The sequence below is a fragment of the Colletotrichum scovillei genome, assembly GCF_011075155.1.
Source record: "Colletotrichum scovillei strain TJNH1 chromosome Unknown Contig00009, whole genome shotgun sequence".
Lineage (NCBI taxonomy): Eukaryota > Fungi > Ascomycota > Sordariomycetes > Glomerellales > Glomerellaceae > Colletotrichum > Colletotrichum scovillei.
The window spans coordinates 3650318-3861090 of NW_023336267.1; the positions used below are offsets into that span (position 1 = coordinate 3650318).

Sequence of the window (210773 nt, forward strand, 5' to 3'; positions counted from 1 at the left end):
GAGGCCGGACGGGACGGTGGCACCTGTGGGAGAGGGCAGACGATGGCTTCTGACTGGCACGGCCGGGCTGAGCTGGCGTTCAACCGAACCAAGTGCCCTTGGGAGCCCTGCAGGGATGGAACCACGAGATCTCCCCGTTTCGACCACATCGAGGACTTGTCGTATCCACCAGTGGAACACTCCTACGCCCCCCTCTCAGCCCGTTCATCGCCTTGCAGATGGAAAAAAAACTCGGGGGCCTGTTTGTGCTGCTGCTTGTGCGCCGCATCTTGCCTCTTGGGTGTCGTATTCCGTCTGTTGATCCGCCGGAAGTTGATATTTATCGCAGGATTCCTACTGCTGTAGGACAGTCCCAAACGTTGATATTGGCAGTCAGAGACACATCGTTGAGAGAACTTGAGGCACGAGAGGGAGTCTCGAGGGAACGTGGCTCTCAGGTACGTACCGCAACCGGGGAGAGAAGCTGCCCGTGTCAATTTTGCTGGGAACCCGCCAAAATGGACCACGGGATCCAATCAGTCCCGTCTGCAAGGACCGTGCGCCAAGCTTCCAGCTCTCCCCCCTGTCGGGACTAGCTCACCTCTAATATCGGCATGACTATTAATCCGCTTTCTGGACCCACTGAAACGACCCCGGGACGCCTTACCACTCACGTCCAAGTGTCCCCTTGTGTGAGGCTCCAGGAACCAGATATCTGAAGGGCAAAAAAAGCGAGCTTGCCCAACTCACGATCCCAACTTGGATGAGCTGTTGACGACCTCCTCCTCGAACGGAAGCTGTCCAAGATGCCGCCCCGAATCAACATCCCGCCGGTCACCCGGGTCCTACTGGCTGTCCTCGTCGTGCAGTCGTTTCTGAGCGCGGCGATCCGCTATCGTCAATGGAGCGCGACATCCGAGATCGTGATACCGTACCTGACGCTCATCCCTCAGCTCTCCCTTATTTATCCGTGGACGTTTTTGACCTCAACATTGGTCGAGAACAACATCTTCACTCTCGGAATTGCCGGCGTCACCATTTACCAAGGCGGTAGATACCTCGAGAGAGCTTGGTCTTCGGCGGAGCTGGCCAAGTTCGTCGCCGTCACGGCGCTGATTCCCAATGTCCTGACCTTTGCGCTCATGATCATCTTCTTCACCCTGACAAGAAACGAGCGTTGGACGTAAGTGGATCTTCGCATTATGTGTCTGCGGCTAGCAATACTAACCAAGCTTCTGACAGACTGACCGTTATTGGCGGCACGATCCCGATGCAGATCTCTTTCCTCGTCGCATTCAGCCAGCTCGTCCCGGCGCACACCGTTACTCTGTTCCGCGGCATCCTCTCCCTTCGAGTTCCGCGATTTCCTCTATTATATCTCGGCATCGTCTTTATTCTGTCTCTGACGCCGCTTTTGACGGCGGCCTCCTTCTCCCTTGCTCTGTGCGGCCTGCTCACGAGCTGGACGTACCTCCGCTTCTACAAGACCGTCTTCCCCGACCTCGACTCTTCTCAGCCGACTTCCCTCCGCGGAGACGCCAGCGAGACGTTTGCATTTGCCGAGTTCTTCCCGGCGCCGGTGAAGCCCTTCGTTGCCACCCTTTCAAACCAGATCTTTGAGGTGCTGGTAGCGATGCGGATATGCAGCCCCTTCTCCCCGGACAACGTCCCGTCCGGACGAGGCAACAACTTCATACAGAGAGGCGCACCCGGTGGTGCGAGAGCCGAGGCGGAGCGGAGACGAGCGCTGGCACTGAAGACGTTGGATCAGAGGCTCCACGCCGCCACCGCGGGCACAGCGGCACGATCTTCGTCACAACCTCCGGCGCAGCAGCCCACGGGTCCGACGGTACAGACGCAACCGCAGCCCAATACGCAGACGGCCATGACTACGCAGCCGACTGCGATGCTGGGGGAGACCAACTACCATCCCGAGCAGGAGTCGAGCGATAAATCCGCATCGTGAGAGGGAGAGAGAGGAGAGAGAGAGACACACACACTTCGCTTCAACTAGAAATTCGGTTTACTCTCCTTTCTTTCTGGCCAGGTCATGAGCCGATTTTGGACGATTGGACTAAACGGCGACGGCGCCGGTTCATGGCTGCGGCCAACTGTGTACTCTTATGTGTTGATCCTGGGGGAAACTTTTTTTTCTAATTCGGGTGTTTTTTTCTTTCTTTTGTTTGGCATCGGCGTCTAAAGACGGATACCTTGAGTGCGCGCGTGCGTGTGTAAAGCGGTATGAGCGGCGATCCAGGATTATGACAGCGACGGTCTGGGCCTATGTAGTGGTGTAGAGCTTCTAGCCTACTACACCCCCAATGGGCGTAAATTCGAAATGATGTATGTTGTAGACTTGCAGAGTCTTCTCTTTTCGTTATGTCGTCAAAGTGTCTAAATCGGATGCACGTCCGCGCGCGCGCGCGCGCTTCACGAAGATGATGTTCCCACGTGCTGCGTCATGATGGCCGACGATGTGCTCCACCGGTAGATACCACCCGAAACAAGATCTCCATTGGGGGGCCTCGTCCACTAGGATCCGACTCTTCGGCGCCGAAGGACCGAAGAGAGGGCGTTTAGAGTACCTTAAGGTAGGTATGGAGTGAAAGGACGGGGACGCTCGTGTGAGATGGGTAGGTATTGACCCTCGGACCTAAAAAGTAGTAGGAATCATGGTGGCCGTACCCGTTCCGTATGCACCCTCGGACAGTGTTCGTTTGCGTACCTACCTTATATTAGTCCCAACTCCGGGGTGCTTTTCTCTTTTGTAATGTTTCTTTGACGGGACTCATTGACTGCCGTTTTCTTGCGTTTTCAATCTCGTTTATTCTATTGGTTCTCGGACCGGTAGTCGGTAGTGGTTTTTCTCTTCGAGTGTTCACTTCGGCCCCTTCCTTCCCTTTCTCTTTTTTTTTTTTTTTCTTTTTGCGTCTTTGCGACTGACACGCGCGATCGCCGGTCCGTGAGCGGACGGGGGCCACTCGTGCCGGGGCGCGGACGGAACCCGCCATGCACCACCCACGGGCCCACCCCTGCCAAGGTACTAAGAAACGGGCTTTTCCATAGACCAAACAAGGGAAGTAAGGTATCTGTGATGATTGGCAAGGCAAATCAAGGGGAAAAAAACAATACTGGAAAAGAGGAGATCGTGTTTGCGCAAATATTGTGCGAGGCGTATTTAATACTATAGGACATTTCGAACAAGTCCGGTTGCCTGCCTGCTTGACATGTTGGCCAGGATGCTTGGGAGTAAGAGGGAAGTTTTGTGTGTCCTTTGGTTCTGAGGTCTCATGATCTCGGGTTGTCCTTGGTTTCTCCACGCACGCTGCCGTGATGTATGTATATTCATCCACGTGTAGAGAGTCATCAGCATGTTGTCGAGAGCTGCAGCATCGATGATACATGATCATAAACAATATTCAGCTTTCCGTAATGGCATCACCGCCAAACGAGCATCAAAGCTACCACTCGGAAGCTGGTCACCTTGAGACTGACAAACTCGATCTGGCTCAAGAAGAACAAAAAATCTTTTTTCGAATAATCGGTCTTGTCAAAAAATTGCCTTTATACTACCGCACCCTGAAACTTTTCCGTCTCTCCTCATCTCCAAGTTCTTCAGCGGGCATTTTGGGGAGGATGAGGTAGGTGTTTGGGGGCGGGAAGAGGTCTCTGCGCGCGTGCGATACCCGAACATGAGATTTTTGTACGGGCGCAACAGGCGAGCTGTCTTTTCCTTTGGGATTCACAGCCTTGGCTTAACTCCTTCGAGATACATAACTTGCTGTTGACCAAGAGAGACCATCTTTCTATCTTTCTTCGATGGAGCTTTCTTCAAGTACCTTGCGGAATGCAGGTAGTCTAATAACGACTCCACACATCCCGTGGTGATTTGAGCTGACGCTTATGCTTGGAGCCTCCCTCCGCGGTGGCATACCGTAGGTTGTGGTATAATGTGGAGACCACGCATCGCAAAGGCAAAAGGCCCAGAGCCCCCTTACTCAAAAGCGCGTTGTCGAATGCCTACCTATCCAGCCCGTAGTGGAATGAAGGAAAATCCCGAGGAAAGAACGCGGTCTTGGATTTACCGTGAGGAACTGTCGCGGGTTTCTCTAATGAAACCACATTCCACCACCATCTCTTCCGTCCAACACCGCGCGTTCCTGCGGATCTTCTCAAGTACCAGTAGTGATTTAGAGTTGCGGGACACAAGAACCGAGGAATGTCAGAACCGTCGATCTCCGGTACCTACCTATACTTAGGTACCGCATACACCATGCACGTCGAATGATGGGTGGCAAGCTGTTCTGTATCCGTACGGAAAACCATACCTAGATCAAGAATAGATACGTGTCTCCCACCCGAGGAGCGCCATTGGTAATCATGCAACCATAAGGGACTTGAAAAGTCCGTGGGGGGGGAAAGTAGCAGTAGCGGAGCCTTATACCTTTCGTGTTGGGTTGTTCTTGGGCGTTCTAGTCGTTTGAAAGTGTTTGGATCGAACGCGCGCACGGATTTCCCGGTCCGAGGTCAAAACGAGACGAGTCCGAGATGGGAAGAAAAAAAGTGAGCGGAAGTCCTCCGTATGGAGAAGAAGAGAATGAAGAGAGGGAGAAGAAAAACCGCATCATCGATAAGATCTCCGAGTAAGATGGCGAGTGTCATGTTTCAGAAATGAGGTAGGAGGAGGAGGAGGCCTAAACCAAGCAAGGTAAATCCATCGTCTCTTTTTCTGAACTTCAACCCAATAAATCCCAATCGTTCTCGCACTTTGCTCAGGACGTGTCTCATCTTGTCTTTTACGAAGCTTCTATCTACAGTTGATGGATGGGGCGCCTGACTTTGCGAGCTCGTCATTTGGGTACCTGACTGTAGCAAGAGGGCAGCGTGGCGAGCGAGCCTAAAAAAGTGTGCTCATCCTCGTAGTATGGCATCGTGATGCATTGTATACCAGACGGTTAATGCATCGGGGATTGAGAACTTAAGATTGACGGGGACCTTCTGTCGGGTGTGACGGACATGGATGGTAATCGAGCCGCGACGTCCGGTGAGCAGCGAGAACAGAGACCAGGAGAAAAAGGTTGAGATACTCTAGACATGACACATGAACCTCGAGGCAGGTCGCCTGTGCATGACACAACCGCGGGAGGGACGGGGAATCGGGGTCCTGGTCAAGGAATCCTTGATCGTCCGGTCTCTTCCTTGCTCCCTTCTTTATGGTTCCTGCAATCCCAACGTCTTACGTCTCTTCTCTGTATTGGGAAGCGAACCGATGTGTGCGTGCGTTTGATCAATGCATGGTAAAGATGGACGGTATGCACAGAGGCTTCATCACCACCATCAGCAGCACCCAAAGGCTCCGTCTTACGTAGGCCTAGGGTTTGGTTCTCCGCGAGTCACTACCGCTTTCTTGGCGGTGACTGGACGGAATAAACGAGCCCGAAGATTGCCATCTGCGAGAACGACGATGGAGCAAATGCGTCTTGGCAGGGCCAGCTCAGGCATCTGGTTCGAGAATCTAATGCAACGTTAAAATGCCCAACAGTGTTGTCCAATGACTTCCGTAACATTACGCTGTACGACACTTCTATGATGGACTCGGTGATGTTGGGAAAAAGGAAATTCGGACGCGTCAAAACCGCTTAGACATTGGGCGCCTGTAATCCCGGGGCAATAGTCTGGAACGGCTAGTAGTTGACGACAACGGCATGCGCCGATCTAAGGGTACGTATTTTAGCGCATGCCTTAGGCGAGGGTGGGGAAGGCTTGCCGTGGTGCTTGCTTTGTTTGCCTCGAGGAGTTCAGGGCCAAGGGGCAGCAAAGAAGGAAAATTAGAAAAAAAGGTTTCTGCCGATGTAGCGGTAACTGGCCGGACCAATCACGGCGAAAAACGTGACGATGCCGGGGTTCCCTCACGCATTTGGGGCGCCGAGGGGGATGATGAGGAGAGGATTTGAGGTCTCCACTTTTGGCAAGCCTTATTCAGCAGGTGCTTTTTGGGCATTTGTGGTGTTTAGAGTCCTAAGCCGATGATTCGGCGATAGGCTGGTGGGTTCGACGATGCTGGTAGACTCAGTGTGGAGGTGAGCTGAGCCGCAGCCGCCCAAGTGATCCAGAGCGACGACGAGTTCAACCCGAGTTTATTCGTGGAATGAGGCCGCAAAAGCCAGCCTAGCACTAGTTAGAGACGTCGACATGTCCTGTCCCGACAAGGGCAAATCGAAGAAACGCGCCGTTCGACCACAAACAGCTTGGCTCGGCCTACGGCTTGGCTTTTGAGGCCTGGTGGAAACTCTTCACCACTGGAGGCTAGGACTTGGCATTGGCTGAGTCGGCTTCCCCGTGGCGCGTGCAGACCTGGATGCCTGTGGCTCGTGTGGTGGGTTTGCAACCTTGCTTTGGAGGTGTGGCATCCCGTTCGGAGAAGTCTGTCTGGGCCGCCGGCTGGCTTGGGCTGGGCTGCATCATTTGTCTCAGCTTTTAATTGATTCCCATGTTCCACAACCCTCGCAGGAATGTGTGCCCGCGTAGCCGTGGGTGGCACCCCCCACCCCGCTGAAAGTCGTCGGCAAGTAAAAGTAGGTATGAGCAGAGGGCACTTAATTGAGCCTCCCGCAGTGCTGCTGCTGCTGTTGCTGCTGCTGCTGCTGAGGCGGTGTCGAGTGCATTTGGCAAATTGCCCTGCATTGGCGATGACTCTCGCATCTCTTTCGACCTGTGGACCATGACTATGTTGTCAATGCACGAATATCGTGGCATCGTGATATCGTTGTATTGGTATCGTGTCGTGGATTGATGCTGCTGTAAGATGCGGGATGCGGGTGTTTAAGATGCCCGCGCTTTGCGCCCAGCGATTCGATCTGCGGTCACCCTAGCCGAACCATATTCCATACAGGAAAGCTCCTAGGATAGCAACAAGACGAGTCAACAATAAGAGTCTTGAACAGGGCGATGGAGACGAGGTCTGGCCATCGCGTCAAACACGTATCTGTGTACAGATTTTCGCAGTGTGTCGTGACCGGGAAGACCAAACCAGTCTGACCATAGCGAGAGATGGGACGGTTTGCGGGGCCCTGACTGTCGGGGATAGGCTCGTCATTTTGGAGACAAGCTCACGTGAAGTGGTTGCCGACAGGACCGAGTCCCAGACTTAGTGCAGACCCAGACCCAGTCTCCGCCGTTGACCTTCACCGCATGATGGGTCCTGAGAAGCGTTGCGACTTACGTACATGATGGGGGAGCCTCAGGGAGGAGGACCATCGTCGTCGGAGTGCGGCACCAGCCAAGCCATTCCTTGAACGTTGTATTTTTGGGCCGTGTGCCGCGCCGGTTGTATTTGGACGGCGTGACTGCGTGACTGCGTCTAGAAGGGAAAATAGAAAGGAGACAAGGCCCTGGGCTGGGGGTTTCCGAGCGACGCAGCGCGTAACCTTAGAAGTTAGGGCAAAGGTTGAGTATGCAAGCTCGTCAGCACCAGCAGCCAGGGCAGGGTAGGCTGGAGAATTTGCTCGGTTTTATGTATTATCCGCTTTGGTCAAGAGATAACGAGTCGTTATGTGGACCGCGGGAGGTAGGAGAGATGCCAGCCAAGCCGAAGGGTGAGCCACTCCGTCAAGGAGATCAGCATGGCAGCGAAGCAAGCAATATCTGCTCTTCGTGCTTAATATGAGCTTGTGCCTTCTGGACCCATTTTCCCGCGAGTAACCGAATGCTGTCAGCCTCCTAGGAGGGATCCGAAGTTCTCGCCAGAATTGATCGCTATATGCCGTGGCTCTGGAGGTCGTAATGGCCAATGGGATGGAGCAGCTTCGGACTGATCGATTACGATGGTGCCAAGTTATGTACGGATACGGATAGGCATAGGCTTCCCTGTGGTTGCTTGGGATGTGTGATGTTAGCGGTGCCAGTAAAAGAAGAGGGAACCTACCTAACTTGCTGGCTGAAGTGCGTAGGAAGATACGTACCGCTCAACCGTTGCTTGTGCGTGCTTGTTCATTTCCAGCCCAGCGACAGAGGGAAAAAAGGGGGGCCGAAGGATTCGAGACGGGCGGACGGTATCCGTACGGATCCAGAGGGACGAGCACAGAGCAGAGACCATCCACGGGAGCAATACATAGTAAGGGAAAAGCAGAAAATACCCGGGCTACCAGGGGTGTGAGGCTTGTACGGATTGGGAAGAGTGAGAGAAGAATGGAGGACAGAAGAAACATGGATGGGCCCAGCGGCCTTGTGCCGTGCCACTCGACCCCGAAAAAGACTCTGCGGCCCACAGACTTTGCCAGTACGTACCTGTGCGAAGTGCCTTTGCACACCACGGCTAACGCCAAGGAGTCAGATCAGTCTCCCCGGCGGTACGTCAGGTTCGACAGGTTGGGCGGGAGGCACCAGATATGCACGTAGCCTCGATACGTACTGTATCTCCTGCCGCCGTGGAGCGCTAAGGTACCTTAGGCACCTTACGACTCTTTCTCGCTGTTTCTCCATCTGTGGCCGTTGCCTGTGTAAGGTACCTTCCAATGAACCAATCTATCGAGGCAGATAGATTGCGATGAACAAAACACCTCGAGACCTGTGCACTTTCTCTCCCCGACTCTTATTTTGCCACGATTCATTGTATGCGTGAATTCTTGACTACAACCACCAATATAATTGCACGGGACGCACTTTGGCAGCCCATCCCCCGGCACCTTATTCAGAGCTTATCCATCCTCATAATCCCGTACTTCCATCATACGGAGTACTTTACTATATCCTTCCCAGCCTTATTAGCCGCAAGGTTTCTAATCCTCGCCAACTAGGTCTTCGTACAGAGCACCTACCTCTTTCTCTCGCCCACCTCAGCACCAGATCACCGCCCTTCTCCCAAATCAATCCTCACGTCGCCCCGGTACCTCTACCACTGTGATACCGTCACCATCTCTTCCACACCACACACTCCCGCACGCGCGCACATACACACATCCGACGTACACACGCACACGCACATCGGCACAGCGTGTACGCCCACACATTACAGTATCTATCTTCCCCATCCCTTCCGCTTGACGCCGCTGTCAGTCGGGTACCCTCGCACTACTCCAAACGGCCTGCATATGCGAGAGATGGCTGCATCCTTCCTCCACCTACCTTGCACGTACATATTGCGGTACAGCCTGGCTTCGCACACAATCTCTCTCTCTCTCTCTCTCTCTGCCTGGTCCAAGCCAAGGGTTGGGGGAACGGCAGGCAACCTCATCCACACCCCCCTGTTACGGGCATAGAGACAGACGCAGACGCCCCCCTTCACTTGGTTGCTGTCGCAATTCGACTCTCACACCTTGACCCCTGACGGAACCCCCCTCCTCTCCTCTCCTCTCCGAGGACACCTCAGGTAAGCCTCCGGCCTTCCCTCCCCACTCTGCCTAATCTAGCCATGATCCCCCTCCAGCCTGGCGGCGATGGCGGCGGCGGCGACCGGATCCCATCGAGCTATTTGCAGGTCCCAAGCAGAGTCCACAGATGCACCCGCGTCATGTGTGTGTCCTGTGTCTGCGGCTTGGTCCACACGCGCACGAGAGCACTACCTACACAACTGCGTACACAATAGCGTACGACTACCTACGGATACGTCTACGAGTAGTCCGTCATTTCTGTCCGCTGGCTAGCGTCGTGTGGACCGCACCGCAGGAGAGAAACACAGCGTGCGTGCACCACCTGCTCAAACCGGTCCAACTGAAGAAGTGAGGGGGCCCAGCCACTGCGCCGCCAACTGACGATAGCCTCGTATCGAGAAGCTTTTTCTGCTGGACTCAACCACCGATCCACCATGATCTCTGCAGATTGCGGATATGAGCTTATTCAACGATTGCGAAGTCTGGTGCGACACGAAAACAAAGACAACACACCAAATACCTAGCTCGCCCACAGGCCCGTTCGGTACGGTGGTTTCGAAGCAGCCGACGAACCACCAAGCCCATCCCATCACGATCATCAGGCGCTGAAACAGAAGATCTCAGCCGGGGGGAGGGTGCCGAGGAATAAGGAATGCAAGTGTGGTGCCTGAAGTGTGACGGAGAAGACAGCATGCCAGCCAGAACGCCAGCGACAGGAACACTAGCCCGCGCAAGAGAAGGGTGCAGTGGGAAACTCTCGAGAAAGGTAAGGTAATTTACAACTGACTAGCGAGCAGTTGCGGCACGGATGAAGTCACATCGGCGTCCTGAGTGGATGGATGCAGCGGTTGCAGCGATGACATGAACCAAACTCAAAGTTCGTCTTTTCTTGTGTTGGTTTTGGCTTCTGGCATTTCTTCGACGGTGCGATCCACTCCCCCGATCAGGATCTTGGAGCTTGGAGAGGAGGGAGGGGGGTCGCCAGCCATGCACTCACCTGCCCTGGGCGCAGCCTAGCCCAGCTCAGTCAGCCAGCCAGCCCGGGCGGCCAGACACACCAGTGGCACCACAGAGCCGGACTCAGACTCGGAGTTTGATGGATGGGTGGATGGATGGTACCTCCCGTCTTCTCAGGGGGCGCTTCCCCGGAGAAGGGCTGGGAAGGGCTACCTATCCGTACCCTTCGGTGAATATTAACCTCCCTGGGTCTGACCTGAGGTGAAGGATGAGGTGACCTCCTGGAACTCCAGACACGTGGGACGTGCCGTAATGCAGTTTAGCGGCGGCGGCCTTCAACCGCAGCGTTTCCCCCTTTTCTGCTGGGGGCAATATTCCAATTATCATTATTATTTCGGTGCGTCGCTCTCTTTCTTTTATTGTTTTGTTTCTGATGATTTGCTCCCTTCTCTGACAGTCGTTTCGATTGATCTTCAGCGTACCCGTTGAAATCAGTATTTGCCAACCTGTATTACGCAGTACGGCCACAAGCTTGTTGGTCACGGTTCAAAATGGTCCGAACTGGACGACTGGGGAGCTGTCTGATTGATTACCCATGGCTATGTGCCATGTCACACGCTGGCAGCTGGCTTGAACACTTGCCTCAGGCAAACCCGTCAAGACCCATACCCTCGGTGTTCTTCCGCCACAGTGACTGGGAGAGATCAGAGAGGATGGCGCCGCGATGCGATGCGACATGGCTGTCCCTTGTTTCAAACTGGCTGCGAATGGCATGTCCAACTGGACGGTCGCTGACATTCCTTGTCCGTAGATCCTCGATTGGACATGCCTGAGGGGCCAGCTACAATAAGGTAAGGTAGGTAGTTGACTCGAAAGATGAGCGCCAAACGGAGGAAACCCGCGCACTTGTTCCGCCCGCTTCCTCTGTTTTTGAGATACCACAACATGCAATGCTGTCGGATCGCACCGTGACTCTTTTCTGGCATAGAGTGCAGAAACGTGATAGTGTAGCAAAGGCATCAAGCCTCGCGAAGCGTGGTCCAAGGCAGCATCACGTTACGCAGCAGTATGCGACACTCACATCTGAGTGCGTTTATATGATGGCAGACGGTCATAGTCGGTTTTGAGGCCTTGTCAGGCTTGTTGGAAGCTTGCCTCGGATTTTGTCGGATTATCAATGAGCTTGCAACACCATTGGGGAGTAAGGTTTGGCGATGCCTTGGCATCATGGCTGGCCTGGGCTCTTGTTGAGTTGACGCGTGAGTTGGGTGAGGGTCCCACTGAAAGCCGCCGCACCGCCAAGTTTGCGAGAGAGAGTGAGAGAGAGTCTGAACAACAGTTGACCACACGATGCTGTCCTGAAGGCGGCTCATCGGTGTCCTGTGCAATTAACCTCGGAAATGCCAGGTACCTTGGAGGTGGTCTACTTTGGTTATGGCACATGGCACATGGCTCAGGCTCTGGGTATTGGGCCATCTCACGTTTTGGTGCATCTGATGACAAACGAAGCAAAGCGCGTCGAGCTGCCGACTCGTACTTTGCAGGAGCAATGAGAAGAAAAAAAGGGGAGGGGTCGGGTCTGTCTGCAAGATGTGTTTCGCTAGACTCGCAGAGGAATCATCCGCACCCACATCTTTACAGATTTCCGCAGTGAGGTCGACGTCTCCATACGCCAAGGTACGTTATCCACCTCTCTGCTCCCCATTTCGGAGCTGCAGGAGCCAAGCACCAAGCAAGTAACCAAGAGGCCGATGGGTGGATGGATGGATGGATGATGGATGCCTTCAGTGTAAGGTAGCCATGACCCATGGCAACTTGGGAAGTATCCGTACGAATAGAGGAGGGGGAGAGAGGGAGGGATGAGGGGCGACATTGCGTTCAGTGGGAGTGCCCGCCGCCCGCCTCCATGAAATCTACTTGTATATGTATGGTACGAAGGTACTTTGAATTCGCACTCCGTACCTGGGCCTGGCAGATGGCGTGGACGTGGCCATGGTCGTGGTTGTGGACGACGGGGGGGAAGAACATGGGCATGGATGGATGGACTGGGCGGATGGGCGTGAGCGTGAGCGCCCACGGGTGGTGAAGCGTGAGAAAGATGGAAGAAGCGTGGGTGTGGCACCGTGGGTATCGGCTCCAGCTAAGGGGACGCTAGCCAAGTTGCTTTTTCAGATGAGATGGGCTGGCTTGTTCTCCATCCGTGCCCCGTCTTTCACCCCGGCAGCAGCATGCACCCTAATGAGACACCCATCCACACCCCTGGTCCCCATCGTCTCGTTTCGCTCGCTATGGATCAGCTCTGCCGCACCCCGTGCCGTCGCCAAAGTAAAAGAAAAGGAACGGAAGGGTAAAAGAGTACGTACCTTTCGAGGGTTAGGTGAGTTTGCGAGAGTGATGGAACCTATTCTCGCAGCCTCCCAACTTCCCTCTCACCTTCTTTTCCAATTCCCCAACTTCGCCCTGAGCTGCAACGGGGGCGCTTCGATCCATCGCTGTCGGGTCTCGCATCCCTTCTTTACTCACAAAACATCATCATTGTCTTGTCTTGAGCGCTTTCTGCGCCCTTTCCCCATCACCCTCATCATCATCCTCTTCTTGTTTGGCTTTTCTGTAGCTTTTTGGCGTGTCGCCGCTTCAGACTTTCTCCCCCAGCCTCCCGTTGACCGGTTGCACGTCGAACCTCAATCCGTTCGATTCGTCGCAACAACCGAGCCCGCGCCCTTGGAAGCCGCGAGCTGTTCCTCAACCACCACAGACAAGACCAAAGACTGTATGGCCTCGCGCCTCTAGTCTTTAAATCTTTCTCCAAGTAAAAACTACCTTTTATAATTGCGACGTCGTTGCTGGTAGAATCTAGCGCCTCTTTGCGCGATCGTCAAGACAATCCGTCGACGCATTCACAGGAGCACGCGCACACCTAGTACGCCTCGACTCCCAACACAATGGCGAACCATCACCCTTCGCCAACCATGGCCATGCAGGGGCAGCAGCACGGCGGCCCCCCTGGACCCCCTCCGCCGCCGGGCATGCAGCAAGGGCAGAACTATGCACCTTCGCGACAAATCCTCCTCATGAACGAAGCTGTCTGGATGCAGATTGGTAAGTACATCGCGATCAATGATGCGCGCAGCACATGCTAACAATTGATGCAGGCAGTTTTGCTGAGCTTCTTGGTAACCTCGAGGAGGCAATGAAGGCCTACGATCGCGCTCTCCAAGCAAACCCACAGTCGGTCGCGGCCATGAATGCCATCAGTCTGATCCTGCGAACGCGCGAAGAGTTTCACAAGGCAGTTGACTACCTGCAAGCAATACTCAAAATCGACAACACCAATGGCGAGGCCTGGGGCAGCCTGGGTGCGTAACAAGTCCCCGCCCCTAAGCTCAACCAACGCGACTCGTGCTAACTGCTCACAGGTCACTGCTACCTTATGATGGACGACTTGCAGCAAGCCTACGCCGCATATCAGTCCGCCTTGGTCAACTTGAGGAGCCCCAGGGTTAGTAGCGCTGCCTCCGGCTCTCTGGCTTCTTCAAATACTAATACAGCACAGGAGCCCAAGCTATGGTATGGCATTGGTATCCTTTACGACAGATACGGCTCTCTCGAGCATGCCGAAGAGGCCTTTTCTCAGGTTATGCAAATGCAGCCCGACTTCGAAAAGGCCAACGAAATTTACTTCCGTCTCGGAATAATATACAAGCAACAGCAGAAGTACGGCCAGAGTCTAGAGTGCTTCAAGTACATCGTCAACTCCCCACCCCCTCCTCTCACCGAGGAGGACATCTGGTTCCAAATTGGCCACGTTCACGAGCAGCAGAAGGATGTAAGTATCTACTCGTCGGCAATTGACAAATACCGCAACTAACGCCCGCATCAGTACGATAGTGCCAAGGCTGCGTACCAGAGAGTTCTGGAACGCGATCCTAGTCACGCAAAGGTCCTGCAACAGCTGGGCTGGCTTCATCATCAGCAGAGCAGCAGCTTCCAGAGCCAAGAGCGAGCTATCGAGTTCTTGGAGAAGTCCGTTGCCGCCGACCAAGGCGACGCGCAAAGCTGGTACCTTCTTGGTCGGTGCTACATGTCTCAACAAAAGTATCCCAAGGCATACGAAGCCTACCAACAGGCCGTCTACCGCGATGGAAGGAACCCGACTTTCTGGTGCTCTATCGGAGTACTGTACTACCAGATCAACCAATATCGCGATGCCCTTGACGCGTACTCTCGTGCCATCCGGCTCAACCCCTTCATTTCCGAGGTCTGGTATGACTTGGGCACATTGGTAAGTGCGAGCAAGACCTATCAAGATCGAACAGCTCTGGGGAAAAAAGGCAACGTTACTGACCGACTTAGTACGAATCTTGCAACAACCAGATTAGCGATGCGCTTGACGCCTACCAGCGCGCTGCAGAGCTTGACCCTCAGAACCCCCACATCAAGGCTCGTCTGCAGTTGCTGAGAAACGGTGGCGCCAATGGAGGACAGCCTCCCAGCGCTCCCCAGCCTGCCGATGTCCATCCCCAGGCTTACCAGGTCGGCCCCCCGGCTCCCCAGTGGGGAAGCTCTGCTCCTCAGTCGCAGCAGCAAGGACAGCAGCCTCCTCCGCCTCCGGGACCCGGCGGCCCTGGAAGCAACGGCTGGGGTCGGCTTGCGGACATCAACCCTCCTCCTCAGCCACCCAACCCGTATGAGCAGCGTGGCGAGTTCCGTGGCCCAGCTCCCCCCATGCCGCGACAGCCCAGCCCGAGACAGGAGCAGCAACAGCAGCAGCAACAGCAGCAGCAGCAGCAGCAACAACACGGTGGTCGCCCGCCGTATCCCGAGCCGCTTCGTCGGATGGCTAGCCCGCCATCTCACTACGCAGGACCGCCGCAGCCGCCTCAGCAGCAGCAGCAGCCTCAGGGTCCTCCCACATCTGCGCCGCGCACCATCAACCCCAACTACACTCAGCCGTCTTCTGCTCAGATGCCTCCTATGAACGTTGGCCCCAATGGCCCTCCTAGCCAGCCGCCTCACTTCCGCGGCACCAACAGTCCCCGGCCTGGCGAGAGGCCCATGCATGACAACCGCATGCCCTCCCCCAAGTCGGCGTATCCCCAACACCAGCCTCCTCCGCCACCGCCGTACAGCCATCACCCTGACGGCCCCACCCCCGGACCCATGGAGGCTAATGCCCCGCCTCCACCTCCTCCGGGCTCGATCACCGGAGACCCTGCATCGCAGCGCAATGAGCATGACCGTCCTCCTTCTGTGGGCCCCAAGCGCATGCGTGAGTGGGAAGAGGAGTCCTCTCACAAGCGACCGGCCAACGACGAGAACCGAGCCAGGCTCGACGACGTTCGCCCTCGCCGCCCGTCGACTCCTCCGGGACCCCGGGACCAGTACCGCCGTAACTCGTCAGAGGCACGCCGTTTTGAGGATCAACGCCGTGCCGAAGACCAGCGGAGAGCGGATGACCAGAGAAGGGCAGAGGACATTCGGAGGGGCGAGGAGCAGCGCCATGCAAACGACGGGTACCATCCGTCAGAGGCCGCCCACCACCAACCCAACCACCCTATGCCCACCAACCATCTCCCGCCGATGCAGTCTGCTGCTGCGCCGATGCAGAACATCCTCCACGACGGACCGCAGAACGGACCCGGGCCTGCTTCCGGGCCCGCTCCCGGCGTCAAGGAGTACCCCGCTGAGGAGCGCCCGCCTATTGAGCACACCCCTGCTCCCCGGCCTCCGCAGCCCAGCGAGCCCGAACGTGCAGCGAGAAAGATGGACGTTGATGAGGACTACGACGATAGCGGTGAGGATGAGAAAAAGGGCGCCGTCGCCACTACTAATGGGTCGGGCCCGGCTCCGGCGTCAGGGGAGACTAAGACGCCTACGAGCGCAAGCATCAACGGCCTGATGGGGCCAACTCCCAAGGTTGAGTCGACTTAATGGATCAACGACTTTGGCGTGGTTTGCTTTGTTTTATTTGTCTTGAGGGATCCTGTGTTCTCTTATCGTGTATACCATTTCCTTCCTGTTCCTCGTTCTGTCTCCAGCATCCCCTTTCAACGGGATGCTGGTGTGTCTACCTGAGGCACTACGGTAGCTTATGAAGAGAAAAAGTAGTGGTGAATCTAGACTGCTTGAACGACTAAACAATATTAAACAATATTTGGCTTCGCACGTCCAGACCAATTGACCACCTGAAGGGGCGAATGACCGTATTCTCTGAAAAGTTCTGCATCGTGCAAATGGCGGCGACTGCTAGTGTTCGGCGTGCTCCTTGGTGGGATGTAATCCAGTCCTTAGGTACGTACCTTCTCTCTACACAGTACAACTGATGGAAGATTTGATTGTGGACCTCGGAGAAGACGCTTGGACCAGCCGGGAGGAAAAAGTGCGGAAAGTGATTTTTTTTTCGTCGCTATTGCGCTCACGTGATTAGGGTGGTGCCTCCCGGCAGGAGGAAATCCGCCCACACGACATTTTTGCAGCCTCAGCTATCCCGACTTTGAGAAATTTCCCAATCGTCACTCCTCTCGATTGAACCCGACAACTAACCTCCAGGTCAATCATCAAGATGTCGCACCGCAAGTACGAGGCACCCAGACACGGCGTCAGTCACACCTAATTCGACAATTACTATAACTCCGGCTAACTTTGCTCAGTCTTTGGCCTACCTGCCGCGCAAGCGTGCTGCCCGTCACCGCGGAAAGGTCAAGTCGTAAGTTTTGTTCACCATTTTTCGCAACATTTTCTTCGAGACTTGGGCCAAGTGAAGACAGAGGCTGACAATGGCAATTTCTTGCACAGCTTCCCCAAGGATGACGCCAAGAAGCCCGTCCACCTGACGGCCACCATGGGCTACAAGGCCGGTATGACCACGATCGTTCGCGACCTCGACCGTCCCGGTGCCAAGGCCAACAAGAAGGAGGTCGTCGAGGCCGTCTCCATCATTGATACCCCACCTGTACTACCAACGCAGCCCGCTTGGCTCTGTGCCTATGGCTAACAACTCTATAGTTGATCGTTGTTGGTCTTGTGGGCTACATCGAGACCCCCCGCGGCCTGCGCTCGCTCACCACCGTCTGGGCCGAGCACTTGAGCGACGAGATCCGCCGCCGCTTCTACAAGAACTGGTACAAGTCCAAGAAGAAGGCCTTCACCAAGTACGCCAAGCAGCACTCCGAGAACTCTGGCGCCTCCATCACCCGCGAGATCGAGCGCATCAAGAAGTACTGCACCGTCGTCCGCGTCCTCGCCCACACCCAGCCCCGCAAGACCCCCATCAAGCAGAAGAAGGCCCACCTCATGGAGATCCAGATCAACGGTGGCTCCGTCGCCGACAAGGTCGACTTCGGCTACGGTCTGTTCGAGAAGCCCGTCGAGGTTGGCTCCATCTTCGAGCAGGACGAGATGATCGATGTCATCGCCGTCACCAAGGGTCACGGATTCGAGGGTGTCACCGCCCGTTGGGGTACCAAGAAGCTTCCCCGCAAGACTCACAAGGGTCTGCGTAAGGTCGCCTGTATCGGTGCCTGGCATCCTTCCCACGTCCAGTGGACTGTCGCCCGTGCCGGTCAGAACGGATACCACCACCGTACTTCCGTCAACCACAAGGTCTACCGCATTGGCAAGGCCGGTTCCGACAACAGCGCCTCCACTGAGATCGATGTCACCAAGAAGACCATCACTCCGTATGTTTCTGCTCTAACATGTGGATTTCTTCGTAACTTTACTGACATTTTTCACAGCCTCGGTGGCTTCGTCCGCTACGGTGAGATCAACAACGACTTCGTCATGGTCAAGGGCTCCATTCCCGGTACCAAGAAGCGTGTCATGACTCTCCGCAAGTCCATGTTCACCCACACCTCGAGAAAGGCCCTCGAGAAGATCGACCTCAAGTGGATCGATACCTCGTCCGAGTTCGGACACGGTGCCTTCCAGACGCCGGCGGAGAAGAAGCAGTACCAGGGTACCCTCAAGAAGGACCTTGCTGCTCAGTAAATTCCTTCTTCTCATCAAATTTCTTTGTATCATGGTCATGGCATCGGTGTAGAGGGTTCACGTTACTTTTCGGATGGTTTGGGACACCTTTGAGGTTAAAATGAGTGCCGAGAATTCAAAAGTCAAACCAATGATACCTAGATGACCAACCCACTTGTAATCTTTCGTGTGGCTTGTGAAATGTGATTGCAATCGTACTCAACTTGGGAGACAATTGGTAAAAAGACGCTGTAGCAACAGCTGCAGTACTGAGTACAAAATTCATTACAAAAAGATGTGGGCGCTTGGCATCGACAGCCAGCCAATACCGAGATGGTGGGGCGGCAAGGTCTGACCAGCGGGAGCGACTTGAGGCGTAGCTAGCCGGCCCCTCGTTGCGTCATTCTATCTGTACCCAACCATGGCGTGCAGCTTCCCGCGAACCAAGTTCGCGACCTTGACACCCCTCAGTACGCTATTCAGCTCGTCCGCAACTCATAAGAAGCGAATGAAGACCACCATCCCGCGAACGCTCTATCGAAATCTCTGCCAACGGACCCTCTCCTCATCGACGTTAGCCTCCACCCCGCGCAACGCATTCATACTACGACAGCTGAGTCCTGCGCCAAGCAGCTGCAGCACCGGCAAACTTCTCCAACCTAGACTTACTACGGCGAGTACGTTCTCGACGTTTACACACTTGAAAATGTCCGACGCAGACTACGCGGCGTTCCTGGACAAGGCGAACCAGGACCCCAACGAGGGACACGCCACCGCGACAAGCAAGAGCAAGGAGTTCAAGGCGCAAGACAAGGGCGTCGAGGTGCCCAAGGCCATCCAGGACGTTTTGAAGCAGGACAAGGTGTACATCTCGGACGCGGACGAGCCGTTTGTCGGCGTCGCGCTGCAGTGGAATGAGGCTGGCAAAGGTTTGCCGGACGAAGGTGAGTTGTGCCGTGCCTGCTGCCTCCTGCCCTCTTCACGCCAGGGGAGGGGAAATATGCGTGCAACGTATGCAAGACAAAGTGACTAATAGATGACATGTAGTCGAATTCGCGCAACTTATTGATCACCCCGACGCCGAGAACGCGGACGTGGAGCTCCTGGACCCTGTGGACTGGGACTCGAACGGCGATTACAAGGACGTCATTGAGGCGGTCCGCAAGGCGGGCAAGGGCAACGACGTTAGAGTTTACAAGGTGCCAAAGGGCGGTGTCCGGACGGAGTACTGGCTCGTCACGACGGATGGGAAGGGCAAGGAGGCGAAGCTTGTGGGCGTCAAGGCGCTCTCTGTCGAGAGCTGAAAAGTTCTGTTCTGACTAGGTACCTTCAGAGAAAACCGCGAGGAAATGTGATGCGGGACGGGGGAAGAAATAAGGCAGCCGGTCAGCTTGGTCCTCTCGTGGTTCGATGAATGGCGACTGATTTATATGTAGCAAAAACGCAGCTCATGTTTGTACAGCAAAATCATCAATTATACCTGAATTCTCGCCTGCAAAGGCGCGACTTCTTTCTGACCAAACTCATTCACCATAGCTTACCGGGGATACGTGAGCTGTCTTGACTCTCTTACTCATTCAGGTCATCGATCTAGACCAGATTGGCGGAGCAATGGGCTGGCGGTGGGGTCCCGTTGTGTCACTGATCCTTGACGCACACGCAGCGGAGGTGCCACTAATGGCAACGCCTTGTCTCTCACCTTATCGAAGCGCAACGGCAGCCAAATTCCGCGTTATCGGACCCTACCACCCTGCCTGTACTATGTGTGACCCCTCCACGCATCGGAGGCTAAATAATTCAATACAAGTCCAGCCTTTTGGATGCGGGTGACTCAGATCAACAAACCAAACACACCAACTTGCTCTCCACGCAGCGACTCACCGACATATTCCCAGCTTCCACAACGGACCGGATCAGCATGTCGGGACCGGTAAGTCTTGCCAGTTCTTCAATTGACCTCCCGCTTGCCCGCTGCAAGAAGCAAAAGACAGACACACAAAAAGCTAACAATACCGCCTCACAGCGCGCAGTCGTACCGTCCCTCGAGACGGTCAGGTCCATCCTCACCTCCCCGGCCACGACCAACGCCGCAAAGAAGCCCACGCTCGTCCCCGTCTACCGCCAAATCTCCTCCGACCTCATCACCCCGTCCGCCGCCTACCTCAAGGTCTCGGCCCACCACAAGGACTCGGACTTCTCCTTCCTCTTCGAGAGCGCCGCCACAGAACAAGTTGGCCGCTACAGCTTCGTCGGCGCCGGGCCCCGCAAGGTCCTCGCCACGGGTCCCGGCCATGGCCCCGAGTGCGACCCCCTGCCGGCCCTCGAGGCCGAGCTGGCGCAGCACGTAGTCGCCCACGTTCCGGGCCTGCAGCTCCCGCCCATGGCCGGCGGCGCCGTCGGCTACGTGGGCTACGACTGCGTGCGCTACTTTGAGCCCAAGACGGCGCGGCCCATGAAGGACGTCCTGCAGATCCCCGAGTCCCTGTTCATGCTCTTCGATACCATTGTCGCCTTTGACCGCTTCTACGGCGTCATCAAGGTCATCACCTACCTCCACGTCCCCGAGGACGCAGCCCAGCTCGAGGCCGAGTACCAAAAGGCGATGCAGACCATTGACGAGCTCGTCGCCGTCCTCAACAGCCCCGACATCCCCATCCCCGAACAGCAGCCCATCAAGCTCGGCCAGGAGTACACCTCCAACGTCGGCCAGCAGGGCTACGAGTCCCACGTCACGGAGCTCAAGAAGCACATCGTAAAGGGCGACATCATCCAGGCCGTCCCCTCGCAGCGCTTCGCCCGCCCGACCACCCTCCACCCCTTCAACATCTACCGCCACCTCCGGACGGTGAACCCGTCCCCCTACCTCTTCTACGTGAACTGCAAAGACTTCCAAATCGTCGGCGCCTCCCCCGAACTCCTTGTCAAATCCGAAGCCGGGCGCGTCATCACGCACCCGATCGCCGGCACCGTGAAGCGCGGCAAGACGCCCGAGGAAGACCAGCGCCTCGCCGACGAGCTGCGCAGCTCCCTCAAAGACCGCGCCGAGCACGTCATGCTCGTCGACCTGGCGCGCAACGACGTCAACCGCGTCGGCGACCCCTACACGGTGCGCGTGGACCACCTCATGGTCGTCGAGAAGTTCAGCCACGTCCAGCACCTCGTCTCGCAGGTCTCGGGCGTGCTGCGGGCCGGGCAGACGCGGTTCGACGCCTTTCGGAGCATTTTCCCCGCGGGAACGGTGTCGGGCGCCCCCAAGGTGCGCGCCATGGAGCTGATTGCCGAGCTCGAGAAGGAGAAGAGGGGGATTTACGCGGGCGCGGTTGGGTATTTCGGGTACGGGGGCGTCGATGAGAAGGGCGAGGAGGTGGAGGGCGCTATGGATACGTGTATTGCGCTGCGGACGATGCTTGTCAAGGATGGTGTGGCGTACTTGCAAGCTGGTGAGTTTCCCCCTTGACCCCTTTTTCTTTTGCTTTTGTGGATCTTTTTTGGACGGTGAGGTATTTCGTATACTGACTTGTGATGTTTTTAGGTGGCGGTATTGTATTCGACTCTGACGAGTAAGTGATTCTTCTCCCCTCTCTATTACCCCAGAAAGCTGTAAGCTGACTTGACACCTAGATATGACGAGTGGTTGGAGACGATGAACAAGCTCGGCGCGAATATGCAGTGCATAACGACGGCAGAGGAGCTTTATTACGACCAGCAGCAACAAGCGGCGGGCAAGTCGTAAGCAAGGTAGTTGTAGAAAGCATGAAAAAAAAAGTCCCCCTATTTGAGCCATGTTTTAGAAGAAGGGAAAAAGATACCGATACCTTTTGAAGCATTCGACCACTTTCTCCATACCTTCCTTTGGACCCGTGAGGTCCTTCCTCGACTGGTAAGGTACTCCTAGATATGGCAATTAGAAACTGGAGGTGGAATACACAAGGTAGGAATACACACCGGACACTTTACCCAGGCACCAGTGATTCATCGCTTGCCTTGCCTCTATATTCACTCGAGGTCGCCCTTTCGTCAACCAAGCCCAATCGATCCCCATGGTCGAGCGGTATAACGCCCTGGTCCGTTAGTAACGAACTTGGTATGAAATCTCGAGAAGTCTGTACACCCCAGTGCAGATGGAGGGTTTCGTAAGGTGGTCTAATTCGAGTCTCGGACTAGGCACCTGAGCTTTTGCTTTTTTTTTTGTGTTTCTTGCTTTTATGTTTTCTTTTGCTAACTGCCCCTTTTGTTCATCACTGTCGTCATTCTATGATTAAAATGTAGACAAGAAGGGTCGGCTGGGCAGGGTTTTTGGAGCACAACATATATCTCAACACTTCCGCTCCTGCCTATTGTACTTTGAGTACACATGTGGGACGAAGCACTTGATTAGCGGTTTTTCATGATAGCATAGGTCGTAGAAAGCTCTGGTATTAAAATCTTTATATTGTATTATATGATGCCGCAGATCCGCATATCCAATGCTTGAATCGCCAGACACCCATGGTGCTTCCACACAAAAACTCCAGAAAAGACTGTCGTGAACCCATCCCATGGTATAAGTGTAAGTGTGCCTCTGAACGTAAAAGCCTCCCGCCAATTAGCTCATCTACCAACCTTACTCAAAACAAACGATACGAGGGTATAAAAACCGACCCGACACCAACCCCAATCGTCGCCAGCGAAGCCCACAACACCGCGCCCGCAACGACGCCGTCCTGCAGGATCCGGAGGTGCTTGTTCCGGCTCGCCCGGCTGCGCTCGAACACGCGCCGCCAAAGCCACCGGCGCTCGTACGCGGCAACCCACTCCTCGCCCTTGAAGGACAGGTAATTCTCCGCGCCGAGCGTCGAGAGCGCGGGTTTTCGTAAGGGGTCGACTGCGCCCGCGACGCTCTCGCTCGTCGCGGCGCGGCGGTGGGGGACTCTTTCCTTCTTGTTCTTGTACATCATGCCCGCGCCGTTACCGCCCCTGCCGGCTTCTAGGTCCGGGACCTCCCACGGCCGAACGTGGCGTCTGCGCGCGAGGTGGAGGGATAGCGAGACGCCGTCGAGGGCCGCGACGAGGATCGCGAGACCGAGGAAGAGTAGAGGTGTGGAGAGGAGGCGGTAGTACCGCGAGAACGAGGACAGGATGAGCGCGACGTCGAGGCCGAGGCCTAACGTGAGCAGAACGAGACCGAGGAGGCGGAGGAGGTGCGTTGCGGCGCGGTTCGCGTTGGCCATGCTGTGGCGGATGAAGTCTGGGTGGAGTTTGCCGCGGAGGAGGGCCTCTGCTTTTTCAAAGGCCGGGAGGAGGGCCGAGGGGTGCGTTGTCGAGGATGTCGCTTTGAGAACTGCGGTGCGGTCGTCTTTCGTGAGGTTTAGGCGGCGCGGGGCGTCGGCGTGGATGTAGTGTTTTGTTATGGCGTCGATGTCTGCGCGGAAGGGATGTGATGATGCTGGTGCTGCAGGGAGAGATGTTAGTGAGTCTGGGTTCGGGTTTGTATAAGTGATGAGAACGAGATTCGGTGATATCTGATGGGACTAGCATGTCATGAAGCATTCGACTTGGTGATCTTACCTTGCGGAACTGTCCCCTCTTCCACCTCTTCCTTTTCACCATCTCTGAGACCAGTTGCCCTGGGGTGAGAGAAATTCGTTGCCGAAGACGTGTTCCGCGTATGGTTCCCTCCCGCTTTTGCCTGGGCGTAGCTGCTGTCCTCGTCGAGCATCTCGAGAATGTTGCTCACTTTACTCGAGTTTTTGGCCCTCCTCTCCTTGGCAGTGAGCTTCCTGCCGCGGTCCGGGTCCCATCGCGGCGCAAGAGCACGCTGCTCGGGCGCCAGAGTCGTCCACGAGTGGACGTAACCGCAGTACCATAGGAAGAATTGCAGCGGTTCCGCGTCCTGTTCGACGTAGACGAGATAGTCCACAAAGTCGTTTAGTGAGCACGGCTGAAGACATATGACTGTTAGTGAGAGTTTCACTTTTGGATTCCAGTCGTCCCCTCGGAATACACATGCGCCGGCAGGAGGGATATCACTCACCGATTCCGTGTTATTCCTGATCACTTCTTCAAAGGCAAGCTGGGGCGGAATCCACTTGTCGGTCCGCTTTGCTCGGCGGCGGTAGCGCCGGCAGTCCTCGTCCATCACCGGCGGGCGCCATGGCCGCTCCGGACCGGGAGTCTGATAGAATCTGAGCGACATGTCTTCCCACCCTTTTGCGCCGCTTGACTGTGTTGCTCACGGTCTTACAACTCGTGCGTATGAATGGAACATGTAGACGTGAGAAATCCGAGGTGGATGAGCCACAGGCTCAAGACTCGAGGAAGAAAGAGAAACTTGGAGCTACGAAATAGAGTCTCTGTCCAGTCTGACACTCAGACCTCTCGAGGATCCGATATGGGGGTGTGTGTGGTGAGTCTATGGTGCGGGAGGGCGGGTGGCGGGTGGGCTGGCCACAACTATGTATAATACAAAAGGAATCGAGGAAACCAGGGGATCCAACAGAACAAAACACTAGCTTCGAGATGTTGCGTTTGGTGCGCGCCGTGCGCAAGGCCTGCAGCGGGACGAAGGAGAGGCAGACCGCCTGTTCCTGCATGCCGCATCCGCAGCCCAGCCGCGCTCTGCCTCAGCTTCGTCCGACACGGGAATGAAAACTTGGCCCGGCCCCCCCAGATAATGACATGGAATATAGAGAAACAGCGTGCCTGTGTGTATGTGTGGCAGAGGGGTCTAAATACCGACCCACCGATGCAACAGAACCACGCGGTGTAGATATCTTGCGCAAGTAATGGAGGGGGGGTGCCCGGGTTGAACTTGTCTGCGGCCTGACATGCTCCCCGGCCGGGAAGTGCTGCAGGTGGACAGGCTTGGGTTTACTTCGCGGTCATGTTTCCGCATCACGGCTTGTGGTGTCTTGTCCGCGGCTTGTACGCTACGAGTATGGCTGGCAGTCGTGACATGAGCCGCAGGAACTGAGAGAAGCTGACGGGGAGACAGGCATCAGGTCCGGCGGATGCCGGCAAGGGCGGGGCATGCCTCTGTCCTGCTTGCTTTCGCTTCTCCCTCATGATCCTCCTCGCGTATCGGGGCTCTGGGGACTCGGGAAGGGGGTCATGTGTCCGCAAGACTTGACATGGGGAAGAGACGGGACGGTGAAGAAAGAGGGCAGGAGGTCGCGAGCGCGATCCAGGCCCAGCCCCGGGAGGTTCGCATGCCGGGAAACGGGCACGAGTGAGACGTGATATAGACAAATATAGGGTACAATTCCCACTTGGAGGGAACGATTGACACAACAACCCAACCAGCGGAGGAGTGTAGGGAAAGAAAGAAAAAAGAATTGCAAAATGGACGGCCAGCCAGCGTACTCTGACTCGATCTGAGGTAAACTTGTTGCTATGCTGGAGCTTCCGATTCGTCCCCTCGTGTAAGCTCAGTTCGAGCAACGAAACGAACCAACCTGAATAGGCATAGAAAGGAACGACGGTATTGGCAGCCCTCCCTCCCGCACTGTCACTTGCAGTGGCATGTCCTGCGTTTACTGCGTCAGCTTGGGATGTCCCTGGTCAGAGACCCATGACAGCGGTTCCACGGATTGTCGTAGGGTGCGTTGTATCCAACTTGGCACCTGCATCTGCCCATCTGCTTTTTGGCTGGCGTTGGTTGACCTTGGTCAATCTGACTCTAACGACCGGTGAGGATTGACCTGTGACCTCCGTATACATACTAAGAGGGCTGGGGCCGGTACAACCCGAGCAGGATACGATAGTGTCGTCGAGAAAGTGAGGCCATAGCGTCGCGGTCCCTTGTCAAAAAGAGCCGGAGCCCACATGACATGAAGGGGGCTGCTGGCCTTGTTTCAAGGGAACGTGCGGGAAAGGTGATGAGGTTGATTCACTAGCACGAAGGAGCCGTGGGCGGGAGACGGGAGAGATGGAGTTGGTTTGGAGTCGGGAACAAAAAAACGGACGCGGGCAAGGGCAAAACCCATACGCCGATTGGCTCCACGGCGTGGCATCAAGCTATGTTTCAGAAAGTTCATCCTGTCCCGTCTCCCCTTCACCCCACTCCCCGGGGGCGTGAGACGAGAGTCAGATGCCTGCTCAGAGCCTCAGAGGTGAGCGCTCCGGTTCAAGACTCCGGCGTCTCCACGGCAGAGCCGGGCACTTGCCGAGAAGAAGCCTGGACCTGTCTGGTCAATCATTGGATGAGCCGCGCGGGTCTTTTGCTGGCCGATCCCGGGTCGATTAGTGTTGCGGCTGATGCTGTTATCACAACAGCCGGACAAGCACGGCATATTAGTGTACTGTCCACCGTATTGTAAGTATGCTCGGCAGACGGCTTGCCTGGTTTCTGCAGATTTATGCCATTGTTACTGCGCAAAGGGATTTTTTGGAGGCTACGCACCTCGCACCTCCAACGCATGGCAGATGGATTGTGTAGGATTGATCGACCGACTGACATGCGCAAAATGCTTTTGATATAGAAAAAAGGTTCTGTTCCATCAGGTCACCGCCGTACTACCGAGGCTGAGGCGGTATTCTACTTTCCTTCGACGATGTATATACAATAGGCATCGCTTACATATCACCGTCCCTCTTTTTGACCTGCTCCGTCTCGAAAGAAAGTCCCGCATCCTTCCTAATGACCCCATAGATTGCAGACGCATCGATCTCTCGATCAATCCCTTCGGCGTAGTCTACCGCTTCCTCCAACTGCTGTAAGACGAGTGACAGCAATCTCGGCTGAGGACCGCTCTTCAAGGCTTGTCTTCCGGCTGCCAGTCCATTGATAGCCGGTGACCACGGCCGCTCGCCTCGAGGAGGCATGTAAGCACCAGAGGTCAGCCGATTGGACACCATCAGCCCGACCGGACCAATCTGCTCCTTGATCAAGGCTTCCGCGGTTTCGACCCCCAACCCGGCTTTTTCAATAATAGTATGAGCTACACCAACCACCTCAACCATACCTATCGACAGAGAGTTCCTAGGTGTATTCAGTTCCCGTCAGGATTGTTATTCTTTCAAGGTAGATGTTTATGCCAGGTTTCTCTTACGCTGCAGCCTTTAAATAGCTCGCTTGACGAACGTCTTCGCCCGTGGGGATGATACTTTTCCCCATGACACCGGTAACGTAAGGTCTCACAGTGTCAATGGATGTCTCCTTACCAGCCATGATCCACAGCAGCTGTGCACTAGCAGCCAGAGGACTGGCTCCAACGACAGGAGAGGCGATATAGTCTGCTCCTCTCTCTTGCAGCCTAGATCTAGCCGTCGCCGAAGAGGAAGGCTGAATCGTCGAGGTGTCCACTATGATCTTGCTATCAAGATGATCAACCTCGAGAATCGTGTCAAGCACAGATCCCACTGCTGAATCGTCCGCCAAAGACATGAACACAATGTCCGAGTTAGACACTAATTCGGTAATGCTTGAGGGCACTCCACCGAGTTCTTTTAGAGGTGCACCGCGAGACTCGGTGCGATTGTAAAAGCGAAGATTTGGTTCTTGCTTCTTGGATAGATACTTTTGCAAATTGGAAGCCATACTAAGGCCCATGGAGCCCAGACCTGATGAAGATTAACAGCTGCAGTTGAAGATGATGTATATGGGCGAAGAGGATATACATGCCTATCCATCCCAGCTTAGGGATAAAGGAAAGCTGCGAGGAAGATTGTAGAGTATGCATGTCGAGTGTAGTCAACGACGCTCTTGCGGACTATGTGAGAGAGGCGGAGAAGAGGTGCCAATTGCCCATTTATATACTTACCTTAGCATCAATGCACTGGGTGAGGTGATTAGGAACAATTCCCGACCTCTCTCAAGGTTTACTGACAATGGCGTCGGAGATTATACCAGACTTCCGGCGGTAGCTGTGCTTTGAATCTAGGCCCGATGGAATCGGGTAAAGAGGAGTTCATCATCGCGGCCACAAGAACGAGGGAAGTTTGAGAGTCTCAAGATATTCAGATCTTTCCATGTTTTCCCACAAGTGCTGGATAGAGTCGACTGCGAGATTGAGGCACACCGTGAGCATCATGTAATCAAACTACCATCACCACCAAGAAGTTCTGCCCACTCTCACCCAATATAGTGAGATTCCCTTCCAGTAACAAGCACATACGACCATACCCATCGGAAAATTCGGGATCCCGTCCGCTCTCCCATAGACAAGCCGATGAGGGCCAGACTAGTAGTTGAGTCGGTGACGATCAGCGAATCCCTGGTGTTGTATGTTTTTGTTTTTTCCCTTCTCATATGCTTCTTGACCACTAGCAAAGAAAGACAGATAGGTGAGGTAGATACTCCGTACATGAGTAAGTTACGTGGGTTGCAGTCGCAGAGCCGGTGATCAGATCGCCCAACATGCGTGGCCTGCCTATGTCCAAGCGGGCACGGAGGGGGGGGGGGGGGGTGGTAAGGCAAATCTTGAGAGAAAAGGGAAAGAAGAATCTAAAAAAGATTCGCCGATCCGTTTTCCCTTGTGCTCGGACATTGAGCAACATCCCATAACTCTCAGATCCACGGCTGTCTAGCTTGGATACCTTTGGCAGTCAGAGAAACTCGACAACTCGTACATCCAATTGCCTTTTTAGGCAAGAGTTTGCAAAAAACCTTCAGTCTGATCTTTTCCCTACACAAAACCCACAGCCACACTATCATCACGTCACGCCGTCCCGACGAGGGGACGAAGGGGGCGCACAAGCTTCGAACAAGGACAAGTCAGCAGAGTCAGTCCAAAAAACCATGGGCCTTTCTTGTTCGTCGTAGGCCTTTTGATTCCCCCGGCCTGCCGAAATGGTGTCCCAAAACAGGACGAAAAACCGGGTCGCCTCATCTTCCAAACTCTCCCGTTCCAGCAACATGTCAAGTAAGGTACACACACATACACAGGCTTTGCTTTCCATTCCATCTCTTGTCAGTTTTTGGCAGAAACCTCTGGTCCCGATCAAGGCTTCCACCTACCGAACGACCGACAACGATCCCCAGTGTTCCCAAACGTGAAACGTCCCGGCCATCCCACACTCAGCCTGCAATACGATACCGAACCTCACATATCGCTAATAACGTCACGTCCAAGTCTCAATAGTAGAAAGTATTTATACCTCAACACAGCTACAGACTAACCAAGCCCGTGATCGGAGTCTGGTCCAAAGGAAAAAAGGAAGAACAAAACAAGAGCCTCGTCCGTAAATGCCGCCGTCTTTGGTGCAAGTGCTCAAATTATTTCCTTCGGACCTCACTTTCATCGCACCTTGCTCAACTGAAATGAGCAACTGCGCAGCCAAAACCACCCAGCCTATGTAATCGTGTATTCCGATCAAGCCAAGGGCAACGATCGGACACAGTCTCGCCTAGGACAAGTCAGCATGAAAATAGTTTGACAGGCTCCCTCCCTCTCCCAAATCTACACCCACCAACCTACCTGTCAACCTCTCTTAACACCAAGCACTAAGCCCAAGATGACACCTCCCATCTTGGATCATCGCAGAACAACAGAGATTCAAACCCGTAGACACGTACACACGCCTTCAACTATACCACCAGTACAATCAGATAAGACTGCTCATCGTGCCCGTCCATAACGAAACCCCCTCCTCGATCTGCAGAATGGAGTCCGTGCCCCAAGTTATAAGTGAATGTGACAGCCCGTCTGACGTGAGGCCACCCACCAAACGGAAATGGGAACCAAAGAACCACCAAACCATCATCAATCGTGCCTGGCCGTCTTTTCCAGATCCAAGATTGCGACTGGCTCCAGAGATCCAGGATCTCAGCCACACTTTCCCCCCCTGGTCTCTCCTGTTTGTTGTTCTGCCGTGATGTTCAAACATCGATGGACGCTCAAACCAAGCATATCCAAATTGGGTAAGTAGCTCCCCGGTCTATAACCCCTCCTATCGAGCCTCTTCAGCCTGTCCCGACCCCTACAGCATCAGCTTCTCAAACACGTGAAGTGAGAAGCTGTCGCCGAGTACGCCACGCGGCTACCTGGAACGGTAGAAAGCAATGAAGCAGCATTATCGTTGCTGTGAGTCTATTCTATGAAGCCACGCTATTGTTCTACGTATTTTCACGCGAGCGCTTGAAAGCTGTGCTCGGCAGCATGAAATACCTCAATGCCATGATGGAAAAGCGAGCTTCCGAGAAGTTGCTCAGTAAGCCTAACCGAAACAACCGAGTAGTTAAGATCTTCCCGCGTTATCAAGGACCTCTAGTATCCAGCTACCGTTCCCTCCGCGTTGCTCCCCAAAGGCAGTGCTCCTCGCGGTGCTCTAAGGTATACTGTTTCGTCCTCCCAGCGAAGCAGAACTTGACCAATTTGTTACGTGGGGGGGATGGTCTCATCGATCGTGAATCGCCCGACGTCAGCGCTACTGTAATTCCCCCTGTCCAGATCTGACGTGCACCATGATGTCCAATCCAGACAGACTCATAGGAGCATTTCCAGAAGGACTAGACTTATGCCGGCAATAGCAAGCAATAGGCTCTCAAGAGTCGCCTGATCGGTTCCAGCCATGCTAGTACGTGCAGCCATGGCTATCGAACTTTTCATAAATGGCCCTCCAGAGATCGTTGCTCGAGGAGTGTACTTGGACGTAAGAGCAATATCAGCACAAGTCCTATCAACTATTATATGTAGGAATAACAATGGACCCCATACTTTTGGTCGGTAATCATCATCAACCGTAGGATCTGGCGAAGCACCCTGTACAGAATGATCAAAGAGTGCTTGGTGCCCTGTCTGGGTTCGTATGTAGTCCGCTATGAAGACAGTGCCAATGATCGTCCAGGTTGCGATCACGAGATAGACGAAATTCCTGAAAGTGAACCATCTCGGCAAGTGAACGGTATGGCCGTGCGATTTGGCCGCTTTATGATGATGGTCGGGTTCGTGATGCGTCATCTCTCTGGGAGCGTGCCTGTGAGTAGTCTCGGGAGAAGGGTTGCCATACTGAAAGAAGAAGCAGGGCATGATGCCGATGCCGATGCTGCTGGTTCAAAGTTGGAATTCCGTTGATTCCTTGAGGAATGTTGTTCGTTGAAGGATGTTGATGATTGAGATATGGCGTAGTTCGTTAGCTTACAAGGCCCAGATGATTGTGCAGTGCCGAGTGGAAGAAGCGAAGATTTCCATGACGGAGGTCAGTTTCAGAGAGGCTTCCTCAGTCTGGATTTTGAGACCACCAGACTCTCTCCTTCCTCTTGAGAACGAAAGCCTTGTGGTAGTCGCAGGGGCGACAGATGGCAAATTGATTTCCCGCAGCAGATGGTACAGCAGCAGCTCGTTAAGGCAGTTGCAATGGATGTAAGTCTGCTGACATCAGAACGTCAACATGTGTGGAAGGAAACGGGCGTTTACATCGAAAATTGGTGTCTATTGTATTCAGAAAGGCTCTTGCCATCATCGTAACTCAATGTCTTTTAGGAGGGCCTCTCCATGTTGTTCTCTGACAGGGTATTATTGATTAATCCATCTCCATCGTCATCTTCTCCAAGGAAACGACTTTCGAGGAATCCTCGTTGACGATTTCCTCTCCTGCAAGACCACCCTTTTTACTCAGCAAACATGGGGCAAAGTTAACCAAACCCTTTGCAAGTCTAGAAACGAGTCTCCGTACGCTCGTCCTCTTGCCATCAACGCCTTGAAAAATGCCCTGCTTCAATACGAAGCTTCCGTGTATTCGCAAAAGGGGTATAATCCATAATCCAATCCGTCGTAATAGTGAATGCACAAAATGTACAGAAGAAGAAAAATTTCGTGACCAATTACATCCACACAGTGAAGAAGATCATGACACCAACCAATCCAACAGCCATACCGGCGATTTGCTTGGTGCCAGATCCCGAAGGTCTCTCGGGTGCCGAGGACTCAGCGGATTGTGTGGGCGCTGCGGAAGCGCTGGTGCTTGAGCCCGAAGTCACTGATCCTGTCGGGCTTGAAGAAAAGCTGCCCTTAAACGTCTCTCCGAGAGTAGGCAGACGGACGTTCCCGTCCACCAACCAACCCCCCGTGGCTTTAGGACAATCGCGGGTAGAGACGCTTGTCGGGTTGTAGTTGGATTTCGCGACTCCTGAAGGAGTGATGGTGGCCCATTTGGCTTGCAGATTCTGGAACTCTGGGGCTCTGGGGGTTGGAGTGCCCTTGCGGGTAAAGCCATCGTACACGTCGTCAGCGGTGATGGTCTTGGAGACTTCGGGTCCGTATGACACAATGCCATATCGGTTCTCCTCGTAGATCCATTCGTAAACCATGGCTCCACTCCAGTCATTAACCATGGGCTGGCTGAAGATGGCGTTCTGGTCGTCCCATGTACGCGGGCCTTGGCCAGTGATGCATCCCGTTTCCGTGAAGAAGATGGGCACAGGAAACTTCTCGGCCATGGCTTGCAGGTTTGTGTATCCCGAGGTCTCGTACGTGTTTGGGTCGCACCACTCGTACGAGTTGAGTCCAAAAAAGTCAATGTTGTCCTCTGGCTTTCCGCCACAGGTCAGGTAGTCTTGGAGCATGGGCCGCAACTCAGCGATGTCTGCCGCGGAGTAGCCGACGGGAATCTTGCGATAACCCTTCTTGTCGCGGTAGGCCTTCATGTCTCGTGCAGCAGCCTTCATGAAAGGAGCGACCTGGGACTGAGTGGGAAGCGCTATGATCTCATTGCCAATGAAGAAGCCGAGAACATTATCGTATTTCGCAAAGTTGTCCATTACTTTGGCGTACGCGTTGAACTGCGTCTCGTTCCAGTAGGGAGTATTCTGCACCTCTTGTAAGCCAAAGCACGCGAGCTGGAGATAGGACAGAACGGGGGGGCACCAACAGGAAGAATGTACGAGTCAAAGGTGTCCAAGTCGATGAGGGTGTAAATGCCGGCCTTGTCAAAAGCAGACATGCACCCGTCGTGATTTGCACTGGAATCGACGTGGTAAACGCGGATTGCGTTGGTACCCAGCGTCTTCATGAGGTTGGCGTCGCGGGTGCATTGATCAGTGTCAACCAGTGGGTCATCTGGACAAGCTTTTGTGTTAGACAGTGGACTTTGTAAGTGTGCATTCAGACAGGCTGGGCTAACCTGGTGTCAGTTGGTATGCGATGCCTGTGATTGCGTCAGTCCCAAGGATTCTAGTCAGAAATGCAGTGGGTGATTGGCGTACCTTTCATGAACCATTGCTTGCCGCTCTCGTCGAAGAATTTGCTGCCTACAATCTCGATTGGTGCAAGAGCTGCGGCAGTGCCAAGCAATAATGCCGAGACGAGCTTGGAGACTCGCATGATGAAGGGGTAATCGCAAGAAAATCCTTCTGATAAGCTTCAACTAGCAAATACATGCAATGGGTGAGGATGCGACAATGGTGAGGATGTTGATGCCTGAGTGCTGCGGTTCCCAAGAAAGCCAAAAAGAAAAACGAAAAATGACCCAGAGTCTGTTGATGATGTTGAGGATCGAGGGTTTTTGGCTGTAGCTCGTGTCGACGCAAGATATCGAACTAATGGCGAGGGACACCTCAGTAAGGTAGGGCGAATGCTGAACTGAGCAGGTGCTTTTGCCAGGCGGAGAAAGTAACGACTGTTGGCCGTGGTTGCCTCTTTTTTGCAGGTCTTCACAAGTTGTCGTGTTCCTTCCTTCGATTTAGTCGTCCTGCACCAACCGCAACCAATTCCTTCTCTCGCGATTACAACGTCGTACAAGGCGACACTCTCACTCCGCAAACAACGTCCGTTCTTGGCGAAAACGACAGAAAGATCCAAACAGGGCAGCAACCGTGTTGAAGGCCGTCAGACGAGGTGGAAGGAAAGAGACTTTGCCTGGCGTCGAATATCGTGGATAAGCAACAGCCTCACCTCAAGATGTCGGGAACGCCTTGCTGGGGGGATGGGGAGGGAAGCTATCGATTTTATTGTCCCAGCTTTGCTACTGCAGCTCAACACGGGAGACACTCCGAACAACAAGGCCCTGCAGACTGCAGTTTTTTCCCTCTCTTTTCTTTACCCCTGCTGGCGTTCTTACAAGTAACAACGTTCCTCTCTTGCTCTTTTTGGAATCCCATCCCACCTCTCCACACACGTGGAGTGCCAAACGGATGAGAAAACTGCCTAGGAAGAGAAGCTTGGAGCTCGCTCTGGTGCTAGCAAGGAGCCACGGAGCCCGGTCTAGGGTGGGAAACGACGGCGGCAGGGGTGCGTTAGGTGCGCAACGAGGGAAAAAAAAACGAACCAGGAGTTCAAGCTTGAAGCAACAAGGCCGACTGCATGGGTCTGGATCAATGGAGGTGCGCCATGTTGTGCCATTGGCGGCGGGCCAGGGGTGAAGACGGCCTATCTTGATTGTCGCCCGGCCCAAGAGTGGCCCAGAGGCTCCAGAGTCACAAAAGTCTTGACTCTGACTGGCCTCAACACCCTGGCCTTTCTCACTCGACACACAACCGACTCGACATGGACTGCCTGCTGGCTGCTGCAGAGAGACCGGCGGCGTTGGTCGGCCTCATTGGGGGCAACGCGGGTGGGTGATGCAAGATGCAACACCAGAGGAGGAGTCACCCAGTAAGCAGGCTGGGTCTACAAGACGCCGACGCGTCTTTTCTTGGTCTTGGTTGATAGCTATGACATCTCTCCTCCAGGGCTGATGATTCTCATCGGAATCCTTCGATTCCTCCCGCTCCGCCTCCAGAAGCCAGAGTCCACAACAATTACAGATACACAAGCATATCCCCTCACTCAACCGATCAAGGAAATAACCTCACAGGGTCGGTACGGAGTTGCGGGTACTACTCCTAGACTCTCTGCCCTTGTTTCAATCTCCAGACTACAGACAATGAAGACACAAAAGCAAACTTGGCCGTCGTTTCTTTCTTTTGCCCCCACGGCTACAAACAACATGGCGCCATCCACCCGAAGCCACGCCGTCTTTGACGCCTGCCCAACCAGACCAGCTTCTTTGCTGTCCCAATCCGATAAAATAGCCCGCCACTTTTCGTCGCCTCTCACTAGCCTCGCGTAGCCACACGTCCACTCGAACACGAGTCGGGCACCCGGGAAACGGACCGAGCTATTCTGGCTGATGGGTGGCTGCTAATACTAGGCTGTCAGCCAGAGATTTAGTGCTCCGGCAGAACCCAGCCAACGACGAACGAGGACGGCGACAGCGAGGCATTCAACTTGCCACAATGCCTGGCCTCGCCTCTGCCATCTTCAAGTTGGATGCCTCTTCCCAATTGCGACGACCTATGCCAGGGATTAAGCTGGTCCTTGCCCATCAAGCTTTCGACGTAACGGCGAAAACTCCGTCCTCTCCCCCAGCTCACCACGGCTAGCCTCGACGCGATTTACTTGCTTAATGTCCTCTGCTTCTTCACCGGCTCGCCTAGACCATCATGCGGGGATACCTCTCCAGATTAGCAATGGTCATCCTACAGGGTGCGGCTGGAAATTGGCCTTTTTCCCGTCTTCATTTCCTGTTCGTGGTGTATTCAACAGCCCCCAATGTCAAGGGCGGCTACACGGCAGGGAAAGGTGGCCTAGTAATAATGGCTTCCGGATAACGAGTATGACGCAACACTCTGGTCGCAGCGTCTCATTGAAAATCCCTCTTGGCCCTGCAGTCAGGCAATCGTTGACACGAACCAGGGTAAGCTTAACCCCCGGTCCCGTTCACTGCCTGTAGACCTTATCCGGCGAGGGTTGCAACGGCCACTGCAAAAAAAGATGTGAAAACTCGGGCTTCCGTTTCGTTCGAGGAACAGCTTGACTCCCTCCGACCGCGAGCCCACTGATCTGAAGAGCAGGGAGTCAGGGAGAGGGTTCGCAACAAACAGAGAGCGAATTGATGTCACCTGTGGGCCCAGGCGTCAGCTTCGTTGCATTGCGGCACCTTGACACCCTGGGTGAATCCGTCGTTGGATCCCTCCGAGGAGCCTCTTGGCCGCATCTTCTCTGCCATTGCCTGTCGCAAGTGGTGCGTCGTAGCATTGAAGAAGGTGGCATGCCGCAGAGAGGTGATGAAATGGGCTGTCATCTGCATCAAGTGTAAACGTTTGCATTCACTTGCGGCGCACCCCACCGCGTGTTGCTCATCCAACAAGAGCAATGATGACACGACGAAAGAAAGCAATGCGAAGCCCGTAGGAGCTTTCTTGTTTGTATCGCGGCGATCAAATGGTTTTGTCGATGAAGAAATCTGCCATGGCGACGAGGCTCCAGCAACTGACCGTCTCAGTGAGACATGCATTTGATACCACTGTCGATAATCTCACCATGGCCTCTCCATCTCATTTGGCAAGTTGTCAGAGCATTTATTTGCAAGCAGCACAAAAGCTCCCTTCTGGCTGGCACCCTGCATGGGCTGAAACATGAAAGGAAACCCCCTCGTCGCTCCATCAACAAGCTCGACTCGAGTTTCCCCCGCCTGCCTCCGCGGTATCCGTGAAAGTTATTGGCAGCTCGAATACGGATTATCCATACGGAGTATCCGTACAGACTGACGAAGGCGGGGTGTTGCTGCTCGACACTTGAGGGCCATCAGCATCTGGTGGGCAGACAACGAGGCCAGCGGGGAATAGTAAGGGTCAAACCAGTTGCCAAGCAAACGCCGCGCGCCCATCAAAAAAACGACGGGCGATCTGCTCTCTCGGTCTGGGCGAAGATAAGGGCAGTGACACCTCACTTCCAGAATAAGGCTAGGTTAGCCTTTCAGAATCCCATCCCATCGCTCGGCACTCGAATCGCTTGGCTTTTGTCCTCGCACCTCGTCCAGAAAGACGACAAGAGAAGCCAATGGTGCGGGGAGCTAAGCTACCGTAGTCGGCCAGTTCTACACCGACGAGTCCAATTTTGAGACGGCTTCGGCGCGTTGCCCCGAAGACGTGGCGGCCACGCCTTTCCCCGGCCACCTTCCACAGTGAAGCCAAATGCAGCCAACAAGCACACTATCTGAAGCAAAAACATCGGGCGTGTCTCTCTCGCCGTGTCGCTCGCCCAAATGCAACATGGAAGCCTGCGCATTCGGCATGTTCCAGAGAGGTACGGAGTAGATCCTCAACCCACCTCCACCTCCGGTCCCCCGCATGTCATGCCATGCCCACCAACAAGCGACGAATCCCAGCTGCGACTCTGAGGTTGCAACTTGCGAGTCTGCCTACCCACCTAGGTAGTCGAGCATCGAACTGCCCCTCCCCTGGTTCAGCGGCAACGCGAAACGGGGGTTGACGTCTGCTTCCCGCAAAGCCACCAAGTGGTAGCAGCAGAGTTATTTGGGGTGGTTCCCGGCTGTGGCCTTGAACCTATTTTTCCTTTCGTTCGTTTTGAGTAGGTCGCCAGGGAGGAGACGTGATGCCTGTGCAACGTGGTTCTGGTTCGCAGTTGACAAAAAAGCACTGATCATTATCCCTTCTCTGTCGCTGTCGGCCCTTGTCGTAAGGTCTCTTATTTTCGTATATTGGACCTCAGAGGGGCAATTTGGAACAGTTCTAGAGACATTGACCAAGGTAAGGGCAGATGTCTAAAGTGTACCAATATCTGGTTTCTTCTAGTCCGCAGGGAGGGTGGGTACATACTCATCGCAGACTTGGCGATTGTGCATCAAACGCCCGTACTGTATGGTGTAGGTCCGTCGAAGTTCTCAGTCATGACAAGGTGCGAACAATACTTGGCGCTTTCTCTTTTCAGATTGTACATCGAGTACAGATGTGACAGACATTGAGATGAGCCCAGTTGTAGAGGGAAGCTACTGATCAGCTCGTGTGACTATGAACCTTGAACGGTCCACCTCGAACGACCTACTTTCGCGATAAAGTTCATTGAGGACAGTCCTGGGTGTTCTTACATAGACACTTACGACGGCACATTCCCTTGTGCCTCTATTCTAGAAGGCAATGAACCTCCTTATTGGGTGTTCCGTCACCTTTTCCGGTTCGACGTTGTCCGAGATATGCGCTGCTCCGTCCACCCGACCTACAAGCGGCTCCCGCATGGATTCTTTCTTACAAGTCAAGGATTGCTGGATATTCGCCGCCTCAAGAACCTCGCAATGGAGGAATTCCTTCCGGAGCCTCGCGGTGTCTTCATTATTTTGATCCTCTCTGCGAGACTCCGCGGAAACGATGGGATAAGGAGAACAGTGTAGCTCTCTGAACAAGCCAAGGATTGCGGGCTGCTCCTCTGCATACCGCCGACAAATCGCTAGTAAAACTATTGATCTCGAACCGAGACGGCAACGTGGCTACCAGCCCCAGCAGCCAAGTTTGTCAGTAATTCTCATCTCATATAAGCCAGGCCCGGAGAAGACCCTTTCGAGCCATGGCCTTGTTTATTCCACCTCACGCGTGTTTCCACGACCTCGACATCAAATGAAGTAAGATGATCTCACTTTTTCTAACAACCATCGTGGTATCAATGTGAGTGTACATCAACGGCAGTGGGCCGGAATTTCCGAGGAAGTTTATAGCATGATCTAGAAGATGAGGTAGCTAGTCGGGGCTGAGAGTATGTCGTCCACGAAGCGGCCTCGGCCGGTCTTCTCTAATGGATCGTCAGGCTGTTTATCGGAATGATAAATTTTCATTCATTTACAAGGAATGATTGGCATAGGGTTTAACCACTCAAAGAGGTCTATCGAGGATGTTGACGTCGTCAAAGACCCGCCATCATACGTCCGGAGTGAACGTTGGGCAGAACCAAGCCAAGAAGGGTTCACTTGCTATAACTGTTGAATTCTTCGCCACGCGGGAGACAGGACTTTGGAGAGTGAAACTTCTCACGGCTTCATATGGGAAGCTGAGCTCATGATCGGGAACTGAAATCCTCTCATGGGTGCATTACTCACGCGGTCATAAGGAGCAACAGACGGCTCACTTCTTGATGCATCAACAGATGGAATAGCCGCATGATGAGGTCTTTGTGAATTTTGATATCGGAAGATGACGAGCTCATAACGAGCCCCACGCTGGCGTGAAACATGTTGGTTCGAGTAGTCACCATGTTGCGATCTTGCCGGGCGTGTCGAAGACGGAGTTCGGAGTCGAATACAAGCATGTCGTCTTTGGGTAGACTGATCCAGTCGGGTCTCTAGCAGTGCTTTCCTTCCAACGCCGTCCCTTCTAAGAGTAGCCTCTTACGATTGTAACGAATAGTCATTCGATCTGGCAGGCGGGATTGTATTCGGTCCTCCTGGACGGGTTATAGGACGCGTATCTCACAAATGTAACTAGATACCCGGGAAGTACAAGTCCACAAGAGACTGGACTAACAACAGAAATTTGTTGTATGTAAAGACCTGGAAAGCTTCTTCGGTAATATAGGAATTCCATATACAAGGGACCTGGCGTTATTCTCATGAGATAGATGGACGACCTTCTAAGTCATATACAAGCCGACAGCCTATATTCAACGAGGACATCAAACCTGACATCATCACCGTGTGTCAACCTTGAACAACTGGAGCATGAACGAGTTCATTCTGCATCACTCAGCCGCTATAATTGATAATCAGAGTGGCTGGTCCGGGAGGACAGATCGACTTCCAAGCACCTAGAATATCAGAATCACCGCCCGCGCGTGCACGACCATGATAGAGCCAGACTTGAGGCAAAAGCGTTTCCCTTCTTCTTCCAGAAAGCTGTACTGGACTCCTCTCAATTTAGCCCTGCTACTTAAGGTCTATGTAAGAGCAAAACAATATTCCGAAATCTAGTGGCACTCGAGGCCAAAACGGACCTACCTAGCATTGCCAAACTTCTCTCTCGTGACATCGAATCTCTTCACCCAACCGTGAGAGATGGTCACCATATGGGACACTACTCTTCGGGGAACAGAAAACAGGGCAGAAAGAATCAATTTAGATAGACTCAATGCAGGTAGATACCTGAGATCATTGCCGTCAAGGAATAACTGCATTAAGCGCGCTTCCCCCTGCCCCGTTGTTCAACTCTCTCAGCAGCTCACCGCAGCTATATACGTCGGGACCGAAGAAAGTCCCCAGCCAGTCTCTACCAACAGGTAGATGTGTCCCCAAGATCTACCCCCCATCTCGCAAGCAGCGTTGAGTGGTCAGGATCTCTGGGCCTAGTTTATCCGGGAGAACTTGTCAATGACGTCCGGCTTCATCTTGTATCAAAAACTTGGAAACGACTTTTCTGGAGAGGTGAACACAAAATAAAGACGACCAAACCAGCTCCCAAGTAAACGACAGAAAGAAGGAGGCACAAACGTTGACATGTCCATACAAATCGAGTTGAATACAAGATATCCGTAGGTCGACCTGTGAACCTAACCTCGGCGAGCAGCACATGAACATCTTCCCCAGGCTCATGAACAACACAAAACTCAGCAACAGGTCCCGGAGAAGCCATGTGATTTCACTCGTATACAGCCGCATCCTACTCTGCACGGATAATCAAGCTCCTTTTCCGTCCATGAGAAACCGGTCATCGTATCACCTCAACAGTCAAAAAGCCTTCACTTGATACCCCCCGCATGTGTTTGCCTTTCGAGCTTCCCTCTTTCAAAACGCGGGGTTCATCCGCCTCGCAGGGATGAGCTGCGTCAGCAGTAGCAGTGCACCTCGTTTTACCTAGTACCCGGGATACCTTAGACAGAGCAGCTTAGAAATTCCCATCAACCCATTGCGTAGACTTCTCATCCTTCAGGGGGTCCACAGACGAACCAACAAGCGTGCCAAGCTGTTACCTCTATGAGCCACCTAATCGTAATTTGCTGTAAAAGCCAGTACCGTACTTTGTAGTGTTGCAGTAGCAGCTCGTGCGGCACGCCGCCGCCGCCATCGCCCCCAACGCCCCCAAAGGGAACAAGGTGGGAGAAAGCCTCACTTCCACAGCACCTTACCACCGCAGTGCACGCTTACCTTACCTTACTCCTCACAGCCCGTGAGACCCCCCCCTGCTGGAAAAAAAGCCTCTTTGGAATTCCGTTTGTCATGTAAACTGCCCATTCGACGAATTCACGGCCATCACGTAACCAGGGGCACGAATAATGCCATTTCTCGCCCATTCAATCAGCGGAATTTACCCTATTGATGGCAAAGCTATTGCTAGCAAGCTTCTTACGTACAAAAAGGGACCACTTCGTCCCCTCCCTCGCTCGTGGTCGTTTCCCATCCCCGCGCTATTCATTCTTTTCCCCATCTTTTGCCCCCGCCCTCCCTATAGCACCTTGGCTCTCGCTGTTCATGGCTCGGCTCGGAACCCGCATAGTCGAAAGAAACCATTGGACCATTCGACAATTACAAAGACGTACGGGTATATGATTTCAATATCGAATCTTCATTCCTATCTCGGCTTCTCTTTTTTTCGACTATGGTTGGGCTTGCTTTGTATGCAGACCCATTTGCGATGAGCAACTGCGGCAGAGGTATCGCTGAGCAACAAAGAGGAGAGTAAAAGAAAAAATCACCATCGAAACATCTCATGTCATGACCATTCGAGCGCGCATTCCCCGCCTTTCTTTATCTCATATTGAGATTCTGATGCAAAACCCCAGGCGGTATGGTGTGTGGTATCGATATCGGGACCGCGCCAACCCAATAGGAGAAAAAAGTTTGAATATCGCTCATGAGCTGTTGTACCTCGCCCATACAGGGCCTCGCGTCGAGGCGCCGTGTCTCAATACACCGGGGCTTGGTCGCTACGTCCGCCCTGGACACCGGGGCTCGAGTCCCACGGCCCGGGCGATCGTACCGGCGGTACCCGGATGTTCCGAATAGCAGTGAACCCGGGCCCGAGGTCTCGGTCTTGATCGCTGCTTGCCGCACTACTCATCCCGCTGTTGTTCGACATACCGCCGCTGCTGTTCGTTCTCGAATGGGACAACCCTCTCGGACTGATGCTTCCAATGCTCTCACTCCCACGTCGCGGCAGTTGCGGTATTGAGTTCTGTCGGATAGGCTGAGGCATGAGTTCGGCGTTGGGGCTGATGGGCTGTATTCGCAAGTGCGACATGCCAAAGTCCCAGCCGCCGTATTGATGAACACAGTGAGGCTCCTTAATGTCGCAGTATTTGGTCAACAACTGGTACACTTGTGTTTGCACCTCGGCCGCTGAGGGTCGATCCATCGGATTCGCCGATAGCATACGGGCAACAATGTGCATTAAGGGTACGATGCCTCGGAACACGAGGCCTCCATCGGATTCGGATACCTTCTTTGACGCCTCCTTTGCTAGTGTCGACATCCAGGACTCGACCTGTCCGAGGTTCTTGTGAAATGACGAATCCAAAACGGCACCACCACGACCGGGGGTCTTGTGCTTGGCAGCACGGTGTGCGGCAAAACTTTTGGTTGTCTTTTTGACGAGGAAGCTCATCAGGTCCAAGATGACACAGCCAAGCGAGAAGATGTCGGCGGCTTGCGGGTTCAGATGTGGGTTGGGCGTGTTCAGCATCGCATTTGGGCTACCCGGGTTGTCACTCCTTGGGATGGAGAAGTTGGTGTGCGTCTCCGGAGACGTCGATATCGCCATCGTCGCCATACGGCCTAAAGGACTCGTCGGACCGCCTGTCGGGCGAAACCATTGTTCCGGGGCTGCGTAGTCGTATGACTCCCGGTCAAACGAATTCTTGTCCGTGTAACCGGCTAGAACCTCGGCGTTTAGTCTCGTGAAATCCGAGTAAAAGATGTGGAGCTGACTGGTGAAGAGTATAGATGAAGGTTTGATGTTCCCGTGGCATAGCCTTCTGCTGTGAAGGTAGGCGAGGGTGTCAGCGAGACAGAGGATCCAGTTCATAATCGTCCGTCTCCGCTCCTTCTTTGAGAGATTCTTAAAGTTAGATGGCGTATTGCCAAAGAAAGACTTCAGGTTGGAGTCGGTAGCAGGGGTAAAGAGGACGTATGCCGCTCCGATCTGCGTGTATGAAGCGTAATACGATACCAAGTGGTCATTCTGGATGCCCCTGATGCTATTGATGATCTCGACGAACTCGCCTTTGGAGAGCTGGCCGAACCCGTTCCCGAGTGGGATGCGGCGTCGGTAAAAGACTGTACCGGGACAGTTGGGGAGGACGACCTTGTCTACTGAAGTATTCCCCGCCGGTCTGCGCTCGACGACCTCGAGAGGAACAATTTCGTACTCGTTAAAGACGACGTGGTCGCCTCGTTGGAAGGGCTTGAGCAGATAGGTGAACTGGCGAGAAAAAAACTTGCGCTCAATCTTATCGTCCCTTTGAGCCGTCAACCTAAGCCGCTCGACATGCTCGGAAGATATGGGCAGGTCATGGTCGTCCCATGAGTCGTCGACGATGCCGAAGATCTGATCTGGAATCTTGAGGTCGACGAGAATCAAGAAGATGCGCTTGGCCTTGTTGTTGATCCAGTCCCAATACGTCTCATCCGTCAAACCATCACCAAAAGCTAGTGGCTGGCTTAGGCGCTCAATCTCCTCTGGTAAGAGGTACTGACAGACGAACTGTCTCGTGACAGTAGCGTCAATCTTTGAAGCATCCCACCACTGACCCATGGTGCCCGTTGTCCAAAAATCCAGAGGTTGGTCTCGTGACGGCCGTTCAGCCTTGCGGAGACGTCGGGTCAGCCGCGTGTAGCTGGCTCACGGGCTCGATGTTCCACTTGGGGTTTGGCGTGTCCTGGGTTGCTTCGCGCAGTTGCTGGCCCCCTGAAATGCGGTGACGTGCCTGCCGTCTAGGACGCTGGCGATACAGGCTGCATTACCGCGTGCCTCAGAGCCCGGTTCTTGGGGGGAGAAGCAGCCGGAGGTCGGGATGTGGGAGCTGGAAGCTGAGAGCTGCGAGCTGCAAAAATAGGTCCAGCAAAAAAGAGATTATTGGGAGTGTGTGAGGTTTATGTTTGAGACGAAGCAGATCAGATTGGTACTGGACGGGAACGGAATTATTTTCATGGGGTCAGAGGAAGTGTCGGGTTGGTGGTCAGTTCCATGTCGAGTCCGTCCGTCCACGTCTGCTTCCATGTTTGGGCACCCTCAGTTAAAGAGAGAAGGCAGCTTACCCTTACCTTTGGCTTTCGCGGCAGCCCTTGTACCGCGTCTCGCAAAGACGTAAGCAGAGGTACTTTGGTCCCCGTTCTCGATGGGCAAATGGGGCCCCAACACTCGTCTACAATTGCCCAGTATCAGCAAGTCCACACACCCAGGATGGGGCGTATTTGGCTTTTGCCTTTGGGGACGCAGCGGGCGGCATAGCGGGGGCAAGGTTGGCAACACACTAGTAACAGAAGGCGAAGAAGGCCCCGGCGTACGGCTTGCGGGCGCAAGCGCGGTTGCATGAGCCATCAGTCTCATTCTCGCGTGCCCTCGCCCCGTCTGCGTCTTCCAGTTGGAGAAGGGGGGAACGAGGTCTGCGGGACGGCTTGTATCTGTACCTGCACCTGTACTTGTACGAAGCACCCGAACCCTGTCCCCTACTCGTAAGCCTGCCGCTGCCGTGGCCATTGTAGACGGTGATGGTACATTCGAGGTGCCCGTCGAGGTGCCCGGTGAAAGATCTCCCCTGGCCCTGAGTCTCCTCAAGTTGCGTTTACTTTGCCGGCACTCTCGTGATGGGGAACTCTGAGCTTGTGGCTCGCATGACGTGGTAAGCTCATTGGCCGGACTGGCGGCGCGATAAGAAAACCTTCGAGTCCGAGAGTGATGGTTGTCCCATATGGTACGGATAAGTAGTCGTCTCTTCTGTATTAGTTAGTTAACCTTGGTTAGTTAACCTTGGGTCCGTCGTCTATTCGGCAAAACGCGCCAAATTCGTTCTGGCAGCCTGACAGGCACGCTTTTCAAGTTCGCTGGCGGGATGCCGCACGCACCCGGGGTGCATGGCATCGTACATTGCCAGTCAGCAGTTGCTGGATGGGGGCTTGCCTTTTCTTGCTGTTACACTGCTTCGTCCACAGCGCATCGTGGCCGATCCCCCATGCCGTGCGGGTGAACAATGAATGCATTCTTGGCGTGCGCGGGCGTCGACTGAATGTATGTTGAATGCACGCGACATCAATGATGCTCGTCGCATCAGGTCATTGCGCAGCCAGCTCGCTCCCGACTCTCGCACCTCGCACCTCGCAGGCTCGCATATCGTAGGCTCGTACTAAAGACCCTGAGGCGGACCCCTCTATCAGGGGTTTAGCTGGCCAACGTCATGGCTCGCAGCGTACAGCGTGGGCGATGGTGGGGTATCCCCAAGGACGTATGTACTGCAGTTGGTAGGGGTCGACAAGAAAGACCCCCACTCTGAGACCATATCTTTTTCCAAAGTTGAGCTTCAGACGTGTCCGCGGCTTGAATGCGGTCGCTGCGTCCGCCTTGAAAGATGGGCAGCATCAAACATCGTTGCGCGACAAGAAGCGAGGATGGCAGAAATTCGATAGGGCGTACGGTATGCTGCGTACGTGACCTGACCTGACCTGTCTTGGAGGGGAAATATGCTCGCAGACTCCGTGAACAGGCTTCGGGGAGCCAACAGACAAATAGGAGCACTGCACTGCGCAGACGAGCGGGCGTTTTCAAAGTCTGGCCGCCGGGAGGGCGGCGGTACAACCGGTGGGCACCGGCAGGCTGGCTCATTGCCAGGCAAAAGGCAGGCCGCGAGCCAGGATTTCCCAACTGATTCCTTCAACCCACACACTCTCCTGCGCGAGCCCCCGGTTCATTTAGGCTCCCCGGCACCAACAGGAGGTTCCATCGATCGGCGACTGTCGAATAATAATGGACGGGTTGGGACACAGAGATCAATGGTTGGTGTCGAGGGAGGCACGGGAGGGTCGTAGTGTGCCGTTTTGGGTATGCTTTTTTGGGTATTTTGGTCGTAGAAGCTCGAGAGCACCAGGCGCTTGGATACTCGCTGTCTTGGCTAAACCCTGCATCGTGCCATGCCATGTCTGATCACAGCAGATTCCGGGGCAGCACACGAGCTGTTGAAGGAGTCGTTCTGCGGTGTTGTTATCAAGAAAGTGCCCGTATATCCGCAAGGTAGTGTACGGATATTCTGCTGCACCAGGAGAGACGTTGCGGGCAACAAGGCAGGCGAAGTGCAGATTCTCTATTGGAGCATCAGCATGAGCATGAGCATGCCCCCGGCCTCTCCTCATCACGATTCACCCGGCGGTACCATGTTCGTTTGATAACCATCGAGTGTCTCCAGGCTTGCTTGATTGGACGCTGAAGCGGGAGAGATGACATGACTGGTGTCCGAGTTGCGATCGGGAGCGAAGGATTGTGATGCAGAAGTGAATTGCCAGGATGAGAGTCAGAGTGCCAGGCTCTTGACGTCCGCCGGCCGGTGTCAGTGGAGAGAGTGGAGGTTGGCTCGCTAGACGGGAAAAGGAATGGAAGGAAGGGTGGGAGCGGCGGGGGGAGGGGGTCCAGACGGAAGCTGCTGCTCTTGCTGCTCTTGCTGCAAGGTCACAGTGGAAGGTGCGAGCTGGAATGCAGTGGTGGGGTCGGACTTGCTCCGCGTGCGTTCCTCAACTGAGCGGGAGGGGGACGAAAGTACCGGTACCTCGCCTACCTCCAGCCAGCCATACTTGCTTAATGGCACCTGGGGCCTTATGTAAGGGAAGCCGGAATTGCTGGATTTCTCCTCCAAAAGACAAGAGCACTCACTCATATCGCGACAGCGGCCTGACATGGATGGGACTGAGCCGAGTTGGCGCTTGACAGTTGTTGGTAGTCACGATCGCCAGATCTGTCCCAGGCTCTCGGAGTGGCCCTGGGCCCGCTTTCTAGCCATCTCAACTTCTCCTCCCACTCGATATAAGAGATGCTTAACTGAGGAAGCAGGATTGGACAAGAGCCTGGAATAGCAAGATCGACGCACTCATTACCCTCTCACACTCACTTAACTTGCTACGACCCTTTCACTGGCGACCAGAGACTACGTGTATGCTCTTCCACATGCTCATTCGACGCTCACCCTAGTGGCGATCCCCCGGATTACTCGACATTTGCCGTATGTCTACACTTGCTTCATACGCTGTCATTTCTCTCTTCACGATGATTGAATCGGTACACGAACTCTTCCTCGTGTTCACCTTTCATTGCCCAGCAAACGGTTGCCTTGGCGGGACGCACAAAAGCACTCTCTGTGTACCTTAAGAATAGGTTACCGGCGTTCCTACGAATAGATTGTGTCCACTCAAGGATCCGGGCGAGACTCTTACGCGCCCGCAAAGCTAGGCCCGCAAACGTCTCTCCCTGCACCATCCTCATCTGACATCTGACAAACTAATGAGTTGCAACGAGTATCCGTACATGTAGCCCGAGAGTTTAATGTACCCTGCGCTGACTACCTGTGGCCGACCCAAGCTTCCTTATTACCTCGCATGCTGCAAGGTGCCCATTTCTTGCACTAGCAGTCCAGCAATCGGCCTCGGAGTCTGTTGCTCTCGAGGCCAAGGGCTAGGCCGGGCCTGAAAGTCAAACCGGGGCCCATTGTCGATACAGCCATGCCTCGCAAACGCAACACAGATTCCAAAGGTACTAGGATCTAATAAGAAGAGAGCATATCTTCTTGACGTTCGGCGAGATGCTTCATTCATGTACGAGTAACTCAGAGGTGTGCCATGCTACCTCTAGCCAAGCAAAGACTTGGTCGCTCGCTTGGCGGGGCTCCAACGAAAGCCACCGAAAAAAAGTCGACTCTCTCGATCACACCTCTATTGGCCCGCCGCAAGTCTTGGAAAACGAAAGAAACGGGCGCTGGTGATGGTGAGTGTGTCACCGGCAAGCCATTCGGTCCATACCACAAAGGTCGCAAAACCCACGCAACATGACGTGCCTTATCGCACTACACATCCGATTAGATGTTTATATTATGATATTGATTGAGAGATACTCTATCGTGGACCGAAGACGGTTGTCGAGATCTGTGAAACTCAAAGCTACTTCCAAAGCCAAGGTCTCACGATCAAGGACACAATGTGCAACATCCTCGTGTACTCGAGCTCACCATCTATTGGCTGCGGTGGGTACTTATCCAGCAACAGCAACAGCAACTCTTCGGTCACCCGAAATGGCCAAGCGTGCAGAAGAAGTCCGGAGAACCGTGTTGATCTGAAGTTGAAACTTCGGATCACACCTCAATGATTAATGATTGCAAAGCAGCATGCTCCGTACTAAGGTTGACATTGCGACGGAGTCACGGAGGTTTGCTTGGCTCCCTCGGAGCGAACATCTGAACATTTGAAGCGGCGCATACAGGATTGAGCTACCTATCCATCTACCTATCCATCTCCCTAACCATCGAAGAGCCAAAGGTGACCTCCACTTAAATTTGCGCCACCTGAGTACATTAAAGGTACGTAAAGTACCTCATATACCTTACTTACCTACATCTCGACTCGTCTCACGTTGCGGATGTGTCTGCCGAGCAAAGGGCACGGCGACAAACCAACGTTGAAACTTTGCAACTCTGTGTTTAATCCAAAATCCAGAGTTACGGGCCCTGGCCTGGACGTGAGTCCCGTCAAAAGTCCCTTTCGCAGTCCCAGCTCGGCCGTCCGACACCAGCCTCAATTTCTGGATTGAAATTGATACAATTTCCCCTTTACAGAATCTGGTATTGGAAGCAACCCCCATACAAAGCCACAGCACTCCAAGAGACTCACTCGGTTATCCCAAAGATGACGACGTCTGAGCGGCTCTTCATTCCGCTGCGCAAATGATCAGTGCTTCGCGGTGGAGGGCGGTGAACAGCTGCCGAGTTTCGGATTCACGGAGTGTTGAAGCTGACTGGTTCGGGCGAGAGATGCGGCCCTCCCCGCCTGGCCCGTGAGATAAGATGATACTTTGTGTCGGTGCCCGCGTCACATATACCACCAAAGTATCCCCGAAACAGTTGGCGGGTGCATGGGGCCCGGGTGACAAAGTGCCCCGCAAAGCCCCAAGCTTCCGGACCCAGGGAGGACTTGAGGCTACGACATCTCAACTCTAAACACGTAACGTGGCTGGCATCCCGCTGTTAGGGAATCTCGGAGCATCGCCATCACCTACCCTTTTACGCCTCCCATCCTCCATTCGCCTCCGACCGACGGTGCCGAGACGCACTCCGCAGCATGGCCTCTTGAAAGGCATTTCCAGATTCTCCTTTGCATTCTATTCGACACTTTGCGACAGGTTTAATGATAAAATAAAGACCCGACAGACAGGACACACGCACACCCCCAAACACTAACTTTTTTTGGCGTGGATCTACCGCCAAAATGCCCGACTCGATCGATGCTCCGCTGATGGCCGGCCGCCAGGACCGGGACGACGAGCTTGACTACCGGGACGCGGACGAGGAGGCCGACGTGCTACCCGCGTCCATGAAGCATGCACGCCAATCAGGCCCGAGTCTTTTCGTATGGCTTCTCACATTTGCTGCCGGCATCAGTGGATTGCTCTTTGGATGTGAGTCTCAGACCCCAAGCCTGCAGAAGAATAGGAAGATGCTGACCAAACCTTTCTTTGCGCAGATGACACAGGCGTAATATCAGCAACGCTCGTCAAGATCGACACCTCCCTATCGAACCGAGTCCTCACGACATTCGACAAGTCCATCATCACCTCCAGTACCGCCCTCTTCGCCCTCCTCGTCTCCCCCTTTTCCTCCATCGTCGCCGACGCGCTGGGCCGCAAGCGCGTCATCTTCGTCGCCGACATCCTCTTCATCCTCGGCGCCCTGATGCAGGCCTGGGCCGGCACCGTCACCTCCATGGTCATCGGGCGATCCATCGTCGGCCTGGCCGTCGGCGCCGCCAGCTTCGTCGTGCCCCTGTACATTGCCGAGCTCGCGCCCGCCAGCCACCGCGGCCGGCTCGTGACGATGAACGTCCTTTTCATCACCCTCGGCCAGGTCGTTGCATACATCATCGGCTGGGCGTTTGCCGAGTACGGCGACCAGTCGACGGGTTGGCGCTGGATGGTCGGTCTCGGGGCGCTCCCCGCGGCGCTGCAGTGCTCGATCCTCGCCCTCATGCCCGAGTCACCGCGCTGGCTCGTCATGGTGGGCCAGTCGCTCAAGGCCAAGAAGGTCGTCGAGAGGGTGCTGGGGAACACGGTCGGCGGCATGAGGAACGCCGAGGCGGTCATCAAGGAGATTGAGATTGAGATCAGGGAGGAGAGGGAGGTTATGAGGCGCGAGGGTTCGCCGCGCATGGAGTGGTGGGGAGGCTGGCAGGAGCTGTTCTCCGTCGGGAGGAACAAGCGCGCGCTGGTCATCACCTGCCTGCTCCAGGGCCTCCAGCAGCTGTGCGGTTTCAACTCGCTCATGTATTTCTCGGCGACCATTTTCAAGATGGTCGGGTTCGGCACACCCACCCTCACCGCCATGAGCGTCGCCGTCACAAACTTCATCTTCACGGTCGCGGCGCTGTGCCTCATCGACCGCATCGGCCGACGCAAGATCCTGCTCTACTCCCTGCCGTTTATGATCGCGGGCCTGATGCTCTCGGCATACGGCTTCTCCTTCGTCGACCTGCGGCCCGAAACGGCAGCGGCCTCGGAGGGCGGCACGGGCGAGGGGGCGGGCACGGACAGGGGCGCGGCGGTGCTGATCCTCGTCAGCATCATGGGCTACGTCGCGGCGTACGCCCTGGGCCTGGGCAACGTCCCCTGGATGCAGAGCGAGCTGTTCCCGCTCGCGGTGCGGTCGATCGGCAGCGGCGTCTCGACGGCGACCAACTGGGGCGCCAACTTTGTCGTCGGCCTGACGTTCCTCCCGCTCATGGACGCGCTGAGCCCGTCGTGGACCTTTGTGCTCTACGCGCTCGTGTGTCTGGTGGGCTACGGGCTCATCTGGCGCATCTATCCCGAGACGTCGGGGTTGAGTCTCGAGGAGGCAACGAATCTGCTAGAGAACGGATGGGGCGTCCGACGATAGCCTCGAATTGCCGGCGACGCTCTGGCATGCAGCATGGTGCCCATGGTGTGCAATTGTGCATATGGGGATCCTTGATTTTTTCTATCGAGAGGGGTGGGATATCCCCTGGTATTTTACATATTTTAGATGACAATAGCGAATCAAAACAGTCAATTACACTAAAATGATCTTTGCTGTACGGATGCTAATTAGATCGGTATGGCTAGAAGGAAAATTCAGATGTACTCCGTAGATTACCTACAGTAAGGTAGGTACGGATAGAGAGGGAGGGGCGACGAAGCATTCTAGACCTTTCTGGAACGCTTAGGTCGTTGTGTCGAGTGTGGGTGGAGAAACCAGCTCATTCGGGATATTTTTTACCCTCTTATTTCTTCCTGACCTGGACAGTCACTGAAGGAGCCTCGAAGGGCGGAAACCCAGGAGGCGGCAAGAAGCGGCATTGGGCTGTCGCTCTGGGTTGGGCATTCGGCGAGAGGGTCTACAATAGCGGCCGAAGACCGCGGCCCGTGGGAAATTGTGGATGATGTTATCAGCTTGTCAAGAAAATGAGATAGATCGGGGGGCTGTAGGGAGTCAGGACCCACGATCATCATCCTGAAGCCTGAATGGGACATATAATCTCCCCGTAAATCCGTTATTCCCCTTCCTTTTTGTGGTTGACTAGGGTTTTCTGTTTGATTGTGATTATTTCATGTGTGTGATTGCTCTTCATTCTATGGTATTTTTTCTGTGACCGTCTTGAAGTGTTTTCTCGTGGAATTTCCAAGTATTCCACGCGCGCCGTCGACAACGTCGATGAAGGTAGTCATTCGGCGTTCTAGACACGGACAGACACGGACAGACGCCGAACAGTTGGATGCACACGGCCGGGGATGCCGTGGCGTTTGTGCACGTTTTGTCTAGTCAGTGCTGCAGGGAAAAAGTGGCAGACGCAAGGTGACGTTTAAGGCTGATGACTAAAGCAGTGCATAGGATGGTTCCGAGAGGGCGCGGGGCCGAAGGGGGGGAGAATAGGTAGTGAGAGAATATGTCAATGGGTGACGGGAATCTGAACTTTTGACAATTGGAAACGAATTGATACTACCTTGGGTGGAGCCAATTATTACCGTGATAGGTAATTTTTTCTTACCGTACGGATACAACCGTCGCCATTTCTTCTTTCTGTCTCGGAGGCACCGCGCCTTTGGATGGGCTTAAGTCCAGACTGTCCAGCCCCAGTGACATCATACCCGGTGTTAACCTTTCTCCTACTGCGTATGTCCCATGATTTTTTTCGTCGGATCCGACCGGTTAGCAAAAACTCTAGTTAATTGGCTTCATGGTTAAGGGCGCGGTTCAGGAAGATCATGGTAAACTCTGATTTGCTGTGTACTCTACGGAGTAAGGTCGGTAGTGCTCTGCTCGAGCCATCTGGAGGACTGTGGGTGTGCAGAAACTCTGCGAAAAGTTCGATTGAGTGTTCCTTCCCGGATGGATTGAAGTTGGTAGCCTTATTGGATGACGGAAGTCTAATCCATAGTCTCTTCTCACTCTCTGTTTTGCTGCTTGCATGTATGCGTCTGTCTACAGGTACATTAAACTTTGGTAAGTGACTAAGAACGAACCGCATTTATAAGAAAGATCGTGCAACATGTCGAATTTGTAACAACACTGCCTCCCTGGGCCCTATCGATCGTGCAGGATCGGGTCAGGGAAGGGCAAGCTCCGAACGGCTGCATAGAAGGAGAGAAGAAAAAAAACAAAGCTGCGACACTGACAAACCAAATGGCCAAGATGGGAACCCCACCTTGCCCATCCCTCGGCTGGGTTCCATCACCACCAAGAATTCGAGAATTCCCAGGTTGCAGTGCCGGCTACCGCCTCCGGCCCCGTCCGGGCCCACATTCCAGGCATGTCTTTCCTCCTTTCTGCAGTGTGCGGCGTGTGTGCCTGGGCCACACCCTTTTTCCCACTCGGGCTCGTGTCGTTCGCGCTTTTCTTTTTGTGATGCCGAACTCCTAGCCGAAGTTTTTGTATGGGCAATGGGCGCGCAAGCAAAAATTGCACAGCAAAGAAGGAAATCTCAGCAGGCATGTCGCGCCCGTGGATTTTCCATGGATCTCTCTCCTTCTAGGCCTCCCCAAGTGGGACTTTGCCGTCCCCATTTGCTACCTTACCGTACCGACCCAGGTAGGTATTGTGGTATTCATGTACTCGCACCCGACATTCTTTCCCCCTTGGCTTGGTCACCCAGGAGATGTACCGGCTCCCATCCATCAGCTGAGAACAGAGTCATTCATACCTGACTTGACAAATCTGATTTTTTTCTTCTTCTCCATCCTCGTTTTGCTCCGTCTTCCTATGTGACTATCTCCATACATAGTACTTCGCCCTCGGCCTTTGCGCATCTATAGTCCGCTTCCTAACCCACTCTCTCTCAACCTCGAACCCACTTCCTCACTAATACACTGCTTCTTCATCTGAACTGATCTTTCGCCTCCCCCATCCCTCTCATATATCTCTGGATCTTCAGACACCGCCCAGACAAATTCATTACCCATAAGACGAAGGGACCACCCAACTTGTCTGAGCGCGTATCTAGCATCTCCAGTTTATACCCCTCCTACGGATACATCCACGAGCACTTCCTGCAATTGTCTCCGATCTAGAGCTCCCCCGAATCTGACTGGCGCTTACATTGCATCGGGAGGCGGCCCTACATCATATCACCGACCCTTTATTCCACATTACACTAGATTGACGTAGCTAGCTCGGCGCGCCGCCTTCACAATAGCTCCAAGCTACCTGTCAGCACAACGCACCATTGCATGAGCTCTTTGCTCCCATCCTCCGCGCCCAAGAAAAGTCTCTACCCATTGGCGTTATATACATACCGCCCGATCTGTCGCGAGACACCCTGATCCGTTCTTCACTTTGTTGAAGCATCTACAGCCAGCACCAGCGTCTCAAAACAACATCCAAAACAACATCCAACCCGCCCATAGCGACCTCGTCCAACAATGGCAATGGACGAAGTCGACCGCGAAATCGCGGACGCCGAGCGCGCCGCCTCTCCAAACCGCTACCACGGCCGCGAAAGCCACGAGATCGAACGGGTCCTCTCCGCATCCTCTTCCTCAACCTCCTCCTCCACGGCCTCGCACACGGGGGACCGCACCGCCGCGTATCGCACCGGCACCGGCATCAGCCGCGTCTCGACCCAAAATGACCTCGAGCGTCACCCGACGGCCCTGAGCCGTATAGCTACCGCCCGCAGCCAGCACTCCAACACCGTCGGCCGCAGCATCAAGAGCAGGGAGTCGAGAAGGCCTCTGCCGGCCATGGGCGCCGGCAAGCCGTACCCGCCACCTTTGCCGGAGCAGGAGGACTACGTTGTGGAATTCGATGGGCCGGAAGATCCTCTGCACGCGCAGAACTGGCCGATTAAGAAGAAGTAAGTTTGCTAATGCCAATTGTCGAGTTTCGGTGCGATGTTGCTAGGTGGCGTTGGTGACTGACATGTCTTGGCTCGCAGGTTGCTTACAGCCGCAATGCTTGGCTACACCACGATGACGTCGGCTTTCACCTCGAGTATCTTTTCAGCAGCGACGCAAGTCATCGCAACGGAATACAACGTCTCCGCGACCGTGGGCACCCTCGGCGTCTCCTTTTACGTCCTGGGTTTCGCCTTTGGCCCAACGCTCTGGGCGCCCCTCTCCGAGCTGAGGGGCCGCAGACTACCCCTCGTCCTCTCCATGTTTGGCTTCTCCATCTTCACAATCAGCTGCGCCGTCGCCAAGGACCTCCAGACCATCTTGATATGCCGCTTCTTCGCCGGTTTCTTCGGCGCGTGCCCCTTGGCCGTCGTCGCCGCCGTCTTCTCCGACATGTTTGACAACCGCACCCGCGGCACCGCCATCACCGTCTTCTCCATGGCCGTCTTCACCGGCCCGCTCCTGGCGCCCTTCATCGGCGGCTTCATCGTCGAGTCGCACCTCGGCTGGCGCTGGACCGAGTACATCCCCTCCTTCATGGGCTTCCTCGCCTTCTTCCTCGACCTCTTCTTCCTCGAGGAGACGTACCCGCCCGTCATCCTCGTCAGCAAGGCCTCGGAGCTGCGCCGCCGCACCCGCAACTGGGGCATCCACGCCAAGCAGGAGGAAATCGAAATCGACTTTAAGGAGCTCGTCAACAAGAACTTTTCTCGCCCCATGCGCCTCCTCTTCGGCGAGCCCATCGTCACCGCCCTGTCCGTCTACATGGCCTTCATCTACGGCCTGCTCTACCTCTTCCTCACCGCCTACCCCTTCGTCTTCCGCGGCGTCCACGGCTTCGGCGCGGGCCAGTCCGGTCTCACCTTCTTCGGCATGATCACCGGCCAGCTCATTGCCGGCGTCACCGTCCTCCTCCAGCAGCCGTGGTACCTCCGCAAGCTCAAGGCCAACAACGGCGTCCCCATCCCCGAGTGGCGTCTCCCCAGCGTCATCGCCGGCGGCGTCTTCTTCGCCATCGGCATCTTCTGGTTCGGCTGGTCCGGCTACCGCGCCGACGTCCACTGGATCGTGCCCACCCTCAGCGGCCTCTTCACCGGCTTCGGCCTCATGTCCATCTTCCTCCAGGCCCTCAACTACCTCGTCGACGCCTACCTCATGTTCGCCGCCTCCGCCATCGCCGGCAACACCTTCCTCCGCTCCCTCTGCGGCGCAGGCTTCCCGCTATTCGCGAGCTACATGTTCAACGGCATGGGCATCCAGTGGGCCTCGACCTTGCTGGGCTGCGTCGCCATCGCCCTCGTGCCCATCCCCGTCATCTTCTACATCTGGGGCCACAAGATCCGCGCCAAGTCTGCGTACGCACCGACTTTCGCCGCGCCCGCCGACGAGCCTGATGAGGAGGACCTGGCGCCTGCGCCGCTGAGCAACGGACACACCAGCCACCACCAGGACAATGAGAAGCCGCCGTCCATTGCCGCGATGGAAGCGAGCAGAGCTAGGACGAGCGGCGACAAGGCTGAGAATGCTGTGTAAAAAGTCTTCTCAAACATTTACCATCCGAATCTACCCCAGCATGTTGCGATGTTACGACGCATTTTTATCCTCGTATGTATAAAGACACAAATCTGTCTTGTTTCATGTGGTCTTTGGAATTTGATGATACCATGGAGGCGAGGAAAAATTTGAGCCGGGGGTTTTCATCTCTTGTTTAAAGATGTTTATGACCAGCATCGTTCATCTGATACCACAAAATCTTTTTTGCCTTACGCAAACCTTACCGTAGCCTTTTACGATTAATCACACCCCCAACTAACAACTTAATACAACAAAAAACTGAATAACCTCGGTATTCTCAAGTTATGCGTCCCCCCCTGAAAGGTGCTGTGTGCTGCTCTTCTCTGTGATACAAACATGTTCGCAAAACAAAACCCTCACTAATTCTCCCCCCTTCTTCTTGCTGAGGAAAAGCACGTCAATAGTATATCATACTTGATGGTGACCACATTATGCCAAGACCCCGCAAATCGGCACCTCAGCCCAGGTCCGATGTGGTGGCATCCATACCTTAGTGTCGGGACCCTTGCCCGCATCTTTAGGATCCCCCATTCGCAGGGCGCACGTCGCGGTGACATGGCCCGATGCGGCAGGTCGAACGATGCCGGACTATGGATCCCGTCGCGCCCGTCTATTTCTGTACCCGTCCACCTACCCGTACCAGTTCACGTTCACAACTCGACGTACAGAAGAGCTGAAGTCTGGTGCAAATTAGATACTACCTGTACATGGTGAAGTTCACGGGGTGCGGCCCCAGTTCGCTCCGTGTCAAGTAGCTAGCTACCTTACCTTAGCCGGGTCTATGATCTTACAGGCTGGGTCTAACGCTACGAGAGCAATGCTTACACTCAAACGAAATGGGAAATGAAAAGCGTGAGGGGAAATCTGTGGCTGTGTTTTTGATAAGCTGGGTTCAGGTAGCTCTTACACTTGTTATTAACGGATCCTTCTACGACCCCTCTTGCGTGTTTGATGGCTCGAGTTTGTTAGTAATTTCACGTCTATATAGACCTCTCTCCTTTAAAGAGCCTTTAGGGTAGTTTCATTTCATTTCTAAGAACCTCCCAGTCTTGCCCCTGTAAGCCACTTTCTGAAGTTTCCTCTTCAGAGCCCAGTGTCGACATACTCAAGTCAGGTAAAGGGAGTTTAAAAACACTTGTGAGCTGGTTAAGTAAGCAGCGTCTTATCACCATCACCACCACCACCACCACCACCACTCACACCTCACTCTTCACTCACATTCAAAGTCGCACCACGTCAAACACAATAACAAAGGCCAAATCTATCCAAAGATCCTCAACTAATTCCAACCCTCATTCAGACTCATCGGCCCCAAAACCCGAAATCGTAACAGTAAGAGCCATCTCAGGAAAAAACAATGTCGTCAGAAGAAGCCCCCAAACCGACAAAGACATACGACGCAAGCTGCCACTGCGGCGCCATCAAGTTCTCCCTCACGCTCTCGCCGCCGCTGGAGGACGGGTACAAGGTTCTCAACTGCAACTGCTCCATTTGCCGGCGCAGCGGGTACCTTCTCATCTGTAAATCTTCTTTTCTTTCATATCGAAACGTAGAGCCGGGCGAGTTGCATCATAACCCCTTGTGGCATATTCTCATAAATCCACGGCATATACTCGAGGCGAGGGCGAGAAAGTCCAAAGCTCGTAGCAACAACTAACCTCTGTTTTCTAAACTCAGACCCAAACAAGAAGGACGTCACCTGGCACGACGGCTCGCGCGAAAAGTGCACAAATTACCGGTTCAACACCAAGACCAAGGACCAGATGTTTTGCGGTACTTGCGGATCGAGTTTGGGGATTGACTTTTTGAAGGAGGATTATTATGGCATCAGCGTATGATCCCCCTTCCGATCCTGTCTTCCTTTGCAGCGTGGGTTCCCGCCTGGAAGACTGTAGAGCTAACCAGAACGAATAGGCGCGTGCTCTCGACGGGATTGACCTCGACGCTCTGACGTATAAGAAACTCGACGGGCTGAACAGAGTATCGCCTGCCCAGGACCTGTCCGGCTCGGGAGACAAGGAGGCGAGCACTTGAGCGACTCAAGGTTGAAAAGATTCAAGATATGTTCTTTTGAAATTATAGTATTGTTTCATTCATAATTGTCCTGAGACTTTGAACGTGTTATATGTCCCGCCATTTGTTGGCATTACAGAGAAAACCACATTCGGTGCCGGCACCGCGGGATTTCCCATGGATATTTGTGCAGGAAAACATAAAAATCAACAAACACACGATCTAGATCAGACTCCCGTTCTTCTCGCTCATCCCCCGCTCTTGCCTGCCGATAAACGTCTGCATGGAAGTATCCACGCGCGCAACCTTTCTCGCAATCTGCTGAACGGCGACGGGGAGCACGTTGTACCAGTGAATCCACCGTGCGTACAGCGGCATCGCGACGTGCGCGCTCTTGCCGGCGTCGATGGCAGCAATGACCTCCTTGCAGACGTCGACGGGCTCGACGACGGGCGCGACAAAGGCGTGCGGGGTCTGCACGCCGTAGAAGAGGGGGGTCGACAGCTGGCCCGGCTCGACGAGGATGGTGCGGATCTCCGGGTGGGAGGCGGCGAGCTCGGCGGTCAGGGACTTGTGCAGGGCCGTGACGCCGGCCTTGGCGGCGGCGTAGTCCGTCAGGGAAGCGGCGCCGAGGTGGCCGAGGACCGAGGACATTGTGACGATGGTGCCGCCGTTGCCGCCGCGGATCATGGGCGGGAGGAAGGTCTTTAGGGTGTAGAAGTGTGCGGTCAGGTTCGTGGTGATGGACTTTTCAATCTCTTCGAATTCGAGGTCGAGGAGGGACTTGCCCTTTACGATGGCGGCGTTGTTGATGAGGACGGTTGGGGTGCCGAGCTGGAGGAGGGTTAGTCTTTCTGTCTTTGTAATGGCACATTCCGGCCTTGTAAAGGGGTTTCAGTTGGTGAACTCACATCTCTTTCAATCTGCGCCGCAACCCTCGCAACTTGTGCCTTGTCCGTCACGTCGCACTTGTAGAAGGTGACGCCCCGCGCTTCGCCGTTCTCCATATCATTGACGTCCAACACCGCCACAGTCGCGCCGCGCATGCCGTACACCTCGGCAATGAGGAGACCCAGGCCGCTGGCGCCGCCCGTGATGACGATGACCTCCTCGGTGAGATCAACCTCGCGCGGCAGGCCGTAGGCGATGCGCAGGTTGACCGCTTGCGCGATCCAACAGACGGTGATGAAGCATGCCCAGGCGATGGACACGAGCATGGGCGGGGCATCCCAGCGGAGGGCCTGGGCGCGGAAGCAGAGGGGGATGATCCACGAGACGAAGGGGTGGAAGAAGGTGATCTTGAAGACCTTGACGAGGAGGTCGAGGGAGAGCGGCGCGAACCACGAGTCGCTTTGGGGTGGGCGAGGGTATTCCATCGCGAGCGTCTGGGGGGAGGATATCGGTGGTGGTGGTGGTGGTGGTGGTGCGAGGGGTCGAGCAGTGTAGGAGCTCTACGTCGTTTCGAGAGTTCGATTATTAGGAGAGATCGTATGGGCGTCGCACTCTGTACAGATTCGAACAATTAGGAGAAGAGTATGAGAAGAAGAGATTCCGAAAAAAGTGAAGATGTGTCGTCCAGCGTTGGAAGCGGAAAAATGCACAAAGATGAGACGAAGAAGCGCACAGCCAAACCTCAATTGGGCCACCAAGGGAGCTTGACGCTCTGGCGGGAACTCGTCACATGTGGATGGACCTGAGGCGTTGAAACGGTGGCCAAGCGCCCTAGGGGCCCCTCCCCTGGTGGCAGCTTCCCCTGGAAACCCCTGGTGGGACGACCACTAAAACGCCCCGGAGCCCCTGGCAGCCGCCCATCTTCCACGGCCAGACAAGCCGAGACCCCACTTCCGTCAGCGCCGCCGTCAAGCTTCGTTAAGCTTATCCGAGCCCGGCGGACATGTCGGCCACCCGAGAGCATGCGGAGGGGAGTCCAGGGACGCAAGTTTGCATGCTTCATTACATGCCTCGTCATGATCAAATGATCGAAATTAATCAGCCTACTTCATGATTCTATTTCATGATCATTGCTACATTCTTTTGACCAAACGAGTTGATCCGTGGTATAACCTTATCTAAGTTGCACTTTTCACACGACTATTCCCCCTTTCCCTTTTTACATGGACATAACAAGCCGCCCCAACGCCGAACAATGCAAAGGAATAACGCCAACAGTGGCAAATCCAGAATGCGCCTACTTCTCTCGGGCCAAGATCTGCTTTTCTCTCTCGCCCTTCCGCCTCTCGAACTGCTTCTTGGTGTGTCTGCGCTCGTTCTCCTCGCGCCTCTTGATCGACGAGAGCTCAATGTTCTTGATCTCGCCCGCCTTCTTGATAACCTTGGGCAGATGACGGTGCTTCTTGATACGTCTGACCTCCGGCATGTGGCTGTATCGCTCAACCAAGGCCTCGTTGTACTCGAGCGCCTGTCTCTGCTTGGCGGACCGGATGCCTGATCTGTCTGTGGCGTTGCTTCTCCAGACACGGACGTTACCGTCGTCGGAACCACTGAGAACATACTTTGAATCGGGGGAGAACATGGTGCTGAACACTCTCTGCATGCGCTTGGTGTGGTACATGTCGCGAGAGTGTCCTTGGTCGCGGTTCCAGATGCGCACTGTTCGGTCGTAGGATCCGGAAACCAATTCTTCACCTGTCGGGCTGAACTCGACGCTCATGACGGCGGCGACGTGGCCCTTGAAGACGTTGAGCGCTCTGTCCATCTTGCGCATGTCGAACATCTGCGTCTTGTTAATCGCATGTTCAGGGGTAATCCGATTTTCAGGTGACTTACGTAGCAGTTATGGTCTTCGCTACCAACGACAAAGTTGAAGGCTTCCATTGGGTTCCAAGCGAGAGAGTTGCAGGTAAACGTCATCGTCGTCTTGGTCAAGGGCATAGCAGTACGGACGTCCCAGAGGACGATACTCCTGTCGTCGCCTGTACTTCCCAGAACGGATTGCTCGACCTGGTTGAAGGAAACACAGTTGATGGAGTCGGTCGCATTCGGCCAGCGCAGGACCTCAGGTGCCGCACTTTGTCGCTCGAGGTCGTAGATGGCGATCTCACTGGAGGAAGAGGAGGCCGCAAAGGCGTTTCGCGTTCGGTGGTGGGACAAGCTGAGGAAACCGTTGGTACCCAGCCATGAGGAGATCGGCGGAGAATCGCCAGGCGTGTTGTAGGGATCCCAAAGCTTGATGGTCTTGTCCGCCGCGGCACTGAGAAGCTTTCCATCCTTCGTCCAGCAAAGACTCCGCACGATATTGGAATGGGCGCTCTTCGTCTGCCAAATCTCGGCTCGGCTCGTCAGGTCGAAAGCTTTGATCACACCGTCGGCACTGGCCGATGCCATGTGCTTGAGAGAGTTCGGGTCTTTGGCCATCGAGTAAACCTGGTTCATTTGTTAGAAATCGGGGGCAATAGGCGTTCTGCATCTCGTTTTGGACGTACTCCTTCGACATGGCCGCTGCCCATCTGTCCGATGAAAGGTGCGGCATGCATGCGCTCGAGCTTGACAGCATTCAGAGCTTTGGTGTACCTGTGATCCTTCGTCAGCCCGAATCACAACATGTGGCGAAGCCTACTTACTCTCTGGCGCGCTCCATAGGATGCTGGGCGGGATCGAGGTTCCTGCATTGCGATTAGCCAAGGTCTACGGATGCCAGTGATCTATAATTACCGAGGAAGCTTTTGCGCATTTGCGCCTGGAGGCTGGTAGGCCTCCACGCTCCGAGAAATGGCCTTGATCTTCATATTGGCGGGCGCGATGCTGTCTCTTGCTTGACCATAGAATCCTCGATGGCTCGGAAAGTCTCACAGAACTTCTCTCCCAAAAATTTAAGTGGGGGTGGGGACTTATCGGAGGATAATTGCCAATCAGATAAGGTGACGGATCAATCTCGGCCCGTGTGGCCCCTGCCCTCCAGCCCACCGAAGGTGCTGGCCGGCCAGGCTTGCTTGCGTCGGTCATGGCAACCTGGACCTGTCTGAAGGCGGCGGCTGGAGCTCTTGACACTGCACCAAGCTACCTTCAACCCACCACGAATCCGGCGATCTTTCTCCAAACCACCACTTAACAACGCCGACGACACACGAGCTCAATTCAGCAATCCAATTCGAACCCACCATATCCGATTCGACGTTAAATCAATCAGTCAGGATGGCTCAGGGCGAATCGGCGAGAGTGCAGGAGGCACAGAAGGCGGCCAAGACAGATCCCAGAAAGGCAGAGCAGCTCTACAAGGAAATCATCTCTCAGCCCCCTTCCTCCGCAACCTCCGACGCTGCGGTAAAGGAGTACGAGACGGCGTTGCTTGGTTTGGGAGAGTTGTACCGGGATGAGAAGTGAGCCCCTCCTTGGTCCGGTGATGACATCGTGGGGGCCCCATGTTTGCTAACTACCCGCTTAGGAAGACGCAGGAGCTCGTTGATCTGATCACAAAAAGCCGGACAACCCTGTCTTCATTCGCCAAGGCAAAGACAGCAAAGCTTGGTATGGATTCATCTTGTTGTTCTTCCCAGTTGTGATAGAATTGCGTGCTAACTAAGACCCCGCCAGTCCGCTCCCTGCTTGACCTCTTCGAGAAGATTGAGGGCAGCACCGATATCCAGATCGCAGTTACCAAGTCATGTATAGAATGGGCAACTTCGGAGCGCCGCAGCTTCCTGCGCCAGAACCTCGAGACCCGCCTGGTTGCGCTCCTTATGCAGAAGCAATCCTACTACGACGCACTCACACTCATCAACGGCCTGCTCCGCGAGCTCAAGCGCCTGGACGACAAGCTTGTCCTCGTCGAAGTCCAGCTCCTCGAGTCGCGTGTCTACCACGCCCTCGGCAATATCCCCAAAGCCCGCGCCGCCCTCACCAGTGCCCGCACGAGCGCCGCCTCCGTCTACACCCCGCCTCTTCTTCAAGCCCACCTCGATATGCAGAGCGGTATGCTCCACGCCGAAGACAAGGACTTCAACACCGCCTTCTCCTACTTCATCGAGGCCCTCGATGGCTACCACACCCAGGACGAGTCAGTCAAGGCAACTGCCGCTCTCCAGTACATGCTTCTGTGCAAGATCATGTTGAACTTGGCCGACGACGTCAACAACCTGATGACGTCCAAGCAAGCACAGAAGTACGCCAGCAAGAACCTCGAAGCCATGAAGGCCGTTGCCCGTGCGCACTCAAACCGGTCCTTGGAGGAGTACGAGCAGGCCCTTCAGTCTTACCGTGAGCAGCTCGGCAGCGACGCCTTCATCCGCAACCACCTGCGACGTCTGTACGACGCCATGTTGGAGCAGAACCTTATCAAGGTCATCGAGCCATTCTCCCGCGTCGAGATCAGCCATATCGCAAAGATGGTCGGCCTCGACACGCAACAGGTGGAGCGCAAGCTCTCTCAGATGATCCTGGACAAGGTCATCATCGGTGTGTTGGACCAGGGCGCGGGATGCCTTATCATCTTTGACGAGACTGAGCGCGACAGCGCATACGATCACGCCCTGGCTACGGTTGAGAAGCTGAGCAGCGTGGTGGATGTTCTCTACACCAACCAGGCCTCCATGCTCGAGTAGATGACAAAGGCAGGCGTCCAGGGTTGGCAAAGCGGAATGGATTTGGGACTGTACTATTACCATAGACACGAATGCCGGCGGTGCATGAGACAGAAATTCATTCTGATGAAGTGGTATCCTAACAGTTTATCGGGCGAGGTGCCCGAGTGACCAATGAAGACAAGAAACAAAAATCAAACATAACGATGCCCTGTGACGCCCAGCCTCCCAAACCTCCCCCTTAAAAACGTGGTGAGAGCTTGTATACACACTCATTAAGCATGAGACTGTCGTGAAAATCATATGTCCTGCAACACTAAGCAGGACACTTTCCCAAATTGAAAACGCCCAATATGCACACGCGCACTTCCCCAATCACCCTCATGAATATGCATGCACACCCCATCTATGAAAACCGAACCGAAGGAGCCTTGGGAGCCTTCCCCTGCCTCCTAAGCTCCTCCCCAACAATGAGCGAAAACACCCTCTTGGCGAGCGCCTCCTCGCTCCATACGCCCACCTCGGCCTGGAAGGCGTCCACGACGTCGAGGTGCCACTGCTCCAGCTTCAAGCTGGCGCCGTGCGAGTTGACGGACCGGCCGAGTAACCAGGCCGACTTGCTGGTGAAGTCGTCGGGGAACTCAAAGTCAAAGGGGCCCTCGCGGCGCAGCTGGATGATGTCGTCGAGGAGCAGCCAGTGGTCGCGCGACCACATTGTCTGCGAGAGACGCTGGGGTTCTTGCTCTTCGATGAGTGCTGATTTCTGGACATCGTTTACCATTTGTGGTGCGTCGGTCATGGAGACGTCCATGTCTTCGTTCATCTCTTCGTCTTCCTCAACGACGGTGGCTTCAGCACCAGCAGCATCACCATTCTCCTTGTCCTCCTCCTCCATAATGGCAGCGATGCGCTGCTGCTGCTGTTGCTGCGCAGCAGCGGCGCTACCGCTAGAACTAGCAGACAACCGCCGCTCCGCGCGGACCTGGGCCTGCGCGAGGGGCGAGAGGACGCTGCTCGTGAACTCGACGACGCGGCCCGGCGTGCGGGGCTTCAGCGGGGACCGCAGGCACGACTTTGTCGGCGACATGTTCCTGTCGGGCAACGGCCGGAGGAGGCGGGCGCGCTGCTCCGACTCGGACTCTGACACCGACTTGGACTCGGCGGCGGTGGGCGAGCTTTCCGCAATGGCGGAGGCACTACTCTCCTGCCACTTTTGGATGTCGGCGCGCGTGAGCTGCATCCGTACCGGCGTCAGCGAGGGCACCGGGGCCGCCGAGGGGGCCTTGCTGAAGAGGTTGTTCTGGGTGTTCTTTTGGGCCCCCACGTTGGGCGTAAAGTTCTTCTTCTGCGGTACGGAGGGGAACGATACCTCGTCGGACATGTTGGGCTGCGAGTCTGGGATCTCGGACCGGTGTCTGGTGCTACTGCGGAGGTTCGTTGACGCGAACAGCTCGCGACGGGTATCCATGACCGACTTTCCAAGGACGGACGGTTTTATAGCCGATACGGGATCCGAATAGTCGTACGTGTCAGCAATAGACTTGGTCGCCGAAGGCTTGGCGGGCGAGAACAAATCCGAACGCCCGCTGGCGGAAGGGGCAAAAGCCTTCTGCGGAATAGATGGGAACATGGAGTTTGTCTCGAGGCCGGCATCAACCCGCTCAGGGCGTTGAGCAGCACCTTGGAGATTCAGTCGCTTCTTGTCCAAGACCTCCTTGACGCCCTCTGCTCCAGGTAGGAGATTGGGAGAAGAGAAGAAGGCAGCCAGATCCTTCTTGGCGGACGACCTCTGGGCCACCTCAAACGCCTTTTGAGGAATCTGCTTCTGACGGCTCTGTTGTTGAGAAAGCATCGAGAAGTCCTCCACTTCGCCGTCTGCAAAGTCTGACTTGCGGTTTCGTGACACCGCTGGCGTGAACAGCGTCTGCTTGGGGGCAGGCTCGGCGGGTTTCTGCCAAGGGCTAGGAAGAGCTGTGCGCCTGGGAGGGATAGACGGCGCTGATCGCTTCGCAAAGGACTGTTGACGGCCTCCATTCGAAGCCGGGCGCGATGCTTCTACCGCCCAAATATCATCATCCTCCTCCTCATCTTCTGCTCCAGGCTGCTCTTCCTCGACTTCGGTCTCCTCGGCACGATCCGGACTAACGAGACTAATCTCAAAACTCTGTCGCCGGCTGTGCATTGACCTAGAAGCTGTGTTCGTACTAGAATGGAAGGAGCGCGACTGAGCGAAGGGCTGCTCGCGTGGGGCAGGAGCCTCTTGCATCCAGCTCATCTCATCGGCTTCATCGCCTGGAGCGACTTGAAGCGATCCCGACATTGAGAACGAGACCTCGGGTTCTTCTCTGGCAGGAGACGTCCGCATGCTCTTACTCAAGGCCTCCATAAAGCTGGGCTGGCCAGTGTGGTCGTTCTCGGGGCCGAATGGGTCATCAAACGGCTCTCCTGTTAATTGTGGCGCTAGGGGTTGGGGTTGAGGTTGTGCTGCGGCGCGGGTCGGAGAACCAAAGAATTGAGCTCCCGCCTGGATCAAGTTGGACAATGGCTGAGTCCAGCTGCGAGTCGATTTCGCGGCAGACTGAGGCTGACTGCTGCTTGTTGTAGGTCTGAAGGGGCTACCGAGAGAGTTCTGGCGGGGAGGCGATGAAGCATCGGACGTGACGCTTTGTAGAGCTCGTCCAGCCCTCACAATAGGAGATAGCGTAGGGCGAGCTCCGTTGTCCGGTGATGCTGCGCGAGGCGCCAAGAGGTTGACATCGGGCGATGGAATTGGGGACGAGACAGGGGCAACGGGCGTGATGTACTCATTGGAGGCCGCAGGAAGATCAACCGTCAGGTCCGGGACCGGAAGATCAGAGCTTGCTTCTTCGGGCAACTGAGAATACGCAGCTGTCGGCGAACTTTGGGCCGCTTCGATGGTCTTGGCGTCTGACTGAGGGACAGGAACCTCGGCGGGAGAGGGCGTATCGTCTGGTGTGGGCATTCTGGCTGAGTCTGATCGAGTGTAAGAAACACTCGCAATAGATGGGGCTGCGGACTTGGGTGAACTCTTACGAGCCTCTTCCTCTGCCTCTTCTTCCTCTTCAGCCTCGGCGTCCTCTTCCCCCTCATCTTCTTCTGGTGCCTCATTCATAATGGTTTCTTCGTGTGCTTCATTCATGACGGTTTCTTCCCGTGCTTCGATCCTAACGGTCTCATCATGTACTTCGTCCATCAAGGTCTCCTCGCGTGCCTGAGAGACGTCGGCCTCTCGCCCAATCTCTTGCTCGATTTCGTGCTGCGTCTCAAGGTCATTGACTTCAGGGAACTTCGGTCTCCCAGGCGTAGCAGCTTCCAGGTAGGCTTCCGGGATCTCAGAGAAGTCGTCTTCGTACATGACAGACATTTCCTCATTCACCATCGAGCTCCGCCGGGTGCTCTTAGCACCGGGTGTCGCTGCAGCCAAAACTCTTGAGGGTACGCTGGAAAACGAGTTGTCAATCTGCGAGGTGTCCATTCTCGATTCCTCCAGCCTCGAGTTCTCCGCATCCATCTGCTTGACCTTGGACTCCATAAGCTGTCTGCTAAGCGGGATAGACTTGCGTCGAGGACTGCTTCTAGCCCGGCCTGGCGACTGGTACCCTCTGCTCGGTGACGTCTCCTTGGATGCGAGAGATGGAGGTGGGAGATCCGGACGAGGCAGCGACGGAAGGGCGACCGGAGATTCGATTTCTTCAGCCTCTGTGGCCACAATGGGATCCACATGCGGTTCCGTCTCCTGCTGCGACTGAACTTCTTCCTCTTGAGCCGGGGGATTTCGTACTGGCGAGGATTGCTTGGCGGGGATACTTTCGATCTCATCCTCATCATCGTCAACATGCAGGGCACCGCTTCGCCTCAAAGTTTCGAGGGTCTGGTTGACGATCAAGCCAGTTTCTTCACCGACATCTTCTGAGCGAAGGTCATGCATGCTCATGTGGCCCCTCATGGAAGGAATAGAGTTGGCGAAAATCATACTGAAATCTTCGCCTTGAGCAACAGTATCCTGGTCGCGGAGTTCGTCATTGCCATCGTTGTCGCCAATGAGTGATGAGATGTCGCTAGGCGCACCCGGTGCGAAATCGTATTCGTTGTATGCGGGTTCATTCTCGGACTCCGAATGAAGCTGTTCAGATGGTGTTGGGCTCTTATCTTGCATATAAGCTGGTGTCGGACTGAGGGCGATTGGGTTGTCTTGTGTTGATGCGCGCGGCGTTGCTTGGTCAGACATTGTTTGCATCCATATATCTGGTTCGGATTCCGGCATCGGGTTCGCGGGGAGCTCTCGCCTCGGGGTGGGATCGTCTACAATCATGTCTTCCATGCTCGCTGCGAGACCGTCGTCAGAAGGCGCCACGCCATCAAGGTCAACATCGTTCTCGACCGTTTCCACAGGTTGATCGGAAAACTCGACGCGTTTTGGGCGGCCGCGACGCCGGGTTGTGCTGGGGGGTATCGTAGAGGGCGCCGGGTCTTGGGAAACTTCGCGCGGTTGACGACTGGTGGCCCGTCTGGGACGGGTGGTTGATCTCGGTGTGCCCTGAATGGTGATATCGGTTTCTAAGCCATCTGAATCGGTAATGGTCTTGACTCTGCGGGCTTGTCTTGGTGTCTTTCGTGGAGAAGCTGTAGCCCTCCTCTTCGTCGCCGTACCGGTCTTGGGCGTTCCGGCGGATTTGGGGGGTCGACCTCTCCGCGCGGGTGTCTTGACGGCCGTGTTCTTCCTATCGCCGGCCAGAGGAACTGTTGTTGTGTATGCGCCGCGGCTGAGGGTGGGTGTGTCTGCGTTGAACAATCTGCGCCCAACATTCCCGACACCGACATTTTCGTAATCGCCCTCGGCTTCAACGGTCACTAGCAGCCGTTTCGGCTGACGGTCGTCGCCAACCTCGAGCTCGAACATTTGCTTTCTAGGCGAAGTGCTGCTGCCGCCGAGGGAGAATAGACGTTGTGATCTCTGACTTCGAGTTACGCGACGCGAGGAAGGGTAGAGGGCGGAGGAGACGGTGTCGTTGAGCGGGTCTGGCGACGAAAGCAGCTCGTCGCTACCGCCTCTAGGTCGTGGCGTCGCCATTTTGAGAAATGCGCGAATGGCAAAAAGAACCAAGAAAAAAAAAAAGGCCGCGCTCTATGATTGTCGCATAGACTTTTCTACCAAAAAAAGAAGAAAAGGACGACAAAAAACTAGGCTCAATGGCCTTCGTGTGAAACAAGCAATAGGAATATGTCAAATTCTATGCATTGGATAAGTGTCGTCGCGAAGTGGTGTGTACATGCGGGCTGCAGTCTGCACAGAGGAACGGTTGGGCCTGGCCATTTGGGTTGTCAAATCTGTTTTGTTTACTTAGTCCCATATTAGGCTTAGCTCAGCCCCTCCGTCGCGGGGGGTCCCGCCCCGTCAGCTTTCAAGGCCATTGACGGGAGGTTGCGATGACAGGGGAATAACTTTTCCCCGCTGTTCCGATCTGTCCCGCTCTTTGAGGTGGCCCACCCAGATTCCCGGTCCGTGAAAAAGGTCCCTCGTCAGCTTCTTCAAGAAGTGTTAGCTGATGCGCCCTTGAATAAGTACATACTTACGGACGCTGATGGTGGGTGCCTTTGATGTCCTTGCCTTATCTCATGGAAAGAGGGTCGCGAAGCTGTCATGATCAGATTTATAACCCTGGTCTATCAGGCGAATGCGATAGGCATTCTCTCCCTTGATGCTCGGCAGTACTTCCGTTTCTTCAAATGGACCTTGGCTGGCTTACATCCCAACGGAACCGGTGCCGAGGCATTGCCGGGTAGAAATCACAAGGTACAATGTCTCTCGCCTTATACAATATTCCTGTTCATAATCATACTGCTACATGGCTCCGACTCTTCTGCTGCTTCCATTCTATTCAGGTGTTGCATTCACTGTGCGCTTGATCATTAGAAAGAAACACAAGAAAGAAAGGAATATAGAAAGCGTGTTTTCTTCCCAAATGAAGCATATCTTCCCGGGCCCCGAAATAGCTCCGACCCCACGAGCTCCCGAAGGGACCCGGAGTCCCAGGCCGTGCCAGGCGTGCCACGGTGCCAGGCTTCTGGGGAGGAGCCCCATCACATGCGACCCCTTTGTCATCCCCCTTGTCCTGTGATCGCGCGCATGAAATATATAACACGGCAGGTAATGACATAACTGGGGTTAAGGTTCTTAGCGGCAGACGACGACGCCCATCACTGCCCTCCCTCACTCCCTCCGACCCCCCCTTCGGCATTGAAAACGTGCTTGACCTCGGCTCCCCAGAACCCAAAAGGGACCGAACGCTCTTGTTTGAGATGGTATAGGGCCATTCAGCAGCAACCTTTCCTACCACTGCCATCATTATTATTACCACAACCGTCGCAACGATACCATCTACACTCCATCGTCACCCGCATTTAGATGCTGCATCAGTTTTGAATCAATAATATCATCGTCTCATCTATCGAACCTTTTTGCCCACGAACTTATACCACGACACCACACCCACCATCCACTCAACCTCAACCCCAATTCACAAGCAACCATGTCGAAGCCAGTCCTCCCCCAAAACGACAATGTCGCCCACGCCCTCGCCGGTGCCGGCGGCGGTCTCCTCTCCATGGCCCTGACGTAAGGCCACCGCAAACCCCCCTCCTGTCTTATACCCCAAGAGACACTCTTCTAATCCGCGCGCACCCGCGCCAACAGCTACCCTCTCATCACCCTCTCCACCCGAGCCCAAGTCGAATCGAAGCGCGCCGACTCGGCCTTCCTCACGGCCGTCCAGAAGATCGTGGCCCGCGAGGGCGTCTCGGGCCTCTACTCTGGTCTCGAATCCGCCCTCTTCGGCATCAGCGTCACCAACTTCGTCTACTACTACTGGTACGAGTGGACCCGCGCCTTCTTCGAAGCCGCCGCCGAGAAGGCCGGCCGCGCCAGCAAGAAGCTCACGACCGTCGAGTCCATGATCGCCGGCGCCATCGCCGGCTCCGCGACCGTCATCATCACGAATCCCATCTGGGTCGTCAACACCCGCATGACCACCCGCGGCGGCAAGGGCAAGGAGGCCAGCACCGCCGGCGACGAGGAGGCCCAGGCCGCGAAGCCCAAGAAGGCGCCCTCGACCATCGGCACCCTCCTGGCGCTCCTCAAGAACGAGGGACCCCAGGCCCTCTTCAACGGCGTCATCCCGGCGCTGGTGCTCGTCATCAACCCCATTTTGCAGTACACCCTCTTTGAGCAGATGAAGAACACAGTCGAGAAGAAGAGGCGGGTCACGCCGACCATTGCCTTCTTCCTCGGCGCCGCGGGCAAGCTGTTTGCGACCTCGGTCACGTACCCGTACATCACGGTCAAGAGCCAGATGCACGTCGCCGGCAACGGCGAGAAGAAGGAGGGCATGTCCCAGGCCATTAGCAGGGTCATCCGCGAGGAGGGATACGCTGGTCTCTACAAGGGTGAGTGTTACCTCGGATACCGTTCCGAGATGGTGTCCCCCCCTTTTTTCGGTTCTGTAATGCTGACTTTTTCCCTTCTTTTTCCCCACAGGTATCGGCCCCAAGGTCACCCAGAGTGTGTTGACCGCCGCATTGCTCTTTGCCTTCAAGGATGTTCTCTACGAGCAGACCGTGAAGCTCAGGTCGATTGCCGCCAAGAAGCGCGCGTAAATTAACGTCACATAATAGCCCATTTAATTCCTGCCCTGCCCCGAGTCAAACTATATGACCTCGGACAGGTGCAGGGATGGGACATATCAGCATACATATGTAGACACAAGCAAGCTAGAGGCAACAGGTGCGCATGTCAGCGTTAGCCGCTCAGCGTATATGCAAGCAAGCAGTCATGTTTCATGACGACACAAGAACCTGTATTGATTTTTATGTGGGAATATCAACACGGGGGTAAAAAACGGGTTGGACGAAGCGTTGGACGCATGGGATATACTTTGCATTTAGGTATCACATGATTCCCGGCAAATTTGGAAAGGGGGTGGGTAGGTGTATTCTATGAATTTGTTTTTTTTTCTTCTCTTAGAAAGTAGGATATCAATAATCCACCACATATCTACTTCTCATGTGCCACATATCTTCTCTACCAAAAGTCGTATACATCTCATGCGACGGGTATGATTCGCGGAACGATCCACCACTCGTGATACGACTTATCAGGAGTCGGCACCTCGGCCTTGAGCTTCAGTTCCCCGCCCTCGCCGCTCGACTTGTCCAACGCCTTTCGCACGACCGACACAGCTAGCCCCGTGGCGATGCACGCCTTGAGCCCGTTCTTCACCGACGGCACCCACCGATCATGCGACCCGACGGAAAACGCCTCGACCTCGGAGAACTTGCTCATCACCTCCAGCGCCCTCTTCGCGCCTGCCACAGCCCGGTCCGCGAGCTCCAGCAGGTCGCGCGTCGGGCAGTCCGCCTGCGAGGTGCCGACGGTGTACTCCTCAAACGTCGGGAGCGAGGGCAGGCCGATGGCGGCGAAGGGCTTCATGCGCAGCTCGTAGCGGAGCTCGTCGGTGCTGTAGGGTCGCGGGGGCGGGGTGATGAGGCGGTGGCGGTGGAGGACGGTGTAGAGGCAGCAGAGGGCGTCAGCGAGGCTTTCTGTTGCGGCGGCGTCGAGGAGGGTTTGGCGGAGGAAGGAGAGGGATTTGGTGTATTGGGCTTCTGCGGCGGGTGTGAGGCCCCCAGAGGATGATGATGTTGTTGTTGATTTGTTGCTGGCCCCTGAGCGGGCTTGGTTCAGGCTCCGGACGACGAACGATTTTATGCGCTCGACGTGTTGGAGGCGGTTCTTTGCGAGGAAGTTGAGGTACCAGTACATGCCGGCCAGCTCGTCCGGCTGGTAGACCTCGAGCTCGAAGCCGAGCTGGACGATCCACTCCATTTGTTTGATCTTGTACAGGTACGCCCACGACGAGAGCGGGAGGGACCACTGCTCGACGGGCTGGCCGGCAGCCGACTGATACACGAGGGGCCGCTCGCCGGTGTGCTCCTGAAGGACCTGGTCAATGTCCTCGGCGTCGAACTGGAGGTTCTCCCAGTCGCGGACAATGTGACACAGGGTGCGGCGGACGCGGCACCGGTTCTGGCAGAAGGTACGGAGGATGTCGAGGTAGGGCTGGGCGGCGCGCCGGCGGAAGGATTCCATAGTGTCGGCGATGGCTACGCGCGGGTCCTGCGGGGCCTCGACGTCGTCGTTGGCGCGGTCGAGGAGGGGGCTGTTGGGGAGGGAGACGATGGAGAGGTCGTCGTCGAGGAGCTGGCGGATGGACTTGTGGCCGAGGACCTGCATGTCTTTAAAGAGGAAGCTTTGGAGGAGGGTGCGGACGAAGATTAGGGGCTGGGGCTTCTTTGCTTGGAAGGTTGTGACGTAGGTCTAGACGTTTTCGTGTGAGTAGTTGATCAAGAGAATGGGGATGTGTTTGCGAGATATGTACCTGGAGGCAGATGGCGTCGGTGTAGTCGAGCACTCCCACGACTTCCAGACCGTCGCTAATCATCTTCGTAAGGTGCCCAAAGGCGTCGTCAAAACTTATCTCGACAATCGGTCGTGGCGGCATCGTGCTGGCGAGCTTGCGCTGCAGTTTCGCACTACAAGCCTCGGGTACGGACTTTCCGAGCGCATGAGTGCTCTGGATACCAGGAAGCAAATCCAGAGCCTCTTTCCAGGGGCTCCTGATGAGGGCCGGATCTGTCCGGTACTGCGTGTGGTCTATGGCTGCGAGGAACGTGTACCGGAGGAGCAGCCTGTTGTTCAGGGCGTCAATAGTTCCCTTTGGTATTGAATCCGATAGTTGCCGCAGAATGAAGCTTGCGTCCTTGAGGACATCGCGTACAGACTCTACGCTGAAATCGTCGAGGAGGATCCTGTTGTACGTATTTGTGACAAAGTCCTCTTCCTATATCAATTGGTCAGTCAGGGAGATGGATGTGTGTGTAGGTGAGGAAGTTGCTATGCGGAGAGACTGACTTCATAGTAATGCTCATTCTTGATCCTCTCGTTGACATTTCCGCACGTCTTCAACAGACCCAAGCAATATGCTCGAAGAACGGCATGCATCGGCGCCGGCGGCGTGCCGTTGGCATCTCTGATGAAGTGCGCGTCGTCGATGGTGGCAGGATTCGGCATGAGAATCGACTCGACGTACACGCTTGTGAGGACGGTCTGAGAGAGAGGATATCCAACATGCCAGGCCATCTGCAAACCAAGTCAGCAGAGAGAAAATGACTCTACCGGCGCGAAACTAACTTCGTGGCAGAGCAGCTGGTCGATTATGCCAAGAACCTCCTCAGGGAGAAGAGGGCGAGTCACATCATAGTCCACGTCTAGCGAATCCTCGGCTTCCAAGCAACCGCTGTCCATCTTCGGGTCCATGATCTGGGTGGCTGTCAGTAGGGAGCCCCTCATAGCTTCCATCAAAACCCCATCGGCCCACGTACCTCGAGAGCCCCAACGGACTCAAACAGCGTGAAGAAGCCATCCTTGACCAGTTCGCCAGGGGCAAGCGCTGCGTAAGACGGTCAGTCCAACATCCTGTTCTCATTATGGTAGGATTCCTGCAGCTTACTTTCCGCGGCTGTCTTGAATTTTGACGTGATATCAAAAGCGACGATGCCGTTGTTCGACGCCTTGGGCGGAGGCGGCGGCGGAGGGTGGGGTTGGCGGTCCAGCTCAAGCGAGAGCCTTGAAATGTCTTGAGAATTGGTGAGTGGAACGTGATGCCAAAAAAGGATCTCAATCGGGCTGTGATATTTTCTTACCATCAGACATTCCAAAGCCGGACGGGATGGCCATATCAGCAACTGCACCTCATGAGACTCTTGGGTTGTGTGAGTGCGTTGAGTGCAGGTTTTAGTGAGGTCACAGTTGCATTGGCCTGGGCATGGATATGCCCATCAAGGAGAAAAAATGGCCGGTAAATTCGGAACACGATGATTGCCCTAGGTCCCCTATGGAATGATTTTCAACAAGCAGTTGAGAATAAAAGTGCAACGGTAACGTCTTTGGTTCCTATATGAAAACTGCGAATTTGGGGTTGTTGCAAGTTACGGGTATATGGAACGGGAAACATGGAGTGATTGATTGATCACAACCGAATTTGTCCGGCAGGCGGGCAAATTTGGGTGGAGGGAACCTGGAAAGCACGCCCAACATTCTGGCCGACGTCGAGCGAGAGCGCGCGCTGGTCAGCCGTGACCCGCCCCCGACATCGCAACATTTTGTCACCGGCGCCTGGCAGTGCACACGTTCAATTTAGATCGGTCAACAAGGTCTTAGCATGGCATTTCGATTGATAGATTTTATGCCCAATTTCTCATATGATACAGCAGCTCAGCTGTCAAGCTGAAGCCGGCGGGTACCCGGGGAGGGTGTCTTCACTCCCCATCATTCCCCATCTATCCCTCGACAACCCATGGATGCAATTCCCTCTCCATCTCTCTCACGCGTGTCGGTTCGGAAATTTACGAAGAAGGGGGAGGAGCGTTGACGGTGGCCTCAGCAAGGTTCTTGATCTCGCCCTGCTTGCCGTTCTGCGGTTGCGGTACATTGGAGTCAGCCATTCTGTTCGATGCCCATCGTCATATGTTCGGATCGCTTTCTCACCTCCCACTTGGCGAAACGGAGATCCATCTCTCCACGACGCTCGGCAATGAGTCTCTTGTCCTCCTTCAAGCTGCGGCGCACGACGCGCGAGGCGACGGCGAGGTAGCGGTTGTAGCTGCAAATCGGGGGTTGCCGGGTTAGCTTTTTCCTTTCCTTTTCTCGGCTTCGGTCGCGGGTGCTGCCCAATTGCGACGGATGCAAAAGAGGTTCGGGAGAAGGGCGTTCGTCAATTGAACTCACGTGATACCGGCGGCTTTCCAGGCGAAGACCATTTTGGCGGTTTGTTTGGTTTTGTTGATGGACGAGGTTATATAGGGGGGCAGTCAGCTCGGGCGGATGTGATCAATTGAAGGTTTCTGGATTCCCCGAAGTGCAAGCTCCGAGTTCGATGCCTTTGTGGCCTGAGGCAGACAGAGCCTCAAGCGACGAGGACGGCACTGCACGGGTGAGCGGGTCTCCACTCTTCTCAGGTTCTCTGTGCCTCACAGGCCTCGAAGCCAGGTACTTTGGTACTTGACCACTCAGAACTCAGAAAGATGAGATGGCAGCATCCCTTTCTGATATTCAAACTTCACTGCAGCAACACAACACGAAGTCTTCGTCACTTGTCACTATGAGTAGTCTCGTTGGAGCCGGGTCTTGCGGCTGATAGGCCACGGCTAATCGGCGTCAAGCTTTGCACCATCTTAAGGCTGTAATGCTCAGCTGCGTCATCGCCTTTTACATGTCTAGTGCGACTTACAATGTGGAACGGGTTTCGCAGGAAAGCTGTCAGTCTAGGAGTTCGTGTAAAACGGGATTCCGGAGCAATTATCTTTGAACTCTATGCAACCACTCAAGAAGCCACCGTCCTCCCTAGCCACATACGACATGTTTCTGGACACGATCCCTGATGTTTTAGAGTGATGACAACGACTATTGCATCTGTGCTTGAGTACTAGCGACTGCGGGTGCGAGAGAGCCGCGTGTAGGTATCATCCTTCTTTAACGCTTGACAAACGGGCAGACTAACATCGTTGATTCAATTCCGGCACCACTAATCCGGTGACATGTACTTAACACGCTTCTGTCCACGCGAACTTCCTTCCGTTTGTCTTGCCTTGGGAGATACATCTAATGTACCACGTTATCCTCGCCAAGTAAGACCTTCAATACACGAGTTACAAGTACTTCGAGCCTGTCAAATTCAGAAGGGCACTTGTATTGTCTACCCCAGTATCTTTAATTGGGCTCATCATTTAAGAGCGTCAACTACGTGAAGTTGAACTGTCATCACTCACCCGATAGGCCATGTCAGCCATGTCAAACCCCAAGATAGCAATCATAGGAGCAGGACCTGCAGGTAAGCTGCTTATTTATAAACCATCCGTACTACACCACGCTCATACGGATTCCTCAAGTCAGCATGCAAACTGACAAATCTCCCGCCAGGATGTCTACTAGCCCGCCTCTTACACCTAGCCAAGATCGAAACAACCGTCTTCGAGAGCGAGGCCTCGCCAAACTTTCGATCGCAGGGCGGGAGTCTGGATCTACACACAGACACCGGGCTGGCCGCGCTCAAAGAAGCAGGCCTCTTTGACGAGTTCCTCAAGCACGCGCGGTACGACGGCCAGTACATGGCCATCGTCGACAAGAACAACAAGCCGTGGTTCGTCAACTCCGCGACGGGGCTCGGCAGCTCGCTACAGGAGCGTCCGGAGATTGACCGGCCCAAGTTGCGTGAGATTCTTGCCGAGACTCTTCCGCCGGGTATGATTAAATGGGGTCACCGACTCAAGGAAGTCAGAGAAGACGGCAGTCTTGTGTTTGAACATACTAGTATTGGTGGTTTCGATCTGGTTGTAGGCGCAGACGGCGCGTGGAGCAAGGTCCGCAGGCTTCTGGCGCCGGATATTAAGCCCTTATGGACGGGGATCAAGTTATACGGCATGAGCATCCCGAACGCGGCCGAGACGGCTCCTCAAGTCTACAAGCTCGCCAATAGAGGTAGCGTCTTTGCCAACAGCGACGGCAAGCGTCTCTCGATTCAACAGATGGGCGATGGCAGCCTGAGCATATATGCGTCGAGCACTGGCGGCGGCGGGGAGGACTGGGCGTCTCCCGAGGTCTGCGGGTATGATCCGCACGACCTCGAGGCAGTCAAGAAGGCGCTTCTGGTTTTATATCAGGACTGGGCTCCGGAGCTCACCGAGGCGATCACCAAGGCTGCGGGGGAGTGCACTCCTAGGTCGCTTTACATGCTCCCCGTGGGCTTCACCTGGCCGCACCGGCGCGGCGTGACAGTCATTGGAGATGCGGCGCACTTGATGACGCCATTTGCTGGCTAGGGAGTTAATGTTGCGCTTGAGGATGCGATGAAGCTGGCCAAAGCCGTCATCAGCGCCGTTGCCGAGAGCAGTGATGCAAGTGCAGATGCACCCGAATATCTAGATAAGAGGATCGAGGCGTTTGAGAAGGACATGTTCCCCCGGATGGAAAAGGTGCAGCGACTGACGGACGAACTCATGCACGACTTCATGTTCACTGCGGGTTCACCGCGGACGACTATCGCGAGGTCGATAGCGAGGCATGTCAAGTTCGAGACGCCGTGGGTGTTGCATCCGTTGGCGAGTGCCATGGTACACTCGTTCTTTTTCATGCGAAGGATGCTGGCGTCTTAGTAGAAAGCAGGTGTGGCTGAGTTTTATTTGTAGAATGCGGTGAGGTGTGGAACGAAGCACGATAGGTTTTGGAGTCGGGTTAAGGTCCCTGTATCCCATGTTCATGCTTTATTTTCCGCACTTGGTGCCAATGGAACCCATGCCTCTGGGAAGGGGGGGGGGAAGGACAAGGTGATCTTCGAGTTTGGCGAGTGGCGCAGTGCCCTGTCACGACCTGTCAAGCGCAAGAAACGTGGCCAGGATTCCAGTAATGACAAGCTCTGGATGCAACTGCTAGCACAAGATTTCGAAAGAGCTCAATGGTTCGTGGCGTAGATCATGGGGAATAAAGTAGAATGAACCACTCGAGGATTGGCCCTATGGTTGCAGTCTGGTGATGTAATGATGCGACTGAGCCATGGAAAGCCCGGCCAGGAGGGAAAAGGTTGAAACACCAGACTCGTTTTCCTCTGACAACGGCTCGCAGGGTTTAGACGTCGAGCAATCACACCCTTACTCTTTGGTGGTCTGGTAGACTCGAATGACAGGAGGACAAATGGAAAGCTTGAATGCACTGACCGTGGCTTCGTTGGCTTTTACCCCATCAGGGCGTCTGAAGAAGGAGCATCTATCCGTGAAATTCTGGAGCTAGTTGGAGCAACGCCCGGACGCTTCTCTCCATCCTGTATCTTGCACATGCGAGATGGTGCATATCAGGTGGGCATCTATCGCGATGAAGTTGAGATGTTCCCTCCCCTACGGTATGAGGATTGGCTTTGAGATGTTCGTACGAAGTAGTGCACCCCGCTCCGCAGAGCAAACATCACAGACTATCAATGTTTTGAAACATTTGTTAGTGTTTCATCCATAAGGTTGTATGCAATTTCGAGCTCAAAGGGTGTGATATTGCTGGTTCTGGTTGACATAGTGGTTGAGTGGTGGTGATGAACGATGAGTGGTAAGTGGTGAGGGCCCTGGTGGGTGGTACCGAGTTGCATGTCGGGTGGCTGGTAAACGGGGCACGTGCACCCTGGATTCATCCTTGACCAGGGTGTCAAGCCACCGAGGAGCCAGTGGAAGGAGTCCAGTCAGCGCTCCACTGTCAGGATGAGGTGACGGGCAGCGGACTTGGACTGGGGGGGCCGCTTTACAGTGCACCCGACGAGTACCGTGCCACGCGTGCCACGAGGTACTCCGTACCTTATGCTTTACCTTTGGTACTCCGTTCTCTGACTGGGGGGAGGGGGATGACGGCGAACCAGGGCATAGAAACAGCCAAAGGGCAAGGTTAAAGAGAGAGGAGAACACAGAAGAAGAAAAAAGAGCACAGCATAGAAAGTGTGCGGTCCCGTCCCCCTGGCCTTGGGGGCCTTTCCAATCTTTGGGCTGTAGAAGTTCTGGGTCTTTGGGCCGAAAAAAAGCTACGGATACGGCCAGAGACCTCTCCGCTTTCCGAACACGGTTCGACATTGCATATACGTGCTACCACTTGTACCTCGTACATACATACTTCACCTAAAATTCCACATCGTAATTGCTATGCTGTACTGTGCTGTGCTTCCTGCTCTGCTGCATTCTGCATTGCCTTTTTGCGCTCTGCCATCTGCAACCGATCCTGGGCTTGTCGATTCTCAAGTCTCCCTTCCTCAGGTCTCGCTACTAATCACACAATCTGCGACATTCTGCGCGCGCCTCACATCTTGTTACGGACGACAACGCCATCGACGGCGTTCCCGATAACGTCTCACCTACCACCTATATCGTAGAACTTCCGCTCGCTTCTTCGGGACGCGTTTTAGCCCTTGCTTCTACAGCTTCCATCTCGCCCACAGAACACCCACCCACCCTTCGTACCGAACCGGACGACTTCACTACCGCCGACCACCGTTCGCCGTATCGATCTCTTCGCCCTCGGACTAGGCATCGGATGAGACGAAGCTCATCATATTGCCCCGACGTACGCACATACACTTCGGCGGCAGCTTCGCAGAGTTCGCCCTTCGCTGTCTTTGCTTCCTGTGGCATGAACTTCAATCTTCTGCTTCAATAAACGTTTGCGAGCCGATCCAGCCATTTCCACACACTTCTACCGACTCGCTCGTCTCAACTTTTTGGGTACCTCATCTCGGAGAATCTGTTTGGGGAAGCGCAAGGAAGAGGTGGACTAGATCATCGCAAAGACAGAAAACCCGTCGACTTGAGTTACGATGCAGGCGCCGACCCCTTCTCAGCGCATGCAACGGCGCTCCCCAGGTGCCGAACCTGGGCCGCCGCCCAACGTGCCCGTCCGGTCAATATCACCGGGTACCGGTATGCAGCCGAGAGCTTCCAACGCCTCGAACCGATCCGCCCCGCCAAATGGGATGCGGAGGTCAAATGTGAGTCTGATTACGCATTCCAACAACCGGGAAGCCACCTTCGAGCTTCCACTAGATACGATGACTGCGCAAGGAGTTCTTGTGCCTCTGCCATCACTGTTCTTGTATGTCAGCAGCTGACCGAGTTTCGATTCACAGAATTCTACCAGCAGCAGCTCAGCCATGCCCCTATCGCAAATCGAGAAGAGCGTTACTCACTTGCTAGTCGCAACCAAACAACTCCTGGAAACCCTAACACAATGGTCGCGCGGCCAAGCTACTGATGGTCAGGTTTCCGATGTGTATGTTAGACTAGGATACGAGTTCAATATGGCATGCCGAGCCTTCACTGCCATCAACGTGGACACCTCCGACCTAGGCAACGTTCCCGAATTGCTACGAAGTATACTAGAGTCTACCTTGAGTCAAGAAGCGAGCACCGAAAGCCTGGAGAAATACCTTCCACGGATTCGAGATATCATCATCAACCTGCTACATGGACTGAAGCGCAAACAGCAAAAGTTGCGGCAAAAACAACCACGAGACAGGGAAAGCGGGGGTACAGCTAATGCGCCGGAGCGGACGACGAGCACGAGCACGATTGGCAGTGGGAACACGGGGTTGACGAATCTGTTGGAGGAGGGCATTCAGAATGGCTATCGACCAGACGCTCAGAGGGAATCCTCCCAATCTGCCGGTGCCGCCCCGACAAGCACCTCTCCAAGCCGTCGACACCTGCCCCCGAGAGACCAGTCGCGAGGTTCCGTCAACTCGGAGCAGTCTTCCATGTCTAGCACGACGATGCAGAACATACCCGTCATGCCACCTTACCCGGGCGATGAGGCGACGATGCCCTCTGCGCCGTCTGGAGAAGTCAACGTTGACTCGTTCCCGCCGCCACCGCCTCCTCCAAAGCAGCAATCAAGCGCATTTGCGGCTTTGCAGAAGGGAGGCGATCTGGAGAGAAGAGCTTCCCGGCGTTACTCGCAATATCAAATATCTAAACACCTAGGCAGCGCCATGAATGGCGTGCCAATGCTGCCATCACAAAACTCCCCGATACCAAACCGTGGCAGGGGCGAAGTCCGGGAGTCTCTGCGTGCTGTTCAGACCCGAGAAACGCTCCGCCAAAACCGGGCCTCGAAGCAACCGCAACTAGATACCTCTCCGGCACCGAGTCGTGCCGAGGCCGCAGCGGAGCTGTCGGCAGGCAGGCCCGAGAGTCCAACGATACAAACGCCGGAAGACAAGTACCCTAAACCTAGCGCTACCCTGAAAGGCCCTATGAGCGATGATCTCCCTATCATGTCACCCGACGACGATGATGGCAAGCCCGATCCACCGCGTAAAGATGAACCCAAGGTCCCATCAGGGATCAAGACCCCGGAGAAGAAGCGCGACGCCAGTTTTCTTCATGAGCAGTCTCCGCCCTTGACCACAGAACTCACTTTGTTCCTGCAATACAAGTCCAAAGTCAAGAAGTTTGTGCTACCTGAGGGGTACAGCGAGCTCTCGATCGGACGCCTTCAACTGGCGTTTATCGAAAAGTTCTCTTGGAACACACACTCCAATGGTGCTGATCTTCCAGAGATATACATTCAAGACCCCGTATCAGGGGTTAGGCACGAGCTCGAGGATCTGTCAGATATCAAGGATCGAACAGTGTTGGTTTTGAATGTCGAGCCGCTCGATGAAGTGAAGCGCCATATCGATGAGGGCATTGGACAACTGAAGAAGATAGTACAGGATGTGAAGCAGAACCAAGACGACCAAGGTCTGGCCCTCCAGCGAGTTTCAGAACGTCAGCAAGAAGCGGTTGCGGAGATGGCTCGGCTTGCTGCCGCCCCTCCGGCGGTGTCTGCGCCTACTGATGGATCCAAGTCAGTAAGCCTTGCTGGCGGCCGTAAGCTCGCTTCTGGACACATCACCGAGATCCAGACTCTGCGCCGTGATCTTGCTGTCATGCGCCAGGCCTACTCCAGCTTCCAGTCGGAGATCCAAGGCTCAATGTCAGCCATCCGCAGCAAGGCAAGCAATGTCAAGGCGGCGGTGGTCAAGGCCTCGATACCGACCATTGATGGCGAAACCGGCCACGCGTACGTTACCAAGGGTCGCGAGCAGCTCAACACGGATTCCGATCGGCTCGTCACTAAGGTCGACGACTTGCAAGATTTGGTTGAGGACCTCCGTAAAGATGTCGTTCTCCGTGGTGTGCGGCCCCTGCCTAGGCAACTGGAGACTGTCGCCATGGATATTACGAAGCTTTCCAAGGAGCTCAAGAAGGTGGAGGATTACATGAAGGAAGAGAAGCCCATATGGACCAAGATCTGGGAGAAGGAGCTTGAGGACGTGTGCAAGGGCCGTGATGAGCTGCGCCTTATGGAGGATCTCATGATCGATTTGCAGGATGACCTGGAGAAGGCGTCCGAGACCTTTGCGCTCGTCGAGCAGGCTACCAAGGAGCAGCTGAAAGACAACGGGACGGGCGCCAGCGCCGGCAGCGCCCGCAACTTCTCCAAGGGCCTGAACGGCATCGGCAACAGTCTCGACCCGAACGCGGCCAAGGATGGTGTCCTCGGTGAGGTGAGAGCGCTCCAGCCCAACCACGAGAACCGCCTCGAGGCCATCGAACGCGCGGAGAAGCTGCGGCAGAAGGAGCTCGAGGGCCGCAAGGGGAACGAGCTGCAGAGGGAGCTGTCCAACTTTGTCGAGGAAGGGAAGCTGAAGAAGTCTGGCGGCTTTGAGGAGGTGGAGCGGGCGAGGAAGGCCAAGGACGACATGATTCGGAGGCAGGTCTGGGAGAGGCAGAATGGCATCGTTGCGGAGGAGGGCGAAGGGGAGGAGGAAGAGGAGGTTGAATACGAGGAGGTCGAGGAAGAGGAAGAGGAAGAGGAAGAGGAAGAGGAAGAGGAAGGAGAGGCGGGAGCGGAAGCTGGGGCGGCTGAGCCGGAGAAGGCTGCTGCTGCTGCTGCGCCGCCGGCGCCATGAAGAGGAAGAAGCAGCGGGCAGTTGGTCTTTTTGTTATAAATGAATGGTCATACACATGTGTTATGGTGTCAATGACCCCGTATGGAGGATATGTCAAACACACTATTGTTTCTTCTCGTCATTCTATTTTGGTGTTTCCCTTTTTCTGGCGATGTTATTACTCACTCTGGCCGTATCTTCGCATAGGCGGAGTTTGGGTTTTCTGCTGTTACCTTGTTTTCCATATTCTCTTTTTGCATTATAGGGGGTGCGAGTTGAATACCTGGCTCTGACTTGGCTTTGTATGCCTCGCAGACTTTTGTCATGGTAGCTTATAGTGAAGGCGAATATATGGTATCTATTTTATCCCCTAGTTTTTGCATATTGTTGTCTTTCTAGTGACGTTATGCTTGATGTGATGGAATGAGAAACTTTACTGTGTCCGAACTGAGTTGTATGGAGACTTTTGTAGAGCCGATTCAGTCTGTCTGAAAGCCGAGAACCCTTTCTAATCGTGATTATTTGAAGTCATGCTAGTCTCGTACTCGGCACGTTACTCCACGCTTTCTCGGGGGAGTTGTCCCAAGAAGTTGGGTTTCGATGTCTTTACTTGGGTACGTGGATTTAGGTGGCCCAAAGTTGCATTGTTGCTAGGGCAGCCTCGCTTTCCTTGCCATGGATACCGACAGCTTTGGGCGCCACGTCTCAAGACCATTGACGAAAACACTTGACAAAAGTCTCCTCTTGAAGAAAGATATTGTATCGGCTTTGAGGGGGAACCTCTCAGGGGCATCAATGACGAGAGCTACTTGGGCGGACACAAGGAACTCGCATGTGCGAATGCCACAGTCTGAAGGGTATGTTCTCACACTCCTCCTGGCGCGAAACACGGCTGTGTCACTTTGTAGGATACCATAGGTTAACGATCCCTAGCTGAACGAGCAAGGGGTTGGCCAAAACAAAGTCTCTCCATCTCATCTAAATTTTGTGTGCCGTCAGGACAGTATTGAACCGTTTTGACGTACGGGTATCATAGCTTTTCCGGGATCTCTTCCCTCATATCCATATTTGATTCTCTCCCCCCCACAGAGCCATCCGTCGAAACCTCCCTTCCTCATAATCACTCACGATCTCCAACGAGCCATCCCCACTCTCACCCGGCAAGCGGATTCGCATGGACAGTAACCCTCTCAATCACGACCGGTTCCTTGGGCCGATTCTTCCGATCCACCTCGACCGCCTCAATCTTGCCCAGCGTGACGGTGCTATCGTCCCCGATGATGCGCCCAAAGACGGTGTTGAGCCCGTCCAGGTGCGGCGCCTTGTCAAACAGGACGAAAAACTGCGAGCCGTTCGTGCCGGGCCCCTTGTTGGCCATGGACATGACGCCGCGCGCGCCGTGCTTGAGGGCCGGCCGGATCTCGTCCTCGAAGACGCCGCCCCAGATGGAGCGGCCGCCCTTTGGGTTGTCCGGGGGCGACGGGTGCGCCGGCCCGCCGGTCTGGGCCATGAATTTCGGGATGAGCCGGTGGAATGGGGAGGCGTCGTAGTAGTGTGATGCGCAGAGGGCGAGGAAGTTCTGTGAGGGGGGGCATGGTTAGTCGTCCGTTGGGTAGAGTGTCTCGCGATACGATTGAGGATGGTGGGTGAGCGGCCGCGGGTGGGATGCGAAGGGTAAGTCTTGGGATGAATGGGAAGGGGGTCCTTTTTACCTCTGCTGTCTTTGGTACGCTCTCGCAGAAGACTTCGATCTTTAGGTCGCCGAGATTCGTATGTAATGTGACGGACATGTTGGAGATTTGTCTGGCGGTCTCGATCGCGAACGCGAATTGCTGTGTGGTCGTCTGGTGTTGTTGACGGCGCAAAGCTAGCTTCAAGTTGGATGCATGCTGGATGTATGCGACTACGAGTTTAAAGTTATGTGGTGGACCACTTCATTGGGCCTCCCCCGGCATCGGTGCATTGAGCTCCGGGTGCCGACCCAAGCTGCTGCCGACCAAGGTACTCACCAGTAGGTGCGCACACGAAAGCCACCCCCACTTCACGAGTGACAGCCAACTTATAACTCTGTTGCGAACGCTTTGATTTCAACTTCAGTTGATACAAGGTTGTTTGCTGCGACGAGACTTTCCTGTCTTGTACCAACCTTGAGAACACGAAATCAAGTACACCGTTCGAGATAATGGCGAACTGTATCCAAGGATGTTGAGTTCAGCTTGACAGTGAGCAACATGATTGCTAGATAGTTTCAAGAGCTTCTGGCATACTTACCTACTTGATATGTTGAACACCTGTACACTGCTCAGCGGCAGTCACCCCGCTGGTGTCTTCCTCGCTCTAACTGTACGATGATTAGATCAATTTATTTCAATGACGTCAAATGCATAGAAACAATCTTGGCCCAGACCAAGTTCTGGCCATAGTCGCCGCGGGTAAGGATGCACACGGCCCCATACCGGTAGGTGGGCCAGTCCGCGGGACCGGACGGGACGAAAAATGAGTGGGAACTCGAGCCGGGAACGCGCCGCCCGGAAGTCTGGGAGGATGCTCGAACCAATTGACCGCTATAGGAAGTGCATTGTCCATTACCATAGGCCCAGCCCCTACCGTTCAGCCATGCCACACCTCTCCGACTGACCACATTTGCGCAACTCAGTTTGCAAAGTTTCACACTGAACGTATCCGGGCAAGTAAAGGAGGAGGGGGGACCGTGTGCCTCCCCCGGGAGGACAGCGAAACGAGTTCCCAACGGCTCCCACAACTTCACTTCTTCTCGACAAGGAGGCGAAAATCAGTGCGTTTGTGTCGGCAGCCCGCGGCCATATACAATCTTTGGACTATCAAGATACAAGAAATCTTGCATTGTTCGTTGTTTAGGACGATGACGGTCATCTCGACAATTCAGAAAGTTGAAACTTGACGGACCACCGACTCGAATTCAGTACTGCTCACTCATCCTTTTTATATAGAGGATCGACCTGTCGTTGAATTCCTAGCAAACGAGTCTTGTTCCAGGTTCACACCAATCGAACCCTGGATACGGACGCAACAACATGACCTTCAACGAGATCGTTCGAGATACCTGGGCATGGCACGTCATACGAGCGGTCACCAGGGCCAGGCACCCGTCGTTCCAATACTTTGACGAGAGACACCCCTTGATCCGTCAGAGATACACAGAAAGTGGCTATGATCGGTCAGGCTCAGGGTCAGTTACAAGTGCACATGTAAGAGCAAAGGCGGTTTACTAACACGCGGTCTATCTCGAACTGAAGACTCTCATACGCTTCAAGACACACCGAAGTTCGGGCATTCTCACTAGACTCGGAGAAGTCGGACAGCGAGATCTTGGGCAACCAGACAATCAGCCGTACGACGTGGGAAAAGTATGGCATCGAGAATAGAAGGGGTCTCCATCTCGTCGAGTTCTTGCCAAACGACCCAGAGGTAACAAAGATCGCAACCCCCTTTCTTCACTCTCACCTTTTTGGACATCGAAGCTAAGGGTCGAATACCACAGAACCCGAGAAACTGGTCCGTCATGAAGAAAGCCATCGTCAGCTTCCACATCTGCCTCCTCGTCATCGCCGTCTACGCAGGCGCATCAATCTACACCGTCGGCACCCACGGCGTCCGCCAGCAATTCGGCGTCTCGGAGGTCGTCGCCCTCCTAGGACTAACAGTCTTTGTCCTAGGCTACGGTCTCGGGCCAGTGAGTCTATACTCTACTACCCCTTATTCTCATCTACCTTACCTATACTAACAAGACGCAAAGATGGTCTGGAGCCCCCTCTCCGAAATCCCCCAGATCGGCCGCAACCAAATCTACATACCCGCCCTCACAATCTTCGGCCTCGCCCAGATCCCCATCGCCCTCGCCACCTCCATCGGCATGCTCCTCGGCTTCCGCTTCCTCGCGGGCTTCTTCGGCTCACCCGTCCTCGGCTCCGCCGCCGGCATCCTGGACGACATGTTCGTCTCCCGCAAACACACCTACGCCATGGCTTCTTTTTGTCTCATCGGGATCTCTGGTCCCACTCTCGGCCCCATCGTCGGCGGCTTCGCCGTCGAGCTGAAGGGGTGGACCTGGTCCGCCTGGATCGTCTCTTGGTTAGCCGCCTGGATTCTCGTCGTGCTTATCTTCTTCTTGCCAGAGACGAGCGCGGATAATATCTTGTACCGCCGCGCCATGCGCCTGCGGAAAGTGACGGGCGACCCGGGTTTCGTCTGCGAGGCGCAGCTGCGCGCGGATTACACTGCCGGCACGGAAGTCTTTAAAGCGCACCTCGTCCGACCCTTCACCCTAGTCCTCACCGAGCCGGCCGTCTTCTTTCTGAACCTGTATAGTGCTTTCGCGTATGGGCTGATGTACATCTGGTTCGAGGCCCTACCGTCGGCCTACGGGGAGGTATACCACTTTGGCACGGGCAAACAGGGCATCGCGCTGCTTGGTCTCATCGTCGGCGTCCTGCTCACCATCCCGCCGTTCTTCCTGTACTACCGGAAACGTATCGAACCGCAGTTTGACCGCGACGGCAACATCGAGCCGGAGAAGCACCTCCACCCGGCCATGGTCGGCTGCCTCTTCATCCCGGCCAGCCTAGTCTGGTTCGGGTGGACGGCGCGGCCCGAGATAAGTTACCTCGTCCCCATTGTCGGGTCGTCGCTGTTTACGGCCGGTGGGTTGCTCCTGTATATCTCGATTCTGAATTACCTCGCCGAGTCGTACCCGGATCACGTCAGTTCCGTCTTGGCTGGGAATGAGCTGTTCAATGCCATGTGCGGGGCTACGTTCCCGCTATTCATCCCGCCCATGTATTACCGGTTCGACGTGCTCGGGTCGAGTATGATCCTGGCCATTTTCGCTGTTGCGTTTGTGCCTCTGCCGTATATCTTGTACATGGTAAGGATGAGCCCCTTTGCCTTCAATGCCTTCCCTGTTGTGTGTACTGTGAACGCTTTTTACTAACAGCTATTGCAGAGGGGAGCCAAGCTTAGAAAACAGAGCAGCTACGCAAGAAAAGGAATGTGAGATACTGGTCAGATAGGCATAAGGGTGTTTGCTTGGGTTTGCTGATGTATGTACCTACTTGGAGCACATAAAGCGTGGATTAGATGTCAGTTGTTCATTTCGTCTTGAACTGGCTTACACCTGCTTCCCTTTCGGACCTCAAATTCCGTTCTGTAAAAGATCTTAAAGTGTCATGGGCGTGTTCACTTTGTTGATGTCACAGTGCAGGATGTAACATGAAATAGAATGCTCAGGGGGGGGGGGGGGTAAATTGGTGGTGGTGGTGTAAAGCAAACTGACGGGGACTTCTATACAAAGCACCCAAGCCTAGCCCAAAGATGATAATCTCTCCAGCAACGACTGCGCCGCAACGTTTCCTCGGTCTCAGTAGGGTCCAACTTCCTCGACGACAGTCTCCGCGTTAGCGATGCGGCAACGCGGTCTGCTACCTGTTGATAGGAACTACTTGCCGATTACTATCGGGTTCCTCCATCACTATCGATCTATCGAGGTCCGCTCGGGATAGGCTTTCGAGATTGATCCTGTGTAGCTGGATCTCGAGAGTGCTTGTAGAGCTTGTACTCATGGAAAGAGTTCGTGGTAAAGCACCGAATGACTGTTATCGAGTGCTCGGTACTTGTCTATGATATCAAATGTCAGCGACAGCGTGAAGCACGAGGAGATGTTTGGCTTACCCTATGAACTCTCGCGGTGGTCTGGTCTTCAATTGGACCGCTGTAGGCTGGCTCCATAACGAACACAAATTGGCAAGGCCCGTCCAAGTTTATCCCTTCTCTTCCGCAGGTGTAAGGCTGTAACAGCACTTGTACTGAACCTGGCTCCTGGGAACGGAAGCTTCGGATTACTTCGATATCTGTCTCCGGGTCCATGTTACCATACCGAACGGCGGTAGGAACTCTGAGAAGTTTCAAAACTTGCTCGGTGTAGAATGCCAAAAATGGGTTCTGTAAAGTGACAAGTACCTTCGTCATGTTGCCGTTGCCTTCCACTGATCGTAAGACCTTGTTGCAAAGAAGGGAAAGAAGTTCTTGGATCTGCGGGCTACCCCGAACGGCTAGAAACAAGAGCTGGTAGGCGGTAACTGGGCGTGGATCATAAGTTTCCATTACCAGCGGGCTGAGGTCGGTAAGGTTAATCTTTGCTCGTCTCATTTTTTCAACGTTGGTGCTCAGGGCGCTTGATCCAACATTCCTGAGCCTGAGAGAGAGTTAAAACGCCGGCCAACTGCTTGCAACTTGTTCCAGACCCCAGTGATGGCTGCTGGTTGGAGGTGGAATCTTGCTTTGGGGACCATTTCGCTTCAACCATTGCTCGTGATCCAAAATCAATTCACTGGTGAACCAGGTCAGCACCAGTCCAGATCACTAGAAACATTCAGTCAAAAGTAACTTACGTATACAAATGCAGCATGCTGTATTCTATTTTGGACTTGAGTTCCGTCTCGAAGTCAATGGAGGCGGACAATGGTCTCAATTGAGGCAAAACGGATGTCAAGCTGACGGGAATGTTCTTTGCCTTTCATTCGGAAGATTGTGGAGCTAGCTGATCGGCGCAGGATAGCAACTGAGCTGAAATGATGGAACCCAGCCTCCCAGTTCTGCTTCTCGGTCGAGTTTGAATCAAAGCCTTCACTATCTCGGGCTTCGAAGCGAGACTTCGCAGAGTTCGGTGAGTGTTCTCATCTTGACAGAAGGACTTGACGGTATTTGCGAACTGTCCATACCCCTTCTTCTCCAACTCGAGAAGGAAGTCTCGCTCCTCTTGGTCGAGGATTTGGTGCCGGCAAGTCCAATTGATTTCGGCAAGTGCCAGATAATCCTAAATGAATTACTGATTAGACAGTGTGCCGGAGTGAAACATGGCGGAGATTGGAGACATACCTTGGGGTCATTTAGACAAGGCGTGGCGGAGAGGAGTAGAACTCTGCTCGCTGCGATCAGAGACACGGCCTTGAACGATACCGTTGATCGCTCCTTGAGACGATGAGCCTCATCGCAGATCAAGACCTCAAAGTCACGGCTTTGCGAGGCGAAGGACGAAGAGTATGTTACTTTGTCATTCTCTTCTTTGGTCATCAGAGTCTTTCTCGCCCATGACCTGTAGGTCATGATCAAGATGACTCTGCGGGGGTCGTTGCCTTCGTCGTCTATCCGCTTGGACCACACCCATTGAAGCATTGGCGGCCAATTGTCAACCCAATCATCATTTTTTTTCTCAGGACTTTAATGTTGTCTGAAGTGTCGCCACGATCGGTGTTGATCATCAATCCAGGATGCATTCTGGCAATGTCATCTACCCATTGTCTCGTGATGGCATGGGCCGATGTCAAGATGATGCTCAGCTTCCTGTCCATGTCGGGAAAGCCGTCGAGGACCTTGTGCGCGATCCGTGTCGCGTAATGCCACTTCTGTCGTGCCGGTCTCACAGATCGCCTCCGTAATCTTCAGGATGCTCTTGTTAATGTCTCTCGGTCCATCGATTCGACCCTGACACCGGCACGCAAGCCTTGAACGTCGGTGAAGTCCGCGAAGTTTGGATAACGCTTCCTGTTGGTATACACGTCAGCAGGGCAGCCTTGCGGCCGGTACCAGGCTCAATAATCGTATATTGACTTCGTATGGGGTGGTATGTACGGGAGGAAGTTGGTGGGCAGAGCCCACGAATCCTCCGTGGGTGTAAGTAGGTGGAAGGGCCGTTGGCACGGGCCCATACCGCCTACCTACCTAATCCGCCTTTTCTGCCTAATATTCCAACACTCCCCTATAGGGAAAGTCTTCAATGTGAAGATAGTATGACTCAAGTCATTGCCCGAAGAGACCTCAGCAGCACTAAGAGCCTTCGACCATGCCGTCTCTGACTTTGGATTCGACGAGTAGATGAGATAGATTCTATTCTTTTTTCCATCGAGACTGGCAAGATTGTTTTCTGCAAACTTGACCATATGTGAAGGCTTCGCGCAAAACCATATGTCGGCAATGACCAGATGCCATTGTAATCACAGACTTCTCTCGACACTGCTTACTCGCTCGCACGTATTCGTGGCACAATACGTGGCCGACACCGAAGCCCGATTTGAAGGGGACTAGCCAAGCTTCTTCCAAGCATCAAGAAGGCTGTGTGCTAGACCACCGCGTGGTAGATTTCTTCAACCATCACTTCACCCGCAAAGCCCAGACTGATACTGGGTGTGGATCAGAAGGCTTCAATAAGATCTGCACCAAGTGTGGACGCGGCGGATGATGAACTCGACAAGAACCCCAAGAAGTGTCGCCTACTAGGTAGGTACTTATGCAAGTAGGAAGGACATCCATCACGAGAAATCGCGTCGGTGATTAAGAGACGTCCCTCGCCATGACATCCATAAACCTAATCAACTTCAACGCCCGGCATCCTGTCACCCTACCACGGTCACGCGCAAAGATAGGTATTCATATAAGGTACTTGTTCATCAAGAGTAGCATTGAGATCACCACCACACCCGTAAGCGGCGAAGTTTTCTATTCTACCTTACAGAAAAGAAGAACCATCCCATCCCGTCCATCCTAGGAATTTCGCTCAATCGTAGCTTTCAAATCCCTAAAATCAAAAGACTTTGCCACCTTTGCGATCTCAAATCACACCCCTAATCGTCCGCCGAAAGGGGAGGGGGGACAACAAAAACCTCGAGTTCTTTCCCCGAAGCAAGAACACACACATACCTCGTCCCATCCCACCCAGTCTCTAAATTCCCAACCCAGTTCAACAGAGGGAAAAGAGAGGGAGCATGAGAGAAAGGGAGAGACAGAGAAAGCAATAAGCAATTTTTGGATATCATGCTCTTTTTTGTCCACGCACAAGTAATTTCGAAAAAGTCCGCCGGCTCCTAAAGAGAGATGGGAAAAAGAAGAACAGAGAGACACCCTCTGCGGCATTCTTCTCTCATCCTCTTGGATAATTTGATGATCAAGACCGTTACACCACCTATGGTGCTGCTAAAAAGAAAGTCGTGAGAAGGGGGTCAACCAGCGAAGGAAGCCCCCCTTAAGTCATGCATCATCCTCAACCCACACGTCTGCGTTTGTTACCGCGATCGGGGCTGCCAGTGATCCCATCGAAGCTATCCCGCGGAACCTCTTCAGTCCCGGTGGAGCTCGGTGTGCCATTGACGTTGCTGTTGCCCCCTCCGTTACCGGGAGCCGAACCGTCGAGGGTAAAGTTGAAGTCGTTCCCGTCACCGTTGAAGTTGACGCCAGGGTACGCGTTGTCGCCCTGGAACGCGTCCGGGTTCAGGAACTGGTCAATGTCCAGGTCGCCGTCAAAGTAGCCGTTCACGTTGCCGTTCTCGTCGATGCCGGGTATGCGACCCGAAGGGCTGAGCGGTCCGAGCATGCTGGAGAGATGGTCCAGCTTCGCGGCTTGCTCCTCCTGCATGCGGTGTAGCGCGGCGAGGTCCTCTTGGTTGAAGTTGATTTGCTGTAGTGAAGGCGGCGGCGCGGCGGAGCCCATGATGGGCGAGAGGGAGAGGCCGGGGGCTGCGGGCATGGGCGGCGGTGTATCGGGCGTGGCGGTGACGGATGGAGCTGGCGGATTGGGTGAGGCGGACATTGAAGGCTTGGAGGGCTGCGGAGCGTTAGTTGAGGGTGTTGCGGAAGACCGACCGGCCATGGCGTTCAGCATTTTATTCCGTTGGTCGTTGCTCATTGTGGCGGGGGTATTGTTGACGACGTGAGGGAGATCGATGCCGGATGAGTTGTTGGCATTTGTGTCGTGGATAATCTTCATCATGCTCTCATGGGGATTCGACTCGAGCTCTTGAGCCAGGTAGTTGGTTGGTGATGTGTGGTCGCCGGGCGATGTGTCAAACAGTTCTGTGACCGTGCCCATCTCGCGGTTGTACGGCTGAGGCGTCGCGGAGCCGCTAGCTGGTGACGGCGATACCGTATTCGCGCGACCGTTGGGAATGGGCGGCAGCAACGCTTGCCGGCGCTTTGGGATATTGATGTTGTTTCCTGCCGAGGTTTGTGCTTGCACGTAGTCGCCCAGATCCACGACGCTTCCCTGAGGTACCGAGCTGGAGCTGTTGCCGTTCGGAATGATGCTTGCGAGAAGGTCGTTTACGCTCTGAGGGCCCGCTTGGTCCTCGAGTGTCTTTCTAAACACGTTGGCCAGGAAGTTCAGGATGGCGTTGATGGAGTTCTGATGGCGATCGTGCTGGCTCTGGAATACGACAGCCTGCTGATATAACGCCGTGTTGTCTTGCTGGATCCGCTGGATCGCCGTCATGATCATCCTCTGCTGCTCGCGCACCTTGGCCAGCTCCTCCCGAATCAACGTCATCTCCTTCTTCTGTATCGGCATGTCACCCGAGGGCGGCAGGGCTTTGCTGGCGGGTGCACTGGCGGTACTAAAGCCCTGTGTCACGCCGTCGTCAATGTTGACGGCATCCTCCTCGCTGTCACCCTCGACTTCTGCATTCTTGGCGCCCTTTTTGCCCTTGTTGCCGCTCTTTGGTTTGTTGATGAGCCAGAGCAGGTTCGGGTGCCCTCGTCGGAAGAAGGGATTCGAGTACTCGCTTGGGCTCTTGTTCTTCCGTTCGCTTGCACGCATCGAGTTATCCGACAAGCCGACCCGCTTGTGGAAGCCGTACATGTTGAGCTGTCGTACAAAGGAAGCATAGTTGTTGTGCTTGAACAGGTCGGGAATGAGCTTCTTCGCGAATTCATCCTCGTCGAGGACGATGAACGAGTCGCCCTTCTCCGACCACCGAATGAGCTCAGAATTCTTATCGTCGTCGAGGAAACTGTGCATCATTAGTATGAGTACATTAAAGACCTACTACCAACAAAATACGCCTTCTCGTCACTTTGGAGGTACGGGAACCTAGCTTACCTGCTCAACTTCTGCACAAACGGCGGAATCTGCTTCCGCTTCTGCTGCGCCTCCCTCATGGCTTTGCGAGCCATCTCCTCCAGGACTTCGACGTTGTCGGTCTCGGCCATGTTTCCGTTTGCTTGTTGCTGCTGCAGGAGCGCAGAGTCTTCGCCGACAAAGGACCAAGGGTCGCTGGACGAGTCGAAGTTTTGCCTCGCGCCCGTCGGGACGAGTGCTCTGTTCATCTGCCTCCGCGCGACGGCATTGTTGGGGCTCGGTGTGGGCTGCACGAATTGCTGCGGCGTCTGCTGCTGCTGTTGCTGCTGCTGCTGCTGACCGGGAACGAGGCCGTATGAGTTGACGGCTTGGGCCCCTGTTCCGTCCACGAGGCCCGTAGCAGCATCTGCTGCCCCTCCCCATCGCAAGAACTGGTCGCCGGTCGGGCTGGGAAATGACTGTTGGACCTGTGGCATCGGCATGGTGGGTATCGTTCCTGGCGCTGGTCGCTTTCGAGGGTTCGAAGACATGGGAATGTGCATGCGCCTTCTTTGGGGGGGTTTGTTGGTTCGGGTGAAGACGAGCTGTGTGGCCCGTTGGGAGAATTCAATCGGCCAGGTCGCCGGCTGATGCGGCGCCTTTGAGGCGGACGTGATAGGCTGACGCGGGGGGTCGCCTGCTTCGGTGAGGCTCGTTTGAATCTTTTCGCGGCGGCCGCGTTTGGTGGGTTGCGGGTTGAAAGCTGTAGGCAGCCTGTGTACCAGTAGTCGCCGAGAGCAAGCCAGGAAAAAAAACCACCTCCTCTTTTTGCTTTTTCACAGCGGTGTCGAGAAGCGAAGAGCAGCGGCGGCGGCGGCGACGGATGGATCGGTCGGGATAGTGCAGACTAATCGGATAATCGCCTGTCGCATGCGCAAAACAAACTCCCACGGTCTGCGAGAAGCCGAAAAGTCGTCGGTCGTGGAAAAGCGCGGTGACTGAAAGAAGGGTGGTGGGATGAGGATACGGAATCTCGTGGTTCTATATACGTTCGGAGTCGGTCGCTGGGTCGTGAAGCCTGGGGGGGACCTCTCTCTCTATGTCCAAAGTGCTGAAAGGGCAGGCTGGAGGGGGGAAGCCTGAGTCAATCGCCAAAAGCTGTTGGAGAAGCTTTCGCAAAGGAAGTCTATTGTGTGGGAGAGGAAAGAAGAAAAAAGCCGACAACAACAATTCAGACTATGGGCCGGCAAAGAAGCCCTTGTCGCGATAGGTCGGGCTTGGGTTTCGGCGCAAGGGTGCGATTGTCTCGGTCGCGGAGGATGCTGCGAAAGCTCTGAATGATAGCAGAGGTTACCGCTTCTTTTTTTTTTCTGGTAAGGGAAAAAAAGGTGAGTGTTCGTTGTGTTAGGTAAGGCACATTCAGACGACGGTACCTTACGGTGAGGCGTCAGGCGTCAGCGGGTTTGGTGCTTGGCTCGACTTGACGGTTCAAGGTTGTGTGCTTTGGTCGTTGCACGTTGATGGCGGCGGTGTTGCTGCTGACTGCAGTTTGCTGGCTGGCTGCTGCAGGCGTAGCGCGTCTCTCACTTTTTTTTTTCTTCGTCCTCTTCCAAGGTGCGTGGTGGGGGGGATGATGTCGCTACCACGTCGTGTACTGTGGGTTGATGGGAATGTTTTAAAAGAGGATAATTGGATGAGAAGGACTTGTCTCTCCAATTTAGGTATGTGCGTGTGCTTAGGTAGCAATTGAGACCAGTTCGTGACAGGCACCTCACAAAAAAAAATAGAGGGTTGAAGGAAATATGACAAGGCCGTTTCCTGTCCGAGTAGGAAGGGACCACAGGCTCAAAGAGTCTAGAAGAAATAAGGTCAGATCTGAAGCTGCCTGGTGTCTGGACCGGGGGGACAATATCGTTGTTGTATTATCATTATCGACCAGGCGGGACCGAGACCACGAGAAACTGAGGGTCCAAAGGCTGAGAGTTTACGCAGAAGACCCCGTCACCCGAGTGGAGACCCCTGAAGGAAGAAGAACTACACCTCAAGCACCAGCCCACCACCGGCCACCGGCCACCGGGGCCTGGGACCGTCAAGGAGCCCCATCCAAACACCAATTCATAACGGGAACCGTGGTCGTTCGGGGGTCCTCGACTGGGACTCTGGGACGGACGGGTCAGGATGAGGTCCCTTGAACACGGGACAGATCGTCCGGCCCAATCAGCAATCACCTTCATCTCGATCCTCACCGACACTGTCGCGATGTCACCTGTGAAAGGAAATGTGTTGGAGCCCATTTGGAGCGGTACCTACGGAGAACATATCATCACACTCAAAACTGAGGTGAACAATAAAACACCCCGCCATCCTGGCACCAGCTGTCAAAGCATCAATTCTCATAGCATCTTCCGAATGCAATGTTTGCACTTCCCACCCAGATTTACCAAATCCAGTATAACAAGGGTTCTGGGCTCGGCCGAACTGCCGCTTTCCTCCTCGGCGTCTCCCGCCGTCTTTCTCGAGGCCATCTCGATGACGCGTGTGGGGACCCGGCGGGGGAGCTGGCCCCTTATCCGTACACTCTTCAAGGTAAGGTACCTTACCAACGTCATTTTACTCCGATTCCTAGCTTATTCCTCGATCTCAGCTCTTCAAGCACGGCCCATTCCCCAACTGCCAATTTTTCGTCGTCTGAATAGCATCGTGGGAACAAATAATTACCAACGGCTCTCCAAAAACTTTGAATCTCGCATCTTTGCTTCGAATTTCAGGGGTATCATTGGTTTTAACTGGCCCATCATTGTCCCGCCCTACAGAGTCGCATTCAAAACCCTTGTTCCTGTCGAGGGTACCTACAGATACCCTGATATTTTCTCAGAAAAACTACCTGGCACCTCTGCCCGCAAGAGCCGAAGCTCTGGCCATCTTTGCATTCCGTGCCTGATCCCATTCCCGTCCGGAGTTTCCGCTCCGGGCCTCTCGCGATGCCTTCTTCTCCTCTTGCAGTGTCCTGGCCTTTTCCCTGGGGTCAATCACGACCAGCTCCTCCTCTGCCTTTTTGCGATAGCTGAGATCCTTACCCAGCTTATCCGCTTTAAAGCTGAGCGCCCGTGACATCCACCCTTCGTCGTCGCTGTCTTCCTTGGCGGCCTGATCCCACGCCTTGCAACTCTGGCAATCGGCAATAAAGTGAAGATCACAAAGTTCCGCTTCCTCGTCGGCCACCTTGTCCTCCTTGCGCTCCCCCTCCTCGGCTGCGGAGGTGGGTCCGTCTCCCTTCTCCGGAGCCTCCTCCGGCGGCGCCTGATCCAACTTCGATTTGAAAGCTTTCAAGAAATCGAGAGCTTGTTGGTCTTCACGGCTAGTCGTGTTACCGCCGGGCCTTCTCCTCCTCCCCCGGATTGACGTCTCGGGAATCATGCTTTCCAGTGCGGATTTCTTGGTCTCCTTCACCGGTTCGGAATGAAAGCTCCGCTTCATCGAGGCCTTAAGAGCGGCAATTTCCTCGTTTGTCTTCTCGAGAGCCGTCTTGGTGTCGCGAACCTCAGGCTCTGGCGACGGAGAATCTTGAAGTCGGATAGGAATGGCGCTCTTCTTCTCTAATGACACTTCCTTTGGCGGTGCCGTCCGCTTCTCCTCAGCGAGCTCGGGCTCGGGCTCGTCTCGTTGCGGAGGTTCCGGCGCTTCCACCTTTGCCTTGCCTTTAGATTTAGACTTGGTCGACTTCCTCACGACCGGTTCCTCTTCCTCGTCCACATCCATTACTATTCTCGTGTCGAACTTGGTCTTCTTCAAAACCGGAACCTCCTCGGCATCGCCCTCGTCGTCCCCGAAGCTCAAGAGCTGTTTCCCGCCTTTCCTCTTCTTTTTCTTTTCAATGACCACAGTCTTGGGTGCCTGGGTCGCGACCCTTGACCTCTTCACCATATCCTCGAAGGGGTTGACGAGAATCTCCACGTTTGTAATCTTGACAGGGTACGTCGGCCGGTCCGTGCCCGGAGTGACTTCCCCCTCGCCCATCTTCGCTAAGTTGTATATCGTGTCGCCAGCTACCCGCCCGAACAGCGTGTTCTTGTTGTTGAGTTCGTCTGCCTGATCGAGTGTGAAGAAGAACTGGCTGCCGTTCGTATCGGGACGACTTTCGTTCGCCATGCCCAGCTGCCCGCGCCGGTTCCATTTCAGCCGTGAGTGAAACTCGTCCTTGAACCCGATGCCCGTCGGGCCGGCGTTGAGACCGCGTCGCTCATCCATTGGCCAGGGGTCTAGCTCGCCGCTGAATGCGCCGCCATCGTAAATGGACTCGCCGCCATTGCCGGTCCCCGTTGGGTCACCGCCCTGAAGGATGAAGCCCGGCACGAGCCTGTGGAAGATTGTGTTGTCGTAGTAGCCATCGAGGGCAAGCTGGAGGAAGTTTCGGCAGGTGAGTGGTGTTTGCTTGGCAAAGAGCTCGACAGAGATGTCACCTAGGGTGGTGTGGAGGATGACGGACGCAGTCGGCTGCGGTTCAAGGTTGTAGATGGCCGACATCTTGGCCGGCCGTGGCGACGCTCTGTCGAGTTGATTGTTAGAGTTCGGGGTAGGATCGGGGTAAAGGAGAGAGGTTGTTATGGGAGAGGGAGAGGTGCGTGGAACAAGTGGGTGGATGCAGCTGCAACCTTCGAAAGTTTCTAGATCGTCGTCGGCGAGGTAGCGTTGGAAGGTTTATCGATAAGGTCACGTGCAGCTTCATCGGGGCGTCATCTGATTCGGTACCATTCTGTCGGTTCTACCTGCCGCACCCTTCACATCCTGTAAGTGCCTCCCACTAGGCTAAATCATATTTCAAAATTATCCCATCTGAATACTCCCGAATAACTTGCAAGGTACTTAGGCCTGGTTGTCTCTTTCCTTACCATAAGAGGTCGGGGGAACGTGGCCGAGGGGTATGACGGGGGAGTCATAGTATTAACCCGAAAGTCCTTGAGCCTCACTCAACCTAACCTTTTGTTCGATTCCCCATTGATGACCTTTTTTCTCCTGCTTTATCTATCTATCTCTATATTTGATCCGTGCCCTTCAATATCCATACCAGTGAATTGAAGAAGACGAGAGAGAGTCAATGAAGAGTATTTGCATCAAATGATTCGCCTGGTCTTTACACGTCGACCTCCTACAGGATGTGTATTACACACACGGCACAATGCGTAGACTTCCGGAAGAAATCACCTACCTAGCAAGGTCCATAGGATTTATCCCGCCCATGTTACAGTAGAACCTAAATCAGGGAAGCCATCGTAGATGGTCTAAGTTGTATACCAGCTGTCGGTCTCGAAGAACTTGTAAAGAGTTGGGTTTGCACTTCGTTTCCGATACACTACCACACTATGAGAAAAAGCCGACTTCTTTCTCTACACTATCTGGCATACCACTGGTATTCACCTCTGTATATGTCAGTCAGAAGTAGCAGCACTTCCACTTCATTGCGACTTCATACAACAACAAACAACTTCAAGCAGCATATCCCACAGAAAAATGCCTTTCCAGACGCGTTCAACCATACAGCGGGCAGATTCATTAGACTGCGCAGACACACTTGCTCACATGTCTGAAATCGCCCTCGCAAATACGAGCAGCACATCTTCGGCACTGAACCACATCCAATACGCTCACGGGTCATACATTTCATCAGGCGCCTTCCCCAGACCGGAGGGTCCTATCGAAAACCTCGAGGGCATATATCGAAGGATACAGTCACAACAAGACCTTCGGTATTTCCCCGAGAGCAACTGTAGGGAAGAGGGAAGCCGTACGCCGCCTGATAGCAGCAGCGCAGCAGCTGCGGTATTTACCTCTGGGCCCTCGAGTTCGGGGAGTAGCGGTCTCGTCTCTTCGCCGCCGCCGACAGGTCAGAGTCAGAGTGATGACCATCCTAGCGGCGTGGCCATTGAGAGTTCGCAGGACTCGCAGGCGACAGAGAGCGCCCCGGAAGACGATAAGTCGGGTCTCGAAGAGGTAGAGGAAGAGTAAGTTTTACCCTCCTTGCAAGATATACCAGAAAAAGAAGGATGTTAACCGTCAGTCTAGGAACAGAAAGCCCTGCTGTATCTGCCCTCGATGCCCACGGCATTCAAAGTCCTGGGTGTGCCCGGAATGCGGCGACTCACCAGTCCCGGACGAGCTTGATCTTCCGTGCTGCTGCCCTGGTCCTGATGCTGAATCATGTGGGCCAGATTGCGAGGGGACGGAAGGTCAGGGACATGTTAGATCAAAGTCCCCTGAGTGGGAGTCAGTATTGTAAGAAGCCCAGTCCCAGAAACAACATGTGGCGGCTCTTAGGTGTACGATGTAATTGCTTTTCTTGTCTCTTTCCCGCTTGTTATGTCTATGATGATTTGTCTTTGGCAAAAGTATTTGCAACAATGAACGGGAATACCAAAGTGGCGTCCGCATAGACCTAGACGCATTGTATGTGTGAGCAATAGAAACACACAACTTTCTCCAATCCAAGTGCTCGTGGTAACATACCTTGACGGCATCGGCGCCAATCTTGATCTTTCCCCAGGAAACGGCCTCATCCGGCCTGGCGCCCGCATCGCTTCCATCAAACTCCTGGCCAGTGTTGATGTACACGGCCGACTCGGCGCCGTTGCGCATCAGGCAGGCGTTCGCAATGTGATGCTTGATGACGCCGCCACCCAAGATAATCATGCCCGCCCTCTTGGCGCGCACCGAGATGGTGTTGATCTTTCGGATATCCTCGACGATGTCGCACTTGAGCTGGCCAGGCGAGGTCTTGAAGGTGTGAAAGTACAGCATATCGCCCAAGCTCCCGTCCGTGAGCGCGGGGCAGAAGACGGGGATGTCGTTCTTCCACGCCCAGTAGTAGACGGAGCGCTCGTCGTTGATCTCCTTGCCGAGGCGGTGGATCATCTTGGAGGGCGTCCAGTTGATCTCGTCGTCGGTGCCCTTGCTGGCCTCCTGCTCCTCGTACATCTTGTCAAAGATGGGCACGACCCAGTCCTCGAAGGCGCGGTAGTTGGAGTTCGGGACGACGAGGTTGCCGATTCTGTTCTGGCCCTTTTTGCGCAGGCCTTCGCCGTCGGCGCTAAAGGACGACATGTAGGTGTCGCCCAGGCACTTAATAAAGTCCTCCTCGATGCCGCCGGCGGTGGTGACGATGGCGGAGACGTGCTTGTGCTTGACCAGCCACCGGAAGACGCCGCGCATGCCGGAGGAGATCATGTTGGAGGTGTAGCCCAGGAAGATGGTGGTCTTGTCGCCGGTTTCTGGGTCTCTCCAGGCCCTCTTGACGTCGCAACCCGCCTGTCAGCAGGGTGTCGTCTCACACGTGGGAGCAATAGAGGTGGCGGCTCACCATGTCATTGATGATCCGGATGGACTCGGTCAGAGATGAGGCTTGGAAACCCATGAATCTCATACCATTGTAGAGACTCTCGGCGGTGATCGGGCCCTTGATATCATCAAAGTCCAACTCCTCGACTTTCTGTGCGCCTTCGGGCATTTCTTCCGAGACGACAAGGACCGCATCGGTTGCTGCCGCCGGCGGGGCGTTGGTGTTCTCTTGAGATGCCATGATGTATTTTCTGTAAATGAACGAATGAGGAAGGCGCACCAAAAACAGGCTACAGTTGAGTTGCAAATGTGAGGGATCTCAAAAGTGAGATTGTCTCAAGCCCACCGCACAAAGGTACATACCAGTGAGGGGAGTGGCGATCTATAGCAAATAGTGGAAACACGAATCGCGGAGAATTGTGTATGGCTATCAGACAAGAACCCTGTGGCTGTTTCAACCCCCCAAAAATAAGGTGTCTTTATCCGTACTCTTTTCGTTCTTAGCAACCAGGGAACGAGGAACTTTGACGGTATATTGGAGCTGGCGTGGAAAAAAAAAGTGACCATCCACACACACAGGTACACACTTCAGAATGGCTCCATCCGGGCGGGCATGGGATGACTCCACGGCCGTGATGTTTAGAAAAGATGGACTCCACTCTGCAAAGAATTTTGACGGAAAGGTGGAGTACCAGGCGGCAGGGTCTGCCACGGCGCGCGCACACAGGGACCCACCTTGAATTGTGAGTGCCCACCCGTGCAGGTTGGGTCGTCTAATGGTAAAGCGACACGGCGACGGACCTGGAGTACCTATGTGTGGTCGATGACTTTTGGTGTGTGGGAAGTGATGCTGGTTGGGTATCCATTCAATGCGTGCCTGGACAGAGACGTGAAAGAAGACTTGATGGTTTTGGATTGCACAAAAGACGGGAGGCTCATCGGTAGACGTGGTACAAAGTGCAAGGTGCCTTCCTCGAGATGATGTGGATTTGGTGACTACCTGAGTGGACTTTCGAAGTTTGTCTGTGGACACTTTCAGTTGGGCCGTGGACGGGACGGGAGAGGTTTCCGTAAGGTACCAAGGTTCCTTAGGTAAGGTACCTTGCTTGAGGTTCCATGGCAAACATTGAAGGGTACGTACCGCATCTCTTGGACGCTGACCTGACCGGGAAATTGAGATTTCGGAGACAAGCAGCAGGCAGGAAGACAAGCACAAGGCATTGGATGGAAGGCAGGGCCAAAGACAACCTAACACCCTCGAGGGCTCGAACTGCCGTGGGTCCCGCTAGAAACCTGAAAGAGTCTAGTGCGTGTCGGCGGTAAAAGGCTGGCGCTGCCCCCAGCGAATTTGAGATCCAATTCAGCCCAGTGCCAAACCTGGAACTAAGCGCCACTGCACGCGAACCGTATTTTGCAGGCTGCCCCGAACGTGGCCGTGGCCGTGGCCGTCCAGTACCGTACCTACCTTACCTTACTGCCCGCTGGGGTCCCGTCTTCAATCCTTCAACATCACACGATTGCTCGCCAAAGTGCCCAAGTGTCACATCTCCGCGCTTCATCACGACGACACACCGACCACCATCCACGAGCATCGCTGCCAACGGGACACCGTCCACACGCAATCAACGTGCCGTCATCCACCCGTACATCATTACCCAGTCCAAAGCCATACGCAAACACACACAATAACGACCCGCTGTCGGATGCACCCACTCCCCGCCGTGCCCGCTACGCTACCTCTCTCACCTCCTGACCAGCGCCTGTCCTGACGCTTATCCGAGGTTGGGACCCGACCACTCCAAGGACCAAAAGTCTTCCATCGACCCACGACAACCAAGGTTCTCTGGTTCCACGTCCCAATCCAGACACATATGGTATTGGACCTTTATCATAGGCAACTTTAAGGGCTGTCGCCCGGCCTAGTGCGATGTGAGTAGACGATGCAACAAACCTAAATCTCCGACTTCTTCAGGTCTTCCATCAAAATTCCCACAACCCGCATGCCCGACCTAGACAAGCCATCGCGCTCGACGCAAATCGAGTCAAACACCTAGACCCTCCCGACCACCAGATGCGGCCGCCCTTTGACCACAACAGGCGTCCTGTGGATGCGAGGCGGCCTCTCGAGCGACCCCTTCATGCTAATCACGATCTTTACAGGGCTTCGAGATATTCCTCGAGGTATGACGGGGGAGATCGCGGCGACCGTCGCTCCAGATCGCCTCGCGACCGCTCACCCGATCGTTACGAACGCGCATCCCAGTACAGTGATGGCGACCGCCGCCGATCATCCGCCGAGGCGCGCTCCAACACTTCAGCATTTACCAACAACAGAGATTCATTTCGCGACAACCTACCTCGTGACCCGCCACGAGGGCCCAAGGCGCTTTTAGATCCTCCCAGTGGACCCAGAGGCGGCGGCTATGCCGGTGATTTTAGAGGACGTGGCAGAGGTGGCCGTGGCCGCGGATGGGTTCGCGATGACAGCAGAGATCGCGGACGGGACCGCGATATCGATTTCAGAGACCGACGCGATGGGCCTTATCGAGACGAGAGAAGCCGTGAACGCGAAAGGGACTGGGATCGACGGGATAGAGAGAGCTATCGGGGACGCCCACGCTCGCCTGGTAGAGGGCGCTCACCACCACAGCGAGATTTCCGCGACAGAGATCCTCCATTAGGCGTCGATGCCGAACGATCTAGGCGCGGCTCAAGGGACGGCGGCCCACCTTCCGCTGGCTCGTCCAACTCTGACCCCCCCTTCGGCATGGGTCGAGGTGGTTTTAGAGGAGGCAGAGATCGAGGACGCGGAGGATGGGAGAGAGGAAGAGGAGGAAGAGCTGGTTTCTACGACGACCGCGATCGCTTCGGACCTCGCAGTCGCTCTCAGGAAGGGCGATGGGGCCGCGATAGGGACGACCGCGACCGTGGCGACCGATGGGTTGATCCTGAAATTCGCAGAGACCCCCGAGACGAACCCCGTGATCCCCGAGACCGCGAGTTGCTGAGACCAAAGGTCGACCGAGAACGAGACAGAGGCATGTCTTCCCAAGCACAGTCGCCAAACACCAAGGACGTATCTCCACCCCCGCTCGCCCCTTCAGCACCCGCTTTCGGCACTGTCCCTAGTCGAAACGGCCCGGCAGACGGATCACCCATCATTGGCGGCACCGGCAAACTACCACCCACAGCTCCCAGAGCCTTCAACTCCGAACGACCTGTTTCTGCCGGACACGGCGGTGGAGGTAGCGGCGGAGATTTCCCGGCACCTCCTACTGGTCCAGCAAAGATGAACCTTGTAGAGGGCAGCCCGCCTATTCCCTCTGGCCCTCGTGCTCAACAACAGAAACAGCAAAGGCCCTCGAGTAAGCAGTGGATAAATCCAGCACTGGGGAAGAAGGGCCCTCCCGAGTCGCCTAAGATTATGAGGTCGCAGAGCTTTGCGCAACAGCAACGCCCGGTACCTTTCCGTCATGAAAGCGTACCAGCAGAACAAGGCGACAACGACCGGCGTCCACGTAGTAGTGATGCGAAGGCCGACTCTCACAATTCCGCCAATGAAGGCTCGGTCAAGTCACTTAACCTTCCAGAACCTGGCGAAATTGTCATCAAATCCGAAAGAGACAGCTATTCTGCCAGAGGCTCCATGGATCGAGACATGGAACATCCGGATGATTCAAGGGACACTGTCATGGGAGGAACCGATAATCATGGATATCAGGAGCGTCGGAACCCTCCACGGCGGGAAGAGAAGTTCGACACAGCCGACAAAGACGACAGCGATGAAGGCTTAGTGGACGAGGACGAGGAAGAGACGAAGGAGCCGCCCAAGCCTACAAAGCCTACAAAGGTGAGCCGTATGTCTGTGCCGCGAGTTCGATTTCTTCTCCCGCCCCAGGAACCCTCGGCGCCGGTCTCCGAACAGACGTCCGAATCCGACGACGACGAAGATTACGGAGAGTATTTCGCCATGGAAATCGCAAAGGAAGAGGCCGAATTGCAGAAATTACAGGTCGCGGCCGACAGCACCCCGGACAAAATCATTGCTCGCTACGCTGCAGTCTCGCACGAAGCATTGGTAGCGCTTGTCACCGAGCCTGAGGGTCTTGTGGACATGCTTGGGCCGATCCCCGACGTCATCGAACCTCCGAAAGAAGCTACCCCGATTAAGTCACCGGTTGTGGAGCAGCGCGAAAAGACGCCCAAGATCTTGAGCCCCGTTCAGCAGGCCAAATCATCACCAAAGGAGCCCACTGTGGTCTCCGAGCCAATCTCCGTTGCTGTGTTCGCACCGAAGTCGGAGGAGCCCGAGGTTGAGAAGAAGCTCGAAGAACCTCTCATCGAAAAGGAGGCAGACAAGGAACCAGAGAAGGAAGCGGAGACAGAAGCAGTGGTGACGGCGCCTAAGGTGACTGAGCAAGAACCCGAGAAGGAGCCAGAGCCAGAGCCAGAACCAGAACCAGTCGCTGAGAAGCCCGTCGAAAAGCCCGTTGATAAGCCCCTGGAGCCAGTCGCCGAGAAGGCTGTCAATGATGCCGAGAAAGCTACAGACGGTTCCGCCAAGGACAACTCTGAGAAGCCTGCTGCGAAACTGGCAGAACCTATTGTCGAAATGGCTCAAGAGGCGCCCATGGTCCCCGCCTCGGGTGAGCCGCAGCCTAAGACAGAGGAAATGGATATCGACGAGCCTGCCTCGGTTCTACTGGCACCCTCTCTCCCTCAACCACCCGAGCCGGCAAAGGATGTCGATGTTGCCATGGAAGACGCATTTGAGCCCGAGAAAGCACCATTGGAGCCGGTGGTCGAACGCGAGGAACCTAGGGACCCGGTCATGAACGGTCAGCACCTTCTCCTCCAGCCGTCGAGTGTGCCGATGGAAACTATCGAAGGAGACAAGGGTCTGCCCAGCACGCCCTCTCAGATGGACGATGACGACGACAACTCCACCGAATCTGAGGACCCCGATGTGATGCTCATCGATAAGATCCGACAGTTCTCCGCGACGCCCCCTCTCAACAGTTTACCCGACTACAGCTGCCGCCCTTGGAGCCGGGACCGGGATTTCTTACAGTCTCTCGAGTCGGATTCGATGGTCGACGACTTTATTCTGCAGCAACTTGACAAGATCTCCCTGGAGAAGATGGCTGAACAAGGGGAGGCTCGCAAGGATTACGCCGAGAACTACATCAAGTACCTCGACTTTACAGTCTCGAGCGACCCAATCGCAGTCAAAAGCCGAGAAACCTTTATCAGCTGTTTGCCGACACCCGAGAAACATATTCCTATTCCCCCTCCCCCGGAACTTAAACCCGAGGGTAGAGGAGCTGGCAGAAGGTATGCGAGCGAACGAGACCTAGAGAGAGTTTTGCAAGCATCCATGAGGGAAGACGAGGAACGGAAAGAGAGGGAACAACGCGCCATGCAAGAGAAGTATCGCAGTGAGAAAGAAGCCGTCATTCCCGAGATGTACTGGAGACAAGAGGATCGGGACAACGAATTCTTCAAGGACACCACCGGCTTCACGCCTGTGGAGAAGCTTGTGCCTGCCTGGCAGATTATGCCGCCAATCAACAATTTCACCCCCGAAGAAGCAGACCTCTTCGAGAAGAGATATCTCACGAACCCGAAGCAATGGGGCGTTGTCGCTGAAAACGTACCTAAGCGCAACTTCGGTACCTGTATTCAGTACTACTATCTGATGAAGAAGGATCTCAACCTCAAAGAGAAGCTTAGAAAGCAACCCAAGCGTAGAAAGAAGGGTAGAGGTAAGACCCGCTCAAGCGCGCTTGTCTCGGAGCTGGGCAACGCCGAAAATGAGGGAGAAGAGAACCAAGAGAACGGCGAAAACGGAGAAAGGAGACGTCCACGTCGTGCTGCTGCCCCGACATGGGGCTTCGAGCAACCGCCTACGGATTCCGACAACGCTACACCAGCCGGTACACCTGGCCGGCGCGGAGCCAAGGCTGATCCCGAAAAGGTCGACGGTAGGAAGCGTGGACGGAGGGCAGCCAAAGACAAGGAGCCGAAGGCACCTAAATCACAGCAGACTCTTGCAGCAGCACCCACGCCCGCTACAGGCAAAGGAAGGTCTCGCTCGAACTCTAGAGTTCAGAACACTGAGTTCCAGCCGCCTCCGCCTGTGCCTATGGAGAATCGTCTGCCCTCGCAATTCGAGGTCCCGGTCACTGGCGTTCAGCCTCCTCTGATTCCAACTCAACAACAACAACCCCCTCTGGTTGTCCAGGAGCGCCCTGTTCCCATCACCCCTTCACCGATATCCGAAGTCATGGCGCCTCCATCACTACGGCCCGAGCCACCACCACCTCCCGCGCAACCGACCGTTGCGACTTTCGATATTGCGCAGCCACAACCCGAACGTCGTGCCCCCAGTCAGGCGTCCAGCTACTGGAGTGTGTCTGAAGCAAATGATTTCCCTGGGCTACTCAAGTCTTTCGGTACTGACTGGGTAGCTATCGCGGGCCATATGGGTTCGAAGACAGCTGTCATGGTCAAGAACTACTTCGTCAGACAGAGAGACCAGGGCAAGACTGAGTGGGAGCAATTCGCTGCCGAGGCTGACGCGAAACGAAGCAGAGGTGAGAAGCTACCAGATCCACCACCGCCCACTGTCGGTGGACGCAAGAAATACGATTCAACCCCTGGGGCTTCGTCACATCGACCCCTTGCTTCCGCGCCTGCCACTCCCGCCCCAGCGACTGCATCCGAACCGCCGAGCGAACCTCCTGTGACAAAGGTCGAGCCTCCCGTCCAACAACCTGGAGCACCACCCTTTGGTCGCTTTGCGATGCCGATTACGCCGGCACCACCGACGCCGGCAGCGCAGCAGCAGCAGCAGCAGCAGCAGCAACCGCAACCGCCACAGCCCCTTGCTCAAGCTCCTCCACCTGCCGTGGTTGCCACCCAGGCCCCTCCCCAAGCTCCTCAACAGGCGCCAGTCCCTGCTCAGCAACAACCAGCTGCCCAGCCAGTATCACAGTCAGGGTCGCCGGTTGCTCGTCCACCCCGAGCACCTCCTCAGCAGGCCTTTGGCTTCCAGGAGAGAGAACGAGAGTCAACTCAACCCACTCAACCAGTCAGGATCTCACAAAAGCCACCTGTGGCCCCAGTTACCGAGCCCGCTCAGCAGCGGCCTTTGGCTGCCGCACAACCTGTGCAGTCTGTGCAGCCTGACCCGTTGGTTGACCGACAACAGGCCGAGAGGCGACGCGAGATGGAGAGACAAGCCATTGAACAGCAGCAGCAAATTGAGAGACAGCAGTTGGAGAGACAACAGCTTGAGCGGCAGCGTATAGAGCAACAGCAGGTCGAGCGACAGCAACTGGAAAGGCAGCAAATTGAGAGGCAACAAATCGAGAGGCAACAGATGGAGCGTCAACAGCTTGAGAGACAGCAGATCGAGCGTCAGCAGATTGAGCGCCAGCGCATCGAGCAACAGCAATTTGAACGCCAACAGCTCGAGAGAGAAGCTATCGAAAGGCAGCAGATTGAGCGACAGCAAATGGAGAGGCAGCAGATCGAGCGCCAGCAAGCTGAGCGACAGCAAATGGAGAGGCAACAGATGGAAAGGCAGAAGATCGAGGCACAAGCCAAGGAGCACCTACGCCCGGCCGAACGTACCCGCCTCAAGCAGGAGCCTGAGATGACACCGCCGCAGCATCATTACGAGCCATTCTCTTATGGTCAGCAACCGGTGCGAAACGCGCCGCCTCCTCGATCTGAACCACCTGTGGCAAGACAGCCTGCCGAGCCGCCGCGGACAACGGCCACCCCAGTTCCGCAAGGCTACGGCCAGCCTATGCCTCAGCCAGGTGGACGACTGTTGGGTGATCCTCAGCCGTCTGTCTCAACACCCCCTGGCCAGAGGCCCATTACAGCTCAACGACCTATGCCCACCCACATGGACTCGTATGGCACTCCTCCCCAGCAGCAACAGCCGCCGCCAGCAGCGGCCGCGCCCCCGCCTCGCTCGTCAGCTTCGGAGAACAGGAGATCCAACATCATGTCGTTGCTCAACGACGACCCACCAGCAGCTGCCGCTGCTGCCGCTCCTACACCCCCGCCTCAGCCCAAGCGTGTTAATGACATGGCTCAAATCAAGCCATCCCCGACGCCGCCACCACAAAGCATGTCTAGAGGACCTGTTGCCGCGCCGGCACCGACTCCCCTGCGGCCAGAGCGGGAGCCTCCTCAGGCAGCTTATCCCTATGGCCGCAATGCTCCCTCAGCTTCTGCGATGCCTCCTCTGAAGCCGACTTACACTGCCTCGCCCCAATCGCAGCACATGAGCGCCCCGAGATCAGCCATTGCATCTCCTCATGATGCGGCGCAAGCCGTCGAGCGGGACTACTACCGCCATCAGTACCACCAGCCTCCAGCGACGAACTCTCCTCAGGTAGCGCAGCCTTATCCGCCGCAGCCCCAGTCTCGTGATCCTCGCGATCCGCGTGACCCCAGGGACCCCAGAGATCCTTATCAACCTCAGACTACGTACCCTACGTATGGTGCACCTGCTCCCCATGCTGGCTCGTCACCGCCTCAGTATGCCGTACATCAGTCGGCTTCTAGACGCGAAACGCTCCCCCCGCAAGGCAGGGAATCGGCATGGGCTCCTGGACCTCAGGGACATGCCATGGGCCAGCCGCAACCGCCACAGCAACAGTCCTCTTGGCCACCGGCGTCACATGCGCAGCCGGCTAAGCAGCCTCAGCAGGCACCTCCTCCTCAAAACTGGGCATCTCCGCATATGTCGGCACAAAAGGCACCTCCGGCGGGCTCGGCCATGCCGCAACAATCCTGGGCTTCCGGACCGCCTCAACAGCAACAACAACAACAACCGCCGCCGGGGCACCACATGTCGATGCGAGACGAGAGAGGTTCGGCCATGTACGGTCCGATCCCGCCTCAGCACCAACACCCAATGCAAGGTCGCTACCCGCCCGTCTCCCGTGCACCAGAGCCAATGCCGCCTCAAGGTCAGCAGGCGTACCCGCCGCGGTACGCATCGACGCCCGCGCCTAGAGATCCCCGGGACCAGATGCCGCCCCGGAGCTACACGCCCGTGGGATACGATTCACGCGGCCCGCCTCCGGGACCTTACCCTCCGGATCCTAGAGAGATGCAGATGCGCGAAATGAGCCGCGACCCCCGAGATCCCAGAGATCCCCGGGAGATACAACACCAGGAGATGCTCCAGCGCGGTCAACTGCGTCCACAGGATGGCTACGGGAGACAGCCTGATCGATATGGCCGATAGAGGGCGTGTACCTGACTCCACTTCTTATCAAGCATGTATCAAAGAACCAACAAAAAAAAGGGAAGACCTTTAACTACGGGGGGTGATTGGTGTATGGTGTGTTTTATGGTCCGGATCAGAGACCGGAAGCCATAAGGAAACGCAGATGCAGGAACGGTTGGGTGGGGCGGACGTGTATTCATAGTGTTTCAACGCATAAAGCAGGAGACTTTTTTTTTTCACTTCAATGGGAATTTCATTCATTCAAAATGCCCCTTACCTTGATCATATCTAGAATCTGGTGTAATTATGTCTGACTCGACATCGCTGCGCCTGGCCCCTTACGATGGGGAGCGGAAATGGAGTCTACGTTCACTTAAAAAGTGCATGTTGAAAGTGGGAGTACTCCTCGATCCATCATCCAACCTCCAGAGTTGCTTGTCTCTTTACGTCTGTTATTCGTGAGTAATATGTACAGCTTCAAACAAAACAATCCCTCTCTCCATGGCAACTCAACTCAACTTAACACACATCGCCTCCTCGTCCAAGTTTCGTCATCTCATGATATTTACATCCATCCAAACGTGCTTCGCCAAAATGCACAAGGGGCCTGAATGTACCGGCTCTTTCGAGTGTTTCCTCAGCCGGAAGACCCCCGCCAACGCCTTTGCCTTGCCGTGCCCGTGATGATGATGCCATGTCCTGCCGAATAACCGCAGGGCCGTGTAAACGCCGACAGCAGGCCCCTTGGTTGTGACACGAGAAAACCCAACCATTGAGGGGTATTCGTTTCCTCCAAAAGCTCGTGTCCCCTCGTCCAGATACGTATGCATGGCGCAGAATCGGTCGCCACCACATCAATCCCGTCTCCCTTTTTGGCCTCCTCCCATCCATAAAGCAGGTTTCTTCAACTCCAACAATTGCGCCGACTCAGTCGACCTTGTCGCGGGGCCACAGCTTTGCCAAATCTGTGACCGAAAAATGGAAGCAAGTATGCAACCAACCAGCCCTATCAGATATAAGCTTGCTGTTACGGGGTAGATCGCCAGCCCTCTCGACTGGCTGGTCTCGTACCCCGCAGCCCGGCGCCAAGATTTCCGCCACGCAATTCATACAATTACTCCGTACGGTGTCGGCCAATCGTTCATTCAATCAGCGGTTTCTTCTGCCCTCCTACCAGACATAGTCCCAATGTCTTAAGAGACTCTCGATCGTTCGCTAAAACAATCGCCCGTGCAGGGAGCATGGGGTTATTCGGGTCGACATGCGAGGCGTCTTTTGCGGCCTGTTCGATGGCGTCCATTTCCTCTTTACACGCTTGCTGGTCCATTGGGCAAATAACTAGCGGCTGCCTGACGGTCAAATCTCTGGTCGATCCTAGCTGCGCCTAATAAAGTCTGTGAGCATGGGTAAGTTATCGCAAAGTCTGATACACGTACTTTGACAGTCAAATAAAACTCAATCTTGTATAAGGTTGAGCTCGTCGTGAATGAAGTAACTTCATAGAGCGGAAACGCCGGTTTTCCTCTGCGAATGATGCCGTCCGGATCGCGCAAGTCCTTGGAGGGAAACACTAAGCCCAGATTTGTTGCGTATCCAGCCTCGGGCATTTTTGTATTGACCAACTGCGTGTTCTTGGCAACTTTATTGACCTTTTTCGTAGGCTCGTCGCCTTCCGGGTTGTACGTAATCTCCTCCTCGATGGTGACGGTGATCTTCTGGATCGTAACCTTCAACGCTTTCTTCATCCAGTCGGGATTGGGTACTAGTTTTATATAGACTGTTATCGGGTCTAGCGGGCCGTAGCTCCATTTAGGAACCGAGATGCCCAGTGTGACAACGCTTGCGTCGCTGACTTGCCTCGACTCTGGCTTGTTGTACATGCCGAAGGTCGACAAAGTGTCGTATCGCTGGAGTGGTATAGGAAAGGAGTATTTGTTCTGTAGGGTGTGTCCTTGTTGCACGGTAACAACAAGCTCGTAGTACGTCTCGGCCGTTCGGCTGGGGAGTTGCAATGATGCCGGGGGTATTCGTCGGTTCGTTTCTTCGCCACCTCTTCCAAACGGGATGAACAGGACGAACGGCAGGTCCATCGCAATAACGCTCTCAGCATCCTTTCCTGATTGACATCTGAACAGCAGAAGCTCTTTGCCGACTACGTCCGTCGTTTCCCTTCTCGGGGTTCCCAGGTGCCTCTTCGCAACATTCTCCGCGGCGGGGTGTATTGTTTCTCTCCGCTGTAGACAAATGCGTACCAGCGAGACGGAAACGGGCATGGAATAGCCCTGCGATGGACGGATCTCGACTTTGCCTTCGATTCGGGGCTACATTGCGCGCAAAGAAACGTGTCAGCAAACGGCGCGCAAAGGGTGATTTGACCACATCAGCCTCCCCGACGTCATCACAGAGGGTCCAACGTACTAGCGTCGCAGAAATGCCCGGGTAGCCGACCAGAAAGCTGCTGTTGGGCGGACCAGAAACCCTCACGAAGGCGGCCATACTGGCTGGATCGCCAGAGTATCCAGGATGCGTCTCTCGTCGGCGTGGAAGTGGTAATGGCGTTGGGCGGATGACAGAGGTGAGGTTCTCATGTGTGTCGGTGGGCGGCAGTCGTGCTTCCTAGGCGCTGCGCGCGTTGCCGCCTGGTGGGTGTGGGGTCCAGACAGTCGAGTCCAAGCTATCGGGGACGTGCAACAGCAAGAGCAGAGCGCAAGGCCAAGCGGCGGCATTACATGAACGGATCGCGGTTGGCCGGTAGCCTGGGGTTTGGCTTCGTCGAGTCGGGCGCTGTGGGGGGTACTGCTAGTAGTGCGCGTTCCAGCGTCGAGATGGGCGTTGATGGGAGTTGGCGCAAAGTCAGGTCGGAGGGGTTGGAGAAAGCGGCGCTCTGTTCCGGAGTCTGGAGATGTGACCGGCGGGCGGTTGTTGGAGAGAGTGCGGAATGGGGGGTGGAAGAGAAGAAGAATCGAGAGCAGTGACCAGCAGAAACAAGACCTCTCAGCCCAAGCCACAAGGTCGCGCGACTTGCGTACCTCAGCAAGGTGAAGCAGCTAAACAGGGTACCTAGGTTCTGAGTGGATGCAGCTGGGCTGATGCAGCTTATTCTCGCTTCTGCATCGATTTTCCCAAGGCAAGCATAAGCAGCAGTAGCAGCGGTCGCAACGGAAGCAGCAACACACGAGGCTCGCTCGGTCAAATCGGGCCAGGGAAGCTTTGGGATGAGTGGTGGGTTGCGAATGGAGTCGTGCAAGTGGCACACTGAGCTTGGCGAGTTGAGGGTGGAGGGGGTAGACACCACAGCTTTCTCGAGGTAAGGTATCCGTACGCAGTACTCAGACGTATTGGATCTGTACAGACGTAGTAGATTTGGAGGCTGGTTGTTGGTGGAGGGGCTCGATGTGGCGGGGGGCTATGCGGGTAGAGATGGGCACTGCACACGGCCCTTGGACTGTTTATGCCAACTTTGTTTTGCTGATCCGCCGTTGTTTCCGCTGTCTCGTTGTCTTGTGCCCTTTCTTCCTTTCTTCCCTTCGTTGTTCGTCTCTTCGTCGGAGAATGAGGGGTGTTTGGGGAGTACACTCAGCTTCCCATGTGCACCAACGCACGTCGATATGGGTGTAAGATGGCAAGGCCCCTGTTGGTATTCGTGCAGTACTGACTGGCTGGTATGCTGAGCTTTGCACTGCAATGGATCAGGCTCCGAAGGCGGCAGTTTGCGCTCTGTGTGGGATTCGCTTCATTCTCCCCTGGTGTCGATGTTTGTAGTGATTGGGCAGTCTGCTGCTCAGCCGCTGAGCTGTGGGTTATCTACCAGGGGGGGTGAGCAGCAGAGAGATGAGAGGATCGGTACAAGGAGTGTACTTGGGGGCTTCGTGGTGGTACTGCCTCTTCCTTTGAGCCACACTTGAGATGAGTGCGTCTGTGGGAGTATGGGACTTGGAAAGCAGAGCCCGGTGTCCAAAGTTGGAGGGCCAGTCGTCGTGATGGCTTGCGTGTCGGATAACGGTGTCTGAGCGGGAATCTGGGGGGATGTTTTGGTTTGGATCGGTTCCTTGACCAACAGGTGTCCAACGGCGGAGGGAACGGGAGCCAACATTGCGTCTTCCAGCGAAGCTTTCTGGATCATCTGTTTTGATTCAACTCAGATTAGCGGTCGGGACCAGGAAGAGGTACTCGCAAGTAAGTAGACTTAGGGGGAGATACTTACCTGCCTGGAAGCCTAGAAGGGGTAGGGGGTTAAGGACTAGGAAATGAAGTGCTGGGACGATTGGCGCACTGGAAAGATGCGGGGAATGCCTCCAACACGATTGCAGTGTCTGGTGTAATTACAGTTCTAGCTCTACCTTACCCTGACAACCTGAGAGAAGAGCCTTGGCACTTATCTAGGTAGGAGCCAGGACAGAATGTGGAAAGTGGGAAGCAGATGACTAGTTCCTGTATTCGTGTACCAGGTGTTTGGGATTGAGGCCGTGGTTATTGCAAGTGTACTAGGCATCGATTTTTGTATTTTCCCATGTTTGGTAACAGAGGATTTCTAGGCGAACACCTTCAACATCGAGCAACCTAACTCAAAGCCGTACCTATACCACCCTCCCTGGTACCTCATTCGTCGGGTTGTAGTTTGGTACCTGAACACACGCATTTAATGTACTAAATTATTCACCAAGACCAGGACATTTCTCTTGTCAACTTCTAAAGTGCTTCCTGGCTGGTAACGTCATGAACCGAGTAAGCACTTGTAACAACGTAGAGATTAACAGCCGCGGTGGTGTTTCAATTATTTCATGACGCGACTCGCATGTCACGAACAGCGACAAAATCTAGTCGACATGTCTTGCTCATCGTGCTCTATTTTCGGATTGCCAGTATTCGTCTTCCTAAACTTCATCTCGCTACCGATCTCTTCCGGCCTAGGCAAGAAAATTTCGCTCTGTACATAAGCACGTATAAGCTGTTCACCTGCTTCGTCTATCCGTATCATCCGTATAGCTCCTCAGCTCATCCACCCTGGAAGGCTACCTTAGGAATGGCTCCATGGCCCCTGGAAATTCGGGGGCACTGAAGCTTCGCCATGCCCTGCACAGCCCTGGGCACCCCGGACTTACGAACAGCCTCAAAAGGTGTAGGGTCCATAAGAGCGGGGAGCAGGGGTGAGCTTCCCAAAAGCTGCCCACCCGCCCCCGGGTTCCAATCACAGACGACACCGGCCCTCGGCACCGATCCGTTTCGAACTTAAGGACCTGACTTGCTGACTCTGTCCCGGACCTCAGGCTCGGGTTGTCAGGACACCTTGATAATCATCAGACTGAATCTGCGGCACGGGCTCTCGGTGCGTCATCTTGGGTTTAGACATTGGACGGACGAGGTTATTTTGCTCGTGATGAGGTGCTTGATGCTTCTTAGGCAGGTGTGGGTCGAGATGCACGTGCCGTCCGCCCCGAGACCTTAATCCCGCCATCACGTGCTTCCATTGCTGGATGTCTCCTTGAGACTCCCTCTCATGTGCCTTACGTAAGGCAGGTTGTCACCGCCATCTTATCGCCTATTTCCGGCCTGATTACGTATTCGTACCTTACCTTAGTCAACTTCAATCCCGCGTCGGTGTTAATTCTGTCCGCATCCTGCAATGATGCCCACATTTGCGGACTCGCGGGGTGTTATGTAATGCGGACCTATGTCCGCACGACTGTCCGTCGGAAACTCGCAGCCAAGTTGACAGAGCCCAGCTGTTGAAATGTCTGGCCGTTAACGACGGAACGTTGAGTATGATACCAGGCTCAGAAAACAAGGCGCTAGGAAGTATCGATTACATAGAACCGTATGGGAAGTGCTCAACAATTCTACTATTCCCAAGTTGTGAGCAAAGAGCCAAGATGAATTTCTCGTTCTCCAGGAGACAAAATCTACAACTACTTCTGGTGCATCAATAGCAATCCCACCGGGAACTTGGAAGAAGGTGGGATGGAATCGATGCCACTAAACTTTAATTCTAAAATCCAGAAATTCCCCTAGCAAATGCGGCTTTAAGGTCATTAGCTCCAGACATTCCACATCCCATGCGGTCAGTGCGGCCGCGTCGGCCGCATCCCCATGAGACATCGTCATGTAACTAACTTCAAGACATGGGGAAGATGAAGTAATAAATACTGGACGAAACCTCCCATAATCTCGAATTTAAATCATCATCACTACCATCAATCAGATTAACAACAACACACAAAAGAATCATAACCTCCAAGACAACCACGAAGAAGACGTATAAGTCCGCAGCTACAGATCACACAAACACCCCCTTCTCTCTCTCAAAAAAGCAACCATGTCCATCCTCGCACCCTACGCCGAACAACACAAGAACACCTCCGGTCCCAACGACAGCCGCCCCACGGGAGTCCAAATTGTTGAAGACCAAGGCCTCGTCGGAAAATGGACCGATAAAGTCGTCATCGTCACCGGCTGCTCCCCCGGCGGCCTCGGCCCCGAAACCGCTAGGGCCTTCCACGTCGCCGGCGCCGACGTCTACATCACCGTCCGCGACGTTGCCAAGGGCGAGGAGGTCGCCAAGGATATTCTCTCGGATGGCAAGCCCGGCAAGGTCGAGGTCATCAAGCTGGACCTCGGATCTCTCCAGAGCGTGAGAGAGGGCGCCAAGGCGTTCTTGGCAAAGTCTGACAAGTTGAATGTCATTGTGAACAATGCCGGTATGTGATATGTTGAAGGGAGTGGTTTAAAAGGGTCTAAAACGTAACCTCATGTGATAAATAGGAGTCATGGCTTGTCCCAAGGGAAAGACGGTAGACGGATTCGAGACCCAATTCGGCACCAACCACCTCGGTAAGCACTTCGATTAACAAGCCAAGACTTCAAGGCCACTAACACGAATACCTCTAGGCCACTTCCTCCTCTTCCAACTCCTAAAGCCAACCCTCCTCGCCTCCTCAACACCAACCTTCAACTCCCGCGTCATCTCCGTCTCCTCGTCAGGCCACCGCGGCGGCCGCATCCAATTCGAAGACTTCAACTTTGACCACACGGTAGAGTACCACCCCTGGGCGGGCTACGGCCAGGCCAAGCTCGCCAACATCCTCTTCGCCAACGAGCTCGACCGCCGCTACGGCGCCCGCGGCCTCCACGCCCTCAGCCTCATGCCCGGCGGCATCGAGACGCCCCTCCAGCGCCACCAGCCCGAGATCACCGAGATGATCAAGGACCCGGCCGTCCACAAGGTCATGAAGAGCCCCGCGCAGGGGGCCGCTACCTCCGTCTGGGCTGCCGTCGCCAAGGAGTGGGAGGGCAAGGGCGGCAAGTACCTCGAGGATTGTGCCGAGGCGGAGGCGATGAAGCCTGATGCCGGGATGCTTGCTCCGGGGTACGCGCCGGCGGCGTTTGATCCCGAGGCGGAGAAGAGGTTGTGGGTTGAGAGCCTGAAGATGGTTGGGCTTGAGGACGATCAGTGATTCTTGGCCTGGGGATGGAAAGCGGAAGGAGGTTCTTTGTGATGATGATGACGATGGTTTGAAAAAGAAACAGCATGCATATGTCGCTTATAGAATTTGAAAATTCCACTCTGTACTTCGCGCTGCCATCGAGGAATTTGGACGTTCCAGGTCAAAAGCGCGTGAACGGTATGCTTGAGAGAGTTGGGTTCACTCCGACGATCGAAGCTAGAGTTTCAGTCTTACGACATGGGCTAAACAACATGGGCTTGACTTTTGGTGAAAGATGAGAGGGTAGATTGACGTCCTGGGGAGCTTCAACAGTGCTTCATGGAGTCGTAGAAGGGCTTCCGCGAAAGTGTCGTGATCATCATAGCAACAGTGCTCGAACAGATTGACGGCCTGTTTCGAACGCCGACTGCCCAGCTTGTCGTCGCCGCGTCCGGCCCCGAAGGCCTGCGCCCTTCACAATAACAGCCTCATATGACAAAATGCCTTTCAGTCCAGGCATTTCCCTTGGATCTTCGTCATGGTATTTGATATCTCTTTCATCCCCCTTAGCCATCTACTTCCATGGCATCACCATTTTCCTTCTCCATCAAGTCTATCCTCCTAAGGATACTCTCCTTCCATATCCTATAGTCCCTGCGCTTCTTCTCGCTCAAAAAGTCATACCGCTCCAGAAACATCGTGTCGGCCCCGCGTACAGGCGCCTTGTACGCACCCGCATCCTCCCCTCCCCGACCATGGCTATCAGCAATCACATGGCCCGCCTCAATCACATCCCCCAAACTACGATACCAATCCGCGTCCAACCATCCCCGCTCCGAGACTTCCTTCACTGCAGCATCAAACTCCTTGCTCTTCACCGGCGCCCACCCCTCCCACGCCTCGTCCTCGTCCAACCCGCGCATATCAACCTCCTCCCTAGCCTTAGCCAAAAGCTCTAGCACCTGCTTCCGCGCAGGGACGTAGTTCTCCCGATCCACATCCTCCCCCGTCGCCAGCTTCCGGACCTGCTGCGCCACAAAGAAATACACGGCGCCGCACAGCGCAGCCAGGTTCTCCCGCACCCAGGCGTCGCGCGTCCGCAGCCCTCCCGGGACGACGACGTACTCCATGCCGGCCAGCATCGTCGGTGCCAGGTGCTTCTGGTTAGTTTCCCTGCACATAAGGCGGATCGTCGGCTGGATCCAGAAGTGAAGGCCCGACTTGTCGGACGGATATGCGACTTTGCCCGTGGATTTCGTCGGGGTGTTGGGGACGCTGCCGTTTGCCGCCGGGTTACCGCCGCTTCGAAACTGCGCGAGGGATCTGTCCTTTGTCGGGGTCGGGCGGTGCGGTGTCCTGACGGGAGAGTCGACGCCGTGGCGTTGCCTGTTGCGCGGGGTGCCGTTCTTGCCTGGGGTGCGGTTGAGTGCTGTGTTGGGGAGGATGTTGTCGAGGTGGCTGTAGAGGCGCTTGTAGATTCGAGGGGGGATTGGCGGTCGGGGTTCGATTGGGGGGAGATCTAGGGTAATTTTGAGTCTGACAGAGTATGTGTGTTAGGATCTCTATCAAGGAGAAGGGCGTTGTGCTTGGGTGTGAGCTTACCTGTCGCAAGCGATGTGAGCGCACGCGTACAATCGCCCGATTTCCTCATCTGCTTTTAATGTGCTTGCTCGGTGTCTTGATTGTGCTAGTAAAGACCCCGCGAGTTCTACCAGGGAAGGCGGCAGAGCCGAGCCGTGGGTCGGCATCAGCGAGAGGAGCGTTTGTTCTATGGATCGATTCATTGTGAGGAGTGAGATTGTGTAGGTTGAAGAACTTTCGGCGCAAGACGCGTCGAGGCGCGTAGGAGCTGAATATCAGCCCCGAGACTCTTGGCAGGTTGCTTTATGCGCGGCTGTCTCAATTGGTGTCCGCTGCGTTTCTCTTTGCTTCTTATGCTGGTGGGCAAGGTCGGAGTTGGTTTTCGGCGTCGAGTGACAAGCTGGGGGGAAAAAAAGGGTTCGGGAGCTGAGGTGGTGTTGAGAATGGGTTTGTTGCGTCACCGAGGCACCCAAGCTTAATTGGCACGCCGCGACCCCGGGTCTAGAATGTTTAAGCCCCGTGGGCCCCCCGCCGGCCCCTGTCAATCGCCGATCTGTGCGTCTGCCGCTCCCTAAAGGCTAAGGGACGGAAGTGTGGGAGTGTGTGAGGCTCCGAAGGCAATCCCCTGAATTGGCCATGGCGGAACGCCACCTGTTCCTGTGAATATTCCCATTCCCCCGTTCTTGGTTCTCCATTCCCCATTCCAGTCCACCGTGTTCTCCTTAGCAATCCGACACCGCAAAGTTCCCGCCTTGGCCTAGCTTTTTTTCAGCCTTTTTCTTTTATTGAACCTTGGTTTAAGTCAGGTACTTAGATACCGTACCCATCGATCTGCCCCCCCCCCCCCCCCAAAACTTTCCATTGGTGGCTCTTTGTTCAACTTCATCGGCGCCTAGCTCCCATTGTGTACCTCATTCAAGAGTGTCTGACCTTTTGTCTGCAATTGTTACACGTGTCGTCAACGATCAGCAAACCTACGACTCCATCTCGTTAACACGGAAAGCAAACTCCCAATCCGACAAGTACCTCCAGCGATAATACCCGCGATGCACACCGTATACCTCGCCGCTCTGGCACTCGCCAGCCGCGCTCTCGCCCACGGCGGCGGCGACCATAGTCAGAAACCCATAGTCGATGAAAATGCCGATTGGATGACGAAGCACATGGCCGGTATGCAAAAATGACAGAATCCCAGAGATATCCGAAAAAGTATATGCGCGACTGCGTTCGCTGACTGATATTTCTTCCATCTATCTACAGAGGAGCACCACATGGAAGGCTGGGACTCGGCCTCCTTCTTCACCCTGCACGACTACAACAGCGACGGCGTCTGGCAAGGCGACGAGATCCTCCGCACATACGGCCTCTTTGACGAGACGAATCACCACGTTTCCGAGGAGAAGCGCTTCGACATCCTCCACGACCTCATGGAGCTGCTCGATACGAACCACGACGGCAACGTCAACCGCTCCGAGTGGGACGCCTTCATCGCCAGCGGCAAGACGCTGCCCGACGTCGGCATGGGTCCGGGACACCACGGCGACGACGAGTATGAGTACGAGATTCACCACTGGGAGAAGTAAGTCATTTGCTGCGGTCCCAATCAACAGAGAGGAAGCACAAGGAGCTGACGGGAACTCGCCTCATCTAGGTACCATGACGAAAACACCAAGCTCGAAGACCTGACGCACCCCGAAGATATCGAACATTTCAAAAAGCATGAGGCGATGGAGGACGCGCAGGACAGGCAAGAGCAGCTCGACCACATGGCCGTCGTGGAGGAGAACATTCCGCAGAAGTTCCGTCGGTCATAGCCGCTTCGGATCCTTCTGGGCCGGGGTCGGGGTTGATGAATACCTAAGGCAGGACAGGATATGACGACGTCGACGAGAAAGAGAGATTCATGAAATGATCATGTAACACTACTAGATCTTGTAATATGTACATCAAAGACGCAGTGCCATACATCGGGCGCGTACGTCTTGACTAATTCGACATGCTCGACCGTCGCGGCTCGCCCGCCGCCGTTTGCCGTTTCCGCCCAACCGTCGTAAAGGCGTTGGATCTGTGCGCGCCGCGGTTCAATCTCGTAGACGCCGACGTTCTCGTGAAGATGGAGCCAGCAGTCGTTCTCGCACGGCGCGGTGATGTCCCAGGCCGGTCGCCACGTAGGCTCGCTGGTGGGGAGAAGGCCGCCGTTGACATGTAGGATGTCGACTTCCGTGCCCAAGCCTCGCATGTCTGCTATCCTGGGCCCGGCTTGCTGGTTATCCTGGAGGAAGATTGTGATTTGCTCATCGCCTGTGAAGAGTTGTGCGGCTGGTAAATTCAGGTCTTCTCCTTGTATGACTTTGACTCGCCAGCCGTTAGCAACGGCACCGCGGCGGAGCGCTTCGACGCTCCACGGGTTGAGTTCCCAGCAGAGAACCCTCAGTCCAAGCTTTGCGTAGGAGAAGGTGAAGTAGCCGATGCCTGCGTACATGTCCACCGCCCAATAGCTCTTGAGAGCAGATGCCGGCACTTGACGGCGAGGAAACGTGGTATCTGGACCGGCTTGGCTGTGAAAGTCGAGGAGGCGCGTCTTCTCTTTGATGTTACCCCGGCTGAACATGGTCCATCGAGGAGCCCATGTTTGATGTATGCCGTTTTGCTTAGTCGACACCCAGAAAGCTCCCTCAAAATCTTGAGGCGTGGGGTTGGCGGGGTTGTTGGAGGGGCCAAAGTCGCCATGGAGAATCTTGAGCCCGCTTGGTGTTCGCAGGATGTTCTCGCTCTTTTCCACAGCTAGGCTCTCAGAATCTGTGTCTGTTTGTAGGGGGATCCCTTCATTGACGGCGAGATGCGTCAGGGTTGTTGAGCCGGTCTTGGAGACGTCTTTCAGGATTGCCTCCCACAGGCGATGGATCTCATCCTCGCTAATGTCTTGGTGGTTGAGGATGGTTGGCCATGAGCCCTTGTTGAAACTTCCGCTGGGGAGTAACAGCATGGGCTCATAGACTGTGAATCTTTTGGGCGTGTGCTGGATAAGGAGCGTCTCGAGCTCATCTTGGCTTTGCCATGGTTGAGTTTGTGGGGATAGTGAGATGAGCCAGGCTCTGGTGGCTGCGGATATTGGGTTTTCAGGCTTGGGTTTTTTACCTCGCGATTTCCCCTTCCGATCGGCCATCATGGCTATAATTTGTGGTTAGAAGTTGCCTAAAGCGAAGTAAGAATACCCTTGGACATTGAAGATCGTGTATTCCTTCACTGAGTGCAGAATGCGACCAAAATCTTTGGTGTTGCGACTCTGTTGGTGCATTAGACTACTTTACAGGGGTCACCACGGCTGCCACCTCGAGGACTGCTAAGAGTACCCAAGTGCTTTGAGAGTGGGGTGCCGCCAACCAAACAACCCAAAATCGGCGTACCATACATTAGGACTCACTTGCTCTGTTTTCTCATCGTCACCTTCATTTTTCCTTCCAAACCAAGTTCTTGAGGATCTCAGTAAGAGGATGGACGCCTCAACTTTGCCGGCACATTTGAGCTTTCTCAATGATGCTGCTCATCTCCTCAGGGCGTCCGCCCCCGAGACCTCAGCGTACCTGATGAGCCACCATAACGAGCTCATGTTCATCAACGACGTAGAGCAGAACGACGTTCAACGACAACACGTCTGCGGCGCCTGCGGTCATATCATGGTTCCTGGCCAGGGCACTACGCTCAAGCTCGAGACCGAAAAGGCACTGAAGAGGAAGAGACGTAACGTCAAGACTCAAGCATCGAAGACGAAGCTCAAACCCCAGCAGCGGTCTGGCACGCGAAAGCTTTTCAGCTGTGGAAAGTGCAGCCGCGTCACCAAGATTTCGTTCCCTGCGCCGCCACCGGCCGTGAGACGCCGGGCCAAAATTGAGCAGCGGCCCGCGGAGAAGACGCAACAAGCCACTGTGGCCGAGGCAGCTAAACCGGCCACGTCCAACTCTAGCAGCAAGAAGCGTGCGAAGAACCGCAAGGCCGGGCTGCAGGCTCTTCTTAGCCAAGCCAAGACCTCTTCTTTGGGGGCCAGAAATCTGAGTCTTGCTGATTTTGGTCGACTGGGTTAAAAAAGGCTTTTTCTATACAGCATTCGCTTCATGAAGCTCACGACATCTGGCCTCTTAGCTAAGATATAGCATCCAGCTCCGTGGTCCTCTATCGGTGGCGGCCATGACAAACCAGCCAGCGGGTGGGCTATCCTCGGGAATATTCTCGAAGGATTCCTGCCTTGGGAGAAACCCAGGGACCCGCTCAATGACACACATCGGTGCCCGGCCTGCAGGGCCTGCAGCTGCGATTGCCCCTCCAAAAATTTCAAGACCCCGCCATCGCCATCCCACCGAGTCAATCTTGGATCCCCCGCGACCCCGATAACAAAAACCCGACAACGAGACCCCGTCGTTGCGCAATGAAGAGAAAGTACGATAGTTCACAAGAAACACCTACCAACAACAAATCATTCGCCATGGCCGCCCCCGATTCCAAGACGACCCCCAACGAGTTCTTCGAGGCCATCGGCTCCAAGGTTGATGGCGGCGATGACCAGAAGGTCGTCGAGGAGATTGAGTCTCTCTGCATGAACTGCGGAAAGAATGTGAGCATGCGCTGCCACCCAACTGCTTGATTGTCTTACTAACTTAGCGTTCAGGGAAACACCAGACTGCTCCTGACCTCGATTCCCTACTTCCGCGAAATCATCATCATGTCATTTGCCTGCGAAGAGTGCGGCTTCGCCAACAGCGAAGTCCAGCCTGCAGGCTCCATCCAGCCCAAGGGCACACACTACGAGCTCCGCCTGACCGCGATGGAGGACTTTGCTCGCCAGGTTGTCAAGTCCGACACGGCGACCGTCAAGTTCATCGAGCTCGACCTCGAGGTGCCCGCCGGCAAGGGCCAGCTTACAAATGTGGAGGGTCTCCTCAGCACAATCATCAACGATCTCGACTTTGGACAGGAGGCGCGCAAGGAGCAGATGCCCGAGGTCTACCCCAAGATTGCCGAGATTATCGAAAAGGGCCGCGCCATGCTCGACGGCAGCTCTTTCCCCTTCCGCGTCACCGTCGACGACCCCGCCGGCAACTCCTTCATCACACCCGACTTGAAGGACGGTGTTGGCAAGTGGGAGAAGCACGAGTACCTCCGCAGCGCCGAGCAGAACGAGGCTCTGGGCATCTCCGCCGCACAGGCCGACGAGCTGGCTGCCGCCGCCAACCCGGGCTTGACCGCCGAGGGCGACATCATCCCCAACGAAGTTTACAGTTTCCCCGCCAGCTGTCCGGGTTGCATGCACTCATGCACAACACACATGAAGATGGTTGACATCCCCCACTTCAAGCAGGTCGTCCTCATGTCGACCGTTTGCGACGAGTGCGGCTACCGCTCCAACGACGTCAAGACCGGTGGTGAGATCCCCGAAAAGGGAGAAAAGATCATCATCAAGGTCAATGGTCAAATCGATCTCGCCCGCGATATCCTCAAGTCTGAGACCTGCGCTCTGGAGTGCCCCGAGCTCAACCTGTCAGTCAACCCAGGCACTCTCGGCGGTCGCTTCACAACAATCGAGGGTCTCCTGACCCAGGTCCGCGACGACCTGAAGAGCCAGATCTTCCAAGCTGACGGTGGATCCGGCGGTGACTCTCTCGATCCTGCTGAGAAGTCAAAGTGGACCGTCTTCTTCGACGGTCTCGACGAGGCCATCAGCGGCAACCGCGAGTTCACCGTTATCCTCACCGATCCCCTCGCCAGCAGTTTCGTTCAGCCGCTTGTCGACCCTCCCGCGCCTGACCCATCCATCCAGCGCGAGTACTATGACCGCACACACGAGGAGGAAGAGGAGCTTGGACTGAACGACATGAAGGTGGAGGGCTACGAGGAGGAGGCTGCCAAGGAGGCTGAAGAGAGGGAAGCGGCCAAGAAGATGGCTGATCTCGATAAACTTTTGGACGCCAACATGGGCAAGAGCTCATAGGACGTGGTGCACGAGGGGAGAGGGATGGGATGAATGGTATGACGTATTTGGATTCTAGTCAAGGGAATGTTGGCGGGGAGGGATTGATAAAAAGAAGTACATGATGATGATACCTATGCATAGACGGGTTATTGAAAAGTTTTTGAAGCCTTGAAATCATCTGACGCGTTTTGTGATTCTTTTTCCCTGTGTCAATTGTCTTCTGGTGGGTGTCCACACGAGACGCGCTGGCGACGTACGGCCGGCAATGTCCGATGTCGTCCGGTGATGCATGCTATCTCTTTAAGGTATGTATAATCGCCTGGGAAACACAGAGGGGCTCCATCGATTCGGTGACGAGCACTGTACTCTCGGTAGGAAGTTGGTTGACATTAGTCGCGATGATGAATGGTTCCTGCTGAGAACTGCTTGCTCCTACTTGCCCTTGCTGCTGTCAACTTCATACAACACCTCACCCATCGTCCTGCGCAGGGCCTTGTTTGAAATAAGTTGGTATACTCGGCGACTGGAGGACGAAGTAAAGATGAAGTTTGGGGGATAGATCGAACCTGAGAATCGGTTGACGCGAGTTCCCCATATTGGCGTCTGGATCGCACAAAACATAACACCAACTACAGAAGGCACCACAGGAGTGCTTGTCATTGCCGCCAGCAAAACGCATCCACTGGCGCGTCATTACGTATGTCTACCTGAATTCTTCTGACACTATCAATTGTGCCATCCTGTAGATGCAAGTCCGATCGCAAAAACATTCAATTGCAGAATGAATCAGGCGCATTTACAGAGTCGTGGGAAGGGGGACGAAAAAAAGATGACGAAATCCGACTCGAACCCGTGACTATTGGAAGAGAGAAAAAACAAGCTATCCATGGCATTATGTAGGACCGTGAGCCAACATACGATAGAATCGTACCGCTCGGCCATCGACTACAACGGACGGTGCTTGTTGAGAGCTGTTGCGTCTTTGGTGCCTATAGAGGATTGGATGAGGACCGCCTTGAGGCGTGTCGGCCTGAGGAACCTACGATGTAGGGGTGATGCGTATATTCCAGTGTCAGTAGTTGAATACTCGGTGATGTGAAAACTCCATGAACAGTCAAAATGCATCCGCCCTTTGGACTGAGGTGTGCTATACTGCCTGAGACCAACCTTCAGCACAAGTATGTCTTGGGTGGTTCACTCCCACAAGTCCCAAGGTTGAGCTTGGCCTATGCTGGTAAAGGTCGTCGGCGTGGGTCTCCCATGAATTCTGACGGACAAGGAATTTGGATTAGAATAGAGGTAATGGTGTCGGTATGCCCTCTTGGCCTCACTGGCCATCGTGATTGACCTACATAGGGTCCAGCTTTGCAAAATGTGGTGGTTGCAATGGGCATACCTCATACCATGAGCTCGGAGGAATCGCCTCTGATCGTGAAGTTGGCCGGAGAAGTGTGACCTGTCGCCGGAGAGAATGGTTATTGTCAGAGTGCTCTCTCGGCCGCGAAGGTTCTGTGATTGAAGGTGCCAGGTAATAAGGTCCACTGCTTTGCAGATCCTCGAAGGGTAGGTTCTTCTCGCTATATACCTCACTGTAATTATGCCACGACGGCATCCTTGTCACATGTTCGCAGCATCGAGCTTGTGAGGCTGAGGTTTGCTGTTCAAAGTCCATGGCTATAACTTACAGACATACACTAGCTTGTTTAATATTTGAGTTCGCGTTCAGTCTATCTCCAAGCATAATAGTTGTTTCCTTCGGAGTATGCAATAGGATTACCCATATGTCAACACATCTCAAGCCTCTATTTCAGTGACTACTACTACTACAGCTTCCTCTAGCACCGCCTTTGCCACTATCCCTACTACTATCACTGTTATCATAGGTAGTGTTTCTGCCCGGTTCTCCAAGTGTATTCTGCATGTACTACACTTGAAGAGGTCCAGTATGAAGAGGCCCAGTAACATGGAGCCTCTTGTAGAGGCGCCCTTGTCTGTGGCGGGATGTTGCGGCGAGATCGGGCACACACCACATACGGGCGTCCCCGGATCCACCTAGGAACTCGAAGAAGAGCAAGAGAATTGCCTGGAAGCACTGTTGTCTGAGGAAGCTGCGAGCTAAGGTAAGCCATCGAGCCGAAAAAGGCTATTACGGATCACCAAGGCACGCTGAGCAAGACTTTCTGTTCTGAGACTGGATTGGCTCTATGGGCAACTTCATTCTTGCAATTACGTGCAACTTCACTGTCGGTAGCACTTCCTCGTTGGGGACAGACATGTCGTACCAGCATGCGTACCACGATAGAGACGAAGGCGTTGCCTCCTCAACTGACACCAATGCGACCAAAGTCGCGAAGTAGCGACAGGACACGTTTATGAGAAGTCAAGTCTTTCGTCTCCTTGGGCAACTGCAGGTTGCGAACACCAGAATTAGAGTTGCTGGCACTTCCTGCAGAGACCTTGATGCATCATCATAGTAGCCAAGCATGATATGCACCCATCTGCAGGAATTTGCGCGGACAACAATATGACAGTGACCACTGAGACGAAAGATAGTTTCCCGTCTCATCCTACACGATTCGCAGCTGTTGAAATGGCCACATGGCTTTGCTGTCGGGAATAATGGGTGGGCAGCTTAGCCACATCTCAGGCCTAAGTTCGACGATGCATAAAGTAACCCAGCGGCCCCGAAGAACAGGCCAGGTCAAACACAAATTTGCTACTACAGATGAGCGGGACAAAGTAAAATCAAAGACGAGAGGCGCGGTCGCAAAAAAGTCCGCAATATCTCACCGCATGTTGAGATATCATGAAGCAAAAGGAATCTTGATAGAGACGAGATTCGAACTCGCGCGGTTTCCCACTGGTGAAGGAGAATGATTACATAAGCCTAAAACCAGCGCCTTAACCACTCGGCCACTCTACCTGATCTTATTTGATGATCCTTGCCGTCAGAAACGCATCTATGTTGGCTAGGGGGCAGTTTGTGATGCGGATGGCTGAGTTCGGACGGTAAGGCGGGGAGTGGTGGGGTTTGCTGACCTTGGTAGCATGGAACGGATGCGCTAGACCCAATGCGGATCCGTGCTTATGGGGCCAGTAAGAGGTGCCAGTTGTTTTGCTTTTGAAATGCATCGTTTATGCATTTGGTTGTTCAACTGGTGTGACAACGAGTGCGCGTTACCGCCCACCAAGCAAGTCACCGCTTTCGAATAAACGACTGGCTTATGCCTAGCATGGAAGAGGACGTGTCGACAGTGAGAAGAGTCATTCTAGTTTCCTAGAAACTGAAGAGATATGATCTTGTTGTGGCGGATGTGTTATGCATGCATGGATTATGCCAGCCACGTTCAGCCACACCCTAACAAGAGTAGTTTCCTCCTGGCAACATCTTTAGCTGCACCAACAGCTTTCAGCACAACTTATTCATACCTTAGTTGGCCAGCTGCTCTGGCCATATTTGCGATTCCATGACATCTGGAAGCTTTCTAGTACCTTGAGAAGTTTGAGTTTTCCAGACATTCATTAGGTTTCACACAAGGTTATCGGAATCTTCTTCGGCTTGCTACTTCTCTGCAACAATGAGATGTTGTCACTCGACGTGGTCGTCTAGCTGAAGAAACCCCCAGATCCAAGTGTTGGCGACCGAGCCTGAGATTCGGCGCTTCCCCGGGCAGCCCGGCCTAGCATCACACGCACAACTTACCTGAGCAAGACTTGTGTTCATGTCGTTAACATTCTTCAAGTCAAAAATATCCATAGCATCTCATGACAGCATCGCATTGTGATTGCACTTCTGCACTCCTTGCTAGCATGGCAAACTCCGGACCGGTCTTTCCCAACGTGGCGCGGAGCCGTGGTACTCGGCTCCGAGTGGGGCCACTCCAGATTGGCCAATCATACCGGAGTACGTCGGTAGAAGCGGGACAGCGGCCGATAGCCGACCAGTCTCGTCCGCTTTACGGATGCGCAAGTCAACTGTTCTCAAGGCAATGTGTCTGGAGTCATCGAGGACATTCAGATTCCCTTTGGCCGAATGTCTCAACCACAAAAGTCTTCGATCGCTTGTGTACATCTCAAGCTGATGTGCCTTAACAGGCGGCGCTTTTTTACACGGGATTTCCATCTAATTGACATTCATTGCGACTGGTTTGACATTGTCTGCCTTACCTCAAGGGCGTCGTAATCGCTTCAGCTAAAAGCGCATTATCTCTCTCTGCAAAAGGTAGCCAAGCCATAAGACTGCGCCATGTCATCGGGCTCGTCGGCCCAATATACCTTATTGGAATCAGCATCTTAATTATTCCCACGCATCATCGACACCATCGTCCACAGGAAACGGCTTACAACCAATTTCAGTGATCGTCTTATCGCTCGATCTCACTTCCTTGTCCGCGGCCCGTCGCGGGCACTGTTCCTTCAATGCCTGGTCACAGATGACCGGGTCATTTCTTCATTTTGTCTCTTCGGGTTTGGCTGAATTGCTGCTGTCCGAACTTGTCCTTAGATCGTCTTACCTCATCGTGATCATCCTTTCTTGCTTTGCCTCTGACGATCCTTCTTTCCTTTAGCAGTTAACGACTCTGGCCCAACCAGGCTAACAAAGAGGGGCTATAAGAGGGTGGCATCGATATCTATAATGACTTCTGTTATAAGAGTTAGACTAGGGATTCTCTTTGCATTAGATAATAATAGTTCTAAGCGGAGAGGTTAGTTTGCCCTGGGTATATTTTAAAAAAGAGACCGGTAAGTATAACTACTTATATAATACTTTACTTATTCTTACTATGCTTACTATCTCTCTTGTTCTTATCCTCCTTATTATCCCGCTTAGTTTTATTATCCCTCTTATCCCTCTTATTCTTGCTGTCCCTGCTGTCCCTGCTGTTCTTGCTGCTGTTTTTATTATCCTAGGCTTCTATTTATATATACGGGGAGGTATAATAAGTTAATAATAAGAAGCTTTAGTAATAAGCCTAAGTATACTAAGGATGAGTTTAGTAAAGGTTATAATTAAAGATATATAAGAACTAAATATAAAGCTTAGTATTGATAAAACACTGGCTACAATAGTTTTACTATAAATCTGTAACTGATAAAGATTTCCGAAGGCTGGCCTCGGCGACCTCAGTTGAGTTTTTGATTTCCAAGAATGTGTATGGCATTGAGTTCGTCACTACTATCACTTAGTCAAATGACCTCTCAGCGCTAGGAGCTGGAATAGGCCAGCTTCGACAATTTCAGCCCAGCCTGTTGGGCCATCTAGAGAGAATCCCCTTCTACCCCCGCTTATAAACTCAATTTAGTATCGAGGGCGATTTCGCCAAGCTTTATACTATAGCTACGATATATGCCTTCCTATTTTCCGTCCTCGAGCGACCTAGGGAAGTAGACCCTGACGAGGACCGAGAGACTCCGAGAAACGCATGGAAGAGCTCGAAGTGTCGACAGCTATGCACTAGCATGAACGGTGGAGAGACTAGAGGCATCAACACATCTTCGGCCACTGACATTATATGCATACTGGAGGATGCTCATGAATCAACATTGAAGGTCTTCTTTACTACGCAACGTATCATCGAGCTGAAATCCCTTCACCCTCACTCCCCTCACCTCCTTTCAAGAAGGAAAGGAAATTTGTGTCACCTTGCACGAACCCTTCTCCTCTTCACCGAAGACATCATTCGTTGTCCACGTCTTTGTCGCTACTACGGTTCTGCTACGAGCCACAAGAGAAGCGATGCCCAGAACGGACGTCGTTATTCCTAAAATTGTAGGGATAACAGGCCAGGACTAGACTGCTGACGGACTGGTCGCGCCACCAAGTCTGCCGCCCTCGTGATGTGATCTCTCATTATTTCTCGAGGAACTTCTTCCACATCCGTATGCTTCTGATCCGCGGACCAATTTACCCAGCGTGCCATCAAAGAGTTCATCGTTCTGATCTTGTACACCTAGACTACGTCATGTTGGCACTGCCGATAGCTCCAGGCGATGATCTGATTGCCAGACGTCTCCGTTCGTAGTGGCCCACGCAGGATGGATTGGTGAGCAGTGGTCAGCGTGATATTCTTGACCGACCGCCCTAATAATGGCTAGCATGTCGTAGGGGCTTTGGAAGGAAAGGGAATTCCTTCCAACTTCTGCCCTCTTGTCGGCAGCGATAGTCACATTGAGCTGGAAGATGTTCTGTCATGTTGTAATATTTCCGATAACGTAAATACCATGATCAGGCAATCGAGTGCCCAGGACACCTCTATGACAACCGGATCTTTGTGCCTGGATTTCAGTCGAGAAAGACCCGGACGACCTGAAGGATCGCTTGAATCCTAGGCTCCTTGAGGGGCTGCTCGAGATTGAGATTGCCCAATTCCCTGCAGACGCTCGGAGACCGGTTCACTACCATAGTCCAAAATAGATGACAGTATCGTCGTCGTCATTCATACCGCCAAGCTTATGTGGTGGTTTTTTTCCAGCTTTCCAGGCGCTAAACTTATGGTCCTAATCTCTGTCATCGTCATCTGAGGCGTCTTGGCCCCGACAACAGTCTCAGAGTAGTTGCTCCTGGGTAACGCTCTTGTAGGGGTTACCATTCTGGAGACACCACTACTTCAACCGACTGTATATACCGCCGAGACCTGTTGGAGAGGGATGAGCGGTGAGAATGATAAGACACAGGCTTGAGAAGCGATTCTCAGCACGGCTTTGTGGCGTACTTGCGCGACGCCCGTCAACCTTTTTCCGACGATGAAGGTCTGTCCAAGCCTCTCCATCAAGACGGCGATTTCAACATCCCGATCAAACGGAAGAGACATTCCGAAGATCTGGTCGACATTGCCGGGCATGCTGAGGACGCTGGTTGGTCGCTTGATAGCGAACGCACCAAGCAGTCGCCCAAGACGGAGTACGACGAGCTTGATCAGAGGGACCACGCTGTTTGGTGCGCCAAAGACCCCAAAGAAATGTATGGATGTGAGAATCTTGCGTTGCAAGAGTAACCCCCATCGTCTATGTCGATGAGTTTCGCTGGCATCGGACATTCTACTCAGGATCTGTGCATACTTGATGTCTAACGTTCATATTACCTTGTGGACAAACTCGCCTACAAGTGTATGCATGTAGTGAGTGGGCGTCATCTGCTACAACAGCAACAAGTTCTAGGTCTCAAAGTTGCCAGAACGTTATGAAATGGAGGCTGACTCATTTTCACGCTCCGTCGAGATCCGAATTGAAGTCTAGATAGAAATGAGATAGAGGAACGTGGCCTCCAGTTCTGTGGCGAGCTGACTTTTCGAATATCTCCTTACGACTTATCGATGAGGGACTAGAGCATGATGACATGACTCCTCGATGAGTTCTGCCGAAGTCATCTTCCTGACTATGAGGATGAGCGCTCAAGGCTTGTGTCCCTATTCAAATTTAACAGAGGTTCTGCTGGAGAAGACGGCTGTAGATCATCTCCTTTCGAAATGACTATTCAACTCGAACTTCAACACGTCAATGGCACGTTTTCGTGCTACTATCAATACGGTCCCTTCGCGAGACGCACCTGTGGCTCCGGCGGTGGTTATGATGGCCGTTCTGTTAAGGTTCATTTCATCTGCAGGATTAGCTGCAGTCAGTGGTCCCTTCGCAATTGCCTCGATGCTCGGGATTTCTACATTCTCAGGATATTGAAGCTCGTACACGGCTTGAGAAGCTAGCTGAGGTTGACGCATGGGTTGCATTCGTTGACCTTGGCCTTTGAGACTCATGTTAGCCGAGTTGCAATCACATGATTGATCGGTAACCAGTCCATACAGCGAGGTCGATCAGCTCCAGTTCCTATTGCCAACTGTTCATCTCCCCTTCGGCGACCGGGTCTGCGAGGGATTGGTCGATAGCGATGGTCCAGAAAACTCCAAATGGCGATTGCCCCTCGACGATGCTTGTATGAGGGCTTTTACTCGGCCAAGTCTATCTCACGAACGGATGAGACCGTCCGAAATCTCCACTGGTGGCTCTCCCATCCCTCCCCGGCCCTTCAAATGCAGTGTTATTCTCCCTCAGGAAATAGTCTCGAAGGATACAATCTGACTGAGTTAATAGTGAGGAAAGTCGTTCCAACGACTGGCAGCTCTCAACACCCCACCATGCGTCCTCAACAGAGCGAGGTTCTCCATAGTTGTATTCTGAAACCCGAACGATTGAGTCGCCCAAGATTCAGCCCACACTGCTCGATATCCTATCTGTTCGAGAGCTCTTTTGTGGGTAGCCTTTCTCTCCTGAGATTCTTGGCACAAGCAACCGCTCTCTGTGCGCACCCCGTCTGGCCACCCTTCTAGATGCCGAATATCGTTGAGGTTAAAGGTGAAATGGTCGATTGGTTTTGATATGGCCGATTCTGAGGGCAAGAGATTCAAGTAAGAGAGATCAGCGTGAGTGTGCAGGACAGACAAAGAGAGTAAGAGAGAGGGAGGGAGGCGACGAGGCAGGTAGTCACTTACTTGGGGACTCATTTTACTCATGCCCCCTTAAAAGTCAAGACAATTGACGTTTTTTTAACTTTATTCTAGAGCTGCTCGTGTGCTTGTGCTGGCTGTCGCTGACGTGAAGTTCTTGTCTCACATGGAGGATGCCTAGTCTAGAGCGGCTTCTGCCACAAGATTTTACCACTTCCGAAGATATGGTTCTTCCTATTTGTTGTCGGACGACGAGTCTATGGTATTTTTCGGCCTGGATGGCAGCCGCATTTATTCATTTACACTCAGATACTCGGACAATAGAAAGCAGTTTTCTCACACCAAGCGAGCGACCGACATCCTGACGGCTGAGTTGCCATTTGAGATAAGGAGACAGGATCAAGGCTACTTTCACTTTCAACACATACCTTAGCCATTTGCCTATGATCCAGTCACATTCCATGCTTAATTTGATTGTGGTTCAACATCTTCTCGAGCCAAGACAATTGTGTATCTCTACATGAGTATGAGAACAACGCCACGTCTTCACGGTCAAATATCTCGGTGCAATGGACATCTTTGGCCCGCTACCAACTGTTCTAGCCCGTGACTGACTGTTACCCCTCGTCTATTGCATGAGAAGACTTCAGATGCACTTAGTTAAGATATTGTCTGTTTACTGCGCCAAGTTTGAGCGCTTCAGGAGTAGCCACAACTCGACTCGAAGCATCATGTTCCACCTACACACCTAATTCTTCCACATACGACCATACCCATTGGAAAATTCGGGATCCCGTCCGCTCTCCCATAGACAAGCCAATGAGGGCCGGATTAGTAGTTGGGTCGGTGACGACCAGCGAATACCTGGTGTTGTATGTTTTTTGGTGTTTTGGGTGGTTTGTTTCTCACGATGCGAGGCCTCATGCTGTGGAGCAGATGGTGGGCGACGATGTTAGCGGAGAGATCCCGGCGCAACGCCAGACGAAAGAGAACACTTCTCAGCCTTAATTCCTGTTCTCACTGATATAGCTAACTGCTATCACCTCCTCCAAAGACCTTGCCGTAATATCCTCCTGGATTATTTTGCCCCCTTCGATGGCAGCCTCGCTCCGAGAACCAGCCAACCAATCCAGATGACTACATAAGTCAATAATCATCACTGATCATGTCTTATGATATGCCTTGTAAAGCAGTCTGGTGCCCCTCTTCTGCCGAGGCCTTGCCCACAGTCGGCTGATGCAATGCCTCCCGGTAGTGGGTGAACCATGGGTTGCTGGCTCCTATCGTCACTCTTTTGCCATCGTGTCTGAACTTCACGGGAGCGCCGTAGGTACGTAGGCTGCTCTTTAACACTCTGGATGAGAGCCCATACTGTCGTTGAACGTTTTGAGGTCGATGGTGAAGCGAGGTGATCCTCATATGTCTCTTCAAAGTCGGCCTTCTCTCTAGAGGACGACGCTCCCGGGCCACGGGGCCTTGTGGGTGGAAGAAGAGTCTCGCACTTTCTTTCTATTTTGTTCTTATTCTTGTTCAGAACACAGACATATCATCGCGCCCCAGGTAGAGATAGGGTCTGGTGATGGCGGTGGGAGCGGTGTTGAGTCTTCTTCAGTATCCGTGAGTTGTCTCGACGAAAAATGAGACGGAGACGAGAAGAATGATTGTCTTATTGGACGGCGACTTTAGAAGACTCTTGCTTTCGATTTCTTTCTATGGGCCGGCCGGACGTAGAGGAAGCGTGCAATTGTTCCGATATTTGGAGAGGAAAAGGGATTCCGTGAGTGCTAGGCAGGCAGAGATGAAAACAAGTCGTTGAACGGCACTTGGCGAGAGTTGAAGGCCCTTGACTATCACTATCACTATTACATCCTATTTCTCTAACCTTCGCGATTGATGATTCCCTCCCTATTCTGGTTCATGAACCGTATGGATAAGGTACCTGTGAATTGGCGTTGACCGCCTTGATGATATTGATGCGTTCATCATAAGGTAACCGACGTACAAAGCACTCCCACTCATTGAAAGAGATAAATCGTCCGGAAATTCTAGTAGGAGAGCGTTCAAGACTCCTCATACTCGCGATGCTGGTTGGACGGGTAAGAAGATGTAAACTGTCGTCCTCGCACTACTCATTGGACAGAACCCAGGCTTTGCCAATAAGAATGGCAGGTGCAATGAGCCAAGTTAGAAATAAAAATCAGAGTAATCTGGATTTAATCTATTCTCGGATTGTTATAAATTCATACTGGCAGTCTGACGGAGAAGCTCTCGGCCGTGACGGAAGTTGGTGAGGGGATTTACCTGGAAACTGAAGGACATCTTTTGTGAAATATTTACCTGACCAAGTCCCTAAGAGATCAAGGCATCCATTTATTTAGAAAGATTGATATCTACACATGAATAGATAAGCGAGAATGAAGGCGTTTCTACCACGTGATTCAAGCCATTTTGAAGTCAGTGGTGAGGGTGTCAAATGTTCCGGGCCCACTCCTGCTTCTTGCCCGAATTGCCCGGCACCTCCTGCCCTCTTGCACCCTTCACCTTCCTACTCTTCTTTTTTTCTCTTGCACTCCTTTCTCTCCCACTTCCTTTTCTTTCCCCAGCAAGATCCGGTCTCATTTCTTCAACCTTTGTTTGTGCGGTTTGACTGCTGCTCATTCCTACCTTCCCCCATTCTGCTTTTCCCTCCGTCTGTTCACCTTCGATTTACCACCCGCTCCGCACGTCACGGGAATTTCGATATCACTGTTCTTGTCTATCTATCATCGCCATCGAGGTAAGTCTATTCTTTTTTCCTGAAGTCTCTCCGAGAGCACCTACATTTCGAGGCGTCATCTCCCTCGCGTAGATGGGTTCACGCCTTCGCGCTGGTGAATTCCCCTTTTCCTCGCCTCGAACTGTTACGGTCTTGTCTTGCTATCGTCTCGACTCGCTAAAGTTCTCGCCCGTTGCTGATAAACTATTTACACAGATCTCGAGAATGGAAGACATGGTTTCGCCCCCGAAGAATCCGAGGGCGACGCCACCATAGGCAGCGACATGGGCGGATTCGCATTGAACTCCGATCCTTGGGTACTGACACCAAGTCAAAGGTATGTGCTTTTTGATCTGGGCTTCCCTAAAATAATGCGAAGCAAAGCTAACAGCGTCTCGGCGTAGCTCCTGGTCAAGCGCGTTTTCTGACTATCCTTGGAGACGACCAAGAAAAGAAGCATGGCCTTGCAGTAAGTTTGGATTGTATCCCAGCCGTCGGCCACCTGTACATGAATCTAACAACCCATTCCAGTGCCTACTTCCCTACCTCAAATTACCATCGCGCTTCCATGGATCGTCATGAAGATGGATCGTCATGAAGAAGCTCAGACGATCAAGAAAGTCACAGTCCTTGGCAGCCGACAGGAAGACTTCGCAGCCCTCATCAGGACCTTTGCCTCGGATCCTATCTAAATCGGAATCCTGCGCAAAAAGCCCATGCACCAGGAAGATGATCGCGTCACTTCTCGCGGATCGAAACAAGGCTGATTTGGTCTGGTCCCGGACATGACCTTAAACTGTCCCAGGTAGGCGGCCTACCTGAGACTCAAAAACAATCAGAACCATAGTAAGTTTTCCGCGAACAAGTGAAATGGCTTGGTTCTCCTCGACCCATGGTACCCAATTGTTCCCGAGTACTGATGACTTCTAGTTTGCAGAATGCAAAAAAACAATATCACAGATGGAAGCGTATGAGCAGATGCGGCATCTGCACACACTGCCTAGTCTTTCTTCGGCTCCCTTCTGGAACCCACTGGGTAGAGAAGAGGAAATGAAAACCACCGGCAATTTCCAATCTACACAAACGACACAGAAGAGGCCAACAAAAGCGACTCTTTCAGGAAAAGTACGACATTGAGGATTCAACATCAGACACCATCCCTTAGCCCAACTACCACACCCTACCGACCGCCTTAACCTTCAACATCGATACCCTCCCTCGTCTTCAATGCCAAGACTCCACTCACCGGCAACATTGGCGCCCGCTCCCCATGCGCACCACCGGCATCAGTCCCTGGGTCAACTCCCTCAACTTCGATAACTAGACCATCAGTCTGTCAGACGAGCCGTCGTGCAAGTTTCCAAGGCAAACCTGCTTCTGTTGTCGAACCGTCCTTTTCCGGGTCACTTCGGCTACGTGAGGATTCGGAAGGCCATGATCAGGTGGGCTGTTACTGGAGAAGTACCAGACTGAGCCACTACGAAGCGCAACGCAACTTTTTGCCTCTCTTCTGACTCTCATCTGGTTGTTTCTGAAACCCTCGCGCCTAACCGAGCTCACACAAGGAAATCCGACAAGCTTCCATTGTTATGGCGCCCACATCAGCGGAGAATGGATCTTTATCCGCGACGAAGCTGTTCTTCTACCCAAACTCTACTTTCTGCTATCGATTTCTTCCTGAGCAGAAATGGTAGAGACTTGGGCTGGCAGAGGAAGATATCGGAGCGGTTTTCAACTGTTAAAGCGACAGCTTAGGTGAGCTGAGCAAAAAAAACATCATCACAAGCAGCACTTGGATCAAAAACAATGAAATCACCCGAATTTCACTCGAATAAAACCGATAGCCGACTTTTCTCAACTATAGCCCATCGCTGGCTAGCTGGCACACTCAGAGTCTCCATGCCGCAGCACGCAAGAAGCAACTTAGATGTTTACCTATACGCGGTACCAGACACCAATGCATCTTTTGGCGTGTCATACGTCGGATCCGACTTGTTATCGGCGGAACAACCCTCAAGTTGTAGAATGAATGTAGTCAGATTGTTAAGGCATTAAAATACGATGCAATTGCAATTTTACTTATTCATCCTCACCATTGACGGTATGTACATCTATTCGACTTGGTGGTTGATTTCGATTGAATACCCCAGCACACCTCTCATTGGTCAAAGCTCACAAGCTCCTTCTGCAGCTTTACCCAATTTTTTTCCCCCACCGGAGGGATCCTTCCCAACCAAGACTCACACCGAGACGCATTCGACCTACCTACAACACCAGCCTGAACTGCACAACAATTCGACATAGCACCGACCGCAAAAAGAGTTTGGAAACCGATCGATCGCGGATCTGAGGTACAAAAGGAAAAAGAAGCCCAGTCCGTGGAAGCAATAAAAAAAAACCAAAAATCGAAGCGCCTGCCAAAAGAAGAGGAAAATGCCCCTCGACGACGACGACAATCCCACCGCGGCGCCGGCCGCGGCGCAGCTCAACAATGAATCGGGCGCAGGCGACGAAGCCGAGGACGAAGGTCTCTTCGACATGCGACTCTTTGCATCCATGTTCAACAAGAAGGGCGTCGCCTCGCAAGCCGTCCGCAAGGGTCAAAAGGACTTTGAGTCGCACGGCACGAAAGCCCAGGAGAATGCGTTGGAGACGAGCAGGCAGGTCATTGAGGAGGTGCTGGGATACACGAGAGTGCACAGAGATACATGGAGCAAGGGCTGGTACTTCCCGGACTACTGGCCCGAGATCATGGAGGCCATCGAGGATGGGGACACTTCTGGGTTGGCGAAGCCCGAGTATTTGCAAGAGTTCATGACCGAGACGAGGCCGATTTATGCCAAGGAAAGGGTTGTTGTCGTGGAGGAGCTGAAGGGTCCGCAGGCGAGGTCTTTGGGCAGAGTGATTCGAGGACTCAAGACGCCGAGACCGGCGTTGGGAAAGCTGTGGCTATTGCCCGAGGAGGCGCTGTTCCTTGTGGAGAGGGGTAGCTTGGAGCTTTGGTGGCCGTATCGCGAGCTCAAGGAGATTCTGCCGCCGACGGAGGTGAAGCCCGCTGAAGAGCAGACCGAGCCCGAAGACGCAGAACCCGAAGACGAGTTCGATGTTGGCGTACCCTTGAGCTTACAAGCCGCCTACTCATTCTTCATCGGACTAGACGGCGAACGGGGCAAGATCTCACTTCCAAAATACCAAGTCTACTCACACCTCAGACGTTTGGGATACTACGTCCAACGCGTACCGCCAGAACCTACAGAACCTACGCCCATACCCGAAGCACCGCAGAAATCACTGTGGCAATGGCTCGTCTCACTCCTTCAAAGACCAGCGGCGGCGCCCGCAACACCACCGCCTTATGGGCCCCTCGTCAAGCCGGGCGTCTATCGACAATACAGCGTCGTCTACAAACAACTCGAGCTCCTATCCCGCTACCAGCCGTCGCCCGCACCGCAGGAGCCCAAGCAGGCCGAAGACCCGTACAAGATCCATTGGCATGTCTGGAAGCCTTCGAAGCATCCCAACCTTCGTGTGACGGACCTACCACCACCAGACATCCGCATCGCTGTCGCTGACGCGCGCGACGACGCGATCCCGGATATCGAAGAGATTTCGGCGCTGCTCGACTCGACACCGTACGACGCGCCCGATCCTGTCTTGATGGGTGGACCAGGAAAGCTGTACCAGCGCCTGAGACACGGTTACCGCAACGTTCTCGTCGCCGTCGTGGATCGCGGCTTGGTCAACTTTATGAGGTTCGGACAGGCTGCGTTTGGAGAGGAGAGGCTCTACGAGAGATTCGACAACCGGGGTGGGTTCCGAGGTGGCAAGAGGGGTGGGAGGGGTGGACGCGGAAGGGGAGGAGGAAGGGGACGGGGCCGGGGTCGGTGAATGATTGCCGGTCAATACGGAAATTTGATTTTGCGGCACGGGCTGGGGAGAAAGAGAGGCTCTCGAGGCGAGTGGGACGAACTCTGGGACGGATACCTTCCAAGACTATTGTGGCATGTATAGAATGGAGTACAACTAGAGAAGCCTCACGGCTTGCGGCTCGTGATGATCGCCGCCAGTGGTTGATAGATACCCTCCCTGACCGAGGACGGCTATACCGTTCAACGATGAAATGAAAGGACTGTCTATTACCGAGTTTCCATTCATGATCATCATAAACCGCCCCAGCCTCATCAAACCTTGGACTGTTTTCTGGGAATCCCAAACTTCTGGCACCTGCTATAGAGGCTATGCTGACGCCAGTCACCACAGCTCTACAACCAACCCCGGAATCCACAATAGAAACTTTTTCTCCCTTCCCGCCCCCAAAATACCCATTCTTTCTATAGACTATAACAAAAGCCCGTACAAGGGGAAAAGTCTGACCTCGCTCATCACCGGAAAGAACATGTTATTGCCGGGAAGGGTGCATACTAACGCCAGCCGTATAGGCAGCAGAGAGGAAGCGGCTAAGAAACCAAGACGTGTCTTCTAGTCGCGAGCAAGTCGCCGAAATGAGTCATGCTTCGGGGGAGGGCTTAGGAACTCGCAACGCTCGTTACCTTTGAGGCTGACAGCACTCACGTACGGAGTGATGACTCGAGTTAATTTCAAACTAAACTTCTGGGGCTGTCCGTGACCTGCCTCAGCTATACTGAGAGTTGCCAACTATCCCATTCCGTATCCGTGTAGACTTTTCAACGTAATCTGGCGACTCTTGCCATGGCCCGTGAGATTTGGTTAGTCATTCATTAACTCTAACGCAATGAAACTCGCCCAAAAGTACGGCCGCGGAGTCCTTGGGGGCGCGGAACCCGCGCTTGTAGCGTGTAGCGCGGGTTGGAAAATCGTGTTCTTGCGAAGTGTGGTATCTCGCATCAGCTGTGATGATGTAAAGGAGTCAGCTGTCGGCGTCACTGCCGCGGTAAGCAAGTTACGTTCGCGATGACTTGGTTACGTGCGGCCACATGTGTCAAAGGACATACGTTTTCGTCGGCACCTACTGCAAAAATCTATAGCTTAGGGAAACGTCCACAATCCCGGGAACCTGCCCTCTAAAACTTGATGTATCCACATAGCAGAAAAAAGGTCGTCGATGCTTAGGAGTTGTAGGGGTTGTCCGCGAAAAAAAAATTGCATAGAGTTGCGAATCAGGAAGGCGGCCGTACGAAGTGCCAGTATCATAAAACGCTGTAAGTTTACATCTGACGGCACCGGCCAATATGCGACTTATTTGGCGAGAAGTCGGTCAGCGCCGCCGCCGCCGCCGCCGACCGCCGGCTGAGCTTTCTTCCAAAGTAACGGACGCCGACGGGATTGTGGGGGGTGGGTTGGTTTAGGCCTCTTCCTCTTTTGCAAGTGTGAATGACCTGCCGGTGTCCGTAATCACATGGCAAAAGTCGCAAGGCGTGAAGTGGATGGAAGGGAGAGGGAGGAACATTGAAATGCATGGAAGGGCAGGGGGTCGGAATGCCATCCATCGGTTTAGGTTGCGCGCGACCATGGGGGGGCATTTCGGCGAGTACCGTACCTTTGATTCTGGTGTTCAGCCAAAGATGTTGTGGACTTGGGACGGGAGCTATAATACTCCATGTGTTGGAAGTCCCCTCCAAAGGCCACCCATGAGAACGAGTTGGATAAAGTACACTATGAGCGAGGATTCACCCTAGCCAACAACAATTGTCATCGCGGTGAGAAAAGATGTGTTCATACGTCAACTAGGGGGGTGAGAGTTGGCCGGGGTTTAGTTGGAGTTGGCTGCCAACCTGCATGGGAGATCAGGATTGACGACGGGGATATAAGCACAGGACTGGAGGGCCCGTTCAACCCCTGTTGACGTGGCCAGGAAGGGAAAGCCAACGGAGTACAGACCAGTATTCCTACAGCACGTTTTTTTGAGTTTCATTGGGCGTGCAGTCTTCATATGTACGACGACCAGTCGTTTTTCAACTCATTAGCTGTTCGAGCGTCGAGTACTACCTGCTATGGAGGGATTGCTTGCAGATGCGGCATTTGCGAGTTTAGGCTGCATTAGAAGCAGCAGTGAGGAAGGTGATCAAGATGAAGGACCTGCCAGGTACGGTTCGTCCGCTGCCCGTGTCCATTGCTACCTCCCGTGTTCATGGAAGGAAGCGTGTGCACCGAAGATAGAGGGTATATCGCGGTTATCAAGGTATGCGTGTTGTTGGCAAGAAGAGTATGCGGGTGAATGATGAGGTGATCAAATAAACCAATCTCACCATTTACCCGCATGCCAGTTGCCTCGTTGGTGCTGGTGCTCGGTTGACGTGCGGTACCTTGGGTTGCCTGAGTTGTCAACTTGGAGAAACTTTCGGACAGATGCGCCACGGAAATTGTCGCAAACCTAACTCTCAAGTTGACCGCACAGCTTCATGCATGGGATACAGAAAATGAAATGAAGGGCGGCAAGTGATGACTACAGTAGTGGGAGACGACAAAAATGAACATTACGTGAGAAATGCAAAAGGATATGCGACAACAGCAGGGTTCGAACCTGCGCATCCGAAGATAATAGATAACGATTGAAGGATCAATTCAAGTCTATCGCCTTGGACCACTCGGCCATGTTGCCATATGCAATTGTTGAGTTTCAGGGTCGACATCAACACTGAAGTACCTAGAATGTAGTGTTAGTGGGGCCCACCAACCGAGTGGAACAGCAGCTTACAGCGTAGTGAACAACGCGAGCGATCGCGACAAAAAGAAGTAATCAGTAGGTGAGCGTACTATGGCGACTTTGAAAACTTTGAAAACTGCAGCAAACCATGCCAGCAACCGGTGAAACATACCGGGCATGGTTGCTTCTCTGGTGGCAGTGGTTGTAACAACTGCCTTTAGCATACTTTTGCTGGCGCAAGAGTCAAAACTTGAAGAGGCATCAACTCCGCCTGCCGAGTCGCCCGGCTCGTGCGGGGGACTCGGGAGTTGAAGGCTTGAAGCACAAAATTGACAAAGGCAACCATGAATGCCCGAGGGATGTGGTTATGAATAGTTCAGGATGGAACATTTCGTCTTGGCGGTAGAGGAGAAGGAGGTTTCCGATATCCATGCAACCTGGGTGGTGGGAATCACCCCCCGGTGCGCGCCGCCGCACAAAATTCGAGCAGAACAATGAGCATGGGGGCCTGGCAGTGCGGCACCTGGTGCGAGCGTAACCCGAGAGGTTGCTCATCCTCATCCACGCGCCCCAGTTTCGGGAGTTCCTAGATAGGGTAACTCGCTGCGTTTCGAGTTGAGGAATCGTAGATCCGTCGTTTGCTGACAACCCGACATCGCTTCTTGGAAGGTAAAGAGGGGGGTTTTCTGACTCTGGCCCCCCTTATTTCATTTGCACAGTTTTGAATGCGTTGGAGGCCATAACTGTATCTGGTTGCATAAGTAAGGTATGTAACGGGAGTTGCGACAGACAACCTAACTCATTGGCGGTTGATTGGCGTAAAGTATCGTGGCCCATGTTAGTGTAAGTTGGCCTGACATAAACATCAGCAATGCGCAGGCTTCTTTTCATAAGAGTTCCGAAGGAACGACGCGCGGAGAAAAGGCGCGAGATAGAAGACAATGTTACGACAAAATGATTGACGGAGAGACCAATAACCGCTCAGGATGATGCGATCTGATGCGCTGATGCAGTGTCAACATGCCCAGAGATCCACCACTGAAGCAATAACATTATTATATTAGTACCGCGGCTTTACACGCTGTTCCAAGGATGCGTGGGGCCGGCCAGCCGATCAAGGTGGACTCGTCATCGTTAATACCAAAGTACCATGCTCATGTCGGGGATTGAGCAACAGGATGGTCGAATTTTGCTCTTGAATGGCATAAGCGATTCCTTCTGTTGATAACGGCAATGGCAGCCGAGGCATAACGGTACCTAGGTGATTGTCTCATAAACCCAAAGGCGAGACTGGTGTAACCCGAATGCGGACGCGTGGGTGATCGCGGGTTGGTGGAGGTGAGTGATGAACAGAGCGAGAGGAAGAAAGACAAAGATAGCCAGACAAGCCGGCCGATTGCCTCAGGTCAGCAGATCATTGTGTTTGGGAAGAGAATTTGTTGCCCTCAACGGCTGGAGTTGCTGCGACCGACCTGCTGATCGGGCACAGTTGCCGTCGGTTGTGCGCGCTCTTGCGTGTGTTGTGTCGTGTCGCATGGCGATTGATTGCAACTTGCGACAGCTTGGCCGGACTTTCCCACCGGGCCCTTCAGGAGTAGTAGAACTGAGAGAAGGATCAGAGTGATGATTGATGAGGGCGAACTAAACTCAAGGTAGGGGTGGGCCGACATGATACGGATACAAGGCAAGAAACGCGCTTGGTGGCAGCTGGCTGGCGCCCAGGTTGTCTTAGGTTGTGCTAGCCCGCCTGGGTTGTTGATAATGTGGAATGAGAAGAGTACTTTTTGCCAAGTACTTTGCGTGTTGTGGTACGTAGACCTAAAGATATTCCTCTCTCACAGTTTAGTTGCACCATGCCGGACGCCTGACACCGATAACCGACATAGAGCACCGATGCCGATGCATGAGTCTGATAGTCCAAGGTCTAAGTACCTTGAAGGGGGTAGTAAGGGGCATTGTTCAGAGATAATCACCAAACGTTGTAGACACATGACGAAAGAGACTCGGAGGGCAGCGCACAAGTACAGTCAGTCACATAAGATAGGTAGTAGTAAATGTGTCCGCAGTGAACTTTGAGCAAAAGCCATTGGCATTCAATTTAGGTTGGGACTCTGCGCGCAGACTGGCAGCTGGACCAACCCGGCCAAGCCAATCCACACCGTGACCAAGCCAAGCGAGTAAGACAGACGTAATCAGAGGGTATACATGGAACGGCAGTACCTTTTCATTACGCCAACTTAGACAATGCAACATGCCAAACGCTCAAGGTGAGGTACATTTGGTCATCCGCGAGAGAGTTTCGCGCGCAAGCGGGGCTCAGCTACGGATACGGTACCACGGGGATTCCAGGGTTTTATCTCACATTTGCCGGCGCAATTGCCAAACAGTCAATCAACTTAGAGATACACCAGCGAGGCGTCAATCAAATTGCTTGGTGGTGGTGGCCCCCCTCCCGAGTGAGAGTCCCCCCCTACTTGAGCCCCGCTCGAGAGACCAAGTCAACCAGTCATCGAAACTCTGGCCACAACTGCGACTGGGGTTGATAGGGAATTACACGAGCCATGGTCACAGCTTGGTTGTACGCTACCTCGTTACGCATACTAGACCCTATCATTTGAAGATGTGCGACCCTGGATAAGGTGTGCCCTGAGCAAGAAGAGTCCGAGACTGTCGTACAGCCCAAGATTCAAATGGTAACTTGGCTGCGGCGCCGAGTGATTCTCCACAAACTGCTTTGAACGACGACTCGTTAGAAATGGTGAGGTGTTTGGTCCATCTGATCTGATGTGATCTGGGCACGCGCAAGCCGAACGTGGACTGAGCAAAGGCGGAAGCAGGACGACGGATGGGAGTCTTTGGGAGCGCGGCGGTGGAGGGAAAGGAGGGAACAACATCCTGGAACGCGCAATCCAGCTTGCCGGGCCTAGAAAAAAAAGGTACTATTGATGCAAATTGCTTGGTACATGACCATGCTGTCCTGACTGGATAGGGTGATGACTACCTTACCTTTCCTCATCCGTCCGTCTCCATTACGGGGGCATTGGCAGTATCATTGGTTTTCTTACAAAGTGTGACCGACAGATGATATGAGCCACGGGCCACTTTTGATCAAAGTACCTTTTGATCACACTCTCTATCGCTGGGCTCTCGCTCTCTCTCTCTCTCTGTCATCTCATGAAAGGCTGAGGCTGCTTGGCCTCCCACTCGATGGGAGCTACTAGAGAACTCACCCAATAAACTGGAACCACCTCCGAAATCACCAAATCTCAGTCGCAACTCTGGTTGGTCTGTTCTCCCTTGGGACAAACTAAAACCTGTGTCTCTCAGTATCCCGCCCGTATCTCTCTCGCCCTTATCCTCCTCCCCATCCATCCATGGCTACTCACTCACTCACCCGCCCACTGGCAGAAAATTCCTCTCATTTGGCAGTAAAACCTTGCCGGGCTTTTTACTGCACCTGGGTGAAGTGAACCCCATTCACACCCCGATCCTCATACCAATCGCTTTGTTTCCTTTCCTTCTGTTGCCCCCTACCCCCTTCCATTTCCCTCCAAAGTTCCCATCCTTTTTTGCTCGTGACACGCCCCCCTCAACTTTACAAACAACACGTCAATAACCAAGGTTCCGACGCGGCCAGGCCACAACAGTAGGTACTTGGGTAAAGTACCTAGCTTAGCTTAGCTTACTGAAATTCACCCTTCCTTGTCCGTGCTGTGCTGGACAGTAGACTACGGGTGTATGCTGTGCCCAACTTTTACATCATCCCACACACGGTCCTCCTTTGGGTCTAATTCCAACACTTTTCTCTTCCTCACCTCACGTACCCTTACACGGCGATAACCCAGTGCCATCAACTTGTATGGCAGGCTGACTTTGATCGACTCGCACATTGATCACTGGTGTTTTCGTCCATCAACAACAGCAGTTCTCTCCGCTAAATACGCCTTCATCTCGTTTAAGGCGCGCCGAATCCTGTTTCCCGCGCCATTCAACTGTCAGCGTCCGTGCTCTGGGACACAAACCTGAGGTACCATTCAGTATTCACCTCACTCTCTCTCTCAGTCTCTGCCTTACTTTACTGCATAAGGTAGCTTTACTTCTCGCCCACCTCTCTCTCTCTCTCAACCTCGACACACCCTGCTTGGACTAGAAATCCTGACTGGGGTGCCTGACGACTGATGACTGGAACTCTCGCCTCATTTGGCTTGGCTTTTTTCTTCTTAGTCTAAACTGGACATAATACGGCGAGACGGTAAAGGCGTGGTGGAATCTACTACCTTGTACACCTCCCACCTCTCATCCACTCATACTCCGTACTCAGCACTCACTCACTCAGTCTCTCTCTCTCACACTCTCACTCTTACTTGACACTCACCTATTCTTTCCTTTCCCCCTTGCGAATACTCCGTACAGATACACACACCTTCCTCCGCCTCAGTCTACACCTCTCCGTCTCCACCTTTCCCGGTCACATTCAATCTTGGCCTCAAACACGAACCGCGTCCACCGATCATTTGGAGCCGTCACTCAACCCAAACCACCGATCCCTCCTCTTAGGCCCTTAGCCTTAGCTCTTGTCTTCTTACAACCACACGTCCCAACACATTTCCATCCAACATCACCTTAGCCGCCAAATTACCCATCAAAGCAAACACTTCCCTTTTTTTTTTATCCAAAGAGCCAACCTGAACCGCGAGTCTTTGTCGCCTGAGTTTTCGACAATTCGGGGGGTTCACTTGATTTGTGGCGACCGCATCAATATTTACCGCCAGACAATCGGCTCGAGTCACCCGGTCGCAACACAAACTCGCGAGAAACCAACCGCGATGGAGACCACCACCGAGGTCGAGACAAAGCAGCCGTCAGTTGCGCCTTCAGAGCCGCAGCAACAGACCCCAGTTGCCGAGACCCCTACAACCACAGAGTAAGTTATCTCTTTGTCTCTTTTACCGCCTCTCTCTCTCTCTATTCTCTGTTATTGCTTGCCTCATTAGAAGTTGTTGCCGCTTGATATTTCCTTCTTCAATTGCTCTCCTGTACAAGAACCACGCGCTATGACCAGTGGTGAAGTCATACACTGGGTCGATTTCGACTTCACCTTGGACTTGGACTTGGACTTGCCTGCGATCCATCACAGCTCTCAACTCAACTTCTTGCTTCATTTTTCTAGTTTGCTGCCCGCACCTACCTTACTTTACCTTCACTTCCCTCTTAGTGTTGTGGCTGCACGGAAACTCCTCTCCTTCCCTCCCTGACACTGCGTCTGACGGCGCTTCTAGCTTCGGTCACTAAGCTAGGTTGTAAGGCCGCCAGAGTTCCCTCTCGTCATTCCCCCTTCCACTACAACCAGCACCGACCCCTCCCTTGATTCAACCGCACCTCTCTTCCCATCAATCAACCAAATCACTTTCCTTCCATCAACTCTTGTGCCTTGTCGCCGGCATACACGGTCTCTTAGATCATCCTTTTTCATTCCACAGCCTCGTTGAGCATTGGTTTCCTTGATTGTGCGCCGCAAATACTCTGTCTTTGTTCTCACCTCCTGCGAAACTCTCAGAATGCCGTTTCGACGAGACTCCCGCCTCAAGAGCACTCCAGAAGAGCCCTCTGTACCCATTAAGGAGGAAAGAAGGTGCGTCGCATTCCATTGAGACTCTCAACTCCCCATCCGATTTCCCTACCTCTTCACTCTCTTCGAGACTCAAAGTTTCAATGTATTTTTGGCACCGCTCAAAGTTCAATCCATGCGCCCGGTTTGCTTGCCTTGGTCAAGAGTGCAACTGGCGAGTTGCCAAGAGGCGCATGTCGAGTCAGGGACAAGTGTTCCCCGATTCATGTACGCATACAACATCCGCTTTGGATGGCTTCCTACCCCTGTTCAACTCGAATCGTCTGCAATTCTTGGTCTTGCGCAATTGCTTCTTTGCCCGGCGATGCTTTCCTTTCTGTCTCTCTCCGAATCAGCTGGGGGTTTCTCAGTTACAGCCACCATGGCCGAGCGTCACCACCTTGGTTGGCAAAGACCTCATCAGGGTTGCAAGTGCACCTATTTGGGCAACCCTGCAACACATCCTGGAATACAGCAAACTCAATTGTGAACAAGCATATACTGATACCAATTACAGGCTCAGCAGTGCCAATGGTGTTAAGCCACCAGCTCTGGATGACGACGACACCGCCAATGACGATGATTTAAGCCCGCCTCCAGAGAACTTGAGCCCTGTCTCAGGCAGCCATGATCGCGCTTTGGAAGATGAGATTGTTGTCGGTAACCGCAATGGCGTGCAAAAGTCATCGCCCCTCCGCGTTGTTTCTGATCCCGAGGATGAGAATATGGCGGATGTGGAGGATGAGCCAGTCGTCTCTCACTACCCTAAGCGGAAGCGCGCATCCGTCTTCAACGACTTGAGTGAAGACAAGATGGAGAGCAGCCTTGTCTCAGAGAAGGAAGGCACGCCACGCGGCACCAAACCAGCTCGTAGGCATGGACTGGGTGGTGTGAAGGGCGTCATTCTCGGATACTGGCGCGATTCACCCGTCCCTGACCCCAGAGGCAAGCATGCAGTTATTGGCTTCATCGATGTCCGCGATCGCCTCCGCACACGCATCCAGCAGAACACCCGCTTCGGCGAGCCGGTATCGAGTCTCGAGTATCCCCTCCCGCCCGGACCAGGTGGCAGCTGGGTGACCTTCGAGCGAGTCGTCTTTGCAGACCACCTGGTTGGTCTGGATCACCACCAAGTGAAGGAATATGTCAAGCTTCGAACGGATTCTATCGAGATGACGGAGGAGGCCCGAGATGCTGCAGAGCAAGCTGCGGCTAAGGAAGCGGTTCGACGTGTCGAGGAAAACCCTCCCCCCGAGAATCCCGTAGCGCCAGCCATCGCATACGGTGCGGAGATTCCCGACCACGCCACAATGCCGGCTCGACCGGACTCCAAACGTCGCCGCACTGGTAGTGGCATCGACACAATCAGTGGAGGACCGGTACAGCAGACGCCGCCAGCACAGAATATCCCGCCGACTCCTCAATTCGACCCTCTGCCAGGCACCAGACCCACACGCATCATTGTGGGCTACTGGAAGGGCTCCAGCGAGCCTGATCCTATCAACAAGCACGCGATCTACGGCATCCTCGGACAAAATGACATGTTCCGCGTCAAGGTGGCGCGAGAGACGCGTGATAAGCGCTTCGTCGATGGCAATTTCCCCGTTGGAGCGGGTGCGCTGTGGATTCACTGGGAGGAGGTTGAGCTAGAGCCTCACATCAAAGTACTGTCTCGCCCCGAGGTAAAGGAGTATTGCCGTGTCCGTCAGTACCAAATCGATCAAGGCGAGAGCCCCAACGAGCGAGTCGAGAATGAGGCCAGGGCAGTGTACGAAGCACAGCAGCGCGTGGCCAATGGCATCAACAAGCCTGGCTACATGAACAATATGGGCCCGCCACCCGCCATTGTTCCACAGCCAGAAGAGATGCTCGAGGCACCCGAGACCAAGGTCGAGGTGAACCCCGAACTGCGCCAGAGCCGCAGAACGGAGAACCGCGGCGTTCGGCACTCATTGCCCGATCTCGACGTCAGACAGTCATCGCGAACCCCGGTGCAAGCGCAGAATAAGATTGACGCTAGTGCACGTCGCGAAATCGCCCGGATCGAGGCCGCCCAGATTCGAACCGAGCGTTTCGCCGCTGATCGCGAAGCTGCTCAGAACGCCCAAGCTGCCCAAGCTGCCCAGGTTGCTCAAGCCGCCCACATGGCCAACTTGGTCCCTCCTCCGATGCCGCCGCAAGCTATGCCTAAGATGCCTTTGCAGAACGGCAACGGCAACGGCCCCCGCATGAGCAGCCTGTTCCACGAGCGCGACGAGATGCAGCGCCTGAACAAGGTATGGGCCAGCCAGGAAGAGCACCGCAGCAAGGTTGGAGGTGAAGAAACCAAGTTTTACGGCGGTATCAAGTACGAACGCAAGACCAACGGTCCCTTTGTCGGCAAACTCGTCTCGCAAGGCACCATTATCAGTATTGACGGAGAGGATTATGTCGAGTATCGTGTACTCACGAAGCCGAGTTTTTTCTAGGCGACCAAGACAGGAAGCAGCACCTCGCGGCTTTGATTGCCTTTTACACTTTCGGTCAACGGGCATTCGCTGAGCGATGGCCGCCAGATTATGGGACTCCTCCTGAGCGTTGAGTCTCAACGAATCTCTCTCTTTCGATACTGGGTTCAACGGATGAAGGCTGAAGGCTGTAGGATTTCCTTTGTTTCTTCCCGCGACAAAATGGATGCGAGGTTTGGCGGAAAACGGGTCTTTCCTATTATACCCCCTCTCAACTTTTTCCGATTAATCAGTTTTTCCTTTTTTCGTCTTTTCGGCGTGGAAAAGCCAGCTCGGTCTCCTTCGTCATCGGCCACGGAGAATTGGCCGAGGAGAGGATTACTATACCATGTTTTCTTTGTTTTGCTTTGCTCTCACGCCCTTCGCAATAACTCACTCATACACCATTGGCTTGCCTAGTTAAGTTGTATGGTGGTGAGAGACATGGATTCGAGGCTTTCTTCCGTTGTGTTTTTCTAATTATCATGATGCCATTGCTAGTCAGAATGGGTACCTCTCAGGCGGAGGTCGGAACTGAGCGGAAAGGGGGGGAAAGCGTGGGACCGATACCAGAATCCGTGGTTGTCAGTAGCTTTCAGATAGCAATCAAATGAATCGTCTAAACGTGTGGAATGTGTGGATATTTGGTTGGTGCTAGAATCAGTCGCAAGACTCATACCGTGGAGTTGGCGATATGCCATCTTTGTTCAAGGTCCCCAATGCAAAATGTAACATCTTCGATTAGTTGAAACCGTTTAGTCTGTCCCAAAGTCACCCTCGTGCGCAATCCCCATTCCTCACTTCTCCTGATCAAAGTCGTAGCTGTTCCCGAATCCCCTCCCCAGATACGTCTTCAAAGCTTCCTCCCTCGTCGTCCAATCCACAGGTATCTCCAAGTCGAGGTCATTATTCTTCCCCGTCTCCCCCTCGAGCAAAGGTCTCACGTCCTCGGCGAACTGCAACCGCATCGGGTTCCGGTACCACCCCGCAAAATGAATCATGGCCAGCATGACGCGCACGTTGGGCGTCGCGTTAGGCATCCCCGCGTGCCACAGCCGCAGGTCGCGGATGACGATGCTCCCCTTTTCCACCGTCGGCTGCGAGGGCGGGCGGACGGCGCGGCGGAGGTCGAGGAGTGGCGGGTTGATGCGGCCGCTTGCGCGGGTGCCGTGTGTGCCTTGCTGGGCTGCTATGCCGGAGGGGACTATGGTGCCGGTGTAGCTTGCGGAGGATGTCGTGGTGGTGGCGTTGGTGGACGAGGAAGAAGATGGAGATGGAGAGGCAGGGAGGAGGTACGGGGCGTGAGTGCCGAGCCAGAGCTCCGTTGAGCCGTTGGAGGGTGTCATTTTCACGAGGGGGATGTTGATTACGAGGGCGAAGGGGTGGGAGGGGTGGGCGAAGTCTGCGTCGGAGTGGACTGGTTGGCGTTGTGATTTTGCGTCTGGTGAGGGCGGCATGGCGGAGTTTGCGGAGCAAAAGGTCCATTTTGGGCGCGGGCCTAGGAGGGAGGAGGTTATTTGCGTTGCTATGGCGTCTATTGCTTTGGCTGTGAGTTCGTTTGTATAGAGATATGAGGAGGATTCGGTGGGCGCGAGATATGGAGAAGGGAATGAACTCAACTTGTAAAGATTGACTTGTAAAAGTACTCGGCTACGGGAGGCGGATCTTGTTGTAGATTGCCCAGGTTATAGTTGAAGGGCCCCTTGTCGCCCAGAGACTGGAGGTAGAGCGCGTCCTGGACCATTTTGGCGTTGAGGGCGTCGAGGTCTGCGTGTGGGACGACGTCGGCGACGACGACGAGGCCGTCTGTGTGGAGGTGGCGGACGGCGAGCTCGAGTTTTCGCGGGGAGAGGCGAGCGTTGAGCAGTTCGGACTGTGAGGGGTGGATCGTTGCTGGTGTTGAGGGGAGGGTTCGGTGGTCGTGGTTGTTTGGTGTAAGTGAGGCCATTGTTCGGCCGGTGAGAGGGAAGCGTAGGCGAGAGGGGAGGTAGGAGGGAGGAAAAGGGACGCGCGGACGGAAGAGCATTATTGGGGATGATGTTACCTTCATGACTGAGAATGGATCATTATGAGCATATGAATACAATGTGCGAACTTGATGAGAGATTCCAGAGATATTCTCATGCATTTATATCTCGAAATGAGGAGGCTTGAGAGGAGGTTCTCTACCCCAATGCCGAGCTCGGGTTTGGATGACAAAACGTGCGTCCCCCATCCACCCCGGACCACCTAGCTACTAGGGTTCCCCAGATTTCCCCCCAAATCCGAGCTCGGGGTACGCTAGCCCACCCCCCTCTACACAGCAAGCTACGACTGGCCATTCCTTGATTAATATCCGTCTCCTCATTCGTTGTCTGCTTGTTTCGGTGGTGGCGGATTCCTCCAATCCGCCTCCAGGTCAGAGACGAGTCGCTGGACGGGCCAACCGATTGTCCGCTTACACGCCAAGAGGCGGCGAATCAGCTCCTGTCGGGAGGCTTCTGTGCGGATGAATCGAGCGCCTGTAAAAGTCTGTCAGGTTGGGAATTTCGGCCATGTAGCAGGAAGTGTTGTCAAAGAAAAAAGATGGAGGGGAAAGGGAAGATATAATCTGTACGTGAGAGACGTACAAAATGCAATGGGGCCAAAGGCGTTCACTTGGACGGAGGGCGTGTCGGCGGTGAAGGCCACGCCGCAAATGTCGAGGGCGAGGTGCTCGAGGATACTTTCTTTCGTGTCCTGGAGATCGAGACGGCCGCCTAGTGTGGTTTGAAGACTTGATAATTGTTGTGGGTTTGCTTCGATACAGAGTATCGTAGTGGCGACGAGCTGATAGTGAAGGGCTGCCGCTAGATTCTTATTCAGTCACGAGACAAGGGTTTTCAGGACATAAAGGCCTACCATGATGATCTCTGAGCAGCCAAATGGATGGCAAGGCGAGGCCCAGACCGCGATCAACCGTGGAAAAGGGTTCAAATCGTGACGGTAGACTTGTACGCCATTCACGTAACAGATGAGAAAGGCTAGACCACGACTCCTTCGTGACGGAGCCTGAGCCTACGAAGCACATATTGATGATGCGACCGAGAATGAGAGTAATGGCATTAAGGTAGTCCTGATCGGTTCTTGGGCCAGTCGCGGGTAGGGCTAGTGGCACCTGAGCTAGATCTATCTTGAGTGGGCATCTGCGGAATAAGCTAAAAGTGATATCCTCACGAAGATAGTTCCAGAAGCCTGCTGCTCGAAGGCTAGACCCAAAGGCGTCAGTTTGAGGGGTATGATAGGCTGCCAGTGAATACGCTCCCTGAAGGTGCCTGTTTGGGTCTACCTCTTCTGGTTTGGTGTCAGTTCATGCAACATCCAAGCCAAAGTGTCTACAAGATGCGTGAGAGTGGTGACCATAAGACGACAGAATCTCACCACTTAGAATCTCATACGACCGCAAAAGACAAACAGAAGCTAGCGCAAGCCCCTGCGTTCGCTCATCATTGTCGTACTCCTCCGCTGTCAGGTCAATCAGCAAGCGAACGCAGTGCCCGTGGTAGAACTCCGCCGCCGCCCTGGCGGACGGCACGGTCGTCCGGCTCGTGTGGACAGCGGACAATGCCAAGATAGCGGCAAAGGGCAGCGGGCTGTCGAGGGCGGCTTCGGGAAGGCTGGTGGCAAAAGTAAGGAGTGCATCGCTGAGGTCGTACCACGGCGCGATATCGGCGATGTAGTGGGAAAAGTAGCGTGCTATGGACGGGTTCTGGAGGGCTTTGCGGGGGCTGGATGGTGACGGGAAGGGAGTTTGCGGTTCGTCTGCTTTGAGGGATGTATGTGAGCGGCTTCAACGTGTGCAGGATCAATGGAGTGAGGTTCGCATAGAAGATACTTACCAGCAGAGTCGGGCTCAGCTGTATCCTCCTGGCTCTTTTTGAGTTGTGGGAGCGGGGCGGTGCGGTCACAGTATCGATGAGCCTTGCGGCAACGTTGGCACGCTGGCAGAGCCTCGTCGCCTGAGTAATCTCGTACTGATCAAAGGAGCTCTTCCCATGGTGTCATGGCGGATATTTGCTTACATTTGACCTTGCGGACGCGGCAGGTGTTGCTAGTAGCACTTGTCAGCACGACGATCGTTCTGTGGGCGGTACTAGTTCTTGTTCTCATCTTTACCATGCTGCGTTGATGTCAGAATTCCGTTCAAGAAGGACGGTTGATGTACGCCACTACGTCAAGAGGGTGTCTCGCCTGCCTGGTTTAGGATACGAGGCATCGCCTTCCGCCCAATTCCTCCGGTCTATCAAGATGGAAAGAAGGTTAGAAACCCAGAAAAAGGCAGTAACCAGACTCAATGGACACCTGCTTACTTTGGCTCAGGTCGTGTGAAAGTCACTGCAGCGCTATGACACAAGTGAGCGGCGCCTGAGACGTACGCGCCGACAAAATCGCAGTGTAAGAAGTGGTGTTAAAGGACGAATTGTCGTCTTTGGGCGAAAATCTCCAATTCCCCGTCTCCATGACAGGACGGCCGGTACCCCGCGCTCGGAGCGGACGGGAGAGTGGGGCGCCGGCGGCGATCCCGTCTCACCCCGGATCGCCGGCAGCCACGTTCCTAAGCACTAGAATCGCCAAGCCCCAAAGATCAGCGTAGAGCTAAAGAGGCATTGCTCTAGCGAGCGGCTTATGACATAATTTCACGGAAATAGAACGTCTTGAAGGATCCGAGGTGAAGAGTGTCATGAGGCAGGACTAGTTTAGTGCCGCCATGATGAGAAACGTTGCATCGAGAATGATGAAGTATGATCCAAATTCAACTCACATATAAACCCAATGATGTTTCCGTGAGGGAAGTTTTCAGTCAGACTCAAACTCAAACACAAAACAACCAACTATCTCACACAGCAGTATTAACCACAACTTTCCTCTTCTCGCTCAGTTATCTCAACAAAATGTTGGCCCATACCCTCATCCAGACGACCCTCCTCGCCGCAGTGGCAACGGCAGCCAGTCTTCCCGTCAGACAAACCACTCCCACCTTCCGTCTCGCCGCAAACGTAACCAACTTCGACCTCACACCCTCCATCCAGGGCCAAGAGCTCACCTACATCTCAACAGCAGACTGCGCAGCCAACGTCGTCTTCGGACCGGCCGGCCAGGGCGCCGAGTTCTACGCCACCGGAAACACGGTCAACGTTGCCCACCTCTCGGGCGATGACTCTTCCCCATCGGCCGGGTTGATCGTCACACCCGGCGGAACGGCGACGGTGCCGAGCTTGAACACCGTACAGCTGCAGTGCGGGGCTGGAACGTCTGGCGTCGGAGTCGTCGATGGCAGTCTTCAGTTTGAGAACGGATTCTGGATGGCGTGTCCCAGAAATGGCAGCGTTGTGCTAAGCTTCAAGAAGGCTGGGCAGAGGACACTTCTTGGATGCGCTGATGTTCAGCTTCTCAGCATCTAGGAAGAACATCTGAAACACTTAGAGATGGGCTGACTGCAATAATTTACGGGTAATACGTGGCGGCTATGGTGAATAAGATTTCGTATGGGTAACACTTGGGTGATCTGCATTTTCTTGGTATATAGACGGGTTGCATAGAAATCAGGGCAAGGCATGAGGGGCATATGATAACTGCATAAGTAGTCTTTTGGTCGTTAGAGTTTGGTATTCTTTAATTCGATCTGCATACCCCAATGCCCTCAAGTTCGCTTCACTCTACCAAGGACCATTCAGTCGATCTGTAATAGTCCAACATTTGATGTACTAATCCATCCCTCAGCCTGCTTGTAACCACCTCATTTGGTGCACAACTCCACAAACTCCGCAATTTCCTTGTTAAACCTCTCAGGCTGCTCATAAAACAACCAATGCCCAGCATCAAAGACAGACGACTTGGCCAAACCCGGCCGGTTCTTCTCCACCCTCCTGACCGTCTCGAGCATCCCCTCAAGCGGGAAACACCCAGACTTCCGCCCCGCCATCACCAACGTCGGCACGCTAATCATCTCAATCGCCTCGCGGTGGTCGTACCGCGTATGATCAGCCAACAACCTCGCAAGCCACGCCTGATCGCACAGCGCGCTGATCCCCGTGAAGAACTCCTCGTCCTTCTTCCTCACCTCGGCAGACACATCGTCCGTCGCCGGGTCGGGCTTCGCGCGGTACCCCAAACACCCGTCCACGAGATCGACGTGCGCCGCCGCCGACTCCTCCATCCAGAACCTCTGCGCGCCGAGCATGCTCTTCTCGTCGTAGCAGCCCGTGTGTGCCAAGCTCTCGTCCCACCCGTCAAACGTGGACCGATCCTGCAGCGGCGCCTGGTCGACGAACACCAACCCCGCGAAATCCGCGCACCCGAAGAGCTCGACGTACGTCCAGAGCACCGCGGCGCCGATGGAGCAGCCGACGGGCACGATCTTGAGGTCGGGCGAGGCGGCGGCGCGCCGGAGGTGGTGGATCAGGTCGCGGAGGTCGGCGGCCAGGCGGGCGACGTGGTAGCCGCCCCTTGTGCGGTCCGACTTGCCGTGGCCGCGCATGTCGGGCGCGACGACCCAGGTATCCTTGGAGGCGAGGGCGTCGGAGTTGCGGTAGAAGTATTCTGAAGAGCCGCTGAAGCCGTGCATGAGGAGGATGCAGCGGGTTGCGGAGGTGGCGCCGGTGAGGGGCAGAGAGGATTGGAAGGCGAGCTTGCAGCCGTCGTTTGCGCCGCAGTGGGCGTAGTGCATGCTTGAAGTCGCCATTTTCGGTGAAAGTGGTGTGAAGCGTTGCGAGACGGTTTGAGAATGAATGAGATATTTTCCCTCCTCGTCAGAAATAGTCGTTGGTGGTGAGTTTGTTTTAAGGGGTCATATTAATTGTTCTAGATTGATAGAACGGCGGGGACGTCATGGCGGGGGGGATGTTTTCTGTTGGTGGGGCCGGTGCGGGGGTTAATCGGCGGCCCGTGATAGCGGCGGCGATCCCCGTCCCCCGCTGCCGATAGCGCCGAAGTCTGACTTTATTTGGACAGTAATTTTTTTCAGGCTTGTTGGGTTTCCTCACAGTTTACAAAATTGTACTTTAAAATTGCACCTGAGTTTTCACAAGTCACGTTCCCTTTCAGAGGCGACTTCAAGGCTGTGACACTAGTACTTGGTCAATAACTCATTTACTTGAGACGTCAGACGTCCCACTTTCACAGCCATTTCTCTGGTTTTAAGCTCCTAGAGAAACGTCTTAGCCCAGCTCATAAGATGATCAAAACTTGTGCCGCCACAGCTGCCATTTCATCAATGTAAGAAAATACGTTGATTTATGTACGAATGTAATATGTATTTCAGAATTTCCGTTTGCTATTCCTGAACTAAAACACAAACAGCCCCTGGTCGTCGGTATGAAGCTTTTTTTCCCACCAGAAAAGAACTTTGTACAACTTTCGCACAACACTCATGTACACAACTCTTTTCCTCCTATGTACCAATTCCACACAGCTCGCCGTCGAATCAAGGGAAGGGGCTGGTTCTAGAAGTCTAGAAACCGTCTCCCCCTCATCTTAGATAGCCCGAGCTCTAAGCTTCATCACCAACAAATGTCAGCGTGCTTTTTTAAGCAGACGGGGTAGAGGTGGGCGGGGCACCCGGGGGAGCACCGGTGGGAAAGGTACCATTGGGAGGAGGGCCACCGGGGCCGTCGCCGCCGCTGCTCTGGTCGACGCCGCCGCCCTCGTAGTAGTGCGCCGCGGCGCGGACCTCGTCGCTGTAGTCGGCCGTGGTGTCGATGCCGATGGTGATCCACATGAGGAGGCCGTCGTTGAGGTCCTCGCCGAGGCGGACGTACTTGAGGAAGGGGTCGTACAGGGCGGTGGCCTCGCCGGCGGCGATGCCGTCCTGGAGGTTGGTCGTGAGGGTCTGGGTGTTGCTGGTGTAGGGGGCCAGGGTCTCGACCTCGGAGATGAGGTCCTGGTCGAAGAAGAGCTGGCCAATGTTGCGGGCGGTGCCGCCCTCGAAGGTGCCGTTGGGGAGGATGGTGGCGCCGTCGGTGGACATGATGTGGATGTGGGTGGCGCGGCCGGTGTAGTGGCCCGGGAAGACGTAGTCGAACTGGACGACGCCGTCCGAGTCGGACTTCTGGACGCCGCGGCCGTGGGTGGTGTTGAGACCGCCCTGGCCCCGGGCGGAGACGCCCGAGTAGACGCCGGTGGCGTTGCAGGCCCAGGCGTCAATGATCTGCTCGGGGACGGCGGTGCAGTCGTTGATGTCGACGAACTGAATGTCGAGGTGGACGGGGACGCCGGCCTGGCCGTCGGTGGTGTCGACGCGGATGAGCTCGCCCTCGACGTAGTAAGGGCCGATGGTGGTCAAGGGGACGAGGGCGCAGGTGGCGTTGGAACCAAAGATCTCCTCAAGAGGGGTGTCGAGGTTGTAGGCCTCGGTGGACTCGTGGTCGACGGCGGCCCACTTGACGAGGTCGGCCTGGGCACGCTTCTGGTGCATCTTCTGGTCGGTGAGGCCACGCTTCTCGCGGAGCATCTGGGCCGTGTTGGCGCGGCGCTCGAGGGCGCGCTGCTTGAGGGCCAGGGCGGCAGGGGAGTTGGAGCAGGCGTCCAGGGCGCGCTTGCCGTGGACGGTGACGACGTCGCGGAGGGCGATCTCTGTGGCAATTTCGTCGGTCGTGTGGCTGCCGTGGGCTGCGACGGTCCCAATGAAGGGGGACAGGGCCAGGGCCGCGGCGAGGGCGGAGCGGAGCGCCATGGTGATGAGTCTCTGGATATTCAAGGACGAGACGACGAGGGGTTGCTGTCGAGTGAAGCAGACCACAGAAGTATCAGGAGCGAGCTGAGAGAAGAGAAGGACTGATGGAGGTGAAGAGCCTGGTGAGAAGAAGGAGAGATATTTCGTCTTTCTGGCAGGAATCTCGACCTCCTCTTATATCATTCATCTTCTTGGCGTTTCCATGATCCATCATGTTTCCTCCTTCCTGATCCTGATGATCCCGTCAACGTCAACATCTTGGCATTGTCACGGCATTGCAACATACCTAGGTACTCTCTCATCCCCTTCATCTGGTCTCGAACAGCAGAGCTAACCCACCGGCCAACACCGTATCCCGGCACGACAAGTCGAGCACGGAGCACGCAAAAGCAACTACATTCCGTACCAAGTAAAGACTCTCGTCTCTCTCTCCGTTTCGTTGGCGTTCCCCACACTCCCGCGCGCGGGCGCCTGGCGAGACATCGTCGTCACCTTCCTTCCCAGAGTCGTTTCGACCGGCGTATGAGGGGCGTGACAATGTCGTTCGGAGCCACTGTATGGTTTAGCCTCAAGCAAGGTACTCTGTAGTTGGGGGGTGTAGTTTGGGATCGAGTTGGTTCTTCCTACTACTCCTCCTCCTCCTTCCCGGAGCGTTTACAAGGATACTACATAGTACCTTACCTTGGAAACCTGGTCGTCCGCCACTCCGCGCGCACCGCGAAGCCAGGGGATTTACACTACTGTGTAAGGTTAATAGCGACTAGAGAGTGGCGGCTTTTCTGCGAGTGACGGGCTAGCAAGCGCGAACGGCCGATGGTCGCAGGGGTTGGGGGGTTATTCGGACGTCCAAGACATGTGTCATCCAATCAAGGCAGAGGCAATTCCAATTGCATTGCGTTGGGTCATTTGGCAAAAACAAAAAACAAAATGTGACGGTCCTGGTTCTCTTCTCCCGTTCCGCAATGTGAGTGTGTGGTTGAAATGTCAAGGTACGGTGGTACGGGGATCGGGGTGTGAGTGGGGTCCTTTGGGAAAACCCCCGGGGAGCGGCGGTTTGGGATGGCGTATCCGGGATGTGGGCAACGGCCGGGAAGTGGTTACGTGGCTCGGCCGAAAACTCCCAGGGCCACAAACAAAAGAACAGTGACACTCCCCTTCTCGACTCCTGCAGATGGAACCAAAGCAACGAACAGGAGGATGGATACGTTTGGATCAAGGAGGAAGGAGGATAGTGCTCCCTTTTTCCCCCATGACGCGGCCCGACACTCTGCCAAGAGATCTCTTGACCAAAGGCGTACAGACGTGCCTGGAGATCCAATTTGGGTGGGTTTCATCTTTCGGAGCTTTGGGGAGGCAAGGCAAAGTCCAGGAATCCAGCGACGCCAGCCTGACCAAGCATACTGCAGTATTAAACGACTACTTCGGGATGGCAGCGATTCCCGGTAGTTATGGTTGTGGAGCCGGCCGTCGATGAGCCTCCGGTGGCATGCAGAAAGGCACCCGCACCTCAAAGCCACTTATGCTTGAATGTTGTCCGCCCCCCTAGCATCAAACCCTTGAAAAGTGGGATTTGCAATCAATGGCGGCCGCGTCATGGGCGAATGAGGACGGCAGTGAATGTAATGAACGACGTTGTATGGCGATGCGGAGACGGCAGCTAGTTCTCCTGGCCTGCCTACCTTGGGCATTAGGTGAATATGGTGGATAATACCCATAGCCTAGATGTACAGTAGTCTGTAATCTGTATGGCTTGCGTGATCGTGATATGGACTCCGTCCGGCCTATCCACAAAAGAGGAATCCGGAAGATGGGCATCGAGGATGGAAAGTGGTAATGGCGTCCGAACCCGTTCAAGCTTATTGGAGATCCCTATCAACGATCCAATGCTCCCCGTTGATCGAAGAGGAGTCAATGCGACTCTGCTCCCCCCTTCCCTTCTCCAGTTCGAACTTTGGACGTGCTTCCAGGCCCAATGACTTCACAGGAGCGGCGAAGCTTCCTTCACCGAAAGTCCACCTTGGAGGATCTAGAGCTCTGGAAGAACCTGGGAACTCGCCCACAATCCACATTGCTTTAACCTCCTTCCAATCTGTGCGGCCGGCCCCAGAAGCCGGCCAGAGATAACCTCGGCCGCCCACCATCTCTGTCCACCTTTTGCCCACCTTTTGGCCGCCCCTCCAAGGCCCAGCCCCCTCTTGGATCGCCTGTTCCTTGACGTGCTTCACATGTCTAAGCAGGCACGATTCCTTCAAACTTGCCCTCGGGAGATATGATGTATTCAAACAAGTGCCTATCGCCCACATCGGTAAGTAAGTACACATCCCGAAGAAAAAAACTTGGCAAAAGACACAAAAGAATTTTGTTGACCACTACGCAGTTCGGCCAACGCCGCTCTCCCTCTCTGTCTTTCTCTCTCTCTCTCTCACTCACTCACACATCACGCAAGCTTCCCAACTACGTACGGATGTCCCGCGCTCAACCCGCCATCGACAGCCCACGCCTGCCCGTTGACGTAGCTGCTCTCGTCGCTCCCCAAGAACAGCGCCACCCGCGCAATCTCGTCGGCGTGCCCGCCGCGCTTCATCGGGTTGATCTGCCCGATCCGACCCGTCGTGCCGCGGGCGCGCGCCTGGTCCCACATCTGCGACGTCATGCCCGTCTCGATGAGGCCCGGGCAGATGGCGTTGACGCGGACGTTCGTGCCGGCCGCCTGGTACGCGCACGTCTGCGCGACGGAGATGACGGCCGCCTTGGCCGCCGAGTACGGCGTCGTGCCGGCGTTGGAGCGGATGCCGGCTACGGATGCGGTGAGGATGACGCTCCCGCCGGGGTTGGGCTTGTCGGCCGAGGTCTTGCGCATGGCGGGGGCGGAGTGCTTGGCGGCGAGGAAGACGCTGTTGTTTTTTTTATTAGCGTAAGAGGAGTCAGAGGCAAGTAAGTACACTCACCTCAACGTATTCGTCCGCAGGTTCTGCATAAAGTCATCCGACGAGATGTCGGTAAACAGGTTATGAGGACCGGTAATACCGGCATTAGCGAAGAAGATGTCCAGCCTGCCGTACGTCCTCATGGCGTGGGCAACGACCTCCTTCACGGCGCTCTCCTCGGCGGCGTCGAACTGGCGGGTGTGGACCTCGACCTTGGGGTACAGCTTATTGAGCTCCTTCTTGTGCGAGGCGAGGTTGTCGTCTGCGTAATCGCAAATGTAGATGGCGCGGGCGCCGTTCTCGGCGAATTGATGTGCTGACGCGCGACCGATGCCCATGAGAGAGTTTGCGCCTGGCTCTCGATTGTCAGTATGTCTGCTGTCGTCCGAGACGTATGTGGGGACATTTTGTGAGACTGTATCCGCGTCCGCCTGCCTTCCGGAGGCTGGGAGGGTTGACTGACCTGTAATGATCACGACCTTGCCAGGTACCCGAGGCGCCGCAGACGGCCCGGCAATCTTGACAGGAGGAGGAGCATCGAGCTGCTTGCCCAGAGCCTGAAGCCGTTCCGACGCCTTGTCCGACATGGTGCTGCTGGTAATGGGGATAACGGGGTTTCGATTGATGGATAAATGAGGTCAATTCAGCCAGGAAAGAACTAATCTACACGAAAGAAGGCGGGCAGCTTATTTGGATATAATGTTCAAATTGCAATGCAAATATGCGGCGCAGGCTGTACAGATATGTTGAAGATTGAATTAACATGCGGAGGAAGAGGACGAGCAGGGAGTGAGAGGAGGAGAAATGACGATGCGGAGGCCGAGGGAGCTCTAGCTTGAACTGGGGACCGAACCGAGGCTCACCGGGGAATTCGAAAGCTCCCCCCAGCTGCCAGGTATATTGGGGGAACAACGTACCCCGCCAAATTGGTGCTGCCGGTGGGGTCTTTTACCCCAGATGTTAGTGGAGGACACAACCCCCGGCCCGGCTCGGCACCACTTCTGCCGCTGTGGGCGGTCCCTTTCTCAAGTCCATCGCTATCTACGCAATCTTTCAAGGTCGCTGTCCTCATTACATTTGATATCCGTACATCATTGCTAGATCATCCCACTTAGACCAGACTGCCAGTAACCGTGGCAGTCAATCAGGAAAGTTTATCGTCGGTTTTCAACAGACCGCTGGAAAGATGCTCCCAATATTTAGTCATCAAAACGAACCGGATTTCGGGTTTTCCCTTGTCGCCGAGCTCGCTCTAACAATCACTTGGCCCCGAACACAGTCCCGCGCTATTTACTCGCAATCAACTGCAAGGCTTTCATGCCAATGTTACTGCTCCTCCTATCACCGGTAGCCTGACAGAGCCTCAACATCAAGCAATAGATTGGATAGTCACGACCTTCGGCTGCTCCATCAGTGTACGGGGCAATGCTTCATTTACATAATTCTACAAACGAAAATAATACACTCAATCGAGTGGCCGCACTTTACAGAGTCCAGGCGCTGCCGTACCCGTTAAAGTAGAGAACGGTCCGTTTGCATCGCTGTGATGGGGAGTTCAAACCCCAACAGAGTCGGTCTTGCCCTCCCCTTACTCGATAGCCAACCCAATCTATATCCGACGCCGACGCCCTATTTTACGAAGGCGTATCAAAGCCCCAGGTGAGGGGAGAGTGTTGTTCGTGCGCGCAGCGGATCTGACGAGAAACCATGCTGCTTTTCTTCGCCTTTGGCCAACAGCATGTTGACCAAGCTGTGTTGGCCAAAGCCAGGTCTGTCTCGTTTTTCCTGGCTATCCTTCAAAGGCAAATGAAATCGCAAATTCTTTGAATCTCTGGTAAACGCCTGCCATGCTGTACCGTTAAAGTGATACATTGTAAATCCATGCGAGTGCCCTCCCAACGGGCCGCGACTCGGCTCTCGCACTTCCGCATGCTAACCGTAAGAACAAAATGTGTTGATGATGGTTCTGACCAGAGTCACGTACGGTAAGCTCCGGTCATGACTTCTGGTTAGATCCAGGAGCGACGCCACCCGTAGAAGTCGCGGGTGGCGGTGGCGCCGGCGGAGGCGTAGCGGGTCCGGCAGGAGGAGGGAACGGCGGGGGAATCGTCTGACCGATATCAACGCCCGAGCTTGCAGGCACCTTCATAGGGCCTTGAGGCATGGGCGTGCGGTCAGGAAGTTTCTCGCCGCGAATGACCTTTTCTACCTCGTTCTTGTCCAGCGTCTCGTACTCGACGAGAGCCTTGGCCAGGAGATCGAGCTCCTTGCGCCTTGATGTGAGCAGCTCGCGCACCTTCTCGTATGACTCCGTCAAGGTACGCTGCACTTCGGACTCGATGAGAGCCTTGGTCTCTGAGCTGAGCTGGTTGTAGCGCTCGCCGTACTCCACGGGGCCGAGCTTGGCAGACATGCCGTACAGAGCGACCATCTGGAAAGCCAGGTTTGTGGCATTCTTGAGATCCTGTTTACTGTTAGTGCCAATCCTACGCATCAACGTCGAGGTTAACTTACGCTTGAGACACCGGTGGTCACCTTGTCGGTGCCATAGACCAGCTCTTCCGCAAGCTTTCCGCCCAGAGAAGTCTCAATCAGACTCTTGAGGTCCCTCGTCGTGTACGAATACTTGTCCATCTCAGGCAGGTGTGCAGTGTGTCCGAGACTCTGGCCGCGAGGCAGGATGGTAACCTTGTAAAGCTTGTTGGGACCGCTCTCGTGGTAGAAAGACACCAAGGCGTGACCGGCCTCATGATAAGCAGTCATTTCCTTCTCCTTCTGGCTGATGACCATGCTCTTCTTCTCCGCACCCATGATGACCTTGTCCTTGGCCCACTCGAAATCCGTCATGGAGACGGCAGCATTCTTGAGCCTGCTGGCGCGGACGGCAGCCTGGTTCACAATGTTCTCGAGCTCGGCACCAGAGAGACCGCCAGTGCTGGAAGCAATGGCCTCAAAGTTGATCTCGGGGGCGGCCTTGATCTTCTTGGCATGGTACTTGAGGATCTCAATACGGCCGCGGACATCGGGCAGGGGAACGGTAACGTGGCGGTCAAAACGTCCAGGTCGGGTCAGAGCCTTGTCGAGAAGTTCCGGGAAGTTGGTAGCAGCGATAATGACGACACCGCTGTTCTGCTCGAAACCGTCCAATTCCGTCAAGAGCTGGTTGAGCGTCTGTTTGTGGTAGGCAGCATCCCTAGTGTTGCGGCGTCCACCAATGGCGTCGAGCTCGTCGATGAAGATGATGGCGGGAGACTTGGACTTGGCGGAAGCAAAGAGATCGCGGACACGCTTGGCACCGACACCAACGTAGACCTCGTCGAACTCACTGCCAGACATGTAGAAGAAGGGGACGCCAGCTTCACCGGCAACGGCGCGAGCCAAGAGAGTTTTACCAGTACCGGGGGGTCCAACCATTAGAATACCCTTGGGAAGCTTGCCGCCGAGGGTGGAGAACTTGTCGGGGTTGCGGAGGAAGTCGACCAGCTCCTGAAGCTCATCCTTGGCCTCGTCGGCGCCGTGTACGTCTGCGAAACGGGTTGTCTGGTTCTCGGCCTTGGCCTCGCTGTCCACTTTGCCGCCGGGTCGCTTGAAGAGGTTGAGACCCTCGACCAGCATCGTGACGACGACCAAGCTGAGATACGTGAAGAGACAGAACCACAAGACGAACTTGACCCAGCGGAAGATGACGCCGCCAAATGACTCGTCTACAACGACGTGCAGCGGGCTAGTCGGGAGGCCATTGCCCTGGACCTTTGCGGTAGCCATGTTCGAATCGCGCGACCTCGCAGCCAGAGCCTGGCCAACAGCTTGCAGCTGCGCCTGGCTAAGGTTCCCGGGGGACTGCTGGTTCAGCTCCTGGCCGCCGAGCGTGCCGACATTGCCAAAGGCGGAGGGCAGGTGATCGTGGCCACCCATCCCGCCGACGGCGCCGGTGCTCTGCATGCCAATCGCCTGCGCATATGCCTGATCCACCGCATCGTTTCTCGCGAACCGGCCAGAGTTGTAGCGCTCGATGACGATGGCGGGCATGTTGGCCTTGAGGAGGAGCTGGTAGAATGCGTTCTGCGCGGTCGCGCTGCCGGGGTTCCTGTTCGCTGCCGACTCCCTCGTGGCGAGAAGATTGCGCGAGATGGCATTGTTGGTTCCAAAGAGTCTGTACTGATATTGTTGTTGCTGAAGCTGGAGTGCAAGGCCCAGGCCGGGGGTCCGAGTGAAGGCGGTGGCAGTCGGGCGAGCGGAGGAGGTCGCGAGCCGGAAAATGGATTGCATTGTCGCGGGCTGCATCGTTGCCCGTCGGAGCAGTGGGCTGGTCGCGCTCAGCGCCAGCGCTGCTGGGCGTAAGGCCATGGTGCCTTTGGGGAAGCCGGGAAGGCGCGGTGTAGGCTGGAGCGCGTATTCGTCAGAGCAGATGGTTTGCTTGATGCCGAGTTGGTGATGGTAACAAAGGGTTCTGCAGAGGGGAAATCCCCTTACGAGAACGAAAAGGGGAAAAGGGAAAGAAAAGAAAAGGCTTCTTCAGTAACTATCGACGTCGTATGTGCAAGTGTGATGAAGATGACATGATTCGTGCCGAGGGTTGACTCGTCGTCTTGTTGAGAGCGGCGACGGGGCGGCGGGATATGGATACGTTGAGGCGAAATGCGCTGCGGATACCTTAGCTGACGTTATTCATTGACCACGACATTGCGGTGCTGCCTTCCGAGTTTTTCCCTGCCGAAGCGCCGCGACCGGGGAAAGCAGCAAGGCCCAGCTCCATGCCCCACGTGACGTCGATGAGATTCTAGAATGTCGCGACTTGTCGGTGCCAGAGAAAGACCGATCCGGCGAATGATGACAAAGCCTTTGGGGTTCATTGGAGACGAGCAGGGGCATAATTCGACCTCATGTCATTGGTTAATAATCAGAAATTCAACTACACCAGTTTCCTCTCTCAGCATCGAAGGTGATCGTAGTTTGACCTCGAGTTGACCGAAATTCTAGTATCCATGTTTCATTATTTCTGGGTTCAACATCTGATCCAATCTAGGAAAGACTTTCCGTCTCTCGCGAATTTGCGGTGCGAAGTCACCTCTGTCAGTACATGCTCTCCCAGGACGTCAAGAAAACGCAATCTGATTGGCCAAAAAGCAACAAACCAATCATAAAATTCCCTCGGTCTCCCCATTCAGACCCCCAGAAACACATCGCCAGAAGCAGCTGGCTGAGGAATGGAAATGGATGCATTCTTCCGCATGCAGAGCAAATAAATGCAGATCAATTTTTGGATTAAGCGCCCTTTCCCCATGATTTGGTAACTGTAAACGCCCTCCTTCTTCTCCCATTTCCCTCATTCCCATCATCCATCCGCAATCCTCCCTCTCTTCCTCCGTTCTTCTTCTGCTTCCCTTCTCAACGAAGTCGGGTCTCGAAATCTGCGTCAGCACCGTCCACCGATTTCTCACATCAGCAGCACCGGGCGAAAAAACAAACTCACGAGGCTGCGGCGATCTCTCATATTCTCACAACTGATATGAGCATCACTGGGTAGCGCGGATATCCCGAAGATCAGCGCATCTCACGAGCGGATCATCCGGGCTCAAACTTTCTATACTACGTAGAGCAACCCAGTTATACCTTTACAAACCTCCAGGTCTTCCTTCGTCTTTCGAGAATCCAACACTTCGTCGCCAGTCACACAGGACGATAAGTCGATACTCTCTCCTCGACGACTCAACCACCTCCACGAATGTCGCCCAACGTACCTTGAGGAAAAAAGCCACGGAATGCCAAGAAGAAACATCTATCTAGCTCAGCTCAGCTCAGCTCTCATCTCCTCAGATGATCTGCATGTCCAGCTACCAGAATAGCCCCGTCCTGTCCTCCCAAGCGCACGACTTACAACGCCATCTCTTATCACCACCCTCACGCATCTCATCTCATCTCACCTTATCCGACCGAATTTCCCCATTCAGGCTGCAAACACTTTACCCATCGGAACCAAAGAAACTCAATACCACCACCAACATCAACACCGACAAATACGAACAATCATGCAGACACCCCTTGGACTAACGCAGACGCTTCTGCAAGGCAACGTGTCACCGGTTCAACAGCTAAGCAACTTTCAAAGTTTTGACTTACACAGGCTAAGAGCCCATCAGCCCGTCTTCTGGTCATGCGTCCCCCTTCTTAGCCTTGGCCGAGCCTTTTCGCCCTGTTCTCATCTCGCTCACTCATAATCATATAAAGAGTCGAGTTAGGCCGCAAGAGTTTGATTAACAAAGTCTTTATTTCTTTCCGTTCTGACTAACCAGGTATCAATTCCCAAAGCTATCCCATTTGTTTCCCATTTCTCCTTTGAATCCAGCACACAATACACAAGGGGGGGAAACACGTAAAATTACATATGCACAACGACTTGTCATCCCCTATTCCTCCTCATGGCCCCCCATTTCCTCCTTTTCCCGGTTGTTCCCTCTTCGTCAACCCTTCCCCTGAGGAATCTTTTCTAGGAAATGCGCCGCCCACCACCAGACAGTGAAATCGTCGACTTCGTGCTGTTATTGTTACAGGGAATGTTTTTGTTTTCCGGGTCGCGCCGTAAGGCCTTGAGAAAAAGCAACGGAGAAATTCCAAAGCTGCCAAACCCGACCGAGCCTTCCGTGTATCAGGCATCGTATGACGGTCCCCTTTCTTTCCCTTTTACCCTAAACCTCCATCCATCCTCATTATTGTCCTTCTCCTCCCATCCTCATGCGATTTCCCCCCTCTCCACCAAGGTCGTAAAAGGGCCGTCAAGATTCGGATATCGTCAAATGATCCCCAACATGCCAGTGGCTTTCCCCCATCCGCCCGACCGGCTCCGGCTGTTATGCTTTCGTTGCATCATATCATCGGGAACGTGTTCAGTCGACATGGTCGATGAACGTCCCGATGAGAAAGGAGTGAAAGAACTGGAAAAGAAAGTATTAAATAAGACAGCACAAACCGCCGTACCAAGCTCCAAAAACCCCACGAGTACCCGACCAACTAAAGACGAAATTATAAACTCGAAGCGACAGAAAGACCACCAATGATATATTCTGGATGAAAACAGATGCAAATATTCCAAGTCGACGGGGTAATAGTATGTGCTTGACAAAGAAAATGGTGCCCGAAGGCGAAGGGCCACGGTGTGAATCGAGGCGGGAGAAGCGACAGATCCGGCGATCGTCTCTTATCGACAAATTTGACGATTACAAACGGCATTGCAAAGTATGCCTGCAGTGGGTTGTGTGTGAGTGTTGAAACCCAGAAAACAAAGTACCGACTTGATGTATGCTTTTGGGGGATTGATTTGACATTTTCTGTTCCTTGTATTCCTCTTCGTCTGGATCCCTTTTGGCCCGATGAGATTGCCCCAAGGGAGGGATGACAGGCGTGGCGAGGCACTGGGCCTAAAGGCATCCAAAAGGCTCAACCTCTTCTTTTCAACAATCGACAGCTCGGTTCTGTGGAGCCCGCGTGGTATCTCCTTCTTTTTCAATCAACGAGGTGGGGGAATATGTTAAAATCAAATCGACGTCAAAATTTCCGGTGGTGGTACAGCAAGCGGCGCCTAAGGCGAGGCACCGATGGAAATGATGATTTGGTATCGGTAGGCACGGATGCCTGGCGTGGCGGAAGCCATCATCGAATGGCGTCTGGCTCTTACATGTTCTCGATCCGTGCGGACGGGAGCTGCATTGAGGGATCCTCGAACTCGATCTTGGGACCGCCCCAAGGGTCGTACACGCCGGAGCCGTAGGTCGGCAGCTGGCCGATTGTCGCAACCTCGACCGGTGCCTGGTACGGAACGCCGTTCCAGTACTCTTCGGGTTGGGCCTGGGGTGTCGGTGAGGCGTATTGGCTGACTTGCTGAGGCGGAGGCTGCGGTGCCTGAGTCGGGATCGGTTGGGGAGTATGGATCTGCTGTTGCATCTGCTGGTGCGGGTACGCGACCATGCCGGCTTGCTGTTGCTCGAGGACGGGGGAGGCATGATGCAGGGCATATGTGGCTGCTTGGGTTGGCTGGTGAGTATAAAACCCTTCCTGAATGGATGGGCTCCTACCCGATGCTGCCGAGAAGCTGCTCGGGCTGCTTTGGATGGATTGGTTCATACCAGGTTGAGAGTACGGCACATCAACCTGCGGCTGTTGTTGCCGGGGCACCTGTCCGTACTGTTGGGGCATGGCCGTGTTCATGGTAGCGACACCCGGATTGCCCTGCTCCGTCACGTAGTACGAGTGCTGGCCCATGCTGGCGGTTCGCTGCAGCATGTGTACACCAGGGTGTTGCTGGTCGTGGACCATACCGTGGACCTCGTGTGCTCCGCCGGAAGAAAGGCTGTGGCGGTGCGCGCCGTAGTGTTGCTGTTGCTGCTGCTGGGGCATCGGGTAACCGTTCATGTGCTGACCGAAGTCGGCGAATGAGGCAGCTCGGTGCATTGCATGACCCATACCGGGGTGGTTCATGGCCATAACGCCTTGAGGAGGCCATTGCATGCCGGCGTGCTTCGGGGTCGAAGGAGACTCGCCACTGTCGGAGTCTGATGTGCAGTCGTCCAAGAGCTCGTTGGGGTGAAGGCCGCGCTGGTGAGATCTCCTCTGGTGCTTAACCATCGTGGTCTTGCGGCAGAAGCTGTTCAGTTGGTTAGTGTCAACTCCGTCAAGTGAAGGGAAAGCCTGGTGGCTCGAGATCTACCTCTTCAGGCAGCCATCGTGGGCGCACTTGTAAGGGCGCTTGCCAGTGTGAATACGGCGATGTCTGGCCAAACTCGAAGACTTCTGAGGTTAGTGCCTGTTGGGATATGCCGCTGTCAGAGGGGGATCATACATCAGAGAATCGCTTGCCGCAACCAATATGCTGGCATTGATGAGGCTTCTCTCCCGTGTGAGTACGGATGTGGACAGTCAGAGCACTCCGTTGGATGAAGCTCTTGCCACAGCCGGGCGTTGTGCAGGAGTAGGGACGCTCGTTGGTGTGAATGCGGTAGTGTCTCTGCAAATCGGACTTCCTGTTGAAGCTCTACAAGATGTCAAGGTTAGATCCGTCCATGTCACACCACAGCCGTAGCCGAGTGGCCGCGTGTTTCTGAGCTCACCTTGTTGCACGACTGCCAGTCGCACTGGAAGGGGCGAGCAGTGGGCTCGTTCTCGACAAGCTCCATGAGTTCCATTTCTTTGGGTTTTGTTTGGGTGTTGATCAGGATTACCAAGATGCGGACCGGTGCAGTAGCTGTACTACTTATATACTTCCGCGGTAAAGGATATTAAAGGATGTCTTGAATTATCGGGTGATGAAGGACTAGGCTGATATGGTGTCCGGAGCAGAAGAAGCAAGGGTAGCGTGGGTTGATGTGTGCAATATGTTATCCTGGTTCGGAACGTTGCTTAAGCGGGATGCTCAATGCGGGTTCTCTGTATGCAGACTCCCGAATCGTCGTTCAAGGAATGACGAGTTGGGACAAGAAGGCAAGGGTGGTGAATGTGTGCCGAGAAGTAGGAGGTCGACGACTTGAGACAAGAACGGGTGCGGCGTCCAGCGCAAGGTTGCCGAAGATGAGCAGTGTTCGAAGCGTTGAAGACGACGGTGCGTTCAAGAACGTTGAACAATGGAAGAGGAGGGTGGACGGATGGTGTTTAAGAGAGAAGAAGATGAGGAGGAAGAAGAGGCCTGAGCTTGGTTGGGGGTGTTGGTATTAATCAGGCGTGGTGGCTGTGACGGGGGAAGCTGACACTCCTCTTGAGGTTGAGGGAAAGAGATGGAGATTAAGGTGTGTGAGAAGGAGAGTAAGGTATAGTAGTATGAGAGAGGAAGGGGAGTGAAGCTGGTGGGAAACGATCAGCTCAAGATAACCCAAGGTACGACGAACTGATGAAGGCCAGGAGGTAGAATGAGTTCATAGCGGGTGGGAGTAGCCTTCTTTAAGACAGCCACAAGTGTGGACGTACCAGAAGGTGGGAGGGTCCTGGTGCACAGGCACTAAAATTCTCCGTCTTCGATGAAAATTAGCCACCTGACTGGAGGATCTGTTGCGAGTGGTCGAGCGCAAACTGGTGGGAAGTGCTGATGTTGCTTGCAGGACAATCCCTTCTTCGGGCGGCGGATGAGATAAGAAGGGTGAACCAAGTTCGGGCTGGCTTGCCGTGTATTTTGTTTCGAAGTCCAAGTGTCGAGGGCCGGCGTGTGTTAAGTTTCCGAGACTAGAAGCATAATGGTGACCACCAGGAACAATGCGATCGTCGAACCTCTGAGCGCTCAGGTACGGGAGACCAAGCGGATCTTGGACGACTGGCGTCGTTTTCTTGCTTGCTTGAGGGGTGTCTGGATGACAAGAAACAGACTCGAGTCTTCTACCGGCAGCTTCCTTGCTTCTATTTTCTCGTCTGGCTTCTCTTCAAAGACTCGCGCAGAAGTGTGCACAGAGCTCTTGATGGTCTCCGAAGGTGAAGAGGATCCACTGCAAGATGGTCTAGACAGACGGACCGCGAGAATCACCCAAGTGGGGGGCCGAAGGAAGGTACTAGGAAGGACGTCTGAGGCTCTTCTCTCGCTATTCTCGTGGTGTGTGGTGAGGCTACTTTGGGAGATGCCAGGATGTTGCAAGTGTCGACGACGGTGAGCCGGGAATGGAGAAACCTTGGTGTCTGTGGTGAGAGTCGAGTAGTGTGTGTCGTGGTGGAGAATTGGCAAGTGAACGACAGATTTGGTGTTTTTGTTATTTGTTGTTTAGTCGACTTATGAAGGATGACGACGGTGATGATACGGTGTTGTTGGTTTGGATGTAGTTTATCCTCAGGAACGACAAGGACGAGTGGGATATGCCCGGCACAAGACGAGTCCAAACGCAACAGCGTACTTTGGCTGAAGAAACGAAACAATGTGGGAAGTTGAGATGAGGTGCAGTTGCGTGCGTGTCGTTGGTGTATGTGAGAGGTCGTGGCGCTATGTTATACTACAAGGGGCAGAGGGGAGACGATCGCAGGCAGGCCAGTCCAAGATTATCGTGGAGGCGTTGCTTTATGAGCGAAAGACGTGAGGCGTCTGATGAAGGTATATATTATCGGCAGCAATATAGCATTGCATTCAAAAAGAAGTGGTGCTTCTCTGCTCTGCTGGAGCGGGCAGGTTGCTCTTCCAGGGGCCCCTGGAACGAGGTATGGATTCTGAGCAGGGGGATAGGGGAGCTGTGGAGGCGTGGAGTGAGGTACGCTCCTAGGTACCTGAGGTAGTACCGATTGGGCCCTTTCTTATTTTCGACAGTGCAGACGGGTACCAGAGAGGAGAGGCAAGGCAGGGGTACCGGTAGGGTAGGGTAGGGTAGTGGGAGTGAGGGAGGAGGAGAGAGGAGGAGTACCAGGAGGAGGAGGGTAAGGGTAAGGTAGGTCGAGTGACTTTTGGCATGTACCGTAACCGGCGTCGTCCTCGCCGGCGGGTCTTGGTGTGGGAGACGCTCGAGCGCTGGCAGGCCAGGTAGGGCCGGCTGGTTTTGCTACAGAAATTGATTAGATCAACCGAGAGGAGAAACCACGCGCCAGACTTAGATGGCGGACGGCCCTGCGGGCGTGGCGATCCTTAGAACGGGGGAGTAGATAGTCGTTCTGTGCGTCAAGTCGCAGACGTTCAAAACGGAATAGCCTCGATATAAATATATTATACGTTTTTCTCTGGCTGACTGTCCGGAGAATGGGACAGAAGGAGTAGTAGAATTTGAAAGGAATAGACGTTTGTTGGCGGGCTTGTATTGGGTGAAGGGGAAATTTGAGTTGAGGGGAATGACTGAGTGAGAGAGAGAGAGAGAGAAACTGCAAGCGCACAAACACACACCCGCAGGTTGAATGATGTCTACTTTTGCTGTTGCTGATGCTGTTCGCTGGCTATATGCCGGGACCGAGAAGTCCGCACAACCCCAGTGTCCGAGCAAGTTCAACTGCACCTGGGGGCAAGGAGGCGGGAAAACGGGTGATGAGTGGGAGTGATATCCGTAGGCCAATGGACCCTCAAGATGTACACAGCTCGAGAAGCATTCAAGAAGAAACAAGGCCCCAATGTGACGAGTCGAGGTGGCAGAGTAATGATGAGACGCTCTAGGTATGCCGGTAACAAGGGCCTCTAGTTTCTACTCTCCTCTCAGATCGCCTGTCCGTGGAGGTAACCGTTGGCAAGGTGTATGAGAAGAGGGGATAAGTTTGCTTTATGTTGCAAAGAAGGAAGAGAGATCTGATACAAAAGAAAAAGGAGAGAGACGGGTATGGTACTGTACGTAGATACTGCACTGTACGGTATACCAGCACCAGAAGGAATGAACAAAAAATAAAAACTTGTTGGTGATGACTTTTGGTGAGGGGGACCCTGGGAAAGCGGTGCTGGTTTGGATGGAGAATGAGCAGGGCTGAGGTGACGGTTGGGGAGCGCGTCTGTGAAGTGAGGACGAGCGGTGTTGAAGATGAGATGTGAGGAGCGTTTCTTTTTCCACGACGTCTCTCTGCTGCTGCTGCGTCGCCGGCGCTGGGTTGCTCTAGTGGTGGGAGTGGTTGTGGTGGAGGTTCCGCAAGCCACGGCCGCAATTCCCTAACGAACGGACAAACTCGGGTGTCTGTCCTCTCGGCAAGGAAGCACAGTCGCTGGGGAGAAAGCTTCGAAGAAACTGCCAGCAAGAGGTCCCAAAAAGGTGGGATAACGCGGAGGGGGGCCGAGAGAGAGTGTGTGTGCGTGTGTATGTGTATGTGTGAGGAGATCTCGAAAAGCTCCAGCCAAGTCCGGGTACAAGATGAAGAACAAGGTTGTTTAACGTGTTGGAGAATCAAAAGAAGGTGTGTGTGCTGTGTGATGTGTGTGATGGCGTCGACGTAGATGGCGATATGATGTGCACACAGACAATCGGGCCCCAGATGTCGACAGCAGTCAAGCGATTTGCAAAGGACAGACGATTGACGCAAGGTATGACTGGACTGCCGGTGATGGAGGGTGGGTTGAGGTTTTTTCTTAGCGGGCGTAAATGTGCGTGATGGCAGACTGCATGCTCCCAAAAAGACGCGAGAAAACCACAATGAGAAGACGATGTGCCCCCCTGTCCAAACGGTAGGCGTAGAGAAAAGAGTGAGTCGAGGTAACGTCGAGAATGTAGTAACCGAAACCACACGAGAAACCGGGAACAGCAAAAGAGTGTGATGGCGAGTGAAGAGACGGGCAAGGCGAAGAGGCAAGGGTTGGTTCAAACAGCAGCGGCAGCAGCAGAAGAGGATGAAGAAGAAGAAAAAAGATCAAGACGACGTATCCGTAGAGTCAATCACAATATCACAATTCAGCAAGAGGCTTTTTGCCTTCCCGCGGCCGACATGGCGGTTGCGGCTTTGATTACCGTTGCGCGGGCAGCCGGCGGGGCGGGATTTTTCTTTTACAACAAAGAAAGTGAGCCCCAACGTTGCGGTTGTTTCCTTTCCTTTGTGTGTATGAGGATGTGGTTGTTGATCCTGCCACACCAGAGAGAAAAGCAGGAGGTAGGGCAAGAAAAGAACCACACACATCTAGACTAGCCGTCGCAGTTGCTGAGCCAAAAACGCTACTGTGGCAGTAGCAGAGGCAACGGTGATGGATGGGACGGCGCGGCCGTCGCATGAGAGACGAGAGATGGAGAGAGACAGAGAGAGAGAAGCTGCTAACCCTTGATCCAACAACAAAAGTCCATAGTTAGACTACGGAGTACACGACTACGTTCACGGGCTGCCAGTCGAACGTTTGATCGAGGACGCGAATGGAGTGTAATGAAGCAAGCGAAGCGAAGCGACGGTGTAAGTGGTGCTCAACTCAAGGTAGTATGCGGAGAGAGCGTCTTCTCATTGGTGTCGTGAAATGCATGGTCAGAACGATTGACTACGACGAAAAGGTAGCCTTGCATCGCTTCCAGTCCGTCCCGGTCTGGCTTTCTCTTGTCTCCAAATGAACGTCGTCCTCTGCGATTTTCCTGGCCCATTTGGTGGAGATGGGCACGATACCTGGGAATATACACAGGATGTTGAATTCGTGGCTTTCAAGGCTAGACTGAGACCGAAGGCGTTTGGTTCTCTCGGCGTACCTTGGCTGAGCCAGTCTCTTTTCCCTCTCTCTCTCCCTCTCTCAAAAATAAAGTACAGAAAATGGCAATCCGGCGATGCAGCCCGACTTGCCGTGGCCGTTCAACAACGTCAGAGACTTATCCCCACAACTGCCAACCATGCTGAGGTCGCTGCCTCATTGGGGTGTGTATACAGATACCCATGGAGCGCGGAGTTACGGATACTCTGCACAGAAACTCTCCCACTTTCTCTCCGTGCCTAATAAACATCAAATGGATTGAGGTGAAAAAAAAAACTGACAGTATGTATCCGTACCCGTACCAACGTCCTTATCCCGCCCACTCGGTCGCAACCTTGCTCCATAAGAACGTCGTAATGGTGAGCAGCAAGACCTCGCCCAAGTGCAAGGGGTGGACGAGAAAACCCCCACAAGTCGTTTCTTGAGTGAGCAGAAAGAAAATCCCAAGCGAGGAGATACCAAGATACGGATACAGGCGTGGAGAGCAGGAGTGAGTCCTGGCTGAATGGGGGCGGAAAGCTGATAACTCACTTTTTACCTCACGCAGGCAGACTGGAGTCTTGTCCCACGCCGTTGTCTCCTGTTATTCTTCTTTTTTCGTAGTCGTCGTCGTCGTCGTCGTTTCTCGAAAGGCGAGGTACAGCAGGTCAACAGGCACAGGGTTCAGGCCCAGGCCCCCCCAGGAGTGGTATGAGCGGGCGAGGAGACAGGGCAAGACAGGACAGTGGGAAACGTTCAATAGGTACTTGCAAGCCTGCAGAGCTTGCTCTCCCCCTGTCTGCTTCTTGTCTTTCCTCTGTCTCTGTCTCTGTTTCTGTGTCTCTCTTCTCTGCATCTGGTCTCTGCCACTCACCGGGGCCGGATCCAGGGGCCAGGGGCTGGAAAGGGAGATGCGGTACGTAACCAGGCGACCTAGTCAAGGTAAGGTAGACCGTAGACCGTAGACCATAGTGTAAGGTACTGCGTACTGCGCACTACGCACCTAGAGAGCTCTCTCAGACTCCCACTCCCAAGCTGCACAGCTCCTCCAGCTCCCAGTCAACACACGCCTCCGCCCACGCCCACTCCTGCAGCCCACGCCTATCCATTGGAAGAAATGCCATTCAAGCTGTCGTCGTTGTCGTCCTCGCAGTACGGATACTTCGTAGACCATAGCCGAGATGCACAGTACTGTACGTGAGTACGTACTAACTTCCTCTTGCTTCCTCTTAGACGATCCACCAAGAAACCCTCCCCCCACAATGACTCGTCGTTTCCCATTGGGAACGCGACGCGCGCATCTGTGGATGGCAAGACTCAAGAGAGGAGCTGCCCGATAGCACCGGTGCATTAAGACCGTCGGGGCATATTGGAGAAGAGGACCGAAAAAGTAAGCCGTTAACTCTAGTAACTCAAACTCTCACCCAATGGCGGGCCGGGGACGAGACAAAGAGGCCGAAAAACGCTTGCCAATCTCCTCAGCTCTCCTCTTTCTTCACTCTCACTCTCACTCTCTCACTCATCCTTCATCCGAATATCAAGGAGATAAGGAGCCAATTTAGAGAAATGACCGAGAAACCAGGCAGAAACCTTCGTTCCGGCTTAGCCATGAAGAAAAGAGCGAGAAAATGAGAGAGACAGCAGGAGGAGACATGTTTCGCGGTTTCGGGGCCAAGTCCGCCTTCCCTGTTTCCCAACCCCCCCCCTCCAAAGCCCGCCAACCCGTACTCAATCTCTCACTTCTTCAGCGCACAACAGCAGCAGTTGCAGCACCAGCAGACGCAGTATGCGTAGCCTGTAGGTACAATGCTGATACTTCGGACACCGAGAGAGAATGAGAGGAGGACAGGTACGGAGTACAGCCAGGGCTTACAGAGGAGGACCTCCGCGGAAAGAGACCTTGAAGCTGTCTGTCTGCAAAGCCATTACTAGCGAAAGACCTTCGCCTTCAGGGACAAGGGCCCTGCGAGTGGAAAGGGAAGGGGAAGGGGGGGGGGGGGTCGCCCGAGAAAGTCTTTGCCAAGAACCAAACCTCCGGCAGGGGTGGGAGAGCATCCGCACCCGAAGGCAAAAAAAGGGATGCGGGCCTACTGCAGGCCCATGGTCGCCGGGGTCCCCCCCTTGGCTCCGAGCTGGCCGCTTCTGGGGCACACACCTTTTCTTCTCAGTGTCTCTTCTTCTCCCACTCTGCCCCTCTGCTCGAGGTACGTAACTTGTCTCCCTGCTCGCTCTCTGTCTCCTCCACCGCAAACTGAGGAAAAAAGAAGACCATTTCTTACCCCCCCTGACCACCGTCGTGGTGGTTGTCTGCTCAGTGCTGCCGACCCATCCCAGGCCTGGGATAAGGTATTAGGTAGGGTTGTCCAAGAGAATGGAGACGGCATGAGAAGCCGCAGTGACAGGTAGCGAAGGTGGTGGGGTGAAGAGCGAGGATGGTGTGTCATGTTGCATGTGTCGACCTGATGCTCCCTTTTTCGATGCTCGTTCTATCGATGTGTGTACGGAGTAATAAGAGCATAACTCATGAGGGAGTATTGGCATACTGGAGGATGGTGGATGGATGACATGTTGTAAGCTTTGCGACTGACGTAGTGTGCCTCAGTCAAGCCCGTGAAGCTAGTGATCAAGCCGTCTCGAAAGGACTGGAGGCGGAAGATGACAGTCCAAGTAAACATCTGCAGCTCAGGCCGAATCGAGGAGGCTGTCCTGGTGTGAAGATTCTGTCCTGCCGCCTGCCACCTTTTGCGCTGCATGGTCGCACAAACTCGGTGGGGAGGGACGAGATATGTTGCAGCCGCAGAGGAGAGATTTGGCCCCGGCTCGTCACAAAGTGTAGATTCCGGCAAGGTATCGATCGAATCCTTCACTGACTGGCCACCGCCTTACTCGATTCTGAAATGCGTATCGACCTTCTCCTCTCAACCCACACTTTGTTGGAAGGGCTCTGCCCACAAAACTCTTGGGAGTCGGGACTTATGCCCTGTGTCTGTTGCCGCCACAATCCGATTGCCTGCCAAAACTGAGTGGCTCATCTCCTCCCCACTTCGTTGTGCAGAACTGTACTCTGTACGGATACCGCAAGCTTTTAGAGTTTGACCAGGAATCTGCAGACGTGTGGCATCGTCATGTCATGTCAGCGCTGCCAAATCGCAGCCGGCCTTCGCTACGCAGCGTAATGCTTCTTCCTTGCGTCGCATCCTCGTCGTTCAGCCCGTCTATCGATGCAAGCTTGTCGCAGCTGCACTAGACTGCATCCCGCATGCCAGATGACAGACAAGAAAGCTTCTTGTCCTTGTTTGATCGTGATCCGCCTTCCCCGTGGAGTAGCGTAACTTCGCGGCGTCTTCTAGTTGTCCAAGCCGATGTGCTACGTAAATCCTTTCACGCCTTTCAAGTTTCCGGGCGTCCCTTGACTCTTGAGTCGTCTCATGGTTTATTGCCCCAGTCTTAAGCTCTGCAAAGCCTCGAGGCCGCGTCGGTAACCCATTGGAAAGCGGCTCTTGTTGACGAAGCATATTTCCATCAGCCCGCAACGGAAGGAAATTTTATCGTGACAGGTCTCGTACCCAGCAAACAAGCATCTAGGTTATTGACGCCCGGCAGCTGCACGCCCACATTCCAAGCTCTTATGGAGAAGGCTTGTCCCTGAGCTTGAGCTTGAAATAGAAAGAAAGATTAGGGTAAAGGAAAAAAGAAGACGAAAAAGCGCTCACGAGCTTACCAATGGTCCCCTCATGTGCCCCTCCTGATCTCCATCTGTAGTTGTCAAGATGTCAGTGCCGTACGTACCGCTTCGACGACTGCAATGCTGTCGTCAACTTCGCAGGTGGAGGCTTCGCCCCTCATATGAACATGGCCCCTCCATGTCTGGTTACATTCAAACACATCAATCACCGGGTGTCTGTGGCAGCATACTCCGCCAAACGCGTGGTCTCGACAAGAGCCGTCAACTACAGCTGCATGCCGTAGTTACATCTGCCAAACCATTGCAGTGCAAATGGAGAGGCCACAGTCCAGGCTTGGGTCAGGCCAACCGTAGCCGACGCTGTGTTTTTTGCCCACTTGAGCCCGCGGTGCTGACCGCCCTGGTATCTCGTCCCTAGCTCTCTTATCACTGGGCTGGTCTGGTTGCAAGCCCCTGCTCGTTGGAGACTTGCCGACATTGTTAGCCCCCAAGAAACAAACTCGATTGCTCTCCCCCCTGGCGTTGGAGGACGTAAGTACCACAGTACCCCTCGTCATCATCTATGGCGGTGACTAGTCTGTACTCATGCGCCGCCTGGCACCGAAGAGTGCTGCAATATGGCCCGCGTTGTTTCAAGAGTGCAGCTCGGAATGGACCTGTCTTGTTAGCCACCCTAGGATTTAGCCCTCCTCATACATACTGACACACTGCCTCAACATCGTCCAGGGGCCCTATAGTCGTTGGAGCTCTTCTCCATGAAGCCCACGAGAGGAGTCAAACAAAAGTAGGACTGGCTTTGTGGGATTTACCTCTCTTCAATCCCTGTCAGATGAAAATTGCCCTCCCTTCTCTGGCTCAAGATACTGTCACGAATCGGAACGAATAGCTCCCGTCTCCCCAGGACAAGGCATCGTTGCCAGCTTGCAGAAACGCAACTGGGTCGCTAGTAGGGTCTAACCTACGTTGCCGTTACCACAAAGTCGAGATCCATCAAGAATACACGCCGAGTGAAAGTACACTTGACGTCCTCTGGCCGAATGAGAAGCCTCTCAGCGAAGACAAACCATCGACGATGCGCCTTTGATGGGCCTTGACCGGCAAAGATGACCTAGCAGGCTAGCACTATGGGAAAGTCGATATGTAGCTGTGCTGAAAGCAATAGGTAGATTGTTGAAGGAGGAATAAACAACTTGGAACGGTTGCAACCGTCCCGCGCCGCACGAAATTCTTCACCAAGGTGAGGCAGGGGAATCCATGCTATTTGTCAATCATCCTCAATGCCCAAGCAGGGCCCCACGGCAGCTCTGTTTTCACCTAGGCCAGCGCGGCCATCAACCCTCCTCAAGGACGTGCAAGGGGGACATTGGCATGACCTTTGAACCCTCCATACCTTAAGCAGACCATCTCTCATACCGGCTCGCATCCGAAGTGGTGTTCCGAACAGGGGCTTGCTTCGTGGAGGGTCTGATAATGGAGATGCCGTGATTTCGTCAAGCACCTCGCTACTCCGTGAGGTATCCAGAGCTTGACTCGATCAGTGCAGCTGTCCCCTGTAGCTTGCGCCTCTCTAGACGTGGCAAAGCTGGGAAAAAGGGGTCCATGTAGGCCGAGTGCGGCATGTAATCTGCAAGATATTCAACAGCGGCGGACGTGAGTTGAAAGTCGGGCTGATGCTTTGGACTTGTCATGGTCAAGCTGACCACTTTTCGCCAGTCGCAAGTCCATGGGTCTTGAACTCAAATGCCAATTTCTCAGGGGTGAGCTTGAAGGCTAGGCTGACAGCCCTAACAGTACCATACGTCGCCTGTCGCGTTCCATTGCCCTAGGCTAACATTCACTTGCTTTGGATGGCCTCATTTAATCGTTGTCGTTAGTGTCAAGCCATCTGAATCTGCGGATCATCATGTCGTTCGGTCCGTTTTGGTTCAAGCTTCGATGGCCTAGAGTTACCCCAGACTCTAGGTCTCTGGATTGGGCAAAGGCTGTAATATCCTGGCTGACCACCAATGATAAGTCAGATTTGGTGCTCATTTGAGAAGCTCTCATTCATGCTCTCGACCGTGGTACACCAACGAGTTGTGTACTAAGCGGCACCAGGGCAGCTGCTGGTAGATTGTGTGGAATCCAATCGCAAACTGCTGCTGTCGTAATCGCACGTCAGCGTTTCCTCACTCGCGCCGCTTGGAGAATGGATTCGTGCGTTTGACCCAACGCTATGATTAAGCCTCTCATTGCTTTTTTCGTCTGCTGCCGAAGAACCACATTACGCACTACCTGTCACCTCGGCCACATCCCGTCGCTGGGTGGGCGTTAAGGTTGCATGGGCCATAACGGGGACTGCCAATGGCTTGTCCCAGTGCCTCTGTCGAAGTTTTCTTGCCCTTTTCCCCTCCCAAACTACACAGTCCATCTGCTACCAGTCTCAGAGACGAGTTGTGATAGGACAATAGCAAAAGTTTTAGGCATTGAATGCTCCGGAGGCTTGTCGGTCATAAACCATAGTTTTGATAAGCATAATCTCCCTCAGGAGTCCGGGCTTATCGGATCGCAGCTATTCTCGATATCTGAAGTTTAAAATAAGCACTGTCAAGTCAGAGTCACTTCGTCGAGCAGCCACAGAAGCATTCTCCGCCCGACCAGATATGTTGGCGCAAACAGCGGCTTAGACTCGTCGTTTCCCCTGTTCGTCTTCCCGTCGTACGTTGGATCTGCATCTGAGAAGTCGCAGGCGACAGCTACTTGTTAGAGACTAATCGAGAGTCGTCCTACAGTAGATTTTCGACACTACGGATAGGTGCTCGTGCGCAACAGGCGGGTGGTGTGAGGCGGTGGGCTGTGATAGGTTGCAAAGGAGCGGCTCACCCAATGGCGACCCTTCTTCGCCCGGTGGTGGCCTGCCTTATCGACCCTAGCTACACATCGCGGCCTTGCCCTCCTGACAGGAGTTGATGGCATGCTAAGGCCCCCGTTCCGATGGAGCCCATTGGCAGTTCCTTGCAGGTTATGTCCTCTATTCGTAAGAGGTCGGGGCTTTGAGAAGCAGGCCGACCCTAGTGCACAGGGATGATAGCGCAATGCGGGATTCGACGAAGAGGTGCCGGGGAACCATACTTCGGAGCCGGAGCTGTTGCTGGTGGAGAGCTGTGAGAGCCTTGGCCAAAACTGGGCCATTGGAGATTGCCATGCACGTCAGTCGCAACCGAGCCAGCAAGGCAAAAGATGTTTGTGCGAAGGCAAGATATCGTCGCCGAGGCCCCAACGACTGTTAAAGATGACCCGGCACCGTTGACTTCCACCCCATTCGCGAAAAATGATATTGTCTCGCCTGAAAACTCCCATGCCATGTTGTCTAGCGCCTTGATGTGTGCAGGTACCCTCTCTATATGAGGCTCTCGGGTCTTCCTGCTATCGATAGGGCAGTTCGGGCATGGAATGGTGGTGCGGCAGACATAGCGGCCCAAGAAGTACTTCTTTTGGTACGCCATGCTATCAGACCGGGCGACACGGCAAGAACGGCCCCGGCCGGCCGGCTCCGGCACGCAACGAGGCTTGAATAGCGTCAAAAGGAGGTACAGACGTCTAGATGCCTCGACAATGGCCTCCAATGTACCACCCACAGCCCGATAGCGTAGGAGACGAAGCGGCTTTTGCTCGAGAAGGGTGTGTATACCGGTAGTGCGCTGGGCGACGAGGTGGGGCGCAAAAGGTGAAGTGTAACACGCATCACTTAACGACCTAGTAGATCCAGGGTAAGAAAGATGATCTCCCACTCCGTCATCAACACGGTGAAGACCCGAGAGCAGGTAGGTGGGGTGGTGTGGGATAACTGTCCCTTGGATGACACCCTTATGCGTAATGAAAAGGGTTGTCGATCAATTGAGTTGGAGACCTAATGAGCGGTGGGAACAAGATGGTGCACGGGCGGAGGGGCCGAAGGTGATGTTGAGGGTCGTCGGTCGTGTATTCGCGCTCTAGTTCCTAAGTTCGCGATGTTCGTTGATGGTTGGGTATTGAAGGGCGGAGGCGGGAAGCGGGAGGGCAAGTCGGTCCAGACACGGGACAGAAGCCAGGGATCTGGCGGCTGACACATATGTTTTGGGGCCAAATAAAACGTGGCAATGGAGGGGGGAAAGACAAGCATCATGGTCGTCGCTTGTGTTTCCTGTGGTGTATTGTGGTGCATGTGCTTCGCCTCTCCCCCCGGGATTGAAGATGTAAATCCTATCAAGATGGCCGTTGTTGACGTTTGGATGTGTGGCTCGTGACTCTTGACTCTACGAGACTGACTCAACTCAGGAAGGCACGCATCTGCGTTCTTGCCTTCTTGCTCCAAAAATGGCTACGATGCGAGGAAACCAAGGCAGGTACTCCGAAGGCAGTCACCTTCTCTTGATGCCGGAGTGGGAAGGTACGGCTTCGTTTACTTAACCGCACCTACAAGAGCTCTGCGCTTGGAGGTGATCATGATCCTCCTTTTCACTGTTTTGTATCCTTCCGTCTGTTGTTGCTTCCATTCCTTTGAAAAGATATCTTTCGGGAACCACCTGCATCAACAGAAACGCAATTGCCATCACAAGTTCTTCGAGTGCCGGTGGGAGAGGAGGTCTGACTTACATACCTGCCTTCTCTCTTGCCTTGTTTCGCTCCTGCCATGTTACTGTGCCGTGTGTGCCTCTCGACTTTCCCCGCATTGATCTGTCCCTGAGCCGTGCCTACCCTCTTCTGAATGGTCCTCCTATTGGTGGGCGATGTCATTCTCAACCCCACATTGGGCCGAAAAGGGTCAGAGTCTTTCCTTCCCTCGGTTCCTTGCAGCAAGGCACACAAGGCAAGAGGGAAAGCACGGCAAGAGCATTCTGGACCTCGCTGCTTCACCGCCCTCGGGCTACCCCAACCCTCCCACGCATTCCCGCGCTTTCCCACGCTTGCCCATCACCCCCAAAATCTGACTGAGCAATCATCATCGTCCAATTGACCCCACATACTGTGAAGAGTGTAACGCCTCCCACGCATCTACAAAGTATTCCATCGCGTCGCATCACCAGAAAAAGCCCTCAGAGTGTCACCGAACCAGACATTGTCATCTTTTGGTTCGAAACATATGCAGGTGGGCTGCCTTGTGTTGCTATTTCTTCCACAAACGTCTTGACCGTCTTTGTGATAATCTGCAGACGCCACTTGTGGCTCTCCTCATGTGGCGCTATGCAGCAGCATCAGCACCAGCAGCAAGTTAGCAACCGCATGCTCTCCTCCACATTGCATGCCATGCCGTTAGGTACCCCTGGCCCCTCTCAGATCAGACAAGAAATTCCCGAATGCTACCAAGAGCCCCTCTCGATTGTCTACCTGCATCATGTATCGTCAGATAGTCGAGTCTTTCAACCACATTGCGCTCAACTCTGGCTCAATACTCTACTGCGTACTCCTTACCACATGGTGATTGACCATTTCTTCTCCCCATCCACCTACCTTATTCCCGTCCCGTCTCCATGGCTTGTGGACTGACACCATCATCCACCACCACCACCTCCCCTTCTCCAGTTTACAGCTGTTCTCTAACCATTGCTTGCGCACAGACCTACGCCTTTTCCTCTCGGTCCAGGCACGAAGAGAATTGAAAAAGGGGGGGAAGAGAAAAAGGGTCACTACGTTCGGTCGCAAGTGGGTGATCTGCGACCAAGATGCTGACGAAACGTGGCTGACATGCCTGGCCTGTCTCTGCTTGTTTACCGGCCCTCCACTGCTCGTCCTGATGTGTGCAGCGTGCGGCGTGCCTGGCTTCCTGCCCGTGCCACCGGCCGATTGTGGGGGTTGCATTCTACATGGACTCAATCACCATTCACGTCCAATCTTCAGTCCCGAATCCTAAATACTAGAACGAATCTGACAAGCAAATCGCACTTCCTCAACCGGTAGAGACAGCCCACTTGCAGACTCACCTACTCGCAAGTGTCTATCATGCAAGCCAGTGTCTTCGGATCACACTGGAATCCAGTGCGGATAAAAGTCTCCTAAATTCCTAGCGGTCATTCCGCCGTATGTACCCTATCCCATACCTTGACGTTGCCAGCCTCTTGTCCAAAGAGGTAAAGAACCCGCAGAGGAAGTGGCTAGACTCGAAGGAATGAATCGTTTAGGTCGTTACGGACACTGAACGAACACAGTACGGTAGTCCCTCGTACCACTTTTTCTTAACGCAATTCGACAGTTGGACCGGCGAGGTGTGCCTCGGTCACGTCCAGGCCATCCCAATGGGGTAACAAATCCATGAGGGGAACTACTGCAGGTGCTAAGCTTGTCCCACTGGTGGTGCAGTTCCTTGATTTTGCGTCGCATGGCAATTGCTCCGGCTACCACATCAAACGCCCAGAACACACCGCAGACAATGGCCGCAAGGCTCAATTAACGGCCTACCCTTCGGACTCTGGTGCCTGAGAATCTTAGTTCTGGATGATATACACTGGATAGTCCGCAACGGGAAATGCCGTGTGCCGTCTGGTTCTGGTCTGGTGACTGAAAGTTGACGGAAGTCGTGACGCCACAAGGGGCAGGTCACTTCAACTTCATCCGCAAAGAGGGCATAGTGTGCGCAGTCGCCATACTATCAAGTAGAACAACATGCACTCGTGCAGTCAGGCACGCAGGCACATACTCACTCGGATTAGGCGATAGGTGCGGTAAGAAGATACGGCAAAGCAGACACACACACACACACACACACACGTACACGAACACGCATACACCATCACCACTTCGTGTATACGATGATATCTGTGTTCATTACTAGTGGCTCGCTCTGGCCTGAGAGTCTGGGATGCTCGCTGGCATTGCTGGCTCACACCATCAACATCTGCTAGACTTGCCACTTATTACAAACGGGGGAAGAATTATGGTGAAATACCAATCAGGACTACCGTTCACCTGCACCTTTCGTTTCAGTCTTGGTGGCAATTGTTCAGCCTCGAGACTTAACAGGATCATCGTGGGTCCCTAGGATCAAGTCCCGAATGACGAAGATGAGCATCATGAGCAAGGCGAAAAAATAAGAAGAACCGGAGAAGACTTTAGCCCACTGGCCCTCACGTGGGAGTGATGATCGTCCGGGATAAAACGTGGGACCTATTCTAGGTTCGGTCTTGGAAAGCCCCATGTGGCTGCTGCTAGTGTAAAACAGCAGTTCAGCTGGAAGCCTGGCGGTCTTGCTGCGTGGCTGGGCCCAAGTTTGTTTGACTAACACTTTGCGAAATGACCTGGATGGGTTGGTTTTCTTTCCGTACCATGGACTCTGGTGTCTCGAGGCCTTGTCGCTGGTGGCCCTATCCATGGGTGAGAATGGAACAAGATGAAAGAAGACCGAGGAGTGCGAGGTTAGTGTCCGTACTAGTCTTTCTATCGACACGATGATTCTGTCCATATCCGGGGTCCCTCCTCGACTTCCCAGCCACCGCTGGGCCTGCTTGCGAGCTTGAAGATAAGTGGCTCGCCGGCGTGAGAGATGCTGCAGATTGCCAGACTGAGGTGCAGACCACAGTCGGGGGGGAAAGTGGGGCACCGGTGAGCTCCCACTCGTTCCAGAATCCGGCGGGCCAATGAGCAGACCCCGTAGAATCACTTGATCTGAAACGGGGCCGAAACGGGACGTATCTTTTCTATGGACATGTTCAAGTTCACTGTTCTGGTCGATTTTAGTCCCGTCATCCATCACATCACCCGGTTATTTGTCTTTACCTTACTTCCGGGATATTCTATGAAAATGGTACGTACTGTGAGCTGTCAAGATACTTACCTCCTGTAGGTACTGCGTACGGAGTCAGTTAAGGTAGAGTAAGTACCGTATTACCTAAGTCCCGATGAATACGTCTCGTGCCGGGCATACTACTTACCAAATGTACCTTAAGGAGCTCAACAACTGCTCAATAGTCAGCAGTAGGTAAATCGGGAAAGAGATGAATCTGAAGCCGTCGCGACTGCCTTACTCAGAAAAAGAGATATCACCGGCAACCATCAACTGGAAGGAAAGAGGAGGGAAGTGCTTACTACGTGCAGGCTCGACTAGGCCCAGGCCTGCTACCTACCTACCTTACATAGAACGTCTGTAAGACACAGCTTCCCAAGGCAGTACTTGCCACAGAACCCCCCTCATCCTCTTCCTGCATGGAGCGGGCAACCAGCGGCTTCTTCCCCGAGGCCACCAACGTGATGGAAACCACCGGATCCCCAACTACCTATGACACTACTCGACAACCTCACACACCACCACCACTACCATGACCACCATGATCACTGTCTCCGCAACCGACCCGGACACCATCCTCTCTCCTTTTGCTCGAGACAGACCGCAGACTGTCCCTCTTCGACTTTGATGACTGTCTGTTCACTGCATAGGCGAGGCCCACCATTGTGCCGTGCCGTGCGTCTCCTGAAAATACCTAGGCCCGCCAGTGACAGACAATGATCCATTATTCGAGATGGCCAAGATTTGGACACCGCCGGGCCAGACATTACCAAGAATGAGTCGCACCAATGTCCACACGATATCGTCGAGACCGTCTACGAAGGCGAAGGCTCTTCGTTCGTCATCACGGCTGCACTGCCCCGTCATGGTTAGCTCTCTTACTATCTTTGTCGGGGTCCTGGAACGTGGCGAGCAGAAAATTGATCCCTCGAGACTTGACGCCACAAACACCAGATCGGTCTTGGGGAACGGGGTTCGCGAACAGACCTCCCAGGCTACTCGCGGCCGCAGCCAAGAATCTGGCCTCTCGACTCGGATCTATACCCCTCTCTTCTAGACTCAACAACTGTCTCTACCAAACCACAGGCGTATTTCCGGCAGTTACGTGGTTTGCTCTCAGAGTACGGCAATGCTTGGATGGCACCTATCCAGCCGTTCGCATCCGAAAAAGAGCAGGTCTCAACATACCTCATATGCTTCTTGGCTCCACAGCCACGATACAAGTTCCAGGAGCGCAGGTATTCGCTGCTCACCATGGGTCGTTCACGTTTCCACTGTCAGACACGTCTCGACAACAGTTTCCATCACACACATGACATGGCATTTGTCAGTCACCTCTCAAACATCACATCAGTCACACAAGTAGAGTGCAACTGTGGCTTTGCAGTGCTATCGAAACACTGCCCGATCTGCGACGGCCACTACCACAGACCATGCGTTCGCCTCTACTGTGTGAAAGGGCGTGCATTAGCTTGAGGAGGACGCAACTCCGGCACCCGGTCTCAACAGCAAACTTTACGCCGTCCATGTCGACCCGGACCATATCAAGGACTTGCTGCACCCGTCTGGGGAACCAATCGCCCGGAGATCGCCATATTGGAATCCTTAGCACATTGCCAGTCCTAGTTCTGGGTCCCGGAAGGGATGCTTACTAGACTGAACCGTTGAATCTCGTCTATCACCTTCGTATACTCCGTTCGTACAAACACACGAGGAATAAGAGCGCGCAATGCGGCCCGGCAGCCTATTGCAAGCAGTTTTCTAGTCTTCCCCTGGGCCACTTTTACGCATCACTGTCGAACGTGTTCTACTTCTTATCTCCGCCCACCTACTTGTCGCATATTCGTCCAGATTCATGATCACCGTATCATGCCATCGTTGCAGAGAAGACATGGGATACTGACCGCATTCCGCAATACATTGATCGGATGAAGAATCTTCACCTGGCATTCACGGTTGCGCCGAGCTGGTGTTCATTTTCCATGAGCTTCAGAGGCCCGCCATTGTCCCCGAGGGGGGGGGCATGAACCTTAGCATTCACCAAATATAGGGGTATCCGTACCTTCATGCGGGTTCCGCCCCTATGCAGGAACGACTAGCTCGGCCAATAGCTTTCACGCATCGAAGCCGGTGCCCCATCAGCATCGGCGCCAGCCACACGCGTTCGACTGGCCGTTTCACACTCTTTTTCATTTCAGAATGGACTAACGGCGTCGCAAACTGCAAACTTCTTTGGGGTCTCGAGTCTGACTAGAGACTATACATTCTTCGAACAGAATCACCTAAGTAACGGGACACTACGGGCGTCTTTTGGATATCGAAAACGGTTATCAAGTAGTATATTCGGCCTCGCCCCAATTGAGACCAAACCAACTCTCTCTGCGTTGCCCAGCATTTCGAGGTTGATAGGCCCTACTGCCAGTCATCATTGTCCTTCCCGTCTGGAAGGAAGCACCCCTTCTCTGCCTTGGATCTCCCTTGTTGGAGTGTTCGAGGGACCCAGGTCTGCCAGTGGGTGTGTCCACATCTCATCCAGGTCTTCGCCAACTCAGGCTCTGGAATTCTGCTTCCGCAGAGATCGTCTTCCGCCCATCCCAAGTCTGTCACCCAGGGGGGCTGGACAGCTCCTGCGGCGCACGTCCTCTGCTATACGACCCTGCCAACAATTAGCTCGTCACCGCCCTGAACCCCCCCAAGCTATCACGCCATTTTTCGTCTGCCGCGATGCTCTGGGATAACCTCTACGGCAGCATGCCTGCTCTACTCTCGCACGAATCTGGACAACCCTCGTGGGAGATCTTCTCGAGCTCATAGGGAGAGACCATACAAGTCCGTCGCAATGGACCTGCGACCCCAAGCATCTGATAGAGGTACCGACAGGCCGATATGAAGAATAACCAAATGGTCAGTGGGATCCACGGGACAAGACATGCAGTTACGCTCAGTCACACAACTGACACGTCAATTCGTACCTGCCTCCATCTTTCTGCGTCTCCTTCATCACCATCTGCATGAATACGGAACCCAGTCAACTACTGATTGGTCAAAAGAATGATTTCATACAATCTTTTTACAGGGTCGCTCATGAGATATACAACACTCTGTCCTGAGAGTGTTCCTGATTTTACCAAACCGAGGTTCTCTATATCAGTGCCCCAGCGTGACCAAGGCGACAATGACCAAAACAGACCCCGGATGGAGAGAATACTGAGAGAATTTGGGAGCTCGAAAAAAAAAATGCAAATATCGCCATACAGGGCGTGTGACTCGCGATGACCGCTCGCACCACGTGCCGTCGCCTGGTCCATGTGGGGATACTTCAAGAGAATTGGGGTATCAGACGAAAGCATTGCATGTCTCTCGTTGAGTGAAGACAACTCACAGTGTTGCTTTCTCGGTCTCGGCGGAAGTCTCTGTGCCAGAAACGCCGAGGGAAAGCGTAATAGATTTCCACGCTTCGCCAGGACTAAGCTGTTCCTTCGCCGCGTATTCTCGAGGCTGTGGCCGAATTACCGGATGTCATATTGAGCCGTTGTTTCCAGAGCGAGCCACCCAGCACCGAAGATAATAACCCTTGTTGGGGATGGGGGAAATTGGACACGGACGCATCGGACTTGCTCCAATTTTCGCCGCCACGATCCGGAGACAAGGACCTGAAGAAGATTAAGAAAGAAGAATACACTGGGTCTAACGAGATTCCAATCTTCTCGAAGCTATATCTGGCGTGGTGGCCAACCTGAATACCAGACGACTGGGAATCGTCCAGAGAAATGATTGGGGAAGCGTTGGGAGAAACTCGTCATATTGCCTTCAAAAAGACCCGACAGGACCAAGAGAACAATCACAACCCTTTCTCCCATGATATGCCGACACCGTGACTCCGCCGCAGTCGGAGTCTCTGTGGGTTTGTGTGGGCAGAAGAACGAAATATACCCTGATGAAACATGGATCGTCGGCGAGCGCAGGCCGCAGGTATGCCTGGGGTTTTCTCTCATAGTCCGTGGCTGTATCTGTACCTGAAGATCCCTTCTCAAACAGACAACTCGAGGCTTTAGTTCGCCAGGATTGACCTGGCCGCATGAAAACTCATCATCAACATCGTAATGAAGTTAAACAATAACCTCAAACTCCAAAGCCGAGTGCGAACTTCTATCCTAGTTACCGGACGAATATTCGTTGAATCGCTCGTTGCCGGCACGTTATCAAACGACAAAAAAAAGGTTTAGATATTTCGGGTTTGGAGAGCCGCTAGACCATCTGGGCGGCCGCAGAACCAAGGCATCAAGGATCAAGCCCGCAGTCTCGTCGAACGGACTGTGGAAGAGACCGGTACCGAAGTATATCGGTCCAGCATGTCGTCCAAACTGGCTTCAAAGAGATCTTCGTACGGTCGGAGACGCCATCCTAGGCAACCCCTCAGCAATCCAAGAGTGCCAATTCATTTAGGCTGGTGGACCTCAAGTTCAGCAATTGGCCCAGGCTTATTTCATCCGTGAGTGCACATCAAACGTTGACAGCAACCCCCTTGGCCTTTTACGTCTGCTCTAGGTATCCGCCGTGGCATTGTCTCCTTTTCAATGCAACCCGGTCCTGGACACTGAGCAATCCCAGGGCAATGTTGAACTGCATGTGGGGGTTTCGATTTTTGAAGCCCACTTCCCTCTGCCGTGCTGAACATTATACGGATACTGCGTACACAGTAGACGAGCATGGACGGACGGAAATGCTGGAGATAGGTTCTACTTTTCCTCGACATGACCTCTTCTATGGATAAACCATGAACCCCTCGCAAGGATAGGCACTCATGTCTCCAGCGCTACGGCCACAGGCTGGCAGGGTAGTTTTCATGGTTCAAGGGTTCCGAATTTCTAACTACGACAAAGAGCGTCATGACAAGCATATTGGGCTTCAACGCGCGACATGTAAGTATGGCCGTGGCCGGCAGGCACTGGGACAAGTCGGTGCCTTTTTCGGGCTCGCTAGGGCGTGGATCCGGAGCATTCCTGGTTAAGTCCTATTGAAGCGTGTTCAAGAACAGGCATCGAATTACGGACACGGCGATATTGAACTATACGATGCCGCGGTGTTCCGAGACTGACGTTGAATTGGGCAACCGGCGAAAACGAGCAGCTTGAAATTGGCACATTGAACGAGAACGGATTTGTGGGCTCGCGGCGGGTGAACATTGCCCAAGTCGCTTGTGAGCAATGTTGGTCAGAAGCGAGTTGTGAGTGTGGCAAGCCATCAGAACGTCGCAAGCCAGGAAGGAGGATGCAAGGGTTTGCCGAAACCAACGTATCGTCTATTATAACGACAAAGTACGCCAACCAGAACTGTCTCTTGATGGTCAAGCAATAATTGGATGTTGCCTACGAACATACACGCTGGCAACGATTTAGTGTACTCGAGCCGTTGTGCTTGGGCTAGAGTGGTGGTGACGTCGACCACAACCGTCGCAAAACTGCAGATTAGGGGGAGGGGAACTCTTGTGGGCAGCAACCAGGCCAACAAGCCATGTCCAAATGGAGCGACACCCGGGAACTCGATTGGTCAGTCTGTTTGCTGGCTTCCCTTGAGCTGGGAACCTGACGTGCCTGGGCAGAGGATGAGGGAAATTTCCGATGCCGGTTGTGGCCATGATCTTATCCAATAGCAAGGGGCAATGGCTGCCAACCGGGCAACACCAATCCCAAGCCAATGGAAACCGCTGCATCATCCCACGCCACGACCATCAAGCTGCCCTTGTGCGGCGTGCCAGCCCTGACCTGAGCCATGTCAACGGGCAGCAGGCAGTGAACAACGGCCCCCAGGGGACACACCAGGCCCGACTTGGCTTTCTCTGCTCACCTGTGCCGCGCAGTTCCATTCCTTCGGGTCTCTCGAAGGGGGCTGACAGCCGGACGGAGACAGAATACCTTACACAGTACCTTGCCGAGTGTCTAGTTGCCTCCTTTTGTCAGCCGCGACCCAGTTCTTTGCCTTCATTTCGAATCTCGCATCTGACTCCGGTGCTGGGCCTTGTTCGTCTTGAGCCGCTGACCGTCAGGACTCAAAAGTCAGAAACCACTCAGCTTGCACCATCGACAAGCCTTGCCGGATCCTACCCCGGCATCATCGGTCAAGGGCTTGCTATCCGTATATGGCTTGCTTCAGGTCGTCACCTGAAGAATCGTCTTCTCACCCCGGCGAGGCAGGCAATGCCTGTCATGATCCGCCCTCATTTCCAACCGGATCCATTGACCGCCGCTCTCGCCTGACCTGACAGCGGGCTTTGCCGTCATTGCAGCAAACAGCGCAGCATGCCTTGCCCGGTGTGTTTCTTCTCGTTGTGGAATTGTGGCCTGAGCACGCTGGGCGACTGACACACGAGGCCTGCTACCGACCACTGAATTCCAGGTTCACCTCACCGCGTTACCTTGAATGGGTATCAAGTTGGGAAATACAACGGTGATGACTGCAGCTCGGTTGCGAGTTGCGAGATGCGATTTGCAAATCCGTACCAGACCGTGCCTCTTCCGTTGCCATCCTTCATACGCTACCTGCCTGGACTCTGACCAGCTCGGGGGCCAGCCCCGGGACGTTGGCGGTTTTCCTCCCGCAGAGTTCTTCCCAGTCCATAGTCGCAACTGACTCGTTGTTTACGCTACCCTCCACTAGCGGTGTCGCAGTGTCTCAACGAGAGTGAGAGATGGTTTCCACAGTATCACTGCTGGGGAACGGCGCTGCAGGCCGAGATGCACTAGTGGAAGCCCAAACACTTCTGCTTGGGAAGCAGGAATCCACCCCATGGGTCTCCGCCTCTGCGACACTACACAGGTTGATGATCTCTCTGAGAAACAGTCCAGGGCCGGCAGCGTATGCCAAAAAATGAGGCGGTTCAGCGGCACAATTACACTCTTCTGTCTCAGACGCCCTGCCCAAGGGCGGCTGCTTCCAGTACACCACGGGCGCTACAGGCTGGTGGGTGAGCCTTGTCTAACGCGGCCGATGTATCATCAATGGAACCCGAAAGATACGAAGACCCCTCACTCCCACGCCAGTCCCTACAGTATTCCCTGACTTGCGACTCCATACTGGGACTAATACGCTGTCAATGGCAACTCTCGCAAGTATCGGGCCGGCAAGTGCGCAAGTCATTAGTGCCAAGAGACGTCTGGCACTGATTCCCGACTCGGCAGGCAGCGCATTCAATGGACTTTGTTAGTCACCTCGCTCAAGTGGGCTACGGAAACTAACGCAGCGTATCCTCACTATCGTAGCGCGGCTTCAACGGAGTTCCGGTGGCTAATCGTTCACGTGGGCTTGATACTCGTAATAAACGCCATCGACAAAGAGTCATCAAAATAATCTGCACAGCACAATCTCCAGAAGCACCCAGACAGCAGAGAAATAGCTTCACGACCGAGTCAAGCACACAGTTGGAAAGACGCGGGGGAACTCAGCGGGCTCAAGACATCCGCAACGGTACATACGGCCATCGCAGACAGCGCGAAGTAACGCTGAGAGACTGATGTCGACGTGACCCACGACAAAGACACAGGGGATAATGGGATGGGATGGCATGGTGTTCGAGGAGGCTGGGGGAGGACGATCCCTAACCCAGGGGCGCCCTCACTGCTTCTGTCACTGGCCAGCAGCCTGAAAGGGTCCTCCGTCCCCCGCACACTAGCTCCTAGTCAGGAACGAGCGTTCTAGCCCGGGTCCGAAGCTGTGAGGTGACTTTGCGCCCACCGAGCTTGAGGGACTTGGTTGCCCTTACATTTTACTGCGACACTGTTATCAACGGAAAATACATCACGACCGCCTCGCGGCTACGAACAATACAACTCTACACCGAGCTAGTTCATACGCGGATCGATGGGGGTCACATCTCATCACATCGTTCGGCAGCTGACCGATCATGACCCTCTACTTTGCCCGCCTATGCCAAATTTTACAGTTGCATTGGGCTATCGACTGCTTGGCAGGTCGATCAGGCGCACGCCTGCTGGGCAAATTCGCGTCGATTCTCGCGGATAAAGTCAAGACTAAGGTTCGGGACAGCATGTCCGGACTGGACAGTTCTTTGCAAAGGCCCACATTAAACAAGTATGGCGTCAACCGCGTATGAGACGAGTTGCGCGGGGGTGTGAAAGGGATCCCGGACGAGAGCTTCTGGCGCATTGATCAAGTATGAGGATCCGGGATCAGTCTTGCCGGACGGCAGGGAGATCGTCTTGAGCCTCAACTTGGTTTCGACGATGAAGCCCCCAAGGTTACTGTTGATGCTGCGGCCAGGCCACGACGCGGTTAAATCAGAACGGATGGAGATGCCCACAGTTTCAGCTCCAAGAGTATGAGCCGCGCCCCAAGGCTGCCAAGAAATGGAGGCCACAAAGACTGAGTCGAGATGGATAAATTATTCGGGAGACACAGACACTACACAATTGCTCAACTACGGAGTACACTGCTGCAGTACGAAGCTTCACGGATGCAAAATCAAACTGGCCACAGTGGCCCCAGCTGTCAAGTGGAAATCAAACGCGGACCAGCCAGTGGTCAGGGAGTTGACGTGTGTTGTATCCGTAAAGATTGAAACATCTTCAACGGCGGGCAAGCACCCACTCTAGCCGGATGCGTTCCGCGGGGACTTTCTCGCTTCTGTACCTCGCACATTCGGTATACGCAGTACCGACATGGATAACGCCATTCTCGCAAGTCCCAGTCGCACGAGAATGTGTTGTAGGTGGGAGAGATCCTACTCCATACCCAATAGCTGCCAAACGGGCCGGCACAAATGCACAATGCCAACCCAGTGCTTGATTTTGACTACCCACGAGGCGCGCTAACGGAATCCAACCAAGAAGGCGCTTGGATTGACATGATCAACGTCAACGTCGTCTTGCAGAGGCGGGGCCAAGGTGATATGGAGGTTGATAAGATTGCGTTCAGTGGAATACGGCTATATCACGTCGCGATTATTAATTCACGTCCGATAACTACAGCCTCCATCTTTTAACTGCAGGGGGAGGGGGCGTTGAGATATATCGGGTGCCGAGTCGTCATGAGCCACTATTGAAACCCTCACTCTGAAATATACGCCATCGAGAGAAGAATTGCTCACAATTTGGACGTTTTGGAGACTTGGAGTCCATGTCGGCGCTGAACAGGACGGATACAGCATCAGACCTATCGGAGAAAAGATGAAGGCAAATGCGACTCACGGTCTTTGATACCAGGAGAAACCTCGTTAGCTATCCTGTGCTTGACGAGTAAGTACAACGGTTCCCGGTCACGTCCCGCAGGCGTTCGCAGCAGGGTAAAGCGGGGGCAGGCCATAGTATCAACGCGGAGAAGGAGGCATGACTGTCCGGCCATGTCATTTTGGATGGCAACTGCCGACTTATCGACAATGCTGCAAAGTCTGGGATATTCCAGGGCGCATCCCATTCAAGATGGAGTTGCCATTGTCGCTTGCAGATGCCCATTGTACGAGGCTGAGGGCTGACATCACAAAGGGGGTTTCTTTCTCTACCAGCATCGGGAACGGCACGCTACGCTTGGCCTTGGATATCAACACGCTGGAATAAGTCTGGTAGCGGCATACCAGGGGTTTGCAGGAACTCTCTATCTTCGATGTAAAACCGACAGCTTGCGAACCAGACCGACTGACCAGAAAGACTCATCCCGCGCCCGAAATAGGGAGTCAAAGCGCTGGACTGGGGCGGGTCGGTCAAGAGAGCCCATCTCCTTCCCCTCTCCGACTGATTACTACGAAAGGCATTGTTACCGCGAAAGGGGGTTCGTCTTCCCCGAGGCCTCCCAATCTCGCATTAGTTACGACGGATGATGATTTCTGCAAGTCAAATCGCATGGGGAAATATGACAAACTTTCTGGTGCGATGGGGTTCCAAAAGCATGGAACAGTGGTCCTATCGGCCATGCAACAGTCCGTCACTTGATCGGAATGCACGTCGAACAATCTGGCAGGAAAGGTGCATCGGTCGGCCGAGGAGACCATTCGGGGGGGCTCGTCGACTGGGCCAGCATGCACGCGAACCACAACCCGTACAATTGCGATGCTTCTTTGCGGCGCCCGGCATGGCGAACCTGTGGCGCTGCGCCGGAGATCTTTCCTAACAACTCACGACTTGTCCCAATGGTCTGTTGGGTCAGAATAATGGCCTTGTTCGCTGCGTGACGCTTGAGCACCCCCGGCCGCATGTGCCACGGCAGCCGTCGTCTGATGTGTCGGTCGAGCCAACATGAGATTCAAATCCAGCGGCATCCTTACAAGACCTATGAATTCGCGAGGCAGTCAGTGAGCGGCCATGACGAATCGATGTTGGTTCCTGACTGCAGACACTGCATTGACTGCTGTGGGTGGTGTTTGCAGGCAGCATGGTGATCGGTTCCCCGAGTCCCGAACAGACGTTGTGGGACGATGGTGGATTCTCTTTGTGACCGGACATCGACCAGTCACTTTGTCAATGTACGTTGATGTCATGTCTAGACACGAACGATGCCTGTCGCGCTGTGTCCTCCTTGCCTCCGAGGGAAAGGGAAAGAAAGAAAAAGGCTTTCGTCCTTACAGACGAACACTGGGTCCGGATGCCGCCCGTTGGTGGCCGCGGAGGGCTGGGCTCCAAGAGAGTTTGTGTGTGCAGGCGCCGGAACAGCATCGAATGAGCCGAACGTCCAACGTTGAACTTTTGACCGTCGAAGCAGGGTCGCGAGCAGGATATGGCTGCGACTTTGGTCTCTTTGACTACTGCAGCTTCCTCCGCATTCCGCTAGCCAGTTTGCGAGGGCTTTTCTTCCTTACTCAGTATCCTCAAGGACTTGTCCCGGTAGTGTCGTTGATCGACGCCTGCTGCATGCCGCCGCCGACTAGTCCCCTTTTTGCCCATCTTTTGCCCAAGAACAGGTGCGTTGAACGCTTTCTCGGCGGCGCGGAATGGTCAACTACCCTCCCCGCGAGCCGCGAAAGCGATGACATTGGTCCGCTCACACACAACCTCTTGCAACATCAGATATGAGAGAGAAAGCACTTATTGATGGAGGCATCTTCAAAGAAACCCATCCGTCTGCTCGACTCGTAACAAGACATGATTGAGAATTTTCTCGCATCATTCATCATGTTTTTACTCTCATTTCTTCCTGGTCGGGTCCATGCAGGTTCAAATCGCGAAAAGCATGCAAAGAGGTCTGTTCCTTTGCAGATCGAGCATGCGCGCACGGTAGGTATCACGTCCGGTTGCACCTTTTTGGGGGGGCCTCGCCTCCTCCTCCTCCCAAATAATTGCTTCTTCTTTAGACTGCTTTCTTTGGACCGGCAGATGAGCGTCCGGAATACCTTGGAGGAGCAGCAAGATTGCTGAAACAGAGAGATGACAGATTCCTAAGCACCCCGTCGACATCATTCCCCGATCCAGGATTTGCTGCACAAGCCGATGGTTGCATAGTCTGCCGGTCACTAGTCTTTGCTCGTACTCGGCGATGCTATCGAGATTTCCCCGCTCTCTTCCACTAGGTCCTATGGTATCTTATGCCATGGAACGGAGTAATCGATATTCACCGAGCCGGGTGTCGCACGATCTATTCTTTCATGCTTCGCTGCTATATTGGCGCAAACGAAGCAGACTCACCAGATGAAAGTGTGTCTGTGAGACATCGATACGGGTAGAAGCAAGATCTCTCTCCATGTATCCGAGAGCGACGGGAAGCAACGTGGTCCACGAACGGGTCGCGTTGACAATGTCGGGACAACGGTTCGAAAGGGAACCGTTCGTCAAAAGGTGTTATTGTTTATGCCTTCTTGTCCAGATGAACAGATGGAAACAAAACAAACAGAGCAAGAACAACACACAGAACAGGTGCGGTTCACGAAGGACGGACGCCAGATCCCAGAGGTCAGTGGGCAATACATTTTTTCCTGGGGAAAACTCTCGGGTGTTAGTCTGAACCCTTTTTTTGTTGCTCTATCTCTTCACACCTTCATGGTGTTAGTGCTGGCGATGCCGTGCCCTAGGTCCCGGGACCGCTCGCTCGGGGGGAAGACCGTTGGCTGCGAACGAACGCCGTCTGTTCGCGCCATGCTAGATGGTGGTGTTCACCGTGGTGCCGGTGTTGAACACTTGCCCGTGAGTGTGTGTGTGCGCGTGTGTGTCTGTGGTTGCCTGACGGCGATGACAAAAGGGACGTACGTTGGGGAGAGGGCTGCTTCGACGACGATAATGATGACGACTACTACTACTACGTACGACGAAGGACGACAACGACCGTGGTTCCGGCCGGCCGTGGGTTTGCCTTGATGGCATGGCGTCACGGACAAAATTCACGGTTCACTTTTCCAACGCACAGAACAGAAGTAAATGCCTCTTTCCCGTGACAACGACAAACGCCGCGTATCTTGCCGTTCTTCTTTTCCCCCGTCTTAGATCTGGGGAAGTCCATGTGGCAGTGTCCGTTCCAACAACTTCCAGTTTTCTCTTATCCCGTCCGTCCCGCGCGCGCGCGCGAGCGCGAACATGGCGTTCGAGCGAGCGGGTGCGCTCGTTCCTGGCGTTCGCGTTGATTAAAGAAAATGGCGCGAAGAAAAGAAGAAACGAACCGAAGGAACGAGCCGCATGGGGCGAGCTCAGACCAGAGAGGGTATTTTCGCTCTCAGACTCAAAAACCAGGAACGCAATACGGATAAGAGATGGATCTCCCGTCCTCATTTTGGTTTTTTTTGGCAAAGATCTGGCTTGCCGCTAGGCTGGGGCTGTTCCGTTCTACTGCACGTACTACTTTGTACGTGCGGCCAAGGTGTGTAAGGTACCGTACGTGCGTGTGGCGCGATGTAGGTGGCTCTGACACCAAAAATATAACCCGACTTCACACCCCTACAGATACTTACCTGGTAGGTTGTGAGTGAGTATTAAGTGAGTTGAAAGCTGATCACCTCACACACGGATATGTAAAGAGGACTGAGCGTTGAAAGTTGGAAGACATGAGGGCACGGATTACGTGGGCTTCCATCACCTTCCTGCTCGACCGCAACGCGAAAAAACGAAGAACAACATATCGAATCACTCCCACACGCCCACGACTCCCTCACCCCATACCAGCCCGTTCTTGACAGCATCAAAGCAATGACCTTGCGTTCGTTGAACGACATACGCAGCAGCAGCAGCAGCAGCGCGCGGCCCTTGTGTGTTGTTCGTAACTCGGTTCCCTTTCGGTCGTCCCATCAACGGGCATTCGACAGTGAAACTATATCGGTCAAGTTGACAAACGCCTCGCTTTCTCGGTTCCAATCTGATTGCGCCTCTCTCTATCTTCATCTCTTCCCGCCGGTTCTGCTGCGCCGTTTTCTTCTCCATGCTCGTTCTTAGTTTTGCCCTACCGGACTACCGTGCCATTGTTTTCCCTCCGTGCTCCTCCTCCGGCTCCTTCTCGTTTCTGTTCTCTCACCATTGCCAACAAATGTCTGTTCCTTTTCGTAAACTCTGTGCCTTCCCAAGTTACCTAGTTTCCATGGATATTCGACGGGATCTTTCTTCCTTCCTCTACTGTCTTTCCCCCAACTTCCCTTCCGTGCTCCGTAAAGTCCGTTCGTATCGTCTCTATATACGCCCCCTTCCGTCCCTCCCTGCGGTAAAACTCCAACACTTCAGCTCGCAACGTTCGCGATCTTCACCTCTATAGTTCTATAGATTACATTGATCTACCCAAAAGGGAGTATCTTGCTCGGTCCTTCTGGGCCTAGAAACCTAAGGGAACCAAGAAAACCAGTTGCCAATACCAGAAATCGAAAACGGGCAAAAACCAAATACGCCAGAACCAAGTAAGCACCAAACTCTATCAAAACTGACGATAGACGTGTTTTTCCGGTGGTTCGATTCCCAAAGACCGGATCCAAACTCTCTTCGTTGTTGTCTCTCTCCTTCTTTTCCCCCACCTGGACTACCGGTAGATCATCAATGCCATTGTCAAGTTTCTGAGCCCTGCGCCTTGCGCCTTATCCAAACGTCGGGTCGTACCACTTTACGATAGTTCCCCAAAAAGCTTAGCCATGAATAAGCACCATGTAAATCTCTCATCACAAGAAACCCTTAGATCCCTTTACTTTCCCCCATGTCCAGTCTTTCTCCTAAACAGGCAGTGATCTTTCACTCTTTTCCCTCACTTCCCCCTCACTTGGACCCCTTCTCTGCCTATCCCCCACACATTAAAATACTCCGAGGGAAAAATATGAATCGCCAAAGTCGCGAAAAAAGTGAGGCCGGTGGGAGAATCACGGTACTACGATGTACGATATTACCTAAACCCCACGCCCGACCAAACTTCAGGCCCTGCCTCTTTTTCTTTTCGTTTTGTGCCAAGCCCGAAGATCCGCTGGGACATTCCCTTTTTACGTTACCCGTACATGTCTACTCTCCCCCACGCGGGAGACCGCGCGGGCGACTGCGGGCGAACGCGGGTCGACGGGGGCACGAGCGCCGAAGGGGGGAGCGGGCAAAGGGGGATCCTCATCGGAGTGGGTTCCCGCCCGGATATCTCACAATGGGGTGGGGGAGGGAAGCGTCGGTCACGATGATGGAAGAAAAAGGCATTGCGGTAAGGGTGATTAAGTTTAGACAAGTTTAGAAAAAGATAGGCATTCGTAAAGATTGACAGCGACGATGATGAATCGGGTATAGATGGTGACCAAATCGCCTGCTAGGATTATGACGAAATACTCCGAATAATTCATCCAGAAAATGCCGTAATCCTTACCAGAAGTACCCACGACACATCTCATCACGAGAAAGAAAGATTGACACAAAAAGTATATTTTGTACCCTTCAACCTGGATGGTCCCCTTTCCTTGGGAAATTCTGGCAGGGTCTTGCCGGCGGCAGAAGATCGTGAGACGACACCAAGTGGTTCCTCCTCTAGGCTTGACCATTTCCCCTTATTTTTGCACCTGTGCGTAGGAGAGAGAGCGCGAGCGGGCGCTCTCGCGCGGAATTTGACCACACACACGGCGACTAACTAACACGACGCCCCCCTTTCTTAGCAGCTATTTTGTATACCATGCATGTCCCCTATTAGAAGGCCACAATGGCGAAGCTACGGGGCAACGGGCGTGACCAAAACGCTCAGACGGTGGAGATTGTGAAAGGAAAGCTCCGTGGCTCCGTACGGAGCGGACGGGCTGAGATACCTCAGAAGGGAAAGGAGTAAAACGTGGGAAAACGTGGATGCATATCGGCCGACCGCAACGTCTAGCTCGACCGACGGAGATGGATGGATGGATGGGGGCCGCGGGCGATGGAGATGAAGATGGAGATAATCGACAGCTAGAACAAAAATAGGGGCCGAGGGGGGTGGAATCGTGACTAACGGCGATGTTGCCATCAATGGCAAAGGGCCAGAATAGGCAAATTTTTCGAGTTGAGAAAATTGCCTTGTTGAATCGTGAACGTGACCTTTTCCAACGTCACCGGAGTCGCGCGACGTTGCAAATCTCCCCAACTTCTGCCCAGCTCCGCCTGCCGGAAGAACCGGCGGAGCGGCGATTGTCTTGCACGACTCAAGTTGTCGCCTCCCTCATCCGAAGCTATTGTCGAAGCTGACTCCGCAAAACCCGCAAGGCGCAGTAATATTACCGATAACTCAAATCTTGTTAGTAGCCTTTCTCTTTTCTTCCTGGTGTTCTGGACCCGCCGTTCCTCTCTCCAAACATCCGATGTAAGAGCGGCGAGGCCTGCGACTCCTACGACTCCTCCCTCTCACTCTTGGTACGGGGAGGCTGGACTTGCATACTCAACCAAATCAGACCCCCCGGCTTACAGCTGGTCATGGATGATCCTAATCATGCTGCCTCTTTGTTTTGCTGTTTGCGAAAAAAGATGAGAGCTGAGGAAAAACAACAACGACAACCGGCAACACGAGGCAGGATGGTTTCACCAGCCGTCATTGTCTGTGCTTGTTCATCCAGCTAGAGATACGCCCTCTTCGTGCCTTGATCTTCCATGATTAGCGTCGGTTGATATGCTGGATAGTTCCAGGTACGTATCACCGAATGGTTGCTTTCCTTCTCCATTTTAAAACCTTTTTTCTCTCTCTGTACCCCTTGCTCGTCTCCTTGCTTATTCTCTTAGTGTCGATTAGGCAGGTTTCGCTAGGCCTTTTGGGAACAGCTTGGATACGTCCTATGAGGTCTCCCGAGTAGTGCGCAAGGCTAGACGCCAAAGGGGCCGCCGTCGGGTTTGCGTGAGGGACACTAGAGCTCGCGTTAGCTCGTCCGACTAATGCCGCTGCACGAATTCGTCCGGTAGGTGCAGACCGCTCGGTCATGGTTCGTTTGGCAAAACCGCAACTTGACTCCGTCGAGGCAGTCGAGGCAGCAAGCACCGGTGCCGATCTCCGGTGATAGGGATGAATTTGATAATGGGGGTAAGGGTTTGGCTCCCCCGAGCCAAAAGTCATTACTAGCACTTGGCCTGGGCAAAAACGTAAGTGTGCTGACAGGAGCCGGACCGACATAGAGCCAAGCTTTTCCCAACCATTGCTGCAGGCTTCCCACATAGCTCTGCCTATCATCTCCCAAGACTACTTGAAGACAAGGTATCTCTGCCGGCCTCGACGAATATGCCCCCTTCTGCAACGCTCGAGGACCCTGGACCCCCACAACAACCTGTGGAAACCTGAAATAGGCTCAACCGACCGACACTGATCAGTGGTGAGGATATCGTATCTGCCGGAAGCATGTCTCTCCCCTTCTGTTCCCGTGACATGAAGCGCCCGTGCGAGCTAGGTTTCTCGAGAGGCGCAGGTGGTACGAGAGAGTGCCAGGAACGCTCGCAAGCCATGCGGGGGAGGGCAACGATCTAGCCAGCGAGGCGTGTTCGGCTTCAAGTTCGTCTTGTCATTCCCCCTCTTTTCGTTTCTCTACGAAACCGGATGGCTCGGCCGCGACGCTGGTAGACTGACGACGGGTAATCCCTCTCTCTCTGTCCCTCTCACTGACGCTGTTCCTTGGCTTCGTCCCATCGCTTGCAGTTGTTGGCCGTCGAACAGAGAGGGAGAGCCGCCACTGGTCAATCCGTTGGCATCCTCAGCTGCTGGGCGTAGATAGAATACACCCACAGCACGTCTGTTCGCCGGAAGACTGTGCGTCGCAGGGAGTGTATTAGACACTACCCTTCGTCCGTGGGTACTGCGTGTCTCAGCTCAAAGTCCTTCATACGGTTTTCCAAAGCCAAGGTCGTTTCCCTAGGGCTGTCAAAGACATCGTTGCAGGCGCCTCAACGACTTGAGCTAGAAGGCAAATGCTGTTGCTACGTACCTGAGGTCGAGATGGTGGACGTTGTGAATCTGACGAACATTTTGTTGCAGATCTCATCCATGTCTCGCCCACAACCGGCCAAAATAAGCTCCGAAAAAGGTCGTCACAGTTAGCGTTTATGCCGCAAGCTCAATCCATGCAACACCCGAGTCTAACCAAGAAATCTTCCGAACCCTCGCAGTATAGTATTGGATATTCATGCGGAAGGCGAAACTCACAGCCTCTTTTGCCTCCTCTCGCAACCTTTGTCAAAATGTTGGAATGACCTTGGAGGGTTACTCTAGGATTGACACTTCGGGGACAACGCCGCTCTTCCTGGCGTGGCTTTCAGATCGGCTGTCCAACGCAATTTCCACAGCCTTACACTGCCAGCATCTTCTTCACCGCTGCCTGAAACCGGTGGGAAGATGTCTGTCTTAGCCAGAACCCGGTGAAGCAGCTGTCAGTTCTGCATAGCATAGGTAGCGATAGTTCGCTCCAAGGTTAGCTTTGCAAATTATCGTGACTAGCTCCAACCCCCCAAAAATAAAGTCTAGTCGAAACGGAAGCAAGGAGATTCCCACCCTCTCTAGCGGTGTATAACGATTGTCGTTGGCTGCTTACTGACTGACCACTAACTCCTTCCTGGCATTACTACGGCGCTGTTAGGTTACCATCTTCGAGTCATTTAGCGGCAGTCAGTCGCATTTAGTGAAATCCCTGTGGGCTTAAGGTCCGTCGTGCAATTTGCATCATCATGGGGAGGTCATACGCAGGGCGCTTCTGGCGACAAGCCGTCTCGGTATTCAGAGTTGACCTGGGTAGCTGTCTGTTTTGAGCCTCGTGCATGTGCTAGATTGTTGAAAGTGTGTTTCGTTGACACCCCCTTGTCGACTTGCCAAGTACTGCAGACAAGGAGCTTCAGCAAACATCCCAGGTTGACCAAGGGGGATCCTCCGGAGCCAAAATAGCAACTTCTGGATGGCCAACAACTAGCTTTTGTTGTTGTCTTGCATATCCGAAGATAATCGGCCAGGTGTGAATATCAACCATGGGTCTCGTGACATTCCTTCAAGATTCGCATACGGAGACTCGCCACTGCATGGTCTCAGCCCATCTTGCAAGACCCGCACCGCACCCCCGGCCTCCCGGGGTAGTGAGAAGGTTGTCCTTCACCGACTCAGGACTGCAAAGAGCTTGTGATAATTCCGCAGTGGATTCGTGGGCTATCCGTCAATGTCTCAGGGTTTGGAGAACGGCTCCTTTGTCGAACTCATGCTAGCACAGCTGGCTAGACTTATTGGAGTATCTTTCCGTAGAACTTGTTGTCTGTATCCGTAGGTTGGAGGGGTGAGTGGGGAAGAAGGGAGGCAAGGAGGGTGGGAGGCTTGCCCTGGCCACCCACCGTCCTGACGTTACTTTGAGGTGAAGAAGGGCACACCCCACAAGATCCCACGTGTCCGGAAGCCTTCCCGGTGTCAAGGGCTCAGTGTCTAACGCACTCCAATGGTAAGGTGTGTTGCTTCGGTTGGTCAAAATGTCGTGTCAGGCAGCCTGCCATTATGCAACTCTGCGCAGCCGCGGGCGGCTTTCATGTGAGGGCGAACTCTGAGTGCCGAATGGCATCACGATCAAGGCAACTTTCGCCATAGTCGTCTCGCTTCGGCGCAGCCCACCGGATATGGCGATTCTCTCTCCGAAGCTAGACGTCTGCTGATGATCTGTTGATGGCCAAAATGATGGCGAATTGGCGCGTAGGAAAACCGCTTCAGGTTGAGTCTTAGACTTCCCCCAAGTGGTTGCAAATCATTGTCTTCCGGTGTCGAACACACGAGTCGCAGAGTGGCCCGAAACCGCTATGAAAATCTTCAGCAAGCAATCTCCCTGTGGGCATCCAGGCCTCTAACAAGGTTCCTGACTCAAGGGATCCTCGCCCCCAATGAGGACTGGGAGAGCCCAAGTTTTCTCCGGCCGGCAGAGGCCTAGGCACCTTTGAGTTGCCCGGCTGGAGACAGGCAATCCCTTCTTTGCAATATCCTGTACCTGCAGCTCTGATTTGTGCCTTGATCCGGTGTCTCATTCTGACCAGCTCAAATGATGTTGTTGTCGAGATCAGCATTCCATTCTATCCGTTATGCCCTTGCACAATAATTTCACGTGTCAGCCAAACAACGAATCACCTCACTCTCAACGCCCCTGCTTGTACTTGCCTATGATAAACCGGGAATTGACGCAATCTCGAGTGTCACAGCGTATGTAAGTCGTCTCTAGGGTATGTGACGATGAAGCCTCGCTGGGCAGTAGATGATCGACGTGCTAAGAGTAGATCTTCTAGCGGCATCGGCTGCTGTGAATGCCCTGCTTACAGGGACGAATGTCCACCGCGATGCCCCATACACTGATTCATACACTGATTGTTACCTCGTGATGACTTTCGTCGCCATGAGGGGCTTCGACAACCTGGACGATGGGGGCCTTTCTCAGGTCTATGCTCACGGATGTTGCGGTAGATGAGCATCTCAGCCACCTGCCTAGCCGGGCCATTGTAGCCATAACGAGAGGCTACACTTGGCCAGACTCGCCAAGTACCCGTACCTCCATTCTGCAGATTGCTTGTACCTGAACCAGCGAGGTTCCATAACGTAACAAGCTGACTTTGCTCATCGTGAGAGGCTCAGGGAGGCCCTGCTGAAAGGCCACTCCGACGACGGCGCCCTGGAGTCTCCTTGTGGAGGCTATCATCCGAGCCAATATCCTCGCCAGGCTTGGCCATGAAGTGGAGGCCAGCCGCACCATGTTGCCATGCGTATTCCATGGATATGCCTTCCGATTGCTTGATTGCTCGATTGCTCACATGAAGACACTCGGCCGAAATTTTAGACATCTTTCGACAGAGTCCGGCATACTCGGGCTCGACGCGGACATGAATGCTACACCGAATCGCTATTGCCTGGATCCGATTGACAGCGTCAGGGATTCCATGACCAGATCGAAGCTTGTGATGAACGTCAATCAAGCACATTGCCGCAGCTGCAAATATGACTGGAAGAGCTAATCAGTTAGGGTGAAGTCCGGCGTGGCTGCGTCATCTCTAACGTCGCCCATCATGATCAATTGCAATTATGTGTACAAGGCACTAAACTGGTCTAGGTGAAGTACTTCATCAAATTTGGAACTGAGTCGAGACTTTCGCGAGCTAAGCTCCGAACAAGTTGGTAAGACAGGAAACAATGACAGACTAGTCGTGTGCAAGCCTCTGAAAGAAGTCGCTAGCCGTTTCGGACGGGTCAGTCTCAGGTCAAACACCTATGGGAAACATCTTGGTGGCGGTTTACTTTCCGGTGCCAGATCTGAAGAGCTCAGCTCACTTCCACATTGAGACTAAGGCCAGCGAACTGTGACGCTTGTGCTGTGACGCTTGGCGAACTCCTGAGGGGCCGATTCTGGAGGCAGATTGGTCGAGGGACAACCGCATGAGAAGCTTGTTGGTCATTACAAAAGTTGTTTGACGGGTCTGTCATCGAGTTTAAGCCGATGATTTCTCGGGCGAGGCTGACACTGCCTAATGCAACAACTCGGGTATGAGATGCACCGTGAGACAGCTTCATCCCAAGTTGCAGAAGCGGGGATTTGCTGTGTAGGTTTCCGATCGCCCGAGCCCACCGAAGACTAGACCAAATGACTGATGTTCTAAGATTCGAAGAACACACCCAAAAGACTGACATGGATCCGAGGAGTAGTGCGATATCCAGCACTGGACAAAGCTGTTGTACCGTGGGCACCCGGCTGATTCGGCCGGCGGATCCAGCCAAGACCGACCTCACGCCGTGTTGCCGAACCGGAGCATGCCGATCGTCATCAGAGGAAAGTCCGGTGACCACTATCAGAGTGCCGAACCCGCCTAATGGGTCAACGCAGGCTATGTGAATGCCGAATAATGTAGCTGGGGGCGGGGACCCTTTCTTGGTGTTGTGGAAAAGAGCATGCAGAAGCAAATTGATGAAGATCTTGACTCTGTCTTTGCTTGTCGATTCTCCCTGGCAGGAAACCCCCAATTTGGCAAGACAGCCGCATGAGTGTCTCGTCTGTGAATGGATCTGCATGCTACATCGTGCGATGGCCATGAGCAGAGACCTGTTGGTCTCGCACGTCAATACGTGTAAGTCGGCCACCATCTCTCGAAAGAAACGACGGGGTCCACCATGTCGTTCTGAGATTTTGCTTTTCAAGCGTTTCTAGATGGCTCTGGTCCAGACTTGTGGACGGGAAGCAAATTCCGTGGGCCAGGCCCTGCGGCACCCGTGATGTGTGTTGAGGCTTCAATGGCGATGTTTCTCGTCTTACCCTAGCCAATCGTGCCAGGTGAGACCACTTAATCGAAGTCCACTCCTTGCAGGAAGAAGCAAGATCATGACGGCGACACTCCCATGATGCATTGCAGATGCAAAGGAAACAGATCGTCCTGCAGGATCTTGCAGAAAAAGTGAACCTCCCTTTCAAGGTCGTCTCACGCCCCGCGTGCCTTTCGGTCGAGTGCAATGTTGTGTGGGTATGTTTGACTTGGGTTGCAGGGTGAACATATTGGACTCTGCGACAAGCCATTTGAGATGTGACTAAAAGGGTAGAGAGTTGTTGTCTCTCAAATCTCATTTGTCGGGTGCACTTCATTCTCTTGATGAGTGAGGATAGAGAATTGATATCTGACCAAATATCTGGAACGCATTAGCCTGTTCGCTTCCGGACATCCTTGCCACTAGATAGTCAGAAAAAGCAAAACCATGAGCTGGGGATCTGTCGATTGGCTGCCCAGTATGAAGTACGCGAGGTGTCTGTCGGATGTTG

The 210773-nt window shown here is 54.1% G+C and overlaps 45 protein-coding genes across 45 annotated transcripts; 21 read left to right on the forward strand and 24 right to left on the reverse strand.

The window, feature by feature from the left end:
• The first annotated feature begins 410 nt into the window (after positions 1 to 410).
• Positions 411 to 2293, forward strand: HER10_EVM0009749 (eukaryotic integral membrane protein). The gene is made up of 2 exons (XM_035479225.1): positions 411 to 1162; positions 1222 to 2293. The coding sequence occupies exons 1-2, from the start codon at positions 786 to 788 to the stop codon at positions 1943 to 1945; spliced, it is 1101 nt and encodes a 366-aa protein (XP_035329898.1). The 5' UTR covers positions 411 to 785; the 3' UTR covers positions 1946 to 2293.
• A 10445-nt stretch (positions 2294 to 12738) lies between these two features.
• On the forward strand, positions 12739 to 16391 carry HER10_EVM0008498 (tetratricopeptide). The gene is made up of 6 exons (XM_035478016.1): positions 12739 to 13403; positions 13457 to 13660; positions 13721 to 13803; positions 13858 to 14130; positions 14185 to 14586; positions 14658 to 16391. Exons 1-6 carry the CDS (start codon positions 13247 to 13249, stop codon positions 16233 to 16235), a joined length of 2697 nt encoding a protein of 898 aa, XP_035329744.1. The 5' UTR covers positions 12739 to 13246; the 3' UTR covers positions 16236 to 16391.
• A 401-nt stretch (positions 16392 to 16792) lies between these two features.
• On the forward strand, positions 16793 to 18544 carry HER10_EVM0003998 (ribosomal protein L3). The gene is made up of 5 exons (XM_035473658.1): positions 16793 to 16902; positions 16955 to 17010; positions 17100 to 17256; positions 17310 to 17983; positions 18041 to 18544. The coding sequence occupies exons 1-5, from the start codon at positions 16867 to 16869 to the stop codon at positions 18291 to 18293; spliced, it is 1176 nt and encodes a 391-aa protein (XP_035329161.1). The 5' UTR covers positions 16793 to 16866; the 3' UTR covers positions 18294 to 18544.
• A 434-nt stretch (positions 18545 to 18978) lies between these two features.
• Positions 18979 to 19576, forward strand: HER10_EVM0011327 (uncharacterized protein; the record flags this gene model as incomplete). Its single annotated transcript, XM_035480762.1, has 2 exons — positions 18979 to 19216; positions 19320 to 19576. 2 exons carry the CDS (start codon positions 18979 to 18981, stop codon positions 19574 to 19576), a joined length of 495 nt encoding a protein of 164 aa, XP_035330081.1.
• A 614-nt stretch (positions 19577 to 20190) lies between these two features.
• Positions 20191 to 22005, forward strand: HER10_EVM0011281 (anthranilate synthase component I; the record flags this gene model as incomplete). Its single annotated transcript, XM_035480717.1, has 4 exons — positions 20191 to 20202; positions 20296 to 21712; positions 21805 to 21832; positions 21894 to 22005. The coding sequence occupies 4 exons, from the start codon at positions 20191 to 20193 to the stop codon at positions 22003 to 22005; spliced, it is 1569 nt and encodes a 522-aa protein (XP_035330076.1).
• An 802-nt stretch (positions 22006 to 22807) lies between these two features.
• HER10_EVM0011831 (uncharacterized protein) lies at positions 22808 to 25659 on the reverse strand. The gene is made up of 3 exons (XM_035481249.1): positions 24286 to 25659; positions 23820 to 24192; positions 22808 to 23703 (listed from the first exon to the last, which is right to left on the reverse strand). Exons 1-3 carry the CDS (start codon positions 24445 to 24447, stop codon positions 22880 to 22882), a joined length of 1359 nt encoding a protein of 452 aa, XP_035330140.1. The 5' UTR covers positions 24448 to 25659; the 3' UTR covers positions 22808 to 22879.
• Positions 25660 to 26825: 1166 nt separating this feature from the next.
• Positions 26826 to 27931, reverse strand: HER10_EVM0002609 (uncharacterized protein; the record flags this gene model as incomplete). The annotated part of the gene is made up of 3 exons (XM_035472315.1): positions 26826 to 27231; positions 27302 to 27812; positions 27874 to 27931. 3 exons carry the CDS (start codon positions 27929 to 27931, stop codon positions 26826 to 26828), a joined length of 975 nt encoding a protein of 324 aa, XP_035329006.1.
• Positions 27932 to 31619: 3688 nt separating this feature from the next.
• Positions 31620 to 34144, reverse strand: HER10_EVM0008356 (glycolipid anchored surface protein). The gene is made up of 4 exons (XM_035477881.1): positions 33394 to 34144; positions 33312 to 33335; positions 33060 to 33247; positions 31620 to 32997 (listed from the first exon to the last, which is right to left on the reverse strand). Exons 1-4 carry the CDS (start codon positions 33509 to 33511, stop codon positions 32014 to 32016), a joined length of 1314 nt encoding a protein of 437 aa, XP_035329728.1. The 5' UTR covers positions 33512 to 34144; the 3' UTR covers positions 31620 to 32013.
• A 7242-nt stretch (positions 34145 to 41386) lies between these two features.
• Positions 41387 to 44295, reverse strand: HER10_EVM0005800 (protein kinase). The gene has a single exon (XM_035475404.1). The coding sequence runs from the start codon at positions 43696 to 43698 to the stop codon at positions 41851 to 41853; it is 1848 nt and encodes a 615-aa protein (XP_035329391.1). The 5' UTR covers positions 43699 to 44295; the 3' UTR covers positions 41387 to 41850.
• A 2704-nt stretch (positions 44296 to 46999) lies between these two features.
• HER10_EVM0012727 (uncharacterized protein) lies at positions 47000 to 51324 on the forward strand. Its single transcript, XM_035482115.1, has 2 exons — positions 47000 to 49587; positions 49653 to 51324. Exons 1-2 carry the CDS (start codon positions 49398 to 49400, stop codon positions 51056 to 51058), a joined length of 1596 nt encoding a protein of 531 aa, XP_035330242.1. The 5' UTR covers positions 47000 to 49397; the 3' UTR covers positions 51059 to 51324.
• Positions 51325 to 53536: 2212 nt separating this feature from the next.
• On the forward strand, positions 53537 to 56355 carry HER10_EVM0009374 (major facilitator superfamily transporter). Its single transcript, XM_035478863.1, has 2 exons — positions 53537 to 54491; positions 54573 to 56355. Exons 1-2 carry the CDS (start codon positions 54058 to 54060, stop codon positions 56062 to 56064), a joined length of 1926 nt encoding a protein of 641 aa, XP_035329851.1. The 5' UTR covers positions 53537 to 54057; the 3' UTR covers positions 56065 to 56355.
• A 1108-nt stretch (positions 56356 to 57463) lies between these two features.
• On the forward strand, positions 57464 to 58140 carry HER10_EVM0000279 (glutathione-dependent formaldehyde-activating enzyme; the record flags this gene model as incomplete). The annotated part of the gene is made up of 3 exons (XM_035470067.1): positions 57464 to 57626; positions 57784 to 57938; positions 58021 to 58140. The coding sequence occupies 3 exons, from the start codon at positions 57464 to 57466 to the stop codon at positions 58138 to 58140; spliced, it is 438 nt and encodes a 145-aa protein (XP_035328741.1).
• Positions 58141 to 58341: 201 nt separating this feature from the next.
• Positions 58342 to 59495, reverse strand: HER10_EVM0012464 (short chain dehydrogenase; the record flags this gene model as incomplete). Its single annotated transcript, XM_035481859.1, has 2 exons — positions 58342 to 58953; positions 59031 to 59495. 2 exons carry the CDS (start codon positions 59493 to 59495, stop codon positions 58342 to 58344), a joined length of 1077 nt encoding a protein of 358 aa, XP_035330213.1.
• A 720-nt stretch (positions 59496 to 60215) lies between these two features.
• Positions 60216 to 61886, reverse strand: HER10_EVM0009463 (WD domain-containing protein). Its single transcript, XM_035478949.1, has 5 exons — positions 61792 to 61886; positions 61701 to 61742; positions 61563 to 61650; positions 60907 to 61503; positions 60216 to 60853 (listed from the first exon to the last, which is right to left on the reverse strand). Exons 1-5 carry the CDS (start codon positions 61863 to 61865, stop codon positions 60308 to 60310), a joined length of 1347 nt encoding a protein of 448 aa, XP_035329865.1. The 5' UTR covers positions 61866 to 61886; the 3' UTR covers positions 60216 to 60307.
• A 211-nt stretch (positions 61887 to 62097) lies between these two features.
• On the forward strand, positions 62098 to 64028 carry HER10_EVM0005438 (PCI domain-containing protein). Its single transcript, XM_035475056.1, has 3 exons — positions 62098 to 62456; positions 62522 to 62604; positions 62671 to 64028. The coding sequence occupies exons 1-3, from the start codon at positions 62272 to 62274 to the stop codon at positions 63675 to 63677; spliced, it is 1275 nt and encodes a 424-aa protein (XP_035329351.1). The 5' UTR covers positions 62098 to 62271; the 3' UTR covers positions 63678 to 64028.
• A 34-nt stretch (positions 64029 to 64062) lies between these two features.
• On the reverse strand, positions 64063 to 66639 carry HER10_EVM0012174 (uncharacterized protein; the record flags this gene model as incomplete). The annotated part of the gene is made up of 2 exons (XM_035481575.1): positions 64063 to 66180; positions 66412 to 66639. 2 exons carry the CDS (start codon positions 66637 to 66639, stop codon positions 64063 to 64065), a joined length of 2346 nt encoding a protein of 781 aa, XP_035330185.1.
• A 3222-nt stretch (positions 66640 to 69861) lies between these two features.
• HER10_EVM0005125 (uncharacterized protein) lies at positions 69862 to 71653 on the forward strand. The gene is made up of 3 exons (XM_035474749.1): positions 69862 to 70293; positions 70372 to 71120; positions 71212 to 71653. Exons 1-3 carry the CDS (start codon positions 70208 to 70210, stop codon positions 71328 to 71330), a joined length of 954 nt encoding a protein of 317 aa, XP_035329304.1. The 5' UTR covers positions 69862 to 70207; the 3' UTR covers positions 71331 to 71653.
• A 6-nt stretch (positions 71654 to 71659) lies between these two features.
• On the reverse strand, positions 71660 to 74734 carry HER10_EVM0009302 (Mak10 subunit). The gene is made up of 7 exons (XM_035478793.1): positions 74433 to 74734; positions 74240 to 74365; positions 74112 to 74179; positions 73921 to 74049; positions 73642 to 73869; positions 73109 to 73570; positions 71660 to 73047 (listed from the first exon to the last, which is right to left on the reverse strand). The coding sequence occupies exons 1-7, from the start codon at positions 74464 to 74466 to the stop codon at positions 71776 to 71778; spliced, it is 2319 nt and encodes a 772-aa protein (XP_035329842.1). The 5' UTR covers positions 74467 to 74734; the 3' UTR covers positions 71660 to 71775.
• A 196-nt stretch (positions 74735 to 74930) lies between these two features.
• Positions 74931 to 75633, reverse strand: HER10_EVM0006194 (uncharacterized protein). The gene is made up of 3 exons (XM_035475786.1): positions 75517 to 75633; positions 75277 to 75391; positions 74931 to 75203 (listed from the first exon to the last, which is right to left on the reverse strand). Exons 1-3 carry the CDS (start codon positions 75546 to 75548, stop codon positions 75135 to 75137), a joined length of 216 nt encoding a protein of 71 aa, XP_035329437.1. The 5' UTR covers positions 75549 to 75633; the 3' UTR covers positions 74931 to 75134.
• Positions 75634 to 76575: 942 nt separating this feature from the next.
• On the forward strand, positions 76576 to 77939 carry HER10_EVM0006526 (tetracycline resistance protein from transposon; the record flags this gene model as incomplete). Its single annotated transcript, XM_035476109.1, has 3 exons — positions 76576 to 76618; positions 76708 to 77561; positions 77607 to 77939. The coding sequence occupies 3 exons, from the start codon at positions 76576 to 76578 to the stop codon at positions 77937 to 77939; spliced, it is 1230 nt and encodes a 409-aa protein (XP_035329488.1).
• A 1521-nt stretch (positions 77940 to 79460) lies between these two features.
• Positions 79461 to 83528, forward strand: HER10_EVM0011970 (actin interacting protein 3). Its single transcript, XM_035481376.1, has 2 exons — positions 79461 to 80296; positions 80435 to 83528. The coding sequence occupies exons 1-2, from the start codon at positions 80126 to 80128 to the stop codon at positions 83261 to 83263; spliced, it is 3000 nt and encodes a 999-aa protein (XP_035330163.1). The 5' UTR covers positions 79461 to 80125; the 3' UTR covers positions 83264 to 83528.
• A 681-nt stretch (positions 83529 to 84209) lies between these two features.
• On the reverse strand, positions 84210 to 85100 carry HER10_EVM0008060 (cyclophilin type peptidyl-prolyl cis-trans isomerase/CLD). Its single transcript, XM_035477596.1, has 2 exons — positions 84955 to 85100; positions 84210 to 84821 (listed from the first exon to the last, which is right to left on the reverse strand). The coding sequence occupies exons 1-2, from the start codon at positions 85030 to 85032 to the stop codon at positions 84396 to 84398; spliced, it is 504 nt and encodes a 167-aa protein (XP_035329687.1). The 5' UTR covers positions 85033 to 85100; the 3' UTR covers positions 84210 to 84395.
• A 1195-nt stretch (positions 85101 to 86295) lies between these two features.
• HER10_EVM0004519 (major facilitator superfamily transporter) lies at positions 86296 to 88274 on the forward strand (the record flags this gene model as incomplete). The annotated part of the gene is made up of 5 exons (XM_035474161.1): positions 86296 to 86450; positions 86518 to 86689; positions 86763 to 86954; positions 87018 to 88145; positions 88224 to 88274. 5 exons carry the CDS (start codon positions 86296 to 86298, stop codon positions 88272 to 88274), a joined length of 1698 nt encoding a protein of 565 aa, XP_035329226.1.
• Positions 88275 to 88756: 482 nt separating this feature from the next.
• On the reverse strand, positions 88757 to 89582 carry HER10_EVM0003268 (putative dna repair helicase protein; the record flags this gene model as incomplete). The annotated part of the gene is made up of 3 exons (XM_035472950.1): positions 88757 to 88894; positions 88949 to 89471; positions 89521 to 89582. The coding sequence occupies 3 exons, from the start codon at positions 89580 to 89582 to the stop codon at positions 88757 to 88759; spliced, it is 723 nt and encodes a 240-aa protein (XP_035329064.1).
• A 210-nt stretch (positions 89583 to 89792) lies between these two features.
• Positions 89793 to 90451, reverse strand: HER10_EVM0000458 (putative dna repair helicase protein; the record flags this gene model as incomplete). Its single annotated transcript, XM_035470241.1, has 2 exons — positions 89793 to 90092; positions 90155 to 90451. 2 exons carry the CDS (start codon positions 90449 to 90451, stop codon positions 89793 to 89795), a joined length of 597 nt encoding a protein of 198 aa, XP_035328765.1.
• Positions 90452 to 91744: 1293 nt separating this feature from the next.
• HER10_EVM0010184 (HSF-type DNA-binding protein) lies at positions 91745 to 95585 on the reverse strand. The gene is made up of 2 exons (XM_035479652.1): positions 94143 to 95585; positions 91745 to 94053 (listed from the first exon to the last, which is right to left on the reverse strand). The coding sequence occupies exons 1-2, from the start codon at positions 94661 to 94663 to the stop codon at positions 92313 to 92315; spliced, it is 2262 nt and encodes a 753-aa protein (XP_035329948.1). The 5' UTR covers positions 94664 to 95585; the 3' UTR covers positions 91745 to 92312.
• A 1315-nt stretch (positions 95586 to 96900) lies between these two features.
• Positions 96901 to 98736, reverse strand: HER10_EVM0012712 (cyclophilin type peptidyl-prolyl cis-trans isomerase/CLD). The gene has a single exon (XM_035482100.1). It carries the CDS (start codon positions 98622 to 98624, stop codon positions 96981 to 96983), a length of 1644 nt encoding a protein of 547 aa, XP_035330240.1. The 5' UTR covers positions 98625 to 98736; the 3' UTR covers positions 96901 to 96980.
• A 1474-nt stretch (positions 98737 to 100210) lies between these two features.
• HER10_EVM0009782 (deoxyhypusine synthase) lies at positions 100211 to 102056 on the reverse strand. Its single transcript, XM_035479257.1, has 3 exons — positions 101452 to 102056; positions 100602 to 101381; positions 100211 to 100530 (listed from the first exon to the last, which is right to left on the reverse strand). Exons 1-3 carry the CDS (start codon positions 101668 to 101670, stop codon positions 100459 to 100461), a joined length of 1071 nt encoding a protein of 356 aa, XP_035329903.1. The 5' UTR covers positions 101671 to 102056; the 3' UTR covers positions 100211 to 100458.
• An 840-nt stretch (positions 102057 to 102896) lies between these two features.
• On the forward strand, positions 102897 to 110934 carry HER10_EVM0001015 (myb-like DNA-binding domain-containing protein). The gene is made up of 2 exons (XM_035470779.1): positions 102897 to 103358; positions 103590 to 110934. Coding segments are annotated over exons 1-2 (7116 nt in total). The 5' UTR covers positions 102897 to 103356; the 3' UTR covers positions 110704 to 110934.
• A 78-nt stretch (positions 110935 to 111012) lies between these two features.
• On the reverse strand, positions 111013 to 114271 carry HER10_EVM0000888 (arrestin). The gene is made up of 3 exons (XM_035470655.1): positions 113104 to 114271; positions 112122 to 113006; positions 111013 to 112069 (listed from the first exon to the last, which is right to left on the reverse strand). The coding sequence occupies exons 1-3, from the start codon at positions 113179 to 113181 to the stop codon at positions 111827 to 111829; spliced, it is 1206 nt and encodes a 401-aa protein (XP_035328805.1). The 5' UTR covers positions 113182 to 114271; the 3' UTR covers positions 111013 to 111826.
• A 2467-nt stretch (positions 114272 to 116738) lies between these two features.
• HER10_EVM0009446 (short-chain dehydrogenase) lies at positions 116739 to 118194 on the forward strand. The gene is made up of 3 exons (XM_035478932.1): positions 116739 to 117380; positions 117445 to 117513; positions 117571 to 118194. The coding sequence occupies exons 1-3, from the start codon at positions 116999 to 117001 to the stop codon at positions 118134 to 118136; spliced, it is 1017 nt and encodes a 338-aa protein (XP_035329861.1). The 5' UTR covers positions 116739 to 116998; the 3' UTR covers positions 118137 to 118194.
• Positions 118195 to 118672: 478 nt separating this feature from the next.
• HER10_EVM0001458 (origin recognition complex subunit 6) lies at positions 118673 to 120180 on the reverse strand (the record flags this gene model as incomplete). The annotated part of the gene is made up of 2 exons (XM_035471203.1): positions 119709 to 120180; positions 118673 to 119642 (listed from the first exon to the last, which is right to left on the reverse strand). The coding sequence occupies exons 1-2, from the start codon at positions 119888 to 119890 to the stop codon at positions 118673 to 118675; spliced, it is 1152 nt and encodes a 383-aa protein (XP_035328873.1). The 5' UTR covers positions 119891 to 120180.
• A 358-nt stretch (positions 120181 to 120538) lies between these two features.
• Positions 120539 to 121586, forward strand: HER10_EVM0010375 (uncharacterized protein). Its single transcript, XM_035479838.1, has 3 exons — positions 120539 to 120857; positions 120948 to 121266; positions 121339 to 121586. The coding sequence occupies exons 1-3, from the start codon at positions 120734 to 120736 to the stop codon at positions 121499 to 121501; spliced, it is 606 nt and encodes a 201-aa protein (XP_035329976.1). The 5' UTR covers positions 120539 to 120733; the 3' UTR covers positions 121502 to 121586.
• Positions 121587 to 121599: 13 nt separating this feature from the next.
• HER10_EVM0012261 (tRNA wybutosine-synthesizing protein) lies at positions 121600 to 122972 on the reverse strand (the record flags this gene model as incomplete). Its single annotated transcript, XM_035481659.1, has 1 exon — positions 121600 to 122972. The coding sequence occupies exon 1, from the start codon at positions 122854 to 122856 to the stop codon at positions 121600 to 121602; it is 1257 nt and encodes a 418-aa protein (XP_035330192.1). The 5' UTR covers positions 122857 to 122972.
• A 209-nt stretch (positions 122973 to 123181) lies between these two features.
• On the forward strand, positions 123182 to 123769 carry HER10_EVM0004500 (RNAse P Rpr2/Rpp21/SNM1 subunit domain-containing protein; the record flags this gene model as incomplete). The annotated part of the gene is made up of 1 exon (XM_035474142.1): positions 123182 to 123769. One exon carries the CDS (start codon positions 123182 to 123184, stop codon positions 123767 to 123769), a length of 588 nt encoding a protein of 195 aa, XP_035329220.1.
• A 341-nt stretch (positions 123770 to 124110) lies between these two features.
• On the forward strand, positions 124111 to 125670 carry HER10_EVM0003102 (ZPR1 zinc-finger domain-containing protein; the record flags this gene model as incomplete). Its single annotated transcript, XM_035472788.1, has 2 exons — positions 124111 to 124296; positions 124351 to 125670. 2 exons carry the CDS (start codon positions 124111 to 124113, stop codon positions 125668 to 125670), a joined length of 1506 nt encoding a protein of 501 aa, XP_035329044.1.
• A 13441-nt stretch (positions 125671 to 139111) lies between these two features.
• On the forward strand, positions 139112 to 140733 carry HER10_EVM0012943 (tRNA splicing endonuclease subunit; the record flags this gene model as incomplete). The annotated part of the gene is made up of 1 exon (XM_035482318.1): positions 139112 to 140733. Exon 1 carries the CDS (start codon positions 139279 to 139281, stop codon positions 140731 to 140733), a length of 1455 nt encoding a protein of 484 aa, XP_035330262.1. The 5' UTR covers positions 139112 to 139278.
• A 6549-nt stretch (positions 140734 to 147282) lies between these two features.
• HER10_EVM0009843 (uncharacterized protein) lies at positions 147283 to 152155 on the forward strand. Its single transcript, XM_035479316.1, has 2 exons — positions 147283 to 148394; positions 149596 to 152155. Exons 1-2 carry the CDS (start codon positions 148297 to 148299, stop codon positions 151544 to 151546), a joined length of 2049 nt encoding a protein of 682 aa, XP_035329910.1. The 5' UTR covers positions 147283 to 148296; the 3' UTR covers positions 151547 to 152155.
• A 206-nt stretch (positions 152156 to 152361) lies between these two features.
• HER10_EVM0007911 (phytanoyl- dioxygenase) lies at positions 152362 to 155798 on the reverse strand (the record flags this gene model as incomplete). The annotated part of the gene is made up of 9 exons (XM_035477451.1): positions 152362 to 153098; positions 153185 to 153616; positions 154006 to 154065; positions 154174 to 154392; positions 154445 to 154876; positions 154964 to 155347; positions 155422 to 155541; positions 155605 to 155692; positions 155778 to 155798. The coding sequence occupies 9 exons, from the start codon at positions 155796 to 155798 to the stop codon at positions 152362 to 152364; spliced, it is 2493 nt and encodes an 830-aa protein (XP_035329667.1).
• A 676-nt stretch (positions 155799 to 156474) lies between these two features.
• On the forward strand, positions 156475 to 156984 carry HER10_EVM0007836 (uncharacterized protein; the record flags this gene model as incomplete). Its single annotated transcript, XM_035477379.1, has 1 exon — positions 156475 to 156984. One exon carries the CDS (start codon positions 156475 to 156477, stop codon positions 156982 to 156984), a length of 510 nt encoding a protein of 169 aa, XP_035329653.1.
• Positions 156985 to 157319: 335 nt separating this feature from the next.
• On the reverse strand, positions 157320 to 158264 carry HER10_EVM0003361 (uncharacterized protein; the record flags this gene model as incomplete). Its single annotated transcript, XM_035473041.1, has 1 exon — positions 157320 to 158264. The coding sequence occupies one exon, from the start codon at positions 158262 to 158264 to the stop codon at positions 157320 to 157322; it is 945 nt and encodes a 314-aa protein (XP_035329076.1).
• An 843-nt stretch (positions 158265 to 159107) lies between these two features.
• On the reverse strand, positions 159108 to 160677 carry HER10_EVM0004110 (uncharacterized protein; the record flags this gene model as incomplete). Its single annotated transcript, XM_035473763.1, has 2 exons — positions 159765 to 160677; positions 159108 to 159446 (listed from the first exon to the last, which is right to left on the reverse strand). The coding sequence occupies exons 1-2, from the start codon at positions 160251 to 160253 to the stop codon at positions 159108 to 159110; spliced, it is 828 nt and encodes a 275-aa protein (XP_035329178.1). The 5' UTR covers positions 160254 to 160677.
• Positions 160678 to 162577: 1900 nt separating this feature from the next.
• Positions 162578 to 164026, reverse strand: HER10_EVM0004234 (short-chain dehydrogenase). The gene is made up of 3 exons (XM_035473886.1): positions 163644 to 164026; positions 163202 to 163532; positions 162578 to 163147 (listed from the first exon to the last, which is right to left on the reverse strand). Exons 1-3 carry the CDS (start codon positions 163765 to 163767, stop codon positions 162691 to 162693), a joined length of 912 nt encoding a protein of 303 aa, XP_035329197.1. The 5' UTR covers positions 163768 to 164026; the 3' UTR covers positions 162578 to 162690.
• Positions 164027 to 164598: 572 nt separating this feature from the next.
• HER10_EVM0003341 (ATP-dependent metallopeptidase HflB) lies at positions 164599 to 167859 on the reverse strand. Its single transcript, XM_035473021.1, has 2 exons — positions 165695 to 167859; positions 164599 to 165644 (listed from the first exon to the last, which is right to left on the reverse strand). The coding sequence occupies exons 1-2, from the start codon at positions 167525 to 167527 to the stop codon at positions 165177 to 165179; spliced, it is 2301 nt and encodes a 766-aa protein (XP_035329073.1). The 5' UTR covers positions 167528 to 167859; the 3' UTR covers positions 164599 to 165176.
• Positions 167860 to 169372: 1513 nt separating this feature from the next.
• Positions 169373 to 176433, reverse strand: HER10_EVM0000550 (uncharacterized protein). Its single transcript, XM_035470326.1, has 4 exons — positions 172282 to 176433; positions 172014 to 172205; positions 171882 to 171961; positions 169373 to 171818 (listed from the first exon to the last, which is right to left on the reverse strand). The coding sequence occupies exons 1-4, from the start codon at positions 172354 to 172356 to the stop codon at positions 170849 to 170851; spliced, it is 1317 nt and encodes a 438-aa protein (XP_035328774.1). The 5' UTR covers positions 172357 to 176433; the 3' UTR covers positions 169373 to 170848.
• Positions 176434 to 210773: the final 34340 nt, after the last annotated feature.

Coding starts and splice junctions, on each gene's coding strand:
- HER10_EVM0009843 (XM_035479316.1), top strand. CDS start 148,297: ATGGAGACCACCACCGAGGTCGAGACAAAGCAGCCGTCAGTTGCGCCT. Junction 148,395..149,595: donor GAGACCCCTACAACCACAGA/GTAAGTTATCTC, acceptor TACCAATTACAG/GCTCAGCAGTGCCAATGGTG.
- HER10_EVM0010375 (XM_035479838.1), top strand. CDS start 120,734: ATGCACACCGTATACCTCGCCGCTCTGGCACTCGCCAGCCGCGCTCTC. Junction 120,858..120,947: donor GATGACGAAGCACATGGCCG/GTATGCAAAAAT, acceptor ATCTATCTACAG/AGGAGCACCACATGGAAGGC. Junction 121,267..121,338: donor GAGATTCACCACTGGGAGAA/GTAAGTCATTTG, acceptor CGCCTCATCTAG/GTACCATGACGAAAACACCA.
- HER10_EVM0008060 (XM_035477596.1), bottom strand. CDS start 85,032: ATGTCCGTCACATTACATACGAATCTCGGCGACCTAAAGATCGAAGTC. Junction 84,822..84,954: donor GCGTACCAAAGACAGCAGAG/GTAAAAAGGACC, acceptor CCCCCCTCACAG/AACTTCCTCGCCCTCTGCGC.
- HER10_EVM0005800 (XM_035475404.1), bottom strand. CDS start 43,698: ATGGGTCAGTGGTGGGATGCTTCAAAGATTGACGCTACTGTCACGAGA.
- HER10_EVM0012727 (XM_035482115.1), top strand. CDS start 49,398: ATGCCCGACTCGATCGATGCTCCGCTGATGGCCGGCCGCCAGGACCGG. Junction 49,588..49,652: donor CAGTGGATTGCTCTTTGGAT/GTGAGTCTCAGA, acceptor TTCTTTGCGCAG/ATGACACAGGCGTAATATCA.
- HER10_EVM0009463 (XM_035478949.1), bottom strand. CDS start 61,865: ATGAAGATCAAGGCCATTTCTCGGAGCGTGGAGGCCTACCAGCCTCCA. Junction 61,743..61,791: donor AATGCGCAAAAGCTTCCTCG/GTAATTATAGAT, acceptor ATCGCAATGCAG/GAACCTCGATCCCGCCCAGC. Junction 60,854..60,906: donor GCGAAGACCATAACTGCTAC/GTAAGTCACCTG, acceptor AACAAGACGCAG/ATGTTCGACATGCGCAAGAT.
- HER10_EVM0005438 (XM_035475056.1), top strand. CDS start 62,272: ATGGCTCAGGGCGAATCGGCGAGAGTGCAGGAGGCACAGAAGGCGGCC. Junction 62,457..62,521: donor GAGTTGTACCGGGATGAGAA/GTGAGCCCCTCC, acceptor CTACCCGCTTAG/GAAGACGCAGGAGCTCGTTG. Junction 62,605..62,670: donor GGCAAAGACAGCAAAGCTTG/GTATGGATTCAT, acceptor AGACCCCGCCAG/TCCGCTCCCTGCTTGACCTC.
- HER10_EVM0004234 (XM_035473886.1), bottom strand. CDS start 163,767: ATGTCGGACAAGGCGTCGGAACGGCTTCAGGCTCTGGGCAAGCAGCTC. Junction 163,533..163,643: donor CAAGGTCGTGATCATTACAG/GTCAGTCAACCC, acceptor ATCGAGAGCCAG/GCGCAAACTCTCTCATGGGC. Junction 163,148..163,201: donor CTGCGGACGAATACGTTGAG/GTGAGTGTACTT, acceptor AAAAAACAACAG/CGTCTTCCTCGCCGCCAAGC.
- HER10_EVM0009749 (XM_035479225.1), top strand. CDS start 786: ATGCCGCCCCGAATCAACATCCCGCCGGTCACCCGGGTCCTACTGGCT. Junction 1,163..1,221: donor ACAAGAAACGAGCGTTGGAC/GTAAGTGGATCT, acceptor AGCTTCTGACAG/ACTGACCGTTATTGGCGGCA.
- HER10_EVM0009374 (XM_035478863.1), top strand. CDS start 54,058: ATGGCAATGGACGAAGTCGACCGCGAAATCGCGGACGCCGAGCGCGCC. Junction 54,492..54,572: donor AACTGGCCGATTAAGAAGAA/GTAAGTTTGCTA, acceptor CTTGGCTCGCAG/GTTGCTTACAGCCGCAATGC.
- HER10_EVM0000550 (XM_035470326.1), bottom strand. CDS start 172,356: ATGGAACTCATGGAGCTTGTCGAGAACGAGCCCACTGCTCGCCCCTTC. Junction 172,206..172,281: donor ACTGGCAGTCGTGCAACAAG/GTGAGCTCAGAA, acceptor GACATCTTGTAG/AGCTTCAACAGGAAGTCCGA. Junction 171,962..172,013: donor GCGGCAAGCGATTCTCTGAT/GTATGATCCCCC, acceptor TAACCTCAGAAG/TCTTCGAGTTTGGCCAGACA.
- HER10_EVM0003341 (XM_035473021.1), bottom strand. CDS start 167,527: ATGGCCTTACGCCCAGCAGCGCTGGCGCTGAGCGCGACCAGCCCACTG. Junction 165,645..165,694: donor TGACCACCGGTGTCTCAAGC/GTAAGTTAACCT, acceptor AACAGTAAACAG/GATCTCAAGAATGCCACAAA.
- HER10_EVM0000888 (XM_035470655.1), bottom strand. CDS start 113,181: ATGGCCGCCTTCGTGAGGGTTTCTGGTCCGCCCAACAGCAGCTTTCTG. Junction 113,007..113,103: donor CGGGCATTTCTGCGACGCTA/GTACGTTGGACC, acceptor CGCGCAATGTAG/CCCCGAATCGAAGGCAAAGT. Junction 112,070..112,121: donor AGTTTTATTTGACTGTCAAA/GTACGTGTATCA, acceptor AGACTTTATTAG/GCGCAGCTAGGATCGACCAG.
- HER10_EVM0010184 (XM_035479652.1), bottom strand. CDS start 94,663: ATGCACATTCCCATGTCTTCGAACCCTCGAAAGCGACCAGCGCCAGGA. Junction 94,054..94,142: donor TTTGTGCAGAAGTTGAGCAG/GTAAGCTAGGTT, acceptor AATGATGCACAG/TTTCCTCGACGACGATAAGA.
- HER10_EVM0008356 (XM_035477881.1), bottom strand. CDS start 33,511: ATGCGAGTCTCCAAGCTCGTCTCGGCATTATTGCTTGGCACTGCCGCA. Junction 33,336..33,393: donor CAAGCAATGGTTCATGAAAG/GTACGCCAATCA, acceptor ACGCAATCACAG/GCATCGCATACCAACTGACA. Junction 33,248..33,311: donor CGCATACCAACTGACACCAG/GTTAGCCCAGCC, acceptor AAGCTTGTCCAG/ATGACCCACTGGTTGACACT.
- HER10_EVM0008498 (XM_035478016.1), top strand. CDS start 13,247: ATGGCGAACCATCACCCTTCGCCAACCATGGCCATGCAGGGGCAGCAG. Junction 13,661..13,720: donor CGAGGCCTGGGGCAGCCTGG/GTGCGTAACAAG, acceptor AACTGCTCACAG/GTCACTGCTACCTTATGATG. Junction 14,587..14,657: donor GGTATGACTTGGGCACATTG/GTAAGTGCGAGC, acceptor TGACCGACTTAG/TACGAATCTTGCAACAACCA.
- HER10_EVM0005125 (XM_035474749.1), top strand. CDS start 70,208: ATGTCGAAGCCAGTCCTCCCCCAAAACGACAATGTCGCCCACGCCCTC. Junction 70,294..70,371: donor CTCCTCTCCATGGCCCTGAC/GTAAGGCCACCG, acceptor CCGCGCCAACAG/CTACCCTCTCATCACCCTCT. Junction 71,121..71,211: donor ATACGCTGGTCTCTACAAGG/GTGAGTGTTACC, acceptor TTTTCCCCACAG/GTATCGGCCCCAAGGTCACC.
- HER10_EVM0011970 (XM_035481376.1), top strand. CDS start 80,126: ATGCAGGCGCCGACCCCTTCTCAGCGCATGCAACGGCGCTCCCCAGGT. Junction 80,297..80,434: donor ATGGGATGCGGAGGTCAAAT/GTGAGTCTGATT, acceptor TTCGATTCACAG/AATTCTACCAGCAGCAGCTC.
- HER10_EVM0009302 (XM_035478793.1), bottom strand. CDS start 74,466: ATGGCCATCCCGTCCGGCTTTGGAATGTCTGATG. Junction 73,571..73,641: donor AGAATGAGCATTACTATGAA/GTCAGTCTCTCC, acceptor CAATTGATATAG/GAAGAGGACTTTGTCACAAA. Junction 73,048..73,108: donor CCGACGCCATCTGCCTCCAG/GTACATATCTCG, acceptor GAAAACGTCTAG/ACCTACGTCACAACCTTCCA.
- HER10_EVM0006194 (XM_035475786.1), bottom strand. CDS start 75,548: ATGGTCTTCGCCTGGAAAGCCGCCGGTATCAC. Junction 75,392..75,516: donor TGGAAAGCCGCCGGTATCAC/GTGAGTTCAATT, acceptor CCCGATTTGCAG/CTACAACCGCTACCTCGCCG. Junction 75,204..75,276: donor TCCGTTTCGCCAAGTGGGAG/GTGAGAAAGCGA, acceptor CCGCAACCGCAG/AACGGCAAGCAGGGCGAGAT.
- HER10_EVM0009782 (XM_035479257.1), bottom strand. CDS start 101,670: ATGGCATCTCAAGAGAACACCAACGCCCCGCCGGCGGCAGCAACCGAT. Junction 101,382..101,451: donor TCCGGATCATCAATGACATG/GTGAGCCGCCAC, acceptor TGCGACGTCAAG/AGGGCCTGGAGAGACCCAGA. Junction 100,531..100,601: donor TTGGCGCCGATGCCGTCAAG/GTATGTTACCAC, acceptor CAATGCGTCTAG/GTCTATGCGGACGCCACTTT.
- HER10_EVM0009446 (XM_035478932.1), top strand. CDS start 116,999: ATGTCCATCCTCGCACCCTACGCCGAACAACACAAGAACACCTCCGGT. Junction 117,381..117,444: donor TGTCATTGTGAACAATGCCG/GTATGTGATATG, acceptor TGTGATAAATAG/GAGTCATGGCTTGTCCCAAG. Junction 117,514..117,570: donor ATTCGGCACCAACCACCTCG/GTAAGCACTTCG, acceptor GAATACCTCTAG/GCCACTTCCTCCTCTTCCAA.
- HER10_EVM0011831 (XM_035481249.1), bottom strand. CDS start 24,447: ATGTCGCTCAGATTCTATCAGACTCCCGGTCCGGAGCGGCCATGGCGC. Junction 24,193..24,285: donor TCAGGAATAACACGGAATCG/GTGAGTGATATC, acceptor ATATGTCTTCAG/CCGTGCTCACTAAACGACTT. Junction 23,704..23,819: donor AGAGGGGACAGTTCCGCAAG/GTAAGATCACCA, acceptor CTCTCCCTGCAG/CACCAGCATCATCACATCCC.
- HER10_EVM0012712 (XM_035482100.1), bottom strand. CDS start 98,624: ATGTCGGCCATCTACAACCTTGAACCGCAGCCGACTGCGTCCGTCATC.
- HER10_EVM0003998 (XM_035473658.1), top strand. CDS start 16,867: ATGTCGCACCGCAAGTACGAGGCACCCAGACACGGC. Junction 16,903..16,954: donor ACGAGGCACCCAGACACGGC/GTCAGTCACACC, acceptor AACTTTGCTCAG/TCTTTGGCCTACCTGCCGCG. Junction 17,011..17,099: donor CACCGCGGAAAGGTCAAGTC/GTAAGTTTTGTT, acceptor TTTCTTGCACAG/CTTCCCCAAGGATGACGCCA.